The sequence below is a fragment of the Lutra lutra genome, chromosome 12 (genome assembly GCF_902655055.1).
Source record: "Lutra lutra chromosome 12, mLutLut1.2, whole genome shotgun sequence".
Taxonomy (NCBI): Eukaryota; Metazoa; Chordata; class Mammalia; order Carnivora; family Mustelidae; genus Lutra; species Lutra lutra.
The window spans coordinates 28286355-28574712 of NC_062289.1; the positions used below are offsets into that span (position 1 = coordinate 28286355).

The 288358-nt window shown below is 45.4% G+C and overlaps 1 protein-coding gene across 2 annotated transcripts; it reads right to left on the minus strand.

Moving 5' to 3' along the window:
• Positions 1–5557: 5557 nt before the first annotated feature.
• On the minus strand, positions 5558–182804 carry SLC14A2 (solute carrier family 14 member 2). 2 transcript variants are annotated; one of them, XM_047697549.1, is made up of 20 exons: positions 182766–182804; positions 58532–58716; positions 53909–54089; positions 52749–52938; positions 47730–47858; positions 43358–43550; positions 38981–39128; positions 37788–37922; positions 35989–36038; positions 35315–35489; positions 20280–20402; positions 18158–18240; positions 17291–17450; positions 16400–16589; positions 15911–16039; positions 14868–15060; positions 11980–12127; positions 11181–11315; positions 10051–10100; positions 5558–7161 (listed from the first exon to the last, which is right to left on the minus strand). In XM_047697549.1, the coding sequence occupies exons 2-20, from the start codon at positions 58679–58681 to the stop codon at positions 6961–6963; spliced, it is 2763 nt and encodes a 920-aa protein (XP_047553505.1). In that variant the 5' UTR covers positions 58682–58716; positions 182766–182804; the 3' UTR covers positions 5558–6960. The 2 variants fall into 2 exon arrangements, with proteins under 2 accessions (XP_047553505.1, XP_047553504.1); XM_047697548.1 differs by lacking the exon at positions 182766–182804 and adding an exon at positions 59319–59388.
• Between the last annotated feature and the right edge of the window lie 105554 nt (positions 182805–288358).

Here is a 288358-nt window from a genome sequence, read left to right on the forward strand (position 1 = left end):
TCAGGCCTGGCGTCAGACCTACCGAATCAGAATCTGGGGGTTGGGGCCAGCACTCTGTTTACAGAATGGTATAGGTGATTCTGATTGTGTGTGTGTGTGTGTGTGTGTGTGTGTGTCCACGTTGGAGGGCTACTGGTCTACCACCCACCTGCCTGACTTAAGACCATTATATGATCTGGGTCCAATCCACGGACGCTCTGTAAGAAAAGGATGGTGGCAAAGGACATCTGTAGAGGCTTGAAGTTGTAACCTATCAAATGATGCCATGCTTAGGGTTGGATGGTGGGTCCGTTCTGAAGAGTTCCTTCCCCAAACACAATTGAGGAAGTCTATGTTGGGAAGTTTTGGAGGCAAGATCCAGGAAGCAGGCCTGCCTGAGATTCTGTGGGCTCATTACATGTGCAGGAGGTTATATGTCAGAAACAGATCACAATATCCGGCCGGCACGAGTGAATGGGCTCGCAGAGAGACTGAGTGGGGAGAGGAGGTGTTGCCTTTCCTCAATCAATTACTTCCCTGGGGCCTCTAGGTGCCCATCAGTGGCTAGTTCTCAGAAAAGATACACACAACAACTGTGTGTCTGTGTGTAGGTGTGCTTATATGTGGATACATATGAATGTGTGATTTCTGTATGAATGCATACATGTGTGTGGATACACAGGGGGGTTCATCTCTGTGTGCGTGCATATGTGTACGTACTCGGTGAGAGCCTGTGTATAGGTATCTATGTGTGAATACGTGTGTGCATGTGCATAAGTGTGTGTGTGTGGTGTGTGATATGTGTGGGTTCGTGTATTACAACCACTATCCTCGTAGGACTTGCAATCTAACTGGAGAAAAGACCCATATAATTGAAGTGGAGGCAAACTGTGTCCTACACTCCATAGTAGTGACCTTAAGGGATTAAGGAAATGGGGCCTCTGGGCAGTTCATCTTGAGGAAGTTTTCCTAAAACACGTGAGGTAGGAGAGGAAGGAAGGAGGACAGTCCACATGGTGAAATGAGGGGATGTCTTGGTGCACCCGCATGTGGGTCACACCCGAGCTATGTCCCGTGTCCAGCCAGTCCTTTCCTTAGCATCTTAATGAGAAGAAGAGGTTCTGATCTGGCCCCTTTGGCCTGAACACGCACATTTTAAAGAAAACCTACAAGATGATGCCCAGGCTGTCCTGGGCATTTCTGGCCACTAGGACTGCCTGGAATCTGGGGGTAAGAGTGTGAGCCCCTTGCTCCCTGCCAGCGCCATGCAATGGACCAGTTACATTTCAGGGGTTCTTAGTGTATCATCAACACTGCATTTAGGCAGGCTTTGTGCTCATTTGATGGGTGATGAGCTGCAGGTGAGGGAGCGACCCCAGCCAGTAAGGAGCAGAGAAGGGCTGCGTTCAAGTGGGTCTGTCTAACTTCAGAGCTGGGACCTTTCCACACCTCTAACCTGGCGGACTCAGCAATTAGGTTTGATGACTGGGGGTGCGTGGGTTGTGTGACTTTATTATCTCTAAGCTCCCCACTCTTCGTGAATCCAGCTGATAGTCTCAACTCCGCTACTTTCATTCTCTACAACAAAATTTCCCTTTCTTTCGACATTTTATCTGAGATTCTAAAACATTCGAAAAGCAGACATACGTAACATGCTCATTACTGTGGTTACTCTCGGGATTGCAATGTTCATCTAATCTGGAGGTGAAGCACAGGATTATTTTAATACATACAAATTATATTTAATACATAAAAATACATATTTTAAATGTTATGGTGTGGCCAGAATGCTTTTAAATGTTGGCACAGGCAGAATTGAGCACTAGGGGGCTTTGCAGTCCGACCCCGCCCCAAGTCTGGGGCCACTGGGACACAGTCAGCCAGAGGCTCTGACAGGCTGAGCAGAGCAGACACTAAGCCCCACCTGCTTAAGAATTTTTTTCTGGCAGAGCTGAGTTACCAGCAGGGCTTCGTCCTTGCATGTCATCTTCATCAGCCCAGGAAAGGCATATTCATGTGAATATGAACGTGTGTGTGTCTTTTCCTTTTTATACTCCACGGTCTTTTCTCTTTTTCGTTTGTATGAGTAATTGCAAACTGCACATTGTTGTTTGATGGGTATGTATTCTTAATGAAAGTAACTGATATTGATAGTAAATGTCACATTCTGATTTTTAGCCCAGCACTAGTTGTTAAGATCCATCCACACTGCTCTGTGGTCCTGGGCACCCACTTGCTGAGGGGAGTGCTGGGCACGTCCCACCCCCCTTTGCCTCTGCCTTCTCAGGCTCTCCTGCCATGGTGAATGCTGGGACAAAGAGCCTTCCTGGCGGCCCACCATAGAAGCAAGACGTACTTTCCCTGAGCACCGGGCGCACTTGGGAGGGTCACAGAGGGTGTGTATACATAACATGACTGAATACAGAGGACCTGCTCTCCAAGTGGCTGCCCCAGCCAACTTCCAACCAGCATTCTGTGATGGTCCCAAACTTGCTTTGTAGTGTGATGATGACACACGGTCTATGTTATTGATATTCTAGGGGTGCTTGAGAAAAGTGTGTGTTCCCTGCTTGGTTTTTGAGGAGTGGGGATGTTGCGTGGGAGGGTTTAGAATCCTGTGTGTAAATAATAGCTCACACTTACTAATTCTATTGTTTGTATCTCTGATATCTCTGTTTCTTTTTTGTTCTCTTGATGTATCAGTTTCTGAGGTTTTTGGTAAAAGCTACAATTATTGATTTGTTTATTTCTCCCCAAAGTTAGCCAACTGTTGCTTGATGTATTAGAGACTGATTGTTTATGTAATGTATGTGTTTGTGATAATTATGTACTCTTGTCCCGTGTATGTACTCTTGCCCTTTTGGCAACCACCAGTTTGTTATCTGTCCCTATGAACCTGCTTTTTTTTTTTTTTTTAAACAAATTCATTTATTTATTTTTGGATTCCACATATAAATGAGAACATATGGTATTTGTCTTTCTCTGTCTGACTTATTTCACTTAGCATAATGCCCTTGAGGTCCATTCGTGTTGTTACAAATGACCCAATTGTATATCTATTCCACATTTTCTTTATTCATTCATCTATCAATAGACACTTAGGTTGTTTCTATGTCTCAGCTTTGTAAATAGTGTTGAAATGAACACGGGGGTGCAGATATCTTTTCAAGTTAGTGTTTTTGTATTCTTCGGATAAATACCCAGGAGTGGGATTGCTAGGTCATAGGGGAGTTCTACTTTTCATTTTTGGGGGATCCTCCAAACTGTTTTCCACAGTTTGCATTTCTGCCAACAGAGAACGAAGGTTCCCTTTTCTCCAGGTCCTTGCCAACACTTGGTGTTTTTTGGCTTTGATACTAGCCATTCTGACAGGAGAAATTATATCTCATTGTGGTTTTGATTTTCATTTTCCTGATTATTAATGATATAGATCATTCTTTGTTTTTAAACCTTTTTTGCCTTAAATTTTGCTTTGCTTCTTTATAAAAATTTTTTTAAAGATTTTATTTATTTTGAGAGAGAGAGTGAGAGAGAGCATGAGCAGAGGGGAGGGGCAGAGGGATAGAGAGAAGCAGACTCCCCACTGAGCAGGGAGCCCGATGCGGGGCTTGATCCCAGGACCCTGGGATCATGACCTGAGCCAAAGGCAGACGCTTAACTGACTGAGCCACCCAGGCACCCATTAAATTTCACTTTTCAAAGACTTAAACTTTCTTTTGGTCCATATTTTTTTATTTATCTTATTGGGTTTTTTTTGTGTGTGTGTGTGCTTAAACATTTATATCTTCTGTTTTAAATGCTTTTCTTATGAACAGCAAAGTGTGTAGTCTTTTTTCAAAAGCACAATCGAGGGTCTCTGTCTTGCAGTAGTTAATTTAATAGTTAACATTTTTTCACTCAATTACTATATATTATTATGAGTTTCTACCTTATAGAAATTTTTTGTACTTACTATCTTTTTTTTTGGCGGGGACATTTTCCCCGCTCCTTTGCTGCTTTCCACTGGAAAGATGGAATTTTCTTCTAGTTCAAAAATTAAAATTCTTTTTTTTTTTTTTTAAAGATTTTGTTTATTTATTTGACAGACAGAGATCACAAGCAGGCAGAGAGAGAGGAAGGGAAGCAGGCTCCCTGCTGAGCAGAGAGCCCCATGCGGGGCTCGATCCCAGGACCCTGGGATCATGACCTGAGCCAAAGGCAGAAGCTTTAACCCACTGAGCCACCCAGGTGCCCCCCAAAATTAAAATTCTAACTTTGTTCTCATGGTGGTTGCTCTTATCACCCTTCTGTTCCTCCTTGTGGATTTCTTAAACTTGTCAGTTTCTATGCAAGCCGAGGACTCTAAAGGCTCTCCTGCCTCTTTTGTCCACCCCCGTCATTTAATACTCCATTCTAGACTGTTACGGGTACTTTCTTCTATTTTGGTCCTAAGGCACAACAAACATTACCATGGTGTTCAACCTCCCTGCACTTCATGTATATCTTGCAATATTTCTTGGATTTGTTCTGTATGGATGCTTCCAAGGGGTGTGTTTTCAGGGTTGAACTCAGAGCAGGTCAATCTTCTGAGCTGTTTTTAATGCCTGAGACTCTGCTTGCTGTCCTGGCAGATGCCTCCTGTGTGTGGAATGGCATCTACCTGATGTTGCTGAGTCTAGTTTTCTGAGCCTCTGGTCTGGAGCCCTATAGTGGTTCTTCCTGCTGCACTGGCCTGGCGGTGATAAGCCGGCTGTCTGGGGGTCGGGGGATGCTCAGAGTTGTAGTTTACTGACTTCTGCAGTGGAAATGCTACTCCCACAGCTGATTTCAAGCCTTAGATGTGGCGGGAGAGACACAGTGGCTTGTACAGCCAACTCCTGGGAACTTGTGGGAACTCTGTCCTCTGTTGGTGCCTAATGGAGGTGCTGATGCAGACTTTGGAAATCCTGTGGCCTTCGTACATTTTCACAGGTTGAATTCTTTTATCCCGTCTATTCCCACCTTGCTTGCTATCCTGGGCCAACCCAAGTTGCTGTATACATGAGGATATTGAAATCCTTAGAACAGCTGAAGGGATTGATTAGTGTTCACTAAGCAGAATGGTATGTGTGTGGAGGGTTTCCTGCTCTTCATAAACCCAAATTATAACACTTGGGTGGAAAATGCACAGAAAAGTGCTATTTTAATGGTTTGATGTCATCACTTAAGGGTTCTGGGGCAGCTGAATGAGCTGCGAGCACGAACAGCCATCTGGGGAAATTCCTGGATGCCTGATCTTCAGAGAGCCACAACTCCATGGTCGTTAAAATACAGCCGGAGACCTTCTTGGCCTCAAGGTGTGATCACAAACTCAAAGGTAGCCTCCGGAGTGTGACTCATTCCCCTTTCCCATGTGGGGGATTTGCTTCCAGCAGGAAGTGTTCTGTTTTCCTGGAGAAGTCATAATGGCTATATTTGATCTGGTAGAGAAAGAGGCAGCCCAGGGCTCTTGGGCTGGCAGAAGATGGCTGGGATCTCAGGGCAGACAGAGGAAAGAAAACATAAATGTAGACACTGGCTTTTTCCAAATGATGGATTTTAATCAAATGTGATTCTTTCCTTAAAGCTGCATTTATAGAGGGTGTGTCTCCTGCCCCTTGCCTTCTTCCCGCATCTTACGTCCTCACCCCATCAAGCTAAATTGAGAGTAAGATGGGGGGAGGGTGTCCTACTGAGGAGCTGGGGGAGGATTGTTCCCGTCCTGTGGAGGAGGGGTGGGAGGGCTGAGCCATGTGGCTTCCCACAGAGGGGTCCTGTGGGTTAGGAGCTCAAAGCTGTAACCAGAGTAACTAGGTAACAGGAGTTACTGGCCATTCAAGAGGGGCTGCATCTGTAATTTGGAGATGCAAAACTAAAAGGCTATTCTCTGAAAAGTAAGGTGTGTTGTTAATAACCCGTACTTTTACTCAAACAAAAAACAATGACCGTCATTTCTGTATAATTCCCTTTGCAAGCAAATCAGACCCTCTTCTGATGATTTGTAACCTATCCTCACCTTTTGTCAGACACTTGCTTGACCATGAAAAACTCCTCAAATTGGTGATGTGTGAACACGGTAGGTGAGCCCCATTTTAAGAAAACCCGGTACTATCTTGCGAACTTAACCATTTAATACGAGAATGCTGTGAATACTACAAAAGAAGATACATTTCTTTAAAACATGATTTGAATGTTGAAAAAGATCACGTTTCCTCTTATGACATTTCCAGAAACATTTCTACTATGCAAAGGAAAAAGGCATGTTGGTATTTCCAGTGAATTTAATTTCCTAACACCAAGTCTTCTCATGACTCAGGAACAAATCTCAGAACATGAACATTTTCTTGCCCCTTCTCCAGGTAAGCCCTCCATCTATTACTTAGAGTAATAACTTGATGGTCATGCTGGTTTTGTCAGTTTATGGGAGAGAGAGAAGAGTCAACACTACTGGGGTGGGAGCTACAGTCCCTCCCTGTCCTGAAACTAGGAAGTCAAGGCTGAGAGCAGGGATGTGCTCACTCAAGATGGTGGGAGCTCACTAGAGGCAGAGCTGGGGCAGAACCATCCCATCACCTTCCAGGCTGATGCATGTTCCCTGGTACCATGCATGGCTCCATGACATGCCTGAGTTGGAGGCCCATGCTACCAATCTCTGTCTCCTTCTTGATGAGTCCTCTTTATGGATGTGACTTATTTTGCAGAAGAGGGCAAGTCCCATCAAAGGGAGCTCTTCTGCAGTGAGCTATGGGTATGAAGTCTAAACTAACTGTATCTATGATAAGTATTGTACATCTTAGAACTGAGAGGCCCCTAAATGGTGGCTATACATGTATATCTCTATGTGGGGGAACAAATAAGGTGTAGGCTTGCTTGAGGGGAAAATCACAGAACAGACAGAAGGGGAGGTTGCGTGGCCCTCAGCTTGGGGACCCGGACAACCTGCTGAAGGCTGAATGTACAGTGACACGTTTTGGAAAAGGCAGCCTAGGAGACATCATAGGCCTGGTACTTTGTTATGGTTGATGCTCTTCTGTTTTTCTCCTGGGATAGGTAGTAGATGCGGTTGGCCTCCGGGTAGGTGACTTTGTTGAGGGGAAGCTTGTAGATGGCCGGGTTGTTGGTCGTCAGCAGCAGGAAGGTGAGCGCGGAGAGGCAGAAGGGCCAGGTGCATGGCGGCAGTCCAAACTGAGCAAGGGGTGGGGGTCACACAAGAGAAGCCTGGTTATATCACATGCTTGTGTCTGTTTCATCAGCCTTTACCAACCCCCTACAGCCCTGGGTATAGGACAGGAGGATTCGTGGGCAATGATAGGAAGAATACTTAATTCTTAGCCAATGTAAACACATGTCAGTGCTCTCCACCTGACTGCAACCGGTGGATGAGCATTCTTCAGAATGCAGCCACTGGAACCCTTTTATAATATGGCTTTATGTAGAAATCCTGTTTTGTCTTAGGCTATCTGGCCAAGCTATTCCTCCAACTCTAGGACAATGAACATTGTCTGCTTTCTCTCACAGCCCCTTTGAAGGAGCGGCTTTGACAGCCATTTTGTAGTTCATGATCTTTTTCTCTTTGGTCACAGCTGATTGGACTAGAGCAAGTCACTTGACCCAAAGGCAGCTTCCACAGGCAGATGGCCTGGGCTTGGATCCTTTTTTGAGAATTTGAACTAAGACAGACTGAGCTCCTGGTCTGAAAAGACTGGAGAACCAACCAGTGCTGGGTGGTCACTGGGGACTGTGTGCACTGCAGAGAGACAGGGAGATAGAACAGACATTTGGAAAAAGGCAGAGACGTGACATCCTTGTCCCAGGGGCTGGAAGTGGAGGGCAGCCATCTCTCTTCTCAAGGGCTCTCCCATTCCCAGCTCCCCTTCTCCTGGTGTTGACCTATTTTTTATTCCTCAGATGCCCTGAGCCTTTTTGCTATGCTTCCCCAATCTTCCTTGAGATCACTTGAGTGGAGAGCTCGCTGACAAGGAGCCTGCAGACTCAACTATGAGACAGAACAAATCATGTTCCCCTGACCCCCAACCTTACTTCATTATAAGCAGTAAAGACCTCAGGTAATACCACGTGCCTACAATGTATGTGTTCAAAGATGGCGCTCCTAGATGGGACTTGGGGAAGAACAATGGCAGCCAGAACTGTGGCCTAAGAACACTCAAGCATAACGAATTACACCCCCAATGAGTGTCCCCAAAGCCCTGCTCACACCACACAGTGTGTTTTGGGAGGCACCCCCTGAAGCCCCACAGTGGGAAAGGATGAAGGTCTAGAGTCCCACAGGCCCAGATCTACGTCTCAGCTCCAACTACCTTGTTAAAGGCATTTCAATTGTCTGAGACCTATTTCCTCAAGTCAAGTAGGAATAACCATGTCTATTCAGAGAGTTGGTACCTTGTGCCTACTAAGGACCCCATAAATAACCCTCAGCACGCGGCCATGACTGTCGAGCAGAGGGTGGCACTGTGGAAGAAAGGCCGTACATGCCCGTGCCAGTGAGAAAGCAGAGGAACGGAGCTCCTAAGTGCTCCTGTCTGTGGAGGGCTTGAAGGGGCTCAGAAATGTCACTCAAGATTTTTATATCCCGTTCCTCAAGGAGATTAGAAATTCCTTCAGAGTGAGTAAATACCCTGCCCTTTTTTGTATCCCGGAGAGTGATGGGCACAGTGTCTTAAGCATTATAGGCACACAGAAAGTAACCTCGATTAAAAAAAAAAAAAAAAAAAAAAAAGCCTGAATCGAGCAGCATAACTTCTAACACCTCAGCGCCACACAGAAGAAAGGGCCAGCCATTCTGTAAGTGCCCGCGATCAGGAACAACAACCCGTGTTTGACATCCCTTTAGGACCTTGCCCAAGGAGGGCATGTGACACCAGGTCACTGGCTGGACACTCAGGTGTAAGGACGGGCACACAGAGGATGTGAGAGCTGGGGGCGCCCAGAGCTGCCGTGTTACCCGTGCGTGCACTGTTCAGCCCCAGCTCTCACGCTCCCCACGGCCGCGGCTGGCGCCCTCATTCAGCATTTCCCGAGCACTGTTCTGTGCCGGGAGTGCAGTAGGTGCTAGAGATGAAGATGAGAACACGACCAGCCTTGGCTCGGAAGGAGCACGCCGGCGGAAGGTGGAAAACGGAGAACGGGTACTGCGCTTGTCACATGGCTGTGTGCCCAGTGTGGCAGGAGAGGCGCCAACACAACTCGCTGGGCCCAGAGGAGGATTTAGTCCACCAGGGGACATAGGATGATATCAGAGAAGGCCAATTCTCTTGCTTAGAAAATTCCTTCCTAGGCTAAGTTCAACCTGCCCGGTTTCACTAAGGGTGAAGAAGGGATTCAGACAGTTGTGGCTCGAATGTCCACTGTCGTCTCCACTTTCAGGACTACTGGGACTTTTTCTGGTTGCTTTTATAAGATGTGCCCTTGAACCCTTATCCAAAAGGGGGAGGCATTGACTGCGGGCTGAGCCCTGAGCCCTCTGCCCTAGGCTGTGGGCCCTAACCTAGGGTATGTGGGGACTGGGGCTGGCCAGGCAGCTCCTCCCGAGTCCGACATCACTGCACACCAGGCCTCAGAAAAACGAGGGCTTCTTGGACGGCTGCACGTGCTCATAGCCCCCAGCTCTGGCTTCTGTCAGGTAAGGCTGGGGCTTGGTTGTCTGTCTTCCCTGAAGGCTACCCCCACGACCCCCTCAGCACTGAGTTGCGAAGGGATGAACAAAGACATACACTGGCCCATAAGCTAGTCGGGAACTTGATCTAGACACACACATAAAAATTAAATAATAAAGATTTAAAACTAGATCTATAGGATGAGGCCACAGAAAGAATTTGATTTAAGAGATAATGCTCATTGTCCTTCTGTAAGAAGCTCCCCTGGCCCAAAGCTAATCTGACTGGACCAACAGTGGACATTTAAACTTCCATGACCCAGCTCCTTCTGTCTGGCAGGTGCCGAGGCAGGCCGTGTGATCTGAGACGAGAGGGCAGAGCTGGGGAAGGGCTGCTGGAGGAGGGTCTCGCACTGGCTTCGGGGAGTGCCGTGGCACATTGTCAGGCCACATCAACTTACCACAGACAGCACGTTGGCGAGGGCAGCGCCCAGGTAGGCCGCGAACAGTGCTGCAAAGAGAACAAAGAAACAGGCCAGTGACGAGTGGTGTCTCAAGATCAGTCCACACATCCCCTGCCAAGACATGGAGGTCATAAATGCTATCTCTCCGAATAAAATTGAACTTGAGTTAGGATTCTGTAACTTGACAGCTTTGAAATGTCTTCATTCCAGGCAAATGCCAGCACAGCAAAGACAGCAGATGAACTTTGTTAGGAAGGGCCAGAATGGAGCCTTTATGGTTCTCTTGGGTCCCACCACCTTGCATTATAGCAAAGGAACATTTAGCAGCATAAACCATACATGAAAATTTTACTCTACGGCCAAAGCACGCGGATCCCAGAACTCCCTGCTGGAATATTTCATCACAAGTTATTAACAGAATATGGGTTTCCAGGGAGGAGCAGCACCCTGAAAGCATAAGGAAGACCATGGAGGCCCGCTGCCTCGTCTCCCGGGCTCTGCCTACAGAGGGCACGGCCAGGCTGGCCCGCTGGGAAGAGCCAGGTGCTGGTCAGAGATGAAAATGCGCCAGTGGAATTGGGCTTTGCTTCTAAAGCCTGTTTCTCAACTGAAAACATCCCAGTTGTCCCTAGGATATTAACAACAGCAGACTTTTATTAGAGAGTCACTGAGTACCCCTACCCTTCAGCATTCCTGAAACATAAGCATTATTGAAGATCCCATGATCAGTGTTTGGGTGCTTAAGGTTAATTACCATAACTGATGTAAATCGCCTAATTCTATACATAAAGATTAATTTGTGGAAGTGTTGCTCTGTTGGTTAGCTTCAGTCGCCAGCCAGGAGAGCAGCCATCACAGAGACAGCCCACGGACAGCAGCCCAACAACCACCATCTCAAAATTCGGTCTTCATACTGGCTGAGCACTTGTGTTCCATGAAAATAATTTTTACTGGGTGAATCATTAAGCAACCATTCAAAAACAGTTTTAGATAAAACCCTTTTACCAAGCAAACAATCTTCCCATTTATCTTTGGAGGATCCACAGAATTTTCAGGGCAGCTTTCCCTGCAGGGACAGGCATGGGTGGGGTGTGCAAGGTGCAGAGGGGGGTGGTGGCGGTCCCTACCGCAGGCGATGGCCAGGACATGCGTCTGCCAGGTCAGGACGTAGAACATGCCTCCTATGGCGATGCAGGCCAGCGTGCTGTTGAAGCCACAGAGGCCGAAGTAGATGGAGTCCAAGGGTGTTGCGATAGTGAGGGCTATGAGAGAAGACAGGCATCGGTGTTGAGTTTGGGGGTGCATCTCGTGGGGTTCACCTGCCGGCCCTGAAAACCACACAGAGCTCAAAGCCCGGACCAGCCACTCTCTTAGGCATTTATAAAAAAGATCTTATTCAGTGAAAAAATAACTAAAAGGAACAAATGGCTATAGGGCCACATGAGTACTAGTGGTGAAGCTGTTATGGGTTGAAGAGAGCTTTCAGAATAAGGACTCTGCAGTGTTTCTAAGCAATCCGGAGAAGTTCTTCCCCTGTCAAGAAAGAGGGCTTTTCCTTCTTTACTGATATCTTAATGTTCTCTACCGGAGTATCATCCGTCAAGATAAGACGTAAAACACAAACATGCCTGGAATTGATTAACTTCTCTTAGGCTTTAAATTTATACTAAGGTGTAAATGGCTAACCACCAAAGACTTTCTGTTCTCTGTTCTCTATTTGCTGGAGAATATTTTGCTCAGAGAAGTATTAAGGCACTGGCACCCAAGGTGAGGAAACAGGATATAATGAAAGGAGCAAAAGTTGGCAGGAATCAGCGCAGGACGGTGGGAGGGGATGGGTGTAGAAGATGTGTCACCGTTTCCTTGGAGCTGACTCCAGATATTAACAACCTTATGGCTTTATTAAGGGGTAGTGATAACACTAACCTGCTAACATCCCCACGGTGGAGCCGATGGCAGCATGCAAGCAAATGAGAGGGGACGAGATGAACAGTGCTATGAGGAAGATGCCTCCGGTCCAGGGGTTGTCGCAGCCGTAGACCTGGCCGATGCCTACAGGGATGGCTCTCAGAAGCTGCAGCGACAAAGATCACATGGGGTTGTAGAGTGAGACCAGAGACAGCTGGAACCTTGGCTGGAAAAGAGTTGTGTCAAAGCCTCTACACCAACACTTTGCAACAGATTTCCAAGATACTTGTATCCAGATAGATGAGCTCTAGAAGGAACACAAGCTTTTCTCTTTTAATCTTGAGTTCTTAGAACAATAGGAGTTTAGGATGTCAAGTTTCCTTTATTGAGGAAACTTAAAATATTTAGAACCTGACTGTAAGATACTGAACTTAAAATATTTAGAAACATGAGTGTAAGATACTGAAGCCCCAGTGAAGAGAAACTAGAAACTTAAAATGAGGGTCTTATCCATTACAAAATTAAGAGATGTCTGATCAAAGTTGGTGTTTAAAAACTCTCTTGTAACTTAAAAAAAAAAAACAACCTAAAATTATGACTAGAAGGCTGAATATGCTATGAAAAAATGGTTGTTCGTATTTCTGAGAATAAGGTGTCTGGGCTGTGGTCACGTGAGTCTGGCCTGGGTGAGCAGCTGGACGCACAGGAGAGTCCCCGAGGGGTTAGTATCATGGTCTCTGCTCTTCTGGTTGATAAGCCAATGCAGTGGTGGCCGACAGAGGAGCACCTGGCTGTGTGAGGCCTCCACGTAGCTCAGGGGAGTGAGTGGGGCCTGTCTGGGGAGGTGAGGGGCTGGCTGAGGCAGGGTCCACAGCCTGCGGGCGCTTGCACATGTGCTCTCGAGTTCGAGAAAAGGCTCCTGGGTATGCAGCCTTCCCCAGCAACTGGGGTTGGGGCCCATGGTTTGGAAGGTTGGCCAAAGGCCCTTGAGTTTGGAGGGTGCATAGGGGAGGGTCTCCTTGCAGGGCATACTGGGGTTTGTCTAGCCCCTTGGGCTGGGAGCTGAGAAGAAGCAGAGTCCTGGGCCAGGGAGCCCATATATTCCAAGGAGGCAGCTTTTCTCTCAGCCCATTGCCTTCTGGGGAGATGCTGCCCCTGGAGGTGTGTAGAGATAGGAAGACACTGCAGGAGCCTGTGGTCAGCCTAGGGGGCCCTCCAGATGCAATCTCCGTGACCCCAGGAACAGAGAACAAGGTGGGGGCTCCGGCATTGCCATGTGGGTGCAGACGGCAAGTGGGACAGTTCAATACAGAACCAGTGGTGCGGGGGGGTGTAGACCAGCTGGTGACACCATCCAGGGAACTCTCCGAGGGCCAGAGAGCAGAGGAACTCACGGGGCTTCGACCCTGTTGGGAGTTTTAGACCCTCCTTTCGACATTAACTTGACTTCTTAACACTCAAGGCTCTCATGAGTGATCAAAAAGATAAACCATATTAGTCATTATCATAATCCATCTAATTGGCTAGAGAGTTACTTCTTAAAAGGCAACCACCAAAGACCGAATTTTTCTTTCCTGGACCTTTGGGGTTCTAAAGTATTTGTACAAGATTCCCTAATTGTTTTTCACTTCTACAAAATTTCTGGATATGTTTTTCATTGAAAATGTGGCATGAAGAATGTATAATGTGTTCACCTTGCCTTCTCTAGCACCATGGCCCCATAGCTAGTTAAAGCGATTGTACTTTAAAACTGATCGAAAGGGTAAAAAAATACCAAGAGACAGGAGCCTAGCAAGTGAATTGCCAACCTTTTCTCACCTCTGGTTCATGAGGGTCCTCACATGCACACATACAAATCAACAAAGATGAGGCCAATGCGATTATTTCTTTTCTATATAACGTTTCTTAGTGCAAACGCAGGGCCGTTCTAGCATGCTGCCGTCTACTATGAAATGCTTTAAGAAATGACACATTGTTGGGACGTCTGGGTGGCTCAGTTGGTTAAGCAGCTGACTTCGGCTCAGGTCATGGTCCCAGCGTCCTGGGATCAAGTCCCACATCGGGCTCCCTGCTCAGCCAGGAGCCTGCTCCTCCCTCTGCCTGCTCTGCCTGCTGCTTCCCCTGCTTTTGCTCTCTATCTCTCTCTCTGACAAATAAATAAGATCTTAAAAAAAGGAAAGTTTCAGAGCAAGCCCCCAACCTGGGGGGTGGGGGTTGTCTAGTATAATGGAAAGCAAGGAGAACCTCAGCAAAAACGTGTCTTGTTAATTATTTTGGCTAACATGCAGTAGGCCAGCATTACATACAATATACTTGAAAACATGTGAAAAGCTCTGCTATCTAGACATTTCTTCGTGGAGGAACACCTGTGCTTTACAGTGTCACCACGCAATGCAAGTGCGTGCAATGCAATGCACCACTTGAATGCAAGTCACTCGGGGTGGCAACAGAGACGTCGTTCGCCCACAGGTGGTCGTGTGAGGTGTGTGTCTTTCATGATTCAGTGAGGCAGATGGAAGAAAATATACAGCGTAAGCTGGAGGAAAACCGGAGAAAAGCATCAAAAAGACTTTTTTGAGAAGGAAGAAGGAAAGGAGCCAGGTGTAATCGTCAGGGGGCCAGAGTGCTGAACTTGACTCTGCACTCAGGGGCTTGTGTGACCTCAGGCCTCAGTTTTCCCTCTGTGCTAGGACCTGTGGGACCAGAAATGGTCCTGTTAGCTCTTATAGAGAGGAAGGAAAAGGCTGGTGGCTGAAGAGAGACTGCACGTGAGCCCCTCACGCTGTGTGGTTGTTAATAGCCATTCCCTGTGGAGGACCCGTAAAGGCCACTTTAAGGCCTTTACGGGTCCTCCACAGGGAATGCCTTTGGACAGATGCTGCCCTTCTGCCTTCCCCGACACCTACCAAGGGCACTTGGACCTCTGACCAGGTGATGTTGGACGTGGAGGACGTAGGCTGCAGCAGCGTCGTGGGGAAGAAGAGGTTGTAGTGGCCGGTGGCCGCCAGGTACAGGGTCACGGCGATGTTGAAGGGCAGCGTGAAGACCGGGAGGTCCCACTTGCTGAAGATGGTGCCCAGGGCACTGGAGAGGATGGGGCTGTGGCAGAAGCACAGGAGACTGTTCAGGAAGCTCAGGCTCTGACGCTAGGCCGAGCAGGAGCACTTTCCCCAGGAAAAGCAGCCTGCCAGGTACATTCTTGGAGCCCGGCTCGCCCTGCGCACGTCTTCCCCGGCCTCCCTGGGCCTGGTGCACTGATAGGGTGGACAGGCTCAGCTTCAGAAAGAGGGCTTTCTGGGGCTTTGTGGAGGAAGACCTAAGGCAGAGAGCCACAGAAGCTCCTTGAAAAGTCCTACAGCTCCATTTTCAGGCATGAAGAGAGTGAGGGAGTGACAGGGAATGGAACCGTAATCCTCCCTTCCTTCTGTCAGCAAATGTTTGCAGAGCAGCTGAGAGCACCGAGCCTCCTGGCCAGAGCGCCCCGTGGCTGATTTCTGGAGGTGAAGGGAAGCCGAGCCCTGGCCTTCTGAGGGCTCTGCCCAGTGCTCCTTCAGTCTGCATAGGAGGCTGTCCTGGGCAGGTCAGGGGGTCCCAAGGATGGGGGAAAGCTGGGTGGGGGGCAGCAGAAGGAATGACAAGATTTCTAGAGACTGACAGGAGGCTGTGCTATGGCTCTTCACCTACATATGGGCCTTGGTTCCTTTCTCTGTGCTCTGGCTGAGTAGGACCAGAAACACTTTTACATCTTAAAAAAAAGCAGAGTGAAGGATGGTGGGTACGGAGATATTGTCCACAGATGACCTAGCACAGTGCTGTCACTGTATGACATGAATCATTATTTCCAGTGGATGTTTCTGATATGCCAGCTAAGCCAATGCCCCCTTAAATTTGAGTTTAGACAGACAGGGAGCTGGGGTGAAAAGGTTGGCAGCCCCAGGAGCAAACTTACCACGACATGGACATCACAATGACAGGGAGCAGAAGCCACCAGTAATAGTTGCCTTTGTCTGAGAACACGGCCATCAACAGCCCCACCAGCACCCCGTTGTAGCCATGGAGTCCTGCCATGATGGCAGACCTAGGGGGACAGAGGAGGGCTGGTGGAGCCGGGTCTTCCCAGGGCCTCCGGAGGGGTACTGCCTCCTTGACTTCCCTTCTGACCCAGATTGTTCTCCACTGGGGCCTGTCAGCCCACACCTTCCCACGGATGGCCCCCCTGGGAATGGGAAGGGAGGACATCAGCCCTTCGGGTTCCCCTGGGCCATGTGGAGCTGTTACCAAGTAATGAGGGAATGACTGTTGTCAGTTATGAGTGTCCGTAGTCTGAGGAGTTTCTGAGCCCGGAGGACAGGAGTGAGGGGATGGGAAGGTGGCAAGGGGTCCCCGCAGGAAGCGACCTCTGACCTCATTCCCGGACCCTGGGTGTCCCAGAACTTACCTGTCCTGGCTCAGGATGAGGGCTGTCAAAGTAGACACAACAGTGCCCAAGCAGCCCGAGATGGCCCACCAGGGGTTCTGGACGAAGAGGCCGAGCACGATGAGGACGCCGCTGAGGGGGTTGTTCACAAACATCACCTGGGACGTGCCCCGGAGGACCCAGTCGAGGAACTGGAACACTGGGGATTTGTCTGAAATGCAGCCAGGGCAGGGAGTCAAGGTTGGGGTGCCCCGGGCCTGCACAGGACCTGGGTGGATGGCTGGGGGGTGCAGGAAGTTTCGCTTCTGAGGTGGGTTCGCAGGGCACCATGCCCTCCCATCCCCTGCCACACAGGGGGGTAAACCGAGAACCCAAGAGGGCATGTGAGGCCCAGAAACTCTTCAGACCCATCGCCAGCTGGTTGTGGTCTTGACGTTGGTTTTTTCAAGGAGTGGGGGCATAAGGTACCCTGAGCTAGCTGTCCCCCAGGGAGAATTTTCAAGAAGACCATCAGAAAATGCTCTTGCTGCACAGAGGGTGTCTAACCCGTGGGCTGGGCTCTGGGAGGACTGTGAGAGAGAAGACTTAGTCCTCCTGAGAGTCATCCATAGGGCGGGCATTTTTTTTTTTTTTTTTAAGAATGCAGATTCTAGAATCCCAGGCCTAAACTCCTAGTGAGATATGTGCGAGAGCACGGCCACTTGGTTCGGAAATGAGGGCTCGCACACTGACACGTCCTCACATCCCAAGAGTCTGTGTGTCTGTCATGACAACAACACTCTCATCCCTTCTGAAAGACCCCAGACACAGTCTTTCCCTCAGTGTAATCTACCAAGGACCGAGTGCTTGGAGGGATGGTTGGAAGTGACACTCTAGGAGCAGGGTCAAGGGCTTCGCTCGCAGGACCTTTACCTTTAAGCCCCTCGCCGCATTCCTTCATCTCTCCTGTGATGTAACTGAGGGCTCTGCTGACCCTCTTCCCGCTGGCAGCCACGTGGCTCTGAATCCAGGAGGTCTTGGACGTGTTCGCTTCCACCTTTATCTCAGCGCTGTCCTCCATGGTGTCCAGATCCTGTCCGGGGGCAAGACAAGGAGCTCCCACATCCTGTGCTTCCCACGCTTAGAAACCTCATCTGCGCTTTTTCAGGGACTTAGCCAACGTTTTCATTTGGTATTTAGTGAATCATCTCTGTGTTTCCATAGACAGGAATACCTTTTGTTTTGTCTGACGTGTTACCGCATCGACTACAGGCAACAACCCTGCAGTACGTACGAGACACAGTATTTATCCTCATCCTGGGGATGAGGGCTTGGTCATGGGTGGAACTTCAAGGTCAAGGTCAAACAGTAGAACTGATATTTAACCACAGATCTTTAGGCTCTTTCTTTCAACTAGGACTATCCCTATACCACATTCTTTCCAGAAGAAATCATCCCCCCCCACCAGCATGTCTCATCTTCAAAATTTAACTGTCCATAAAATTAAACATGTAAAGATTCTGTGTTTGAAAATTGGCACCAGCTCGTTTCCTAAATTCTTGAATGCCAGATTTAGGGGAAGAAAGATAATAACTAATTCAAATCAAAGGAATATGAAATTCTATAAAGTAGACTATGAAAAACAGTCACTTTTATTCCAGGTAATAATGTTTCTGGATATACGAATTCAAAAAAAACTTTGCCTACACCAGAGGGCATCTTTTCCAGACGTCAGCTCCCTAATCTGCCGCAGGCTCCGTGGTTCAGGGCCCTGCCCGAATTGGGCCACTCGTCACTCACCAGCAGCTCAACCGTGGGCTTCCGGTACTGATAGGGACAAGGGTCTTTGGTTTGTTTCTCCTGGTGGTCGCCTTTTCCAAACACTGGAGTTGAAGGAAAGCACATCATTAATTAGGACACCTCTAACCTGGCACATTAGCAGCAAATTTCTTGCAGCTGAGTTGATATATTCAGTATTTCCTATTCCTCTTGAGGAAGCCCAGAACTACTGTGTCTTGCAGCCAGAAGGACCCCTTTGATTTTTTACTGGTCAAGAACCCATTTGGGTAAAAAATGTACATCTGCATGTAAACAGGACATTTTACAGGAATTTAGGGAATTCAGAGACTTGACTGACCTTTAGTTAGGAGCCTCTGATTTAGCGCAATCCCTCTATTTTTTAGATGAGACAATAGTGCCTTGGCCGTGGTCCCCAAATCTAGGGTTCTTTCCTGCACAAACTTGCAAGTATAGAAAGAAATACTCCTAAAGTATTAAGCTGCCTGAACCATGTAAGGTCTGGGTTTGAATCTATGACTCCAACTGGATGACCTCAGGCTGCTCTGTTCTCTTTTTTTGTATGTATATCTGGGAATTTCTGGTATTTTAGCAGCAACTGCTGGCTGGATTAAGTGATGTCCACGTCATGCCTTGAAACAGATTTTGGCATGTTCTTGTAATTCTAGAAAACTCTTGTAAAGTTGCCATGAACATATTTTTGTTATTACCAGATAATTTATTTTTAAAGATGACCAATTTTAGTAGGGTTTTAGACATCTTAAAAGACCTTTGGAAGTTTTGGTCTTGGTGCTTTGGTTCCCTCTTGTGGTCATGTGTGAGGATGGCAGGCTGGGCTCTGAACACCTGGTATTTTTAGACCGAATTGGGCCTTCCCACTACGTCCATGAGGTTTCATGGTACCCACGCACTAGAAGGACGCATCAACAGCACTGCGCTCCCATTTTTGAAGAGACAGGGGCTGCATATACCTGTGTGGTTGGGAAGCTACACTATGCAGGACAAATCAATTTTGGAAGCTTTGAAAGAAAGCGTAGAGCAAAGATTCCTCTAGGTGCTGAAGCCAGTGTGCGTGGCGTCCCAGTGGACCTGCTGCTTGTGTGTGAAGCTCCTCATGTCCCAAGGAATCGTGCTCTCACACATATCCCACTGGGAGTTTAGGCCTGGGATTCTAGAATCGGCATTCTAAAAAACTGTTAACCTTTTGAGGAAAGCCACACTTTCTTCTTGCCCTGCCGGTGACCTCTGACAAATACAAACCCCTGGGCAGAGGGTCCCTTAGATGTCTCAATGTCCTCTCCCCTTGTATGATGTTTTCCCACACCCCCAGGCCCGTTTCTCTGGGTCGGCCACTTTTGGTGAGAAATGAGGAGGTTTAGATGAGCTGGAGCAAGAATGTCAGGGACACATCTTCTGGGAAGCATGTGATGTTGTAAAAAGGACTCACTGGTCCTCCCTGACCTTGTCCCTTGCAGGCTGTGTGACTCTGGGAGAGGCGGTTCCCCTCCCTGAGACTCAAGGGGCAATATGAGATTACTCCTCTGCCCTGGCTCTTCACGTGGCTACTTTTGCCTCTGATTGGGGAGGAGGACTCCTTGTGCGTCCCTCCTCTGCCCCTGACTGCTCCCTCGCTTCCCCCCTTGCTCATTTTGGCTCCCTCATGGCCTGTGGGAGCTGCCTCCCTTCCATGGCTCTCCAGCTGTTTCCTTGGCCTTGACATCTTGACCACTGTAGGCGAGAAATTTCACCTCTAGTCTTGTAAGTGGACCAGTGGTTTGTGGCTTGGCAAAAATTAGAATCTCATGGGGAGCTTTGGAATACCCTTATGCCCACCCAGGCTGCCCCCCAGATGAATTAGATTAGTGTCGCCAAGGATGGGATGCAGGTGATTCCAATACACAGTCAAATTAGAGACCTCCTGAGTTGGCTTCTTGTCCCAGTACCAGCATCACGCCCCCACAACCGGGCCATGGCTATGGTCAGAGTTGGGTGTGATAAGAATGAGCCTGGCTCTTGTGGCTCTCCCTAACGCCCTAGGAAGTAGGTACTGTAGGTACTGCTACTTGTCCCCATTCTAGAGATGAGTAAATTGAGGACCTGGGAGTGAAGGGAAGGCAGCACCCACCTTTGCTCCTCCTCCGAATGGATGACCACTCGATGTGGAACACGCTCCTGGGCTTGGGGGGCCCGGCTTCCGAGCCCTCATGGGCCTTGGGGCTTGCTGTGGCTGCCTGCTCCCTACCGCCACCTAGCCAGGGGCAGAGCAAGACAGGTTAGTGCTGCCCAGGTTCGCACCGCTGAGAGCCAAGCAGGCAGAGTGGGGAAAAGTCACAAGCAGGAGCTGGAAAGGCAGGAGCTGTGGCTCTGAAGCAGCAGGTGGGAATCGCATTTGTGTCTGTGTCAAGCCTCCAGCTTCCCCATCCCCCACCACCTCGCCACTGGTAAAACTTGCACTTCCTTTCCCCCCCAGAAACTGTCACAGACACGTATACATGTCAAGAGAAAGATGAGCCCTATTTCTACAGCAGGGAACTACTCGAAGACCTACTCGGCTGGCCCTGGCCAGTGTGGATGGCGAACCTTCGTTGGCCGCCGCTCCTGTGCGTCAGCCTGTGCCCTGTCCTCCGTTTGGGGCAGGGAGTGTATGTGCTGGGGGTCCTCGATGCTGGCTGCATGTTAGAATCACTGGGTGTGTTAAAAGATGCCCGAACCCTATCCCAGATCAATTAAAAAAATTCAAGTTTTTAAATGCCCGTTATATTTAAAAGATGGCTCTGACATACACCTTGGGCTGAGAACCGCTGACCCAGGTTCTTCCTATTCAAGATGTGGCCCCGGGGCTGGGAGCACCAGGCTCATCTGGGAGCGTGTTACCAATGCAGAGTCTCAGGTTCCAGCCAGGCCGACCGAATCAGAGCTTGTATTTCAACCAGATTCCCCCAGGGCATGTTACAGTTTGAGCAGCCCCCATCTATGGAGCTAAGGGTCCTCCTAGGGCTGTGATCAGCTACAGTAAGCTCTCTGTTGGACTTTATTATTTCAGATTTCCACACGTGGGGAGAGCACGGCACACATCCCTCGGGACAGGGTTTCTCAAGGCAGAGCCTGAGAGTGACGGTATCCAGTCACCTTGGTGGTTCGCTGCAGCACGCGATCCCATGTCCACCCCATGTCGATCAGCTGGAGTACGTGGTGGTCCCCCGGGGTACGCAGGTTTAACACTTCCTACTCAGGGCTCTGGTGTACTCTGGAGCTTGAGGATCTAGCGGCTGCCTGGAGCCGTGGATGGGAATTACACTTGGGCATTGCTACCTGAACGAACTGGAAAACTGAGGCTCAGAATGGTTTCTGAAGCTTCCTAGATCCTGCCTGTGTGGTGGCACTGGGCCGTAACTCCCTCGGCTGGAGGCGCTCCCTGATCCCAAGCTTCAGAGACGCCTGGAACATCGGCCTGCCCGCAGACAGCCCTGCAGATGGGTTTTGTGCCAGGGACAGGGACTGAGGGGGCGGCAAGCGTCGTCCGACATGGCAGGATCTTCTGAGGGAACGCCAGTCCCAAGCGCTCTTCTGCCAGCTGGAAGGGCACCTCTGCTGGCCTGTCGCTTCTCATTTCTCACACGCCGAGTGTCAGCTGCCCCAGCCACCCCTGGCCAGAGCGATATTCTGACATTAGCTTCCTAGACTGAGAACTGCACAGAACTACAAGATCACAGTCTACCTCCTGTGTCCTGAGAAATCAACTGAGTCACACGGCTTAGGAATCATGGCACAGCTGGGACTTGCTCCCAGGTCTCCTGACACCCGATTTGAGGCTCTGGAAATGGTGGCAGGAGGACTGGCTGTCCTTTCATGCTCTGGACCATCACTGTTAGCATCCCAGATTGGGCTCCCTGCTCCGGGTCCGGGAAGGTGGGGGCAGGGCCCATATTACTGTGTGTTCCTTGGGTCGATGTCCCAGCCACAAAAAGCAAAAGCAAAAAGTATTTTTCTTTCCCTTGAACGCTTTTTTGGGTCTTTCTTTGGGGAGGTGGCATCAAAGAGGGTCTGACATGGGGTTGGTCCCAGCTCTCCCGTGGGTATGACTGAAGTGGAGGACAGCAGGCTCACCCGACATGCTAGCCAAGAGTTGAGAAGGAAAAGTGGGAACAGGTGCCACCAAGGACACGAGATAAATTCACAAATTTCCCGTTTTTGAAAATACTTAAAGCAAGGATGATAGCCGTTTACCGCTACCTTTGGGACAGATTCTCAGGACTTTGCTAATGGAGAAAGGCGATTTCAAGACTATCATGAACACATCTGTCAAATGTTCTAGAAATAAATATTCCACTGGTGTGATGGGGATAAAAGAAAGCGGCAGTAACTCTGGCCAGGAACCAGAGTCACTCATTTCCGCAGGCTGTTTTCACTGCCAGGCATGGCTCTTAGAAAGAAATACACAGACCCCCGTCGGTAACCCTTGCAAACTCAATCTACAGAATGATGGTGGATATTTTGGAGGGATATGTCTTCCTCATCCGGTTATGAAGATGAGACCATGCTTGCAAAAGGCTCTGGAAAATAATTTTGCAGGGATCACATGTCAGATCCCTTTCCAGTGAGGCCACTGCTCTCAGATGGCACATGGCCCTCCACAGCAAGCAGGGCTCGCTGTCCCAGTGCACAACTGCCTGCGCTGACTCTCAGCGTGCCAAGGGTCAATTACGTGTTCTTGTCTGTCACCTTCACAGGACGGTGAGGCCCTTGGCAGCCCGGGTTATGCCCCATTATCTTAGCTTCCCCAGCACCCAGCATAAGCCTGGTATTCTGTAGGCACTCAGAAGTATTTGCTGAATAAATTACTGAGGGATAATTATACTACACACTTTAGTTTCTGAATGGCATAAGGAACAGTCATTGGCTATTTCAGGGTCTGAGCTATTTTTAAGAATAATACATCTCATTGTCATTGTTAAATGCTTGATAAATATTGACATAAAGGTGAGAGCCTTTCATTGGTTGACAAAGGTAATGGCTGAGTCAAGTAGGGTTTTGCAGTTCATAGGATAAAAGCTGATTATTTTTCAGTGGCACTTGGATAAAAGAAAGGGAGTTTACAGATAGGGATACAATGCTGGGCCATCTGTGACCAACCAACCAGAAACCCAGGAATCCTGCAAGAGTGGCTGGGAGAACTCAGTTAATGAGACAGAAGAAAACAGACCACTGAAGACAGAGATCTTGCTCCATGGGCTATGGGAACTACATATTACAAGGTCCGTTCTGTGTGGCCACTAATCCCTAAGCACTTTGGAGGTGGGGCTGGGTGTCCTACAGTCCAAGAGTAATTTTGTTCATAATAACTTACTTCCTTGGGTTCCTTCAACTTTTCTCCCCCTAACATCATGGCACACCTGGAAAACAGTGTGTGGCTGGTGCAGTGAACAGGTAATGTTGTTTATGGCCAGAGGGCCTGCTCCCATGGACTCAGGGCCCATCAGGCCCACCTGGATCCTTAGAAGGCCAGTGAGGGCTCTGTGGGTCCAGCTTGGAGTGCGCTGTGGCCCATGGTTGGAAAGGATCTGTCCTTGGTAGCCCATGGGTAGACTTAATGGCTGAGGAACTCCTTGGCCTGACTGCGTGGTGTAGGAGTCATGGCTCTCTTTCTCTGATGAGCCTTATTAAGTAGCCCAATGCATGTGGCTTCCCACTGACATTTCAGGGGCATGGTCCTTGCTGTTGAGGACTGCCGCCACCCTGTGTTTTTAAAGGCAGGGGTCCAGCAGCCTTTCTTCCCACTGACTCACAGAAAGAAAGCCCAGTTACGAGGCACAGTATCTGCTCAGAAATGTGGCTCCTGGAGAATTGGGTCCCATTGTACTCCTGCCTCTACTGATGTCAAACATACAGAAATAGTCAACTGTTCAAATCCCAGGGGGTTAAAACAGATTTTGTAGAGGGTCCCACCTGCCAAATACAATTTTGAAATCTAGTCCATTTTCTTTGAAAGGAACTAAACAAACCAAACCATGTATGACATCATTCAGAAGAGGAAAACTGACCTAGTCCATCTTACTGAAAATCATTCTTTACTTGGACTGGCCCATGCTTAAATCCTTTCTGTAAGTTGTCTTTCTCAGATTTTGAACAGATGTTACTGTCTCTTGCAGGTGGTTCGATGCCATCCATACACTGCTTGCAAGGTCCAACATACGGAGCATCTGGAACCCACTATTAAGACTCATTTGTCATCCCTCCCCAAAAAAGAGTTGCCTCCCCCAAATCCCACTCCAAACCTACTTGTGTATCATTACATTTGTGACACCCAATAAAAGGCCAAGGAAAGTTCTGGGCCATTGTACACCAGCTCCTTCTCTGGTAGCATACTTCCATATTCCCTTTCCCTACATCCTCTTCCCTGCCCCCTTTCTCTCCATTTGATCTATGGCAAACATAGCTAATTAGTGATAGCAGTCTCTCCCAGTAAGTTCCCAAACAGCCTCAGACTCCTTCTTAACCCACTGCTCAGACAACCAATACTAATTAGTTAGAGTTAGCACTTGAAAGTACACTTGAAAGTTTCCCACCCTCTAGTCTTAAAGGAAGGTGTAGCTACTGTACACATTTGAGAGAAGGGGTGTATCAAGGCCAAGGTGTAGCTTTCCAGCAGACACCTGGCCACTGGCCCTTCAAGCCTCATAGGATAGCCTTTTCTCAGCAAGTTCACCAAAGATCCTTTGGTGCCAGTTTTAGATGAGATCACATATCACACAAGGTTATCCAAGGAGATCACATACCATAAAAGGTCGTTCTCTGATCAGATAACTTCAATATCCTGGAATGTTCCAGAAACATCTACTCTCTAGCTACACAGAATATGTCTATAGTAATCCAAGTTGGCTGTGTAAGAGAGGGGCACCAAAGAGAAAGGCTGTTAAGCTGGGAGGTTAAGATGTTTGTAGAAGCTCAGATGGTTTAGTTCTACTGGCATGTCTGAGGAAGGGGTACAGGACCTGAGGGGAAAGGTGAAGATGCCTGGACCAGGTACCTCCACCTTGAAAGCAGCAGGTAATGATCCCTAGGAAGAAAGTTTTCAAATTCACTGCATTAGCCTCCCACAGGTCAACTCCACATGGTGCTGCCTTGGGAGCCATCCTGATGTCAGAGTTGTGGGTCACAAAGTTGTGGAAAGGATGACAAATAGTGTGAAGACTTACCCAGCGAGCAGCTAGCATGGTAAGGGGACTTGAGGGCTGATGGATTAAGTTGGTTTCATCACCAGGTGAGCAAGAAGAGCTCAGAGCTATAAGTTAGGATCCCTGGACTTCTGTCCAGGCTCTTTTATCACCTGGACAGGTCCTTGGACAAACCATGGCTTCCTTATCTACACAGTAAGGGCTTTGAACTGTATCTATTTAAGGTTAGATATTATAGAGATATAGATAGATATAACGTATTAAGATACATTAAAATGTATCTATTTAAGAACTGTATATATTTAAGATGAGCTCTTCCAACTAGAAGCTTCCAGAATCTAAATTCTCTTTGGAGTTCTTAGTAATGCTCCCTGTTTTAGGATGAGCTTCCCCAGACACCACAGTGCAGCAGAAGAAACAGAAAAACATCAGCCTTTCTTTTTTTTTCTCTTCCTCTGAAAAGTCAGATGGTCCATTGGCTGCAGGGAGTGAGGGGGCTCTGTGGTTCAGGTCTCCCCTGCAAGACCTCTTACCTGGGTTCCTTCTGATTTCCTGGAGGAAATCCACAGGGCTGGCTGGAGGAATCTAGATCATCGGGATGTAGGAAGAAGCTTCTTTCCAATTAGGTGGCGTTTCTGGTCCTCAACTCCGGATGTTGGACTGATCCCTAATCCCAAAGCCCTTCACTTCCTGGAGCCGTCCTGCCCATCTTCTTGCTGTAGGTTCACTTTGCATTCCCTGACCCTATGCCTGGCACACGTCTTCCAGTTGAGAAAGGGTATCATGGAGGAAGAGGGAGAGGAAAGGCAAATGTTCTTTCTGCAGCTTGTTCTCACTCTGGCCTTCCTGACAGAAGATTCTTTTTACACTCCCTGAGGAAGACTGGCTCTGGCTACCATGGTTCCCCCACCTGGTTTGATCAGCAGGTTTCCTTTAAAGGGCCAGAGCCAGAGATCCTGTAGTAGGAGCTTCCCTGTCCTCCCTCAGTTACTCTTCTCATTAGAAATTCACTCCAGCACTTGCCTTTAAAGCATCATCTAAGTGTTGTCTCCTCAGGGGGCCAATTTGCCTTTCAACCTCAATAAACTCCCTTAATTCCCTATACACGCAGGGCACAGACTGGGGAACCCTATTGCCATCCTCCAAGGAAATTTCTGCACAGCCTGATACTAGATGTTGTCTTTCTGGTTCTGTGGAAATTTTCAGACCTTTCCTCCTTCTCACCTATGCTGACAGGGGTCCTGAGGACTCACCACTGGATCCTCTCCGAGCAAGAAGGGCATGACCTAACCACTGCCTCCAGAAAGGACTTGAGGTCTATATATTAGGAAAGGCAACCCTCCCACATCTCATCGAGCTGTGGGGTCCGGTGGGCTGGACCAGTTTGAGGAGGGGAGCCCAATCTAAACACGTTTTGTTTGGCTTTGTGGTATGAGGGGTCAAGCATCACTCCCCCGCCTCCAGTCCATCCCAGGTTTGTGTACTTTCCCCCATACACACATGCATGCACACATACACATCACACACTCATTGATGGGGTGTGAGGCAGCCTATCCAGGTTTAGAAACAAAACCTCACATTGAGGAAATTAGCTACACCTGAGTAGACAATCTCCCTACTGACGTCAAAGGCCCCCTTCCTACCATGCCAGGTGTTTCAGAACTGCCAAAGAGGGGACCTGATCACAGAGGTCCCTCTGAAGAAGGAAAGCAAACAACCAGGGGGGCCCCACATTCCAGGGACAGGTGGAGCTGAGTAGAGATCAGTCTCCTGCACAGGGTCCTTACTTTGGTATTGCTAGTTCAGGGCGCATGGGTGTCTGACAACCACACTTTCCTTGTCCCCCAGCGGCCAGCTCTTGGGTCAGTTCTGCATGCCCTGCCCCTTACCCTCTTGCTCTGGTCTTTCCCGAGGGTTCCTGAACTTCTTGCGGTGTGTTTCGTCCAGCCCCCAATCATCCATCTTCCCTGGAAGTGACAGGAAAGATGCCATCATGGAACCAGTTTGAAAAGACTGGAAATAAGTCTCCCTGAGGAGCCATTCACAAGTTCATATGCAGCCCAGGAGCCAAAGTAGACAAGTAGAGTGTCTGTGATACACACCAAGGGTGGGGCAAGCACGTGCTGTCCTGGAAGAGAGAAGATCAAGATGGAATCTTGTCCCAGGTGAGTCTCACTGAAGGCTGCAGCTCATATAACAATGGCTCCCCAAGACATCGGTCTATGCCTATAGATTATTTCCTTGAAGGCTCAGTCAGAATTCCCTTCAGAAATGAGTTTTATTCACAGCCTCCTGGCTCCCTTCAACTTCACATTACCAGTCTTATAGAAGGAAGAGGGCTGCATTGACCACTGGGGAGGTGAGATTTCTCCAGAATTGGCCAGAGTTCAGATGGAGTAAGTGCATGCTGGGCTAGATGTTCTCCAAAGAGCTATGACGTCCTTTACTTCTGTTCCAGCAGCCTGATCAGCAGTATGAGGGGTCTGAGGACCCCTATTTATCAATTTACAGGGGGCAACAAACACTTTTCCAGCAATCCCTCATCTCCCTCCTTGGGGCCTTGCAATGCTAGTTTCACTAGGGACAGAAGTGTTCCCTATGGGTTCTTCTATCTTCTCTGAATGGCAAGAGGTGTGAAAAGCCAGGCAAGTAAAAAAAAAAAATCTCACATAAAAAGTGAATGCTTTTCAAGTTGCCAAATGAGACTGTGGTTTATTGAGTAGAAATCACACCCTCACTGAAACTGCCAACTCCTAACTAGTTTAGATTATAGTTGTCCCCAGACCCTCACAACCTTTATGACCAAAGGAAACAAATCTTGGACTCATATAAGAAGCACAAACAAACTGGGGCACATGGGTTTAAGTAACTACAAATACAGGCCATGAAGGTTTGAGTTTCCAAATGGGCAGATCTTAGAAAACTGACCCAAAGAAGAACTCCCTGAGAGGGGAGAGTGATAGAGGAGAGCCGTTCAAAGACAAGGCATGGTTGAGTGATGTTGGCACCTCAGGCTGCATCTTGTGTGGACAAGTATGTTGAGAATTTTGGCAAACTGTAGGAAAAGCTGTAAAGGCAAGAGTGGTATGCTCTTACTACATTTGATCTCCATGTTATTAACTTTTTGCCACTTCTGTGATGCCTTCTTCCCATTCCTCTGTAGGGATTCAGGGCTAGAGTATCAGTGAAACTAATGTTGGAAGAGAGAGGCTTGCTGGTCAGCTGGTCTACCCCCGGCCAGAGTGAGCATTCCCAGCAGGCCTCTAGCCCTTGTCCCTGCACTGTCAGAACAGGGGACTCAGGGTCTCACAGGACTATTTCTCAGTCAACTTCCATTATAAAAATGTGCTCTTCTCCACGGATTCCAAGTCTACCTGCTTATCAGTCTCACTTAGTTACTCTTGCTCTATCCTCCGAAGTACTACTGAGTAAGCTGACTTCTTCCACATTCTTACTCCACACAGCAGACGGCCATTTACAGCTGCCTTTCTTTCTCCAAGCCAAATATAACAATGTCATCATCTTTCCTGATGAAACAAAGGGGCTTCAGACCTCATTCACCCAGCTTGGCCTCACCTAGCATGTCCTCCATTGCCAAAGACTCTTTCAAGGTATGCTACCCATTTTTTTTCTCTTTGTATTTTCCCCTCCTTTTTCATCTAACCTATTCTCAGAAATGACTCCTACAACTTAAGATGCAAATGATTGATCATGCTTACTGTGTTACCTTCCCAGCACTGTTTACAATTTAACAGGTTCAAAGCCTTGAACTGAAGGGATGGCTGGGAATGTTTGGGTATCAGGTAATGGCAAGATAGAGGATAAGAGACGAGGTACAGAAATCTTCCTGGGACCCTTACTGTCATGCTTGATACTTGTCCTGAATTGAAGACCAATCCAACCAGATAATTCACTCAAAATAATGAAACTGGTGCTGTGAACTTCCATGGTTCAGGCAATCTGTGCTGTTACCCCCATCTTCACCTCAGGTGAGACTACTCACCTGGCCAGATGAATTCCCATAAAATGAATTCCTCAAAGGCAGGAACTGAGCTGATTCTTTCCTGGCCAAGCAGTGTCCTGAGTAACATGTTAACAGTTCCTCATACATGTCTTCTAGATGAATGAGTGAATGAGGTCAGACAATAAGGCAAAGTTTCCAAGGGGCTGGCTCATGAAAATTGGCAAGTGGCCTTGGGCACAACAAAAGAATAATATAAACAGACATGGAGATTCAAAATTCAAAATCCCAAAGATTTTCTGAAATGAAACACATGATTTTTGAACTAAAAAATTCAAGTTATCTCTTGAATTGAAGAAAAGAAAGGTTACTGTTGGGATCTGAATTGGTGGCCTGGAAGATCAAATGGAGGAAGTATCTTAAAGCCAAGCAAAAATACAAATGGTAAAAGTTGTGAAGGAAGCAAGCAACTTGGAGTAGAGGTCGAGGAGACTGAGTATGTGGATAACAGGCATTCCAGAGACAGAAGAAGGACAAGATGGAAGGAGAGCAATAATCAGACAAATGTTAGAAGAAAAGCTGCTGAGCTGAAGAAAGACTTGAGTTTGCAGATTGAAAGGCAGGACTGATGAGACAAGACACACATTTAGGCTTGACTTAATAAAATTCCTGAAATCCACTGGAGAACATCTTATGATCTCTTAGAAAGAAAGAATATGCTATTTATAAAGGAAAAAGAATGAGATTGACATCAGTAATTTGTAATACCTGGAAGCCAGAAAATGGAAGGACAATGACTACAGATAGCTGAGGGAAATTCTGTGGCCCAGGGATACTCCCCGGGCCCAAATGTCACTAACTTGCAAGGGAAAAACTTTGTGGATGTTCAGAGTCAGAGAACATGTCCCCCATATTCTGTCATATAGTATTTGAACAAAATACTCAATACTCAAACAAGATTCTAAACAAGTAATAAATGAATCAGAACAAAGACCATGAAATAAGGGAAGGTGAAGAATAAAGGAAATGGTGATAAAAGGTAACACGTCCACTCTACATAGTAAACTCCAAATGAACAATGATAGAATTACCGGGAATCTGGGGCACAGGGGCCCCGTAAGGATTTTGGCAAAAAATAAGAGGCAAGGGGAAAAAATTAAAAAATGATAAATAATCTCAGCAAGATCCAGGGGTGGGTGAAACTGGAGAAGTGAGTTGTGATAAAAGTAAAAGTGGGGGTTCTGGGGAGGAGAAGAGTGAATGTGGTATATAAGGCCTTTAGTTTCTCAGGGTGGGGAAGGAGCATCAGAGAAATGGGAACTCTTGTCACAGTAAACTATTGACATCTTGTTTTTATATGATAGAGAAACATACTTTTGATCATGAGTGTTGGGAGAGAAGCAGGAACAACTAATGAAAGGGAAAAGAATGGTAGACTTCCAAAATAAACAAGGGAAGAAGGAAAGAGGTAGTAGCATGATCATACTTGCAAAATGAAGAAAGTAAAAAGCCAAAGTAGTAATAGTAATATATTAGTAAAAAATAGTAAAAAAAAAAAAGTAAAAAATAAAGCAAGGCAGAAGAAGTAAAACTAGCATATTGAAGGTTACACTAAATAGGAATTGGCTCAATTACCTATTCAATTACAGAAACACTAAGATTAGTTTAAATATAAAACATTGCTAAATGCTATTCTTAAGAAACATAGTTAAAAGAAAATGATAAAGGTTGAAACAAAGGGTTAAGAAAACATTAGGAAGAAAGTAGGTATGGCAACATTAAGACCAGATAAGTTGGAATGAGGTTAAAAGCATGAACAAGGATAAAATAGGTAGTGTGTAATAGTAAAAGATAACATTAATGAAAAATCAATGATAGTCATTGCATAGGCACTAAACAATATAACTGATACATATATGAGACAAATGTTACAGAAATGCAAGAGAGTTTCATGAAACTCTACATTTATAGTTGTTGTTTTTTTGTTTTTGTTTTTGGTAGGCTCCATGCTGGGCCCAGTGTGGCACTTGAACTCATGACCCTGAGATCAAGACCTGGGCTGAGATCGACAGACATTTAACCAAACTGAGTCACCCAGATGCCCCATAATTGAATTTTAATAAACTCTTTTCAAAATTAAGATCCCACAGACAAAAAAATAAATAAGCACATAGGAGAATTGAATAATGCAATTAACAAATCAATTTAATATGTATTTCCTTCAAATCAAAAGTTTGCATTTTGCATTTCCAAAATCGACCAAGTACTTGTCTACAAAGAAGAATTCATATAATTCTAAAATAAAGGTTTTACAGGCCATCCTCTCTGCTCATAATGAAACTAGGTATAGAGAGTTAAAAATATAAAAGATCCCAAGTGCTAGAAACTAAGAAATCAATCTTAAATAATTTTGGGGTCAAAGAGGAATCAAGACTAAAATTATAAACTATTCAAAACTAATCAAAGCAGAATACTTTATTCCCAAACCTATAGCACACAGCTATAGCTATACTCAGAGGAAAATTAGTGGCGTTAAAACGCCTTTGTTTTTAAAGGAGAAAAATCTAAAATGAAGAAACTTTACATCAATTTTAAAACATGAGGAAAGAGGAACATTTAAATTTGAGAAAACATGAAAAAACCCAGAAAAATAAATCAATGAAATAGAAAACAAACCAGAACTGTAGATAGCCAATAAAATGGATGAGCCCATCACAAACTTGATTAAGGAAAAGAGAGAGCCAAATTCCATGAATAACAGTAGAGTAACAATGTTTTAAATCTAAAGAAAATGGATTATTCCCTAGAAAACAAACTGAAGTTTGACCAAGAAGTAGAAAACTTGACTATGTCAGTTAATATAGTAGAAATTGAAATATGAGTCCCGATTGATGATTTGAAAGTACAGCAGGACAACATCACTTCACGGCTGACAGCAGAACTCATCCATGGAGGAGAGCAGATGGAAATGGGTGGGGGGAGATGATGAGGTCAGAGGGAAGAAATGAGAAGATCTGGGGAGGGGACAGTGGAGAGAGGGAGAGGATAGTGTGATAGGGACAATTTCAGACAGTATCTCCTCTACTGCCCCCTGCTGCCCAACATATTCCTACTCTCTTTAATGACTATGTTCGGCCATATTTATGTTCAGCTACCATTTGTACAACCAGGAGCTGCTATCCAGAGTCTGGGGGTGATCACAGCAAAACAGCTGGGATGTGTACCCTAAAGCTCTTCTCCCTTCTCTCCTGGTGGCTCACTCCTGTGCAACCTCATGTTGGTGGTGTCTCTCTGGTTAAGATTCCTGCCCCTACATATCTATCCTACTCATCAGTGGGATGGGAAGGCTCTGGTAAAGGCAGGACAGGGTCACTCCAGGGAGCTCTCCAAACTGCCTACCACTATTTGGGCTACTTCAGAAGACATATGGGCATCTGTCCATGGCCCATGGGCAGGGTGAGCTGCACTGGGCTGACTTTTCTTAGAGGGGTGGGGAATTTTCATTTCCGCCCCACCCTTGTCCATGCCCACAAGAGAGATGCGGCATCTGCTTGGCAGACCGGCTTAATAAGATTTGTTCTGCTCCAGAAGGAGCTTGTTTGACCACATTTGGGAAATACCATCGATTTTCTGCTTCTTAGCCCCAAAAGATGTTTTTTAAAAACACTTCCTTACTCCTGGACAACATCTCTTGGAAGCGAATTCAGTGATTGACAATACTTCACCCAGGTAGTTCTTTCTTACTTCGAATTAGTAGATGTTTTCCTATTTTCACATAAATATCCGGCCATCTTGATCATAATGCGGTATAGAATTTCGAAGGCCCTGTGGTTTTTCCAGACTTGCTGGACATGCTTTTTCCTTTTTCTGAATCACTTAGCTTTTATCCCATTTCTTCCCATGAATTTGACAGCTGGCAATGCAGTTAGCATTTAATTTCTACAGGGATAGAAGTGGGAACTTGGGAGAAAAAAAGCAACCCAGACACCTGTGACCAAAGTGGGACCTTGTTAATGACAGAGACGTGGGGTGGGAAAGAAAGGGAGAAGAGAGAATCTTGTCTAAGTGAACGAAAAGGACTTTTTATATCCAAACAGTTTTCCCTGTCCTGGAAATCCAATATAAAGCATGGTTAAAACCCAGCTTCTGGGTGCCTGAGTGGCTCAGTCAGTTAAATGTCTCTGCCTTTAGCTCAGGTCATGATCCCAGGGTCCTGGGGAGCCTGCTTTCTCCCCACTCCACCCTGCTCATGCTCTCTCTCTTTTTCTCTCTCTCAAATAAATAAAAATCTTTAAAAAAACCCATGTTTTTTTAAAACCCCAGTTCCTATCAGATCTACTTCTTGGGGTGGAGAGTCTCATGGGCTTAAAGGAAAGGAAAGTAGATTTCTGGTCACAGTTTGTCCATAATGAATGAATGGGGCATCTAGTTCTGTTAACTCTTATTAGAATATCTGGGGGGGCGTCCCCTCCCTTTTGGGTAATTGAGCCCGGTCTGGAAGGGCTGACATCCCTGTTCTCCGTAGACCACTTGCCCTTCACACTCCCCTCTAAGCCTGGGGTCTAGGAGCCTCCCTGCACACTGAGTCTGCACACTGAGCTCAGTTTTTCCTTCCTCTCGTGGTGGTGCAGCTGCCCGCAGAGGTGGAAGCAGAGTGAGGGGACTGGGGAGGGGTGGTTCCCAGACACTGCTGGGGAAGGAGGACCTGGTTGGAAACGGCGGCACCAGGTCAAGGAGCCTTGGAGCAGATCTTCCTGATTCTAGTCATACTAATCTCACCTTCCTAAAAATCTTCCACTGTTGTAAAGAACATGGCAGTGTCCTTTGGACCTGCCCTCTGCCCACCAGCTCCAAACCGTTATTGTGGCGGGCATCTGTGTCTGGCACTGGCACACCTGGGCTTGTGGGCCGAATCTAGTTTCCTTGTTTCATCAAGTCTTAGAACACAGCCAAGTTCATTCACGTATATGTCATCTAAGGCTGTTTTATGCTACAATGACGCAGGGGAGTCTTTGCTAAAGACACTGTAAGTCCTCCAGAACCCCAAATATTTACTTTTTGACCCTTTCCAAAAAAAGCTTGCTGAACCCTCATATACATATAAATGGAGACTGAATGTAAGTTAATGACTGTAATTGGGAAGTCAAGTTATGAACTTCATGGATAATTGTCCTTCTACTCAGGTTAACCATTTGTTTCAAGTATCACAGAACCTCATAAAGCTTCCAACACCCACAGGCAAATAGGACAATGAGATACACTTCTCCAGCTTTTCACACACTGAGCTCAGATACTTTTCTCAACTGGGATCTCTGCACAAAGATGCTGGTTTGACTTATACTGAGACATGCTTGTCCTTCATATTTTTATCCTTTATAATAAAAGTCATATATGGGATTCTCATTTTTATGAATTGTTTCCTGCTATGAGATATCATCTTGCCCGTACTCTGAACACTGAATATTCGAGACTGCCTATTTAGGCGGTCCAATGCTCTAACTGTCCCTGTTCTGACTTTAAAACTCTTATTAGTGTAAAATTCCTCTCTCTTATGTGACGCTGCGTGTCCTCATCAGCCACTAAGTACCTTCAATTCTTGGCTTGTATCCCCTGAATTCCCACCCACTCTGGGTCCGCTTGGGAACCCCTCAGCAAGTTCAGTGTTAGAGCATCTATTATTCAGCTAAACACGCCACGAAGAACATCTTGTGATTATCTTCCCAAAAGACTAAGGAGAAATGTTTTTGTTTGAAGACAAGGACATTGAAAGCACACGCCTCGCTTCTAACTCTGCAAGCTCATGCCAACTTCCTCTAATGTCGTACGTGGATAGTTACGGCCACTTAGGCAGAGAGAGAAAAATCAGAACGAGGGAAAGGGAGGCACAGGTGTGTTTGGTTCTAACAGGTGCCAGGAGAGGCACGGAAGGGGAGTGCTGCAGCGGGCTGACCCAGAGCTGAGACCACAGGGAGCAGAGACCAGGTGCAGGCAAAGAGCGTTTCTGCCTAGAAGTGGGCTAGTCACCGCTGGGGGACTTCTCTTCTTCACTGCTCTTCACTTTTAGGTAGTAGATGCGGTTGGCCTCCGGGTAGGTGACTTTGCTGAGTGGGAGCTTATAGATGGCCGGGTTGTTGGTCGTCAGGAGCAGGAAGGTGAGGGTGGACAGGCAGAAGGCCCAGGTGCCGGGTGGCACACCAATCTAGAAGAAGAAATGCTGGGGTCTGAAAATGGTCCTAGGCTCCAGGGGCCCTGGGGGAGAAGGGTGTGTAGGATGTGAGGATGGGGATCCTTCTTCCCTAGTGATGACATTGGATTTTGGGTTCATAACATCCGAGGAGTTGGTCTAGGAGTTTGAGATGTTGGTACCTTAGGACACAGTCAGAATCTTTCAATGATGGAGCTGAAAATCAGCCTGGGGATCATTTCCCACATCCGGCCACACACAAACACCTCCATCCGTCCATCTAGGTTCTCCACTGCTGGCTGTATCACTCTCTGGCACACACACAGCCAACCCCAACATAACTCAGAGGCACAGGCGTGCAGTTGCCAGTCCTTCTCTGGACAAACCTGGATAAACCTTGGCAGAGGCATTGTGTGGGTACTAGCCACCATAACGACTCAGGGTTCTTCCAGAAACTGCAAATGTCCTAAAAGCCCTGCTGGGGAGGGACATGTTTGGGAGAATCCAAACTTACCACCGACATGATGTTGGAGAGGGCTGCTCCCATGTATGCACAGAACAGGGCTGTGGAAAAACAAGGACCACAGAGTCAGCTTCCCAGGGTCTGCCCTCACGCCTCCCCAAAGGCAGGAGTCCCGTCCTGTCTTCGGCAACCTGAGTGTCGGCAGCACACCCTGACATCTGGCATAGCTGCGCAACATGGTTATGGTAGTTCTCTTTGTGGGTAGGTGTGGCCAATCTCCCGCCACACCGTGTGTTCCCAGGGCAGCGATGAAAGCCTTCCAGCTCTTCCCCACTTCCACGGGGAGTCCTCACTTCCATGCATAGAGTCAGGGGTCAGTAAGCATCTTTTGCTTGTCCAAACTGACATTGGGGATGGTCTGGCCCAGCTGGGCGGCTGGATTATTATCTGTCTCGGGGTTGAGGGATCAGATTATGTGAGCCCCCAACAAGTCCCCTCCCATCCAAGATTCTGAGCAGCTATGATAGACCTTGTTGGACCTGCACCAAGTCTCACCAAGGCTGGACCTTACTGGTCCGTGATCTTGTCTTAAGGAGCCAGGCATCTGAGTTCACCCCAGGATGTGGCCCCTAAGACAGTTAGGGGAGCTCTTCCACACCCCCATGCCTTTGGACAACCTCCTTCTGCCCCTTCACCTTTGTTCTTTCTGTTCCTCTGTCCAGAACACCTTCTCCGCACCCCCTCTCCCCTGTACCTCCCCAATTCCCACCCTGGAAGTGTTGAGATAAACCCCATCCTCCCCCCGAAGCCTTCCCAGATGGTTCTAGCCACAAGAATCTGCCACTTCTCTGAAGGCCAAAGGCACTTACGGTCTGGGCCTCAAAATATCTGGCACTTTTGACTTGACAAATATTTACCAAGCCTACTGTCTCCCTGCTGGCTGCTGAGGGGAATACAAGGGACATGGAAGTCATTTACAGTCTCCACACATGAGTGGGGAGAAAAACAAAACAAAACAAAACAAAAATGTTCTTCTGCTCTTTACTTGTCTCTAGTTTTGCTTGTTAAAGTCCTGCTGTTTCCAGAGAATATAAGCAACTTCAGGGTGGGAAGACTGGTGGGAAGATGGGGGCTGGGGTTTGAATCTTGCTTCTGCCTTTAATAGATGTGTTCCATGCCAAGTTCACGAACCCTTCTGGGCTTCATTCCCTCTGCCATAAAATGGGCCAACAATCTATGCCTGGTGGTGACCTTGGGAGGACTGAGCTCACATGTGGTGCTGGGGTGCAGCTATAATAAGGCCTCTAGCCCATTTCCCTTGGGACAGCATGTTGTTTACTCCATGGGAATCAAGCTCCCACAGTCCGATTTTCTGCAACCTCAGTGCTCCCAAGCATGTCACCTCACTGGGTCTTTCCAATAATCCTTTCAGACACCACCGCCTTAACAGTTGTGTGATTACTTCTCTTCTGCTGGATGTAGCTTCATGAGGATGTGGTCACCATTGCATCTTCCGTGCCTAGCTAAGGGCCTGGCACTTAGTGGTGCTCTGTAATGGGTTGTGTGATGGAAATATATTACACCAGGACACTGACACTAGCACATGAGGAAATGCGCATGTGATCTCCTTGTAAACTTCCAACACTGTTGTAATAGCAGTAAGCGTGGTTGTGGCTCTATTTGACAGAAGAGGAACCTCAAGGACCCTGGTATCGGGACCCAAGCCACAGGTCCTTGTATCCCTGCTGTTGAGTTCTAATTTGTGGCTCCATGGGTTTCACATAACCAAGTAGGGAGGGAAGGAAGGAACAGCAGAGTGACATGGCTGCCATCTTTCCCCAGATACCCACCACAGACGAGGGCCAGCAGGTGGGTCTGCCAGGTGAGTGCGTAGAACATGCCCCCGATGGCGATGCAGGACAGGACACAGTTGTAGCTCCAGAGTCCCATGTAGATCGTCTTGAAGGGCGTGGCCACCGTCAGGGCTGTGGGACAAGGTGTGTTGTTTCTGGTCAGTTCCTGGTCCCAGCACAAAGGCCACCTCATGGGTAGTGTCACGTCTCAGGGTGGCCTCATCTTGCCATTATCCCCATCCTCCTCCCTCCTCCCATCAAAGAAGCCTCTACAAATGGCATCTGGTTTTCAGGAACCAGCAACCCGAAGACAGCAGTGGTTTCCAAACTGTGTTTTGGAGATTTCACACAGAGGTATGACTACTTCCAAGGTGAGGGGAAGTCAAGGTATTGGGATTCTAGGCCTTCCCCACTCCTTTGGCCATAGCAACTGCATTTTTAGCAAGAAAGCTTTCAGTTGAGAAAGGTCTGCTTCAAACAACTAGGGGAAAGTATGTATGTACACATATAGGCACAAGGAGATAGAGAAATATTACAGTGAGAGGGTAGGAGGCAAACAACAGGTGAATCGGGTAAAGAATGTACGGGGTGCTTTGTGTACCATTCTTCTTTTTGTAATTTTTTGATAAGTTTGAAGTTTTCAAAGAATTTTTTTAAGTTCTTCTTCCAAGATATTTTTGACAAATATTGGAATGAGTCAACAGGACCCTAGTCCCATATGCCTAATGCCAATTTCTGGCTCTGCTGTCCATCTAGCCATATATAGGTGCGTGTACATACATATACATACATGTAGAAAGAGTAAATCACATTTGTCAGATAGCAACACAAATTTTGAGAAATTATTTTCCTTTAGTTTCCTTGACATTCCGAAGAGTTTGTCATTTATACTCCTTGGTCTGCTACTGCTCTCCTCCTCTCTGAGTTCCCCTCCTCCCAGCCACCAGCTCCCGGGGGCTCAGTGAGCAGCCAATCAGGTCTTCGGCCCCTTGTGTCTCTCTGCATATCCCGCTGTGGCAGTCTGCTCCCTTTGGAGACTCAAGAAAGGGAAGAATACATCCCTACCCTTGACAGTGTTCACAAACGTCGGTGAAGATCATAGATCTAGAACATCTGCCACGTGCAGGGATGGAATGACCTCAGGAAGATTACCCCAAAGCCCTCCCTGCAGAAAGGGGACCGTGTCCTACCTGCCAGCATCCCCACGATGGAGCCAATGGCGGCATGCAGGCAGATGAGTGGCGAGGAGATGAACAGAGCCACCAGGAACACACCGCCCGTCCAGGGATTGTCGCAGCCGTACACCTGGCCGACCCCGACGGGGATGGCTTGTAGCAGCTGCAAAATCAACAGAATCGGGTCACTGGAGCGTGGGCACAAGCTGCAAAGACCAGGCTTTAGGGTCAGGATGGAGCCGTTCCTGGTGGGGCTAATGGGATGCAACGGGCCTGGGGCAGCGCCGGTACGCCCGTGTGTAAGAGAACTTGGGAGGAAGGACGCCAGCTGGAACAAATCGCTCTTCACTTCACCACCTAGCAGGCATCTGGCATCCCCCATGTGAAGCCAGGCAGGGCCCCCCAACATAGGTGCTTCTGAGGGACATATGGCTTCTGCCCTGAGGGGAGAAGCTTTGAGGGGACCAGAGGGCACCTCCTCTCTAGACTGCCATTGGGGGTTATGGGGCACTAAGATATTTCCACTAGACTTTCTGAAATCCTACAAGTATTCCAGGAATATTGGAAATATTTTAGGTCATTTTGATGATTGCCTTAATCTAAGGTCTCCCAGCTCACTGACAGCCAAGGCCAGGCTAAAGCCTCTGAATTTGACCCCTAGTCTACAGGTGGTTGCTGTAGGCTCAGTGCTATCTCGGGTATTGTGGGGTTCTGGGAAGGAGGAGGGACTTCCCCTGCTCCAGGAGCCTCTAGCACTGCAGAAAGGTAACATGTGCAACCTTGGAAAACAGAACAAAGCCAACATCCCTGAGCCTGAGAGTCCTCTACTGGAGGGGGTTCAATGGAGATGGTTAGCTTGACAGCCTGGTGGCCCTTTTCTGCGCATGCTGAACCATCTCATTCCGACAGAGGAGGGGAAGAAGGAAAGGAGGGAGACTGGCAGACCAGGCAGGGCGCTGGCCTGGGAGCTACGGGCTCCTGCCTTCAGGGGCCTCTGCAGGAGCTCATGGCTTGATGGTGAATGTGTTACTTCTTCCTGCTGGGCTCTGGTGTCTGCCTCTCTAACGGGAGGAGGCTGCCTTAGCAGATGATCTTCCAGCTTTAAAATTCTGCCGTCTCCGCTCCATTACTAGGTGATGTGACCTCTTTGAGGGCGGGGCTTCTTTATGGCTGGGTGCATACTAGCCTCATAGATGTATACTGAGTGGCGCAGGGGTTTCCAAACCTGGTTGTGTGGTGGAATCATCTGGAGATGTTTTTTTTTTAAGCATATAATATATTATTTGCGCCAGGGGTACAGGTCTGTGAATCATCAGGCTTACACATTTCACACTCACCATTGCACATAGCCTCCCCAGTGTCCCTCACCCAGCCACCCTAACCCTCCCTCCCCCCAACAACCCTCCGTTTGTTTTCTGAGATTAAGAGCCTCTTATTAAAAAAAAATAAAAAAGAGTCTCTTATCACCTAGAGATGTTTAAAAAAAAAAATGATGCCTGGCTCCTCCCTAACATTGTGACTTAACCGGTATGGGCCTGACCAGGGCCTCAGGAGATTATCATGGGCAGTGAGTTTGGGGACCCCCAGGTTAGTTCCACATGACCTACTGTAGGTGCTGGGAGTTCACTGGACCTCTCCCTTAGGGTGAAATTTTGGACTTTGTCACAATCTGATTTAATTCTGGAGTCAGTCTGATTTCTTTAGAGGATAGTGTTTTGAGCTTTTAAGCTTTACCCATCCTTGTCTCCAGATGGGTGGCCTTTCAGTCACGGAGACCCATCTGGGCCAGAGCCTAGAGCCCTGGGCTGGCATGACAGCATGGGGGTGTGGCTTATTTAAGGGAGCCCCGAGAAAGCTTTGTGCAAGTTCAGGGAACAGCTTCCGGCAGGGAAGGGGTTAGAAGTCTACTCAGTAACTGCTCTATGACTTCCCCACGTCTGAGGAATGCAGGCTGCTGAGGGGGTTCCAACTCCCCCCTTCCCCCTGGGAACACAGGTTTGAAATGCAAGCAATCAAGAATGAGAGGAATGAGGGACAAGTAGCCTCTGAATGGAGCCTGGGTTCAGAAAGCTGCTTCCTCTGCCGGGATCCATATTTTAGCTTGGTGAACTGTGGCCCCGGGGCTGCCTCCCTCCCCTCCACCTGCTTTCCAACACTCTGGGGTGAAGGTGTGAAGGGCAGTCGGGTGTGCATGGAAATGTACTGAGCACCGGTCTCCTTCCTACTCCCTATCCCAGACGATTCTCCAGTAAAGACAACAGTCTAGATGAACAAAAAGGAAGTCATTCTCATCATTATTTTAAAGAGAAGGAGGGAAGGGGTGTTGGGCTGTGGATGGTTTGGAGGAAAAGGAGCTGGGGGTCAGAGCAGTGGTGTGGTGGGGAGCTTGGATGGTGAGCTTGGATGGATTTGTGGATTTGTGGATGACGTGGATTTGTGTGGCCTGCCACTTTCTAGTTATGGTGAAGATGAACAAGAGGCCCCTCTTGTCTGTGGCTCTCCCCCATCAGCAGTCCCCTTGCTGCCGGACTGCAGAGCCTCACAGTGTGGGGGGGGGGGCGGACACCGGGGCCCTTCCCTTTGGCAGCGCCACTTGGAGCCTTGCCTCGCGGGTAGGGCTTAGGGACAGCAGGTCTGTGTCGCTAAGGCAGTGTGCCTGTCGGACGAGGACCACCGACGATCCTATCAGAGTCAGGGTTTTGCCCCTGCTCCCATCCCTGCTGTTTTCCACTGGAGAGGCTGGGCTTTCCCTTCAAGGCCATTCTCTCAGATTTTGACCCTGACCCTGACTCTGATCATACCCGAGCCCCAGCCCCAGACAAAACTTTACGATGACAACATCTTTAAAAAAGGTTTTGTGCAGCTGGCAGCTGCATCTGCACGAGGGGCCCGGGAGCCTTTCCTGTTCCGAGAGGCTTCACGTCAGAATGCAGCCCAGAGCCGCGCTGCCCGCCCTGCCCTGGAAGCCGTGGTCCTGGAGCTGAGCCCCCCAGGGGCTTCAGTACATTTAGACAACAGGCTCGGCCGGGGGGGTGAGGGTTCAGAAATCAGGTTGTCCCGACAGTACTGAGGACATGGGTTATGTCTACAAGCATTCAAAAGGCAATCATGGAAACGATATTCTGAATGACTCTAGAAAGTCAAGCCAGAACCAATGGGGGAAAGATGGAGGGGGTTGGATTTGGGGTGAAGGTAGAGAACACTCTAGCACTTAGTAAAGACACCCAATGAGGGCTGGACTGCACGGGGAAGCAGAGCGTTCCCCTCACTGTGGGGGCTCTGGCCGAGGTGCCTGTGCTGCCTGGGATGAGGCAGGCGGCGGCTCGCAGCCTGGGCTCTACAGCAGGCTGCCTGGGTTTTACGCTTGGGCACAAGCTGCACTTTGACCCTGGGCAACGAACTGGCTCTGTGCCTCTGTTTTCTCATCTGGGAATGGGGATAATGACAGTCCTTACAGTGCTGGGCTATCATGAGGGCTGGTTAGACGAGTTCAGAAGCCGAGGGCTTGGAACAGTGTCCGGTAAGTAATAAGCCTGCCCTCGTGTGAGCGCTTCGCTTTCTCTATTGTGCGTCAACAAGGCCAAAGGTTACAATTCTATATATTTAATCTTATGTTAGATTTTTGTTACATCTCTTCATCCCCAGTGTCTAGACATCAGTAGGATAAATAAATATGTACATTTATGATAGGTGGATGTAAAGCAGAGTTTCTCAACTTCAGTATTATGGCATTTGGGGCTGCAGAGTTCTTCGTCGTGGGGAGGGCTGTTCTGTATGTAGCAGGACGTTTGACTGCATCCCTGGCTTCTACCTGCTCGATACCGGGAGCACCCCTCCCCCCAGTTTAGACAATTTAAAAAGTATCTGCAGACATTTGCCCTGCTCAAGAGGAAAAACCAGCCTTGCTTGAGAGCCACTGAGATGGAAAGTACATGAAAATTCATCCCCATCTTCTACTGATAATATCTTTAAAATCTTAATTTTAAGCTTTCATTTTGGTGTCTTTTCCCTTCTCCCAGCCATCCATCTCATTAAGTATTTCTCCCTGAACCCCACTGCTGCGTAGCGTCAACTTGGCACTTGTCTGTGCACTTATTTACTGTCTGTGTCCCCATGGGGAGTGTGCACTGCAAAAGGGCAGAGAGGCTGTTGTCCTTTTACTCCCTGTGTACTCCTCGTGTCCGATAATGTGCCGGCATCGGGTCTTCAGTGAGGGTTTGGTGAAAGAGTATAGGGAGCTGGCATGGCCCTTCCCTGTCCTGCCCTCGCCCATGGCCGTCATCTGCAGCTGCATCTGGAGAAGCGGAGAGCCTGGGTAATTCACAGGCTGGTTACGGAGAAGCTGTGTGACGGAAGCAGGGGTCCCAACTCATCTGCTGCTGGGGAACTTACCAAGGGCATCTCCATCTCTGTCCAGGTGATGTTGGGCACTGAAGACATGGGCTCCACCAGCGTCGTGGGGAAGAAGAGGTTATAGTGGCCAGTGGCTGCCAGGTACAGGGTCACCGCCATGTTGAAGGGCAGCGTGAAGACCGGGAGGTCCCACCTGCTGAAGATGGAATTCAAGGCACTGGAAAGAAGTGGGCTGAAGATGAGAGGGACAAAGGTTAATCTGTGCTCATCCTATCCTTAGGTTTATACCGTCTTGTCGGGTCTAGCCACAGTGCCACCCACTGTCCCCTCTCCTTGGCATGGCCATTCCTGACTCCTTTGAGACTCTACTGGTCCAACTTATCTGGAACTGGGAATAAAGTGTTTGATTTAAGTTGACTCTTTGAGAAGCAAAATTTTAAAGTGTTATAATTTGTTTTGAATAGAAACATTTATAAATTAAATATCTCCTTGTTTCTTAAACCAAGAAAACCAAACAAAATGTCATCCTTAGAAATACCATGGATTGCCTTTGGATCATCAAGATGGACAACAGCTACTCTCCTGGGCTGTGATAACATTGTAGAAGTCTGTCCTCGTGGGAGGCAGCTGCTATGGCATGCACAGGTCATGTGCGGGCTTGGATTCAGTGCAGATGTTCTGAGCTACTCTGGAAACTACCCCGTGAAGACAGAACCTTCGGTCATTTGTGTCCTCTCTCTTCTTGGCCTCTTCCTTGGGAAGAGCATGTATTTTGGAGGCAGACAGAGCTGGGTCCAAATCCTAACTATTACACTTACTGAGTGAGCAGCACCAGGCACTGAAGCTCCCTGAGCTGTACTTTCCTTGAAGGGACCAGCCACGGGAGACCCCAATCCCCCACATCTTCCACACTCAGCGAGCTGCTGGACGAAACATGGAGGAGTCACGTGATCTGGCTGACTGGTCTCCCTTCACGACCATGAGTCTCCAATGGGCATTTAAGACTGCTTGAAAACCCCACCACACAGCTCTAGCAAATGAACTCTCCAGCTTGCTGAGACAAATATTTCACATTTTCTCCTTTTTTCTCAAAATTTCACTGCTTCCCTTTAGTTTCAGCTGAGCACCTTGCTTTACTTCTTTGAAGGAACAGAAATGACGAGATGGGAAATGCTTTATTTTCCCAACCATGGGCTCCACACACTCCAATGGCCCGGCTCCCACACCTTCTTCCTCTCTGCCTTTGGCACATCATGAGAGTGTCCCTCCTTTATTTTGCCAATATATTTCAGGATCCACTCCGTCTTCAAGACTTCAGTACTGCAGCTTCAGTCTCTCCTTTTTCTCTAGATCATTCTCGTAAGTCTAGAGCAGGCTTTAGTATCTTCTACCTGTAAACATTCTCCTCCTCTAACCCGATGTCCCCTCCAGAGAGTTTGCCCCATTTCTCCACCGCCCTTCACAGCAGTTACTGCTCAAAAGATTGCCGTGCCCCATCTTTCTACCCCCTTTCTTTTCTGAACCCACTCCAATCCCATGTGTGTTCTCCCCACGCCACAGAAGTGGCTCTGGTCCAGTTCACCAATGACAGCTATCCTGCCAAATCCATGGCCATTCCCTGCTCCCATCATTTGACAGCTGGACACTCCCGACGGGATTGAAACACCTTCTGTTTGTGCTACCACGACTCTGCCCTTTCTTAGCTTGCTTCGTGCTTCTCCGGCCACTCCTCATGACCTCTTCTTTGTGATTATTCCCCTCCTCTGCCAAAGGGCATCCAAATATTAGAAGATCCATCCTATGGCTCTGCCTTGGGTCTTCTCTTTCTTAATTTTTACTGGGGGATATCCTTGACTCCCATGGACAAAATATCTTCTGTATGCTTCTGCCCTCCAAATCTTGACCGTATCACAAAGTTCTGGATTTGTACAATCACTTCGTAGAGGTTACGTAGAACATCTACGTAGATGTTCGTAGATGTTACTTCGTCAACATCTCTCCTTGGAAGTCTACAGCCTAATATATCCGAAAGGACTCTTGATCTGTGCCGTTTCCCACCACCAACCTGTTTCTCTCTGTGTCTTGCCCATCAAGCCAGGTGCTTAGGCAGACTGAAGGAGTACAGTGAATCTTCTTTGCTTTCTTACCCCCAGTATTCTGTAGCCTCCCAGTCTGTCCTATTGCCCACACCTTCCTTAAAATACACTCTAAGCCCAACCATTTCTCCCCACATTCCTGTGTATCACCCTTGTCCAGACCATTCTCAGTTCTCTGTGGGTTCCTGACGACGCTGCCAGCATCCACTCTTGTTCCAGTTAAAATCCTTTCTCCACATGGCATGAGTGATTTATTTAGATTTAAGTCATATCCTATCACATCTCTATTTAAAACCCCTTTAACTGCTTCCCATCACAGTTGTAATAAAAATCAAAAAGTTTGCTGGATCTTCAAAGCAAATGGGGTCTAGCTCTCGCTTCCTTCTGCCCTCACCTCCTGCCACTCCTTCGTTCACTGGGCATAACCCCCCACCCCATGGTCTTGTTTCCTGAACACGGGCACTCCTCTAGTTGGGGTCTGCATCAGATCTTCAGAGGGTAGCTGCCTTTTATCATTTAGGTGAAATCACCCCCGTGCCCTCTACATAGTGGCCTTCCCTGACCGCTCACGTCTGGAATCACTGGACTCACTCTCTGTCCCGCTCACCCTGTTTTGCTTTCCTCACAGCACTAATCAAATCTTGACAAGATCTTTTTAATTAATTACTTGGGGACATTATTTCTATCTTTGTCAAGAAGAACACAGGCTCCCAGAGGATGGAGACCATCTCTTGTTCACAAGTATCCCAGCATCTAGAATAGTCCCTGCACATAGCAACACTCAGCAAATATTTGTTGGCTAAATCTGGAAAATGGCACTACTGATACCTACCTAATGGGCTGGATTTTGGCTTCTATGTGACTAGATTAGCGAACACACTGGAATCACCGCACAGAGTTGGGTCCTGGATGCTTTTTTGTCTGTTAAGTTGGGGCATGGGGGTAGGGGTGGGGCACTGTAGACAGACGGCCACCAGGGACAGAGTGTCTGTGGAACTTGCTCAGAAATCTCATCTGTGTTGTTCTAGCCCAAATGTGTGCGAATGAAGACAAGGTCTGCTACCCGGGACATAGGGGCAGGCGGGGGCATGGAAACCCCCACAGAGATGACTACTGTAGCTTTTTGTTCCAGTGGGCTTCAGAAAGACAGAAACCCTAAGAAGAAACATAAATTGCCCAGAATGTTTAACGTAATTCATTTACAAGCACTACTAAAAAGTAATAACTCAGTACTTAAGCTAAATTAAACTAACTGGTTTTAGTAACTCCAGGAACCAAGGAAAGCCATGGACGTCTTAGAGATGTTAAAAATTAGTCAGCCTGTCTCGGAGCCGCAGGGTACAAACTGGAAGACGCGGGTCCCTTCAGGCTCCTGCCCTCTGGGGCTGGCAGGCCTGCGAGTCAACCTAGCCTCAGGCACCACAGACCAGTGGAGAAGGGATGCCCAGGCTCCCCACGAATACTGGCTCCCAAGACCCTTCCTCCTGACTTTTTTATTCCTTTGCAAAATGACGTGATTGTACAGCAGGATCTTTTTTTTTTTTTTTAAAGATTTTTATTTATTTATTTGACAGAGAGATCATAAGCAGGCAGAGAGGCAGGCAGAGAGAGAGGAGGAAGCAGGCTCCCTGCTGAGCAAAGAGCCTGATGCGGGGCTCGATCCCAGGACCCTGAGATCATGACCTGAGCCGAAGGCAGCGGCTTAACCCACTGAGCCACCCAGGCGCCCCTGTACAGCAGGATCTTAACTAATGCTTCTCGTTCAAAGATTCTGTGCTTTCATTATAGACATTCTGCTCCAAGAGTGATTCTGTCCCAGGTGAGTTTTTAGCTTTTCTGTCTTGGTCAGGCCACGGTTTAGATGATTCCTGTGTAGCCTGGAGGCTCTGGGTTCATCATCAAAAACTTTGTAAAAGTATGACCCGGGGCCAGTTACTTAACCTCTTCATGTCTTGGTCTTCCCTCCTGTAAACTGGGGACAATAGTAATCTCACCTGGCTTAGCTCTGTGCCTGACTTGTAGGAAATCTGTAATAAATGTTAGCCTTTATTATTAAAACTATCATTCAAGGAAGATTATTAGCACCCTAAAAAACCTTTGCTTATTGCTGCTCTAAAGGGTTCCTGTTATTCCAGAATAAAAAAAATGATCTGCTGTATCACAGTCACACTCGTTGATCTTCACTGTGTCCTGTGGGACAAACCAGTCTGACGATGAAGCCCTGGGCTCCAGGGGGTCCAGGCCCCCATCCAGGGGAAGACGTAAGCACCTCAGGGCCCTGTGGGTCTGTGAGCAGAAGGAATGAGGGGTCTCACCAGGTCATGGCCGTGAAGGTCACAGGAAACAGAAGCCACCAGTAATAGTCCCACTTCTCGGAGAACACGGCCAGGAGCAGTCCCACCAGCATCCCATTGTACCCGTGGAGGCCGGAGGCGATGGCAGACCTGGGGGGGAGGGGGAAGAGACAGTTTGCATTTTAATTTGGTGGTGCTTGTAGGGCACCCTTGGGACGCCCAGAAAAAAGTCAGCTTACTCCTGATTCTGGGCAGTCTCGTGGCTGCCAGCACCTTCCTACACTTGGTCTTAACCAAAAGGCCGAGAAGTGATTGCCAGCACCTTCCTAGATACGCCCCTCCCCAAAGCCCCGATTACCCTTGCTGTTCTAGAATTAAGTCTTCTCACTGTGTCTGAGTTCACCTCTTAGCTTCTCAGGGGGGGTCTCGGACTGCTAAGTACAGTGGGGGATCGAACAGAAACCAGAGGTGTGACACTGGGGATGGTGTGTGCGTGTACAGGAGACAGTGAGAGGGGAGGAAGAGAAAGAGGAGGACAGAGTGCATTCTGACTGCAGACTGCATTGTGTGAGCTGTACTTGTGACCTGTCCTCCCTCCAAGGAAGACAGTGTGTCCCAGAGTGGAGGAGCTGAGCCCGCTGGGGATGTGTCCGTGCCTCTCCCCTCTGCAGGGCAGGGAGAGGCCCAGAAGTGGGCAAGAAGCCAAGCCTGAGTCTATTCTCCCTTCATTTCATCAGGGAAGTCTATGTGCACCTAAGCCTCTCTCCCGGATGCTAATCAACACTGTCCTTGATCCTCGCTATAACTCTGCTGGCTGGGAGAGGGGAGTGGGGTGACCGAGGGACCAGGCAAATCACTGCAAGACACCTGTCGGAGCTTGAGCCTTGTCCCCGCCCTGGACTGGAAGTTGCCCAGGCTGGAGCTCGTCTGTCTGACAGCACTGTGATAACAGACACCAGCGTCTGTCTGGTGCACAGAGGGCTCTAGGCCCTGCCTAGTTGTGAAAATGCACGTGTGTGAATGCTAGAGTTCTTCACCGAGTGACCATGTGTGCCCAGCAGAGGCGTCTGGAAGCAGGAGCTCCCTGAGAGGGAGGGAGGGAGCTCTGGCGAGGGGATGGCTCCTGCTGGGCAGAGGCCATGGCTTAGGTCTGGAAGGAAGGGGGCTTTCAGCTTTGCAGGGGCCAGGAGATCAGCTCAGCCGGATGGGGGAGAGTGGGAGCAGCTGGAGGGCGGGAGGGGGCGTCATTACGGAGTTGCCAACAAGAAAAGCCGAACACATGGCACTTGTGGGGGGACACTTGCATGGGACATGGGACAGTAGGTGGGCTGCTCCTGAGGCCATGAACATATGGAGCAGCTGGAGACGGGCAGGGGTTGGGAGGGAAGACCACTGGCGCTCAGAATGTCCTCGGGACTAGAAAATCTATCTGAAAAGCAGAAACTCATGTTTGGGAAAAATACTTATTTTTAGATGTGTTTGCATTTATCTACATTTTCCCATTTCTGTTTAGTGTTAGAATTTAGTACTTTTTTGGTTTTAATACCAGTTGCTTCAGGCAAACTGAGCAAAGATGCCTGGCCCCTCCTGGGAGCTGGCCTGTAGCCCTAGGGACAGAGTGTAGGGGGAATAGTAAAAACAAGGGAGTCCAGGGGAGACAAAATCAGGGCCACATCCAAGGGCTCCCTCCACGGCTGCCCCTCCCTGGAGATGTCCCCTCTCAGAACACTCCTCTACCAAACCTTTGGTGGCTTCTGGGTTTGGTTGTCAAAACGAAACCATTACCTCATGTCCCACTCTGACCATCAAAAGTATTAAGGTAGGTTTAACCCCAATACCAAAAAGGTCTTCATTAGGACCACGTTCCATCAGGACAGTGAGGCATTAGTGTTGCTGACCTTGATGAGTTCCTCTCTCTGAAGCACAGTGTCTGGGCTAGTGGGGATAATGTAGCAGGGATAAGGGGAGACACGGGGCTAATGCAGGAGGTGGGGAGTAGGACCGGTGGACAGGAAGTAGGGGAGGTCATGGGAATGGGGGTAGGGGAGTAGGGCTGGTGGTGAGGGTCCGTGGTGGTCATGATTAGAACACGTAGCTGTGTCAGTGCTTTCTTGGTGAAGGCAGGGTTCCTTGGAAGGATGTGCATGTGAATACAGAGTAGGGCACCTGGACCTTTGACCCGATGTTGTAGAACACGGTGCTGACCTATCAGCAACTAAGCTGGGGTCTTTTCTAGGCACTGTAGTAGAATACGGAGCAGTCAAAAGGGACTTCCTGTCCTGAACGTGCTTAGAACATTGCCAGCAATAGAAGCCTCAGAAAGCAATTAGAGAACCATCCCATATAGTTATTGAGGTATGTTCTAGGCTTATCCAGTGAGAAAGGAGGGTTCAGAGAGCACTGAGGTAATCAGGGGTGGCTCCCTATAGGAGGGGGATTTGAAGGGATGGCAGGATTAGATAGGCAGAAGCGAAAGTGCTCGACTGGGAAGAGTGGGATGCTGAGTGGGAGATGTGGGGGGACCCAGCAGAGAAAGCTTTGGAAACCAAACTGGCACACAGTTGCCTTAGGGAAGATATCTGGGCGGATTAGGCAGGTGTGGTGGGTGTCTCCGCTGGAATCCTGAGGTCCATGAAGCAGCTCTTTGAATGGCCTGGCAATTTTACCAGTAGATTATGGTTGGGAAGAAGGTCAGAGAATCAGACTGTCAGTGCAGGAAGGGACTCTGGCTCCTTAAAGGTGAGATAGTAAGTCGCAGCTCTCACCGATGAGGACGATGGGGTCAGGAGGGGAAGCCCTAGCCCAAGGTCACATAGCTAGAGAGGCAGTGGGCTGGACAGAGTTCAGGTGAGTTTTACCAAAGGGTGATAAAGCAGTGAGACAAGAGTTAATTCTTCCAGCTGCCCATGAGATGATGAGGAGGAATAGGGAAACTACTGGTTGAAAAAGAAACACAAAACCCTGGCTGGAAACCCCCCCCCCCTTTTTTTTAAAATTTCTTTTCAGCGTAACAGTATTCATTGTTTTTGCACCACACCCAGTGCTCCATGCAATCCGTGCCCTCTCCAATACCCACCATGGAGCCCATTTTTTATGTCACACACCAGATCTGCACCCCAAAGAATTCAGCCTCTCAGCATCCAATTTGGAACGGCCTCCTAGCTTGCTGGAATCAGCGCGGTCCCCCCAAGGCCACCCGAGAGGTGCATGAATGGCTTCTCAGGGGAGACAAGTTGACTCACAGATTTGCCTTGGTGGCATCTAGATGTCAGGTGGGCCTGGAGGAGGTGTGATGATGGTCACACCACAGTCACCTCTGATTACGTCCCACTCTCTGGGTTTACCAGGGAGCCTGTGGCCTTGCTGTCCCTGCTGTCTATGTGACAGGGAGAGCACTCACCTCAGCCTGGAAGATGCAGACCATGGGTCCCAGCTCGAGCCCTGCCACCCACTGACTGGCACCCTGGGTAAGCGCCTGGCCTCTCCCAGTTGTTGTTCTCTTACTCGTGAAGTGTGGACCCTCTTACCTTCACTTTCTGCCTTGGGCAGTGGCGGTGAGAATCACATGAAACAAGGCATGACAGTGCTTCTCAATCTTTTTGACAGAAACCCATGGTAAGGAGGGAATATATTTGGTAGCATGACCTAGTTCTCTCTCTTTGTCCCCCTCCACACTTCTCCCACAAACACAACATGTCCCAACATGAATGAAACAAAAATTTTGCAAAATATCTACTACATATGAAAGACTCTATTTTAATTTATTCTATTTTTTTAATTTTTAAATTTTTTAAAATTTCTTTTCAGTGTACCAGATTTCATTGTTTATGCACCACACCCAGTGCTCCATGCAATACGTGCCCTCCATAATACCCACCACCAGGCTCACCCAACTTCCCACCCCTGCCCCCTCAGAAACCTCAGATTGTTTTTCAGAGTCCATAGTCTCTCATGGTTCATCTCCCCCTCCAATTTCAATTATTTTAATTTTTAAAAATGCTGTTGAGAATTAATTCATGATCCACAAATGAATGCATGACCCCCAGATTGAAAAACACTAAGAATTTGGGCAATCCCAAATGTCTGTGATCATCAGAAGTACCCAGAAGGATATATTTTTTTTTTTAAGATTTTATTTATTTGTCAGAGAGAGAGGAGAGCGAGCGAGCACAGGCAGACAGAATGGCAGGCAGAGGCAGAGGGAGAAGCAGGCTCCCCACCAAGCAAGGAGCCCGATGTGGGACTCGATCCCAGGACGCTGGGATCATGACCTGAGCCGAAGGCAGCTGCTTAACCAACTGAGCCACCCAGGCGTCCCCCAGAAGGATATTGTTAAAAACACTCCTTCCCAGACCCAGTGAGTGGGACTATCTGAGGGAACAGAAGTGGTTGGCTGAAGAAGACACATTTCTTAACAGTCAGCCCAGGTGATTCCAGGCATCAGGAATGTTTAGGAATGTTGGAACAGCATGGGGCACAGTCTGAGGAAATGCTCCCTTAAATAAAATGCTACTTGTTCTTGTTCCTGAATTTTGTGGCCACCAGTATGGGGGTGGGGGGCGGTGCTGCCTCCTGCCTCCACTCTGTGCTCTCTCTTCTCCCTCCCTCCTCTCTCCCAGATCCCATGTTTGCAGCTCAAAGGTTGCCCTCTCTCATCCCCTACCAACACTCAGAGAGAGACGTCTGTCTTTTCTGAGCTCTCCAGTATATACTGTCTCTTATTATTCTGAGACATTTCTTGCCTCAACTAGACTGTAGGCTCCATGAGGGAAGAGCCTCTTAAGTGTTGCTCTGCATCTGCCTCCCAGGGAATGTTTCCAGAAGGATCTACAGTCAAAAGAATTCTAGTGCTGTCACTTGCTGTAAGCACAGGAGTAGTTTAATTCTGTTTAATTCTACAGAGAACTCCAGTGACTGGTTCAAAGTTGATCTTCAGGAGATTTTGGGCTGGCTGGTAGGATAAGGTTGGCTAATCACTCACGTAAACACTTCTCTATCTGTCCACCTCAAGACCCTGCGACCACCGGGTCAGGGACCTACCTGTCCTGGTTCAAGGAGAGGGCAGTTAAGGTTGAGACCACTGCCCCTAGGCCCCCGGTAATCGTCCACCAGGGATTCTGGATCAGGAGTCCTATGAAGATGATGAGTCCGCTGAGAGGGTTGTTGACAAACATCACCTGGGCAGCCCCCCTCAGGACCCAGTCCGTGAACTGGAGGGTCAGAGGCTTATCTGAAAGACAGCGGCAGAGCCATGAGCAGGGGCCAGCCTGTGTTTCCCGGCTGGACCACTGGCTGGCGTGGCAACCAAGGCAAACAGGGATGCACGGGGCCAGGACGCTTCCTCTCCTTCGGCCTGGCACCCAGCCCCAGTCTCTGAGTGGTGAGGCAATCAGTCCACAGTGGGTGTTAGTTTTTGCCATACAGACTGAGGCACCGTGCTGAGACCAATTTAACGCCGTTCCAGCCATCAGCTTGGTTGGCAAGGAAGCCTCGGGAGCATTCCAAGGGAAATTTATTGGTCCAAAGGAAGGGGTGAGGTGGGAAGGAAACTCTCTTTTTGTGTTGTGCCGTATGGCTCAGTTGAGAGCTGTATCTGAGCAGCAAAGAAAGGAGTCTGGAGGAAAGGAGCTGGGAAGGAAATGCTTTTAGCCCAGCGCTGCAACTGCATTGAGCTAGGACTGGGCCGGGGGCAGGGGAGAAGCCAGGCCTGGAAGAGGGGACATATATTCTGCCTCACTCTCTGGTTCGGTTTCCAGGACAGCCTCTACAGGTGTGGGTGAGGAGGATAGGAGTGTTTATTGCAGTATTTAGTTGAGGGGCACTAGGACAAGAAAGACACTGAAAGGAAAGAACGAACCTTGGAACATGGGGGAAGGCCACGTCCATATCTTCTCGGCACAGGATAAACAGGTGTGGAACGAGGGAAGGAACGACTGGGGAGTGGCTTATATGTTGCTAAGGTGGTTGTCTTGAACCTATTCCGTGTAGGGGTGAAGAATTTGCAAAGAACTAAAATCAGTGAAATACATTTAATTCTGAAACCACGGGAATTCCAAGTTATTGGGGGTACCTTAGACCTACACACAGACAACTGGGCGGGAGCACGCCAACTGTGAGAGTTCTCGCACTGGGTGGGCGAGGCAGCAGCTTCGTCCAGTCAGGTCTCAGGGAGGCTCTTTCTTCCCTGAGTGTTTGCTTACCTTTCAGCCAGCTCCTGTACTCCTTCATCTCCCCCGTGAGATAGCCCACTGCTTGGAAGAGGCTGATGCCCCCCACGCCGGCAGAGCCTTGATGGGCTGCCCCGCTTTCTCTCCTTTTACTCCTTTCACTGGGTTTTTCCATTTTCACAATATGGCTGTCTTCATTGGATGACCGGAGATCCTTTTAAGAGAAACCGTGACAAACGATCATATAATACAGCTTTCTGAGAGCAGGAGCACTTGGGGATAGAGAAGCTTGTCAGCTGTTCTGATAAAGATAAATGATCATAAGACCCTTGTCCACTCTCTACTGCTGCCCAGGGTGTGCCGCACGCAGGCCAGTCTTCCAGGACGACTATACATTCTTCACTGCAGGGTTTCATAAACGTTTGCACTGTGGATCCCTTCTGTCAGCTTGGCAAGACCATGGACTTGTTTTCAGAATCGTGTTTGGAAATGAATAAAATAAATAGGATTGCAAAGAAAACCAGTTATATTTAAAAATAAAAAAGTCTGTGATAGACATGCAGGTGCAGCCAATCCAAAACCTGTTATAATTTTAAAGTAGCAATGAGTGAGGACATGGGGCCAGTACAGACCACATGTCAGGCCATAAGATAAATAAAACATTTTTACAATAAAAAAAGTATAAATAAATTTAAAGGCATTGAAATCATACAAAGGATGTTCTCTCTCTCTCTTTTTAAAGATTTTATTTATTTGAGAGTGAGAGAGAGAGAGAGAGTACAAGCAGGGGGAGCAGCAGAGGGAGAGGGAGAAGCAGGTTGTCTGCTAAGCAGGGAGCCTGACTCAGGTATCCATCCCACAACCCTGGGTTCATGCAGGCAGACAGTTAACCAACTGAGCCACTCAGGCATCCCTGTTCTCTCTCTTCTTTAAAGATTTTAATTAATCTCTACACAAAAGGGGCTTGAACCCACATCCCCAAGTTCAAGAGTTGCACACTCTACCAACTAAGCTAGCCAGGTGCCCCCAAAGTATGTTCTTTGATCATGATGGTGTGAATTTAGAAATCAAAAGCAAAAGGAAATTTGGGAAATAATGTGGCAATTAATCCACGTGCTCCTAAATAATCAATGGATCAAAGAGGACATCAGAAGAGAAATTAGAAAAATACTTTGAGATGAATGAAAACAAAAACACAATCAAAACTTAGGAGATGCAGTTAAATCAGTGTTTGAGGGATATTGTAGGTGTAAAGATCTATATGAAGAAAAGAAATATCCTGCAATGACAACCTAACCTTTTCCTTTAAGAAACTAGAAAAATAACAGTGAACTAAACCCAAAGCAAGTAGAAGGAAGGAAAAATAAACACTATCATGAAAATAGATGAAATAGAAAATAAAAACTATAGAAAATCCATGAAACTAAAAGACCGTTCTTTGCAAGGGTCAGAATTGACCAAGCTTTACTATATTGACCAAGGGAAAAAGAGAAGATTGAAACTATCAGAATCAGAAATGAGAGAGGAGGCATTACTACCAATCCTCAAGAAATAAAAAGGGTTTTCAGAAAAAGGACTCTAAAGAAATGAATAATTGTATGCTAACAAATCAGATAACCTAGATGAACTGGATACACTCCTAGGTAGATAGGCACAAGCTATCAAACTGACTCAAGAAGAAACAGAAAATCTGAACTTAATTACAACAAAGTAAATGAGTAAATTAGTAGAACAAAAACAAGAACAACAAGCAAAACACTTCCCACAAAGAAAAACCCAAGTTCAGATGGCTTCACTTGTACATTCTTCCAAATCCTTAAAGAATTAATAAATCTCAAAAACTAGAAGAGAGGGCAATACTTTCTAGCACATTCTATGAGGCTAGTATTACCTTAACACCAAAGCCAGACAAAGACATCACAAGAAAGAAAATTACAGATCAATCTGCTTTGTAAATACAGATGCAAAAATCCTTGACAAAATACTACCAAAACAGATTGAGTAGTATACAAAAATAATTATGGCCAAGCGGGACTTATTCTCAGAATTCAAGACTGTTTCAACATATAAAAATCAATAATTATTAATATTAATGAAGTGAAAGAAAAAACCCACATGATTATCTCAAGAGACAGAGAAAAACCATTTGAAAAATTCAACAACCTTTCCGGATAAAGACATTTAGCAAATAGGAATAGAAAGGAAATTCCTCAACTTAATTAAGGCTATTTACTAAAAACCCATAGCTTATATGTAATGGTGAAAGATGGAATGCTTTCTCTTTAAGATCAGGAATGAGAGAAAGATGCTGGTTCTCAGTCACTTCTGTTCAACATTGTACTGCAAGTTCTAGCCAGAGCAATCAGGTAAGAAAAAAACAAACAAAAGGGACCCAGATTAGAGAGAAAGAATTTAAACCATCTCCATTTGTAGATGGCACATTCTGTTTTATGGAATCTTCTTAAAAAATCTATTTAAAAAATTCCAAAAGACTATTAAAGTTGACGGACAAGTTCAGCAAATTTGCTAGATAGAAGATCAACATATAAAAATCAATTTTATTTTTATACATAGGCAATGAACAATCCAAAAATATAATGAAGAAAATGATTCTATGATTGCATGAAAAAGAATAAAATACTTTGGAATAAATTTAACAAAAAAGGCCTTGTATACTAAACTAAAGATTTTGTATAAGTTTTTTAATACTAAAAACTACAAAACATCAAAAGAAATTAAGGACTTAAATAAATGGAAATACATCCTATGTCCATGGATTGGAAGACTTGTTAAAAATGTCAGTACTCCTTAAGTTGATCTACAGATTTAATACAATCCCTATCAAAATCCCAGTTGTCTTTCTTTTTCCTACAGAATTGGAAAGTTGGATCCTAAAATTAATATAGAAATATAAGGGTCTCAGAATAGATAAAGCAGTCTTGAAAAGGAAAATAAAATTTGGAAGACTCACAGTCTTGATTTCAAAACTTACTACAAAGCTATAATAATCAAGATAGTGTGGTGCTGGCATAAGGACAGACACATAAATCAGTTAAATAAAGTTGAGAGATCAGAAATAAATTCATGCACTACGGTCATGGGAATGCCAAAACAGTTCAATGGAGAATGGATAGCCTTTTCAATAAACGGTACTGGGGCAGCTGGATATCTACTTGCAGAAGATTGAAGTCAGACCCTCACTTGACACCATATTCAAAAACTAACTCAAAATGGTTGAAAGACTTACATGTGAGTATTAAAATATAAAAATGTTAGAAGAACATAGGATGAAATCTTTGTGACCTTGCGTAAGAAAACGGTTTCTTAGATATGACACTAAATGCATAAGCAATCGAAGTCAATATAGATAAATCAGACTTAGAATCACAAACTTTGTGCTTCTAAGGACACGACCAAGACTGTGAAAAGACAGAGTGGGAGAAATTATTTGTGAATCATATAATGGGCAAGGGCCTAATATCCAGAATATATAAAGAACTGTTACAACTCCACAATAAAAAGACGAAGGACCCAACTGAAAAAATGGGCAAAGGACTTCAAAAGACATTTTTTCCCTAATAAGATATACAACTGGCCAGTAAGCGCATGAAAAGATGCTCAACATCTTTTGACATTAGGGAAATATAAATCAAAATCACAGTGAGATGTCAGTTCACATCCACCCAGGCCATTAATAAAAGGACAGTAACAAGTTTTGACAAGGAGGCGGAGGGACACGACGTGTACACTGCTGGTGAGAACCCAGAGTGATGCAGCGACTCTGGAAAACAGTCTGGCAGCGCCTGAAAATGTTAAACGTAGAGTTACCATATGACCCAGGAATTCCACTTCTGGATATATACCCAAGGGAAAGAAAAATATGTATTTGCACAACACCCTTTACACAAATGCTCATGGTAGCGTTTTTTTGTAACAGGCAAGAAGTGGAAACACCCAAATGTCCATCAACCGATGAATGGGTAAATAAACTACGGTATACTCACACCATGAGATATGGTTTGGCCATAAAAAGTAATGATGTACCGATTCATGCTACGACAAGAATGCACCTGAAAATATTACACTAAATGACAGAAGCATTTCACAAAAGCCCGTATATTATATGATCCCACTTACGTGAAATGTACCGAAGAGGCAACTCCACAGGGACAGAAAGCAGATGGGAGGGTGACAGGTGTGGGGGAGGGGAATGCAGAGTGATTGCTAATGAGTGTTTTAAAGGGCTGAATTTTACGGTATATCGATTGTATCTCATTAAAAACAAAACTTTAGTGGTCCTGGGTCCCTCTCCACTGTATCGGTTCAGGCAGCGTTAAAACTTGCCTTTGGACACAGGCCTTCCTTTGGGAGTCAATGATAAGGTGAGTCAAGGGAGCAGGTCTAAGGGAAAGGATCTGGGGGACTGGCTGGAAGACTGGTGTGTGAGTATGTGCATTCCCTACTTGTCTTTAAAATCGTGTTGCACACAGAACCCCATTTTCCATCATAGGCCAAATAGGACCAAGCAGGGGTGTGACCCTGTGCTGACTGGGGACAGAACATCGCCGGGCAGTGGCCCTTCTGTGCCATTATGCAACGTGTGCCCTCCTCCTCCTCCCTCTACCTGGGAAGCGTGCTGGGAGGGACACTCCTCACCTTCTCTTCGGGCATCTCCAGGAGGGGCAGTGCCGGGTGTGTATCCTGGGGGCTTGAGGGGCAGCTCGGGTTGGTAAACTCTGACTCATAGAGTTTGCATCTGCTGGAAAGAGGCTCGGCCAGGAGAGGTCTGCTGTGAGTATCAGACATTTCCCTCAGGGGGTGGTTGTTCAGAGGTCCTGCGACTGAAGAGGAAAGGGGGACAATGGTGAGTCAGGATGGGGCCCAGAGGAACTTGGCTGAGGCTGGATGTAGTCCTCGGGAGGCATGGGACCAAGTGCTGTTGCCAGGGGGGGTCTAGGGCCATTCCTCCACCAGGGCGGTCCTACCTTTCAAAATGCCCCCATTCTCCCACCTGCAGAGGACAGTCCTTTTCTGCTATGAAGTGTTCCCTGACCACGCAGTGGAAACAGATGCCTCTCTTTTTCTTCTGGTCATGGAGACATTTTTTCTCTACCTTTTATATTATCCATTGTGCTGTTTTACTGTAGCCATTGTAAGCACACTTTCTGTTTGATAGCCACACATGGACCTGAGTCTTCCAGTAGAGTGGGGCTCTAAGAGAAACCCATTTTCTTACTTGCTGTGGAGCTTAAATTGATTATGGATTATGGGCTACCTCCAGTCCCCTCCCCTCTTCCCTCTGCCCTCAGTGCCCTTTCCAGCACCTTCCCCCTCGTCCTTCCCCAGGAACAGTACTAAGGCAGCAGCCCTGGTAAGATCTACTAGAAGCTGTGGGTGCCAGCCTGGAGGTCTCTCTGTGTGGGGCTCCCCCTCCCTTCACTACCCGGACCAGAGCTCAGGCCATGACCAGCTTGTGGAGCAACCTTTGCCCGCGGTTCTGTTTCCTGGTTCACTATGGCTGCCGCCTAGTAGAGCTTACTTCTTCCTACTCGGCCACCGTAGCTGTTCTCTTCTTCAGCCTCCTCTGGCTCAGGGATGTCCTCATTTACTTTACTGTTTCCTTGACAGGTGGATTTGGATCTGCACGATCCCCTTTCAGTATGACCTAGAGTTTTCCCTAGTGTTCCCTGAGGGCTCCCCCGAGTTGCAAGACAGCATATCTTCGGACAGTGTTTGCAGATCCCTAACAGGGGTGCCAGCCTTCCTCATGCTTACCTCTGCAGACACTGCTAAGGGACTGCAGGTTTCTCTTCCAAAGAGGAGGAAGTCCCCTTCCTGGGCTTGCATGAGTACCCTTTCTTGGGGCTATTTCCTACTCCTGATGACAGGAATTCTTGTTCTTCTGTTTCTTCCAGACCCCTCCCACCTTGCTGGTGCAGAAAGCCCTCTTCTTTGAGGCTTATACTATTCCCTCACTGCCCACTGCTGTGTTCCTGACTTCCTGGTCATTTACTCATTCAGTGAAGAATTTAGGGGCTCCTACGAGTCATCTTCATCTCCACTCCAATAATTTTCAGCAACATCAATGTCTGGACATTGACACTGACCTCACTGACATCAACTCATCACTTCCTTCTCTGACTTTGCAGACCCTTGTCTTCCTTATCTCCAGGGACCTTCTCCACCTCTTCTTTTCAGTCACTGGTTCCCATGGTCACCACATGGACTTGACATCACACAAACCATGAAGTCTCAAAGGTATGCTTCTCTCTCTAGACTTCCAGCTCACCAGGTCAAGTGTGCCGGCCCAGAGCTTTCACTTGCCAGAGACCTCCAGTCCCTCAGCTCCACCCACCCCATATCCTCCCTTGCCTCCTCAACCAACTTAGACTTTACAGCCCATCATTTTTCTTCTCTCAACACCCTTGCTCTGCCTTCCCCACTCCCTCTCTCACGCTTCTCTCATGGTAAAATCCCGGCTGGGCTAAACCCTGCCCTCCAACAGGTCCAGGCTTTCATCAAGCCACTAAACAGTGGCCCAGAAGAACTGTGTCCCTGGGTAGGCTGCCATCACGTTAACTTTATGCTAACGTGGGTGGACTCTTGGCTCTTCCCTTCCTGTCTCTGGCCAGCCCAGACCGGTTTCTGCTGCTGCTGCCCTTGTAGTAAGACCTCCATGTTGGCAAATCCAAGGCAGGTTTTGGTTCTCATCTCATGAGACTGCTCAGGGCGTCCACACAGCTGACCGTCCCTCCTTGACACACTCTCCTCTTTTCGGCATTCATATCGATCCCCTCTCTAGCTGCTCCTTCACACTATCCCTGGCTGACTCCTCATGTAAAGATGAGTGTTCTCCTGAGCTCTGTTCTGGACCATTTTCTCTTCACTGATACTCCTCCCCAGCTGACGTCAGCCCTCACCATGGCTTTATCTTCCATCTGTATACCTATGACTCCCAAATCGAATATTTCCAGCCCAGTTTTGAGCACTGGATTCACAGATTTAAGTGTCTACTTTACACTTGCGTGTGGATGTTCCAGAAATAGCATAAAGTTAATGCAAGGAAACAGCTCCTAATATTTCCTTCTCAGATCCTGTCCTCCCGGAAAGGTGCCCATCCCAGGACAAGTCCTCTCTCCATTCCAAGATACTCCTTATAATACCCCTTCCTTCCTTCCTTCCCCCAGTAATTCTACCTCTAAAATACACCTGGGTGCCCACTGTCACCATTTGCCGGCCATTACCTCCTCCCGATGCTCCAATAACTCCCAATTAGATACCCTACTTCTCAGATTTCTTCTCCACGCCCCAGGACATTCAGTGCTGTCCTATCATTACTCCATGCCACTCATGTCTGTTCCTCCTTCAGTCCCTTTGATGGCTGCCAGTGGAAAAATAGGTCTTAAGCATGCACACAAGGCTCTGCACCACCGTGTTCCTGTTACGCTTTAGCCCATCCTGGGTCTCTCCTAACCCTTGTCTCTGAGCTCCACACTTGCCTCCTTTCAGTCCCTAGGTGTTGAGCACTTTCTACTTCGGGGCCTCTGCAAATGTTGGTCCGCCTGCCCAGAAGGACTCTCCCTTGCTCTTTGGCTGGGACCGCCTCCCTTCAGGCATAGTCTCCATTACCACTCATCAGAGAGGCCTTCCTGGATTGGTCCCCTACCATATTCTCCTGTTGCACACTCTCAATTCAAAGTACCCATTGTGGTTCCTGATAGCATTTCTTTCTTTCTTTGCACTATGCCATGATTGATTTATTTCTATACTGTCTATCTCCCCACCAGACCTTAAGATGCATGAGAACAGTTCTTGGTTCAGTTTACTACTGTATCTCTAGCTCCTAATACAGGGTCTGGCACATAGCAGATGTTCAATGAATAAGTAGTTAAGTGAGGGAAGGAAATGAGGAAGGAAGAAGAGAAGGTTACAGGTAACTGCTAGAGTGGGAAAACTTCCTTGCAGAACTTTATGAATCACTGTGGGTCTCAAGAGTCTTGAATGGTTTAAGAAGGGCAAGGGGCCACCCACCAGTCCTGCATGTTTGAGGCAGAACTCTGCCATGTCCAGCACCCGTCCTCATCCCCACGAGTTGCTCATTTAAACCATAGCTGATTTTAAGTGTGAGTTTGCAAACATCATTCAGATCCAACTCCTCTTTCTCACTGCCATTGCTCTGGAAGAGGGACCCCTCCTGTCTTTTGACCTCACAGGTGGAGTTTCAGTGAGTTTCAGACTGTCCTGGAGGGGGCATGCTAGGAAGGTTTAGAAGAGGGAAGACCAGCAAGCCTGAGGACCAATGGGCTATCTCCCTCTGGTGGCCAAGAGGTGACACAGCATCCTGCTCTCTTGTTTTGCTCATTGTTTCCAAGCCATCCCCATGAAAAGTGAGGGGCAATCAGGTATCTGGACACATGATCTGCGTGACGCCATTCATCTGGATGAACGGAATGTTCTGGAAAGACCTTGTGTTAAATTCAGGGGCTGTGAATTACCTTTAAAAGTCCAGTGGAAAAGTCACTCCCACCCCCAAATGCATTTCATTCAATCTAAGAGGTTATCATGTGTAAGATGATCACCGGTGTAGCATGAAGAAGAATGTGCTGCCAGTCAAAATGGTCAGATGCAGACTGATTTGAGAAATGTTAAAATATGAGAACGATGTATATCTTATAGTCAAGGAAATATTTTTTAGTGATGGGACTCAAGTATACAGGAGCTGGAAATGGATATATTTTCTAGACATGAGACTTCACACACACACACACACACACACACACACACACACACACACTTTTGATGCAGAATTTATACATGATGAGTCCTTTAAGAACAGGGGCTATATCTTGTTGATTTCTGTATTTGCATTGCCCAGCAGAGAACCTGACACATAATAAGCCCTCAATATGTGTTTAATGATTATGGAAAGAATGAATGATTGTACAAGGGACACACTCTCCAGATATATCACCAAAAAGGTACTTTCTTCTCTATCTCTGAGTCTCTCCTGTATGCAGACAACATTTACATTTCCAGATGGAGAAATTAACACCCAGGAAAGCAAAACGAGGATTATTTCTCACATGGATTTACCTCTCTGCACTTTCTAAAGGAAGCTTATCACCTTGCGATGGCAACAGCGAGCAGAGACCCAGGGAAACCAGCAACTTGCTGCAAAGTCAAGGTTAGACCCGGCTCCTCAGTCTGGGCTCCCCACCCTTCTGTTCCTCCAACTGCCTTGTAGGGCACGGCTGGGGGATGCAGCTGGGAGGGGTGGCTGCCCTGGAGCCTGGGTCCCGGCCTTCAGCCCAGTTCTATTTCATAAGCACACATAGCCGCAGCAGGAACAACGTGATTGCATCTCCTCTGGGGAACACAGCGTTCCTCTGCCATGGGAATGTTTATCCTGTTCAACTGGGGGAATTTTGGCTTTGGGGTAGGACCGCGACGTGCAGCAAGAACGGCCTTGTAAAGAGAAGGTTGCCGTGTCTGGAAGGAGCACAGGGTGCAGAAGCTGAGATGCCCAGCCTTGCTCTTTCTCTGCTGCCAGGGGCTCCGTGGGCCTCTGTTTCTCCCTCTTCAAAGGGCAACGTGGGACTTTTAAGGCAGAGGAATTGCTGACTTGGTTTTTGGCACGTAGTGGGTGCTCCGTGATTTCCAGTTTCCTTTCTTCTTGTGCTCCCATGTTGAAGGAAGGATGGCTCGAGCAGCCAGATGAAGTACAAGCTGGCTGTCCTGAAACAGAACGCCTTTCAAAAGTTTCCATAAGGCGTTGGCCACTTGTTAAAACTGGACGGTGGAATCCTTGCCTGAGCCACGTCCCGTCTGCAGGCGGCAGGCCTCAGAGCCCATTCCCAGCTCAGCGCTGAGCCAGTGCGTTAAACCAGCTTCCAAGAACACATAATTCTCTGCCTGGCGAGCGGACGCTCTCCTTGGCGGCCCGCACCTCCTCTTCTCCCTCAGAAACAGGGACCGAAAGGGCTGTTGGATCAGCATCATCTCTCTCCAAAAAGCCAGGTCTTGCGTGTTCCCACCAGGGGGCGCCCCAGACACGAACGCCTCCGTCTCTTTGTTGAGTACCTACTGTGCGCCCTTGGACTCCCGAGAAGCGTCGGAACCGCCATACAGCACGCTTGCATTTGGGCCTGGGCGTTGGAGGGCAGGAGAGGGGAGCGAACGGACTTTCAGCGCAGAGGGAAGGCCACGGCAGACTGGACGCGGGGCTCGCTGTGGGAGTACAGCGCCGCTCTCAGGTGCAAATGGACTGGGGCCCAGGCATTCATGTCGGGACTTGGCTAAGCAAGCCAGAGCGAGGAGAACACTCTAGACTGAGAAGATGCCTAAGAAATCACACACATGGTTTGTGCCGGGAAACCCCAGTTCTAGAGCCTACTGGAACACAGGGGAGGGTGTCAGCAGGATGAGGATAGGAGGTCCGAAGCCAAACGGGGAAGGGTTCTCAGTCCCTATATTTGGACCCCAATTCTTCTTCCAACATCTATCTATCTATCTATCTATCTATCTATCTATTTATTTATTTATTTTTTCCTAACATTTAGAAACCATGGCTCTGATTCTATTGTACTAACTTTGAAATGCTCGCCCTGGCTCTTTTCTCTAAAAGACTATCTTATCTGTCCGTGGTAGCAATGCCAGAGCATGCCCATGCTCAATGAGGAGGGGCTGTGTCCCCTCTAGCACATTCCTGGTGTCAAGGGAGAGCAGGGACTTGTGACTGGAGGGGTTTCTTGAGTTGCTGGTGTGAATTAGTGCAGAGTCAAGGTTCCTCCCCTACCCCCACCCCCGGTGGCCTACTGGGTATAAGTATGCCAGTGAACGTGTCATCAAGGGCTGAATCTAGAATGGGCTCATTTATGTCATCATCTATCCAGCTGAGTTTATGGAGGTCACAGCAGCTCTACAGAAGAAAATGTGATTAGCAGCTTTCCCAAAACATTTGCTGACTTCATTGTGCTCGAGATTTTGCAATTGATACAATTATGGAAAACTGTTTCCACATATTTCTACAACTTCAGGACCAAAAAAGATATTCTCTGCCTCTCTCCAACAATGAAGGAATCCACTTTTTAGTGCTTCTGACAGTTGGCTGGTGTCCCACAACCCCACGAGGTAGGCTGCTCTCATTGTGAATGTCTCTGTTCTACAAACCCTTCAATCTATGGAGCTGACATCAGTGCCTGGGAGTTTTACCCAGTGCTGGTTCTAATTTTGTCCCTCTTATCTGCAGAGATAGATCTGTACTCCCTGTCCTACACAGGAACGCTTCAGAGTTTGACCTAATCTTCCTTCCTCTGGAGCAGAACTCTTGGTTTTCCCTGTTTGGTTCAGCCAACAAGGCCCCCAGACTCTCTGCCATCTTGCTAGTGGATCTCAGTGGGTCCACTTGCTAGTGGATTCCAGCAGGATCAGAGGCAGAGTCATGACTCCACGAGGACCTTGCTGAGTCAGGCTGGGTCCCCAGGCCAGGGGTCTGCTGATCCCTGAGCCAAGTGGACAGCTGCTGAAAGGGGAAAATCAGCTGTTCAGGGTCAAGTAGATGCTGGAATGGGGGCAGAATGGATCCAAGGATCGTAGCTTGGGGAGGCCCAAGAGGGGATGAGGCCAGGAGAGGCCTGGTCCCTCGACAGATAGGGCAGGGAAAAGGGGAAGGGACCGGCCACCAGCTGGGCTAAGGTGAGAGGCGCCTTTCTCAGAGCTGGCTTGTGTAAGAGGTTGGCTGAGAGCTGCTTCTTCTTAGGGGGCTCAGAGTTTTTCTTGGCAGCTCAGCCATGTGGGCTGAGAGGAGCCTGACTTACAGGGCCAGAGGTCAGGATGGCGGGAGGGGAGTCGGGAGGCAGCATAGTGTCCGCCGGGCCATCTGCAGTCTGTCAGGGAGACAGGCTGGTGGTCAGCGCCATGGGGGCTCTATCTCTCTGGGTTCTTCTGAAAGGCCAGGGCTGGTGCCTGTAGCCAGGGACCTGACCAGCCCCTGGGGTGGGGTTGGGGGAGGAGGCCGGACCTGCTTGGATCTCCTCCTTAGATCTTGGGTATCCTTGTGTTTGGAAGGGCATTCGGAGGGGGTCACCACGCTCTTCTCAGCGGACATTCTTTCAGTGGGATGACCCTTTGACATGGTATAGACTGAGCTCCTGCTTCACCACATCCCCAAACCAGCAATCACTGAGCCGTCAAATTTCATGTCAAGGGCCTCATCTGCGTGAGTCTATTTTGTCCCTCTGGGCCAGGCCCTTTCCTGCCCAGGTCAGCTTCTAGCTGGCCTCCCTGACTTCAGCTCCGCAGTTCCCCTCCACCTTGCCACGGGTGATGGATGAATTACCTTAAAACATGACTCGGTCATGCCAGTGCTCAGAAAGCTTCCAAGATACTTTGTCTCCTGTCTGCGTAGCTTGCTACTGGAACTGGGTGCTTACTGCTTTTATGTTTTTGTGTTTGTTTATTTTTTAAAATTTTATTTATTTTTAAGAATTAATTAATTAACTAATTAATTAGTTTGAGAGAGAGAGAGAGCACGCATGCGCATGTGAGGGTGGAAGGAGGAGCAGAGGGGGAGAGGCAGAGGGAGTGGGAGAAAGAATCTCAAGCAGATTCCCAGCTGAGCGGAGCAGGATGTGGGACTCGAGCTCATGACCCTGAGATCATGACTCGAGCCAAAACCGAGTCAGATGCTTAACCAACTGAGCTACCCAGCCAGGTACCCCTACATTTTTGTTTTTAAAACAAAAATTTCAGGGGTGCCTGGGTGGCTCAGTTGCTTAAGCCTCTGCCTTTGGCTCAAATCATGATCCCAGGGTCCTGGGATTGAGTCCCACATTGGGCTCCCTGCTCAGCGGGGAGCCTGCTTCTCCCCCTCCTTTTACCTCTCTACCTGCTTGTGCTCTCTCTCTCTCTCTAATACATGAATAAAATCTTAAAAAAATAAAATAGAATAAAGCAAAAATTTCTAGGAAGACATTTTGACTCTGTAGGTGACTGCTTTGGGGGTGTCCCCAGAGTATCTGAGGGTACCTCAGCACTGGTTGGGGCTGCCTGGGGGAAAAGAGAAGGCAGCCGTGTTCTTGCTCTCCCACAGCTCTGCCTAGGGGTGACAGGGCCCCACCTGTGCGGGAACCACTCCCCCGCTTCTCTGTCACAGGTGCCCCTGCTCTGGGCAGGAGCCCCCCTCTGGGCCCAGGGCTGTCTCAGGCTCCGTCTGTTTCCATGTGTGTCATTCTCCATTAGGGCCTGACCCTGCCCATGCGCCCCAGCCCTGTCACTGGCGGAACGCATTCCTGACCCTTGGGCACCCTGACCTCCCTGTGGCCCAGGCAGTCCTTGGGTCTACTTCCCACTGCAGTCGTCAGACACTATGCAAACTCATACACACTTGCACTCCCACACAAGTACACACACTCAGATATGTGCATGCACATATACACTTATACACATGCACATACACACTATACACACTCATGCTCGTACTCACACACACACACGTGTATGTGCACACACACATACACAGGCACACATACTAACACACGCTCATACACACATACACACGTGTTTGTGCACACACATGCTCATACACACTACACACACTAATGCTCGTACTCACACACACGTGTATGTGTACACACACACTCATACACATGCACACACAATGAATTCTGCGGATTTGGCACTGCTCTAACCCTTCGTGCATATGGTGTTCCTTACTCTACAGAGTACTCCCCAGTCAAGAGCTGCATTTGTTTCCCAGAGTGATCCATGATGGGGAGAGAGGCAGGGGGTGCATTTCTCATTTCACAGGCCCAGGGAAGGGAGGGCAATCCCCTGAGTGACATGGGGAGTGGACACAGTGGCTGGAACTGACCCGGCCTCCTAATGCTCAGGCCTGGGCTCTGTCCACAACAGCATCACTGACTCCCTTGCTGCAGGCCATGGGCTCTGCCCTGAGGACGGCTCTCTCTGCCCATGCGGAACCCTGGGGGCCAGCGGGTTCTCCATTCTCCCTGGGGTTTGGCTTTAATGTGGACAGACACATGCCTCCTTTCAGGACCTGAACGGTGGCCTAAAGCTGGGGCTTCGTGCTGTAACCGGGAGCCACATGCAGCCCGGGTCTTCCGCTTGACAAGGACACAGTTCATCTGCACTTGACCTCTCTAAGGACTTAGTCTGTTACATCCTTTAGGCCCTAGAGCTACTCCTTTCTTTTCAACGAAACCCTGATCATGGTTTCCCGGCACAGATGTTTATTTTCTAGAACTGACACCGATTAGAGCGGGGAGGCTGGGCTGTCCCTGGGAGGGTGTGGAAACTGGGATAGATCCCATCAGGCGCTGTCCCCGGAGCCTCTACTTTGGGTACAACTCAGAGTTAGGTGACATCCTTCTGGGAGACGGAGTGGAGGCGTTCTGAAGGGGCTGCGGGGGGGTGTTGGGTGCCGTTCACGGGATGGTGCTAAATCTCAGGTCGGAAGCACGAGCCCGGGGGGCCCCAGGGCTGGGTTCTCCCGGCGCAGCCTCTGGGGGCCCCATCCTCCATCCTTTGGACGGGGCGTCTCAGTGTTCTGTAACGGGCTTGGGAGCCATTAGAGGCAGGGCTTCCCCCAGTCACCTCCAGTCTTCAAAACTGACCTCGTTTTCTGCAGGTGCTGACCTGCGCCGCTGTTGTGATCTGGTTTGGTGGAAAAACAGTTGGACCAGTAGGGGGCGCTGCTGTTCGCAGAGCATCTCCCCTTTCCCTCCAGGTGAGCCCTCCTCCCTTTAAACCCTGAGGGCAGAGATTCTCATCAGGGGCAGCAGGGCTGTCCTTCACTAGGGCTCCTCCTCCGGGGAGAGTGACTTCCGTGGTCTGGGATCCTGCCTGGGCACTGGAACCCTGAGGAGCTCTCTAGGTGATGCTAAGGGGCAGCCCGCACTGAAAGGCAGTGCCCCGGACCTCTGGGGATCTGTCTATGCAGCACACTTCTCACTGCCTTGCTACTCAAGGTACCTGTGGGCTGAGGACCAGCTGCATTTCCAAATGCAGGCTCTGGGCCCCTTTCTCAGAAGAGGAATCTGCATTTGAACAAGACCCTCTGGCATGGGGGTCTAGGGGTCTAGTGCTCTTGCTGGGGGTCGGTGGTGGGGGGCTCTGGGTATGGAGAGCTACTTTGGAGAAGGGAGCTGGAGTGTGCGGGGAGAGGGCCTGGGAACCATCTCCATTCATTTTAGAACTTGGTTGAATGGTCAAAGCATTCAGTAAACAAGTGAAACCCGATTAAATTTAGCAACAGCAAAACCAAAATGAAACCAAAGCTAGATTTACAACTTAAATATCGTTCGCATTCTCTATCTCCAGAGGAAAGGAGGTGGTGAGCGCCCCAGTCCTTTCCAGCACGTGCCTTGGCCTGTCAAAGCTATATCCCTGCTTCTCACGCACCCCGCGCTGGGTCCTAGCCACCGCGTGCTCCAGGGGAAGCTGGCTTGGACCCGCTGCTCAATTTGTGAAATAAAAACGGAGCACTTGTGGAAATGGAGGCTCATCCCATTGTTGAAAATACTTAAATTAAAAGCTCATGTTTGCCTTATAAATTCCTACAAGACCATAAAGAGGAGACACAGACGGGTCATGGCTGTGAATGGCCCCAAAGAGGACGGAAACATGGACCTATGTTGGGGCGACTCAAGGTTAGGAGGCTTTAGCTATGACATGTCATGCAGCCCTGCTGTGAACTCCAGTGGGAACGCTCGGGTGGGGGCCTGGGGGCTGCAGGAAGTAAGGGCACTAGTAAAAACATCCATAATCAAACAGTGAGTTTGTGCCATATCAAAGAAGACAGAATAGAGAGCCCCCCGCCTGGCCTGGAAGGGGACATCCCGTGGAGGTAGTGAGAAGAGGAACAAGTTGGGACTGGGAGAAAGGAACAAGTGGAGGACAGGGAACCACAGGTAGACATAAGGCAAGTGGCGGAGAAGAGGGGAGAATAAGGAGGAAAGAGGAGAGGAAAGGGGAGAAAACGCAGAGTCACAGCACAGTAGGAGGGCTGAAATGCTGGTTGGAAAGGATGTGCCAAGAAGGGATGGATCTGGAGAGGGGGGGGGCTGGGGAGACAGATGGGAGCTCCTGAGCCTTTTGTCCATGCTCTGAAGGGGCCACAGCCTTCTAGCTGCTAGACTCTCTGACGAGGCCTCTCCTTCCTCCTCCCTCCTTCCATGAATCCTGTGAAGGATGGAGCAACAGCCTTCCCGGAGAAGAGGAAGCGAGGCGATCCATCACACAGCCCTGTGCGTGGCTCCTGGCGCATCATCTGGGCTCAGAGATAGCCAGCCCCTGGAACAGCTCCTTAAGAAGGAGAACCAGAGGGAGGCTGGCGTGGAAATGGGGACTTAATTCCAGCTTCATCTCACCCTTTCTTCTCCTTCATGCCTAACCAGATTTACCAAATGAGCTTTCCTCAGAACCCTGAAGAAGCCACTTGGGGTTGTAGCCGTTGACTGTTAAAGAATGTAGTAGGCATTTTGCAAGTGGTCGAAGACATTTGCCAAGAAGCTTGTCCTCTGAACCCCTGCCGCTTGGCTGAGGTAATGGGAGAGATAAGTTGGCTATATTTAAGCAGCCAAGACTCTGCAGAGATGGAATCTGTCTGGACATCACTGGAAAAGAAATGGGAGTTTGTTGTGAAATCTCTGAAGAGGTGTTTTCTCGAGAGCATCTGAAAGGAAGGTGAGTGTAGATGAGCAAACCCCACTGGGATGGTCACAATGAGTGCAACCGAAAGAGCACGGCCTGGGGAGTCCACCCAAATTCTAGCCCCACCACCTACCATGGCACCACGTGGGGCATGGAGTCCTTCTCGTCTGGGAGGCAGGATGGTGGTTACTACCTCATAAGGCAACACGCAGAGGGCTGAGCAGCCCACCACCCCATGTGTTGTAGGTGTCAACAAATGTCACTTTCTGCCTACGCTCTCCCGGTTTTTCTAGGGCTATTCATAAGCTTGAAAGTCTCCAACTACCAGGAATTTAATGAGAGTGGATTTGCTGATGTAAATACTTAGAAATGTTGACCTTCCTAAAAGAAGAATAATGCGAATATTGCGCAGTCAAATGTGTTTGTTGAGTACCTACTATGTGCCAGTCACTAGACATTCAACAGTGAGCAAGCAAAAGCTCTTCTTGTCCTCATGGAAACAAAAAGGCACACTGTGAGTGTTCAGGGATGGGATCGCCCTGGTTCCCACTGCAGGGGCTGGTAGGGAATAAAGGTGGAAATGAGGGGAGCATCTTTTGGTTGTCTCAGTGGCTGAGGGGTACAACTATTATTTACTGAGCCAAGGCCGGGGAGACTGAACATGCTGCAATACACAGGACAAGCCTATATGACAAGGGACAGTCCCCCACAAAATGCTCAGTGAGGAAACCTGGTAGGCCAAGGATGAAAGAAGTCATGAAAACCAAAAACTTGCCTGTTGGTAGAAAGATTTTCAATATCATTTTCCTAAGGTAAATTTTTAAGAGATCTTTGAATTGAATGTGAAGGAGTCGCGTGTCCTGTTTCTTTCTGTTTTTCAGCATTTATAGGCACATCCCTCTTCTTCTAGGCCTGTCCTTCCACGTAATGATTTCTTTGTGGCGATGCTCCTTAGTCCCTCATACCCAGAGCTGATACGACTGTGAAATAAGAAGTAGGATTCGACCAGGACTCCCAGACTTGCAGTGTTTTGCCTCTAGATGGGGTCCAGTCCTGGTTAGGGGTGAGGATGGGGATCAGAGATCAGGGAGAAGACAAATGGCTCATCTGGGGATCCAACCCCATTGTCTTGGCTGCATTAATTCTACACCCTAACCCACCAGGACAAGAGGCAGGTAGAGTATGACTCTCAAAACTGATGACCCATTTCTAGCATCTTCAGGGGCTTCTGAGGTGCTAAGACATAAACATTTTTGGAGAAATGCCTTAAGATGAGATGACAATATCACCGCCCAATAATCATATTCTTTTTATTTTAAGCCCTTCATTGTCATGTTTATAAAGTCATATATAATTGCCGTGAAAATTTCAACTACTGAAGAGCACAGGAAGAATACAGAGGCTTCCTGGCCTGTCCCAAATGCAGAAATGGCCATTACAGATATCAGAAAGCTGTCCTTCCAGATACCTCTCTGCTTGTATTCCCAAGCAGCAAAGAGAAAACAGACAAAATTATTTTCTGGTAATAGGATCATGCCTTACGAGCTATTTCTTTTTGTGTGTGTGTGGTTTTTTTTGTTTTTGTTTTTTTGTTTTTTGTTTTTTTTTGCTTTTGAGCTATTGTTTTTTAAGGGAAAGTATCATATTTAATTTGGTGTGACTTAAACAAAAGAAAAATGAATTAAAGTGAAGCCAGAGAAAGTGCCAAACTTCAGATAAATGTTAGTCATCACAGGAAATATTTTTAGTTTTAAGGCTAAGAAAACAGAAAAACCATTAAAAAAATTAAGAACTTAGTATCTTTCAAAACCCCCCCAGGTTTCATATTTAGGTAGTACTCCCTGCCACCTTACTAGAAAAATAAGAAAATTGGTTTTATTATGTTTTTATCAATTTTTACTAATTTTTTAAAAAGATTATTTACTTATTTGACAGAGAGAGAGTGAGAGATCACAAGTAGGCAGAGAGGCAGGCAGAGAGAGGGGGGGAAGCAGGCTCCCTGCCCAGCAGAGAGCCCGATGTAGGGCTCGATCCCAGGACCCTGGGATCATGACCTGAACCGTAGGCAGAGGCTCAACCCACTGAGCCACCCAGGTGCCCCAATTTCTACTAATTTTATTACTATTATTATTTTTGCTTTGTCGAGGTTTATGCCATTTCATTCTATTCTTTAGTTGTAATTCATAGTTGTTAGACATTTCTATTCCTATCTACTGAAAAAAGAATATATATATATTCATTCTTAAGTAGAGTATATATATTTATACATATTTTATGTAGGGTACACATATATGTATATATATTTGTATATATTTTATGTATATATATATTTATATATATTTTTATTCATCTTCATAAAAAGGAATTCATTGATTATCACTAATTCTTTTATTATGGTTTATATGTTCCCAAGTTCTTATTGTGGGTGACATTTTATGAGCCACACATATAATACATAATTCATATACATGTATATTCACAGGGAAGCCTCCTAGACGCTTTCCCTCTTGAGCTGCTCCATTTTGGGGAATGCCTGTATGTTGCTTAAAGGACAAAGGTATTCATTCATCACGTATTTCCTGAGTGTCTAATGAGTGCACTCTAGAACCTAAAATCTTGACAATGATTAAAATATCTCCAAGGATATCTCACAAAATTGCATTGAGACATTCCAAGTCTTTTCCAAGTCAGAATGACGTTACACAAAAGAGCTCATGTATGGGATTAGGCCATTATGAAGACGTGTGGCGGCCAGCTGCCACAGTGGCCCTTGGTGGCCCTTGTCTCCCCCTGATCACAGAGCTGACCTGTGTAACTGGCCACATTTCACAGCAATGAGGCTCTGTGGCTTCTGAGACTGGGTTGTGAAAGCCATGGCCACTTGAGCCTGGCGCTCCTGGGTCACTGGAGCTGGGGGAGGTGCTGCCATGTCATGATGACACTCCAGCAGCCTTAGAAGCTCCTTGTGGAGAGTAACTGAGACCTCCTGGCAATAAGCACCATAGCAAGCTAGCTGCATGACAGAGTCATCTTGAGAGCAGATCTTCCAGCTCTGCTGAAGCCTTCAGACTACAGCAGCCCCTTGACTGAGCCCCGTCTCATTAGAGACCCTCAGACAGAACCACCCAGCTGTGCTGCTTCCCAGATTCCTGGCCAAAGACATTTCTGCTGCTGTTTTAAGTTGCTAAGTTTTGGGCAATTTGTTACACATCAGTAGATAACTAATAGATTAGCCATTAATACCTCTTGAAGGATCTAATTAGCCAGTCTCTTAGCTTGGGCCCCCAAAACACCAAAAAGCATTATTTTTTATGGAGGGAAAAGCTCTTGGGGAGAAGGAAGGAATGGACACTTACTGATCACCTACTATGTGGTAGGTACTGTTACCTGTGTTATCTTACCTAATCCCCATAGCAACCATGTAGAATAGAGTAGGGGGGCATCTTACCCGTTTGGAGGTATGCTGCTGCCAAAATGAGGTGACAGTTCATATAAGAAAGTTCTGCTGGCCTTACACTTTTGCAGGAAATCGGGTTCCTATTGATTGAGCGTCATGGGGCAGAAATGTCTCTTGGGTAGAAATACTGGCTTGGCGTCAGCTGTGAAACAATCACCCACTAATTGAGGAATGTATATACCTCGCCCTGTGGTTCACTGTGTGAGGATACACCTGAGAAGTACCAATCAGCATCACCTTCAAGGAGTTTAATGCAGAGACAACATTTAAAGGCGAGAACAGAATCAGAAAGCAAAGTAAGAAAGTACTGAAACAGTGAGTGTGTTTCATCATTAGATTACTTGGCTGTCCTTAGCAAGGACCTCTCATCTGCAAGTCTTGTGGCCTTAAAGGATGTGAAAGACACGACCTCTAGGGCTGAGGGCTGGTTAGACACGTAAAAACACCATAGGATGTATTATTTGGGAGGTTCCATGCTGGAACCCAGAGCATGGCTTGCTCAATCCTTCTAGGGTACCATACTATGCTCAAGAGGCTAGAAAGTTAAAAATCAAATTTTTCAGCTTCCCTTGCAGCTAAGGTTTTAGAATAAAATCAGGCGTTGTCAATTAGAGGCATGGAGGCAAAATCTAGAAGGTACAAGTGAAACAGAAGTCTTGATCTTTCAGCTGTTCTTTTGTGGAAGCAAGGTCACGGACAGATGATGTTTTCTGCCCCTAGATGCTTAGCCACCAGCATTGTGGGATTTGAGGGGGCGGGAGCTATAGTGACCTCATGATTCTGGCTTCCTGATTCCTGGAATATCGTGGTGGATTCTTGAACTCCGTAGTTTCAGTTGTGGCCTTGGAAGTAGTAGTTCCTATGGTAGATGAGTTTCACAGTGTTTCAGGAGTCATTTCTGTCCCAACCTAGAAAGCTCACTCCTCTAACTCTGCCTCAAATTTTGTGAACCCCTAAATTCCTGTATTAAATCCCTTTCTCCTTAAAATACCTGAAGTGGCTTCTGCTTCCTGTACTAAACCCTGAGCAAGAAACGCCATAAGAAAGGAGATTACGGAGGGCATGAATCGCATGTAGCACGGGGCGTGGTGCATAAACAACGAATCTTGGGACACTGAAAAAGAAATAAAATTAAATTAAAAAAAAAAAGAAGGGAGATTATGGCAAGGGATAGGAGGGCAGGGGTAATTTGGAAGGAATTTTTGGAGGAGCTAATGTTTTAGCTTAAAGGAAGAAGGATTTGAAATGGTCCAGAAGAAGAGATGAGGGCTTCCAAGCAGGAATGATTACAAGAGTCTGTTTCTCTTTCCCCCAAGTTGGTACCTCCCTATTGCCTTCTAGGCTTCAGCAGGATGGGCTATGGGTTTAGTTAAGGCCAGGCCTTGAATGAATAGTCACTTGGAGTTTCTCTTTGCTGTCATGGAACGTGTGGGATTTCAGCATGGGATTCAATACCCAGAACACAGAGTCTCATGGAGCCCCCTCATGGGTCCGGCAAAGACAAGTACATTTGGAGAAGGCAGTGCTTTTCCTCTCTAGTTGCCTTCCTTCATCGCCCTGCTGGAAACTGTGTGTTGCTGTCTGGGCTCAGCTCCTGATCACCTATCTCCCTGGGGGAGGATAAAACGGAGGGACCAGGTGTTCCCTGACATGGCAAATCAGAAGAAAAATCACTGTATTGGGAGTGAGGAGACCTGGGGTCTAAATTTAGCTCTGCTGCCTACCAGCTGTTTAACCTTGGGCAAGTTTAATGAATAATTCTTACTATTTTGTGAATCTGCCCACCTTTCTCCATTTTAGAGGCTGCAGCCTTAATTCAGGCCATTATCCTTTCTCCTGCTGTACCTCCTGTGTACCCCTCCTGTATACACCCCACAACCCATTCTCCTTAGCGCGTTCAGAATAATCTTGCAAGAATGCAAATCAGGTCATATTGTTCCTTCTTCAAAAGACTCTTTAATGCTTCCCAGTGTTCCCATGATGCCCAAACTGCTAGGCAGGACATCAAATCCGACTTGGTCTCAGTGGACCTCTCCACCCTCCTCTCTAGAAGATGCTGTTTTTAAAAAAAAAAAAATTAATTTAATTTAATTTTTTCCAGTGTCCCAAAATTCACTGTTTATGCACCACACCCAGTGCTCCATGCAATTCGTGCACCTCCATAATACCCACCACCAGGCTCACCCAACCCCCACCGCCCTCCCCTCCAAAACCTTCCATTTGTTTCTCAGAGTCCACACTCTCTCATGGTTCATCTCCCCCTCCGATTTCCCCCAACTCACTTCTCTCCATCTCCCAATGTCCTCTGTGTTATTTCTTATGCTCCACAAGTAAGTGAAACCATATGATAACTGACTCTCTCTGCTTGACTTGTTTCACTCAGCATAATCTCCTCCAATCCTGTCCATGTTGATACAAAAGTTGGGTATTCATCCTTTCTGATGGAGGCATAATACTCCATTGAATATATGGACCATATCTTTATCCATTTGTCCGTTGAAGGGCATCTTGGTTCTTTCCACAGTTTGGTGACTGTGGTCATTGCTGCTATGAACATTGGGGTACAGATAGGCCTTCTTTTCACTACGTCTGTATCTTTGGGGTAAATACCCAGTAGTGCAATTGCAGGGTCATAGGGAACTCTATTTTTAATTTCTTAAGGAATCTCCACACTGTTCTCCAAAGTGGCTGCGCCAACTTGCATTCCCACCAACAGTGTAAGAGGCTTCTCCTTCTCCACATCCTCTCCAACACATGTTGTTCACTGTCTTGTTGATTTTGGCCATTCTCACTGGTGTAAGGTGGTATCTCAATGTGGTTTTGATTTGAATCTCCCTGATGGCTAGTGATGATGAACATCTTTTCATGTGTCTGTTAGCCATTTGTACGAAAGATGCTGTATTTTAAGGTGAACGAGAACCAGTGTTTCCCAAAGTGAGACATTCATCTTGAGGAATATGTCAGACACTCAGTCCACCAGGGTGTAGATAGAAAATACTAGACTTCTATGTATATTTTTATTTAAAAATTGAGATAAACTTAAGGCATCCTGGTTCAGCTCCTTTTGCAAGTTGTCATGTATCATGTATGGATCTTATGTCCTTTGGGTGAAGGTCAGTGTGGCAAAGGTCAGGAGGTTAGTGGCCGCCTGTGCAGCCTCTGGAGTTAAACTTTCTGGATATGTGCTTTTTATTGGTTACTAGTATTATTATCACTTTGGAATAGAGCAGATTCCCATGGTACAAAAGGATATACACAAAACAGACACCTGGATTAATAAGATCCTTACAAAGAAACCTTGGAATATAAAGAAAGATTGACTAAAAAGCCCAAATAAGTCACAGGAGGGTGCTGGGGTGATGCTTCCTCGGTTGTGCTTATGTTCTAATTCTTGCGGCCACATTAGAAAGTAAAGGCCGGGGCACCTGGGTGGCTCAGTGGGTTAAAGCCTCTGCCTTCGGCTCAGATGATCCCAGGGTCCTGGGATCGAGCCCCGCATCGGGCTCTCTGCTGGGCAGGGAGCCTGCTTTCTCCTCTCTCTCTGCCTGCCTCTCTGCCTACGTGTGATCTCTGTTAGATAAATAAATAACATCTTAAAAAAAAAAAAAGTAAAGGCAATGACAATCGAATTAGCCATGACAAGAACCAGGCCCCCCAAATGTCAAAATTATGAAGTCTACTTTAAAAAGGATTTACATTTACTGTCATTAAAAATGACCCTCTCTGTATTGTGCCTTGACATACTGGCTGATGTAAGTACATAAATATAATTTGTAATTAAATGCACTGGGGGTACCTACTTAAAAGTATTCTTTCTGGTAGAACTGCACAATAAAGAAATTTGAAGACCCCTGAGCTAAGCACGGATTTGAGTCTAGATGATGCAAGAACTTGCCCTAGATCTTACAAATGTCCTCTGGCCTAATGCAAGAATGTGAACTTCCTGGTTATTGATGCTTTTAATGCATTTATAAAGCAGAGTTGTTACTGTGCTGTATATTTTCAGCCGGTTTTAAAGGAGGAGACTTTGAAATTTGGGAGCATTTTATCTGCAAAATCATTTGATCTAATATTATCTGATGTTTACTGAGAATAAAAAAAGGTCACTATTAGATACATACACAATTTTGTCACCGATAGGATGTGTTATGGCAAACTCCACCGTCATGATGGTGAATTGTCTCCTGACATTAGGACCAATTGGATTCCACACCAGTTCCATCATTAGAAGCCAGGAGCGATGCCCTTTTTGCTCCAGTCATTCTTGAAGTAATTTGTTTACCCCAGCCATCAGAACACAGTCAATAAACGGCAGGGATTGACAAAGTGGCACGGTGCAGGCAACACGGAAAATTGGAAAAGTGAATTGTAGGTGGTGAGTGACTAGCAATAAATAATCAGCTTATTCCTGTTGCAGAAATGTCTATGACCAGGAGAAAATCTGACCAGTGAAAAATCTGAATTGGGCAAAAGTGGGCCACTTAATTCTGCATGAATACACTTGAGAGTGAATGTGTTCTGATTCTCCAAGCAAGACGGCTCTTCACAATACTTGGCTTTGTTAAAACCATGTCTGCTGACACTTGGACTCTCTCCAGTTACCTGGCATCTGAAATTATACCATTAGTGATTCACTCCTTTGAACTAAACACAGACCTCTTCAGGTATCCTCTTTTGAAGAACAAGCACCCTTGGAAAGATTTAGCACAGTGAGTCCAAGATCCCTTCGTGTGACTTGATCTATGGAGTGACTGCCCCTGCAGGGAGAGCTCTGGAACAGTATCAAGGCTCCAGGCATCCTGGGGGAGGGGGTGTAAGGTGGTGGTGAGGAGCTGGGAAAGGGTGAGGCTTGAGAGAGGGGTAAAGGTAGAGAAGGATGGTGCCAAAGGCCAGGTTGAATGGTTTCAGTTTAAACAAAGAAATGGATTTTAACTCTTTAGTTCAGGTCTAATACAGACCGTGTCAAACACTGAATTTATCATAACCCTCTAGACTTGGGAAGGCATCATATCTTTTAGAATTAATTCAGTATAATATAACACGCAAGGGAACCTCAAATAAATACAATTAACTTTTGTTTTTCGGTGAATGGGCCATCAGCTTGTTGGTGCCTGACAGGCAACTGGGGACGCAAATCAGCACTCCCTGGACAGTCACACCCATTTTCTTATCAATTACGGACAAACGAGATGGGAAGGTGAATTTTTAGAAAGAATAGAAAAAATGCTCGTCAGTGCACCAAATTGTTGTGATTAGGGACTACCTGTCATCCATCTTGCAGGATCCCATTTCTCATTGTTATTGTGGATGACTGAGTAGTGGCCAATTTGAGGGAATCTTTTTGATGGTTTCATTTCTGATGTTCACCTCCCTGCTTGTTCAGCAAGCGGCACATCTGATCAATATCTTCCCACCCCACGCACGACTGATTGATTTAGGAGATACAGTGGGAAAAAAAAAATCAAAGTAGTTCAACAAAAATGTATTTTTTTGATGGAAGTTATTAGTCTGTCGCTAACTAAATTGATAGGTTACTTTTATCTTGATTTTTTTATTTTTGTTTTCAGAAATAACAAGTTTAGCTGACTAAAAAGACCAGGTGTCTAATCGACTTGGCTGGTTGTGCTGACAGATATGTGATGTGACATCAATTGACTAAACTGACGGGAATTTGAATGAGTTCAGTCAAAATGTTTGAATCCATCAACGGGGAGTGTCAACCGATTTTTGCTCTGGAGAAAGCACTCGAGCGTCTGCATTTTACAACGAGGAAGTGCAAGACGTTTGGCCTCAAGAAATAAAAAGTGATCCAAGAGAAGACTTCTTTGAAAGAACCTGAGTGATGGTTTATGTCTTCTGATCTCTTGCAAGAACCCGCGTTTGTTCAGGAAAGACCTATTTATGTGCCCATGACAGCTTCATGGTCTCCGGGGAAGGTGTAGGCAGCAGGGGTGATTCTGGGTAGATATGTTTTTCCTATTACACCAGAGACCTTATGCTAACTCTGTTCCTGGTGTTTCCAGAGCCAGACCATGGAGAAGCAGAGCAGTAGGTAAAAAGGGTTTTCAGTTTTCCACAATCCGTGCTCCTGCCGCCCTCCCCTGCTTCAGACTCCTTCTTCCACTGTCACTCTCCCTGCATCAGAGGGTTCAACTCTCCTACTGTCCCTCTCTGGGGCCAAGAGTCTCCAGTGCCCGCAAGGAATAAGTGACAAATCCCACCACTCATGAAGCCTCCCCAAGACAGATGACATTCGTCAGGGACCAACATTTAGTCAGACTCTTGCTATGTACCAGGCACTGTGCTGAGCACTTTACACATGTTCCTAACAACCACGGACCATCCTATCATCTATGGCCTTTTGACAGTTTTTGAAATAACTGTCTTGGCTGAGGTTGAGAGCTGACATTCTGGCAAATTCCTGGATGTGTCTGGATTGCTGTGGGCAATGATCCAGGTTCCTGGTGGTGTGGGCCTTGGGTCCCCGAGAGATAGGGGCCGTTGGGCATCACCCACAGCGAATCAGCCACGCACAGCCCCAGTCGGCCGAAGTTATCGCCGCAGCCAACGCAAAGTCTCTAACTGTTCGATCTTCCAACCAGTCTTGCCCAAACAGAAACTTCTCTAAGACAGAAGGAAAGCTCCTGAGCTTGTCACGTGTCATTCTAGTTCAGCAGAAGAGACCTAAAAATTGAGGGTCAGCAAGGCTTTTTCTCACCTTACTACAGATTTGGGTCCCTTAAGTCAATGCTTATCTGATGAGCTCAGTTAAGGAAAGACATGCAGGCTCTTTTTTTTTTTTTTTTTTTTTTTTTTTAAAGATTTATGTATTTATTTGAGAGAGAGAGAGAGAGCATGAGTAGGAATGGAGGGATAGGGGAAGCAGGCTCCCTACCGACCGCCCCAGGCAGGGCTCGATCTCCTGACTCTGAGATCATGACCTAGAAACCAAGGGTCAGAAGCTAAACTGACTGAGCCACCCAGGCGCCCTGTCATGAAGACTCTTGATGACTTCATTCAGCAAACATTTGCTCAGCAGTGCAGATGTCAGACTGGGCAGGGGGAGTCCTGGATCACTAATGGACACAGCTAGCCCCGTGGACTCTACACATCAGAAAAAAACTCCATTGTAATTAAGATGATGAAAATAGGACATCTTCTAGAAACCTGAATGGTGAACTGATTCAGCCTTGTCCCTTTCTTACTATGTAGCCACAGAGCAGTTTCATTATAAAACACATACACGGTCCTCCCTGGACGTTCAGGGTCAGGGTCAGTTGCCTACAGAGGGGTGGGGAGAAGCCTGGGAAAGAAGGAGATGGTTGAGAGCTCTAGTTCTGGTCAGGCTCTCCCACTTGTCTTTTATTTTATTTATTTATTTTAAATATTTTTATTTATTTATTTGTCAGAGAGAGAGAGCGAGAGAAAGCGAGCACAAGCAGGAGCAGTGGCAGGCAGAGGGAGAAGCAGGCTCCCCATGGAGCAAGGAGACCAACATGGGGCTTGATCCCCGGACCCTGGGACCATGACCTGAGCTGAAGGCAGACACTCAACTGGCTGAGCCACCCAAGCATCCCTCCCACCTGTCTGTTATATATTAGGTGACACTGGTGCTTCTCTATAAATGTACCTGTATCGCTCCGAATTGTTTCTTCATAGTACCTCCATGTGGCAGGTTGGACTAAAGCTCAGAGAGGCTGAGTGACTTGCCCAAAGCCACAACAGCCAGTTAGCATGAGTCAACATGATGGTGCAGGTTGGGGCACGCATTCTCTTTTGCCTTTTATACCAGGCCACGTGGTCCTGTGCTGATCACCCTGAGGGGTGGCTGCTGGCTTTGGTGGAATGAAGGACAGCATAGGGAAAAGGTAAAGAATGAGGCTCTGGAGCCAGATGAGGGAGTGTGAGGCTTAGTTTTCCTCTACACCCTGGCACCATGACTTTAGGCTAATTATAGGGCCTAAGTTCTCCTGCCTGTAGATTAGGACGGTGCTACCATCTACCCAGAGTTGGCTTTATGGGCACGTGACCTGTGCAACTGTATATAGTCTTGTGCTTAAAAGGGCCCCAGGCTTGGGGTTTGATGCTATAGAATCACCATCTTGAAATTCTTAATAATTCAAATATGTTCAGCTGTTCAAAAATCTTATATTTGTGTTTTGTAAGTGAAGTTTGATAGGATGGTGGACCATGAACAGGGGAGGCTTGGATCCTTGACTTACAGTCAGTCCTGCCTCCTGCTGCCTCTCCTGTTCTCAACTGCTTTTCGGTGCCCAGGGCCTCTCCCTCCTGGCCCCTCACGTGGGGACTGCTTTACCCTCTGTGCTCAGGTGTGCACAGGTGTGGGGAGGGGCGGGGTTACGTGACACACGCCACAGCATCCTAGCCCCTTCCTGGTACTGAGTGAAATCTGGCCCAGAGGTTGCAGTCCCTTGGGGGGGAGGGTCATCCATTCACAGTAAGCTGGGGTGGAGGGCTTGTGGGAAGAGGGGACACCCAGCTCAACTTCCCCATGCTGGCTGGGGCATGGTGAGGCAGTCTGATCGCTAATGGGAGGAAACCTTGTGCATACACTGAGTCTCTGGAGGGAGAGGGCCACAGTCATGCTTCAAGGGGGTGGGTGGAGGGGCTCCCTACTCCATCAAGCCCATTAAGAATGATCTGCCCTCTTCCTAACTCCTGACAAGGGTCTTTAAATCGGGCCAGGTGTTGAGAGGTAACTACTTTTGCAATCGTCAGAGCAGGCTGGGGCCAGGGCTGTGGCAGGCATCTCGATGAACCCAACTGGAAGGAAGCAGGGGGATCGTCATGTGGTCACATCCGCTGTGATTCAGCTCATTTCCAGCATGATAATGAATTCAAGAACGAGCTTCTGAAATGAACTCTCCATTAGGAAGGAGGCAGTAATTGTGCGGGTTATTAGCGATTACTCCTGGATGGGGGTTAGGGAGTGTGAGCAATAGAATTAAATGAATTTCCTTTGAAAGTTCTGCTGCGCAAAGTAAGAGATATAAATGCTACATTATATGTTTAAAATACCTCCTGGGTTTGGTTTATAGACTTGTTTATATTTATATATTTATTTGAATGTTTATGGCTTTCTCCCTGTCATTTCACGTTGGTATCTCCATACTCATTATGGTTTTATGGCCGCTTTTTGGAAATCAGTGGCTGCACACACCAGCACATGATTTGATGAGAGAAGGAGATCCAGAAAGGAAAACAAGTTTAATATTGTAGTTGGGGTGGGGGAAGAGCCTCCCCTAGGGTCAGAAAGTTGAAAATGAAGCTTGAGGTCTGCACACTTTAGTTAGACTCTTGGGGAGTCTTTGCTTAAGAAGGCAGTGGAGAGATGGTCAAGTTCTGCACTCCCCTTGGAAAGATGAGAAGTCAGAGGCCTTGAGAAGCAGGGACACTGATTGCAGGTCTCACAGCTTCTTGTTCAGGGGTGAGGACGGGGGCCCAGGTATCCTGATGTCCCCTGCTGCTCCAGACCCACCCTCTTCCCCTCTTATACACAGGAACACTTCTCTACTGGGCATAGCACATGCTGGGCCTTGAGCCCATGATACTTTTAAGGGCCCACAATATTGCTTTAATTCCTTTTAAAATCAGAAGGAAAAAAACCACATATAATCCAGGCTGCATTATATTCATCTCAATACCAATGCAGTCATAAAATATGATTTTTAATATTTTTTTATGGAGAAAGGGACCTATGAAAGCCAAGTGCCTAGGGTCCCCACAAGTCATAACATGCCCCTGCCAATACCAACCACCCAAGAGAGCTGTGGGAGAAATATGGGGGGGGGCGTCCATCGACTCCCCCCACCCCACCTGAAGTAAAGAGGTTCTGCTCCCTTCCCATCCCCACTCCTCTTAAGCCCCCACATCTCAGATGTCTTTTTGTCTATCTCTCCACAGGGAGACCATTTCAAACAGGAAAGAGGAAGCTCTGAGTGACACCTTCTGACGGGTGGAGAGTGACAGAGATGACTGACAACAGGGAAGTACACACTGAACAGTGAGTCCCCGCTGACTCCAATTTTGATCAGAAGGTGCGTGAGGATGTTCTGAGTCTCTGGGTCTCCACGCAACGGCGACCCACTTAGTAAAACAGGTTCCATCGGGTAAAAGGTCAGATGTGCTGGGTGTCTCCTCAGGGGCTGCACCTCCTCAGACACGACCAGCCTGGGAGGCTCCCCGGTCTTAGTAAAAGAGATTGTCACTCACTGCTATGGACTGAACGCTTGCATCCCCCGAACCTGCATGTCGAAACCTACCCCCCAGTGTGACGGTATTAGGAGTGGAGTCTTTGTGGGGTGGTTAGGTCATGAGAGAGCAGCCCTCCCAAAGGGGATGAGTGCCCTTGTAAGAGAACCCAGAGAGAGTTCCACTGCCCATCCCACCATGTGATGACACAGCCAAAAACAGCGGTCTAGGAACCAGGAAGTGGGTCCTCCCCAGACACCGAATCTGGGGCACCTTGATCTTGGACTTCCCAGGCTCCAGAACTGTGAGAAATAAATGCCTACAGTTTATGAGCCACCCAGTCAACAAAAATGGTTTTTGTTACAGCGGCCGGAATGGACCAAGACACCCACCCAGATGCTCAGGGTGGTCTTTCTCTCATATCCCACACCCAAATGCACCACCTCTACATTACATCTGGAATTGGCTCCACCTCTACATTACATCTGGAATTGGCCTTTCTCCTCGCCTTCACCCATCATGGCAGAGGCCAAGGGAGCAGCAAATGTCTCCTTGTATATGTGTCCCTGCTTCCTCCTGTGCCTGTGTCAGTACAGCCTAAGGAGTCCTTTGTGTAGCATGAGTCCCTTCCCTGCTGAAGACCTCTCCAGAGACTGCCCAGCTCATGTAGACACAAGCCAAAGTCCTTCTGCCTCGACTTAGCCTCCACAACCTGACTTCTGGCTCCATCCCTGACACCATCTCTTCCCCTACCTAGAGCATGTTAAACCCACTCCTGCTCCAGGACCTTTGCACATGACACTCACACTATGTAGACACCCTCTCCTGCTTAGTCACAGCTCCTCAGGCATTCTCCAGACACCTCTCAATTGTAGCACACATACCACTCTCTACCCCACTGACTTTCCACCTCTTTTACCTGTGACTTTCCTTGGCATGTTATCACCACCTGACAGTCTAAAAAAAAAACCCATTTGGGCGCCTGGGTGGCTCAGTCAGTTAAGTGTCTCCTTGGCTTAGATCATGATCTCAGGGTCCTAGGTTGAGTCCTGCAATGGGCTCCCTGCTCAGCGGGGAGTCTGCTTCTTCCTCTTCCTCTGCCCCTCCCTCCTGCTCATGCGTGCTCTCTCTCTCTCTCGTGCACTGCTCTCTCTCTCTCAAATAAATAAAAACTTAAAAAAAAAAACAACAAAAACCCACCCCCATTAATTTCCTATCCTTCCCTCCCACTTGGATGTGAAGCCCCTTGAGGGTAGGAACCCTATTTTACTGTCAAGTCTCTAGGCTTATAACCGATCTCATGTTCAAACAGTATTTGCTGAATGAATGAAAGTCTGGGGCTGTAAAGTAGTTTGTTCTTTAAAACTGTCTGAACATCTGTCTGTACGGGCAGGTTTCCTATTTTTATCCCAGATTTGGATCCTCAGATCTTGGTGATTTCTCTTTCGGCCCCTGCCGAGGTCCAACCCTCATTGCCTCCGACATGCATTCCAGAAATAGCCAGGTGGCTGCTCTCCTGGCTCTTCCTCCTGTTGCCCACAGAGGGTCCTCCTGAGATGTGCTTGGGACTGTCCCTGCTGAGGGTCCTTGGGAGGCTCCCTGCAGCCTCAGATCAGCATCCAGCCCCGCTTCTCACCCTGCCTGCCTTACCCTCTTGGCCGCACTGTCTTGTGCTTTTTTTCAGTTCCTGAAATGGGCCCCAATTCCTCAGGCTGTAACTTTTGTATACCATAATTTATCATGACAGTGGGATGGCTCAAAACAGTTCTCAAACTGGAAGACAGGGAAGGGAGAGGGAGAAGAAGAAACCACTCCCTACCCCAGTAAGTTTCGGACGGAACTATAGGCAGAGGAAGAACGTAGGAGCCAAGCGAATGGAGGGGTGCTGGGAAAACCCTACTGGTGCCTTCCATCCACGAACCCAGCCAGCAATTGCAGGACACACATCGTGAGCCCTACGGATGTCAGGATGGGTGCTTCAGGAGAGAGGTGCGATGCTCAGTTCGAGGTGGGGACCGACGATAGGCGGGTAGTTCTGTCCCAGAGTGGAGTATCCCCATGAAGCGGGAGAGGGAGCCCAGAGCGGAAGCTTCCCTCACCGGGGGAGCCAGTCTTCAGTGAGAAGGCAGAGACACATGTGAACGTCAGAGGAGAACGTGGGCCTTGGTGTGGAGGTGGGCAGTGTGGTCAGTTCCAGGAACCATGGAAGCACAGAGGGGAAGAGAGGCAGACAAGGCTGGATGCCACTTGGGAGGAGCCTGTGATTCAACAGGATCCCTGTGGGCAGCTGCTGAAGGAGTCTCAGTCCCCAAAGAGTGAGATCAGGTATGGAGCTTAGAGATACCTCTCCTGGCAATGAGGGTTTGGACGCAGGGAGAGCAGGTGGGAGGCCATTGCAGGCACCTGCTGGAGAAGTGGTGAACAGGGAGAAGCCATGCAGGCAGCCTGTCTTGGAGACCCATTTGAGGTTTTGATGGGGTTGGCTGTCAGCTCACGGGCCATTCCTGGGAGACTAGGACACTGGAGAACTGCATGAGAGCAGGAGGCTTCTGGAGGTGGTGGGGGGCTGATGGTAGAGGAGGTGGGAGCTGAGTGGTGGGAGGACAGAGCAGTTGAGATGGGCAGTTTTGTGCACCAGTGTGACTGAGCTATGGTTCCCAGCTACTCGAGCCCCACGCAGGTGCTGGTATACAGGTCCTTGGTGGAGGTGATCACAGTCCATCATCGATTGGCTGACCTATAATCCTAGATGATCCTAGATGATCTAGGTGGACCCGATTCAATCACTTGAAAGGCCTACCCACAAGCAGACCTGAAGCTTTCCTAAGAAAAGAAGTCATTCTACCTGCAGACAGCAGCTTTACCCTGTGCCTGAGAGTTCCAGCTCGCTACAGAGTTGGACCTGCCAAGCCAATCCCCATAATCACATAAGCCAGTTTCCTGCAATAAATCTCTTTATATATTATATATTATCTCCTACTGGTTCCACTTTTCTGGTTGACCCCCGACGATACAACAGCTGTGATGGAACCAAGCCTAGCCCCTTGTCTGTCCCACTTTGGATGAGGGTGCTTCTCCCCCTGCCTCCTTTTTCAGGAGCCTTGTGGAGTTGCAAGAGCAAAGCAGAATCTGTCAAGGAAAGGGCATTACGTGCCCACCCATTCCCTGTGTGTGCACAGATACAAGCACCCATAATCATAGGACTGGATTCTTGCTTCCCAGGGACACCCACACACCCCCAGCCCCATGTGCCTCATTTTACAAGACACCCCCTCTCTCTTGCCCAACCCCTGGGCAACTCCCTTTGGGTTCAGCACATCACAGGAGAATCCTCACGGCCATGTCTCTCTTTCCCTTTTTGTTCTGTCTCCCTGTTCCCCAGTAAGGGTCTGAGATATACGCACAGTGTTTTTAATGAAGACCCTGCTCTATCTGCACATGCCTCCATTAACCAAAGTCAACCTCAGGAGTCCTGTGGGTGAGATCAATTCTGCTCCAGATAGCCGTGCCAACTTCCACAGCTTCCGATAGTATTTCAAACCTATCAAGAGCACTTGGCAAGCCAAACATTTCCACATGGTTGACACACATTAATTAATTTAGCCTCATGCCACCATAGCGAGACAGGCGGGGGCGACTGGAGAGCACAGGTAGAGTTTACGGGAGGGGGACAGGTTCCCCGTGAACAGGGGAGGGAGGACCTTCCAGAGCAGATGCTTTCCTCCCATCCGCAATGGGTGGTTGTCTTTTTCTTGGATGGAAACTGCACCACTCAGCGGGAGAGCCTCCATGAAGCACGAGCCGCACAGGCTCTGAGATCCCGTTTCTGCAGTGTCTTCATGATCATCGTGGGGCAAAACCTCCTTAATGAGTATGCTCGGGGCAGCCCACTTGGTCTGGTATTGGCTCCCAAGGACAAAGTCAGGCAAACTGAACAAGATGCTGCCTGCGAGGCTGCGGAGTGTGTAGCATTGGGTCGGGGGAGGAGGGGAAGGCCAGAGGGAGAGAGGAGCCCAGAACTGGCACTAATTGCACGTTGGCTCTGTGCCAGGACACCCGTGCGAGTCCTCCTTGCGCCTCACCCTCATGGCAACCCGGCTAGGTAACCAGCGCTACTTTCTTACAAAAGGTGAAACTGAGGCTCTGCCTGGCTGTAAAGTCTTTGCTGTTTCCTGTATATAGGACCTCTCTCACGTGGAAGAGAGAATTCAGCCACCAAGCTTGAAGGAGGCAATGACACTCAGTGGGGACAGTACCTGCTTCTGGCCCCCACCCCGTGACATCAGGTAATTCGTTCAATGTCTGTGTGTCTCAGCGTAGTTAATGGGTAAATGGACAGACAGTAGTTTTGTGCAGGGGCAAAAGTGTGGCATTTGAGATCAGACTGCCTTGTATTCTAGAATCTACTATCTCCCAGCTTTTTTTTTTAATAAAAAAATCTGTAATACCTATCTTAGAGGGTTATTGATGAAATGAGGTATTGTCTCCAAAGTGATTAGCGTAGGACTAGGCACATTGTTAAATGCAAAATAAATGTTAACTCTTATTAATTCTACACGGTGACTCTTTGGAGATCATTTTTTTTTCCAGCTCATTTTTAATGAGCTCTGCTTTTTGTATAACATCATGCTTGGTACTGTCATAGGTATGCAAACACACTGAAAGGTTGTAAAACATACTATTATTTTCATATGCAAGGAAATATATTATTTTTAAATTATTTTTTAAAAAAGATTTTATTTATTTATTTGACAGAAAGAGAGCGAGTGTACAAGCAGGGGGAGCAGCAGAGGGCGAGGTGGAAGCGGACTCCCTGCTGAGCAAGAAGCCCAATGTGGGGCTCGATGCCAGGACCCTGGGATCCTGACCTGAGCTGAAGGCAGATGTTTTTAACCCACTGAGCCACCCAGGTGCCACATGCAAGGAAATAGTTTAGAAAAGCTGGTTGCACAAGGAGATAACACTGTTGAGGAGATAGGTGAGTCAACGAGGTGGTCAGATTTTAAGGATAAATACAGAAAGGTTTCGCAGAAGATTAGAAGTCTAGGCAGGGTTTGGAAAGAGGAAAGGGCTATGCTTTGGAGAAAGACGTGTTCATTTCTGGAGAGTAGATAAAGTCACACAGAAGAGGGAGGAAGCTGTGGGTTTGTGTGCATGCGCGTGTATGTGTGTGTGTGTGTGTGTGTCTGCACCTGGTATGTGTTTGTGTGCGTGTATACTTATGTGCACATCTAAGTATATGTGTCTCTGTGTGTGCATATGTGTGTCTATGTGTGCATCTGGAGATGTGTGTCTATTTGTTGTGTGTATGTGTATGTGTGTATGTGTGTGCCTGTGTCTCTATACCTGTGTGTGTGTGTGTGTGTGTGTGTGTGTGTGTGTGACACGCGAAGGGGATGTTGGGTGGTTGGCCGGATGGAGTCTGTTCTGGGGGGACATGACCATTAGCCCAGGATGGAATCAGGGTAACAGTGTGCCATAAGGTCCGTGTGTGGGAGCCTCATTTTTGTAGCAAGACTTAGGCTGTCGGGTTCTTGGCTTGTTGTCTAGAGTTCCAGAATTGAGCACTAGATGACATCTGGTTCAGCCTCCAGTCTATCAGGCTAGTTTTTATAAGGAAGGGACTAGTAAGGTGCCAAGGGTTTTATGGGCCTGTGTCACTGAGCCCACCATTTTGGGGGGCTCCCCTCTGTCCCGCCACCTTCTGTCAGCAGAGGTAACAATTGGTCCAGGAGAGAAAGGAAGGGAGGGTGTCAGGGAACAAGAAAAGGACATGCAGAACCTTGCAAATCCTTACAACAAAATAAGGACCAAAGAAAGCTTGTTGAGCAAGCCGTGAGGTTAGTAGAGAAAACCGCGGCGCCATTTTCTGAACGGATAAGGACTGTGCACTCTGCTTTCCCCCCATCCTGTGCCACAGTCACCTTGAACCTTGTATCTGATGTCCAGTATTCTCTGACATGTCTTATACTTAAAACTTCCATTGCTATAGTTAGTACCATTCCTAGTACTTGGCACCCTTGCGTCGCCCAGCCTGGTACCCTGTACTTGAGTCATCTATACTGTGGGGCTTCTCAAACGTTCCCTCTACTAGCAAATAACCCATCTGCATGCAATAGCCCTTCCCGCTACCCCTTCAGGCCCTGAATCTGTTCCAACCCTGTACCCATGTGGTTTATTCTGGTATTCAAGGTCCTCATTTAAATCACATTTTAAGAAAGAAACATCACTAAGTACTTCATTTGTTGAGAAACTACCCCCCCCCTCCCGCTGCCCCTGACCAATGCCTCTCCACTGGTCATAGTCCCAAAACATTTACTGAAGGAGCGTAGGAGTAAGATGTCCTGAAGGCTGTGGTGTTAACGCTGTGTGTGCATAGCTAGCCTCTCGTTTTCACTCAAGTCCACTGCTGAAAATCAATAAAAATAGCAAAGTTTTCCAAAAATCCTTTTGTTTGTCCTTTGCATAAGATTGAGGAAATGCCTAGTCACCACATCTAAGAAGAGCATTTTTAGCATTTCAGTGTTATTAACGTGATCATTCCTGGGGACGGCTGGGGGGTGATGCTGGAGATGATAGGAACGTTAAACCCGACTCACCCCCAGCCAACTTCTGTTGCCACCACTGGCTTGGTACCCACTGGTGTCTTCTGTTCTATATTTGCACAATTTGGTACAGGCATCACTAGCCACATGTGGACCTGGGCACTTGAGGTATGGCTAGTTCAAATGGGGACATGCCATGAATGTAAAATACACACCGAATTTCAAAGACTTTGTACAAGAAAAAGGATGTAAAATATATCATTAATTATTTTTAATGTTGATTACATGTCAAAATGACACTAGTTTGAATATTAGGCTAAATTAAAGAAATTATTAAAATTAATTAAACTTGTTATTTTTTATTTTTAAAATGTAATATAAGATAGTTGATTTTTTAAAACTTTTTTTTTTTACTAAAAATTTAAAATTATATATGTGATACAAATTGGTGGCTCATTTTACATTTCTTCAGGAAAGCCCTGGTCTAGAACCCTGAATCTTCAGTTGTTCGATAATACAGGTTCCACGTGTCCCTTGCAGGGATTGGAGAACAGAGCTGGGGAGTGTCTGATTCATTAACAACAGTCACTCAAAGGAATGGCTTCACTTTACTGTCCACCTCCTCTGTGCCCAGCCCTTATAAGGAATGATGTTTTAGTAACATTAAAGGCCACAGAACTTGATAGTCTGAAACCCAGATCCGGGGAGCTAGGGATGTGAGCCCAGCTCTGTGGGGCTCAGTGTCTATGGGGCTTCCCTGACTCTCTCCAGGCCCTTTGCCTCACCCTGTCAGAGGGAGCCAGACCAAAGAGGTCAGGGGTCAAATGCTGCCCCCTTCTGCTCTTAAATGCCTGTTTCTCTTGGCTGCGCCAGGTCTTCAGAGCCGGCAGGAACACGATACGGTGTGTTTTGGCTGTGAAGCAGAGCCCTGGGGACTAGGCTCCCGCCTTCCAGTCTCGGGGCTCAGGCAGCCTGCTTGGCGACTTGGGGAAATCAGCCTTCTCCATCTGCTTCCCAAGATGTAGATGGGGACCAGGAACAGGGCAGCTGGGTTCGTGTGAGACCTATGTTTATGGTGCTCAGCCTCCAACTGGAAAGGAAATGGGTTCTGTCTGATATCCTGATGTGCAGTACTGGCCAAAGGACAACAGAGCATTTAGATGTGCAGACAGCTGGCTGAATTTTTATTTACCATACAGGCTTTTGTAGACTCATAGATTGGGATGGGAAGGAAGGATTGAAAGGTCTCATTTTCCATGTCAGACACATGGAACCAGGAAGGTTAAATGTCTGTCCAAAGTCCCCAGCAAGAAGGTGGGAACTGCCACACTGGGCCAGTTCCTTCTGGTCAGCAGCCTTCTCGCCGGGATGTAAGAAGGGCGTTGGTGTCGACTGTTCCTGGCCCCAGTGATCAGCATATACTCGTGACAGCACTTGCTAGGGATGTAGACAGACTGGGACTCTCTGGTCCTGTGGCAGCTGGCTGGTGTCAGCTGCTGCAAAGATTTCAATCCCAGGGCTTCTTGTGGCCCCAAAGACTGTGTACCTTCCAGGACTCCCAGTGGAATCTAGTGTCTCTACTGGTGGCAGGAGGGCTAGCCTGGGCCATCGCCGAGAAATTGAGGAAATGTCTTTGACCCTTCCAGCTGCCTTCTTACGGGGGCCCGTTTTGGTGGAGGCAAGCAATCAGGTAAATATCCTTCAGCCTCGCCACTCAGAGTGTGCTCCGTGGACTGCTGCAGTGTCCGCAGGCTTGTTAGACATGTGGAGCCTCAGGCTCCTTCACAGACCGACTAAGAATCTGCATTTCAACAAGACTGCTAGGGAACGTGTACGTGCCGTACAGTTTGAGAAGCCCTGGTTTAGAGTATCAGTGACTTTCTGCCATGGCTATTTAGGTCTTTGTGCTTGGGTGCGTTGGGCAGGGGGGCGGTTGGGGAAGGTGGTGGGTAGTGAGAGAGCTCAGGCTCTAGAGCCTGACTGTTGAGATCCAAATACTGGCTCAGTCACTTAGGTCAGTTATGCAGTCTTAGTTGGCTGTGAGACTTTGGGCAGTTTACCTTAGTTTTCTCATCTGTAAAATGGGGATAATGGTGTCACTACACCATAGGGTTGTTGTTAGAGTGGAATCACTGAACTCATGCTAAGTTCTTGGAACAGTGTCTTGGCATACTCTAAGCACTCAATCACAGTCAGTTTTTATTCTGATCCTCTTCCATGTATGACACTGTCCCTGGCAGCTAGGTAAGAGATGCCGGGACTGGGTGACATTCCTATTTCAGGGACCACTGCATGGATGACAGGTGGGCCAAGACATTCTGTGTGCCCTTACACTCCAGGGGTCCAGACTAGGGTGCCAAGACATGTGGGAAAGGAGGGCCCCACTTGGCTTCCTGCAAGGCGGACTCAGCACATACATGTGAGCTCCTGCAATTGCCATGTCCTATGGAGGTTTCCAGAAAACAAAACCAATGAACCTCCAGGGAGCCCTCACCCTGCTCTGTTTGAAAATAAACATGCAATAGTTTTATGATGTGAGTTACAGTCCAATAGGAAATGAACTTAGAGTGTCCAACTTCTTTAGGATAGACTGTTTCATAGCTGGGGGGAGCCTAGGCCTATGAGTTCATGCAAAAAGCTACGTTGTCAGCAGCTCTGATTTGGGGCAGAAGGACTGAAGGTCTCTGCCTTGTTTATCCACAGAAGTGGCATGCTTTGGCGGAAAGAACTAAACTGGGATTCAGGCGCTCTGAGTTAACTTTCAGTGTGCTGGGCCTTGGGTGAGTGAGTCAGTCTCTCTCCTACCGCCCTCGGGCTCCCAGCTTTGAAACAAGGGCTGGAGAGTAATTACCCTCTGCTGTGCTCTGGAACAATGATCCCAGCAGGGGAAGGGGCCACAGTCAGAAGCCCGGCACCTTGATGGGGAGAGGAGTCACGGAATCACGGTGGCCACCTCCCTTTCTGGGGACTGTCAAACCCAGAGAAAGCCTGGTGCTGCCCGGGGTCTGAAGGAGGCTCATGCCCACACCCAGGAATCTGCCAGCTCTTCCAAATTCCCAGGGCTTCTCTGCGCTTTCCTCAATAGGGCCTCCTGCCTCCCAGCCCTGCCCCAGCCTTGCCGCTTCCCCCTTCTTCGGCAAGTTAACCGAATTCTCTCTTCGTGGACAGTTCAATGGAAAGTTCGTCTGAAACGACAGTATATCATATTTCACGAATTTAATAGGGTTTTCATGATTTTACAAAGTGCCTCCACCAGACACTCGCAGCTGGAGGCGGCTCAGCAGGAGGCTGAAGTCCTGCATCTGGGTTTTTCAACTCTTGCCAAAATCCATTGAATTTGATCCGGAATGACTATGAATCTTTGGAATGTACAGTCCCTTTTCTCTTGCCTTATCCAAATAAAAAAAGGGGAGGGGGGAGAGGAGGGTGGTGCGGGGAAATGTCCTATGAGAATTCCATATGGAAACACTAAACGTGCATTATAAAGGATTTCCTATAAACAAAATGGCAGTCAGAGATGTTGGACCCTCACCATGTTGAAAACAAAGGGCCCTTGTGTGTGTGTGTGCACGCACTTTAAAACATGTACATGTATTCATTCGGGGTACCTGGCAGCCCCCTTCTTCTCTCTAGCTAACTTTCCCTTTCCATCTTCCCCGCCCCCAAAACTAGCCCCAAACTCCTAACAAGAACAAACTTTAATCGTTCTGCGCAGTAAATCCCCTACAAATAAATATCCAGGGCAACTTCAAACGCGCTAAATTGGAAGCACATGGGAAGAACGGCATGGTCCTGGCCGAGGCCGCAGAGTTGTAATTTACTGTTATGATCTGCCATAAATGTGGGCCATAATGAGCAGAGTTTGGGTTTCCCTTCTGTGTATCAGAAAACTGCAGGCTTAAGTTTTTTCACATTCCTTTTTCTCTTTCGCTTTGCTTTTTTCGGTCATCAAACTTCACGTTTAACACCCTCCAACCCTCGCCTGAATGGAAAAGGGCAACCACAATCTGAATAGACTTTCTTCTTCCTTTAACCTCTCCCTGCCGCTCCCCTGCTGCAAACCGTGCATGACTGTCCTGTCTTTCCCTCTGCTGTAAAAGAATTATGGTTTAGGGTTGATAGGGTTTAAAAAAAATGTGTTCTGTCACCAGAATGGGAGAAATGAGGCTAAACCACCTCTGGGTCCTCTAATGGTTTTATCACAGAATTATAGCTAGAATGGGCTGGCAGGAACCTGGAGAGGTCATGAATTCCATCCCCCTGCCTCCACACTGCTTTATCTACAGCATCAAGGTCCATAGGTATCCACCTTCTCCCCAGAGGTCACCCAGAGAGGAGTTCTGGCAACATCCTCTAGTGAGCAAACCTCACGTCCAATCTCACGACACAGGAAGTCTCTCACAAGTCCTATGGAAGTCACATGACTTAAGGCCATTTCTCCTTATTCCATCCTGGGGGATGGCAGGCTTGTTGATGTCATCCTTTAGGATGACTTTATTGGGGAGAATGCCTCCAGCCAAGTGGGTGGGAGAAACTCTGGTTTCAAAGGGAAGGAACCCAAAACCAAGTTCCCTGTGCTCAGAATTACCGAATGCTGGACTCAAAGGCCATCCAGTCCAACTGCCTCTGTGAGTCGGGGATCTGTGAACAGTACTCCTGCCTGGCTGACTTCCAGTCTGGACCCAGATCCTTCCGGGAATCGAGAGTCCACCATCTCCCCAGTCCGTTCCCTCTACTTTCAGAAAGCCCTCAGGATCAGAAAGTTGCTTCTCCTACTGAGCCCAGATCCACACTCCATTCCTCCCTTTTGCTGGTCCTCATTCTGTTCTCAGACCCTACATGGAAGACTGTGAATCCCTCTGAATGACAGTCATGTTCATTATCCTTCCAGATCATGATCGTATTTACGTGCTATCATTATTATGTTCATATCATATCATTATAACCACATACCATTATCCTATTCATTCCTACTTTTCCCTTTACACGGATTAAAAAACAACAACCCAGCTTTTTAACTCCCTGCCCACTTCAGTACATGGTCAGGACCACTCAGCGTTCTTGGCCTTGCTCATTCTACCTACAAAATGGGGATAATATTGCCATTCACTCCTACTGTCTAGAATGGCTGCAAAGATTGCAAAGCAGTGCGGTTCGATCCCCTCTGCATTTTGTCCTCAGAACCAGCACAGTCCTAGCATCCGCTGGTGATGGTGGGGAGCAGCCCTGGGGGCTGAGCTTCACTATCTGCCCCTGCCTTTCCTGGCGCTGTGGGCCCTGGGTCAGCTCCTTCATCTCTCTGGGGATGCTTTCTTCCTTGGGAAAATCACAGAGCTGGAATAAATGACTTCCAAGACCCCTTTTAGTTCAATAGGCTCATGAAAGCAACTGTTCATGCCAACTGGTGCCAAAGCCCTGGAAGCTTTTTTTGGAAGATCCTACTGCCCTCTGCTCATCTATCAGCTGGTGCCAACAGCGCACTAGACTGGGGCAAAGGAGGCGTTGCTCTTGCCTGCTGGGAGCCTACCTTCTGGTTCAGGAGCCAAGAAATACACAGAGAACAGAATCTGAGGATGGAGAACCATGTACTCCGAAGGGTATACTGGAAGGAAGTTCTTTCTCATCCCCAGGGTTGACACACTGGGTATGGGGCAGTATGTGGCAAGCATTACCAGTAACAGTAATGAGTTTGTGAGTGCATAATTAAAAAGATAAAACAGAATACAGATTTTTTCCTATAATGTCATTCCCACCATGCGCATTCTACTATAGGTCCTTAAAGTGGTCAATACAGGAGCAACATTATAGCTGGCATTTTAGGTCCCTCCTAATCCCTGCCTGCCCCCGACTCCTACCTTTGGGAGTCCCATTCAGCTTGCAGGTGGCAGTTGCCAAAGGCTGCAAACCACTGACTCACATGACTAGACTGAAGGATGGAGGATGGAACCTGTGAGCTCTAATGGAAGACCAGGGCCTCAAATGGTGCAGTCCCCCGGGGAATGGGGGAGGGCCTGGTTGGAGCCCCCATTGTGCGTCACCTGGGCTATTGCCACGGCCTGCCATTCTGCCTCCACTCTTGTTCCCCTACAGAATATTCTCCACCCAGCAGCCAGAACGAGTGTTTGAAAACACAAATTAGATCACGTTGCTTCTCGGCTCTGGATCTTTCAATCCTTTTCCATCACACTGGGAATACAATCTGATCTACCAAGGCCTCCATGGTCTATTAGAATTAGCTTCTAGCTGTTTCTATCACCTAACTTCCCACCTCCTCTCCTTTCATGTTCTACTCTTACTTGCACTAACATTCTCGTGTTCCTTGGACAAGTCAGGCACACTCCTGCCTCAGGGTCTTTCACACTGGTTGGTCCCAGATGCGTGACTCATTCCCTTACACTGAGGTCATTCTCAACGCCTAGAGCAGTACTCCCTGCCCTTCTCTCCCCCAGCCTACTTCACTTTTTCATAGTACTTATTACCATTTGACAGTGTATTATATACTTATTAGCGTATTTGTTTACTGCTTGCCTGTGTCATAGGAGAACAGAGAACTATGCCTTGTCTGCCTCCTTATTTCCAACATACTACATAAGTACGTGTTGAATGAATAAGTGAGCAAATGAATGAAGTCTTACTTCTCCCAGTGAGAGATGTCATAGGGAAAGCCTTGAACCGGCGTGAAGTGTGAGATAGGATATAACCAATTGCTGTTCAAGAGGAGGCAGTCCAGGGACTCACATTCAAACCAGGGACTGTGCTGATGGGCTATCAGAGCATCTCCTGAAAATGGCTCATGGGGAGGGAGAAGGGACAGGTGAGGCCAGGGGCATCTCAGTGCAGTGGGAGTGGTGTCAGGATTGGAGCAGACACCAGGAATGGGAGGCTGGGGCTCACCAGATGGAGAGCACCCTGACTGTTTCACTTCTGTTCCCTGGGTTCGGAGCTCCAGGAGGACCAAGCTGGGTGTACTCAAAAGGGGAAAAGGTAATTTGGGTATGCCTGTGAATAAGAAGTTTTCTAGAATCCTGGCTATCAATCTCTTTGTTTCAAGTGTTAATTTTTATTGATAGGAAGTTATAATCTTTGAATGTTGGAGCTGGAATGGTGTTCATTCATACATGCATTCATTCATTCATTCATTCATTCTTTCAACTAGTATTTGTTGAATACGTGCTACGTGCTGTTTTAGGCATGGGAAACATATCCAGTTAAGAAAACAGACACGAATTCCTTCTTTTTATGGAACTTATATTGTAGAGAACGGAGATAAACATCAAAATACATAAATGAAAGTATGCTAGGAGGGTGAAATTACTATGAGGGAAACAAAATAGGGAAGGGGGTTTCAACTTAAATACAGGTCTCATGGAAAGGTGTTAGGTGAAGGTCATGGGGGACCACAAGAAGGTGGCTGAAGCCTTGAAAAAGGGGGAGAGAGGGAGGAGAAGGTGCTAGAGAGCTGGGGTGGGGGCAGTTTGACTCTGGGGGAGGGAGGAGGCCATGGAGTTTGCTCATAGAGGATGACATGATTTAGCTTATGTTGGTCACTTAAATGGGCCCTTTCATTCTAGTGATAAGGAAAAGGCCCAGAGAGGTAACGTGACTTGCACACAGCCTATTTCAAGAACCCTTGTTTTCTGGTTTCCAGTCTGCATGTCTTGCTAAGGTCTGCAGTTTTGAATTCAATATCCTGGCATTTAGCATTTCTCCAGAGCCTTTTCATCAGCATCGTTTTGTTGTATCAGAAGCCTACCGCCGAATTCTCAATGTTGGATTACAGAAGGATAAAACAAGCTGTAGTGATTGTGGGATTTTCTGAAAGTCAAGAAGAGCTGAGCTGGAACCCATGACTTCTGATGCCCAGGTCACTGCCTGGAGAGTTGCAGACTCTCCTTTTAAAAATGAAGGCCTTACATTCTCTTCCCTGAGGCTTCTGGGCAGCAGCCTACCTCCCCCATTAATCAACAGGTGAATTTCTGACCACTTCCTATCCACATTTAGCTTCTGAGAAGTCCAGCTTCATTATCTGCGCATCCACACTCCTAGCAGTCATGTGATGGGAGGAGCAGTCGGTGGGGGGTGGTGGATGCAATTTCTGATCCTAAATTGGCATGTGGAGCAGAGGGAAAATTCCACCTGGGTGTTCGCTGGCTGCCTTCAATCTTGAACTTTGAAAGCTGGAAAGAAGGTGTAGTAATGAATAAGTGCTCAGGGTCCTGACGGAGCAGCCATATGGGCCGGAGCGGCAACAGACTTTCTCTGAAATTAACCTAGCCCATGGGAGAAGCACTGTTTCTGCCTAAAGTTGTAAAAAGGCAACAGCATTCAAAAAATCATGGACAACGTCTTAAAATGACAGATGTTCATGTCACAATGTCTCTGTGTGGCTCTTACTCTGATTCTAGGCTTGTGCTGTCCCATACTGGGAGCCACTAACCACATGAAGTCAGTCCCAGGGGAGATGTCTTGCAGTGTAAAGTACACACTGGCATTTCAAAGATTAAATATGAAACCAGCAATGTAAAATAGCTCATTAATAATCTTTTGTAACTGAGTGGCCCATTCGGTTGGCGTCTGACTCTCGATTTCAGCTCAGGTCAAGATCTTAGGGTCGTGAGATGGAGCCTGGAGTCAGGCTCCTGAACAGAGTCTGCTTGAGATTCTCTCTCTCCCTCTCCTTCTGCTCCTCCCCACTCCTGCTCTCTCTCAAATAAATCTTTTGTAGGGATTAGATGTTAAAGTAATATTCTGGATATACTGAGCTAAAACATTAAGATTAATTTTGGCTGTTTCTTTTTACAGTTTTGGTGGGACTAGAAAATTTAAAATTACATATATGGCTTGCATTCAGTGGTGGGCTGGAACCATATGGCTCATGAGAACCAACTGTGTACCCTTCTCCCCAACTCTGTGTGTAGTGAGCTCACATTGGTAGCTTGTAATCAGTCGTGGTACGGATTTTTGTATCATGGAGATTGGCAAGTATTGCATATTAAGGCCCCCCCCCTTTTTTGGAGAGCTGGTTTATCAACATGCCACTCTTCATATTGTATTTCTCAGTTCCATTCTGGATGTTTTGTTTCCTAAAGTTTATCTTTTGGGTGTGCTGGTTGAGTATGGAAACTTGTGTGCTTTCTCCTATCTCTTTCCCCTAGTGCCTATATTATTTCATTCATTCACAATCATTGAATAAGTACTATGTATAAGGTACTGGTTTAGACTACAGAGACTTATGATGAATAAGTCACATTCAGGCTCTTGGGGTGCTTAGGATCTAGTGGGAGTGACAGCGGTGATAGAAGTTGGAGCAAGCCATCATGGCAGTGGTGAAGGTGGGACCTAGTGTGTAGGACAGTCTGTAGCGCCTGGATGGGGGTGAGAAGCATGAAAGGCTTCAGAGAGGAAGGGCTATTTGCACTGGGTTTCTAAGGATGAATAGGAGTTTGTCAGGAGAGATTCTGGGAAAGATCATTCCAGGTGGGATGGGGTAAGCACAGCATGGGAGACAGGAAAGGAGAGTAATGTTAAATGGGGTGGGAAGATGATTTTGCAACACAAAGGAGGCTTTGTATAGCATGCTAAAAAGCCTCACACATATTTTCTCTTCTCCTATTCCCCAATATCTTTTTCCAGCAATGGAGAATTGGAATGGAAAGCACTTAACTTTTCTAGCCTCATCTCTCAGGGGCCAGAGATTCCATGCAGGAGACAAGGCCCTGGTGGGTGGTGAGGAGATCCGACTGGAAACCCCACCCTCAAGGGCCAGGAGTGAGGTAGACTCAGACACGTCATGTGTGGAGATTGAGGGGTTCTGTTTAGTCATTTGAAATTTTCCTAAGGGGGTGGGTAGCTTCAGAATTTCCAGAGATTTGTGTATTGGAGATGCAGAGTGAAGATGAAGTAAAATCTCTGCTCCTTGGTGCCAGTGGCAGGGTGGGAATGGCATGGGGAACAGAAAAGGGTGGTAGAAAGAGCACATTGCTAGCAGCTTGCTATGTGACCTGGGAAAATCACCCCCTCTCTGGACCTCAGTTTCCTCATCTGTAAAATGAGCAAGTTGGACTCAATTCTCTGTGTTTTAATATTTATTATATTTATTGGTTACCTTACATTTTCTTTTAATTTTTAAACATGTGAGTGGAATATTTTCTATTTCTCTCATAAAATAAAGGCTAAATGAATTTATTTTGTACTGATGTGGCTTTGATCAGTATGATGAGTGGTTAGTAGCACATAATGAAATATAAAAACCTTTCTCATCTTTGTACTTTATACCCCTGTTCTGGTATGTTCTGATATGACTGGCAATACTAAGACTGAAAGTGTGGAGTTTCTAATCCTGGAACAAAGGGATGTGCACATTTTCCTGGCATCTCTGGCCCGTATCATTTCCTTTCTAATTAGTTGAGGGCTGTCTTAGTCTGTTCTGTGATCAGGGATTATACTATTTGGTGCCAGAGGTAGAGACTGGGTTACCCGGACCAGATGTCAATGGTGAACCCTTTCTTTCATCATCTCTATGGCCAGGGGATTCTTGTTGCTTCTCGAATCAGTGGGACAAGAACAAAAGTCTTCTGAACGGGATGCTATCTTGCTATAGTATTGGATCATCTCCCTTTTTATCTATAGCTCCCTCTTTGAGTCAGTCATTCTGCCCACATCTATCAGAAGGTGCTTCTAAATGACATCTTTCGTCCTGCTTTTTCTCTTCTGTGCCCTAGAGCCAGCTGTGGCCTTTGGGGCGGAGTGAACACACAATTCCACTGGGTCAGTGGGGTCTCAGCTATGTTTCTGCAGCTTCACTACTCCCCGTCATCCTCCAGGCTGTCCCCCAAGACTCTTTTCCTCACCTTGATGAATCAGCACAGCTCCAGAGACACCTATGGTTTCCTTTCTGCCATCTCAGTTTTTCAAGACTGGAAGTTCTTTCTTCGTTTCCCTTAGTCTCTAGCCTGTACACCTGTGAAGCATGTGCACACACTGGCGGTGGGTCCTCCCTCAGTCCCTCCTGTATGTTGTCTTCCAGAACAGGCAGGAAGTCTGGGAGTGCAGGGATCTCCTAGGTGGGGGAGCGAGGTGAGACCGCTGCCTGCCCACAAATGGACTGAGCGACACTGGATATGGTATTTCACCTCTCAGGCAGCCTCAACTGCTTTGTCTATAAGGTGGAATAACACTGCCTGTCCTCCTTCATTCCTGGAGTTGGACCTCTCCTGGGAGAGCCTGACACGTGTACGGTGACTAAAGAATGAACCGCACGGTGGCTGGCAGGGTCCTACAGCTCACAGCACTGAGATCACACTTCCTCTCCTCAACCCCTGCCATTTAAGGGGGTCCTGAAGGTTATTCTGACTCCAACACCATGTCTGGAATTTTGGCTGGGAAATGTGGTGCTAACAGAGGGGCAACTGGATTTATTAACTTTCAAATCTAAGGCTTCTGAGTTGTAAGGAATGGGGGAGGGTGCCCATTGGTCCTTAAGGATAGGTTGCAGAGACTCTATTATGGGAGGCGTGCTGGTTTTAAAACGTGCACACAAATTCTTTGCCACCCTTCCGTCGAAAGCTGGAATCTAATTCTCCTCCTCTTGATTATGGGCTGGCCTTAATGACCTGCTTCTTACAAATAGAAAGCGACAAATGATACTGCATGACTTTGGAAGCTAGCTCATAAAAGGCAATGTTAATGTCTACCTGGCTCTGTATGGCTTTTGACACAGGCTTTTGGGGCCCTGAGCTACCTACCATGTGTATTAACCATGTTTTTTAATTTTCTGTATTTTGATGCTTGACATCTGGAAGCTTGCTGACCCCGGAGGGATTGCCCTCCTCAGGATTAGCGAATTCCTAGAGATGGCAAACACCTCACCTGGGAGTGCAAACTAACCAATACTGGGCCCATACCCCAAGTGCTTCTTTTAATGGGCTCTCACGTTCTGGGCCACTATCCACCTGCTCTCATCATCCTAGGGCCAGGTACCAGAAAACTAAGAGGCAGCTTCTATGCCCCAGAGCCTACTGAAATTATTCAAACTAGCCAATCCAAAGGCTGCATACTCTGCCTCACCTGTCCCTTCCCACAGAAATACAATACAGGCTCTCCTCTCCTACTCCCTGACCAACCCTGGTGCTTCCCCATGTGGCTCTCCGTGGCATGCTGTGACCCCCCCCCTTTTTTTTTTTTTAAGATTTGTCAGTATAACAAACTATCTTTTCAATGGTAATTTCTCTTGATCCACTGGTCTCACCATACTACATAATAATACAACCTGTATTTTGAAACACTATGTGAGAAGTCTGGTTACCCTGAGGCCGCCATGCTGGAGAGACTGTAGGGAGAAATGGCAGAGAGAGGAAGGGATGTCTGAGGAACCCCAGCTGTTAAAGTGTTGGATATGTGAGGGAGCCTTTGAGAAGACTCCTGCTCCAGCCACCTTCTGACTGCAACCTCACGGACGATCCCAAGCCAGAACCCCAGCCAGCCCTATAACTATGAGAGAGAATCCGATTAAATTACTCTTGTTTTGTAACACAGCTCAGATGTTAGAAAAACAGGTATCTGAAATAGAAAGGTGATCAAAGTGAATGGTTCTGATGATTATATTTCTATTCCCTTTGACAGCCAAGTTCCTGCTCATGCCTTTTTAGCATCATTCAATTCCTGAAATTTGAAATTCCTCCAGTTCTAGCAAGATGCCATCAACTGCCCTCACCCACCCCCTCAGCTCCAGTAATATCCCTCTTACATTGCTTAGTGCAGTGCCTTCAAGAAAACATCTCAAACTATTTAGAAATATTTCTAGGGGCACCAGGATGAAATTTGGAGCTCAGCATGGTCAATCAGGAAAAAAAAAAAAAAAAGAGGGAGATGGAGAGAAGTGGGGGGTAAAGAAAGAAAACAAGACAAACTAGGCTTTCAAAGAAAATTGAGGATCTGGAGAGCCTTCAACTATTTTGATTTATAGTTAAACATTTCTTGAGATTGAAGTCTTGATTAGCCCAGTCCTCTCAAGTTCTGCCTTAGCCCTGATTTATGGGAAAGCCAGGCCCGAGCAAAATGAAAGCAAAATGAGGTATTCTTTAAAATTACCTTGGAGCACTTGAAGGAGGGCACAAGTGCTAACGTGGAGATTAAAAGGGAAGTGATGAGATGAGTTTCTGAAGCCCTAGATCTGTGGATGCCTGGCGGTGTGGGGAAGGGGCGGGTGAAGGATGGGCTGCAGTCTTGGCCGGTGAGACCCCTGGGGGACACTTTGTTTGGTTTGGCTTGCCAGAGACGAGGCTCTCCAGCAAAGGGTGGATCTGTGAGCCCAGGCTGGCATTTTGATTCAGTGACTTTTCCATCACCAGCTGCAAGGGAGAAACTTCTAACATGGAGAGAACGATAGGGATGCGGAGGGAGGGGGCTGGCTGGCAGTGGGTTGGGATAGTAAAATCCACACTTGTGGTGGTTCAGGGGCTGAATCACTGTTAGATAAGGCAAGAGGAGTGCCTGACCCAGCTCCCTACTCTGATTGTCTTCTAGCCATGTTTCCAGGGACAGAAGAGTCATGGGACAAAGAAGATGTGCTCACCTCGAGCCCATTGCCCTCTTCTAGATTTCACTGTTCCTGGGATCCATAATTCCCTGACATAATGACTCCAAGCTCACTTCCAGGGGCTGCGTGGACCTCCTCCTTGGTCCATCCTTCTGAGGACAGAATGCCTCCTAAGATCTGAAGGGTGGCCAAGTGCTGGCTATTTACAGGGGCCTGTGGAGGCGCTTGGACACATTGTCTGGGATGTTCACACGCATGAGCATAAGGCCTTTAATATGTGGGTGGAGCCAAGGGTGGAAAGAGAAGAGGTATATGGCAGAGGCTGGAGCCTACACATCCCTAGGCCTCCAGGTTTGGTACAGAAAACTGAGAATACTGAGAATTTTAAATTGAAACTTGGCTTTCTAGGTTGATATAAAAGTATATCTATCAATGGAGGAGGAGGGAACATATTGTATCTGACAGTTGTTATCTTTATTTATAACTCTTACATATGTAGCCATATGGCACATGTGGGCCTCCATATGTACTCCTGCCATGATCCTCCAAATATTAGGAGAGGTCTGTGCAAAGGGCAGGGGCAGAGTGTGCTGTTGGTCTGCTGTGTTAGCTGCAGGGAACTTGGGCTTTCTGCAGCCTTATCCCTGAGGGTGGGATGGTACTGTTTTCAACTTTAACTTCTCTTATACCCCCCCTCCCCATATCCCACCCCAGCTTGAAAGTCAACAAGGGCTGTTCTCACCTACAGGAAGAGTCCTCATGACTTATGGAACATTCTGGGCCCAATCTACTGCCTTAACCCTACCTCCCATTTCTCTTCTTCCTCTCCATGAACCGTCTGTGTGGTAGCATAAACCTCTTCACTGCTCCTACCTACTCTCCTCTGCCCGGCTCCTCCCTCTCTCTCTCTCTCTCTCTCACAAGTAAGCAGTTTCCTTCCTCTCAGTTTACTCATGATGATTATACTTTCTCAAGTACTTTTCCTCCTCGTCTACACCCATCCAAACTCAACCCATTTTTAAAGATTTAGTTCACATTGAATTTCTTAAACGGTGTTAATTAATTAATTAATTCAATGACTAATCAGTGAAACTCTGGCATATACCAATTCCTGGATTATAGCCATCTGGACACTTTTTTCCTTCTCTAACTCAGCCTGATCTTGATCTTTCCAATTTTTACTTCATATAACATCTTTGCTTCCAAATTTTAACAAAATTTCAACATTGTTTTCTTAAATTTTCTTATAAATTATATATGTAAACTGGATGACATATTCTTGTGAGCACAAGCTCTTCGTTGGGCCATTTTCATATCCTGTTAATTGGCCAGCAGTGTTTAACAGTGTTGACCCACTGATGGAGTGATAGGCAGATTGATGGAGGAACCAAATGATTTGCCGCCAAACCCCCTTCCTTCTTAAGGAATTGCAAAGAGCTTGGGTGGTCTGAGTTCAATTCTCTCCTTGCCATTTTTTTCTTTTTATCATTCCACTGGATTATTTCTAATCCATTTTGCATCTATCATGCCTGAATTTATTTCAACCCCTTTGAACATATTGATATTTTGGCTTGAAGTATTAATAACAGTGATTTATTTACTACAAATTTGAGTTTTTATTTGTAATTTATACCAAATTACCCTTATAGACAAGCATGTGTTGAAATAAATAGGTTAAGTCATTTATTATTTCTTATTATTTCCATATGACTTCGGTTTGCTTTTCTAACATCTGTTAGGCCTGAAGTCTGTTTCTATCTTAGGAAATAGCTTTTATTAGAATGGAGGTCCTCAAAAATGTGTTGCCTGGGCCAGTACCATCAGCATCACCTGGAAACTTGCTAGAAATGCGATTATCAGGACCTGGCCCAGATCTACTATTTGAACAAGACTTCTAAGTGATTCTGATGCATTAGCCAATATTTGAGAACCACTCTATTAGTTGAAAGAACACTGAGTGGGCAGGGTAGACCTTGAATTTTCACTCTAGCTCTATTGTTAAAAGGCTGTATGACTCACCCTGTGTCTTAGGTTCCTCGTGCCAGTTCTGTCTGTCTTGGTGTCTTTGGGGATAAGATGAACTATTCTCCTTTTAGGGTTTTTTTTTGTTTGTTTCTTTTTTCGTATTTTACTGGTGACATGGTGAAAATAACACTATTTACTTCACAAGGTTGTTCTAAAGACAAAATAATTTAAGTTTTTATTTTAGTAAAAATAATAAAGATCAAATAATTCATTGCATGCACATACTTACAGGATTCTCTTTCCAATCTCAAAATTCTCAAGGGAGCCCAAGTTCTCATTATTTTACTTTGGATCACACAGCAAGGAGTTTTGGTTTCCACCACATGTAAGTGTTACGGCTCGCTGGGAAATGCACACACACATGCTCATGCATGTATTTGAAGGGTCCTAAACAATGACACTTGCAACAGATGATAAATTCAGGAGAGGAAGTGGCTTTTGAGAGCTGTGGTGGTCACACAGACATGTGTGCATATCAAAGGTGCTTTCTGAGTGGAGACATAAAGATTGGCTATGGAGAGACAGATGGGGGTAAGGGCACTTCTGATCGGCCCCAGTACGTGCCAGAATTCAATATGCACTCTAAGATAAGCGTGCAGAGAGGGACAGTGAGTACACCAACTACCAGCAGTTGGGTGTGTGTAGAAGGATACAGTGGAAGAACATCTGAATGGGAATTTGAGGCCAATTGTTGAGGATCTTGATGGTAGGCAAAGGAATCTGGAAACTCTGAGTGAGAAAACTAGCATAGCAGGTGAGTGCTGGGGCATCTGATCACATTCTTTCAGGAAAGAGCACAGAAGCCTGAGGCCTGAACCCTTGAAACCTATCTTGGGAACTGCCTTGGCTGGCTCAATGGAGCCAGTCTGAATGCATATGTATTAATTAACTCCTAATAGCTTTAAAGACTAGGTCAGCCACAAAGTTTCAGATACCCTAGAGCAAAGGAATCAAGTTCATCATAGTAGTAGTTCACAATCCTCACTACATAGCATCACTGGAGAGCTTTAAAAAATCCCTATCTGGACCCTACCTCATGGATCTTGATTTAATTGGTCTAGGGTGGGGTCTGTGCACTGTTATGTTTAAAAGCTCTCCAGGTGATTCTGATGTGCAGCTGGTGCTCTGAACCATGGCCCCTGGGTTTAGCATATATAACTGTAGGTCTCAGACAATGTCTGATCAACCCCAACAACTTGTAACATATCACGCTCAGGGAGGACATGTTTCTGTTGTCTCAGACATCAGTTGTCTCTGATTTTTGGTGGCTCTTCAAATAATGCAGCAGATTGCCATGGTCTTGGCAGGCTGGGGAGTCTGGCAGACATGAGTGGTCTTGGCTGGTGGATCAAAAAATATGGACCCAGAAAAGAAAACACAGGGTGAGGTGGAGCAGTGGGAAGGACTCTGGGTAGGACATTTGAAGACTTCTACACAACACCAGTAAGGAGTCAGGAACTACAGATCAAGACTGCAATTGTAAAAACATTGTCCAACTTCCTAGACTTTATAACCATCACGTGTTAATTTTTTATACTTCCTTCTGTAGCTCCACAGAAACTGAACCAGTAAATCTTTGGAAATGAAAAACGATGGCAGACTTGTTGTCAGGGCCTGAAAGGAAAACTGGAGGGCTTTGTGGCACAGTTTCTTGGAGGGAAGGAACTCTCAGGCCAGGCATGGGTAGGAACAGTTTTTGAGAGAAAAGAAAACATGGTTGCCCGGAAGAGAGCCAGGAATCTCTTGTGGCTCTATTGTGCTTCGAAGTACAACTAACCCATCACCCGGCACACAATAAACTTATTAAATTTATAATTAAGCCATCACAGGCAAACATGTCGAAATGACATGTGTTCTAGTCCTGGCCTCCATTCCTTTGGGGTTGTGTGTCCTTGAACATCTTCTTTATTCATCTAGTGTTCCTTCTCCAAGTAGGATAAATTGTAACCTAATTTTCAGTCTTTAGGAAGTGCCCCAGAGGCATGGGCAAATGAACTGATAAACTTAAAAGAGTCTAGGATTAGAGGTTAAAGTGACATGCCTTTGATGACATCATTTTCCCAAATCTCAAATTTTTAGCTTAAAAATTCGTAAGTGATGTGCATTCATTCACTCATCAAAATTTTACTGAGTGTCAATGACATGCATTGCACTACCCTAGAACCTTGGGATTCAACAAGGAACAAGCAAAATAAGGAAGACCCTTGTCTTGTGTTTTTTCTTTTCTAGTGGAGGGAGACACAATAAACTCTGTAATTTATCTGTGTTTGTTTAACATAAAAATGAGGAAACATTATTTACAAGTTCAAATTCCTTAACACCCCATCGGCCCTTGCTTCATAATCCTGGTGTCATGTGAGGCTCCAGGAGGAGGTGCACAGTCCAGGGCCCTGACTGCCGTGGTATACTGCCAAAGGCATGTGGTCGCACATGGCAGAACTAAGAAAAAGAACAGCATGAGGATCAAGGAAAGAGATGGAAGTTACTTGGTTGGGAGACTTCAATATACTGTGTAAACAGAAAGGATGAATATGAGTTTGAAGAATTATATTCCAAGTTACGAGAGGATATGATGGACTTGTGCCTGTGAGCTGTGGATTCTCTAAACTTCTGTCTTACTCTCATGTGACCTTCTGACCCCAATATGTGGGTACATGGGGGCATGAGATGGTTTTTAAGTCAGATGCTGCCCAGTCTGCTTTGGGAGATGAGAGGAAGGACCTGGGCCATGCTGCTTTAACATCCACCGTAATCCAGGAAGCGCTTCCTTTCAGGGTGAGGGTGGGTGAGTGGGGAGACTACAGACTAGGTCTTCAAGAACATGTAAAATGTCACAGACCCCTAGAGCCAAAGGGTAGCCCAGAGTGGTTGAGTGGCAGGTTCAAGGTCACATAGCTCATCAGGGGTGTGGCTGGAATGGGAAAAGAGAGCCGTTCTCCTAATTTCCTCTCTGTTAAGATAACTGCTCACCAGTCCATATCAACCCTTTGCCAGCTGGTACCCCTCAGAGCACACACTTGCTATTGGTTGACAGATAAGTTTTTCCTGCTTATCTGGAACAAATCAATACGGTCCCAGTTCTTCATTCTTGACACCACTATGTTTTAGCACAGAAAAGAATGATGAGAAAGAATCAGTAATGTTGTGGTCTGAAAGGCCACTGCAGGGCTTTTAGTCAAACTCTTGATTAGGGGTGGTGGTGGGTGGGCTACAGACTGCAGCCTGAAGAAGGGATGGAACTGGTTTAGGTCACAGGGCTAGCTGATGGCTGGGATGGGAACTCGGGACTCCTGACTTCCATGCCAGGGCTCCGTCTCTCACTGTCATTGAAAGCAGATATTGGTGTGGACCAGCAGTCCACAGATTATTTAATGAGCCAAATTATTTTACCATAGTGGCATGAACATTTCATAGTAAATCAGGTCCATTGTCACTACAGAACACCTAATTACCCACATGTAGTCCAGCTAGGGTGAACTTTCCTCTTGAAATTGCTGTTTCATAGAATATTGATTTCCTAGATACATTGTGAGATGGCTAACATTGGCCAGGGATGACATATAAAGTCTGGACTGAATATACCTTGATGTGCTTTTTATAGCATCTGATCCCTAAATCCTGCCTTTTATTTTGCAAGGAGGAAGCGCACAGGAGACTCCAAAGGAATAAAGAAGTACAGAGTTGGTATATTAATGAATCATTTAGAATAAGGGGTTGGCTCAAGGTTAAGAGATGATTTTTATTTCGAGTGCGGAGGTATTTGAGAGCATTCGTAGGCTGTTGATAAGGAACAAGTGGAGAGGGAGGTACAAACACGAGAGGGGAGGTGGACCACTCAGGGGTGAAGTGTCTGAGTTGGTAGGGTGATTGGATTCAGACTCTCAGACTGGAGATAAGGATGAGTGAGGAGGGAAATAAATGGAAGATTGAAGATGTGTGATGAGAGGTAGCTGCGATGAAGGGAAGGGGTCATGAGGGGTGCAGAAGAAGCCCAATGCCCTCCTAATTAAAGAAATGTGGGAAGAGCAATTGAGGCTGGAATGGGTCATCACCCAATGTTCAAGGAGAAATGGAGAAGTGGGGAATTCCTCCTATCCCCCTCAACCTAACTTCAGTCCTACTCAGTCTCCTGCACGTGTTCTCAGACCATGCCACTTTACAGTAAATTCCTCTTCTTCTTTTTTTTTTTTTTTAAAGATTTTATTTATTTATTTGACACAGAGAGAGATCAGAAGCAGGCAGAGAGGCAGGCAGAGAGAGAGGAGGAAGCAGGCTCCCTGCTGAGCAAAGAGCCCGATGCGGGGCTCGATCCCAGGACCCTGAGATCATGACCCGAGCCGAAGGCAGCGGCTTAACCCACTGAGCCACCCAGGCGCCCCTAAATTCCTCTTCTTTTAGTGCATCCGGGTTTACCACCAAATCCATAACATTCAGAATACGGCTACCCATGGCCTTGTATGACAATCATTTTGTCCGAGACCAACATATCTTGTGTCTCTGTATCAGTCAGTGCAGGTTAGGTTGTGCTGCAGTAACCATCACCCCAACATCCCCCCCCCCGCCTGAATGTCTGAGGATTAAGATAATCTAGGTTTATTTCTTGCACATACTAAATGTCTCACTCCGTGTATGAGGCTGAGGGGTGGGCTCTGCTCAGCCCCGTCCCACAGGGACTCAGGCTGACAATGGAGCTGCTTTCTGAAGTAGCCGGTCCTCATGGCAAATATGAAAGAGTGCTTTGTGAGGTCTTGCCGTAGCAACTAGATGTTCTGGTTTAGAAGTAACATGACAGTTTTGCTCACAGCTCATTGGCCAGAACCATTCTTGCGACACTACCCAGGCCCAATGAGTAGGAAATGTAATCCTACCATGTGTCTTGAATGGGGAGGGGTGGTAAATATTTAGCCAACAGTGCCCATGACTACCATCCTCCTCCAGTCGGACAGCATGCTCTCCAAAGGCAAGACCAGATGGGGCCTCCTGCTTCTCTAGCAGAGATGTCATACTCGGCCGCCACAGCGCTGGTCACAAGACAGCAATGTGCTGGCTGCACCCACAGAGTTCACCAATTAGCCCAGTCCTGCAGCCACAGGCCACAAACCTCATGAGGCAGACAAGGCAGGGAGTGGGGGAGGCAAGGTCCTGCTGGGGGTAGCCGTGGAAGTGAAGATCACAAGGGAGTAAGAAGCAAGCAGTAGGAAACAGAAAGGAGGCTGCTCACGGTGAGGGGCACTGATGCTGCTGTCCGGAGGGGTTCAGTCCTTGCCGTGCTGGGCATGTCCATGAGCAGCTGGAAGAGGGGATTAGGATAGACCCACAGCCTTGCTGGTTTGAGTGCCATGAACTGGGTGTAAGAACACTAGGAAGAACAGCCTGGGTCAACTAGGAGACTGAGGGCCAGGCTGGGAGACACCACAGCCATCCTTCTCCACAGCTTCACAGCCTTCTGAAAATCCTGGGGGTGGATCTGTTATTTATGAAATGATCTGCACTTGATTGCTTTCTTTTTTTAAAAAAATCCTTTTTTATAGGCTTCTTCTTGAGGTAACTGACCATTTTGCCTTTGAACCCAACGACCCCCCGTGAAGTGATCCACCAAGGTGGAGGCCCAGAGTGGCAGGCTGCTTGCTCCAGGAAGGGCAGCTGACGACACGAAGTCCTGCCTCCTTCACATTCCCCCATGGGCCTCGTGGTCACCTGGCTAACTCCAGACTAAGACTAAGGTTAGCTTTTTCAGAAATAGAGTGAAAACAACCTCAGGCTTCTGAATTAATGAACACTCTGACTCCTTCCCAAGTTTGAAGGTGTCCTAGACATAGAATAAGATAGAGAAGCTTCCTTCGGCTCAAAGACAACAGCCCCAAAGGGCTGTCCAGCCAGCTTGATCTGTCTCAGCCAGGGTCCCTTTAAGATGCGAGAACTCGGAGGTAGGGAGGTCATATGCAGGCCAGTGGAAGTTTCCACACTCTGTGTGTCTGGGCCAGCGTCTCTATCTCTGCTGGGGAAGGGTGGGCCCTGTTCCCACAGGCCTGAGATTTATGACTTCAGTCTGGGAGGCAGGCGTTGGCCTTTACTTCTCGGCACAAACAATGGTAAACAGTGATGAAGAACATTTGGAACTGGTAGCCTTCAGCCTGTGTCAGGCTAACTCTCTAGTCCTCTCTCTCCTTGTGCACACTCGTGTGCATGCAGGCGTGCACACATGCGTGTGCGCATGCGTGTGCGCGCGCGCACACACACACACACACACACACACACACACACACACACACACGTTTTTTAAACCTTGCATCTTACCCCCAGCCCTTACTGGCTCCTCTCATAAACCTGACTTCTGAGCAGAGCCGAAGTCCCTCAGCAGGCACTGCCTAGCAGTCATCTGTTGGTGGAGACAGGATCTCCTGCCACCAGCAGTCTTCCTCTAACACACGGAAACGCTAAGGGGCAAAGCTATACTCATAGCAGGTCTACGTGGAGCTTCGATGGGAATGAAAGATCAGTAGCTGATGGGCTGAAGCCATAACTGTCAGTTGTGGGACAGCGACAGGGAAGGAAGTCTGGCAAGATCAGGGAGGCGGTAATGTGTGCGTGTGTGTGTGTGTGTCTGTGTGCGTGTGTGTGCGTGTGCATGTCGGGGGTGACAGCAGGGAGAGGGCTGCCATCAGCTTCTGTTTAGAGGATTTTTCAGTGGTTGCATGTTGAGGTGCTCTGGTGAGGGTTCTGTGCTTACGGGAAAACGATCCCACTTTCCTCCACGGAAGGCAGTAGAGCATGGTGGTTAAGACACAGTCTCCGAAATCAGACTCTGAGTCTAAATCCTGGCCCTGCTGCTTCTCCCTGTGTGACCTGGGCAAACTCCTGCACTACTTCTGAGCCTCAGTTTCCTTGTGTATAAAATGGGCAAGACTAGGGGCGCCTGGGTGGCTCAGTTGGTTGTGTCTGCCTTTGGCTCCGGTCAGGACCTCAGGGTCCTGGGATGGAGTCCCGCGTTGGGCTTCCTGATCAGTGGGGAGTCTGCTTCTCCCTCTCCCTCTGCTCTCTTAAATAAATAAACAAAATCTTAAAACAACAACAACAACAAAACCAAAATGGGCATGACTGGAGCACTGGCATGGTAGAACTGAGCTTGCTGTGTACCTCCCACACGGCTGGAAATCTGAAGTCCCTCTTCTTCCTCTCTGATGTTCTACCTGAACTGAGGTTTGGGTTATTCCATATTCTTGTTTCCTTACCTGCAGCAATGCAGAAGCCATCTAGAACTCCTCCTTCCGGGACAGAAATGACCTGTACCTGCTTTTTTCCTCAAAGAAGCCGTGCAGAAACCCACCTCGGCTCTGCTACTGAGGCAAGAGACACATGTCCCCTGAACTCTTCTCCCCGCCTGGCACCCAGGGCCTGTGGCTTTACATGGGGACAGAGCTGGGGAGGAGGAGTCAGGGTAAAAGGACAAGGTGACTTTCTTCTCTTCTGAGTCAGGGCTGGCTAGGTGATGGATAGTAATGGAGTGACCCGAGGAGGAGGCAGGTCCTTCTGCCCGGAAGGGCACGCTGTCCAGGGAGAGCCAGGTCAGGCCGCACTGATATGGTGCAGCAGAGGGTGCTGCGTGTGATGTGGGGGAGAACCTCTTGCACGTCGTGTTGAGAGGCCCGGGCGTGGGTGACTCATTGCAGAACTGGGCAAGCCACCCTCCCTATCTGCGTCTCGGTGTCCTCCTCACTTGTCAGACTGATGCCTGCCATGATGCCAGGCTCCTTCTCCCACACCCTTCCTGCTGACCCCTTCGTTTCCTCCCCGTACACACTCAGGCACATGTGTGTGCTCACAGAGAGGCACACTTGTGTACACACAGTGTGCCACAAGGGCAGGTGCACACGTGTGTTCCTTCTCAGCCATCTGAATCACACTCAGTTCAAGTTCTACCTCCTGCTTCCCTGGCCTTCCTGTTCTATCCTGGCCCCCGCTCTCCCGAGCTTCCATGGTGGCCCCGTACAAGCTCTCCCTTGAACTTCCTTGTTGGCTTTGGGTGGTGTGGAGCTCTGCCCAATTTTGCTCTCCAGGTGCACAGCGTGTCCCTGGCAGCCCCAGGTTCTAGGTCCTGTCCCTCATGGCTGCTGTGGTGCGCAGACGTGAATTTTCTGTGCCATTGATGCCATGTCAGCTTCAAGGCCTTCCTTGGCACGGTGCCACATGGTCACATGTTTGCACATAAGGTGGTGAATGCTATTTTAGCTATGATCTGTTAATACCACCGTTACTCTCACCTCTGGTGTGCTGCCTGTCACACTTTGCTGTTTGGTGGCATCGGAGTGGCAATTTGGAAGCAAGCTATGGAGCAGCTGAGTTGGGGCTGTTTGATTTGGGTTGAGTGGGATGTACTTAACGTGACATCAAGTCCCTTCTCTGTGTATTTCACTACTGCATGCTATCCCCAAGGAGCAGAGGCTCCCAGGGGGCGCAGAGGCATTCTGGGTCGTGCCACAAAGAGCCACCAGAAGTGTACGGAGAGCCAAATGCATGTGTCCTATGGTGCCCGGCGCCAGAAGTACATGGACAGTGGAAGACAAGCAAGGTCTGAAACGTACAGGGCCAGAAGCGAGATGGTGGGGAATTCCTCCAACCATCAGGCAGGTGAAACTGTAAGCAGAGACTGTGTTCTCATCACTGCCTAGTCAAAATGGAAGTTCTCTCTTGTCAGGAATACACTCCATCATGCAAAGTAATACAATTACGAACGCACTATTCATTTTGTTTCTTTTTTGATGAGCATTACCGACATGGAATTTATCAGAACTCCCATGTTTCAATGTCTTGCTGATTTGACAGGAAATACTGACACTGACAGAGATAACAGAAAACTCATTATACACCATTGCAATGAGGACATCGATGACAATCTGGTTATAAGTTTCACAAATTCAAAGAGTATTTTAGATTTGTCACTGTAAATGAGAAGTTGAAATGCCTTGAAATCTTATAGCTCGTCTATGAAAGATACTTGACAGAGGTTTTCCCAAAGTTGATAACAATCCTGAAAATTCACATGGCATTACCAGTGACAAATTGTGAGACTCAGAGAAACCTTTCCTAACCGTGAATAATAAAATACAAAATTGGATCAACTTGTTAGAGGAGAGACTGAATTATCTTTGTATTCTCTCTATAAAAATGATATTGAAACATGATAGTCATTTAAAGAGATGATCAAAGAGTTTGTAGCAAAAAAAAAAAAGAAGTAGGAAGAAGAGTATTATGGATGTGTGTCAGAAAATCATTCTTGATTTTGTGGTGTTTGGAATTTGCCAGTGTTTCACAAGTTGTAATTTGTTGTGATTTCTTTTGTATTTGTAAACGGAATTTCACTTTCAAACATAGTTTTGTACTTGGAATTTTGAATTCTTTTTCTTTGCCAGGGTCCTCTAAATTGCAAAAGCTGGGTCTGCCCTGTGGACTCCTCAGCCCCTACAGGGAGCTCCTTTGGCTTGTGGCTGTCGGTGGAGGTTCCAGATGTGGAAACAGGGTGTGGGGGGGCACTGACAAGAGCACCCACCTGGGGCCAGTGGGTGATGTGGGTCTGGCTGACATCACACATCCTTGGAGACCACCTGACTCTTATTCTAAAAGGGGCAAAACTTCTGTCACTATGACTATGAGGGGCACAAGCCTTTCCACCAACAGTCTCGTCAGGGTCTGGCTGGGCCCTGCCAGCCCCCCTGCATTTCCTTTTAATAAAATTTAATGTTTTCATTTTCAAAGACCTAGAAAATCCAAACACTTTTTAAAAGCCCCAAGGAACTATAAAAATTAATAGCACAGGGATAATTTCTTTTTCAGTGGCGACTCAATTAAACCTGCCAAAGTCAGACAGTGTGATTTAAACGCACCGCTTGCCGAGAGACCGGAGCAAAGCAGGCAAACATGGAATGAACAATAATATTTACCGATTACCCTCTTGGATGTTCCCACCCGGCCCCTTCCCCCCCGGGAGAATTTTTTCCTTCCCTCCCTCCTCTCTAGGGGCCAGAGGTCAGCATCCCTAATTGTTTTCTCCTTGAATGGTCACATTGCTATCAACAAGTGACTAAACTTCTTCTCTGCTCAGGGTAATGGAAAAATACCACCCGGGCTGGCTGCCCAGGGCAACAGGCCACGTGGACATCATCCCGACTATGGGGCTGAACTCAGCTTTGAAAATGGAAGAATGGCTCCCGGCTCATCTCAGCCAGGCGCTCCAGCCAGACTAGACATCTCACATTCCACACTTAGTCCTGCCCCAGGGCACTTGCTCCTGCCATTGCCCCTGCCAGGAATGCCCTCTCTCCTGTTCACTGAACGATTACCATGGAACACTTAAATCTTATGTTTTGTTTGAGGCCCCTATCAAGATCAATTCTCTTAAGAAACCTTCCCTGATAAAATGCCTCTCCATGTAGATTTCCCTTGGCAATCTCCTGATTGCCAAGGGAATCTCCTTGCCTTCAACTTCTCTTTCCTGAGTCAACCGCACAGGATTTTTGAACTCGTCTGGGCTGTCTGGGCACTCATTGTCCTGGCCTAGAGCTTTCAACAGGCTTATCCCTCCTTCGACTGGAAGCTCCTCCAAGGCAGGAACTCCCCTGGATGTATCCTTTACTCGTTGCATTTAGCTGGGTGTGTTGCAGGTAGTGGAGGCTTAAAACTTGTACTTGGACTAGAGTGGAGAGCCTGCGCAGTGTCTTTACGACAAGGGAGTGAAATATGTACCTCAGGAAATGGTACAAGGGTTTCAACACCCCATTGTTTGCATAGAGAAAAAACAAAACAAAACAAAACAACAGTTAAGTTACAAAAGCTAAAAAAGACCTGAGCTAAATGTCCATCGGCAGGGAATGGATAAAGAGAATATGGAATAGAGTGGCACGCTCTGGAGCAGTTAAAATAAAGGAAATGGAGTGGGCTTCTCAGTATGTATAGATTCCCCAAACAGGAGGGTTGACTGAGGAGGGCGAACTCCTGAACAATGTTTGTTGAGATATAACTTAGGAAGATTCAGTGCCACATAAACCGATGCTACATAGCATTTTATGGGTCCATGTGAACATATCCATGTGTGGACACATGGGGGAGAAAGAAATACATGCTACTCTTGCCAGGGGTTGCCTCTGGAGAGGGAGCAGAGGGGATGGGGAAGATACGTCATCATGGATTTTTTAATTTTTTTCTCATAAAAATCTGAAGCAAATAAGAAGATGTTAACATTTGCTAATTCTGCTTGAGGAGTTCACAGGTGTCTGTGGGGTAGGGGCTGGCAGAATGCCCACCTCCTGGGCTCCCCCTCCTCTGGCCCACCCTGTACCCCATTTCCTAGCCTCCTCTGTGGCTGCTCTGTGACCTCCGTCTGGCGGGGGAAGTGGGCAGGTAGGTGGCAGTGATGAGAGAGTGCCTCTAGGCCTGGCTGCTGAGCACCCGGCCTCGGTCAGTAGCCCTGGAAGTAGCCAAGGCAGCCATTAATTTTGCTGTCACCCTCCCCCTGGAGCTTCCCAGGATTAAGCTAGACTGTAGGGAACAGGAAGAGCCAAGTCCAGGAGACTTACGCTGCGTGCAGGATGACAGCTGGTGGCCTGCACGGGCACTTTGCCCTTGACTCCCTTTAGCCAGACTCCTCACGGTCCCCAGGCCACACGTGCTGATGTCTGATCGGCTCCCCAGTAGGGATGTCCCCGTACGGCGCTCGTGTCTGATCAGCTTCCCACTAGGGATGTCCCCGTATGGTGGTCTGCTTTTATAGCACGTACTCAACCATCAGACCCTCTTGCCTGGCTCAGGCTGCCATCCCGGTGATGCCGTAGCCCCTCATGCCAGCCTGTTCCCAGAACTCTGTCTGTACTGCTTGTTTTGGCTGTAGCCACACAATGCCCTGCGCTGTTGCTTGTATCTCTGTGACAGAGACAACGCCTTACCATTGTGTCACTCTGTCAGGGAAGGACCTAAATTGACTTGTTCTGGGCTAAGCAGCGTGTGTGGGGGGAATACCAAAGTCTAACCTGGTGCCCTCTGTGAGTCTGATGGGTTATTCCAGAGTTGGGGTAGAAGAGACCCTCACTGGAGAGGGGTGAGGGCAAGCAGGCCTGCGCCCCCATGCCGCAGAAAGCATGGCATGGAAGCTCCCTACAAGAGGCTGTTGGGGGGAGGGCTCTGAACCCAGGGCTCAGCCTCATTCTCATGGCAGATGAAAATGAGCTCCAGCCGGGATGTCTTAACATCGCTCGTTTCCCTTCTGGTTCCTCTGTAGGGACTCCAGATAAGATCCCACAGAATGCAGTGGTGTTTATTTCAGAGGCAGCGGGGAAGGTGGGGAAGACATCAGGCAGCAGCATCCTTTCCCTGAGGTTTATGGGTAGAAGGGAGGTGGTGGCACAGGAGCCTAGGATGGAGAGATCCTAGAGGCAGAGATGGGGTCCTCGTCTGTGGTGTGCAGACCTTCTGGCCTTAGACAAAGCCATTTCACCTCCCTGAGACTCGGTTTTCTTATTTTTAGAAAAGGGATGCTACAACTTTGCTGCGCTGCTGAGGTCCCAATGAATAAAACATGTGAAAGGGTTTCTCAACCTTTGAGTGCTATACAAAGACACAGATCACTGTGGCTGACATATCAGACGCCAGGCAGAGGCAGGCCCATGAGCAAGAAGAGGCTAATGAACTAGTGAGCTAATGAGCTAGGGAGGGGGCAAATGCTCTCAGGGGGTCTGCCATGGACTTGTGGGCAGAGGCGCTCCTAACCATCCCCGTCTGCTCCCGAGAAACAAACTCACAGCCCAGGGCGATCTCTCAGAGGACGGGCCATCCTCCTCAGGGTCATAGCTTTCCATGCCCACCTCCTCTGAAGCTGCACTTAGTACTCCCGCTTCCGCCGTCCCGCAGATGGGCAGCTTCCTGCTATCTGAGCAGGGTCAGATGAGTGACATGAGGCAAGGCTGCTCAGAGCGGGGTGAGCTCCCTTGCAGGCCAGGAGGGTCCTCAGGGATTCAGGGGACGGCACTGAACTGGCCTTGAGGATGGGCAGGATGCGGTGAAAGTCAGCCTCGGGAGCAACAGGGCAAAGAGTGCTGGGGAAAAGCGAACTCACGCGGTGGCTGGGAACATAGAAAACGGGGCAGAAAGGTAGACGATGGCCCCCGGGGGAATTATCTATAACAACGCAGTCTTTATACCTGAAGTCCTTCTGAGCATCTACGGGTGCCCACCTTGTGCTGGGCCAGGGACAACCCAACTGGCGTTGCCCATGTCACTCTCAGAAGTACCCAAATCCCAGGCATGGGGTGAAGTCTGTCTTCGAGCCAACTGGGAGTTGCGGGGAGGGCATCCTCATGGGGCTACACTCATGTGGGTCTAAGGATGGTCTCTCCTAAGTGCCTTATCTGCTTCAGGAGGGTGAGAGTCCCTAGGCAGGATTAATCAAGTGGGCCAGGCCCCGTGTGCCGCAGAGAGAGCGAGAACTCCTAGGCAAGAGTAGGAGAGGAAGCCCCAGAGGGGGACGCTTGCTCACAGACCCCAGGCCTAATAGGTGAGGGCTCTGACATGTCTTAGGAAGGCAGGGACTTCTCCTGGCCACCATCCATGCACTGAAAACCTGGGAACTGAGACCCTGAGAGAGAGAGTGTTGAGGACACGTCAGGATGCAAGAGGAGAGTGTGTCAAACCCAGCTATTCTGGGCTCTTTCCGAATGCCTTTTCCTTGGGAAGTTCAGGAGTGCAGAGCCCCCGGGACCCAAGCCGCAGGTGTGCCGAGGCAGAAAGGAAATGCAAACGTAGACACTGGGGCGCAGCAGCCTGGCTGCAGCATGCGCCCCCTTTAAGAAAGACAGTGCCCAGAGGACATCCACAGCAGGGCGGCAGGGGCTGGAGGGAACCTACTCCGGGAACTCTGAGGGCAGGGGGAACGAGGGGAACGAGGGGAACGAGGGGAACGGGGAAGGTGTCGGGGGACAGTGAGAAAGGGCACAAGACAGCAGGCTTCCTGGGCGGGAGGGGTTCAGTTCTTTGGGCAGTGCTCCCATGGGGGCAGAGGTGAGAATTACAGGACACCGGTGTCTTAACACCGAGGGCTGTTCTGTGATCGAGGGAACTGTCTGCACTGGGCTTGGCTGCTCTTTCTGGAGCGCGTCTCGAGCTGACGCCGTATGCCAACACAGCCAAAAGCTGGCCACACTCGGGCTCACAGAAACCCCATTTTAGGCTTACTGGAGCACGTGGGGAATGCTTTCTTTGGTAAGAGTACTCAGAAGAATTCTCATACGCATACACTTTTCATACTCAATATTGGCCAATGGAGTAGGGCAGTTTGCTCTCAGGAGCGGGAGAGTAACACACACGTCCCCCTCCCTGGGCGCTCCAGGCGATGGAACGACTCTTAGCAGAAGCGATGGCCTACGTCATTCTTGGCATGCACACTCAACTCCTCCTGATTCGGGCTACACACAGATTGCATATAAGGTCGTATGTAAATACATAAAATTGTATTGCATAAATAGAAATGCAGAATTCCAAGCAGCATCCGAGAAGGCACGGCATGGATTCTCTCCTCTTCTGTGGTCGGGGCTATTGTCTTCATTTTAACAAAGAGAAAACCAAGACATAGAAAGATTAAGTAAATTGGCCAAGGTCACTTAGCTGAGAGGTGGCTGAGGCGGGCCCTGAACCCAGGGCTGCTCGAAGGTCTTAGCTTCTATGTTCTATGGGAGGGAGGGAAACACAGGCAGAAGGGGTTTCTGTCAGGGACACCATGGGGAATGTCTACCTTAGGGCTGGGGTGGGTGAGGTTCCTTCCACCTTTGCAGGCCTCGAGGGTTTCAGGCAAACACTGTAACATACGCTGAGTTGGGCCGCAGCCACCACATCCCTCAGCAATGCCAAGAATGGGATACTGCGGAGGCAGAGAAACAAGCATGAAGGCGAGGCTGGCTGAAGTTTGTTTATACCCTCCTGACTCCCTATTCTCTTTGCCAATTGTTCCTGCTGTCCCTCGAAGGGTACCTAGGTCCTGGGGACCCAGCAGCTGATCTGTCTTAACGACGGAATGCTAAACAGCCCAATGGAGAAGACAGGAGTGGGAGGCCTCACATCCACCTACTCATTTCCACTGACCCATGACAAAATAAATCCCCCTCATCCTGGAGAGATCGAGAGATGCTCTCATTTTTGGTGGTACAGAAAATGCCTATTTTGAGTTCGAAGTTCAGTTTATGAATCCTCACCAGCTGGAAAGATTCTGTTGAGCACTTCTTCCTGTAGATCGTATTAGGAAGTCCTCTTGTCTTAGAAGCAGACTCTTTGGTTTTCCAAATCTAACTCTGTTCCACTACTGAATATTCTTCTTCGAACCATGAAATGCTGCCTTTTCCTTCTCCATGGAGTGTGATATACCCCCTCAGAAAGACATGCCACCCTCTTCTGCTGCCCTCACAGTTGAGAATCACTGGTCCTGTGTAATGGCTACAGCTGAGAAACCAGAGATATGAATTAATTTGGCCCCAGTCACAACCTGGCTTATTTTGTTCCTTCGATTCAGTGCCATTCAACAAGTATTTACTGAGCAACTACTATGTGCCTTGGATCTCAAAGGTAGCAGGTGCACCTGCATTTTCAAATCCATCTTAGGAGAAGGGACCCCCCCCCCCCCCCTTGACCAAAGGACTGAATGTTTTTACTGGGAGAATTTAGGTACTAGTAGGGTACATTCTTTTAGTTGGGAATCTTCCAGATACCACTAAAATCTCACACTGTGGACAAAATCTGCTCATTCAGTGCAAAAGGGGGCAGTCCTGCATGGGTGCCCAGCTTTGAAGATGGCAAAGATAAGGAGGATTAGACCTCTCCCTAATGTAACACCGTTTCCCTGCTGCCCCTCTCTTGTCAACACCCTCTTCTCCCTGGATTTGGCCTTATACCCTGCCTGCTGTGTTCTTTGTTGTCCCACAAAATTGGGCAGAAGGGCGCCTCCCCCTTTATTTCCTCCCACTCCTGCCCCCCCAACCCGTTTCTTCCCAGCACAAAGTTCCATTCTTCATTAATGCTGTTTTAAAGCCAGCATGGAGCTGTTTTCCAGATGTGGCCATGCGCAGACAGTAATTGTGCTCTGTGATCCCTTCCAGCTGCTTCCATAGCTTGCCAACAACCCCCTCTCACCCCCACCTTGCAGCCCCAGGAGTCCATGTTTGGGGGCTGCAAATTAGGACAAGCATTGTAAAATGATCGTGTGCTACACACGGCCTTCCCCGCAAGAATTATGGACTTTATAACTGAGCTAATTGGCATTAGGTCTTGCCTGAAAGGTCAACAACAGAGTGGCAGAGAAACAGGATCTTTGTAAATTGATCGGCTGGTTCCCCTGTGTCCCCCCAACTCTCTCTCTCTCCTTTTGAAATATGGTTTACCTGCCTTGAAGAATTGCTGACTCTTGTAAATTACTGCTTTGACTGTGTGGGGCTGTGACACATTGTTTCATATCACGTGGAAGGTGGTGGGGATGTTGAAGGGGTGCATAATTATACCCTGGAAATTCTTCTGGCATGCCACAAGCTTCAGCCTTTACGCACCTCGGTGGAGCAAGCAGGGCATTGTAATGCTCCTGACCTTCAACTCAAGCACCAAGCACGATTTATCCAAAGGTAGCATACAGACTCTCAGGATTATTTATTTATTTATTCAATTTCTCCAAATACATGAGTTCCTTACAGATAATCCTGCCTTTCTTAAATGGGAACACTTGTATGGTGCTTTTTTTTTTTTTTTCTCATTCCACACATTCTTATTGAGCTTAGTAGTGGCAGGGTTCAAGACTGACTTTAGTAGGAGGGACAAGAAGTTGTCTTTCTGGAGTCTGAGATGTTACGTTTTTATCTATACTTTGTGCCGGTCTTTCTGCTCAGGGTGAATTGAAGCCTTATGGTCTCAAAATGTCTGTCCTCTCCATCTGGTGCTCACTGTTTGGAGTTCAGCACTGGAAGTCCTTGTTAAAACACATATGGTATCTGGGAGAAATAATGCATCAAATTTGTGGTTCCTACCCCCTTCCCTCTTCTTCTTCTTCGTCAGGCACCCTTGAGAATCTAATGAAAGTTGACCTTGTACCGTACACACTCACACATATTTTGCCTACAATTTAGGGCTCTTCTTGGATCTTCCAAATCCCAGCTATGGATCAACTCCAAGCTATGAACCCCCGCTCAGTTATCATTGCCCACTGACACTCTTGCTCACGTGGGCTTATTTGACCCCTTCTAGCAGAGAGACCTATGGGAACAAGTCCTGTGCTGGCCAATGTAATGGGAAAAGTGAGAGAAGCAACATTTCAGCCGCCTGGTTTTGGGCCACAATGCAAGGAAGGGCCTGAAAATCATCTCCTTACTAAGCAGTCTGCAGACAGAATAAACAATGCAATTCGCGCACATCCCTGTGCAACTTTTTTTTTTTTTTAAATGTATGTAAATCCCATGGAGATGTGAACACGGTGGATTCACTTAGAATCATTTAGAAACGTGGACATGGAGTGTTTGCCTAATCAAGAGATACAAAAATGGTAACTATTATCATGCTGGGAGGTTAGTTAGTGCAAAAAGGAGATCTGATTGTAAGTTCTGACATTAAAAAAAAAAAAAAAGGAGATCTGAGCTTGGAAGTTTGGGAGCCCTTGGTCTACTCTGTTGGTGGTGTAGGCCACCATCCCCTCTCACCGTGATTGCTACCACGGTCTGAGCAAGTTTCTCCCTTACGTCCTGCCCCTAACACTGTGGCCAGGGGTGCTCCCTCCCAAATGTCAGGTCTCCGAGGTTTAACCCCTCCAGTGGCTGCCATCTGCTCCCAGTACAGCCAAACCCTTGCCGTGGCCTCCTGCCCTGGCCTCCTCTATGATTACTCTCCCCTTAGCTCACATCATTCCAGCCTTTGATGTTCCTCAAACATGCTGGTCAAGCTACCCCCTCACACCTTTGGTGTTGCTGTTCCTCTCCGCCCACAGTGCACCTGTCCCAAGTGTTCTGGTGGCTGGACTCCTTCCCCTTCCAGGTCACCGCTCATGCTGTACCCTTGCTCCTGACCCTATCTAGCACAGCCACCACCTGCCCCAGCACTCCTGATCCTTCTTCCCTGCTGGATTTCCCCCCACAGGCTCCAGCAACACCTGACTTCATATTTACTTTTGTCTGCGGCTCCCCACCAGAATATCAGCTACTGGAGAACAGAACCTTTGTCTGGGGCGTCCAATGCCGCATCTAACAGCAATAGATACTTTCCTGTCGATGAGCTCCAGGCCCTCAGACCCCATCTGCTATGGCTCTGTGCTTTGAGCATTGCACTGCAGCTCTGCCTTAAGAGGTTTTCACAAGTTCAGAGCAGTCCTGGGTATTGGGGAGTTGAAATTATTTTTACCCATGTACAGCTGAAATAGCCATCTGCTGTCACACCGCCCAATTCCCCACTGTGTTTAAAATCCATCTGGAGTTCTTTCTTTATTTTTTTTTAATTATCCATATTAAAAAAAAATCAGTGTCTTGGTACAAAAGAAGGTGCCGTGTTTTCATGTCTTTTCTGCCCGTGGCAGAACCTGTCCTAGGATACAGGGATAGATTTAGGGCGACTCATTGATTATTTCAAGCTGTATAGGTTAATTATTGCTTCTAGGCTCATGGTTGTTTCTTGTTCTAGGGATGTTTTTCTTCCTGGACCTAAGTGTAATTCAAAGCCCAGCTCATGTCCCCTCTTCCATGAAGCCTTCCTGATGACTCTAGCCCTCTCTTCTCTGACATCATCATGGTGGTAATAGGCAGCTCCTTAGAACTGAGTCCTTACTTTTCTTCTGTTCTCCTCAGCTGTGCTGGCCTTGTACTTCTCAGCTCTGTGACAACCGAGAGTGTATTTTATGTTGATCTCGCAACTGCCATAGAACCCAGTCTGGGAGGGACTTTAATAAATTCTTGGAATGCCTTCGGACTGCTTCTTTTCCTTCAAGGCTCCTCAGATCCTTTTTGGAACAGCTCAGATTTTCGCCACACTTGGACTCATATAGTGTCAATTAAATCATCCGAATTCAATATAGTGCACAGGCTTCTCCAGCTTTGCCACAGCTCTCCGTGCGCTCTGGATTGTGGGGCTAGTATCTCACATCCCATTGCCTACATAACTGCCAGCCCAAGGAGATGCTCAGTGAGTAATTCTGGTTTAAATTAAGATGGCAGTGATGATGGAAACATTCAATTAATACACATCTGTTAGGATGCTAGTAAGTGCAGGTCCCTTGGCAGGTGCTGGGGATTGAGTAATGAATAAATAATCATTCCTACCTTCAAAGAGCTCACAGTCTAGTGAAGGAGATAGATGGTGGGGGGGGTGGTATACGAGTCTTTTCATTTCAAGAGGAGAAAGCAATGAACTTTTTATGGAATTTAAAAAACTTTGACACTTGAACTTGAAGTTTCAGGAAGAGGACGCACAAAGGCATGGAAATGGTGGATTCAGGAAGCAGCTGTCGTTCTGAGCCGCTGGGGTACAGGAGGTGTGGGTGGTGCTGAGAGGTCAGCCTGGGAAGGTCAGAGGATCAGGGCAGGGAGCCCTGTGTCTGCTAGACACGCCCTTCCCCGGTCTCCAGGGTCACTTATTCCAACTGCAACGTGTGCATTTACCTAAACTCTCTGGTAATGGGGTCTGTGGGTTTGTCCTCCTCAATGTGAAGCTGGACTTCCTTTGATTCACCTTAAATTGTGGGTTGGAGTTCTGTGGGCTTGATGTCCTTCAAGCTCCCCCGACTGCCCTCAGTCCAGTAACGTGTCCTTTATTAAAAACAAGACACATACAGACAAGCATTTGGAAGATGGGCATCTGGGGATCCATTTATTACTTTCCTGACTTTGGACAATTTCTTTAACTACCCTGAGCCTTAGTCTTTTCACTTGAAAAACAGAAAGTAACACCAGGCCCACCTACTTCATTGGGTGGTTATGAAGCTCAACTCTAATATAACAATCGATGTAAAAGTGTCTCGGAACACGTAAAACTCTGCACAATGCAAGGGCTTATTACCCTGACGGAAGGAGACAGCCGCTCCTTCCTCCTGAGAAGACTCCCTTGCCAGGCGGCACAGACATCAGTGGGGTCCCTTGGTCTCCCATGGCAACTCGCCTCATCCTCCCACTGGCGTTCCTGCCTCCGTAGAAGGTGGCACTTGCTCATTAGGTGTAACAAATTACCCACGCTCCACTGGGATAGGGATGGAAAGCTGTGAGGTGGAATGGATTTCTTCCCTCTGCTTCCTGCTCTCTCCCTCTTCATGTTCACAAGGGTCTCCTGTCTGGGGAAGGCAGGGCCCAGGCTGCACAGAGGTGCTGTGCGAGGTTTGAGATGGCAGCTGCTCCAGGCTTCCTCTCAGGGCTTCCCACGGCGTGGCTGGCTCTGGCCTTGGCATGCTAGCAACATATCTGAAGGTCTGAGGCACCCAAGGTTCTCAGCCCCACGTGCCCACTGGGGGCAGAGCAGGACGAACTGGAAGCCACGTTCCTATTTCTTTAGTGGCCCATCTAGAGAATGGTGAAGGAGCCTTTTATGGTCATGTTTCCATCCCTGGTCCATTATATATTTCCATGCAGACAGCAACACATATCCCAAATCCTAGAAGGGGAGCAGGGGGCACAGGCCGTGCAAAGGCAGATGGCAGAGAGGCAGTCATGTGGGACACGACTCTCTACACTCTGGCGCCCCTTCTCACCTTCACTAGGGCCCTCAGGGCCTTTGCAACACCCATTGCTGAAGCCCTAGCACCCTATGCCTGGGCTTCAACTGGGTCACCAGCAAGTTGCCCCAGATTGTCACGTGATGAGGCTGAAGCTCTGTTTCCACGTTAGGCGGTACCGCCCACCTAAGCCTCTGCTTGTGTGACTTGGGCGCGAGGAACTGGGGGTGAACTCTGATCCCAGCACGCTCCAAAGCAGTGATTCTTCTACCTGCTTCTTCTACTGCTTGTCTTGCCCCATCAAAAATCATTTTTCCTGTGGCCCATTCCCTCAGGGTCTTATTCCTCATAGAAGGAAATGTTGTTCACATGCTACTGGGAGAAGCTCATGGGCTTTTGACAACCTGGGGCCCCATCGTCAGCCTGGAGGCTGGGGTGCTTTTCTCCTTTTGGAGAACTCTCAGTGGCCACCTAGCCCTGCACTCACGACTCTTGGATCCCTGTCTGGTTGTTCTGACTTTGACAATCTTACCTCCTACAGATTACAGAATGTCTGGACACCTGAAATTAACTGAGCACCAGGCTGACCCCTTGGAAGATTCATAACAACAATAATTTTGAATAACTGATTAGTTGGAAAAGACCCCAGTTACTGGGTTACCAAGTCTTACTGGAGGCTGTTATACGATTCCCTGTGTGCCTCTCAGTTCCATTCTTCTCAATCTACCCCAGGCCTACCCTTTTCCTCCAACTCTTTCTCATTATCCACCTGGTATGGTGCCCTCTGTTCTCCAAAGTTCCTCTTCTATAAGAAGTCTTCCTGGGCCAGATCAATACACAGTGGGTTGCTATTTCCTTCCTTAATTTAAATTCCTCACAGTTACATATGTATTTTACCATGCACGTTCATGGAGGTCTTCTTATTTTATTATCTCATAGATGATAGACATTGTCATCCCCATTTTAAATGGAGGGTCGAGGAGACTAAATGAGCCCAATGTCACTGGGCTGTCAGCAGCTTAAGGCCCAGGAGGGGCAGGGCAGGGACTCCAACAGCAGTCCCTGCGCGCCAAGCTAAGGGCTGTACCAGTTACAGCACAGGCTGTGGGACTGCAGCATCTGTGAGGGCTTGTGGCCATTCCCACTGTCTGGCTTAGTTTATGCCAGAGCAGCCTGCTTCCCATTCCGCAGCTCTGTCTTGGCTGAAAATAACCAAGGAATCAGGAGAGGAATTACTGCAGGATGAGGTAGACTAGGAGAGGAGTGGAGGCGAGGGGCATTTTGGGGACAGAGTCAGGCTTTAAATTTCCCCAAAATGATTCTCCATGAATGGGATCTGGCCCTCCAACGTTCAAAGCAATGGGTTTCTAAACATGATGAAGATGAGAAACAAGCCCTTCATGCTTCTTAAGCCAAAATCAATACTATTTTTTTTCTTTTGCTTCCCTCAGATGGCAATCTTCTTGGCTTGATGCAGTAGCCAGGTAGATGAACTAAGTATCAGACCAGGGTGCTCTGGTAGCTGCTCCTACCTGGGACAAGAAGAAGCCCTGGGCCTCCTGGCCTGAACCCTAGTTAGAAAGGAGTTAGAAAGCACCTCTTGCTCAGGTAGGTTCAAAGGGATCCAGGGACTACGATGGGAAATGGATTAGTTTCTGGGGTAAGAAGGCTGGGCATGGATGGGTGTCTTCCTTATGCCTCTAGCCAGCAGCCACAGCAAGCAGCCTGCAGAAAGGAAGGAAGATCCAGGTGGATCTTCCTATGAGGACATCTAGAAGCTTCCAGGAGAGCAAATAAAACGAATAGCTATCATGGAGAGCTTACTATGTGTCAGGCACTGTGCAAAGTGTTTATGTAGATGATCTCAGTTTTATCTTTATCACAACCCCCTGAGGCATATTCTATTATGATTCCCATTGTAGAGATGAGGGAACAGAGGTACAGTGGTTAGGTGACGTGCTTAAAGAAATCAGCTAGTCAAGGGCGGATCTGAAATCAGTCTGGATTCAGTCCGGCTTAACTATTAAGCTCTTTGGCTTTTAGGGCTCAGAAAAGATTCTTTCGTAAAAGAACCCATGCACAGGCTCCCTTCCCATAGCAAGAGCTCTTCTGTTCCTGGGACGTGGACTGCTGCTTCAGAGGTAGAAGCAACATCAGGCAAAGAAAAGTAAAGGCATGTGTACTTTTAGAGATTCAGTTCGATTTGGTTCGCTTCGATGTGATTCGACTCCATTCAATTCAGTTCCCACATATTCAGCATAATTTGTGTGTCAGACAGTTTTCTTTGTCTTGGGGATTCTCAAATGAAGCTGAGTCAACCCAGAAATAATTTCAAAAGCCTTAAATGTCTGGCTAATCTAACTCAGCAATTCTTTTTCTAGGAGATTATTCTAAGAAGACAATCTTGACTTTATGGGAATATTAGCTATGAAGATGCTCCTTTTTGTTTGTTAAACAGTAAAAAGCAACATAAATGTCTCAGGGATAGGGGACAGGCATTAGATGTATCTTAACACAGCCCCGACAAGCTCTGGCGACACAGTCCTGTGGGCTGGAGGGAAACCAGTTAGTGCTGTGTCTTTAGATGCACAAGGAATGTGCCAAAGGTCCCCAAACTTTGTCTCAGTAATATTTTTACAGCACTCTAAGCCAAAATAGATGATACGTAGTTAGGTTTATTAAGTATGTAGGTCCAAATAAACTGGTAAGTCTTTATTTCCTAACAACTTAGTAGCTGTTTGAAAAAAATTTTACAGATAAGTTGAAAGAAAAAAAACATATAATTCATTCTTAAATAATCATAATTATTTATTAATAGAATATGTGCACCTGTTGGCCATTGTACAATTAGTCAAACCTTGGAATCAGGATATATCCTTGGATATATCCTTGGATATATCCCCCTCATTTCCTGTTCCACACTGATTTTTGTATGGTACTTTCTTTTTGCTTGAAGATTTTATTTATTTGAGAGAGAGAGCAAGCATGAGCATGGGGAAGGACAGATGGAAAAGCAGATTCCCTGCTGAGCAGGAAGCCCGATGTGGGACTTGATCTCAGGAACCTGAGATCATGACCTGAGTTGACGGAAGATGCTTAACTGACTGAGCCACCAGGAGCCCCTGCTACTTCCTTTTTAATACATCAGCCAATGAAAACCCAGTTTTGCAAAGATATGATATACACCATATATATGTAGCATGATATAATACTGAATCTCTGAATTCCCTCAAGTTGGTAGTTTGTGTAGTATCTGACAGTTCTGAGGATAATGGTGTGTTCTTTGATAATTAAAAATACCTTGTACTACCCTTGTGGGTTCACTGTGGCACCCTGGAGTTCCTTGGCACACAGTTTGGAAATTGTGAAAATCTGTTCACTCAACTGCCTTTTTAATTTTCCCTTTTGGCTTAGCTTTTGATAGACATATGAGTACAAGAAAAATTTCACTCTTCTCTTGACTGTAGAAAAGAAAATCAGCCTATGAGTCTGATAAATAGCAACTGACCCTTAACATTAGTTTCAGGGATGCCAAAGAGCATGGTGGGGACTGAGGCAAAGAGAAAACACAAGCTCCATCTAAAGAAATCAGCTTCCATACAGTTCCCCCCTATGCAGCCTGATGGGAATGTGATATTACCATTTTTTAAAGAAAAGCAGAAATTATGGACTTTTATGTGAAGCCTCCTAATATTCAGATACTGGCAACTAATTCTAACATGTTATTTTTTAAGATTTTATTTATTTTTTTGAAAGACAGCACGAGAGAGAGAGAGAGAGAGAGAGAGAGAGAGAGAGAGGATGAGCAGGCAGAGGGAGAGGGAGTAGCACACTCCCCACTGAGCACAGAGGGAGACGCAGGGGTGGATCGCAGGACCCTGAGATCATGACCTGAGCCAAAGGGAGACACTTAATTGACTGAGCCCTCCAGGAGCCTTTAATATATTCTTTATAAACGTTGGGTAGGTCAACACTATGCTATGCATGAAAGGCATGTCTTTGGGTGGTGGTGTTCCACTTGGGAGTCACTGAGTTTGTGGCCCATAGTAAGTTATTATGTCACCGCTAGAAATGACATTTCTGATAAACATCACATGTTTATCATGTTCATGATAATTAGAAAAAGGTAAAAAAAATTATCATTTTTATACAGATAGTTAGAAGACTAAAAGGATATTTAACCAAATGGATAAACTGGTTTTGCTGGGAAGGGAATCATGGAAGGTTAAAGCTTTTTTTTTTTTCTTTTTGCTCTTCTGTCTTTTCTAAGTTATTTTTACCGTAGCCATATATTGTATCCAAAATTTTGTTTTGTTTGTGTTCATTTTAAAAAAGAAGCTTAGAGCAATTGTAATGAGTAAGCCACTATTAGGCACAAATACAAATATAGGTCAAAGTCGTAGGAGTCATACAGAAGCTTATTAATGAATGGGAGAGAGACATCACATTTACTAGTCATACAGTAATTGATGAAACAAGAAGGTGAGTTCCATGATTATATCTCAGTGGCAATATCTCAGGAAGAGAATTGGAGGGTAGCATGGCCTGCTCAGAAGCCTTCACAGAGGAGATGAGATCTGAGCAGGGTTATGATTTAGGGAGGTGGACAAGAAAAGAGAAGATGTTCCAGATGTGGCCAATACTCACAGAACTAAACCTGTTTTCTGAAATCAGAGAATCTTAAAATAGAAGGGGTCCTCAAAATCACCTAGTCCTTGTACTTTTACCAAAGGGCACGTCTATACCACCAGTAGATGCAAGATGACAGCAGGCCATCCATGGATGAATGCTGAATTGTTTTGATGTATATGTTTTGGTGTTTATATATTTATTTTGATGTGCAGTTATAGGGGAACCTCATTGTATTGTGCTTTGCTTTATTGTACTCCTCAGATATAGCATTTTTTTTTTACAAATTGGAGCTATGTGGCAGCCCTGCGTTAAGCAAGTCTATACGCGCCAGTTTTCCAACTGTATTCGCTCACTTTGTGTCTCTGTTGCATTTTGGTAATTCTCGCAATACATCAAATTATTATCATATTATTATCATACTTGTTATAGTGTAGTCACATGGACATATGCTCATGACCTATTAAGTAAAAACAGAAATCATGGTACCATTTTAATAAAAGCTTCTTATGGAGCGTAAGAAGACTAAAAGGATAGGTTATTATTGTATTTGTCATGGTGATCTGTGATCGGTGATTGCACCTCTCTGAAAACTCAGATGATTGTTAGCATTTTGTAGCCAAAGTATTTTTAAATTAAAGCATGTACATTTTTTATACATAATGCCATTGCACACTTAATAGACCACAGTATATTGTAAACATAGCTTTTATGTCCACTGGGAAACCAAAACATTTATTTGACTTATTGTATTGTGATATTTGCTTTATTGCAATGGTCAGGAATGAAACCCACAAAAGTATGTCTGGATGTATATAATGTAAAATTAATAATAGTATTTTAAAATATATTACAGACATTATATATGATGTGTATTTCTATGTATCTATCTTTCAACTTTATAAAAACCTGCTACTGTAGGTATTATCTAGGAGAAGGCTAATTTTTAAAAAATTGTCAATTTAAAAACAAATATTAAACAATGTTAAATAATAGAGAACAATTACATATTAAGTAAGTCTTAGCTAATATTAAATAAACAACACCCCGTGGGTCTAGGGCCACATCCTACCTCCGAGGGCAACACAGTGAGCAAATAGCTGATACTGATCAGCCCAGCCTCCCTGTCACTGCAGAAACCCCACTTTCACGTTTTTACATTTGTTACGAAACCCTGCAGTGTCATATGCTACCTCTGTATAAAGTAGGAGTTTTGAGTTAAACCTCTAGGGTACCTTCCAGATCTACTAGACAATACTTCCCTGATTCTATGAGATCTAGTAATGTAAGTCAGTGGGAAAATGGAATTCAATTTTACTTATTATTTCAAGAATTCTCTTTTTTCTTGTATAACATAAGATACATCTTTATGGATACTATTACTGTTTATCTGCTGCAGGAAGTTCATGGGAAAAAAAGAAAATACACAAATCACCCAGAAGCTTCCCATTGCACATTATTTTCTGCATCTTAAATTCAACTTCCTCATTTCTCCGTACTTTCACCAAATTCCACTCTAATATCCTTTGCGCTTGAGACACTGGCATTGCTGGGTTAGCTCGATTCTGCTTCCCTTGCCCATCCTTCAGAAGAAGCAGTCCTTGGTGACAATATTTTGGCCTGGACCATCGACTCTGGGTTCCCATGGGACTTCGAAAGCCACTCATGGCAGTTCTCAGCCATGCCCTCTGAGATTTCTGAGCCCACAGAGACTAGAAAGTTATTATTAAGCAGAGAAATACACGTTTGCTATAGTCCTGGAAGCTATTTCAGGCAACTGAGCTGAAAACCTAAGTGAGGCTTTCTGACTATTGATGACTGGGGGACCCAAAACAAAAGCCCCTTTTCTCTTTTATCTAACAAGCCTCTAGGATAAATGCACCTTATAATGTTTGTTAAAGGAGTTAGTCTGCTCTCAGGAAGAGGTCTCTGCTTTTCAACATTATTAATTCACTTAACAGAAAAAAGTACCTATTTTGTGTAAGACCCTGTTCTGCGTGCTGGGGACACAGCAATGTGGTGCCCTTGCTTCCTGTCCATATGGAGATTACACTTCAGGAAGCCTTAGCCATAGGCAAAGCAGACAGCCTGATGACCTCACGCTGATGACCTCCCACAGTCCCACCCGACTCTGTGCCCACTGCCAATTCTCTCCCCTTCTTTCAGATTTGAAAACCTCGATCTTATTTTATCCATAAGGCATGGACATCTGAAGGCTACTCGACAGCGTTAGATCAAGCTCTTAAGTCAGTCACTGTCTCAGGTTTGGAGTGACCTCTATCTATTTACATACGAACCAACATTTAAGGCCCAAGTAAACCTCTTCTGTATTAGAAGCTCTGAGAAAACCTGTCCTTCCTTAGCTTCCCCACAGCCACAGATCTGCTCCATTCTTTATCTGAGCAGCTAAGCTGGTACCTGGAAGCCTGTCCCTCAGAGCTGGGTGACTTGACTACGGTGGGCACCTGATCCCGGCAGCCTATCTCCAGGCTGGCCAGGTGCTTCCGAGCGGGTCTTGGTTTGAGAGATTTGCTTAAGGGACAGTGTGACTTCAGTGGGCCAAACTGATCTCTGAATTGGGCTTATAGGGCTGTTGATAATGGAAGCAGATGAGAGCTAGGGACACACAGACACACACACACAGCTGCATTGTGGGAGAGGCAGAACTCTGGCAAGACGACCATAGACTCCTGCTGTCAAGGGGCACAAAACACCCTCACTCCCAGAATGGCCTTGGATCTCAGTGGTCTTTGATCCCCATTGCTATTGTTGTCCCACGAGGAGGCCCCACCGTGCTTGAGGGATTCTGAGCTCCAGTTCCTTCTAAACCAAAGGGCTGTCATGAGATGTTTCTCCTTCTCCTCTGGCCCCATCCCTCCCCTCTTGTCATCTTCCCCACATGCTCTCTTGCCTCTCTGGACTACAACCCAACAGAATTCCTGATTCTCAGCTTCTTAATCCCACTAACTTGTAAAGCGTGGGCCAAGTGCTCAGCCCTGTGCCAGGTGCCGAAGGGGAAAAGAAAGGAAGTCAGACGTCCGGCCCCCCCCTGCGCAGGGAGCCCCGTGACTGGCAGGACAGCGAATGCCTGTGAGCACCGCCAGGCCTAGCAACTCGCTGAGCCAGCCTCTGACTACCGCTGAATGCGCTGTGTTTGGGGTGGATGTCCATGAAGCCAGGGGAGGCCTTTGGGCACTGGGGGAGGTCAGAAAATGTGGCTGGCTGGAAAAGATTGGGGAGATCATCCCAGCTCCAGAGCCCGGCATGAGCAGATGTCTGAGGAAGGGAAGGAAGCTGGTCAAGGGGGCCAGAAGGGGAGTCCAGATGCGGAGCAGGGGGTTGGAGACTGCTTCACCCTACAGGCCTTACCTTGCCATTAAATCTGGGGACACAAAAATGGGTGTTCCAGCCAACCTGACCTCTCCATCACCTCATCAGGCATGAATTACCCAGGATTTAAGAAAAAAAAGAAAAAGAAAAAGAAAAAGAAAAAAAAAAGAAGGAAAGGCCTCATTACGTGGTTGGAAATCCTCGTACCAGAGATAAAATTTTATGAGTTGCCTATTGCTCAGCACCCCATATTTTTGACATTCCCTGTTTCACATACAGTATTTTAAATACATGAGACACAGACATTACTGTGTTTTTATTTTTTTACCCTTTCATTTTTTTTTCTTTCTGTCATGGCTTAGTGGGTAGCTCTGAAGTTTTTAATACTGAAGGGCCCATTTCATGTTATTTATTACCCTGCTTGCGTGAAAGCTGAGGCCTATAAATCGTCAACACAGGCCATCTAATTCCAGCAACGGCAGGGCTTCGTCACATGTAATTAAAAGATCCCAAAGCCATTGGAATGTAATGGATTTGGAAATGACACCACAGGGGCATGGGGAGCAGACCCAGGAAGAGGCAGCCATATTTCAAAGGCTCTCCTGCATGGTCTGGGATCGATGGGGCTGCCTGGCTGGCCTCCAGCAGGGCTGGCTGCCGCGGTGATAGAGGCAGGGTCTCGATTTGATCTTACCCTCAGCTCGGAGACCATTCCAGTTCCCACCTGTGCAGAGATGCACCCGGCTCTTGGCCTAGCAGACTCCCTCTGCCTGGCCTGCTGAGGTGCCCCCTCTGTTGGCAGAGAGCATCCATGTCCTGACAGGAGGGTTTCTAGAAGCAAGGGAGGAACTGTAATTCACAGACAGTGTGCCAGCCCAGGACAGGTGGGATGGTCTTGGTTCCACCTTCCCCACAAGTCCAACTGTCTTCTCATTCTTGCTCTCCAACAGTCTCCCTGAAACTGTTTCCAGCTGTTCTAGACAGGGTCGCCCGTCAATGGCTCCAAGTTCCGTAGTGAAGTTTTCCTCGGATGCCCACATCTACCTAGAGTCCCCTGTCTCTTCTTGTGAGCTCCCGGGGTACCTTGTCTGCCCAGCTGTGGGAGAAGATGGCACATGGAGGGGGTTCCTTTGCCTGGCTGCCTCATCACCCATGACAACTCCTCAGGGACCAAGGCTGCATTTAGGCTGTCTCTGACCCCGGTGGCTTTACACAGGCCTGATGCATGGGAGGTGGTCACCAGGATGGGGCAGGAAGGAAGACAGAGAGGGGAAGAAAGGACAAAAGAAGGAAAAAAGGAAGCAGAGAGGGGTCTTCGGTGATCTCTCTGTCTCATGGCTTTAAATAATAAGGTAACTAGAATCTAAGATGACCCCAATGATCTCCCCCTCCTGCTAGCCACATCGCTGTACCACCCCCCGCCCCTAATGCACTGGGGTTAGTGTTTGTGACTCATGGCATGCATCTGGAGTGTGGTATGTCTCTTTGGAGATTAGGTTATAAAAAAGACTGCAGCTTCTTCTTTTTCCCTCACCTTCCCTCTCGAACTTCTTGCTCTGGGGCAGTAAGCCACCATGTTGTGTGAGCCCCTCCTATAGGCAGGCCCAAGTGTCAGGGAACTGAAGCTTCTGGCTAGCAGCCTGACTGCAGTCCCACTAAGCTGCTCCTAGATTCTTGGCCTTGAAAGTCATGGGACTAAACGAAGGTGCTTTTCGGTTGCTAAGTTATTTGGAGAGAAAATTGTGGCAGATGTAATTAACTAAGTTAAGATGCAGTCATACTGGAAAAGTATGACCTTAATCCAATATGACTAACTATCCTGTTAAGAAGAAGGGACACACATGGAAACCACATGTGAGGACAGAGGTAGAGACTGAAGTGATGCATCTATAAGTCCAAGAGTGCCAAGAATTGTTGGCCGTCACTAGAAGCTAGGAGATGGGCATGGAACGGATTCTCTCTCAGAGCCCCAGAAGGAACTCCCTGTGCCAACGCCTGGATTTCAAGGCTTAGCTTCCAAAACTGAGAGAACAACTTTCTGCTGTTTTAAGCTACCTACTTTGTATTTCTTTGTTATGACAGTTCTAGGACACCAACACACACTCCATGCCCTCATCAAGACCATCCCAGTCCTGCCTTCTCTCAGCGCTAACAGACACTAGAACACACTGTCTTTGATTTGCCACAGTCTTTCTCTCTCACACACAATATAATGAATCTCATGTACTCCAAGAAGCCCTCTTGGACGGCCTACAAAGAAGGAGGTCAACATTCCAGTATTTAACAGCATTCCAGTATTTAAAGATTAAACTCTAGAATGTATGGTTTCTTTATTCATATTTAATATGTATTCTATTTGCTTGGGAAAACATAGACTGTCCATCTTATCCATTTTTCTGAATTGCTCATTCATTGCCATGTTGTCACTCTGATTAAACATCATCAAATGATAAGAAATGGATAGGTTTCCTTCATTGCCCATAGTTATAAGTCCAGCTGTGATAAAGAAGAAAAGGCATTCATGCTGGTTGATATAAACTGTTCAATAAGTGGGTTCTGGTTTTTCAATTCTTTTCTATTTTACAAATGAAGAAACTGAGGCCCAGGCAGGAAAAGTGACCCTTAAAAGATGAAAAGCCACCAAATGTTTCCATTTTGCCTCCAGATAGGACTGGCTAACACTAGGGCTTTTGCTTAAAGTCAAGTGGTTAGAGATATATGCCCTTGCAGAGTCATTGCTAACCACAGATCAAGATCTCGGTTCAAATCCTAGACCCATCATTATTTGTACAATTGTGGGCAAGTTATTGAACCTCCCCAAGGTTCAGACTCCTCATCTGAGAAACGAAGGTGGAAATACCAACCTTCACAGTGTGGTAAGGGGGATTCAATGAGAACATCACAAAGGAACTGAGCCTATGTACTTGGGAATCCAACAAATCTTCATTTTTAAACTTTTATTCCCATCACATAAACTGCAGACTAGAAAAAGGTAGAAACAAATTACATTTTCAACAAAATCTTGGTCTATTTGTCACATCCAGCTTAAGTTGGAAAAGTTGTCAGAAATAATGGAAGTGTGTAAAATAATCTATCCCAGCCTTGTCACTAATAGCAAGTGTTATATAGTGCTAGCAAGATCCTTCATCAGCAAACAAAGGCCCAGTGATGTTCACTAAACTTGACTCAGTATAAAAAGAAAATGGAAACCTGACATTTTGGAAAGATTTCCAAAAGACAGAGCAGAAACAGGAAGAGCTTTCTGGTTGCCTCTTGGTGAAGGATCAGATATCATAGCAGATGGGAAAGTAGGCAAGGATTACAGACATGGAACAGACCTTGGGTCTCATTAACTAGCTAGTTCACTTAACCAGAATGCCTCATTTCCTGAGAATTCCAGAGAGCTGAGATTTTACAATATAGTAATGTTTGGAGAATATATATATTTTTTCTTCCTGTCAATGGCTGCAAAGATGTCCTGCGATGCCAGACACATAGGGCTAAGAATAAGGGTGCCAGGATTTAGGAACCAGCTCTGCCATTAACTGACCATGGACTAGCCAGTTTGCCTGTCTAATCTCAGGTCACCCTTCAGCTAATGCAAGGTAGGACTAATGATCTCTGAGTCTCCTAAATCTGTAATTTTACATGCTTCTGCTCCATTTTCAACCCTTAGTCCAGATCACACATCCCCCATGTAGGCCCTATTTATCCCTTGCTTGACTTTGAACAGATATTTGTAAAATGGAAAAGTTGGACCAGATGAACTCCAAAGTTCTTCTGACACTTGAAATGCTATCGTTTGTGGCAGCATATCTTAAGGAACATTAGAGTTCGTCTAGTCCAACTCTCCCATTTTACAGATACTTAAAAGTATGTGTAAAGAACATGAACGTCTTTACTATTATTAATTAATTAATCAACTAAAGGGTTAAATTTACAAGGTCTTCATCACAAGTGTTTGCAGGTGAAATAAAATACAGAAGCTCAACATGCTGTATTACAAGGTGTTATAGATCGAATGTTTGTGTCTTTCCCAAAACTTCTATGTTGGAATCCTAACCCCCAATGTGATGGTATTAGAAGGTGTGGCCTTTGGGAGGTAATTGGGTCCTGAGGGTGAAGCCCTCATGAAGGGAACGAGTGCTTTTATAAGAGGAGACACAAGAGAGATGATCCTTCTGCCCCAATAAGAAGATGCCGATCTGTAAACCAGGAAGAAGGCTTTCATCAAGAATCCAAACGTGCTGGCCTTCTGATGTTGGACTTTGGCCTCCAGAACTGTGAGAAATAAATGTTTGTTGGTTGAGCACCTCAGTCTACAGTATTCTATTACAGTAGCTTGAACTGACTAAGACACATGTATGATGAAAAAAACCACTGGGCTTGAGTTTGAATTCTGACTCACCCTGCATTGCTATCCTGGGTAAGTCAACACACCTCTCTGGACTTCTCTCTCTCTCTCTTTTTCCTATCTAGTTACTAGAAAAAGTGGGGCTCCAATGCAAACCCCTGGGTGAGATTAGCTCACGACTCCACCTTGCCACTTGGCATCATTTGCCCTCTCTTGAAACCAGTCTTTGCCCTTGGCCTCTGGACTTTAAACAAAAGGAATGTGATTTCTAAAGAGCCTTCCCCCACCAGAAACAATGCTGCCATTAAACACATTAACTCACATAGACTTTGAAATTGATCACATAAAAATGAATGGAGCCACCACTTTTCAAAGGGCATATATGAGCCTGAAATGATTCCAGGTTTGTAGAAGCTTCCATGTAGCAGAATACTTGAAGTTCCTCTGGTTGCAGTTACCCTAAATGCTTTATCTCACCACGGATAATGCCCTAATGCTAGTCCAACACCACAGTTATTCAGAGGCCAGACCAGGAGCAGCTTGGACTCTGGACCCTGTGTGCAAGGACAAAACCCTTCGAGGCTACTGACCTAGCTTCTCACAGAATTTTTGAGGTGAGTAAAGTCCAAGTACCTTTCTCCTCAGACTGTCATGCAGCCCTTTGTTGACTCCTTTCAACACAGGATTTCAACACACTTAGTCACAGATGTTGCCAAGGCTTACAGAAGACTAGATATGGAGAATCACAGCTGCAAATGGGTTATGAGAGGCACTGGCATGAGGAAGAAGTAAGACTGACAGTGTAGGATGAAAAAGAAAAACATTTTAGACCCAACATGAAAACACAGCAATAGACGGACAGTTTTATATCAGGGCAAGTAGCCTCACATAACTCAGAAACTCATGAGAATTTTCACTGTTTAATCATGGAGAAGAAGCTACATTCAATTTCAGCATCTCCTTTCCATAAGAGTAGAGAGGAAATAATCTTTGTTAGGAAAATTGCCAACAAAAATTGTCCTCCCTGCCAAATGGTTATTATTGATGAGATTCATCTGAGCTCAGGAACTCTGATTTGTACCTTTGTATCCCCAGTATCTGGCACACTCCCTAGTACACAGCAGGTGCTCAATAAACACTTGATGAATGAAAAGAAGGCATGTTTTGAAGCGTTGTGTTTTTTAATTTCTGAAAAATTCACTTATGTACAATATCATGCCTTCCAATGATTCACTCAACAAAAATCTTTGTGGAAAACCTACCAACCAGGGAGGCAGGGTCTTCCTTCTCAGAGAAGAGTGCTGGATCAATGACAGCCCCTTCCAGCAGTGAGTGTGTCAACCATCCTGATGCTTGGCTCTAAAGGTTGGGCAAAGTTTGGGACCCTGGCAGACCCTATTTGGAGAAATTAAAGGCTATAGAGAAGTCCATTCTGAACACTCTTTTATTTGAAACCCTCAGACACAAGACAGGTCCCCACCAAAGAGCTTTGGAGAGGTAATCCCACATAGGATTGGTATACTGAAGAGTACACAAGAGATGGTCTTTCGTTCCACCCCCCTACACCTTGGGCTCTTTTGTTAAGTCAAAGCTACTTTTCTCTTGGCTGATTAGCTCTAATTCAATCTTAAGTCTTGGACCTCAATACAACAAGGCTAAAGATTTCAGAGAGAGAGGGGGTCATAAGCTAGGGACTGACATCTGGGTTAAACTTCAGGAAATCAATCCATTCATATTAACTGGTGACTCATGTGCCCAGCACACTAAGTCTAAGTCTTAACTAGAAAGGGGCCAAAGAAAAAGAAGACTTACACCTTTCCTTATAGAAAACCATCTAAGGGCTAAGATAGTACCAGCTTGGGTTGGAGGAGGTACAACCTGTGCCTCCTGGATTGGCCCCAAACCCCATAGTTCCTCACATAGGGTTATATACTTAATAGCTGTGTAGATATATGGCCCAATAACCAGGGATAAGTGGGTTGTGGTGCGATATTTGTTTTTTTTTTTCCAGAAATCTTTCACTGCACAAGGTTAAATATGTGTTTTGACCATGTTCATCCTCCCACTGCTGATTTTCAGTTATATATTGCTGCCTAACAACAATAAAACAATAATTTGTTTTCATGATTATGTGAGTCAAAAATTTAAGCAGGGATTGCTTGCCTGGGCAACTCTTTTGCACCCGGATATCAGCTGGAGTCACTCAGCTGTTTGCTAGATAGGAAGGTGCAAGAAAGCTTCACTCTCACATCTGGTGCCTTGGTTTTCCTTCATGTGGTCTCTTTCTCTCCATGGAGGAAAGAGTAACAGGTGATTATTGGCATCTAATCATTCAGAAGTCTAGCTTAAGGTTCTTTACGGCATGGTTTCCCCAGAAAAGGGTTTCATAGCTTCCCCAGAAAGCAGAAAAGTGGAAGTTTCTAGTCTGGGCCTGGCATTGACACAGGGTCATGTTCACCTCAGTTTATTGTTCAAAGAAAGTTGCTAGGCCAGCCTGAGAGGAGGTAGAATAGCCTCCCTTTCTTGGTGGAAGAAGCACATGGGGAGAGGCAGAATAGATGGTAGCCATCCTTGGATGCTATCTAGTGAAGACTGGAGTCTTTGTTTTCCAATGAGTTGAATAGATTTCAGGCTGTTGTAACTTGGGTGGCAGGACCAGGGCTTGCCCTTTTTTGTATCCCCAGTGTTTTCCATGGTTCTGGTTTAGAATGAATCAATCAGGTTTGATGGAACCAAATGTGGGGTGTGAGTATGTTTTAACTGGGAGCAGAGGAATGGAGTTCCTATTGGTTGGGTGATTAATTCATTATTGATACAGCTGTATGTGATTTATGACCTGTGTGGTAAATGCTCCTGGTCAGCGTGGATGCTACAGGTTCTTAGCCCAGGTAAGGAAGCTGGTATGATCCCAAGATGTCAGGCTGTCAGTGGGCCTTTTATAGCAATGTGGATTTTGAAGTCCAATTGGAAATTATAGGGATGATAATGAAAGGTTAATAGCAGCTTCTAATGGCTACACATGTGCTTAAATTTAGAACAATCCTGTTCCTTTCAGATACTTTTGGGGAGGAATTCCGCAATGGTTTTGAAATGAGAATCCCTTTGCATATAGATAGAGACACTGAGGAAATTTATCTGCAAACACACACACACACACACACACACACACACACACACACACACACACACACAGTTTCCTGCCTTAATTATAGGACAGTGTTCGCTGGAGGTAGTGTCAAGACTCCACCTAAGTAGACTTCTTTTCTTGGAGAGAGCTGTTAATTTGATCACAAGAGTAGCTTTCTAGGAGAGAAGTTGGTTACCAACTGTAATCACTCATATTTGTGCATCAATTGGCACATGTTCAAAGCACTTTCAAATATATTATTGCATTTAATCCTCACAATCCTATGATATAGATATGCTACCTCCATTTTATAGTTGAAAAAAACAGAGAGAGCAAGTGATTTGCTCATGAGGACACAGCTGTTAGGTGGGTCCCGGCTAGAGCTGAACCTGGAGCTCTGCCATGTCCTTTCTATATCACAGATCCATAATGACTTAGGTTTATATTTTTTCTCTAAATGTTGCTTTTCTTCTTGTGTAAAATTTGAATAGGTTATAGTATGAATTGGGTAATCTATGTTATTCCATACTGCTAATTTTAGGGGCAACCTTGTCTTGCTTTTCTCTCAAGTTATTTCCTACCACATCACCAAACATCTATATCGAATGCATCAAATCTGCATTTGATTTCATCTACTTCATCTACAACAAATAAAACATCTGTAGGGGTGTGCTGTTAAGATTTTCAAGATGTAAAATGGGATCATGAAGGTGACTTCACTCTTAATCATCTCACGTCTCGGATCTGCCGGCATTGTCTCATAAGCCGAGAAGTGCCATCTAAGGACTCAGACCTACTGCTCAACAGAATCTCAAGAAATCTGCCACCCCAGGACAGAAAGCCAAGCTTTCTTTTCTTGGAGGATTCTTAGAAAAAGATACTGGGAGATCTCAGCTCTGTCATCACCAGCTGTGTGACCTTGGGCCAGACAGGCTCCTTTGGGGCCTTAGTTTCCTGACCTATAAAATGAACGCTTTGGTAGATTATCTCTGAGATCCTTACAATACTTATATTTTATGATTATAACTTTCCACTCTTATCTACCCAGCAGCCATTATTCTGATTTTGAAGAATCTTCCTGTTCAATTCCTTCTTCTTTAATTACATTTCCTCTACTGGTGCTCTGTGTGAGGTCATGGTAAATTTCATAGCAGCTCCCTTCTGGCCTATAAAGTCCCTGTTCCAGATTATCATAAAAGATTGAGAAGATTAAAATCCACCTTCCCTTACCCTGGCCAATAAGGCCTTTGTAATCTTGTTCCACTCTGCCTGTCCACAATGTATTTCTTTTTCCTCTTCTGCAGGAACTTCCTGTTGTAGCTAAGACACATATTCTATCTACCTCCCCTTCTTAATAGCTCAGTGGTCTAATATTATACACCCTGGGACTCTTCGCTACCTATCACATTCACTCCAATATTGCTGCATTTGGATCTATTGCCTTCCCTTTACTGGATTTTCTGATGATGTATTTATTTATTTTATCTTTCCAAGTAAATTACAAGCTCCTTGGCGCAAATACTGTGTGATGCCTCCTTCTGCATCCCCACAGCACCCAGCATAGTGCATCTGGGTCTGTTGATAGCTGGAGTTGTCTATGGGCTGGGAGAGCTTGTTCCCCAGTTAGGCACTAGAATTAGGAATGAAAGTCTCATTGCAGTATCAAAGCAACCTGACAAAGACTGTTGGTCACATTACACAAGGTTCTCTCCGATTGCACTAGCAAAGAGGATTTTTTTTTTATTCTCTTCGGCTGGACAGGGAATCCCAGTGACTACAGACCATGAGGGGTCACTGTTGGGAAGAGAATGGTTGTGCAGGCTCAGCTAAGCTACAGCGAAGACCCTCCCTTCACAACCCCAATATTTATAGGTGCAACATTAGTTCATTCTCTTGAAGCTGTCTTTCACATGAAAAAGAATGTCTCTATGCCTTCTGCCTTTTCCTTCATTTAACCAAGTGAACTGATGCTTTTATTGACCATTTAGCATTTTTAATTCCTTTTGCTTACAAATATCCTTTGAGCCAGTGAATTGATTTTGATGGGACTTGTTGTGATATTCAAAGGGCCCAAGGTGCACCCTGAATTCCATGGTGGCTCTGAGGACAGTGAGAAACAAAGTGGTCACCATCAGCTGCATTAAGAATGGCACACCTGCCATGAATGGAAATTTGCACAATTGGAAATATGGAGTAGCTGTTGCATTGGGTGTGTTCGTGGGCCAGAGTACATCTAGAACAGTATTAGAAAATACATTCCTGGTCTTAGGAGTCTCATCTAAAACATGAAAATAATTCTTGAGCAGATTTACAAAATGCTAATTGGAATGCACAGCAAATAGGTCAGTTAAGTTTGTGAACATTTTGAAATTATCATGGGTGATATAAGCATATTTTTTTTGATATAAGCATATTTTTATTCCTAGTGTTTAATAAAAACCATTTCTGTGTTCGGGCCAAGGGCTTTGGCACATGCTCAGTGCAAGTCAAAGGATTAATAACCAGTAATAAAGGGAAATTGAGCCAAGGAATATCTAAGCTGCATATCTCTAGGGAGCTTGGAAGTGGTAGAAGGGACATTCCTCAAGACACACAGGGTGGACTGCACTAGTGTCACTATAATCAATCATTCACTGCAAGCCCAATCTACCAGACCTTTCCCAGGAGAAAGGGCCAGGGCTGATCCCATGAAATCCTTGCTTCATTTGCTTATTTCTACGATTAACTGCAAGTAATTCTGTTTGCTTCATTACCAATAGAAACCACTTAAAGAATTCCCAGGAAGGTGGGAGGGAGAATTTTAAAGGATGGGCAGAGACAGAAGGCAGGCTACTTTATAGCGTTTCACCTGATAACAGAGGAGCTCCTCTATTTCTGTTTCCGTCTCTGTCTCTATCTCTGTCTCTCTCTCTCTCACACACACACACACACACATACACACACAGAGTCATCTCCTTTGGGATGTCTAAATTATTTCATCTTTGGTGACCATGTGTGGCCAGAAGATGGGTGGGAGGTCTCCTGAATTTATTCTACCAGAAATCTCACTGAATTTTGAAGAAAGTTTTCCTTTAACTTTATGTGCCAGGGTCAAGAAAGAGGAAAGAGGCCTCTAATCTCAAGGTTGGACTGGGTGGGGAGAGGGAAAGCAAAATGTGGGGAAAAGCCTTTCAGTTTCAGAATGAGGAGAAAGGACATTAGTCATACTATCCAGATCCCTATTATTTTTTATGATTTTGAGCATTTTATAGGGGGAAATGGGCAAAACGGGGGAAGGAGATTAAAAGGTACAAACTTCCAGTTGGGGATGCGATGTACAACAAAGGGAAAATGATTAATAATATGCTACAACTTTGTATGGTGACAGATGGTGGCTAGATTTACGGTGGTGATCACTTTGCAATGTATATCAATGTATATAAATGTTGAATCACTATGTTGTACACCTGAAACTAATATACTATTGTATGTCAGCTACACTTCAATTTAATTTTTTTACACGTATCTTCTAATTGGATCATTGAAATATTCTGTATGGTAAGACCGGGTTCATTGCTCTTAGCTTAAAATAGAAAATTCTGAAATTCAGATGAATAAATCAAGTTGATTGCCCAAATACACCTCATGGGCGCCAGGCAGCCTTGTACCAGAAACTTGCTTCTTTGATGCCATGCATTGCTCTAAGTCAGACAGCATGACCCTGTGACAGGTGCTGCAGCTCTGGGAGTTTCTGGGAAACCAGATGGGGTAAACAGACAGAATCTGAGACCAGGTTCTTTTCCTGGTTCTGTCACATACTTAGACAAGGCGCTCACTGGCTTTCTCAGCTCAGGATTCACCATCTGTTCATTGGTGATGGTGATGGGGTGGGAACAATCATGTCTACTCTGTGACTCTCAGGGAAGGTGTAGGGATCCGTGGGCACCTATTTCTGGGATAGGCACTTCTCCCATTTGTTTTCCCATTTGATCCTGAAAATAGCACTTTGAAGTAAATATTATTTCTATTTTATACAGGAAAGCCTAAAACTCAGAGAGGTTAAGTAATTTGCTCAAGGTATGTGGTTTTGTAAGTGACAGAAGTTAGGATTCCAACCCAAGTCTCATGATATCTTTACTGTGCAGAGCACCCTCAAATGGGATCATGGATGTGGTAGTTATTTAGATGTATAAAAAGTTATCCTAACATGAGAGGAACTGCTTGGTGTTTTGACAAGTATCTAAAGTCTGGAGCAAGCTGGGAGAGGACCAGGCTGAGGCAGTGGGGACACAGAGCTCTCTAATAATTACGGCAAAGCTGGACATAGCCTCCGACCTCCTCAGTCATTTGTTCCATCTATTTTGAATGTTCTAGATTTATTCACCATTTTTTATTAAACAAGTATCTACTGAGCCCCACCAATGGTCAGGCACTATGCCTAAAACCGGGGTGGCAGTGGGGACACAGGGGCATAGGAGGCCATCCCAGTAGATGTGACAGGGGCACTCAGAGAAGAAAAACAGAAGAACTGGAGGAACTTGGTATCTAGAAGAACAGAGAGGGCAAGGTGATGGAGGAGTGGAGAGCTGCAGGGCTAGAGAGGCAGGAAGTGACTGAACCGATGTCCAAGTGCAGGCAAAATGGCCGAAGCAAGGCATTTCCCACCGAATCTCAGCAACTAGCCTTGACATTGCCAGTAATGTTCCAATAGGTGAGATTGAAGACAGACAGAATTCATGGATGTGGAAGCCAAGGCTCACCCAGCCTGTCCCTGATGGGGTCATCCAAGAAAATGAGCCTTCTTGATGACTCTGAGAAGGGAATGCTTTTGCATCCTGAAGAACCAGCTAGAAAGGCAGTTATATGCTCTCCTTCCACTTTAGAAATGACAAGCAACAAGGCGAGTGCCTTCAGAGAGACCATGTGGAGTTGGTTGCCTCCTCTGGCCTATGAGCCGCCATGCTGCCCTCGGCTGCCATAAGGTGGGTCAAGCTCTGGCAGCCGCTCTGGGAGACCCTGACTGGGGCACCCTCCTGCATGCCTCTGTCTGGTCTCACGCACTGCACAGTGCTCAGGGGGAGGTCCTGCTGCAGAGTCTGGCTGCAATCAGGGTATGTGAAACCTGGAGCCAGCAAATAGAGTACTTCGGGCCCTCACTGCCTTGCTCTTGCCCCACTGGTTTCAGGAGTGTTCTTCCACTTTCCACACTCAAATCAGACTCTCTCAGGATAGAGTCTTCCTGTTTTTCATGGCAACTGACACTGATCTAGGCATGGAGTAGGTGTTATTTGTTAGTTGAAGGAGGGCCAACTGTTGCTGTTGGAGAACAATGGCGGTGGGGATTTGCGGGGAGAGCCGCTCTGAGTTTTAAGCTTCATGTAGAGTCACAGAGTCATGGAATGCAGGAGCTGGCCAGGCCATGGTGCCTCCAATCCCATTTCACAGACAGAGAGATGGGGGGCCAGAGAAGGTAGGTGATTCATAAAGGGCTTAGAAGAGTTAGGTCCGCACCTGCGTGTTTCTTTCCTGGGCCACTGTTCTTGCCACTAAGACATCGCTCACCTCCTCTCTAAATGAGCCCCGAGCTAAGAAGAAGAAAAGTGAAATGCCAAAGTTTCACAAATGTTTGCAACCTGCTCACTGTCCCATGTGCCGGCTGAAGAACTGAGGCCGGGGGCCTTGCCGGCTGTGGGTGATCAGGCTGCTCTGAGCTTCTTCAGAGTCTTGTCCAACCTCCCATCTCTCTTCAGGTCCAGCTGGGTTGGTCCCACAGTTGGTCAAGGGCAGACCCCTCTTAATGCGTTTGTCTTCTCTTCTTCCTACCTGATTCAAGCCCCGCCAGGTCTTCAAGGCCCAGTTGTGTTCAATGCAATGCAATTCAATCCAACAGACATTTATTGAGGGCCTCATGTATACAAGGCATTGTGTAGCCAGACATTTACTGGGGGTGTCAAGGACACTAAGTGAATAAAACACATTTTCTGTTCGAGACTCAAGGGGAAGATAGATCTGTAAACAATCAAGACCCACAGCCCAAGGCTGAGAGTACTAGTAATAAAGATCATTTATTGAGCACTCACAAACTCCCGGACTCCGTCCCAGGCACTTTATATTTGTTACTGCCAATCCTTTCAAGGCCAAGAAAGATAGGTGTTAGATGCAGTCCAGTACCTTCAAAAGAGCTCCAGTTTTGTAACCAGTCCCAAGGCTAAATTCCTACTCCATTCTACCAGTTACGTGTCTTTGGGCAAGTTATTTAACTTCTCCGCATCTTTCATCTGCAAAATGAAGAAAACAAAACCTCCATAGGGTGTGAGGATTAAAGGATCAAATGCACACAAAAGACCTAGTGTTTGTTGGGAAAGTACTTGGCAAATGCGACCGGAGGCCCAGATGTTCCAGGACAAGTGGGACACCTGGGAAGGAAGAACTGGATGGAGCCAGATGTGGACTGTGGCAAGTCATGGGCAGGCGGCATCATTTGAGCTGGGTCTCTAAAGACAGGGAGGAATTGTTGGATTCAAGAATGGTGGCCACCGAAGGGCTCTGGTTGCTGCTGCCCTGAGTGATGTATCTTCATGATGCTTCCCTACCCTGCAGGGTGTCTGCCCTGGATTATCCAGACCCAGTGTCATATTGGGAGGCTAGAGGGAATTTCTGGGCATTTCTACCCCACTTATTTATTTTATCCCATCTTCAACTGATTATCAGCTACAATCCTCACCAGCTTAGAAGTGGAGAGCCCTGAGTTCCTATTATCTTAGTGATCTGTGTACACCCCAGCCTGCTGCAGATTAAGTACGGGGCTCTGCTTAGACCCTTGGATGACTCCTGACTTGAACCCTAAATGGACCAGATTTTTGGGCTGCATGTGTGCAAAGCCAGTGTGCTGTGCGTTGGCATTGAGCGGCACTGGGAATCTTAAGCAATCCAGATTGTCTAAACGAGGTGTCCTTTAAAATGTCTTCTGACTTCCACTGCCCAAGGCAACGGGGTATAGTTGTTGGGTAATATGATTTTCCAATGACATGGGGATGTCAGTGAGAATCAGAGGAGAGCAGGCCAGCAGGCAAACAAAAAATCTCATGCAGTGAACAACGACAACAACAACTGTAGCGACAAGAAACACACTAGGGAAAAAAAAAAAAATCAATAAATAGTTGTGGTCCAGAATGAATGAATGAATACATGAATGGAATTTCCTGAAAAAAGTTCTTTTACCAAAACCATCAGCTTCTTTTAGAGCACGAGGGAGAACTAGGCCTGTTTCCCGGGAACTGTCAGTGCAGAATTAAGTGTGCTTGGTGGCATTTCCATTCCGGGTAGTGAGTTATGTAGGACTGTCCCCTCCCCAAGCAGAATGAAAGACCCGTGCCGACAGATGCTGCCCGGAAGCCGCTGCACCTAGGATGGCAGGGTTCAAACTTGTCTGAAATGGCAAGGACAAACCTGCCAGGGCTCCCTTCCCAAGTTTATCCCTGCAAACTAGACATTTTCTCATGGGCTCACAGTGTTTATGCTTCTAGGGCTTAGCTGCTTGGATCACAAGGCCAATGAAAGAAATGCTTCCTTTTCATAGAGCATCATACCCATAACATGACGCCCGCATGCCCGCGGCACTTTCTTTCTGAAGATGCTTTGTATTCACACTCCCTTTTGAAGGCCACAGTAACCCGGTGAGGGAGACTGTTATCTCCATTCGTGAGACATGCGGGCTGAGGGTCAGGAGAGGAAGCTGACTGCTTTAACATGACTCAGGAGGCAGTCAAGGCAAGACTAGAACCCATGTCTCCTGATTCCCAGCCACAGCTCTTTCCTCCTCGACAAGCTGCCTCCATTGAGGCAACTTCTCAATGAGAGTGCCTGACACTTGGGAGCTGGGCCCCCCCTGTAGCTCAGAGTAAATGCCCCCTGCCTTCTGGTGGAGCTCCCTCCCACTCATTATAGGCACCTGCGCTCCTGCTTGAGTCCCCACAATCACCTGGCAGTTCAGTACAGATACAGGTTTGGGGCCCAACCCCCGAAATTCTGATTCTGTAACAAGATGCATTTTTGACACTCTCACTCAGGGATTCTGCGTGTTAAACTTCGTGACTTGCTGGTTTAGAGAATACGGTACATTCTGAAGATGACTTGAGCCAGACATAATCTCAGATGTAAATCTGTTCCTTTGAAAGGTAAGTAAAAAAGAAGAGAAAGAAAAGACAGAAAAGCGACAGGCTTCCTTTTTGGTGGCCTTTTCCAAGGTCACTGTTTCTGCCTGGAATGCCCCCCTTTCCTGCTTCTCCCAACTTGCCATGCTTTTCTGACCCTCTCTCTGTGCTGGTGTCTGGTCCCTGAACCGTATCATACTCACCCTAATATAGTGTCACTGTGGGTCTGCCTCTGGTTTTGGGTCCCTACCCTGGGCACTCTTTGAGGGCGGGTCTCCTGTAAGAGTCCCTGGCACAACACTGGAGACCGAAAAGATGGTTTCGGTACACTCTTGGAACAAGCCACTTCACTCAGTTGGACTCTATCTAGCACTGTCCCCTGCATCTGTGTGAACCATCAGGTGCGTTTGCTGCAGACAGATGCTAAGCCCCTTATCTAATAGGCATCGAGTCCCTACCAGATGAAAAACTAAAATCTCAAAAACCCCCTTCAAAAATATGGGGGCTCACAAATATAGGTGTATGAAACATGACTGCAGACGGTTAGCTGGTACAGAACAGAAGTGTTGGGTGCAGGGGATGGTCCAGCCCACAGGTGGGACTGTGGTTGGTCATGGACATCACTCTTGCCTGGGCCAGCTGTTCAGATCCCAGAGGATCTCCCAGGAGGGAGGGAGGGGAGGTGTGTGTGCCATGCCACTCTGGTGCTGAGGTCCTACTCCAGCAGTGCACAGAAAATCATCTCTGCCATTCAAAGGAACAGAATGCAGGCCTCCTGCAATTGTAACAGCCATGATGGTAACAGTTTCTATTTGCTCTGGGCTTTGGCACTTACTAAGCCTTTTTCCTGGTCTTTCCACAAGCACCTACAAATTAGGTAAATTGTTACCTCCAGGTTTTGGGAGGAGGAAGTGGATGTTCCCAGAGGTGAAGTGAACTGCTTCGGGTCACACAGCTGGATGTATTAGTATGCAAGTTTCCGGGTGCTGACATGTTGTGCTCGCCCCAGGAGACCGTGTAGCTGCTCACCTGTAGGCTGCACCTCTGTAGGAGGTAAACCCCCAGAGGAACACTCTTCCATAAAGATCTAAGTCACTTTACATGCAGAGTTTATTCCATAAAGTGTAATAAAAAAGAACAGAAAGAAGTACAATTTTAAATACATTTAGGCAATCATTCAGAAAGTATCAATATAGTCAGTCCTTAGTCTTACGACAAAGCATGATGCCGCTGGCACCATGGGGGATACAAGTGGTACGCACAAGGCATGCCCGTTGGCCCAGGAGCTCTGAGCATGGCCCAGGAGCTCAGAGCATGGCGCAGGTGTGGTTTCCCGTGAGTGAAGTGGCAGCTCCATGCCTGTATGCAAAGGTTTGCTAAAGATCAGAGATGCTGGGTGAGTAGCCTGATGTTTCTGCCAGGTGCCTGGTGCCATCAGCCTTTTAGTTCCTAATTCAGGACCCCACCTGACTCTATATGGTAGAACCCCAAGTGTTCTCACAGCCACAGGAATTCCAGACCATACGTCCCTGGGGGCAGCAGGTCCTGGAGCAACAGCGTGGAGGGCTTTCTCCAAACTTTTGTATTAATTTCTTGGGAGTCATTAGCCAGAAGATATTTGGTTTGACACCTTTTTGATTGCCAAGAGCTCAGGTTGTGGTTTATAAGCTCTCTTCTCCTTCTTTGTCCTCACCTCTGTCCTTTTGCCCTTGGTTAATTCTCAGTCATGGACTTTTCCCCAGTGTAGGGGAGGAAAACAATTTTCCCTCTATCTTCCTAAGGTTTTTGGCTGAGATACCTCTGTAATGAAAGACAGAGTAAAAACAAAATAAAACAAACAAACAAACAAAAGCCAGAGTAATAGGAAAAAAACAAACAAAAGTTTAATAACATGTATACCTCCTGGATATATGGGAGAGACCCAGGACAACTAAGTAACTCTCTGAAATGGTTCAAGCCATCACCCTAAATACCATCTTCAGCTGAAGACAAGATGGTGTGCTGAAGACAAGACAAGTGGGGAGGTCAAGGTGCATTCTGGGAGGTGACCAGGAAAGGCAGAGTAAACAAGGGTTATGGCTGCTAGCAGATTTACACACCATCTCCGCTGATAAAGAGTTTTAGAGAATGAGAATCATCTCTCTATTCCTCATACAGAGAGGGAGGCACCCATACAAATAGAGATTCCCCTTACAAATGTAAATGACTCTTACAAAAGGTAACTTTTACTGGATTTCCAGAGCTTTCCCTCTGCCTACATCTTAAAAATAATCAGCTAAAGATAATCCTTATACCAAAAAGGCATAATTCAGGGCGTCCTATTCTGTTCCCCTTCACCAGCTAGCAACTAACAGTAAATTACGAGTCTGGGATTCCCTGTGGGGGATGAGCGAGTGAAGCGTGTGTGTTTTTGCACGTGAGCTCACGTGTGGGCAGGGGGCTGTGGAAGTGGGAGAGGGTGATCTGAGCTTAGAACCAACACCGGGGACTCTGTGACGGGGCAGATGATGTCCCCGGAGGGTTGGCATTCCATCTCCTACAAGAAGCGATCAAATGGAACGAGGTCTGGTTCAGGGGTAGCTAATCTGCAAGGGAGATTTTGTTCAGTCTGAGCCCCACCTCGCCTTGCCCTGCCTTTGTGGATCTCTGTTCATTTATACACGGATTCGGTTGCTTGTTAGTATGCTCTGCGGTGCCTCCCTAAGGATATAACTCTGCAGATGGACGACATTTTTTATTTTCTTAATATTATTCTTGGCTTTTTGGAGAAGAGTTTTTAATGATTATTCCTCCTGGTATTATTTTAGTTTCCAATTACAATGTGGGTATACTCCAGCACACTGCTATTTTGTAAATGGATGTATATGCTTATTGTTAATTGATTCCCCAAACAGCCTCCAAACGTTTGCATTTAGATTGTGTATTAGATTACTCACATGCCACCGGGCTGGCCTCCCGCCAGCTGGGGCTCTCGGTTTGCCAAAATTACGGTGGCCGCATCTTGTTTTCCCTGACACCTGTGCAAACTAGCTTGCCTGCCCTTGGCTCTGCTCTCCAGGGAAAAGGAGCTAAGGTGGCACTCTATTGAAGAGGTGCCCAAAAAACCTGAGATCCATCTGTCCTTTTGTCATAAGGAAAGGACTAGAAAGAAATTTCAGCTCTAGTCTCCAGACTACCCATCTTTTTGTGTAAACACAAAGGAAGGTGAGCTCTGGTCACAATGTCTTAATCTCTGACCATTGGTGGCTGAGTTCTGACAGCATCAACTTGAACCATTCCTCTGTGAAGCTCTTCTTGGGGACCCAGCAGGTTAGAATTCCTTGCCCTGGTTTCTCTGTCACTACTCAATCCCAGTGGTGATAGGGCTATTTTACTTACTAATATGTCTGTCTCACTTCCAGACTGCAAGTGTGCGCTGAGATCTCCTCTTTCCACCAGTAATCCTCATGTCTTGAACTGTATTTAATAATTACTAAACAGACTGAATGAAAGACAAGTGACTGAATACAAAGGCTGTCACAAAAGAGTGACACTGAAGTTTAACACTGGGAACATGCAAATCATGGATATGTAATCTTTAAAAAAGGTTATTACCCATTTTTAAAAATTATGGTATTTAATAAAGTATGAAAGCTAACGTGCATAGCACATGGTGAAGAGGGATCTGATTTGTATCAGCACTGAAAGGAAATGGACCATCTCAAAGATGTGTTGGAGATGCTGCAGTGACCCCGAGCTAGGATCTATGCTTTGGCCAGTAACAGCTCTTCCAAAGCACAGAATTGCAATTGGGCAAATATCTTACACATCTCATTCCTTTTTCTGTATGATGGAGCAGAGAGCAGACTGAATGCAGATGCTGTGTTCCTCATTATTATTTTTTTACATTTAAGATAACTAATTAAAGATGTCAGTTAAGATACAGTATCAGTTTGGACATTCCAGGTCAGCCATCTCCTACAACAGATGCAATAAAATGCGTTATTCCCTAGCAGCCGCCCCGTTGAGCAAGCTTGTTTTCTAACTCTTCTCTGGTACCAGTGAATTTCTATTTTTTTTTTGCGTCCCTAGGAACCTAATATTCCCTACTAGAAAATAGAGGGATTAAAGTCTTCAGTAGACTGCCCCAAATCCCAAAGGTAGAATTTCAGGCATTAGTCAAAAGGCGAGAAAGCTCTGGGAGGGAAGGTCAGGGTACCACAGAGTTCCTCAACTCCCGGCCAAGTACTGGCAGCTGCCTTCACCTCTGGGTGAGGCCGGCCCCGGCCATGATAAAGCCTGTCAGAAGAAGCTAATTCGGCAGTTGGATAGCAGCAGGGATGTTTATGTAATGCTAGCCTGAGGTTTAATGCCACAATTAAAAGAATAACACGCCCTCCTGCTGAGGAGCCTTTTGGCTACTCCAGCCCCTTTAATTCCCTTCAGAAATCAGCATGTCACTTCCAAGGGTTACCCACAACAGGGCTCGCTTTGGAGACCTAAAGGCGTAATTATCTATTGGGAGAGGCAAAGCTGAGGTCAGTCTGGCTGGGGCGAGGGCCTGCCCTTTGTGCAGATATTGGAATGTCTCGGAATCCCAGCCAAACCGAATCAGTCAGGGCTGTGTCTCATGAGAAGTTACTTCGGGAGGTCATTTTGTCTGCCCTGCTGCTGACTCAGGCGGCCTTCTCCAAGCTAGCTAGAGTCAGATCAATTCGTGGGAAAAGCTCTGTCGTCACCATCAAGGCCCCCAAAGGAGCCCACTGTGTCCTTTGGTGGGCTGTCTGCGTCTCACCAAACAATGATGTTCGGTTCGCTCTGGGTGCTCGTGTCCATGCTGGACTGTGGAGGGAAGGGGCGGACCTCCCTGTCCCCATGTGCTCTCAGAGGCGCCTATACTTGAAGGCTTAACTCAAGCTCCACTCCTCTGTGAAGCTTCCTTTGCCGCCCAGTGCTCCCTGGCCTCTCAGCACCCCTGTCCTCATGTCCCCCCAAGGCAAGTCCCAGAGCTGTGGCAGCGCCTCGAGCCGCAGGCTCTGCCTCATACCTCTCCTGGTTTCATTTGGCATCACCAACACCATGTCTGCTCCATGACAGAAACCCAAAAAACACTGCAAACCCAAGCGCGAAAGGACCTTCGAGATCAAGTGGCCCAGTGGGTTCCTAGCATTTTGTTTTTAAAAAGCCAAGAGGACACTTTGTTCTTTTCAAATGAACTATAATGAAGTCTCCTCCCTTTGGAGAGCAGATAAGAAACGAGCTTCCTGATTGAGGAAAGGGCAGAGGGCTTGGAAGCCCCATGTCTGATCTTTCTCTCCCCGACTCAGCTCCTGGAGGCAGCATTTGAAAAACCACTCAGCTGTTGAGCCCCTCCACTTCATACATGAAGACGCTGAGGGCCAGAGAAATACAGTGACCCCACTAGGTTCACGCTTATTTCAGTGGCAAATTTGGAAGGTGAACCAGGGTCTCCAAAGTATTGCCTGAGTGATGTTTCCAATGTATGATGATGCTTTACCCTCAGCTGAAAGAAAGAGGAACGAAGGAAGGAAGGGAGGGAGGAAAGGAGGAAGGAAAGACAGGAAGAAAGGAAGGAAAATAGTAGGGAGAGAGAAAGGAAATAAAGAAAAACATGGAACTTCAATATGTTCTGGATGAGTTTAATTTAATATTCTCTTTGACCCCAGCATCAACACAGCCTTACACTTGGTGTAGCAGAACCCCTACACTCCCCCAAATCCAAATGTTAGGTTTTTTAAAAGAGGAGCTTCAGAAAGGGAGTTTAGGAAACCATATCAGTGATTAACGCAGTCACTTATTAATAGTAAGATTCCATACTCCCTATCGACTTTGAATTTCTCCAGCGAGGAATTTTCGGTTACGGGGCAGTTTGGGTGAACAAGGTGGCCTACCCTTAGGGAACTTAAAGGAGAGCAATGCAGAGCAGACCCTGCTTCATTCCCAGAAATGAACAGTCTATGTTAAATCCTTCTGCTCTGGGCCCTGTTTCCTGTGATGGACAGTTTCTCTGCCCCAGGATATCACTCCTTTGTGGTTTTGCCCAGCCCTACCTTCACGGGCTTCAAGTGTCTACCGTCCATGGGGGGTGAGCTGAGAAGGGCTCCCTGAGTTTGTTGGGTCATTCCTTTGTTTCCTCTGTGACTCCTCTTCACTCTGCTCATACTCCCTTTCCCAGACGACTTCATAAAGAAACAGAGGCTCAGAAAGACAAAAGAATCCTCCCAAGGCCAACGTGGTGAACCAGTATTCTTCAAGCTTAGTACCCAGGTGTGTGAATATCAACTTTACACTCTGTCCACACTCCCCATAATCACTCCCTAAAATATATTTTAACTCAGGGGTGCTGCAGTTAGTATGACAAGGCAGTTACTTTAAGATCATAATGCCCAGAATTTATAATTGTAATTAAGAGCACTTGAAAACTCTTCCATTTTCAACCAATCATTCATTCATTGAACAAATATTTGTTGACAAATCGCCTAGTGCCAGGCACTGTTGTGGTGCTAGGTACGCACCACTGGTTACTTTAACACTTCTGTGAATGAAGTACTAATCCTGTTCGGCTAACATGTCCCCCTCAACCTATCCCGGGAGCATCCTGTCATGATTAATGGGGTTCTCATTGTTTTCTTATTAGGTTTCAAGAGAATCACTGAGTCTGGTGCTTGCATTTCAATTTTTGATAAATTGGGGAACAGAGGAAAGAAGGTAGCCTTAATGGGTAGGAATAAAAGCCTTTATTAATATATCAATTAACATGTTAATGGATATTAATGGCTATACTAGTAGCTATCTCATTGCCACGTTAGCAACAGGAAGTTTGCCGCAGTTGCTTTCTGGGTGGGTTTCCACCAAAATCTTGAGAGTATGGGTTGAAGTTTATTCATCTTTGTATCCCCCGTAGAATCTAGCCTTGCACATCACAGATATACAATAAAAATTGCAAACTAACTGATATGCTTCCCAATATCACCACTCGTTCAACAAGTAATATCGGCCAGGTCCCATAGAGCTTTCACCTAAAGCATCGATAGCAAATTTTAACAAGGCAAGTCATCTGCAAGGCCAGATTTGCATTTTTTTTTTTTTTTTTTTAAATCATGGCATTGTCCTTGGGGTAAGTCTTTTTTTTCCATCTGTGCCTGATGTTATTAGTCTGATTAGGTAGGAATGACTTTTAGTTCTAGAGATGAAAGCACGAGCTGGAGCCAAAGAAAGGGTAGGAAGCCTGCCCAAGGAGGGACCTGAAGGGTGATGGGTTTTCAGCACTCCAGGGCAGACCACCGTGTGGAGGTGGAGATGTTCGTTTAAGTCTGCGGCACCCCCATGGAGACTAGGTCCATCCTCCGCTGGCCAAAAGAGAACCTTCTTCTATCATGGGTCTGAGTTGGTACAGTGAGAATGGCACAGACCAGATGAGCATCTCATTCTGCCATCAGACACCCGGGGCTGGACAATGTAGGCCCAAGCCAGCCATCAGTTCTTTGCATATATGGAGGTAAATCTAGACTCTCACCCTTCCACCTTCGCGTCTGGGGCTAAACTCAAACTGTTATTATTATAATTAAATTTATCACAGCGAACTCTGCATTTGAGTCCTATAGGCCCTGACTACTTTGGAGATGGGGTTGTAACTCAAAGGAAGATAGTATCATTACATGGTGGTATCACAAAGTGTGTTTTGTTTACTGTGTGTGTCCCCTCTATGTATTCCAACCCGCCACCCATCTTATCAATGCTGGAAACTTCTTGGCCAGAGAGTTGGCGAAAAGGCTTAAAGTGGAAGTTACTATGGGAAAGAGAACATAATGATTTATGTTTGCGCCAGGGAAGAAATGACAGGTTTGGGAGTTTTTCTTAAAGCAGGCTTTGACCCAGAGACATATAGAGAGTGAGGTGAGGGCTGGGTGCTATAGAAGGTGAGGCTGTGCCTCAGACGGTGTTTGTGGTGGAGACCTGTGTTTGCTACCAGCTGGCTCTACTGCCCTCTACAGTGGCTCCATGATACGAACTCGCCAGGTATCATGTGACCGAGGCTGAGGCGCAGCCATGGAATGGTGCACGCATCGCTGGGCGCCTCTCTGGCTGGGCACCACACAGGCGCATGCTAAGTTTCTGGGGCCCGCCTTCGCTGAACCTTGGTCAACAGGGGTCCCTCAGAGATGCACCTTCTCTGAACACAGCCCAGAGTAGACGGAGCCTTGGTAATGGATTTACCTAAAAGTTATTGACAGAAAAGTACTTGAAAGTATTCTGAACTAGACACGGCCCTCACTGTTGAGAAATGATGTCTGGGAATTCCCCTCTGCTTCCCCCATGCCTCCAGCCCACCGCCCCCTCCAGTAATGGCCTTGTGATCTCATCCTCTGAGACAAACTCTGAAGGCATAGTGAACCTGATGTATGTAAATCTTGTGCCCGAGCCAGACTCTCCCAGAGAGGCTGCCCTGAAGAAAATCTATTGCCCTAATCAATTACCAAACTTCCAAATTAAATAGATTGTTCTCTCTTGCTGGAAGACTATCAAGCCGTCATTTTTCTTGGTAATGAGCAATAGTGTAGAGGGGGAACTGCACTTTCTCTGTGGCACTGGACGAAGGGTTCCAGTAAGCAGGGCCTGACCAGGAAAGCTGGGAGTTACCTGCCAGAATGATGGAAAGGTATCTGGAAACTTCTCTCACTCCTAAATGCACTCCAACAAATTTCCTTGGACTGTTTGATACGGATCAGGCAGTTTGCTGGGTGTGGGAGGTGTGCAATTGAGAAAGAACTCTTCCTCCTGGCCTGGGAATCTCCTCATCTGGGTTGCTTCCCTGTTCCCCAGCACTTCCCTGACGGCCCAGTTCACCCCAATTCCTGATCTATACCTGGTGAGGACAAGACCTCATTTGGGAGCCTCACCTCCACCATCTGATGGACACTGGAATTAGTCTGTTGCCCAGGGATGCTTCATGGGCGCTGGTATATAGTCTTTACGCATTTATCCCTACCCTCCCGGAAATGTGCTCTAGTACATGGATCTGGGCTCCTGCCTCACTTTACCTTCCCAGCCTCCTAAATCCCCTATGGGCTTAAAACAGCATCTCAAACTTTAGTCTGCTAGGCTGGGCTTTTGCTAGGCTCATTCTCTGAGAACGGAGAGCCCATTTTTCTACCTCCCTTTTCCTAGGAGGGCTCTGCCATGAGTAGACTGATTGCAGAGCCTACCTGTCTTCAAATACTCTGTGTCCCCTGGGCATTTCCCGCAGTGATGCTCTGCCCACCACACTGAACCCTCAGATATACAGATGAAGGCCTGACCCAGATACACTGGCCAGATATTCTGATGGAGACCTGTGTGGTATCATACTGCCCCTTGAATTCTGTACTCTTCTTCCAAGGCAGTGCTTTTTATGAGATCCATTTGGGGGGTGGAGCTTAAGAGAAATGAGAGAAGTTTTACTGGGAGAGAATTTGTGACACTTGGATTAGGTCCCTCTTCTTTCCTACCTAGTTCCAACTGCCTTCTCTCTCTCAAGCTCATATCCCTGAGATCTCAGCTTGTCCTGCTAGCTGTTCCTGGGCATGGCACTTACCCACTTGGTGTTCACCTTCTGGATAGAAAGACATCTAGACATTTAACAGATAAAAAATGAACCATTGTGATCAGGCAATAATAAAGGTATGTATAAAGGGCCACGGAGTGAGTACAGGGAAGGGAGTTACTCATTTCACTGCAGTATGGGATGAGGCCAAGAGTGTCACAACGAAAATAGTGGAAGTGGATCTTAAAAGAAGGGTAAGGTTCGATTTGGAGGACAAGGGTCTTCCAGGGAAGAGTTACCCTGAGAGGGTCCACTGTTATGTGTGATAGATGTTAATCTGAAAAAGAAGTTTTAAATGACTATATACACCCTAGAATTTTAGAGTCCACTGCCCTCAATCTAGCTCCGGCCCCACGGGAGCTATATCTTGGTTGAGAAAAATCCCTCATGTGGTCAACAGCTGAGAAAGGCCAAAAGGCCCTCCATAATAAAGTGCTGCTTTGGATACACACAAGCACCGTGGAGGTGTTCAATGCCAGGAGGTTGTCTGGTTCAGGGAAAGCCCCCTGCAAAGGCTGGAATGGAGCGAGGCTGCTGGCTTGGGGTGACCCAGTAAACCACGAAAGGGGAATTCCTACATGAGCTAGGAACAGGGGCGTTTTTGCTGTCTATGAAGTCATGTGGTTGGGTGGCTGGCTTCTTCAGCTTCTGCCCTACAGAGGACCCTATTGGATTTTTAGGAAAGAAGGAGAAAAAAAGAAAATAAAAACAATAAGACTTGGTGTGCATGTGCGTGAATGAGTATGGGTCCAAGGAAATGCCTAACAGTGCAGCTAGCTCTGAGCATGGCATCCCAAATCCAAGGTGGGGGGAATGGCCTTTGCAAATTCCAGCTGGAAATGCTGCTGTGCTGCACAAGCAGGATGAGGACAAGCTGGAGAGCTGTCACCTTTCCCAAGTTTCTTCTCTGACTTTGGGGGATCATCTAGCTGTTTGGAGAGGGGCTCTTGATGCCTCTCTCTGTGAGGCACCTGGGTGTGGGGAGCTGGGCTCAGTGCCTCTTTTTCCACAGCTTTATTTGGAACACTGGCCTGGGTCACTTTCTGGAGGCCAGTCCTTGACTGGCAGGCCAAGGGGAAGGTGATGTGATCGTTCATGAAAGAGTGAGCCAGGCTGCTCTCCAGTGAGCATGGCGACCTGCTTCTTCACTCCACTGGCGGCGGGGTCTGCGAGAAAGGGGCAGCTCCCTGCCTCCACTGGCAGGAGCAGTGTGGAGAGGCCTGGGAGTGTGGGAGTGCATGGTCACGGGTCCATACTCATCTCATTTCCTCTAAGCCTGTGCTAAGTACAGCTGGGGATGGGGAACGGGGTGGGCACTGGATAAACCACTGGGATTGGGATTTGGATTCTGACTCTACAAGCCCCACGACCTTAAGGAGATTGCTTAATCTCTCAGAGACTAATTTTTTCCCCCAAAGATGGGAATTTTGAGGACTGCTGTAAAATGCAGAAATGTCAGGTTTACACATGAGAATAGTTGCAAACACTTGCTACTCCATAAGAAGCCCTCAGAAATTCTCTCTTCCCATGCTCCCTCTTCTGCAGTAAGACCTCTGAGGCTCAGGGAGGTTAAGCATCTCACCCAGCATCACCCATCAGAGATGGTGGTGAGGCAGGAGCCCAGGAAGCACAGAGAGGAGGTGGGAGAGGAATGCTCTGGTTTGGCTCTGCCCCAAACTAGCTGTGGGATTTTGGACAACCTTATCTCTCCAGCTTTAGGCTCCCTCTCTGTCAAGTCGAGGACAGATCAGATACTTTCCAAAGCCTCCTCCAGTCCTGAAATTGAAGGAGCATTGTTCACGCCTCTATGCAGCAGAGGCCTGGCCCATGACCCATAATGCTTTGTATTCCAGAAGAAGCAACTATGTGGGCTCCAAGTCAGACAGTTCTACAAAGAGAATTTATCTTAGTGGAACTTCTCAAAGGCTTTGGACCCAACAGCTCCTGTGAGAACAGTCCACAGGAGGGTGGGGGTAGGGCCCATAGACTGTAGTCACAGCCACTAGAGTAGCTGATTGCTGACATAATGTGACCAGGCCTTTCTGGTCTTCACTTTCCAATTCCAACTTATTTTTCCTTCCCTGTCCCCTTAGTGACCTGAAATGCAGTCACAACCTTATCTAGGCTTTTTGGTAAATGTCTTTTCTTCTTCTTTTAAACTTTGATCTCCTCCATGCTAATAAATTACAACTGAGCATCACTGTGACAAGGGCAGGGGTTTCTCCCCAAAATATAATTGTGTGTGTATAACAAAAAGAGAGAGACAGCGAGGCAGAAAGAGATAACGAGAGAGAGAGAGAGAGAGACAGAGACAGAGACAGAGACAGACAGTTTTTTTTTTTTCCCCAAAAGATTTTATTTATTTGACAGAAAGAGAGATCACAAGTAGGCAGAGAGGCAGGCACAGAGAGAGAGGGGGAAGCAGGCTCCCTGCTGAGCAAAGAACCTGATGCGGGGCTTGATCCCAGGACCCTGAGATCATGACCTGAGCTGAAGGCAGCGGCTTTAACCCACTGAGCTACCCAGGTGCCCCAGACAGACAGTTCTTGACAGAAGGACAGAGAGGGAGTGAACTAGGGAGGAGAGGATGGAGATGGACTGGCAGAGACAGAGACGCTGGTCTGTCTCCTCTTTGTTTCATTATCTACAAAGAGAGAAGGGATGGAAACTGCCAAGTCCACAGATGAGATGGGTGAGATGGGGAAAGTATTCCACGAAGGGGTATATGGAGTCTTCATTTTCAGAGAGATTCTTTTCAAAGAGATTTCAAGGCCACTGGCTATACTGGAGGCTCCAGGATAGACCAGCACCATCTGCAGTCCCCAGGCGAGGGCCAATGATCCTTCACCCCTACATTTTGCCTTGGATGGACCTGAAAGCAATGGGATGCTGGCATTGCTACTGATGAAATCAACTCAGAGGTCATCTCTGATTCCCAGATATCTCTACATTTTGTGATTCCATTTACATGTTTACATGTTTATATCTGGTTTCTACAACCAGATTCCAAACTCCTTGAGGACAGTGTTTTTGTGTGAGCATGATCCCTTGAAACTAAGAGCCCTTAATATAGTTGAATTACTGGGCCAGTGTCTTTAGACAGCTTTCAATGATCCATATGAATGGATGCTGGAAGGTTTGAGGGGACTCACTAAATCAACACTGGTTGTTTGTAGAGGAAAAGCTGGTAGATGGTTAGGCACCCATGAGTGGGTTGGCAAGCAAAGAAACAATAAAGGTCCTGCCTTTGAGGAACTTAGGACTCTCTTTCAAAGGCTGAGAAAGAGAGAGGAGAGTCACACTGAGAATAGAGATGAAGACTAGTCTGTCATAATAGTCAACATAGAAGACTCAACAGGTCAGCCCCTGCTGCAAACAGATCTACCCAAATCAGTCTTCCAGAGAGCTGCGAGGCTTCTGATGATAATGTTGGATAATGGCGTTTCTGAAAAATGTTCCGGTCTTTCCTACCTTTCAGAAAAGCAAAGGACACTGAGTCTATTTTCAGCTTGTATTTTAGGTTCAGGGTTGTAGTTGGAAGGCCCTAGTTTGTGCAGGAATGTTTGTCCCTGTGCCAAATGGCCCCAGATGGCCATGTTTTTGTAACTGATTCTTCTTCTTCCTTTTCTTACTGTTCCTATTTATTCCTGTTGTATGTACGTTTCTGCTTCTTTATTTTACACATACTCAAGTCAGGGAGAGCTAAAGGAAGCTCTCGCCATTCCTGTCAACTAGCCAACTTTTATTCATTTTTCAGGTAGCTTAAAAGTCACTTCTTCTGGGAAGATTTCCAAGCCCCCCAAACTGAGGTAGGACTCAGCTTGAGGTACCCCTCTGTGTATGTTCTTGACTAAAATACCCACCACCAGGAACACGGTTACATGCCTGATGATCTGCTTCCTCCATCTGATTGCAAGCTGAGGGCAGAGACTACACTCACCACTGACTCTTCAATGCTCGGACCCCTGCTGGGTGTACAGCGAGTGTTCAGTAATTACTTGTTTAACGCATGGATGTGTGCAAGCTGAGAGGCAGTCCGATTTTTCTAATGGAGCAAAGCAGTTTCCTTGGTGCGGGGAGGCCAGCAGTGGAGTAGACATTACCAAAGGTTGACTTCTGGCTGGGTGGGGATGTGCTGCTCCCATGGTCTTCCTTGTTCTACCCTGGCCCAATTTCCTCTTGGGCACCAACTCATCCAACCTCTGCTTGTTCCCTCCTCCTGGCCCTTGTCTCTAATGCCTCCCCTGCTCCTCTCTTTCATCAATCTGTGCTTGAGCTCAGAGACTGCCTCCTCTGTAGGGCCTTCACGGACTCTGCTGCATTTGAACTCCTCTGATCCGTGATGGCTCTTTTAGTCTGCTTTTCATAGTGGGGCACTCGGCTTGTGATGTCATCATCCTATGTAGCTATAACCTCTCTTTTGCACAGAACATACAACAGAGCTGCAGAGGGTCATGGACATATTGTTCTGTCCACCTCCTTCAATGTACAGACCAGGATATTGAGGCCCACGGGGCTTACAGGACCTCTCTGAGGGGACAGAGCAGAACAGGATCCCTAGTTTCAAGTCTAGGGTTGATTCCAACTTCCATTTTTAGAATTTTGTCTACCATGTCACCTTAGTCTCAGGCTACTTTACCATATTATGACCAATTTGGTGCCTTAAAACAACAGAAATTTATTCTTTCACAGTTCTGGAAGCTAAAAGTCCATAATAAAGGTGTTGGCAGGGTCACTCTTGCTCTGAAGGCTCCTGGAAAGGATCCTTTCTTGCCTCCTCCAGCATCCGGTGGCCCCTCGCATTCCCTGGCTTGTGGCTGCATCACTCCCATCTCGGTCTCTGTCCTCCTCTCTGTCATTTCCTTTTCTGTCTCCTCTGTCATTTAATTTACAACCTGCCCTCATCCAGATGATTTCATCTCAGGATCCTCACTATAATGGTACCTATAAGACCTTCATCCCCCAAAGTTCACATTCTGAGATTCTGGGGAAACAACATTGGAGGAGGCACTAGTAACCCACTCTGGCTCTAAATACAGCAAGAACGCAGTACATGCTGCTTGCTGACTGGTAGGAGCACTGCCCAGCATGGGACCAGGCCAGTGAGCCAGCTGGAGCAAGGCTCTGTGGAGGTGACTGGGGCTTTGACAAACAGAAGGGAGGATTTTCTGAGTGAAGGGCAGGATCTCAGAGACTGGTGGGAACAGGGCTTGAAGTTGACTTGAGGACGGTGGACCTGGCCAGTGTGTGAATCAGAGCAGGGGAGTGACATTTGCTGGGCAGGGAGGTGGGAGAGGCCCCAGCACAGGCCAGGGCTTGCGCTGTGCGGCCAGGGGCGGGAAGAGGGAGGCAGGTGTCTCTCCCCCAAATCTCTCCTTTCCTGGGAAGGTTATTTTCTGCTCTCAGCCTGGCTCTCCCTACTCCCAGTTCATCTGAGAGAAGCCCAGCAGAGAGCAGACCAGGGTGAACGCAGGTGGCCCTGTCACATGTCCCAGTTGGCTACTTGAGAAGAAAATGAGAGAGGCAGCAATGCTAGGCTTTGTGTCCCGCCTCCTGTGAAACACGTAGGCAGGTCTGTACACAAACATCGGCTCATACAAATAAACCAAACCTGGCCAAAAATAACAGAAAAGGCAACAGATGCTTCTAATTAAAATGTCAGCATCTCCCGAGAAGCCGCGTTCTCACGTGGTGTGGGTGCTCCGGGGCCGAGGACTATGGGGAGGGACCGCATATGGAAATCTGTGTGCATTATACCACGTCCCAGATGCCACGGAAGACACTGGCCTGACCTTGCAATTAACATGGTGGCTGTTTCTGGGATGTGGACGCGGACGCAGGGAAAAATCAGGAAGTTGTGAAACAGAGAGACTGTTCCCACCGCGTCCTGTAGACAGTGAGGAGCCCAGAGCATTCTCAGAGAATACTCCCCTGTGGGCATCCTCAAACCTTCATCTCCTTTCCTCTTTGCCTTCATTTCCTTGTATTCTTCAACACCATCATAAAAGGAAAATCAGTGCACAGGAGTAATAGGCAGTCAGTGGGGAAAGGCTGTCAGAAAGGAGGATAAAGGGTCAATACCCCTTGTTCCTTAGTGGTGAGGGTTGGGGGACAATGGACCCACACTGGTTTGTGAAGCAGCACACCAAATCAGAGCCTCCCCAACCATACTGGACTCCTAAATCCTTCATAAACTGGTTCCCTTCCAATTGGCTTTGCTGTTTACTGGTAGTGGGTCTTCATTCCCCTTTCCTCTCAGGGTAGCTTTGTTCTTTTTTCTTTCAGTTTTCCCCAAACTCTCTTTCTAGCCCTAGTTGGCTGATGACTAAGGAAAGCAATGAAAGAGGCAAGAAAACGAAACAGCAGAGGAGCCGAAAGGAAACCAACATTGTTCTTTCCAAAATGTCACCGTCTCCTCAGACCAACAGGGAACGTGAATTTGAAATGGGGCCTTATTCTAATAAATGAATCTCCTTCTTCTCCTGATTATTTTTATTATCATCACTGTTATCATAAAATCCACATTTTATAGCTGAAGATCCAACTAGAGTAATGTCCACAGACAGGAAGAACAATGGGGGAAATTAATGAACTGAATCCTCATTTGTGTTTCTACTGGGAAAGATGATAATTTGTTGGTTTTAATAAGCTCCTGGATTGAGTTGCTACCATAGGCCCAGTGCTGCTAGGCTTGGGTACCCACTAAGTAATACAAGATAGGAAATTTAAATAATTTTATGTGAACTCAAACACATTTTCATTTCTTAATGGTCACTATTACTAGCCAGATAAGAGAAAGACCTGTCTGCATAAAACAAACAAATAATTAGTTTTGACAACAGAAGCTTAAACAGGACGTTAATTAGCAGCCATAGAGATGGGGAGGTCCTGGTTGGGAACAATTACACAGACAAATCCACAGTATGGCTACAATGTGCCAGGGTCCCATCCCTCACCATATGGCTGCAGTCTGGCGAATGGCTCGTTGGCAATTCATTACCATATCGCTTGGAACTCAGGAGTGAATGGTTTATGATTAGCCAATTCATTATGCTATCCTTGGTACCTCAAGGGGGCCCTGAGGGCTTGCCTCCCCCATTGTGTTATTTTAAGGACATATGACAGGGAAGGAACAGCCCTCCCTTCCCCAGCAGCCTCAAAGTACTGTTTGCTGGAAAGTTTTCTGGAATCGAGATAGAATCTTTCAAAAGAAAATAAACAAGCAAAAAATCCCCACAGTCATGAACTGTAGCCACAGCTGGAACCATTGGAACATTCCAGGAGATGAAAACAAAGATTTCCTCCTCCTTTCCTTCCATCCTATTGAGGAACACATCAGCCAACCTTGTGAGTACACTTTAGCTATGCAAAAGCGTGATCAGAGGGAAATAAAGACTAAAGACCATTAGACCAGGATACGGGAAGACATGACTCTTGAAGGGGCTCTATTACCAACTCTGGGTAAGTCAGCTTGACCCTTGATCCTTAGCTTCAAAACTCTCAAAATGGACACAAATCCGCAAAATGGACACACCACTTCTCAGTGGTGTGGGAAGCCTTGTGAGAGAAGCCTCTCTGACGGTGAAAATTCCTCTGAATCCACGCGGCTGATTACAATGCAGCAGATAGCACGCAAGCCATCAGAGAGATTTATTTTCTAATCATTAGCACAGGTGGGCAAGGAAGAAGGGGCACAGCTTCGCTCATTGGATCTACTAAAAATGGGGTCTGCCCACTTTTGTAATTGAGCATTTTAACTAGAGTTGCCAGGAAAGAGTACAACAAGACTTTGCATAAGGGAAAAAAGTGGAGATGAGGCTAGAGGACTGAATAAAAGGAATGCATGGCACAGGGAGCCAGAAAAAGTAGCAGGAATATCTGAAAAGTCAGAAAGACAGTAAGATAGGAGGGTTCCAGTGACTAACAACCCAAACCAGAAGGAACAGAGAATGAAAAGAGGACACATACAAACCAGACATTGAGTTAGTTATATTAATGTGATTTGCTAAGCGCTTGGCTGGGCAGAGAAGTGGCAGGGCAGAAGGGAAGCCCCTTCGTGAGTGCAGAGCATGGGATGGTCCCATTTGGGTTCAAGTGCATAACATGGAGATGCCCTTTGTAGCATTTGTTTTGTGCAATCCGCTGCAGCCCATCCCGCAATCCTTTAAAACCAGCCTCTAAGTCACACTCCCAAGGCCAAGACAAGGGTCCCAATTTCTTGAAAACACGCTCAATGCTACCCTGTGTCGAAAACACTATCAGGCCCCTGCATCATAAATCTGACCTAAAAGAAGCATGCTTGCTACAATCAACAGTAATTACACATTTAATTAGCTCTAATTTTGTTTCCTTCTTAGAATTCCAAGGGACTCTGGGGAAGACTTTCCATGGCCCAGGTCCCTGGTTAGAGCTGTCCAGGGAACTTTAAAATGATGCCGTCTTCTTGTGACAAATGTCCTTGTAGCAAGCAGTAGAGGCATTAAAAAAAGATTTTATTGACCATTCTTTAAAAAAGAAAAAAACAAAAGATAATGCAAGTCCTTCTGAGAATCTTAGGGTTATAAGGAAGCTTTGCTCAGAAAATCCAGAGACCCAGGTCTGAGTTCTAGGGGTGACACTGATTCAGGGTATAATCTTGAACATGTCAGCCTCTTTAGGCCTCTGTCCTCTCGTTTATAAGGTGACTGTAAGGTACAGGGTATTACACTGAGTAGATGATCTCTCAGAAAATGTTTCTAGAGCATGGTCCTGTAGCCCAAAGGACTGCAGAGATCAGAGTGGTGCCTTTGCTTTAGCGATGCCAAGGAATGGATCTAGGCACTTTCTAGCTCTATCACTCTGGCGTCCCACTGTGCAATATTGTCACCATGTTTATGATATATGGGGATTCCCAGTGATGCTTGTCAACTACACAAACCCTAGACATGAAACTGTTCCTATGGGAACAGGATGTATTTGGAAGTGAGTACAGGTGTTCTGCTAGGCTCTGGGGTACGAGGATGAGAAGGCACAGGTCCTGTGTTAGAGGAGCTAACCGTTGGGCCGGGGCATCAGACCCACAAACAGATCTTTTCAGTACAAGATAGTATGCGAAGCAATTGACTATCAGAGAATTTCTCAAAGCTTTTTTTTTTTTTTCCTCCCAGGGATTACTTGCACTAGAAACAACTGGGGAGTTTGTTAAAGGCACATTACTGTCCCATCCCTGACTCATGAATCGAAATCCCTAGGAGTGGAACTTGGGAATCTGTCTGTTTAATAAGCCCTCTAGGACCGTCTGCCTAACAAAAAGTTCATTATGGGAAAAGTTAGCTGTGGGAACTCACAGGAGGATGGCACAGCATCCTGCCTTTATGGAACACTTATTTGAGCTCTGAACTCCTCTAGGTTCTATGGGAAGTCCAATAACACATAAGATAAAAAGTCCATTCCCTCTGGGATCTTACAATCTATACTTTTCTCTAAAGCCATATAACCAGGACACCATATCCAGGGATAACGGGGGAAAAGCGGAGTTAGACCTCATCCCTCATGATGTTTTTGCTCTAGCCAGCTCTAATGACCTGCCAGCTGCCTCCCTCATGACTCTCTTTTTCCCAGGACAGAAGATACTAGGACTTACCACAGGAAGACTTAGCTCTGCCCAAGGCTCTGGGCTCCCTTCAAGCCTAGGAAGGTTTTAAGCAGCTTGTAGGAGATCCCTTGTCATTGCTAGTGCTCCTCTGACCGAGTAACTCATTATCAGACCTCAGCTGCATTCTGGGCTCCTGCTTTCTTCTTAGGCAGTGTCCCCAGACCTCTACAGCCTTGGCTCTTTTGTGTGTATGTCAGGGATGTGGCCTTCAGCTGTAGCCCCGTGATTGGAGGCAATGCCACCTTCTCTCTAGCTGAAGACAGAGCATTTCCACAAATATCACTGCATTTGACCAACACAACTCACACATTTCCAAGAGACATCATGTTCAGTTTACTTTATAGATAAGTTTAAGGGACTTAGTGAAGTTTACAAGCCAGTAGATGGAAGAGCCGAGTCTCAGATTGGAGCCTTCTTCAGCTGTAGTCCGTGACTCTCACATAATAATCAAAGGTCCTTTACCAAGGGGAGTGTCTTGGACAGGCCATGACCGGAGAGGCACTCTTTTTCCAGGTATGTCCAAGTACTTGGAAAGACCTCTGAAGGCACTAGTGAGCCAGTTTGCTGGAGTGCAAACAGCCTGGCACTCGGAATCCCTCTGTTTCTTATTCTCTGTGTGATCTTGGGCACGTTTTAGCTTTTTTGACCCTCAGGTTCTCTGCTGGAAAAATAGGACAATAAACCCATACCAGAGAGTACTGCTGACTGGGCTGAATGAAAATAATGCAGGTGATATGATACCCTTGGCTCAATAAACGCTGGCTATCCTTCCCCGGCACATGCAGCCCAAGACACTCTGTTGCTCCCCACTTCTTCAAGGAAGGGCCAGTTTTGTACCTCCCAGTTCCTAGAGATGGTTGAGAAATACTTCTTGCTGTGTTGTCCGACTCTGATAGCAACCTGGCTTGTCCTCACCAGCTAATAGCTAGTCCTCCCTTCCCGCAGCACCGTGGGAATCCCGCCTCTTTCTGAAACCAGAGAGAAGCTGGTGAGAAGGAGGAGATGGATCCTCCTTAAGCTTGATGGTTTGTCCGCACCTGTGCCTGGGCCCCTCAGCTGGGCACAGAAGTGGAACTGAGCACGGGAGAAGGGACTGAGAACAAGGAAGGCACATAGTTCCGTTACCGTGCTCTTTCGTGGAGAGCTGGAAACCTGTGCAAGTCTACCAGAGGTATGAACACTCAAGGGTCAAGGCAGAGTCAGGATTTCAGGTCAGGAAGTATTTTATTTATTAAAAAATTCTTTTTGGGAAGTATTTTATAGCAACTCAGTGTACCAAAGAGACATGTGTACGTGCTCCTGGCGGTGGGTTTAAATACAGGCCAAGTGGGTAGGAGGAGTGATTATTTCTACAATGGGATAATCTTTCTCACACACTATATTCTTTCTCTCCATGCCCCCTTTATAAAAATAATAAGTAGCCAATTATTATCATTTATTTGCTGCTTCTTATAATTACATTATCCATGATTAACTCACTGGAGTCTAATTTGACTCCAGACTTCTTTCGGAGGAATGCTCCATCATTGGGCACGGTGGGACTCTTGTGAGCACAGCCTCACTCTGCTGGGCTCATGGAGCTCAATTAATGCACGTGGAGAGGGACAAAGAAAAGGATGAGAAATGGCAGACGCCTCCATCTTGCTGAATTGCAAAGTCCCTCCACAATCATTATTTCATTTGAGACACATACTGGCTGTCGGAGGCAGCTGGAATAGCTGTTATCTCCAGTTTACAAACTGGGAAGCGGACCCAGGTCAGATCATAAATGGTGCCCGATGTAGGATTCCAGCGCTTGCTAACAGCCTGCTAGCGCGGCCCTAAGGGTATTGATCGGTGATTTTAATTGTAATCATTTCCGTAGTGCTTTGAAGTCTGCAAGATGTTTTCAAATTCCCCATCTTGTTTGACCTTTACAACAATCCTGGGCAGCAGAGAAGAAATTATAATACCCATTTTTACAGACGAGGTAAATTTGGTGTAGAGAGGTGACTCATTTAAGCCTTTAAGGTGTGAAAACTGCGATGAGAACTGTGGGCTTGAGCCTTCTGATAAAGCATGTGACTCCATTACAGCCCTGCTAGAAGCCAAGAACTTTCTAGAATATGTGATTTAAACATGGATGGGTGCCTGGGTGGCATAGTCGGTTAAGCATCTGACTCCTGGTTTCGGTTCAGGGCGTGACCTCAGGACCCTGACCTCAGGGTCGTGAGATGAAGCCCTGCCTCAAGCACCACGTGGGGCTTTGGACGCTGGACCACGTGGAGTCTGCTTGCCCCTCTCCCATCCCCTCTGCCCCTCCTCCAGCTCATGCTTGCTCTCTCTCTAAAATAAATAAATAAAATATTTTTAAAAATAAACAAACAAAAAAAGCAACATGGAACAGCCACATGAGACTATCATTACATTTTGTACAAAAGGTTATTCTCTGGGGACAGGTCCTTAATTTAGGGAGTCCATGAACTTCTCCTGCAATACTTGTATATGTGTGTGTGTGTGTGTGTGTGTGTGTGTCTATATGCATGTATATGTACACACAAGCCATATTTTAAGGAATTTTTTAAAAATTTCCATCAGATTTTTGAACACCCAGTGAGTTGGATTGTTCTGGTCTCTTTTCCACCAATGGATTAGAGGTGGTGGCTTGGAGGGGCGTCTTGGGACCAGGAGGGAGGTGAGAAGGTTTTGGAGGAGAGCACAGGAACAGGGTCATGCAGGCCAAAAGAGGTGATTATTTTAAGACGTTGGGTCCAGGCAATGCTTACACAGTCATAAATGCTGTTGAGACCAGAGGGTTGGACAAATTGGCATATCTGGCAGTTAGAGAAGTTTCTGTGGAATCATGGGACCAGAAAGCAGACAGAGGGATGTTAAAGAAGGTGGAGATAAGGCAGGCATGACTGTGAACACAGAAGTGCGTCTCTAAAATCTGGCAATTAAAGAAACTGGAGACTGGGTGTCAGCTTGGGGGGAAAGCAGGACTAAGGAAAGTTCTCTACCTCTCTTTTTGTACTCCCCTTAAAAATGGGAGATGATGTGTTTGTGGAGGAAGAATCTAATTGAAAGGGAAAGACCAGGGGAGAATGCAGGAGCCTAATTAGGAGATGGGGGGCGGGGGGATGAATCCTGAGCTGAGATGGGGGGTTAACTTTAGAATAGGTTTGAGACTCCTGTGCAGCAGGCGTGGTGGTGGAAGGGAGAGGTGAAGATGCAGAGAAAGTGTGAGCTTCACGCACATTTCCTGCCAATTTCTTCTACAGCTCTACTTAACCGCAGTTACAGCGAGTGGCGCGCGACGCCGCCCAGCCGGGCTGTGCCTGTCACCTCCAGGCACAAGGCCCACTGGCGCTCCAGAGGGCTGGCAGCTTCCCACTGCCCTTCCTGCTTGGAGTCTCTATTTCCCAGCATCTGACACTGACCCTGTCCAGGGGCTTCTCCAGCTGCTCCCAGTGGCCTCTCCTTAAGCCCCCAGCAAACAGAATTCTCCTGGAGTGATTTTCAGTAGTAAAATACCGAAATGTATTTGGGCAACAGCTTTCTTTGTTGTTGATTTATTTGATTGCTAAACCTTTTAGAAAATTTGTGCTACACAGTGTACAGATCCATCATTCATAGCTATAAAATAGATTATATACTTGGCAATTTCTGTATAAAGCTTTTTCGCTGGACCTTGGACAGAAATGGAATCTCATATTGTTTCTAAGGTACAATCAAAGTCTTATTTATTTATTTATTTTTTACTTTTAGTGCCTTTAATTAATCTATGAAAAGCACTTAGACTGGTGCTTGACACAGAGGGTGAGTGTTAGCTAATGCTGTCATTATCTTTGTTGTTGTCATGAGCTGTATGACCAGGGACAATTCATTTCTGACTTGGGGCAGCAATGTCTTCACTCATAAAATAAGGTCAAGATATTCTCTTTTCAGAGTGTGTTCTGAAGACTTTGGGCCCTACCCCATTGTGTACCACCATTTTACTCATTTTATCCATTTCCTTGTGGTTTCACAGAGTTTTCACTAGATGAAAGAGTTCTGAAAAGAAAAGAAAAAATGCGAATCACTGGGCCAGGCAGTCGAAGGTCCACCCTCAATAAAAGTACTTGATTGCCTAAGTGAAAGGTGCTGTTGACAATGGACAGAGAGATGAAGTGGTCTCAGTGGGGGCTGCCACAAACCAGGGAAGGCTCCCTGGAAGAGGTGAACTGAAAAGTTAGAATCTGTCTGTTTCTAGTAAATTGATGAGCCTGGAAGAGAAACTGCAGTTCCTAAAGTGTGGGGAGTCTGAAGCATTAAGTGCAGAACCACAGCTACATGGGGAGAAAAAGGTTAGCAGCCCAACTCAGGCCTAGCCCTGGGTGGAAGAAGGCAAATGGGCAGACAAGGTCTTCAGGTATAATTGTTCCAAGGAGAAGTTTGACCAAAGCGTGAAGGGATGAACAGCAAAGTTGATTGTCTCCACTGAGAAAGCCACTTAGTCAACACGCTTCCTTGCATGGATAGGGAAGCACTGTCCAGAGGAGGCAAGCTCTTGCCTAGGGGTGCAAAATGAATTACTGCTGACTGGCAGCCACCACTTGCTGTTAATCAACTAGCCTCTCCCCTTCTTCCTTAGCATAAGAGCTCCCAACTTTTTAGCTGGGGTTAGGGATAAAATTTTCATTTTATTTTATTTTATTCATTTCATTTTAGCCAATAAAATTTTCATGTAAGTTAAAGGACTTCCAGGAAAGAACAGATGGAGGGGTACAGGACAGCCCATAGGAGCCATTTTGTCCTCCCCTGCTGCTTCTTGCTTCCGACCTGGCTGGCTTTTAGCAACGGGGCCATCTCAGATCATGAGGTGACCTTGGAGATGGAACTCATGTAACCAGGGATGGCAGAGCAGAAAGATGGAAAGACCCTGAGTCCTGGGGACATCATGCAGACACCATATTAGCCACAGACTGCCAACCTCTGAATTCTTTTATGTTGAGAGAGGGAGACTCTCCTATTGTGTTTAATCCATTGTCATTCCTGGGCCCTATTCCTAGACACAGAATGTTCTTGATGCCCTGGCAGAGCTGGGGCTGGCAGGGCCCCCTGTGTGCCTTGACTATTTTGCTTGGCAGTGCTTCCTGCATGACCCTGCTGCTCCCGTGTGTGGAACTGTCTCGGAGTGTGTGCATGAGCAGAAATCCAAAGCCAAAGTAATCTTCAAAGCTGTCAGCTCTGTTTCCTGCAGACTCATGCTCCCCACTGCCTTCTCATTTCCACCGGAGGAAAGAGAGGCTGCTGGTGAATAACTTCTTCTTTCCTGAATTGTTTACTATGTCACGCACTCAGTAGCCACAGCACAGTGTTATAATGTTCACATCTTGCTGGATTTGTTTTAGTTTTTTTTTTTTTAAATTAATGAAATAAAACATAGGCTCAGTTGAACTGTCTTTGTATTGTCCTTGAGTCTATCATCCTCCTCCTTCTTCTGAGAAACCATTTTTCTGAACTGCATGGAGCTTTCTCGTGTTTTTATGCATTTACCACACCTCTGCTTGAATCCATAAGTAATAGGCAATATTGTTTTTTATGCTTTAAACATGTGTATGTAAATGGAACATTGATATGATTGGATTCTTTCTGTTCAACATGGAGTTTCCCAAATCATCCTCCTTGATACAGGAGTCAGGGAGGCTCACTGCAATGAAATGTACACTGTTTTTCCATGGACCTGAGCATACAGATTGTTTCCAAATTTTCAAAATAGCAAGGCATGCGATAATAAACATCCTTTTACAAGTCATATTACACACAGGAGTGAGTTTTGCTAGGGTACATATCTAGATGTAAAACTAGTTGTCATAGAGATACTTATCTTCACTTTTATAAGTTATTCCCAAATTGCTCTCTAAAGGGATTAAAACAATGCACTCCCTCCAGAACCAAAGTACCTATTTCCTACAGAAACTCAGCACTGTTGAACTATTTAATTTTTGACAAATCGATAGGTGTGAAACGGTATCTGTTTGCTGGACTTCGCATTTCCTTGACTATTAATGAGGCAAGGCATCTTTTCATGTGCTTATAGGCCATTTTGATTTCTATTTTTATTTTTATACTTTGCCTGTTTTTCTGTTGGGTTGCTTGTCTTCTACCTATTACATATTTTAGATATTAATCCTTTTTTGGTCAAATGCATTGCAACTGCCTCCTTCAAATTGCTCACTCGCCTTTTGGCTTTGTTCATGGTGTCTTTGGTCTTATAGAAATCTTAAATTTTAATGTGATCCAATTTATCTTTTTCTTTTGTGCTTTTTTTTGAATATTAAGAAATCTTTTCCTGGTTTGATATAAAAATATCTTTCTGAATTTTGTTCTCATAGTTTAAAAGTTGTTATTGTTTGAACTTTTAGCTTCAAATCCAAGTGGAGTTTATCTGCAGTATTTTGCTATTTTGTATATGAGATAGAGCTATAATGTTGATTTTTCAGTATGGGGAACCAAATGTGACACTATCAAAAGTCTATACTTTGCCTATTTATTTGTAGTCAACTGCTCCCCCATATGTTTGGGTCTCTTTCTGAACTTTCTAGTTTATTCCCTTAATCTCTGTATCCCTTACACCTCTATCACACTGTTTTATCATGTGTTTTGATGCTGTGATGTAAGCCCTTCTTTTTTACATTCTTTTTAAAACTCTTTGGCTGTTGTTGGCTCTTTTTACTTTCATATAATTTTTAAGTTTATTTTTTCTAGTTTTATTGCGATATCCTTGACCTATATCAGTGTGTATGTTTAAAGCATATGGCATAATGGTTTGACTTCCATTTTGTATATTGAGAAATGTGTATGAATACTGATGAATCTTTTAATGGAATGCCTCCTTCCTACCTCTCCCAGCAGGTGCTTCCCCCATCCCATCCCCATAGCAAAGATCTGGGTTCCAGCTCCAACGCTGCCACCAACTGTTCTTGGGCCAGTGGTCTAACCTCTCTGGGCTTTGGCTTCCTCATCTGTCAGATGTGCTCTGCCTACCTCACAGTACTGCTGAACGGAACAAATGAGGTAAGGGTGTAAGAATATGTGGAGAGTTAAAAAGACTGAGGTAAGGTCAAAAAGAGTCAAAAACAGGGACGCCTGAGTGGCTCAGTTGCTTGAGCCTCTGACTCTTGATTTCAGCTCCAGTCATGATCTCAAGGTCCTGGGATCGAGCCCTGAGTCAGGCTCCATGCTCCATGGGGAGTCTGTTTTTCTCCCTCTCCCTCGGCCCAATCCCCCCACTCTTCTCTCCCTCTCCAAAATAAGCAAATAAATCTTTAAAAAAAGGAAAAAGAATCAAAAACAATAATCTCAGGACTGGCCTGAGACAAAAGGTGAGAGTCAGACAATTTCTTCCTCAGTTCTCTACCTTCTCTAACCTTCCTGACTCCTTTCTCCCAAATTTCCAAGGCTCTGAGACACAGAGCTCTGTCACTGAGGTAGACTTAGCACGATAATGTGGTAGAGGCAACTTGGATTTAGAGGGCCCGGGTCCAATTTCAGACTCTAACCTGTGACATCAGGTGAGTCACTCCAACTTTCTGAATCCCAGTTTATTCATCTTTACAAGGGGCAAGATCATTCCCTCCCCAAGGAGTACTGTCAAATTGAAAGGAAGCAATGGATGTGGAAATGGAAGTCCATTGTCTGGTAAAATAGGAGGCCTGTTTTTGTTAGTGCTCTTGCTGATAGTTACGTGTGACAAAGTACTTAGGAAGGTCATGGCACGCGCTAGGTCAAAGTGCTTTGCTCTCAACACTTGCATCAAGGCACGTAGGGGAAACAAACCCACTTTGTAAGTATGGTTAGCCATAGTACATATCTACACAGTCTTCTAAAGATGCAGGCAGTCCCCTTCTGAAATACCATTTCCTTTAGATTTTGCAGTCTAGATGTGCACAGAAGTAGAGGTGGCTGAGATCCCATGAGGTTTTTCTGGACAAACAAACAGAGCTCACTCTGGTGCACGTATTGGGCTCAGCACTGGTGGGAGACATCTTTCTAATCCTTGCTGCTCAGACGGCCAGAGTGTCCTGTGCTCCTGTGTCAAGATCAGACTTGATCTTGCTCCAAGTGACATCCATGGGCCAGATGACATGAGGCTGTAGTCCACCTGCTCAATCTCATACAGAACACCCTTTTCCCCGAGCTACTGAGAGTTGTCCTCTCAGAAGAGAGCAGACTTGCCCACGGTCACAACCCCCCGTGGGGCAACACCCTGTGACTGCTTGATGTGGTCACAGCAATCAGAGGGAAAAGAGATTAAAGGTCCAGACCCACATGACAACTATGAAGGGCCATTTCATTCTCGGGATCCCCATGGGGTGAGCTGAGGCTTTAGGACAGCTATAACCCAGCTCCTCCCTCTGCCCATTCCTCTCTCCTTCCCTTCCCCTGCAGGGCTTGATCCTGGGCACACTCTTACTTCCAAGAAGTCTCTATGTTGAGTCAGATTCTTGGAGTCCCTGGCCAACAACGGGTGTCCACAGTTTGTTGTTGTTGTTGTTGTTGTTTTTCCTCAACCAACTGACTAACTCACCATCTTCTTTCTCCATAAATTCATTCTCCTGGTGGTGGGCAGAATAATGCCCAATCCCACCCAAAGATGTCCACACCCTAATTCCCCAGAACCTGTGAATGTGTTATCTTCTATGCTAAAAGAGGCTCTGAAGATGTGAATAAGGTTACTGACTTCAAGATAGGGAGATTACTCTGGATTATTCAAGTGGACTCAATCTAATCACATGAGTCCTTAAAAGCAGAGAATCCTTCCTGGCTATGATCAGAGATGTGATTACAGAAAAAAAAAAAAAGGATCAGAGACATGCAACGTTTCTGGCTTTGAAGATGAAAGAAGGGAACACAAGCCAAGGATGCAGGCGGCTGGAACACAAGCCAAGGATGCAGGCGGCTTCTGGAAGATGGACAGGGCAAAGAAGTGGATTCTCCCCAGAGTCTCCAGAAAAGAATGTAGCACTGCTAACACCTTGATTTTAGCCCAGTGAGACCATGTAAGGTCTCTGACCTATGGAACTGTGAGATAATAAATCTGTGTTGCTTTAAGCCACTGAATATGTGGTAATTTGTTGCAACAATGATAGGAAAGTAATATACTCCCCTTAGGGGTTAACGTAATACTTGCACACTTATATGACCTTGGATGTGCCCTTCACCTATGTAAGTCTTATTTCTCTCATCTATAAAATGGTTATTTTGGGACCATGCTTGCATAACAGCTTCTAACTTGACATTTTATGACCCTCACTGGCCAGATTCCCTAATTTGCAACATTTAGTTTTTTTCCTTCTAATGAGGCAGTTGTTTGCTTGTCTTTTTGATGATAACACTAAGGCAAGCCTACCTGAGATGCTGCAGGAACCACAGGATGACCATGCACAGGGGTGAAGAGGGAGATATTCTTTTCCTTTGTCTGGCTCTACCAGTCTGTCCTCATGTTGATTACTAAATTTGCTAGTCCTATAACTCCTCATGACCACAGGAAAAATGCATCTCAGCTGTGAACAAGTTATAAACCAAAGCCTTGTCATTTTTCTCTCTACTAGTAAACCTTCAAGTACAACTAAAAAAAATTTTCAGTTATGCTGAAAATAATTCATTAAAGTTGTAGGTATCAGGCTTAGAGGTGGGATCGAAGATAGCAGTGTTCTGGTTGCTGGTGAAAGCTAGGATTTCTTTAGGGAAATCCACCATTTTTAGGATTAAAAAAATGCCCTTAGCCTGGTTTTTGTTAGGAATAAGCATAATGAAGTGGCACTGTAATTAAAATACTGGTAAACCCACTAGACATAGCTGTTGTGGAAAAAAAAAAAAAAACCTGGATACTAAAATGGGATAAAAATAGAGCCTCATTTGGCCCCTTCACCCTCCTAGTGGGAAACCAATACAGTTGCCACTTCATTAACTGCTCTGCGTTAAGAAAAGCTGAGCGGACCACAAAATAGTAATGGCAATAGCGCAGTGATAATGATGACTCTTGCTACATTTATTTAGCACATTATGCTTTTCAAAGCACTTTCTGTCTATTTACTTGTTTGAGCCCCCAGGTCTCAGTATTTCCATAAGAAAGTGGGGGAGGTGTGTGTTGGGGGACATCATCCACCTGATTTAACAGATGCGGCAATCCTGACCTACAGCGTCTAACTGACCCGCAAGTCGTCACAGCTGTGAGCAGCAGGTCTGGGTCTGGGGGTTGTACTCTACATGGAGATCCATGTCTGCTATAGCTCACCGCCCCTGGCAGTTGGAGTCCCCCAACTCAGGGTCAAACACTGTCTCAGGAGAGCTTAGACTGCAAACCTAAGGCTACCGGTAATCATTTTTTTTTTTCCTTCTCTCCCAATAGAAAGAATGAAGTCATTTAAGAATGAATCATTAACATTGGCTGGGAAAAGTCCTAAAGAACTGAATGAAAGAGAAAGAAAACTCTAAGAAACTAGAAGTGGATTCTAGTCTGTCACCCACCTCACTGGGGTTGGTGGTACTGACCAGATGTCCACATACGAACCAGAGCAGAGGCAAAGTGCCCCCTTTCCCACCTTCCTGGGATCCTGCTCATGTTCCTTGGAACAGTTTCCCAGAGCGCCGTGTGTTATGGCCTCTGTAAAATGACATCACCAACACCATCACTACTTGCCTCTCCCCCCACTCCATGACCCAGGTCCAATTAGCCTGACTAACCTAGAAGGAGAGAGGACAACCTGAGGCCAGTAGCAGAAAAAGGATCAGTCCTCAAAGGCATCCACAAGTCATCTGGACAATAAGGGGGTGAGATGAGATCTCTGCAATGATGCCGTTTTTCCCAGCAAGTTCCCATTTTACACCTGGTACATTAGTATCGGGTTGACTTGGGTTTGAGAGCCAAGTGGTGACTCCAACTGGGCTACAATGTGACCTTTGTCATTATCACCGAGGCTCCATGAGGCTCAGTTCTCTCAGCTATGACATAGGTGTGACAAGAGTGAGTGTCCTTCCCACTTTATAAGGGTGTCATGAGAGTTAAATACCCAAATGTAAAGAATTGTTGAGAAGAGATGTTACGGTTTTATTATTGGCGGTAGCACTAATCATTATAATTGGAGCTTAACAGTAACAAGGATATTATTAGAATCAGCAATTGTGGTAGTGCTGGTAACGCACTTTGGAGATTATTCATCACATGTGGATACTTGCTGGAAAGTCCCTAGGGTTGGGACAGTGTGTACCATGCCCCTTCTCAAATTAGTTCCTTGGGGCTTTACAACAACCCTAAGAGGTAGAACTTGTTACTATCATTCAACACAACAAGAGGCTAAGACTGAGAGAGAGAGAGAGAGAGAGAGAGAGAGAGAGAGAGAGACAGGTAGAAGAAAGAAGTGTTTTTATTTATTTATTTTTTAAAGATTTATTTATTCATGAAAGACAGAGAGAGAGAGAGAGAAGCAGGCTCCCTTCAGAGCAGGGAGTCCAATGCAGAACTGGATCCCAGGACACTGGAATCACAAAACCTAAGCCGAAGGCAGACACTTAACTGACTGAGCCACCCAGATGCCCCAGAAGTAGTTTTAAAGCTGATATCATGAGAACGCAGCATTTTCTGCAGAGTTCCAGTAGTGACAGGCATACTTAGCACTTGTGTAGAACAACCTTGAACCTTTAAAACCTTGTTTGTTACCAGGGACTTGTTGCCCTAATCCTGAGAAGGAGTTATGGTCAGTTTTAGAAGTTCCTTCACATGTAGCAGAATGGTTCACTATTCAAAGTCATTGATGAGTCAGCTGATCCCTGCTCTATGATTGATGTAGAAATGTCCACTAAGAATTTTCTCAGCAGGAACTTTCTAACACTATGATTTTTCCTGACAGAGCCCATGATGTGTGTTTCCCTACCACAGAGTGGATTTGTTGGGAAGTGACTGCCAATCAAGGACTAACTCAAGGTTTGTTTTTTTTTTAATCAAGGTAAGGCCATGTGACTAGCGCTCATCCATGGGATGTAATGTGTGTCAATTGAAGGCCAAAGAGGGTAGGAAGGGGGTGTGCCATATTTACTGTCTTCTTCCCTGTCCACCAGGTAGATGTAGAAGATCTAGCATACAACTCAAAAGCCCTAGAAGACGGTGATGCCACAAGACAGGAGGCACCTAGGTTTCTGAATCACCACTCTGACAAACACCCATTTGGGCCTTTACATAAGGGAAAGTGATCTCTCGTGTTAAACCACTGAGACTTGAGGTTATATGTTACACCAGCTATTATACGATAGATCCAATGAGAAGAGATCCACCAGTATTTCAGACCTGGTCCTAATTCCCTGCCATTTAAAAAACCACTGCCTTCCTTCTCCATGGATACCAGCTCACCCATCCTAAGCAGCTTTCTTTGTGCTCTGTGTAGGTATAGAGAAACTGTTGGCTTATCAAAAAACTAATAAACCCATATTTGGCAAAATAATAGTTTTCATCAGCAAGTGACCTTAAAATAACATTTACATTGCTGGAGAAGTCCTTCCAACCCAGAACCAGTGGCATCCCAACTCAGGCCCCCTGGTGGCATGAGACAGGGAAACTAATGAAGTGTGGGGGATTATTAATGATTTTATCTTCTCATTCATCCATCCCCTTTCCTTTTACAAACTTGCAAATATGTTCAGCAGTGTCAGATCTGGTTCATCTATTTTTGACACATAAATAGAACCTATCCTGTCGGAATTTTTCAGAAAAGACAGACACCATGTGATTATCATAGCTTCTAAAAGCAGCCATGAGCTGGGAAGACACTGGCTCCAGGGGAAGAAAATCTTCATAGGACCCAGCTCTCCCAGGTAGTTCCCATGTGGTCCTAGTGACCTCAGAGGGGAAAAAATAATTTTAGTTTTTTCCATGGTAGCATTATTGGTGATAACATTTGTTTCAGAAGACATAAATATAGAAAGTTCTAGAACATACTCACGATTTCTTTGACAGTGGGATCAATGGAGTCTTGCGAACTTCTATTTCAGTGTCTTCAAGTAGTAAGCAAGAAACAGTCCTGTAAAGATGGACAGTGGAGGTCAGAAACAAGAAGTTTAGAGGATTTAAATTGCTTTGCTTTTTAAATAATAACACGTGCTCTTTTCAAACTTACAAGCAGTATATGTTCATTTAGGGAAAACAGAAAATACATATTGGGAAATAAGACATAAAACTCATCTGCCATCCAGATATAATCACTAGTTAACCCATGGAACATTTATAGACTGTTTCATGAGTACTTATGTATATATGGATATATATTTTTTCTGTACTTTTTCATTTAGAGAACTGAGATCATACTGCATATGCTGTTTGGTGACCTGCTCTACTTTCATTGAATAAGTCATTATGAATTTTCTTTTGCCACTAGATACATGTCAGCAGTGTGATACATAGCTTCAAAGAAGGTTCCCAGTGACCTCTGTTCTCTTGCATCCTCACCATCATGGAATGCACCCCCTGGAGCACGAGTGGGACGAATTTACTTCCAACCCACCGAAAGTGGCAAGAATGATAGGATGTCAGTCAGAGATTAGGTCACAAAATCACTCTGGCTGCTGTCTTGCTCACCTGCTCCTGTTCTCTAGCTTGTTTATGGTGATGAAACCAACTGCTATGTTGTGAACTATTCTACAGAAAGGAGGGCAGTGGAACAGAGGGAGATCTCCAACCAGCAGGCTTAGGGGACCTGAATCCTGCCAACACCCACTTGAGTGAACCTGGAAGTGGATCTTCGCCAAGTTAAGCCATGAGATTGTTCAAACACTTCACTGCAGCCTTATGAGACGTTCTGAGTCAGAGGACCCAGTTCGGCCATTGCCCACGGACACTGGGAGATAATATGTTTGTTGTTTTAAGCAGCTAAGTTTTGGGGTAATGCAGCCATGGATAACTAATACAAACCACATAGTTCTTAAGAGTTGTTTAGTATTCCAATGTAAGGTTTACTCAATCTTTTACTGCAGTACATTGGTTATTTTATTTATTTTGCTATTATAAACAGGGCAGTAACGCATGTCATTATAGCTACATCTTGGTACACACCCTTCAGTCTTTCCTAAGGATAATTTCCTTGAAGTGGAATAGCTGGATTTCTAAGGGATTTCCTCTTTTAAAGCTTTTGAGATGCTATTTCCCAGTTGCTTTCTGGTAGGATTGTACCCGTCTGCATTCCTACTGGTTGTAGTCTGGAGCGGCTACTGGCTTATGTTTCTGAGGCCTATTTTTGGTTGATTTCAACCACTCTCTCTTGACTGTGTCTCTATGCAAACCGGTCAGAAACAAAACTAAAACCAAATCCCAAAAACCCAAGAATGATGACTAAGCTTGACTCTTCAAAATTACCAGATAATATGATGCTGAACAGTTTATTGAGAGTACTATTGTTTTGAAGTCAGTCAGATGAATTCAACCACCCTCAAATTGTTTTTCCTATCTTTCAGCGAGCCCTGAACTTCTGAAAATACGATGATGCTCAAATCCCTAAGAACTTTGAAAGAAAACAACAGCACTGGTTGAAGCTAAAATAATAATGAGCTCTTCTGAAAATCTTTGTTTATTTCAGTCAGAGAAAGGATCGTCAGTAAATTCAACTTTCTAAATTAGCTGGATGAATTATATACATATACATATATATGTGTATATATATGTATTTATATAGATAGAGATGGATATAATTTATTTTGGGGGGGGGGAGAATTTTGCATACACAGCTAGGCCACCATTTCCAAATTGCAACTTCACTGTTGGGGAAGAATAAATATTTTAATGAATGCTATATATTTTAACAGGCTCTGAACCCTGTGGTTGGTTTAAGCTAAGGGTGCAATTTCAGGCATCTAAATAAGTAAATAAATGAGAAAGAAAATCCATGTTAATTGCAGTAATTTGCGGTACTTTCAAATTCTTAATTAAGAAATAAAATAGGATTCATTATCCATGCCCACTGTAGATGGCATACATAGATCACCATTATGACCAGACACAGGACCTGAAGTTATTGCCATAAATGAAATAACAGAGAGAAATCACTGGTGCATTATTGGTCAAACTCTGCAGGCACAAAGAGGGAGGAAAGAGGACACAGAAAATGCCTATTGTCCATAAATGCCCTTTTTTCTGACCTGGGGACTGTATTATCCCAAAATATCTCCCCTGAGCTTGGAGTCCTGCCCCTCCCTCCTAATCTCTGGGCTAGGTTTCTTCCCTCAAGCCTCACATATAATATTTCTCTGAGCCTCTCTGGACACCCTGCAGTTGACACCCTGCAGTGTCAACTTTTCCCCAATCACCAACCCCAGTTCGTTCTTCTGGTGAGTCCTAATGTTCTTCTACAAAGGCGGGAAAAAGAGAAAGACTTTTCTTATAACCAGAGGCACTCTGACTCATGCTGCCTTTTGAAAATTAGGTATTAAATTAATCTAGGGAGGGCATATAATTTGTCATACAAAAGTCACTTTTGATCGGGACAAATGCTTAATTTGCCAGGACACCAGATATAAAAGCTGTACTGTTCCTGACAAAGCAGGATGCTTGAGGCCTCTACTGGAAACCCATCAAGGCCCCCAGGGCAGGGGTAAGGTTGGGGTGGACATAGCTGTACAGGCAGGTAAGTGGGAGTTCTGCCTTGGTTATGTGAGCTATAGGGGTAATAGCACTGGACATCTGGAAGGAAGAGCATTGATACACCTGGTTGTGGGATTATATGGCTGGTCATTGTGCTTTTGTTTGGAATACTTATAATAAGGACTATGGGTGTATATCTCCCATGCTCTCCTTTTTCTGTTGTCCTACCAATCTTAATCTTGCAGGCTGGCTTGGATAGTCCATGGGCAGTCAACATAATTCTGGATTCCATGCCTTTCGACAGGGGCAGTTACAGGCAACCAACTGCAGTCAGCTCAGCAATGAGAAGGGTGCAGAGCACGAGCAATTTGGAGGAATTTAGGTGACTCAAGACAAAGGAAGATAAGAAGGGAAAACATCCATTGAATATCTCTTAAAGGAATGAGGAATTTTGTCAGATTAGGCACTGGACATTTTTGAGCAAGGAGGACATCTTTTGGTTTTACCTATAATCCCAAGGACAATCAGAAATTAACATATATATTTCCCAAATGCCTATTATATCCTATATGGAAGGCATAAGAATACTCTGAGACATACATCTTGTTCTCAGGGGACTTAAGAAGTAGATTCCTTGAGTTAAAGCCTCTTCGCTTTTGAAAGGGAAACCAGAGAGAAAGCTGGACTCGGTATCTTTTCTGACAGCCAGCCTGATCTTTTCTTGGATCACATGTATGCTAAAGACCCCCATGGAATTCATAAGGGCCGAAAAGAGTGTCTGCATCTTGCACTGTTCCATTTCTCTAAGGATCCTTCCTCTCTGGCTGTATCTGGATGGAGTCCAGACCACTATGGGACCCTGGGGGGCCCGGGGAAATGTGAACAAATATCTCCATTCCTTATTAAAACAGGGTGCAGAATGACATCATTCTGCCTTTATTTTCTGATGATTTATGGTAAAGAAGATATAGAGCTTTTTCAATTTCAGAAGTAAGCCAAGGAGAAACACTTGCAAAATGCATCCATAAAAACAGGCTAGATACAAAACTGAAAGAAAACCCCCACTATACAAAGTGTTCCTACAGAATTCATGTGTACCAGGTACTCTTTGTTCCAATAGTGAGCGACAGCAGGATGCTCAGACAAGACAGTGAAAGATGGGAGAAATATGGCAGATCTTTAAACCATAAGAAATGCCCTGGGAAACATGCCTTGTGATGCTGTGGCAAGAAGGAACCAGTAGACTCTTTCTGGAAGTCCTTTGGAAGAGAGGTGTTAAAGGCAGATACGTCTCAACTATTACATTTGAGAACTGTTCATTCTTTCATTTATTCATGTCACCTAAGAAGTATTTATTGAGCCTCTTCTCTATTCCAGATATAGTATTAGGTGCTGGAGATTCAGAAGGAGCAAGATAGGGGTTTACAGTCTTTTAGATGGGACTTCTACTTTTAAGATAGCAGTGTTAAGAAAGCCTTGCCCAATTCTCTCTATATCTATCCCAAAACAATAAGGAAAAAGCAGAAATGCACATTTCACCTTTGTTGAGGAAAAAGCTGTCATATGCAATAAAATTCCGACCAGGAGTGGGTAGATGCTGAAGGATGTCTGCTGCCAAAGACCGCTAGCAAGGTTGGCAGAGCACGGAGCTTATCAAAGAGGACAGAACCGACACCATCTTTTGGCAAACAACTGGTCTATGGTGAATCAGCTGTCTGTGAGAGCATCCCCGGACCCTGTTTGGTTCCATCAAGAAGCAGGGAATATGGTATAAACAAGAAAACACTTAGGGGTGCTATCTCTGCAGGAAACAGTCTGTTGGGGAGGCAGACTGGAGAGGACAGTTTCAGTACTCATCAGTTTTGCAACTGCCAATCTCTTCTTTCTTCTGGATTGAAGTGAAGGTTAAATCAACATGTACATATATGTATACACACAACCCTGTGTGTCATAAAGTGCAGTCCTATAAATGAAAGAGACACTCTGCTGGATGCTCTCATGGCCTGGATCCTGCCCCATAAACTTTCTGCAAAATAGTTGGTTAAGAAAGAGCATCTCTCCATCAAGTGTAAGTCAGAACAGAAAAGAAACTATCAGGAGGCACCTGAGGGGCTAGGTCAGTTAAGCGTCTGACTCTTAACCTCTCAGCTCAGGTTTCAATCTCCAGGTTGTGAGTTCAAGCCTTACGTTACTTATGAAAAAAGGAAAGAAACCACCTGAAGAGCTCTACAAAGATACTGCAAGAAAAGAAGGTAATGATTAGAGAAAACAAAGAAATTGTGTTGTCTCGAGCTAAAGGAACTGGCCAAGCAAATAAGCACAGACAAGACAACGAGCCTTAATGAAGAAAGATCAATTATATAAAATAAGAACTCAAGGAAGAAATGTCAAGACAACTGCAAGAGACAAAAAAATGAGCTAGCAAAGTTTGGGAAGGAAGTGGAGGAGATTACGATGCCATCAGAGGCAACCAAAAGGTAAACAGACAATGCTCAAAAAGTGGGGTTAAGAACAGGAATGCTGAAGTGAGCAAAATGGAAATGAATAGTTGAAAAGGATTAGAAAAAGAACATGGTAGCTGTGGAAGATGAAACAGATCAAATAGACCTATATATATGCATAATTAGACCAAGCAGTATTTGATAAAGAGTACTGAAAAAAATAGAATAGAAATTGTATTTGGAGAAATGTAATCACAACCTATTTTCCAGAAATAAGATACTTAAGTCTACGTATAAAGGAAAGCCAAACCAAACCAAAACTAAACATAAACTGTCTGAGAAAATACAGATACAGAGCCAACAGCCCAAAACGTAAAGAAAGACTCTTTACCATCAAAACAAACAAACCAAAAAACCCCAAAACAAACAATATAAACCCAAACCAGAACCAGAAGGTCTTTTCTAAGGGGAAAAGAATTAGGTTGGTTTCAGAGTTTTCCACAGCAATATCTCATTCTAGGAGACAGTGGAACCATGCATATAAAAACCTCATTAAGAATTAAATTTAAGGGCGCCTGGGTGGCTCAGTGGGTTAAGCCGCTGCCTTCGGCTCAGGTCATGATCTCAGGGTCCTGGGATCGAGGCCCGCATCGGGCTCTCTGCTCAGCGGGGAGCCTGCTTCCCTCTCTCTCTCTCTGCCTGCCTCTCCGTCTACTTGTGATCTCTCTCTGTCAAATAAATAAATAAAATCTTTAAAAAAAAAAGAATTAAATTTAAAATATTAAAAAAATGTTATATTCGAGCTTTTGTTGAAGTACAAATGCTGCTATAACCCAGAAAACGTGGTCACCAGGACTCTGTCTGGAATAAACTGTGATGTCAACCAACCAGTAGGGAATACAGAAACTGTGGGAGAAAGTCTGGTGCTGGATTTTTAACCATTTAGCTTAGCATTAAGATAAAAAAGAATGTGGCAACTGTGGTTCTAGAAAATGATGAATTCTAATAAACTATAACAACATGAAAAACAGTAAAACTAACACAATTCAGGAGGGGAGGAAAGAGAGAAGGTGGGAGATAGCCAGGGGTTAAAATGACCAGGTAGGGCCAATGAAAAAAGCAGTAGAAAGAAATATATATTAAAAATTATAAAATTAAGATGAACAGAGATACCACCATCGTCAGCCGCAGCAGTATCAACTAAAATTGGGTAGGATAGGAAAATGAGAGGCAGGAAAAGGGTAAGTATGAAGATGTCATCATCTCGCGGAGCTACATCTAAGGATATGGAGGATCAGTATAATATATTTATATTATAAATTAAAAAGATAATCACTTAAGAATAAAAAAATAAAACTTTCTAAAGTATCGTTAAAAACCCACACATATTAAATTAAAAGACAAAACAAAACAAAGACCATAAAGTGAAATAAAAGCAGAAAGCACATGATATTAAGACTAATTCCAAGCGTACTTATCATAATAAAATTTGTAAAACTAAAATGTATCAATTAAAGGAAATAGATTCTCAGTTTAAATTACAAATAAAAAAAAAAACCCCAATCACATGCTGTGGAATAAGGAAACAATTAAAACAAAGTGACCGTAAAGTTGAAAATAAAAGGTGGGCAAAGGCAAACCAGCAAACCAAAGCAAAACAAAGACAGCAAGCAGAGACCCCAATTTTAAGACCTAGACATGTACCAGAAGAGGCTGAGTTTGCGGCACAAAACAGTAAGTGATGTAAAGATGGGAACTTTATTGCAAACTCGATGCTCTAAATATCTGGAGGATTTATGCACCCTCATTTTTTTTTATAAGAGTAACATATTATTATGCTGAAAGGTGGGACATATAAAAATAAAGGCAGAGACATGTGAGTAGTAAGGGACTAATACAATTTCCTCTGTTCAATGTAATCAGAGAATGCTTTCAGAGTCACATAAGAATTCATTTTGTGGTTATCTATACTTTTCAACTCCCTATATTTGTACAAACAAACATAAGAGATCCTGATAATGTGTCTCCCTTGCTATAAAACCTTCCAAGCTCCTCAGTGCTGGCGCCTAAAGTCCTGAAGTTCCTCTGTGATCTGGCTCCTGCCTCCTTCTCCTCTAGCCTTCTTCCACTTTTCATGTGTTCAGGGACGTCCCACGATAGGGGGCTTCTCCTTCCCACCCTTCCTTGCCTTTGCCTTGGCCCATGCTGTTTCCTCTCCTTGGGCGCTCTCCGACAGCAGGTGCACATAACCTTTAAGACTTCACGAAAATGTCACTTTTCTGGGAAGCCTTCTTTGCCCCCAATCCTGCCAGGCACAGGACACAGGACATGCTTACACCTCGTGGTAACAAGCCCAGTTCTTTAGGATCAAGACGATCATGACATCTTTACAACAACCTCGTGCTCTGCGAGCAGATAAGTACTAAGCCCTGCCTTCTCTTCCCGTGTCATTCTTCATTCCCTCTGCACGCTTCGGGCCGTTGCCCCCACCTTCCTGATCAACTCTTCTTTGAGTATTTTGCCACCAGTCTCACCCTCTCCTGTTGATTCAACAACTGCCCCTGCACCTGTCTTCCTAAAGCACCACATGGTTAAGCCAGTTCCTTCGATCCAGTGTCTTTGATGGGTTCCCTTTCCTTTACGATCAGTTCCTTCATCTGTTGCCAAGGCTTTGTGCAACTGGGCATGATGCCCTTTCCAGAATGACTGTCCAGCATTCCCATCTTCTACACCATTCCCCTCACACCGACATGCCCTCCAACCATGCTACACACACATGCCATCACCAGGGGCTTCCTGACCTGCATGTTATGTTCCTCACGTTCCCTCCCCTTCTCTCTGCCTACCTATCCCAATTCTGCCTCAAGATCAACCGTAGGGGTACCCCTTCCCGGCCCACCAGCCCACAGATATCTACTCTGAGCTTCCTGAACCTTTATTATCAACACCCTAGCTTGGCTTTTATCAACTCATGCTAGGAGTTGGTGTCCATCTTATTTGACAGTAAGCCTCAGGAGAGGCATCTCGTGCTTCTTCTACATTATTCTTGACATCTTACAAGGGATCGAGAATATAGTAGGTGCTCAGCAATCACATGTGCTTTTTTAAAAACAGAGAATCTATTGCTTCCATCTGTGTCCTTTAGCTGGACGGCAGCTCACCTGAGTCCTGAGTCTTAAAAGGCCTCCTTCCCTGCCTCCTCCCTCCCAGGGTTATGGTGACCCAGTTTCTGACTGTCATTTTCTAATTGTTCACCTAGGCTAATTAATTATAATAGAGTTGCTTAATATTTTGAAAACCGCTTCCCCGTCCATCATCTCCGTGGACCCACGTGGGCCAGTGTGTCGTAGGCAAGGCAGAGACTGTAAGCTCAGTTCACAAACGGGGACATAAAGTCAGTGCCTCACTGGTGCCAGCGAGACCAGACCCTTGGCTTCTGCTACTAGTCTAGTAGCCTTTACGTCAGGGCAAGCTGTGACTCTAGCCTAAGTTTCTAGAACTTCTCTCTGGAAGTGTGAATGTGTGTTTTTAAAACATTGATTTTTGCTAAAATGGCTCTTTATTTTGCTTTTGATTTCTCCTTCCTAGTGAAGATCCCGCCCACCCCACCGATGGCAAGCATTCTTTTTCTTTCTTGAACGATGGCCCCACTTGGTCCCCCTTTGGTTTTCTTTGCCTGAGTTTCCACTTAGCCCTGCCACCCCCCAGAGAACCATTCTGGCTTAATGCCTCCTGCATCCTTTCAAATTGTTCTTGTTCCTCAGCTCAGGATTTCCTGCAGGGCTAGCCTTCTCGGCTAATGAGGAGCCTCTAGCTGAAGGCACTGTTTCTGACCAAGTTTCCCAATCCTGCTGGGAGGTGGGGGTGGCGGCTGGCGGGAGAGGCATGGCAGGCCCGCACTGATCCTCCGCCATCACAGGGAGGAGTCTGCTAAGGCAGCTCTGGCGAGCCCTGGAACTTGCTGGTACCTGGTTTTATTTTGAATGACCCACTCTCCCCACACTCCTCAAACTGCATCTTTAAAATGGTTCACTTTACTTTCCTCCAGGAAAGCTCGTTCATATTGTGTTTTCTCTTTCCCTAAATGGTTCAGTGCTATCACCGTAATTTGCGGAGGTGGAGTGCGGAGAGTACTATTTAAGTCCCAGACTAATTGAGTAGGAGTGACCTTGTATTATGCATTTTGGAGAGATGCTGGGGGCACCCCTCAGCATAATTGTCCATTAAGTAAAGTGGGTTTTAAGTTGTCACAATACTAGTAGCGAATATCTATGATTTTTGTTCCCTCTTCTGTCTCTAACAGCTGTGAAGGGGGACAGGTCACCCAGCCTGGGTACCTCATGGAACCTCACCTCTTTGGCTATCAGACTGGCCCAAGAGGCGGGTGTGTGACCCAGGCCAGGCCAGCTAGAGTTCTTCCCTAGGAGTTGCAAAGTGGAGCTGCGCAGAGGAAGCCAACCTTCCCGTCTGGCTATTGAACTGTCAGGATATGAAGCTGTAAGGGCTGATGCCAAATTCTCAACAACAGCCAATTTGAGGAAATGACATAACACCCACAGAGAAACGTAAATGGAGATTGAGGGATGGGTGGCATTAACATCCCCAATTCTCGTTATTCATGAGGCCGGCTCCCAACCCTGGCTTTTCAGAGTCTGGCCACATGAGCCTGTAAATCACTTTTTACTGCCGAAGCCAGTTTAATTGGTTAATTGCAACCGAGAAAGTCCTGGCTGTATATGACCCCTCCCGTCTGTGACTTTTCTCATCACGGGTTCCAGATGCCCTTGTATTGCCTTCGGCTGCCCAAGATCAGGTGCCTGTACATGGCAGCCTTGGGGCCTCCTAGCGGGTTGATTCCGCCTGTGTCTGAATCCCAAGAGTCCTGCCCACATGGACCGAGGCCCATCACTAAGGCATAAAATGCATGTGTCCCTGCAAGAACGAGAGCTCCATGAGGCCGGGAACAAAGGCCTACTTTGTCCTCCGGTATGCCCATCTGTCTAGACAGGGCCAGGCACACAGTGGGTACATGATGAGTATTTGTTAAGTCAAAGAAGCATTGAACGTGGCCATTCGTGCATTCACAGGGCGGTGCAGGGGGCCGAGCTGCCTCTCGTTTTCTGTTCAGACGTCTTCAGTCACTGCCCACTGCACTCTGCACTTAACCCTCCCTCAGCCCACCGTCAACCCACCTGTCTAGCCTCATCTCTGACTGCTCCCCCACATGATCAGAGGGCCTCCCAGTGTGAAGGAGGCCTGAGACTCCAGACTGGCACTTGCCTCTGAGGCCTCGTGCCTTTGCTCGGGCAACCCCATCCACCTGGAAGTCACTTCTTCTCTGCACTTAACAATCTCATATTTTGAACTCGTGCCTCAGGGCCTGGCTCAGAAGCTCATGCCGTGTGCCGGCCCGGTTCCTCCCATTCAGAAAGAATCTCGTGCTCTTCTGGATCGTCACAGCCTACTGTTGCAGGCTTCGCCCTCTGCCCTTGCAATGACAAGAGCTAGTGATGCACACGCGTTCTCTCCCCCAGCCGACTCTAGGCTCCGTGGGGGCAACACGCCTGTCCCTGTCTCCACCCGTCATCTTTTCCTTCTGCCCGCCCCCTTCACCACGTACCACCACACTTTCCTACCAACCAGGTCCTAGCACGGCCTCACATGAACAGATGCCCGATGAATATTACTGTACAGGAGTAAATCTGTGCACAACAATGTGAAACAGGAAACTCCGGCCTGACTGGCATAAGCCGCTGGGATCAGGGGGCATGGCTTATCTGCGCAGTGGGCTTAATAAAACTATAGACTTTATTAGCTGGTAAGTACGTAGCCTATGCAAAGTACTTAGTCCAACGCCTGGCACATAATGAGGGGCTCGGTAAATCTTGGTGTTTGTTACTGATGCGTCTTAGGTACCCTGAAAGCCAGGACGACACTTTCCTTTTCCATTTCCCATGTAGGCGAGGTCTCTGTAACTGACAACCCGACAGTCATCTCCATTTCACACCTAGCAGCGTGGCTTCTCACACATCTACCCCAGTCAAGGGTCTCCCTTGGGGGGCTGCCTCTGAGCCGGCCGAGAAGCCAGTTTCTCTCTAGTCTGCGCCCACCCCTCCCCACCACTGTCCCACCTCCTGGGCCAGAGAAGGAGAGGGAAGGGAATAGCCCTGCCATCATGGACTCCAAGGCCTGGGCCTGGGAGAGATGGGACAAAACTGCTGTGTGAAGGGAGACTGGCTGCTTCCATTGAACACCTGTGCCCCGGAGAGGCCCCGTGAGGGAGTGGAGCTGGTCTGGATGCTTTCCTTTCTTTGCCCCTCTGCCCCTGTATGCGGCCCTGGAGGCCCCTCTCACCAGAGGCTTTCAGTGGGTGAAGCACTATGATGGAGCTCTTGTCCCCTCTTCCCCTCCTTCTGTTTCTGCACTGCTCTCTCTGGCTCTGGCTCTCCTCCCTCTGTCTCATTCTACAGATCTGCATCTTTCTCTCTTGAGCTAACCTCGCTGTGATTCCCATCTCTTGCTTTTGTGTCATTTCTCCAGCTCTCCCCTTCCCTTCGTTGTCTCTGTCTCGCGCAGACTCTTCCTTCCTCCCTCCTGCCCTCCCCCTGCTCCCCGCCTCCCCACCTGCATTTTGGCTCCCTACTCTCCTTCTCACCATGACGATGCTGCAGTGGTGAGAAGGGGACCATCTATCTGTCAGAGACAGGCTCCGACAACCTCGACCACCTCTCTCCCGCTGCTGGCAATTATCTGGAGGTTGGCACAGGGCCCGGAAACTGCCGCTTGTACGACCCCGCGGCTCAGGGTCTGCTCCCCCACGCCAGCCCCTTTGGAGAACGGCTTGGTGCCGTGCCCAGGATGTGACAACCTGCAAAGGTCACACACACTCCAGAGAAGATGGACTGCTCTACGAGTGACATTGACGTTGGGCAGATTTGCAAATGTCCCTCAAGACTTGCTAGTGTTTCACGGAGGCGAGGAATGAGGTGCAAAAAATAGAAACTAAAAATTGCACACTGTGCCCCTACTTCCCCCGAACACACGCACTTTAACATCGCCATACATCCAGATTTTTCATTTCTTTACTTTTTTAAAGGGTGGCTTCTGAATTTACCTTGTTTGAAATATTGTAACTAATTCAGCACACAACATCGCTGGAAGAGAGTGTGCCCAGAGCCACGAGGCTGGGAGCTGACTGGATGCTGTTTATAGGATGCTGTTCAGTTGTGTAAACTGAGTCACAGCTGTGACCTGGCACTCTTCTTTTCAGAGGCCAATGGGATTTCAGAGCTCATGGGGCTTGTGCAGCTCTTTCTGCCAAGACTCTCATTTTGGAGCTGGGAAGTCTGCAGACCTGAGTGGCTGAGAAAGGTACTCGAAGTCAGACAGCTAGTAAGTATCAAAGGTCGGATAGGGACTCCAGTTCTCAGGCTCCTGGTACAGTACCCATCTTGCTCTGCACCCCACTGCCTTGAATGAGGGAGGAAACGGGTCCTCCAGGGAGACAAGTAATTCCACCCAGGCCACTCAGTTGTTAGGTGTTAGAGCCCCAAGTTATCTTCTGATACCTTATTTAGTTGTCCTTGCAACTGGCCAAGTGGTCATGATGCGCCCTGGAAATCACAGATACAGAGAAAAGGGGGATGCAGGGCTAATCACCTCAGGCTGATTTGGGCCTTTTCATCTGGTTCCAAGCATGGAGGTTCTTTTCATCAACACTGAAGCAAAGGCCTGTCAGGAAGTGCTTACTTATGTTCAACGCGTCCTTCCCCCGGGGGCCACCATGTGTCATGGGTTCATTTCATAGCAGGGTACCCTGTACCCGCTGCATGCACGTTGCCACATTCCACATGCTCCCGTGGAGACCCTCAGACCCAAGGTTAGGCCCCTGCCACCAGCCTCACGGAAGGCTGTATGTTGTGTGCTGTGCACTGGGGTGCTGCCTCACTCAACGTGGAGAGACCCCAAGTGGAAATGGGGCTTTGCAGAAAGGATGACAGAAGGGTTGGAAGACCCTAGGCACATAGCTGTGACCAGATCATGGCTCAATAGTGGGTTGAATGTCAAGATGCAGCTTGAATAGCCTTGCTGTTCCCCTGTGGCCATCAGTTAGTAACAAGACTGCCGTGTGCTGGGCATCTGCCCTGCCCCAGACACTGTCCAAGGCTCCCCGTGCACTGTCTTGCCTGATCCTCGCTGCCCCCCTGGGAGGCTGGGCCAGCCTTGTTGGCTGTTTCCCTAACTGAGGCACAGGGAGGCCAAGCCCACAGGGCTGCGGAGCGAGCTTGCAGAGTGCTGAATTCAGGCCTTCTAGCCCCAAGGGCTGTCCCTATCAGTCACCCTCTGCCTCACTGCCTCCTAGTTTGTCCATTTACAAGGAATCCAGATCCAAGGCTCCTGGAAAACAAGGGACAGCAGAGCCACCGTGTAGGTAGTACAGATGGGTCTGCTTATTTGGGAGGCTAAACCTGCCTGTCTACTTCCTGGGCTCCCAAGGGCATTCTGGATCACAGCACATTATAAAAATGACCCCAGTGTTCACAACAGCAATGTCCACAATAGACAACCCATGGAAGGAGCCGAGATGCCCTTCAACAGATGAATGGATGAAGAAGATGTGGTCCATATACACAGTGGAATATTATTCAGCCAGCAGAAATAATGACGATCCACCGCTTGCACTGACATGGATGGAACTGGAGGGGATTGTGCTAAGTGGAGTAAGTCAAGTGGAGAAAGACAATTAGCATATGGTGTCACTCATATGTAGAACACAAGCAACAGCGTGGAGGACCATAGGGGAAGGGAGGGAAATCTGAAGGGGGAGAAATCAGAAAGGGAGAAGAGCCATGAGAGACTCTGGACCCCAGGAAGCAAAATGAAGGTTTCCGAGGGGAGGTGACAGGGAGGGACTAACAGGGTGGTGGGATTAAGGAGGGCACGTGCTGTGATGAGCACCGGGTGTTATTCATTACTAACGAATCACTGAACATTAAACTGGAGGGGAAGACGAACCATGAGAGACTGTGGACTCTGAGGAACAAACCGAGGGTTTTGGAGGGGAGGGTGGTGGGGGTTGGGTGAGCCTGGTGATGGGTATTGTGGAGAGCATGTATTGCATGGAGCACTGGGTGTGGTGCATAAACAATGAATTCTAGAACACTGAAAAGAAATTAAAAAAAAAAAAACTAATGATGTACTGTAGAGTGCCTAACTGAACATAATAAAAAAAAATGGACATTTATCAAATATTATCCACCCAAAGGGAAACAAAAAAGTTAATGCATGTTCAGCATACTTTTTTTTCTTTTTTTTAAAGATTTTATCCATTTACCCGACAGACGGAGATCACAAGTAGGCAGAGAGGCAGGCAGAGAGAGAGGGGGTGGGAAGCAGGGTCCCTGCTGAGCAGAGAGTCCAATGTGGGGCTCGATCCCAGGACCCTGGGATCATGCCCCGAGCTGAAGGCAGAGGCTTTAACCCACTGAGCCACCCAGGTACCCCAGCATATTTTGTTTTAAAAGGGAGGAATAATCCCAACGATGTGACCGATAATTCAGAAACCGTCTACTGAGTAGCTAGTAGGAGACAAGCAGTTTGCTCTGAGCCTCACTTATGTTTCACTGACATCCCTGAATTATCCCGTTTTGTAGGTGAGAAAAGTCAAGTCTGAGGATGTGAAAAACAAACAAAAAAACCCACAAAACCTCTTCGGATTTATTCACATTTTAAGTGTAAAACTGGGATTCAAGCGTCAAGCTGCCTGCTTCCAAAGCTTTCCCACCATCCTGCTAGCAAGGAAGTATACGCCACCAGTTAAACAGCTTTCCTATTAGGTAATTAAAACTTCAGAATGGTCCCAGTCCTTACAGGGATCTGTTTCAATTACCTGGAACAGTCACTGAGGCAGAACAGCGTCTCCCTCTATATACTCTCCCTCGGCTCTGTTTCAAATCGTATATCTCGAAACCATCAGGCTCTAGTGGACAATATATACCTCCTGCCTGGCAGCTTCATGAGGGGCCCTAAAACCAGGGAAATTACAGGCCCTGCTAGACGGCCTACAAGGCCCTCGCCTGCTCGGCATGCAGGACGCTGGCTGGCCGAAGGCTCTGGAAACAAGGGCCTGGTTCCAGCAGTCGGCTGGCTCTGAAAGTCTATGCCTTTGGTACTGAGGTTTTATTTTCCCTTTCGAGGCTGTTATGGGGGACAGTTGAAGAGGGAATTCCCTATAGCTCAACAGACTCCAGATTTATGGAGTAGTATGAAAATATTTGCCCTGTGTTTGAAACTGCTGAAGAGGGAAAAAGAAATGTTGTTTTCTACAGATTTATGAAAACAGAAACATTGATTTGTTTTGCTTGGGGTTTGTCACTTTCTAAGTGATAGCTTGATGTTTTCGGGTGCTTTGAGAGGGCCGCGTTTCTTTCAGGCAAGTCTGGTACCTGGGGAAACTGAAGTTTCTCTTGGGTTTTCTCCTCCACCCTCTGTATCCCTCCCATCCTGTGTTCCCTTTTGATTCCCACCTGCAACGACCCCAGTGTCCAGTGTCATCCAGTCTTCCCCAGAGAGGAAAATTATCTAGCGTTAATTAATAGAAATTACAAAGGATGAATGGGTTACAGTTCCTTTTGTATTTCTGTCTTTAAAAAAATGCTGAAGGTGGGGCGCCTGGGTGGCTGAGCTGGTTAAGTGCCCAACTCTTGGTTTTGGCTCAGGCCTGAGCTCAACATTGCGAGATCGAGCCCTGTGATGGGCTCTACACCCACCTTGGAGTCTGCTTGAGTTTTTACGTCCCTCTCTCTCTTCCTCTGTCCCTCCCCCTCCAAATCCATCAATCAATTAATCAGTCAATAAACCTAAACAAAATTTTTTTAAAATGCTGAAGGTGAGTAATGCTACCTAACTTAAATATATTCTTACTCTCAAATGATGTGATTTTAAGGCACTTAGGAGAGAAGCAAGTTCATCTGAAGGTCTTTTCATGGCCCTTAACGTTGTATCACATAAGCAAAGGTGAGTTCTGCCTCCACATTTGGCTGGCTCTGATTATAAACATGGATTTTGCTTCAGAACTAGCTCTTTAGAGAGCCAAAACTATTCTAGACACTTTGATCTCAAGTATCAGTGTGAGGCTTCCTAGCAGAGTTGAGAGATAGATTCCTAGGGCCTAGACTAAATTAGAGTAGGTCCTAAAAAAAAGGAAATTAGTCTGGTTCTACTGAAGGATGGCTCAGAATGCTGCTCCTAGCTGAGGGGGAAGGAAGAGAAATGCAATTCTCATTAATAAATCACTCAATCACACCCAAACTAGGCGGCTCCTGGAGATGACCCTGTCACTCAGATTCATCCTCACATTCTCCAATGTCCCTAATGCAAAGGAGCATCTCTGAGAAGTGACCACAGTCATGCTCTCCCCCATGCAAGTTCCCCTAATGCAGTAAAAACTAGCGAACTCCGGTTTACTTCTGCATGTCTGCTCAGCAGCCAGGGCCGCTGGGACCGGCAGGTTGTCAATGTTGGGAATAATAAGAAACAGAAGGACTTGGAAAGAGTGCAGCAGGAAACAGAAAACAGAGATAAAGTTTTGGGGGGACAGTGAAGATGAACTGGGGAAAATAATGTTGACTGGCCTAGTGAGGGAGGTGAGAGGTGAAATCTGGTGGGAAGGATTGGAGCAGGTGCCCCTGGCCTACGACAGTACGCATTGAGCAAGGGTTTGAGAAATCTCCATTTGGAATCCAAATAAGTTAAATAAAGGCAAGCCAAAGCCTCTTCTCTCTCCAGCTTCCAAGTCACACAGCGAGACCCAGGAGGCAGGAGCCAATAAAATCTTAAAGACACCCAAGGACCAGGCCCACACATTCCAAATGCTTCTTAGGGTGAGTATTTTCTGCAACAAAGCAAAATGAATTTACAAGTATCTCATTAAAGCTGCAGGGAAGGAAGAATGTGAAAAGTTTCCAGGGAGGGAGGGATGGTAAATGGAATTAATAGCACAGAACTCATTAGGATCCATTATTGCTAATTTAAGATATGTGAAATGTTACTGATATTCTCTTTATTTAGTGCATAGTCTCTGTTGTTGGCTTGAGTAGATTTTGTTAGGGCTTCCTCAGTATTTTTTAAACATAGACTGTAATGCTATTTTGTCATAGGCTGCAATTTTCACAAAAGGATATTCTCCCTTCACGAAGGGCTTTGGGAACAGTGTGAACCACAAATTCTGGACTGGTCCCCCAAGGTGAGTTGGGCAGCCCCAGTGTGTACCTGTGGAAAGACTCTGGTAGGAAGGTACGGCATGGAAGCGGTGGTGGGGAAAACAGGTGAGGAGTCAGTGCGTGATTTGTGGAGGGCTGTCAGGGAGGCGTCTCAGCCTCTCCCTCCCCCTTTACCTGACGTTATGGCTGCCTGAGATGCGCCATGTTTAAGGCCTCACTGTTTCCTGTCAGATGAGAATATGCTTGAGAAGGTAACAGGTTATAGCTCAATGAAAATGGCCTCTCAATCCCTCAGAACCCAATGGCTCTGTCTCTGAGAGCAATTTTGAGTTTTAAAGGAAATCAGAAAAGCCCAGAATATAGAATGAACTAGTGATTGGAGAAGGTGGACAAGGATGGGACATATGAGGAGACTGAATGCTCAGTTTTCTCATCTTCTGGTTCGACCAGGATAGGCCTGCACCCCACATACATAGGTTTTTCCAAAGAGGGGTTCCTCCCTCAAAGCCATGATGAAAGCCACCCACGGAAGTGAAAGAGGTCATAACATGAGCACTTCTAGCTTCCAAATCTAGTCCCCGAATGTCAGGACAGGATAGGAACATATGTTCCTTAGCTGATTTCTGGGCAGTCTGTGTACCAGGCACTGGATGAGGCCCTGGGAATAGATGGTTGCAAGATGTAGGGCACCTTGGCGCAATGAATGGCAGGTTAGTGTCTCCTACCTGAGCTGGCTGGCACTCTTCATTGCTGGAGGGAGTCAGGATCTGACAATGACCTTCATGGACTCACTCACTCAGCAGAAGTGCTGCACTGAAACACTGAGGGATCTCTACACATCCATTCCAGTGCAATCAGTCGAAAACAGACAGGGAGACAAACTGTGAGAGACTCTTAATTATAGGAAACAAGCCGAGAGTTGCTGGAGGGGAGGGAAGGAGGGGGATGGGGTAACTGGGGGATGGCCATTAAGGAGGGCACTTGATGGAATGACCACTGGGTGTTATACACAACCAATGAATCACTAAATTCTACCTCTGAAACTAGTAATATACTGTATGTTAATTAAATTGAATTTAAATTAAAAAATTTAAAAAAGTCCACCCTAGCTCAGATCTGATGGCCATGCATAGTCCTCCCATATGGAATCTTCCCCTGCTATACAGAGAGCACTTTATTATAACTGTCCTATTTTTAACTGTTATTTGTACCCTGAGGTATAGCTTTCTGTACATCAGCACACTCTCTTGCATCAAACATTCCGTGAGTTTTCTAACTTGGCCACAGCTGTGAAAGGTCATGAGGCACACCATCCAGATTTCGAGTGACGTGTCTCTACCTCTACCCTGCTGTCACAGCTGCACAAACCCACAAGGACATGGGGCTCAGACACCATCATGTGGCTGGCGAATGTGCTCTTGGGCAGATTAAAAATCTCTCCGGGTCCTAGCTTCTAGAAGAGCCAGACTGGAAATATTCAAAGCTCTTGTCCAGTTCTAGCCTGATTCACCAAAGTACAGACAGCTGACAAGACAGCAGAGATGGTACCGAAATCAGCACATGGCTAGCCGATCATTTCAAGACACTGTCAGGAGGAAAAGACTCTTTAGCAGGGGGCCTGGGGTGAGTAGATCTGGGGGTGTGATTTGCCTGAAGGGAAAGGCTTCTCTTCCTGAGTGTCACCCTGAGTGGGGGTTCCCTGCCCAGAAGCCGCAGGGCCACTCTGGGTGTTGCAATGATGCCAATTCTCCTTTCCTAATGTTCCGGGAAGAACATTTTCATGGAACACAAATCACTGGTCCTTCATCCTGTGACAGCAAATGGAGACTAATGATAGGAACTGGGACTAAAGAGATGCCTTTGCATTAGTGCCCATTTCTGCAAACTTGTTCCAGAAAGCTCTTTTGTGCTGCTTGGATCCTGGCCTGAGGGCCTCCCCCAGGAGGCTGTAGGATAGCAGATGTTAGGCAGCAGTGCCTCCCCTGGGGCAGGCATCTCTTCTTCGTCTCTCTCCCTTAATGCTGTAGCCTGCAACCCCTCCGCTCCCTCACACCCAGAACAAAGCCCCAGTGTGGCATCTGCCCTTTGGCATGCCTCTCAACACCATTCTTTTCGGGAGAGCCTACATGTGCTTGTCCTCAGCTTCCTGCTTCCCCTCTTGGCCACTTTTGATCCTTGATACTCAGTTCCTTGTTGGAGGGCATCTGAATCCAGGACACTCCTTCTCCTCCAACCCTAAGAAGTAGCTAGTCCTATTATCTCCATTTTACAGATGGGAGGATGGAGGCATAGGGAGGTAAAGGGATTTGGCCAAGGTCATGAGGATAGAGGGCAAGTGTCAAAGCCAGAATTGGAAGCCAGGCTGTCCATGCTTCTGTGACGTACTCTTGACCTTGTGGTTCCTCTGTGTTTTCACCAGCATAGCCTTCTGACTTCCAGGCACGACTTCCTAGTTCCCATGAAACAAGCCACCAGCCAGTGACTCTACACTGTTGCTTTCAAGTAAGTTTTCTAAGATTCTACATGTCTCCCAACTGCCTTTGGGCCTTAGAGAGAGGGGGAAACACTGGATCTGAAGCAAACTTGGCCACTTTCATGAATCTCCCTTTGCCACCAGAGCTGCCAATGGTATGACCCCATGAGGAGGTGGAGCTGGTCGGGGTGTTCTCTTCCATTTTCCCTTCTGCACATACACACAGTTGGCTATGGAGGCCCTGCACTGGAGAGAAAGAGAGAGAGAGCGAGAGAGAGGAGACCTATGCCACTCCTCTCTAAACCTACCATCAGGGATGCTGAACATCTGGAATGGGCTAGGGGAGCCTTTGGGTACCATTGTCCAACAAATCAGTTGAAAATATGCTCTAACATTTATTCTGCCCCACTGATCCAATATTCAATAAGATCCAATGTTATCTGATAAGTGAAGCTGAGACTCAGAGATTACATAGGTTAAAAAAAAAAACTCTCTTCATATATTGCAAAATACTGTGCAAGATGTGCTTTGTTGTAACTTATTAATATTCAACTTTCACCCAAAGTGGAATTGATTTTTTAAAATTCATATTCATGCATGCTCCCTAATTGGGGGGAGTGCCTGGCAGCCCCGAGGTCTCCAGGTCCCCGCATCTCGTGAGTCCTGTAGACTCTATCCCTCCAGGCACATCTCGGCTGGAATAATAAGGCATTTCTTCACATTCCCCCAACCCCACTGCCCATCTTGCATTTATTCCAAAGGCTGTCTTTACCTCAGCTTTGAGAATCTACAACAGCCCTGCAGCTGGGAAGAAAGTGTATCATTTGGCTTTTTGCCCAGAAAATAAGATGCTTCAAAAAGGTCATCAAAAAAAAAAAAAAAGTCTCTTGGGGGGAGGAAAGAAAAAAAAAACCCTTCTCTCTCAAGGTTAATTGAGTGGAAGGTGAACTTGCATCACATGTTGTCCCTTTGTGAGAGCTGCACAGCCTTAAGTACACGGAGAGGGCAATTCACAGGAGGGCGTGGGCTGGGCTGCGGTACTGGGATGCCGTGTTCTCCTGAGCTCTCTCCCCCTCTTCCCAGTGTCTCCATCATGCAGGCGCAGAAGGGAGTGTGCCCGAATGCAGCCAGCCCACATGGAGCCCAGTCCTCCATAGAATACAAAGAAATGAAGGCTGGACAGCTGCCCTCCGGGAGCTTTTGCTCTTGAGGATGAAAGGAAGCCAACAGCCAGGCTGGGAGAAATGAATCAGAGGCAAGGGTGTGTCGGGGGTGGAGCTGGCTCTGCAGGTGGTGGGTGCTCAGGGCTGGTGGGGTTGACAGGTGACAGAGAGCACTGCTCTGAGCTGCAGGAGGAGCCTGACCTATTCTGGGCCTTTGCACTTGCCTCTTATTATGTACATAAACTCTGGTTCTAGCTGGGGACAGTTTTACTCCCAGAGGACACTTGGCAATGTCTAAGGACATTTTTGGGTATCAAAAATGAGAGGGATGTGCTACTGGTATGAAGTAGGTAGAGGCCAGGGGTGCTCCTAAACACCCTACAATGTATAGGTCATCTCCTCCAGCCCCCCAATACAGTATTATCCCACCCCAAATGTCCGTGTGTTAAAGTGGAGGCACCTTGTCCTAGAACCAGCTCCCATCACCTCCACTCTGTCCACATAGCTTCCTCTTCCCTTCTCTTCATTTAGGCGTTTGCTCAAACCACCCACCAAAAATCCCTTCATGACCATCTTATGCAAAATGAAACCCCAATCTCACGCCATCATTCTTCCCCCCCCCCACCCTGATTCAATTTTTCGTGGCTCCTATCCTTGTCTGATATGTGTATATGTGTGTCTTGTGTGTGTTTACTAACTGCCTTCCCACACTACAGCATATGCTCCGTGACAGCAGGGACACCATCCCTTTCGTTCCTTACTCCATTCCCAGTGTCTACATCAGAGGATGTAGCAGATGCTCGATCAACATTTGTTGAGTTAATGAATAAATGCACACTAGTCCCAAGCAGCTGTGTGACCCTGGGCCAGTCACATACCTCCACTAGTAAGAATGAAATTTTCATGCAAAAAAAGAAAGCAACGAGTTAGGGTGTTTCAGTGGGTCTTTCCAGCTTTAAGCTTTTTTTACTTTCTCAGAAAGAGTAACTCGACTTGGGGAGTTTCTGGTGATCAAGAGGACAGGTTTCAGCAGGGAGCACCGTGAAGGCAGAGCGTGTGGCGGAGTCCTACCTGGAGGGATGATTAAACAAGCAGAGTACTTAGCCCAAGGCCAGCTTCCCACCAAATGCTCTATGAGTGGCAGCTGGTGTTATTTACACGTAATTCAGGGCCAGAAGAAGAGTGAGGCAAGAGAGGCACAAAATTGGAGGTGCCTCCATTGAATCCCACCACCAAGACAAATAATATTTTAATTTAGTATTTTTTAGAAAATAAAAATTAATGCAAAAATCCATAATGTAGGAAACATCAAGACTTCAGCTAAAGACAAGATCAGTATGACTGTTTCCTTTTGCTTCAGGCTCCCATATGCCTTGGCACAGTACTGCTACTGACCTGTCTTTATTTGAAATTTTGATCTCTTTCTCCTCAAGGATTTTTTTGGCATGGATTTTGATTTTTAAAAAACTTTGCACTGAAATATGATTCGTCTTGATTACTGAGTTTTTTTGGTCACTTCCTCCCTCACCCTCTTCACCTGGAGGGCTCAGCCTGCAGATGGGGATGCTGGAGAGCAATGGACTGTCTAGAGGCAGATAGGAGCCTCTCATCCATCCCTAAGGAAGAGGATCAAGGTAGGGGATGGGTTACCTAGGTGATGGGGATTAAGGAGAGGGAGCATTTTGACAGCTGTTGGGATCTTAGAATTTGAGGGTTGGGCTTCCCGGCCAGGGTGGGGCTAAGTAAATGGTTTGATTCCAAGTGAAAAGGAAAAAGACCCCAGACCTGGGAGACTGCAGGTCCTGGTTTGCCTGGGACAGTCTTGGTTGCATCAGTTGTCTCGGCCGTGATTAATAATTCCTCCTCTTGCTCTCTAAAGTGTCCAGGGTTGGGCCATCAGTATGTGGTCACCCTGGGTCAGGCTGCTGTCCATGCCAGGGCTGCAGTGTCCTCTCTGGACCACTACAAAGGAGAAAGACACTGCCCTCCATTTGAGACCTGCTCTCTGACGCTGCTGGAAGAATTCCTCAGACCCATCTCAGACCCTAGCTATGCTTCATAGCTTACCCCTTGCCCTGTGGCAATTTTTCACATGTCTGACCTTGCCCTTATCTTGCCGGACTCTTGGCCCCTCACGGCCTTGCCTTGCGACCTGCTGCCAACACCACAGAGTAGTTGTCCTGGGAGCAACATTCACAAAGAAGCACCGTGTTTTTCTAGTCCATAGTGTTGGAGAGAAAAAAATGAAACCGACAAGAAAAATAATCAATACATAAAATTAATGCCAATTTTTTAAAAAGCTCTTATTTCTATGATATTAACCTACATAGTCGATTCCTTCTCTATTTGTCCTGAGCCTAAAGTGCATGTATGGACTAATGTGCAAGGTACGCAGCCAGAAATAGCACATTCCCATCTCACTCCTACATGGTATGAACTAATATTAGGGACTTAGTATGTGGTATGTAAAATTAAGCAGTAAGAAGCCCTGAAACCAGAAGGGCATGTACAATTGATGGCTACAAATAATGCACCTTGGTTTTCTTTCTTTCTTTTTTTTAAAATGCACTTGTTTTCATTATCATTGAACATTGGATTTTTCAGACACTGGGCTACATACTTTCCAGGCACTGTCCATTTTCACTTTAATCCCTATAGCAATTCTGACAGTGAAAGCTATTACCTCCAATTTAGAGATGAGAGAACTAATGTCTACAGGAGTCAAGTTGCCAAAGTCATGAAGTTGGCAAATGGCAGACCTGGGATTCAAACCCAGTCTTTTCTGAGTCCAAGCTCTCAGCTAAACCCAAACACTGTTTTGCCTCCCATGGAGGGTCAAACCAGCAGCCAAGGACATCTCTTATACATGTAACCATTCCTCTGTCAAAGGAGCATGTGACAGTCCTGTCCCCACCCTTTATATGAGCACCCCCTAAATCCTAAAATGTTTTGTTTAACTGAGATTTGACTTGCTGAATGGGCAAACAGATAAGGCAGGCGGTAGTTATTCACGTAACCAGCAAGATGATCTTTCAAAATAGAATATCATTGGTCCTTTGAATGGTTTATTGATGACTCATGATTCTTAAAATCTCTGATAGGAAAGTAATTGAGAAGTTATCTGATCCAAATTTCTTTGGCCACTGAATTGAGATTGCAAGAAACTGAAACTAAAATGGTCTTTTGGAGTGAAATCATGGATGTAGGTAAACTATCTCTAAGATGATCATGTAAATGTGCATAGGAGGGAAAAGTTCACTGAACTCAATTTGATTATTTATTTTTCAAGTTGCTTTTTGTATTCAATTTTGGGAATAAATAATATTAATCCATCTTTCCTTTCCCTCCTTTCCATAATCCAAATTCTATCCATTCTTCAAGTCCTAATTTAATTGTAAGGTTTTTAAAAAGATTTATTTATTTTAGAGAGACAGAATGAGAGAGTGCATGAGTGGGAGGGGCAGAGGGAGAGCGAGAGAGACTCTAAACCAGGTCTGTACTGAGCATGAAGCCTGAAGTAGGGCTCGATCTCACAACCCTGATATCATGACCTGAGATGAAATGAAGAGCTGGATGCCTAACTGGCTGTACCACCCAGGCACCCCTAATTTTAAGTTTTTTTTTTTTTTCATGAGATTTCTCAATGGTTGGACAGTTACTTTTCCTTCCCCTGAATTTCCATTTTTTCTCAGTCTTCATTATGTCACTTAGTGCTTGATTTTTGGATTGCTTTCTAATAGTTTTATCCTTCCAAATTGATTGCATGAAGTCAAAGAATGTGTATGTTCAGTTTCTTGCTCCCTCACTTAGGGATCAGCTTTGTAACAGGTGCTTTTGGGGCCCTGCCCTACTCCTCGGACCCTTCAGTGGGTTCCAGCTAACTTACAAATGCCTGTAGCTGCCTCTCTGTGTCTGAGGGCTCTCCCTCCTTCACCCTCAGTAGGGGAAACCTTGCTCTTTGTATATATGGCAGACCAGAGTTTCAAAGAGTTACCACCTTCCAGCAATAGCCCTCAAACTAATGAATCTCTGAAGCTGGTGTATAAACATCCCAACTCCATCACTCCTTAAAGTGGTTCTGAACCATGTACTTTGCACTATTTCCCAAAGTCTCCTTGAGAGTTCAGCTCCAGTGGCCCACAGCAGTAGCTGGCTAAATCAATCATGTCTACTTTATTCATTGCATTTTCTTCCCTATATTACTTTCCGTTCTTGTCTCCTAGTGCTGCCTGCAATTCCTAGGTAAACAGTGTACAGTCACACCCTTATCTGGTCTGTTACTGGGGAACTCAAACCAAGACAGGCATGGAGGATATTGTCAATATTGATTTATTGATTGGATGATTAACCAACTGTCAGTGTTACCTTGTAGGTATAGGGACTGTGTGTTTCTGTTCAGAAGCCATGGTGCTTTTCTGCCCTGTGGTACTCGTTCAACAATGTGGAGCAATGATGATGGGCAAGGATCCCACCCCAGGTTCATCTAGCTCTGTTCACTACTCTGTATTTGTGATCTATTGCTGACTTCAGAAAGTAGCAGAGAGCCAAGGGGAATGACGTCAAATCTCTATTACCTCTGTCCCATCCCTGCTGCTACCAGCTGGGTGCAATTCCCATGTTGTATTGTCTTTACATTGATTACCTCTTGACAAGGCCAAGAAGAAATGTTGACCTTCGGTTACAACTCAGCAAAGGCCCCTTCCCTTTGGCAACACAAAAAGAATGAGAAAATGAACAACAGAAAGATGTTTCCTAACAGGGCCATGTCAAATTTATAGATAAATAAAGGATCAAACACCAAACCAGTATAGATCAGCAGTCTGGACCTCTCCCCCCGCAAGCAGAATATGCGGTCGACTTCATCTTCAACTGATTTCAAACTTTGTGATTCACATCTGTAGCCAAGCAGAGCATGTCCAATAATGCTATCTGTTTTCCAGTTTAAAAAAAAAAAAAAAAGGCTGGGGAAATATATAAATAGCTCCTAGGAGAAGGGGGCATTAGCAGATAGTCAGTCTGACCAAAGTGAGACAGGCAGATGGTTTGTGGGCCTGATGCCAGCTGGGTGTTTCCATAAGTGATCGCGCATCTCCTCTCTGTGCCCCAGCACTCGGCTTGATTAAGAGGTCAGGAGCAGGCTGCCACAGCAAGAGGCCCGAGTGCACATGATATACGGCCCACCTGTCGGTCGCCTAGAAACAGCTCTGTAAAGGGGCCCAAAGACAAATCAATTTATAAGCCCACACGTTTGGGCCCAGTAGTCCTGGCTATTATTAAAACATGAAGTTTGTTTAAAAAAAAAAACAAACATGAAGTTTGATTCTTTGGGGTTGCTTTCTCAAATGCCATTCAGCCCCTTTAACTTTGACCCCACATCACTTCCTCTCCTTCTTAATAAGGAGTATCTTTTGATAAGTGACAATAGCTTTCAGGGGGGATTCTGGGAAGGGAGGGAGACTAAAGACAGGCAGGCAGGAGAAGGAAGCATTCTGGGAAAACTAGATGAGGTCTGGTTCTCCTTTCTTCACTTACTGAGCACCGTGTGCCCAGTACTGTGGGGAAATATAGGGAGGGGAGAGCGCATCACTCTTTTCTGGATGGCTGGAGGTATATGTGTATAAAGCTTAGGGCAACCCAAAGATGTAAAGGGTTTGAAATGAGAGGTATGGACAATGCAGACTTTTAAATGATTGGAGAGGTGGTCAGGAAAAGCCTTTGGAGAGGAGGTGGAACATGAGGTAGGTGGAATTCATAGAGATGAAGAGGTCAAATTTGCAGAGATGAGCCAATCGTCTAGGTTACCTTAGAAAAGCCTCTTACCCTATATACACTTTGGTAGGTTTTATCCGCCCTTTGCAGAGAGCATAGGATGGAGAACTTTCCAGAGAAAGGACTCAGAAAACAAAAGCTGACCATGATACTCTAGGGCCAGTGAGGCATTGGTCTGACCAGAGTGGACCTTGAGACTCTGTTCACTGATTTGCAAGTAATCTACTGTCAAGCAGGCAGACTTGAATGGCCCTTGGAATGGGGCCTGCCAGTCACACCTTCCTCTGCTATGTCCACCCCAGACTCATCTGCTCAGGAGTAGATTCTGGTCGGGGATTCTGGATTGAAATTTTACCTTCATTGCTGATTAGAAAGACAAGGGATTGTGCTTCCCAACTATAAAATCTATTTAGTAAATATTTACCATATACCTGCTTTTAGGAAGGCACCAACGTAAGGATGTTGGAAGCGCTAAAAATCTGCAAGTATAATTCGTCTCCTTCTGTAAAGAGTTTGCAATCTCTTCATGGAGTTGTTAAAAATAAATACATAAATAAAGATGCTGTGAGCTGTTGAGATAGGCACCAACAGCGGGGTAAGCAATGTGATGGGTATTAGAAGGAGTGGTCATTTCTGGTTGGAGGGACTGGGAAAGGTTTCCCGGGGGAGACTATGGGCAGCCCAAAGTTGCCTGAAAATGAGAAAAGGCAGAGGTCCATTTTTCTATCTAAAACCTTATGTGGTGAGTGGCAGTCAGGGGTAAAAGGTGATTTTTATATTCACAGCCTGGTAAAAACCACCCAGCTAGTTGGATAAAGGCCATGCTAATTTTTAGAGGTTCAGTTTTGGTTTGCCTAAAACCCTCTCAATTTACATATTATTAATAACATCCTCTTTCAGTTCCCAATTTGTCCCGGTTTGGACAAGAACTAAATAATCATCTTAATTATGGGTAATGTTTTCAGTAGCCCCTCAGGAGCAGCCATTCTGAGCTGCACCAACATGGTGGATGGGGGATGCTCGCTTAAACCAAGAAATCCCCTTTATTTTCCCTCCAAATCGACACACACAAATCAACAAGGAGAAAAAGCCAAGACACTCATTTTCTGTAGAATGAGCCAAGTGATGGAAGCAGGTGGGCACTCCAGACACACAGCCATTGTTGAGAGACACAGCCAGTACGTGGAATGATCGCGAATAATCTATTAACACACTTGAGCCATACTCAGTCTTGTTTTGCAGATAAACATGGTCTGTGATTATTTTACAACACTGTGAAGGTGCTGGGGATTGTCCCTCATTTATTACTTGACTAATAAATACTTTAATTACACTTAATAAATAATGTAAGCAGGGCTCACTGAAGTGGTAATTCTTTAAATTAATTATTAACTGCATGCAAAAGGCTGCACTGCCAGTACCACTAAGAGAAAATTCAGCCTTTAATCTAAAGTGATTATTCATTATCTGGTATAAAGACTCCATTTGCATATTATTAGGGAAATAAACTTTGGCCTCCTTGGCAATACAGATAGATCTCAAAGTCCGTGTATTATGAATCTCCAAATACTAAAGTAATGATAAACAATATGTAATAAAGTCTCTAGTTTATGGCTTTCTAACAGCTGGTTTTTGATTTTTCCAAATATATTACAATGATAAAGTGACCAGTTAATGTATAAGCTCTTTGTGAAAGGTGGTGCCTACAGATGGTCGACTGATAGGAAACGGTAAATGTGCAAACTGCTCATTTCCCTTGAGATCGGAGCCATAAAATGATCTCAATAAGATCTGAGAAGAAAATCTCTCTTTAACCCTTTTCTCAGCAGCAACCGAAATATGGTGCTGTGTTTTGCTGTAGGGTGTGTCTCTTTCTCTGCCCCTCTTGGACTCCCACCTTTCCCCTGATAGAGCAAAGAGGGAATATCTGGGTCTCCAGACCTTGTGGTATCTCTGACTCCATCCTGGGGCCAAGTGGCAAGGCAAGATTCCAGTCGAAAGAGAAAGACAACCTCTAAAACCAGCAAAAGAGTCGAATTCACGCACCCCTGCCTGCTCTTGCTTGGTACAACTCTCTTCTTGAGCCTGGGAATCTTCCAGAGGAAGTGCCTGACCCCAGATGCAGTGGCCAGGGAACAAGGTGCACCGAGGAGCCTCCTAGCCTTGGAACCATAAAATGCTGGGAACAAATGACTGAAACAGAGGTTTCTGAAGGAGAAGGAGAGATCTCTCTCCTTGGCTCCCTTTGGCACAAATGGGGGTGGGGGATGGAGAGCAGGGTGGGAAGTGAGAGGAGGGGGACACAGGATACCAGGAACTCATGAAAGTGGCCATAGTCACAAGGAAACAGGAATGACTTTTCTCCCCCGCTTCACACCCCATCCTATTCATATCTCTGAACCCCATTCAGAGACTATATCTTTCAAGAGACCTTCCGTAACCCTCTGTGTATTCCAGAACCATTTGCCAGTGTGGGCCAGTCAACGGTCACTGATCTGTGGCAGGTGGGAAAGGTGTGATTCAAAGTGGTAATTTTGGGAGCTGAAACTTGTTTCAATAATGTTGCTATGCTCCAAATATGATTGAAAACCTTTGAGAATTGCCTTTCCTGTTTGTTTTAGTCAGCTTGCACTGTTGTAACAAAATACCATATACCTTGGTGGCCTGAACTACAGACATTTATTTCCCATAGTTCTGGAACATCAAAGTCTGAGCAGCGTGCTAGCATGGCTGGGTTCCTGGTAAGGATTCTCTTACTGGGTTGCAGACAGTCACTTTCTCGCTATGTCGTTGCAGGGCAGAGAGAGCATTGAATCTTTTCCTTTTCTTATAATGACACTAATCCCATTTTGGGGGCTCTACCATCATGACCCGATCTATACTTAATTACCTCCCAATGGCTCCTCCTCCTAATATCATCATATTGGGGATTAGGGCTTCAGCATATAAGTATGGGAGTGTGCGAAACAAACATTTCATCCATAATAATGTTTTTATGAACAAGTTTTCAATGGGAGAAAAATCATGGTAATAATAATCACATCCTTTAACTGAATATGAGTGATATATGCAAATAGTTTCATGTACATTATCACGTATTATCCCCATAGTAACATTAAGAAGTAAGTGTCATTAGCTGGTTATAGTTGAGTACCCAGAGATTCAGAGACGTTTAGTAACTGCCTAAGGTCACACAGCCAGATGTGCTCCCAGATTTGAACTGAGCGACTCCAAAGCCAAGGCATTAATATGTATGCATACAACCCTGTCTTTTTTTTTTTTTAAAGATTTTATTTATTTACTTGACAGAGAGAGATCACAAGTAGACAGAGAGGCAGGCAGAGAGAAAGAGAGAGAGAGGGAAGCAGGCTTCCTGCCGAGCAGAGAGCCTGATGCGGGACTTGATCCCAGGACCCTGAGATCATGACCTGAGCTGAAGGCAGCGGCTTAACCCACTGAGCCACCCAGGCGCCCCACAACCCTGTCTTTTGAAGGTAGACTGAAGTCTGGGAAATAACTAGTGGTTAATTACTGAATGTGTTTACCTTCTCATGTCATTCATATCAACAATGGGACTTCTTTAATTTAAAGGGAATTCTTTTTTTTTTTCCTTTCTTCTTTTTCCCAAAGGGAATTCCAAGAGTAGGAATTTTAGGTACACTACTGGCTCAGTGGCATGGTATCTGGGAGAGAAGGGACTCATTGCCCTTTCTGCATCACACTGTAGAGGCAGCTCTCTAATGCATTCTCATCTAGACTAATCTGTAGCTCCGTGGGCCACAGAGTGTAATTACTGTTCACACTTACTATCTCCCATCCTACTACCATCCCCAGGAGCTAGGCTGGTACTGCTATTATTTTCATTTTAGAGATGAGAAAACTAAAGCACAGACAAGCTGAGCAACTTCCCCAAGTTTACACAGCAACTGAGGGAAAGACCCAAGGCTCAAAAGTAGGAATTTCTGTTTTAATCCATAAGAAACCAATAAACAGATGGGGTCTACATCACAAATACCTATCACGTCCTATCAAACACGATGTCAATTTGACAGAAAGAGTGAAAATTCATCCGTACGTTTTCTCCCCCCTACCTACAAGGCTCCCATCCATTATTCATGCATTCCCTCATTGTTCCTGTCACTCACTGATTAATTAATTTAATAAATACTTTTGAAGCACATTACTTGGTGCCAGGGACTGTCCTAGGTACTGGCTATCTAATCTAAATTTACAAAAGGAAATTGAACCAATGGGCTGTTAACTGAATTGACAAAGTGATCCAATTACTTTGGTGTTGGTGGAGACTTCATTAGAGACCCCTCCACAGACTCAATCTCACAGAGGCTCCAAGAGAGATGTGGGGTCTTCAAAAGAACCACAGACACACAACTACCTGGGAGCCTCACCACTGGCTTCCACTTTTGAAAAGATGACGGCGTGATTTCTGATTACAGCCATTAGGCAAACTAAAACACAGAGAACGCTGGCTTGCCAGTTTCATCCTGCTTAATCAAATAGCCTCATTCATCACACTCGCTCACACTATTCAGGGGAAGTGCCTATCTGTGCTTCAAAGATGGGCGGGAGGAAGACTGATCTGGGCTTCCCATTTTGCTCTCTTTCCTTTTTAGATACAAGCAGATGATCTTTCCTTCTTTTTTCTCCCTTCCAATTCCTGATCCAGCGGCACAACCTCAGCACAGCAGCAGTTCAGCCAGGAAGAAATCTAAGCTGTGGACAGCATTATCCCTCGTGACACCTATAATTCAGCAGAATTTCTTTCCAACTGACTTTGGGGCTGGACCTGAGTGGGGATCAGAATATCAAAGAATGTCGGGCTAGCAGGGTCCACAGAGAAGAGGCATTCCAGCCACTCATTTTACAGATGAGGCCATCGAAGCACAGAGAGGGGAAGAAGCTTATCCAAGGTCACACAGCAAGGCTGTGGCAGAGCAAGGGGCTGCACCAGTTCCCAAACCAGCAGTTCCCCACCCAGTGCTCTCAAGAGTCTTATCACCATGATATTGCTAACACCACAGAAAACCCCAGACCAGGGGCTTGGGTTCTTTAGCACCTTCCCTAATCCTACATGCAGGTAAATCATTGATGGTTTCACAGAGATTTGGGTGATGTCTCTACATGCAAAAGATCTATTGCCACAGATTGCAGCACGCCATCGGAAGCAAGGAGAAAGGTATGGAACAGAGTTCTTCATAGCCTCAGAAGGAAGCTGTGCTGCTGACCCTAGATCTCAGACTTCTAGCCTCTTGAACTGCTAGATAATCAGCATCTCCTGAAGACACCCTAACTTTGCAGTACTTTGCAATGGCAGCCATAACAAATGAATAATAAAAAAAAAAAACCTTTGTGCACTCTTTTCTTTATTTTGCAGACAAGGAGTCTGAGGCCCAGAGAGGCTAAATAACTTGCCTTAGATCACACAGCTGGTAAGGGGCAGAGCCAGGATTTAAACTTAGTTCTCTGTATGCTTTGTTGCTTTTATTCGGGAGTCTGTGCTGGCAAGAAATAGAAAAGGTGAATTTTTCTCTCCATTTCAGCCTGATGTGATAGATCTTCTTTCTCAGCCAGGGCCAAGGTCTCCCAGCCCACACCCCATCACTAACTCAGAACCCTGAGATGCATTCTCTGCCCCCTCCCCCATTTCTCCTATTTCAGCAATTAGCAGAACCCCAAATCGAATGCCCTGGGCTAGCATTAGAATAATCAATTTTCTTACTTCAATCTTCTCATTTTATTTTACCTTATTTTAATTTTTGTTTAGCCCTGGGAATACATTCGAGGCCCCCAAATACAGTGTATGCTTTCATGCTGTTTCTGAGAGGGTGAATTCCAAAATTCACCAGGAGTGGACAGGAGAGTCAAGTTTAAAACTAAAACGCTCCCTCATTCCTGATTTCTGTGGTCAAAGAACCCTCTTGCTGCCTGGTATCCATCCATTCAACCTTCAAACACACACGTCTAAAAGTTGAACTTGGCTCTTTCGCCAAAACCAAACAGACCAACTTCCTCCAGAGCCTCCTCATCTTACCATCCATCCAGCACTAAGCTCCGGTGGTCCCACCCTCAGAAACCTTCTTCCACCATCTGTCCTGAAGCCAAGATCCCTGGTGGTCCTGCCTCAGCAGCTATGGCATTCCTATTTCAGGGTTTTGACTGGGTAGAGAAAAGGGGAGCCCCAGGACAGCAAAACGGTTGCCAGCTTGGATCTGATTCCTTTTCCGAAATCATTTGAATCTAGTGCCCCTCAGCAAGAGGGTACTTGAAGACTCATCCTTGGAATCTCTGCAAGGAAGGACTTCTCAGCATTTCTCAAGCTGAGAAATTATGTAAAACTGTATTTTAAAAAAGGGAATGCTGCAATTTTTCCAACCCATCAGGTTAGAACGTTGGTGTGCCTAGGATGCAGACAAAGAGAGCCAAAGTGGAGCAGGAGAGGGCACCAGGTCCATCAGAAGGGACAGTCCAGGAGGAGGCAGAAGCAGGACAGCCAGTTACAAACCAAGGGACCAACCTTAAGGCCAGGTAAGGCAGAACACCAGAAACAAGAAAGTGGGTCAATAGTAGATCAAAACAGTACAGCGCCAATAAGGTGGCCTGGTTATTCCACAGACAGGAAGTTATTTTCCCATATAGAGCAGGAACCAACACCTAAGTCCCAGGGCAATGCCAGCTTGAGACCTAAGAACTCAAAGTGTTTGTCGTTCTGACTTCATGGAAGATTCTCATCTAGGACTCAAAGCAATGGTAGCAATGGTTTTCCTTTGCTGCACAACGTTTCTGTATCCTGGGTCAATCTGCAGGTTTTATCTTTGAGGTAGCTTCTATTACTCTCCTCACTTACAGATGACCAAGTGGAGACTTACAGAAGCTAATTTGCCAAATGTCACACAACTAACACTAAGAGAATTTACTCTTAGAATTCTGCCTGCCAGGGGCGCCTGGGTGGCTCAGTCGTTAAGTGCCTGCCTTCGGCTTAGGTCATCATTTCAGGGTTCAAGCTCCACAGGAAACCTGTTGTCCCTCTCCCACTCCCCCTGCTTGTGTTCCCTCAATATTTCTGGACTTAGTACAGGCAGTCATGAATTAATGGCTGACAGAAGGAAAAGAAAGACTTTGAAAAAAATTCTTTAAAGCTGTGTTTGCATGGAGAGGAGCTGGGGCTGAGCTTCCTGGAGGAGGCCTATATGCATGCCCCTTTGGAAGCCCCAGCCATCCATTTTCATTAGTTTTATGATTTGATCAACTTACAAAGGTCACTCGTTAGCTTCCTGTGAACCACAATATTATGACTGGGCTTAAATAATGCCAAAGCAATTCATTGAGAAGGGAAACATTCAGTTATACCAGTTGCTGGGCGCTGAAACCATTTTTCCGAAGCTGAATTGCTCCCTTGTAAGGCGAGGGTCTTGCTAATGAACACAAAGCACAGAGTCTCCAAGGACTGCTCTGTGCAGGGTAGAGTCTGGGGGAGACTGTCTGGGTAGAAAGTGTAAGCTGGTACCACTTCTCTCCCTGGAGGGGTCTCTTCTCTTTGAGCCCCCCCACCCAGTGACTCCTGTGCCTCCCCCACCCCCAGCACTTGCCAGGGTTGGCATGGTGCTGTGTCCTTGAAAACTCCGCACCAAGCATAGACTCAACTCTTTTCTGTGTTTTTCCCTAGCGCTGCAGAGAGGAGACCAGTCTATAATGATGTGGCTAATTACATGTAATGATTTTGTTGGCATCTCTTCTTTACTAGACTTCAAGAACTAGGTTGACTGTGTTCATCTCCACAACCCAGCACCTACCATGGTGCCAAGCACATCGTAGATCCTCCAGGCATAGCTGTTCATTCACATTTTTCAAAGGTAAATCCAAAAAAACATATCCCAGGAAGTACAGACAGCATGAGAATCAGTAGTTTCTTCACTGAATACTGCAAAGCACCAAATCCCTTATTCTAACCCAAGTTAATCATGTATTGAAATCTGACAAGCAAACCGTGTACCTTTGCCATTTCAATGTCATCTCTGCAATGTTTTCCCCTAATCCTGAGATGCCAGAGGTCCCAGATAACATTGGGGTCACATAGGATCACTGGGAAAATTAAAGGAGATATTGGACAGAAAGTGCCCATGGCCCAGTATAGCCAATAATGTACTTCATGTGTGTCCCTCATAGCTCCATGCTGGACTCTTAGCCAGGTAACTTTTTTGGCACTGGATTACCCTCTAGGCACCAGGAGCTGGTCTTCCTGTCCATTTCCTATCACAGGACAGATATGAACATTTAATTTAACTTTTTAACTAGATCATTACTGAATTTTTATTCTTGGTTTCCAATCTGAGGGATGTGATTCATAGCTTGTTTGAGAGGAACTGGTATTGTTTAGCCCCCAGCAGAATGGGTTTCCTTTAAATCCTTGCTTTGGGTATTATACAGCACCTTGGACAATCAGAGTCTTACACAAAATCTTTCTTTCGTACACACACATGCATGAACATACATGTGTGTATTCACATGGATGGAGCCTTTCTTTAACGTTGTACCTGAACTCTGTCAAACTAGTTTGCATGTATAGATACAGATAACAGGAGGTGAATTCTCTCAGCTGTAGGGTTAAAAATATCTCTTTGTGTTTTTCAGGCAGGCTTGTGATTTCAATAGTAATAGAAGGGACCCTTGCCCCCCATTACCATATATTCTCCTTGACCTGCCTGAGTCAGTCATGCAGAGAAATGCTGATTTGCTGCCTATTTTCATAGGAATGATTTTGAAGGTTTAATTCAAGTGATTTTATTTAACCACATATGCACTGAGCACCTACCATAAGCAAAGAACTTACCACATTTTATACTTACTAGTAGTCTTTATTTTTGCTTCTCTATATGCTTGAGGGCACCGTGCTGCTGTTCATTTCTACAGTTATAGTGCTTAATACAGTCCCTCGTATATAAAAAGTGCCTAATAAATGTTTTGTTGGATGTATAACTGAAGTCAGAAGGGAATCATATACAATAAGAGTATGGGTTTGGTTCTCAATATGAGTGTGGATTTTCCTTCTGGAAATCACTATCTGCTTAGAAGTTAATTATCCTTTTCAGGTCTCAATCTCCTTATCAATAAAATGGAAAGCAAAAGGTGATGCTGAGGGTTAAGGCATTGCTGATATTGAGGGTTACGTGCCAGAGTGAGTGCTCAACACCCAAGTGCAACTCCCTCATTGTTGCTGGTGAGATTGGGAGGGTGGCGGTAAACACTTAATCTCCAGGGCAAGTTGCTGTGTGTAGGGAAGAGAGAGACAGGGGCCATGGGAGATGGGGGTGGCTGGAAGGCTGGAGCAGATGGAGTGAGGGGGAGAGGCTGGAGCAGACCAGTCCGCTCCCTGATGAGGGGGTTGAATGAGGTGGGGACCCTTGCAGTATTCAGTGATGGTGGGCATAGCTGGAGCATTGGGAGGAGTACATCTTGCTATCAGCGGAAGAAGACAACTTTGTCTGGCAGTGGGGTTCTGGATGAACGACTCTATCTCCTTGAGGTGGGTTTCCACCATTTAGAAACATGGAGGTGTCCCCTCCTTTTATGCCCCCTTAGGGTCTGGTGGTATCAGCTGTGTCTCAGTGGGTACCCTCTTTGGTGGCTTTTTACAGATTTTGGAGTTTAACCACAGCTCTCAAGGATCACACTTAGAGGGCAATAAGAATGGGAGGGAAATGGAAAGAAGATAAAAAGACAGAGCAAAGCAGAGTGTGGGGGGCAGGGAGGGGGAATGTGGAGAGGGGAGGGTCTGGAAGTGAGAAGCACTTATTCAGCTGAGCACTCCACCCTCTGTTGACTCCTCCCTGGTCTAACCCTCACTGGAATCTTGAGCTGAGGATCAGCATGCTTTAAGAGAAACGATGCTAAGAAGTTCAAGTGTGCCTTTCCTTTCTATTTGCATCTCAGTTCATTTAAATCAAGCCCCCTCTTCCCTTTCATTTTGGTGTTTTTTATTTATTTATTTATTTATTTATTTATTTATTTATTTATTTATTTCTTGTGAATATGTATGTACCTTTGGGTTTTACCTGCTCTACTGTGATGGTTTCCAGTTTTGATTTTTTTCAAAATGAAATCTCCAGCCATTCTGATTTTCTCAGCTTCTGACCCCAATGGCATCTCCATTTTGCTTTAATTATCCAATTACTGAAGCTATCCAACCTATTTATTCAGGCAATCAAGGCTTTAAATGCATGGATTTATCATCACCTCAAATCACCTGTCACTGTGGTTGGGCAAAAACAGAAAGGCAAGCAGGATGCTGCAGGAGGTTTGAATCAATGTGCTTTTCCTGGTCATGTCTTTACTTTCAAGGCTCCCATATGCAAAGATAAAAATTGTAGGGCTAAGGTCTGGTGGGAGGGGAGAGGTGAAAAGAGTGTGGAGGGAAAGGGAACGAAGACTGGAAGGGTTTTATCTGTTGCTCTAAGGACATGCCAGTACTGCTCCCCTGATTTTCCCTACTTTCCCCTCCTTCCCAGCTCTCCCCTCTGAAGAAGGGGTAAGGATTGAAGCTTCTCACGATTTCCTCTATTAGCGATGTTGTGAGGACCCATGTGAAGAGATACAGAAGGCTTAGGGGTCAATGTTTTTCTGTCAATTGTACCCCAGTAAAGCTGAAGAATGAAAACAAAAACAGAGAGCTTGGGGTCATCAGAGGAAAAAGAAGGTGGTCTATAGATCCGGGCTATTATAGGCGCTGCATCTGCTTTCTGGAGTTACCCAGAATAAGTCCATTTTCTCATTTCTCTGACTGCTCCAAATGTACTTGAAAACAGATTGCTTTTTTTTTTTTTCCTTCTTCTTTAAAGATTTTATTTATTTATTTGACAGAGATCACAAGTAGGCAGAGAGGCAGAGAGAGAGAGAGAAAGAGGAGGAAGTAAGCTCCCTGCCTAGCAGGAAGCCCGATGCAGGGCTCGATCACAGCACCCTGGGATCATGACCTGAGCTGAAGGCAGAGGCTTTAACCCACTGAGCCACCCAGGTGGCCCAACAGATTGCTTTTTTAAACATAAACAGCCTTATTTCTTTCAATCATTCCTCACTCACCATTCTGGGCATTTTCTTCCAACTTATTAACTTCTTTACTAAAAGGTGGTACCCTTAAATTTAACATAAAATTCTAAGGGTGTTACATGCAGAGAAGGGCAATCACCTCCCATCTTCTGGGCATGGTATTACTATTACTAGAGCCCCAATACTTTTTAAGCTTCTTTGGCATGTCGTATGCTGCTGTTTGGCCACATTCTCCAAGATGTGCTTCCTTGATTGTGAGCTTTTGAGAAACCTACATGTAGAAATCTATACTTAGCCTTCTACATTTTTATAGGTTGAGTCTGGTCTGCTGTACGAGCCACGAAGACCAGTTTGGATTGCAACACACTTCCCAACATATATACCACTTGTACTAAAACTGGAGTTTTCTGTACCCTCATCCTAAGTATTAAAGCTGTCAACCATTAGGAGCAGGAAGGTAAAAATGAAAGGGGGGAAATCAGAGCGGGAGATGAACCATGAAAGACTATGGACTCAGGGAAACAAACTGAGGGTTTCAGAGGGGAGGAGGAGGGGGATGGGTGAGCCCAGTGATGGGTATTAGGGAGGGCACTTATTACATGGAGCACTGGGCGTCATACACAAACAATGAATCATGGAACACTAGATCAAAAACTAACAATGTGGGACGCCTGGGTGGCTCAGTTGGTTAAGCAGCTGCCTTCGGCTCAGGTCATGATCCCAGCGTCCTGGGATCGAGTCCCACATCGGGCTCCTTGCTCAGCAGGGAGCCTGCTTCTCCCTCTGCCTGCCTTGTGCTCACTTTCTTGCTCTCCCTCTCTCTGACAAATAAATAAGTAAAATCTTTAAAAAAAAAAACTAACAATGTACCGTATGCTGACTAACATTACATTAAAAAAAAATAATAAAAAGCTGTCAACCTGAACAGGGTGATACAGAACCCTGGGACAAGCCACCAGACACCATCCAATGGGTTGCTATCACTCCATTAATCAGTATTCTCAGGGTTAGCCTTTCCAATCAAAGGCAAACTCTTACACTGGAAGGTCCCTGGGGCTCCACCATCGCTGATATTTTGAGTACAAAAGTAAGAATAACGGACCAGCCTTGTCAAAATTGTCTTAGTACAACACCAGCTTAAAAGAGGACTCCACCGAGTGCAGACCCATCCACAACTTTACAATTTGTGCTTTCTTGTGTGGGTGGTTTCATAATACTAGATGACGCTATCCTCACTTTTTATATATACATTTCTCAATAACGTACTGTGTAATAACAAGGGTAACTGACCTATTCTATTTGTTTCCTTCAAATTAATTTAAAACACACTCTCACTTCCTTTGCCTTTGAGTTTGGCTAATATCCTCACACTAGCAGGTTTCCATCTGTGAGTTTGATCGAAGCAAGCTTATCTGCAAAATTTCGAAGAATCAGCTTCATCTTCACTTGGCAGCCTGTGGCAAATGAAGGTTTTTCTCGTGAGATTCATTGTATCACCTTCGAGGAAATGCTAACTCCAGAGAGGAGCAGATTGCGGGGAACTATATATTAAAGTTCCTCTTCCTATCTCTGGGCCCAGGTGGAGGGGACAAATGGATTCTTACCCGACTGCAAAATATGATATATTATTATAAACAGAGTCTTGAATTATAGAAAATACTAGTTAGCATAATTACATTACCATATTTTTATATGGAGATTATTATTCAAATACCAAACAGGCAATCTTCCATTGGAAAAAACCAATAAACACTCTCAATCCAGACTTCCACTGTTATGTATGTCACAGTACAAAACAATTTTAAAGTTTAAAACCCATTACATTACAAGAGCTATTCACTTCAAGTAGGTGGCAATTTGCTTCTTTTTTTTTTCACCCCACGTTTTGATAGCTATTCACCTCTATCAATTCTTATCTGGCCCATTCTTTAGAAACCAATTGCAGTTTAAAAAGTGCCCATCTATTTCTGATTGAAATCTTCACATGCTGGTTTTTTAAACTATTTTTCAATCTCTTAATAAAATAGATTGCCTCCAGGCTGTCAGTTAGTAAACCCACTAACAATGCTTACAGTGATTCCAAGGACCGCCCCGGCTTGTGCGGGTTTTCCTTGCTCTTGGTTCTGTCCAAGAAACCTCGGATTTCCATCGCTGCTGCTACATGTACAAAACAGTTTAATGCATTAAGCTTATTTAAAATTGTACAAGCAACAAAAAGAAAGTCCTGACTAAATTGCCTTAAACTCTCAGACTTTTAGTCCATGAAATAGAAAATAGGTCTTATGCCTTTTTCTTTTATTTGTTAACAGCTGACATCTCAGAGTCTCATTAGACAGAAAAAAGTCTCTCCCTATCATTGAGGACAATCTCCATTTGCAAGAGGGGCTTTCAGTTCATCAGTCTCAGAACACACACTTCTTAAGGACCCACCCTTGGCAGGCAAGTATGGGGATGATGAAGAAGTATTATGAGCAGTGAGAAGTTGGCCACAGCGACCCTCTTTCCTCCATCCACCCCGTCTCGGGGAGGAAAAGCCACACTTTCTTTTCTTTTTCGCCACGGTCACCCTCAGTGCCCATTCAGGACTTCCATACCCATTCCACAGCTGGGGTTTCACCATTGCCCAGGGCTTGAACATCCTGTGACTTGAGATAACTCACACATCCTCATGGTTTGAATCACATCCAGGTACACTTCTTCCCATCCCCAAATGCAGGTATCACCAGCTTTCCAGATCCTTTAACCCCAGTAGCAGGTACAAGGTAGAGAAGCATGACAGTTAAGGTAGGGGCCAGGAGATCAGCCTGGAGTGCTCTAAGACAGCATGTTCTGTTTGGAGAATCAGAGCAAGTTATATGCATTTGAGATGACTTTTACAAATGACTGAGGCTTTTATCTTCATCATAAGAAGAAGGCCTAGGAGGATAAGGGCATAGTGGAGGTAGAGAAGGGACATAGGCAAGCTGAGATTATATTCAGGAAAAAGCAAAGAGTTCTGTTTGGCTAAAAGCACTGATGATACAATTTTATTAATTATAAAATAATATCTAGTGCATGCTCTCTGTTATAGGTTCCACATTCTGCTCTTTACAAGCTTCATTTTAATTAACCCTCACATATTAGCATGTGAGGGGGATACTGAACACACGGGCAAACTGAGGCTTGAGTGGGTTAAGGATAACAGCTTCAGTCCCTTAGCTAATAAATGTTGAGGTCAGGACCCAAGTCTCATCCATATTGAGAAGGATATAGTTTGGGGAAGGTAAAGATTTATTTTGAGGAGGTAACAGAGAAGAGGTGATGGACCACATCTCTAGAGAAGAGGAAGAGAGATTGGTTAGAAGATTTGCTGACAAATAAGAGCCTTTGGAAAATAGACAAAAGGGACTTATTTGCTAATATAAAGGAATCAAAATCGGAGACAACTCTTGCCCCTAATGTTATATTTGCTCACTCAAGGTCAACCCACAGACACTTAGTAACTGAGGCTGTGTCTGTGTGCCATCAAGTCGCATCTTGGGATCAGATGTCTTCCACAGGCTGTCCTGAGCATCCACACTAGGGAGACTAAAATGTTTGTCTAAATGTTTGTACTGGGGAGACAAAAACGTTAGGCAGATGGAGCACAGGCCTTTGTAGAGAACTGTGCAAGAACCATGAACACACTACAGCTGTCTTACATGGCCAAATCAAGATTGAAGATCAGGGGTTGGGCGTCAGGGAACAGAAGAGAAACTGGAGTTGGTGACTTCTCTTGGGCTCTGCCTCCCCTTGATCAGGGTGGCTATTTTCTAGCACAGAAGTTAGTTAGGAGGCATGTGCCCAGCTAACTCCCTGGGGTATGTCAAATGAAGGTCTGATCTGGGACTGAGTATTCGGGGCCACTTGTTCATCAAACACCCCTTTATTGTTTTAGCTACTTTCTTCAGAAGAGAGTTCCATAATGGTGATTTCCCCAAAGCTATACCAGAAACTTCTTTCGAACAGTCACCTGGATCTGGCCTGTCTCTGTGACATGGGAGCGTCTGTCATTTTCTTTCCTTCCTTGCTATGGAGAACACTGCAGCTGCACGAGTGGGGTGCCGTGGTGCTGGGGAATGCTATTATCCTTGTGAGTAGTGCTATTCTTATTATAAAAGACGGAGACTTAGTAGGAGGTTAATGGCTGCTGTGAATAGAAACAAATAGTGACTAAGAACAAATATGCAAATGAGGCATCGTCTTGCTGGGGGGAATGAATGATATTCAAGAGTGAAGCTCTGTGCTCCAAACCTGTCGGACTACACAAACCAGGGGCTGTGTGGACTCCTTTACTAGCGCTGTATTGCTCTCCCTTGTCAAGTAACCTAATAAAACAGACTCAGTTGGAAAAATAAGAACCCTCCAAGGGCCAAGGGCTCTGCCAAGGCCAGTTTGTTTCTTCCCCTCTCCAGTATCACACTTCCCATTTCCTTAATCTTACTGAATGAATCATCACCTCACAATGACTTCCCTGCGCACCTTGCAAAACCCAGGCCAGGGCACGTAGGTGCTGGTGATTCTAGTGGGCCACCAGCCCTAGGCTAGAGTCGCTGAGCTTGGGTAGTGCCTGTTTCTTCTGCCTAAAGCACATGGTACACACACTGCCTGACCATGACTTCCAGTTTCTAATGATTTCTAACTGTGCTGAAACAGCATCTTAACCTCCAGCCTTCTGTTGCCCGCCCCTGCCCAATTCCCTATTAGTCCTCCAGTTGTATAGATATAAAAGAGGAAAGAGAATCAACATGATTTGGCTGCATACTATGTGCTAGGTACTTCCTAAGGTGTTTTTGTCTTATTTACTTCTTTGGATAATCCTGCAAGGTAAGTGTTATTATCTTTATTTCACTGTAAAGAAATTAAGGCATAGGAGAGGTTTCGAAAATTACCCAAGATCACTGAACTAGTTAGTGATAGGCCAAGATTCTTCATTAGCCAGACGTTGGATGCACAAACATACAGCACACACTGATTTACTTGCTAGGTATAAGATAATCAATCCATCTATCCATCTATCTATCTATCTATCTATCTATCTATCTATCTATCTATCTTTCTATGCATCCATCTATCCATCCATCTATGGGGGGGGAGATCTCTCTATATATCTTCTTGAAAATAGGCATGCCATATACAACTTCTTAATTCTTAAAAAAATACTGTCTCCAGAAATCCCTTGAGAAGAGAGTGTAATGGTCACTGTCAGACTTTAACACAAATAATGCCAGAAAGGAGCTATTCCCTCTGCCTATTCAGCATTAAGCTTTATCTAATTACCAACACAAATGAAATGTTATATGATTGTTTCCAAATACAGGGTAAGAGATCTAAAGTGGATTATGTAAGATCTTCTACCTCCTTCTTCACCCTTCTCCAGATCATTTGTATCCCATGCCTGGGTCCTAAACTCCCTCCATGTTTCCTCCCCCTTCTAGAATTGAGTCATCCACACCTGGCCAGAGAAGTCTACTAAGCACGGGGCTCACTCTGGCCAGAGGCTAATGGGGTTCTCTAGGGGCCCACCCCACCTGTCAGCTCCACTAACCTATAAATCTCTGTTTTGGTGGACAGTGATAATAGACTTCCATGTTACCACCATGTGGAGCCTATTCACCTCTGTAGGCCCTCTGTATCTGGGTTACATTTGTTTTCCAACGTGCCTCTCAAGCTTCTCCCTTTGGTGTCTTCCTGATGTCACAGTTCCCATCCACAGGTGGAACCAGTCCAGAGACCAAGCCACACAGCTCTCTCCCTTTTTCCTGAAATCCTTCAGTCAGTGTTAAATAGGTTACCACGATAGCCTTCTCATTTTCTTGTGTATGTTTTGTCTACTCAATTCGATTTATAGCTTTAAGGTTAGGGGGAAGGCCGACGCTTTTCTTTAACCCCTTGTAGCAAATGTTCAGTAACTCTAACTGCTAAAATGAAGCCATAGAAAGAACATTGAGTTCATGACTTGGAAACTTCTCTTTCATTCCAGCTCTGCTACAAACCAGCTATTGTGATTTTGGGCAAATTTCTTAACTCTCAAAGACTGTTTCCTCCAATGGCAAAAATGGTAATGTTTGAGCAAATGGCTTCTAAGTCTCTTTTCAAAGTTTACTGAACTGGTTAGACATTTGAAGAAAAAGGAAATTACAAAGAAAGGCCTGAGCCAAAACCCAATTATTTAACACACAAGTGTTCTGAGAATGGAGGCTGAGTGTGAACTATATGAATGAAGGAGCGAAAGATAGCACTGTCATTAAACAGACTATTGAGTTTCCTTAAAAAAAAAAAACAAAAAAAAATCACTAAGTCCAGGCAACCTGGTCCTCCTTAAGTGAGCACCTTTGAGTCTTCAGGGAGTGATGAAAAGAACTTCTGGAGAGACGAGGATCATGTTCCTCCATCACAGACCTTTGCTGGACCTGGCTGCAATGGCAGGTCCTCTCAGTGTGGAGATCAGAACTCAGACCCCCTGGGGAGCCGCAGGAGGAGACTTCCAGGTGCCCCACAGGTAGCTTGACTTGGAGGATCATACTCAAGCACTCTGTCTTCCTTTACCTCTAGACTCCTGTCCAACACTAGACTCTCTTTGTGAGACTGAAATTTATGCAAAAATATGAATTAATTCTATTCCAAGACTGGCTAGGCTGGAGAGGCCTGTTTGACTATGGGTACAGGGTCCTAGGAGCTAATAGCTGACCATATCACAGAGCTTCGACAAGAGGGGATAGAGTGATGGGCTATTTTCCTCCCTCAAGGCTTTCCCAGGGCTATTATGGAACATCCTGAGAGTGCACAGGTAAGATAGTCCTCCCTGAGCACCACCAGCATGCTTCTGCTCAGATAGGTCCTAGCCTCTCAAATCATAACACACAAAGAACAACTTCTTATGCTTAGCCACAGCCAGTCTACTGTCACAGGCAGGTTCTTTCTAGAAATGTGGGCTCTTCACAGACTCCTGGCTTGATGGACTTAGCTTTTAAAAATGTAACTGTGTTAATCTAATAAGTATTTTTCTTTTAAAAAAATGGAAACAGAGTATATATTATTTCATAAGGAAATTTTTTTAAAAGATTTTATTTATTTATTTGACAGAGAGAGATCACAAGTAGATGGAGAGGCAAGCAGAGAGAGAGAGAGAGGGAAGCAGGCTCCCTGCTCAGCAGAGAGCCCAATGTGGGACTCGATCCCAGGACCCTGAGATCATGACCTGAGCCGAAGGCAGCGGCTTAACCCACTGAGCCACCCAGGCGCCCCTCATAAGGAAATTTTTAATTTAATGATACACTGTGAACATCTCTTCACACCAATAAATTCAGAACTCTAACATCTTTATTCTTGTCTCCCTTGTCCTCCATTACATAACTTCAACTGTGGTCCTGTTCAGTGTTCCTCCAAATGTATAAGAGAGTAATTTTGTCTTTGGTCCCTAGACTCTCTCTCATCCCTGTTCATTAATGCACCTGCTACTTAGTCGTCTTATCCTTCAGGCCCTTGTGAGGGGATGGTGTTAGTGCTTATAGGATTTCTTTCATGAGAGAAACAGATTCCCATCTCTTCCCAGATATCTAGAATCAATGGTAGGTGACAAATTGGGCTTATCATCAACAATGATGCACCACTATTCATCAAGAACCATCAGTCATCATCCTGAATGACTTCAGAGAAGCTGAATTTCTATATGTCTTATATTTATTAAATAGAACCCAAATGGAAGTTTTAGTTAGTTTTTCTTCTTTTGACTTAGGGTAAGTGGCACAGGTCTTTTGTGAGTGCAGTCCCATTCTATCATTAAATCTGCTATTCCCTCTGCTCACTTCCCTACCCAGATCTATGTCTGCCTCCTTGATTTTCCAATCATAACCCATGATTTAGGACAAACTTATATGGTATGTGGCCTGGGGTTTATGTGTCCATAACCTCCAGCTCATACAGGGAGGTCTCTCTCCAGCCCTCAGGGATTTCCCTCCCCACCATTTTGCGGTGCCATTGTTGGTGCCTTTCTCTGCCTCTATTCACATTAGCACCATTTCTCCTCTGCACTTCCAATATTGTGTACAATTTCTTCAGTTACAATTCTGCAAAGCAGGTTTTTTATTTTAAAGTTATGGTCTATGGTAGCCATTTTATAGCTTCTTAAACATGGATCATTTCTATCCAACAATCCGAAGAAGTGACACTGCGCCCTTGAAAGGTGTTGTTTTATTTGAGTTGGATATAATACTGCTAAGATATATGCTCTCCCCAGGGACTTGCTGTGTTGTGAGTTTTCCTTATAAATGTCTACCTTCCATCTTTAATTCCCAGGCTGGTGCTCTTTGTGTTGAATGACACATCTTTCAGAAGTAATGCAGGTGCAGTAGTTGGGTAATTTGCATATAAGCTTTCCCTCTGGGACTCTTTCTTAGGAGGGTAAGTTTCTTATAAGGAATGAATGGACTTCAATCCAGATAGACTTTCTAAAAACAGTGAACTCTTTCTTACTTGAAAATAGTGTTGTATACTTATCAATGCTCTTTCATACATAGTCTTTCAGATCTTCACTGAACCCTTGTGTGAAAGGTAGGGCAGTTATTTTAATCCCTATTTGACAGATAGGGAAAGTAAGGCCTAGGGAGATCTTATGACTTATCTAAGATCACATAGCAGCCAAGCTAGAATCACATGCCAGGTCCCCTGACTGGGCTATCCTCTTGCCTACACAAACAATGATGTTCTGACAACCATCTGTTTCTCCACATCATTTTGCCTCTAAAATATGATCATATTTCTAATCCCATTTAATTCTCAAGAACCCTGGAAGAAACTCTTGGCGGGGGGCTGGTTATCAATGTTTCCAACTTACAGGCAGAGAAGCGAACAGAGAAACTAAATGGGCTTTGCTGATCACATGTGGATCAGTGGATGACATAAGAGAGAACTTGGTTCCTAGACCCTCCAGACGGAATTGTGACACCTTTCTGCACACATACTGTGCACCTCAGAGGTTGGTCTCCCTGCTGCCAATAATTTTAAGTAGAAAGCATGAGTGTCAACAGGAACTTCTGGGTGGTCTTCAAAGGAAGCATGCCACCCAAATGAACCCATCACTTGGTACTAAGTGACAGGCAGGTGTGCAAGTGGTGTGGTCCCAGGGAAAGAACTAAGGGGAGGAGGTCTTGGGCACCAAGCCAGGGTGAGAAGCCAGCCCTCTTGATTTCCAGGCCAGTGCTATTTTTTTTCTAATCCCACTAATAGGAGAGAAGTCAACAGCTTTTACCATGAAGAAAAATTAAGTGAATGTCAGATCAGGGGTTTGGTTTCACCCATGACAAATATAAAGAATCACTCCCACAATTTTCCAGTGAAAACGGGTTGGGTGTCCATTTCCACGCTACTTATGTCCCTCAGTAGGTATTTTGGAAGGACTCAGTCACTATTAACTAAGTAAAATGACCCACAGTCTCAACTCAGCCAATACTAATATTTCCCCTACTCTGTGTTGAAGAAGGAATGAATACATTTGGCATCTTAAGAGGTGAAAGGAGATGGTTACAATGTAGTCATTCCCTGAGGGAGGATAGCAGATGGATAGATTTCCTGCTGTTGTGATGGGTGGTCCAGAATCAGCAAAGAAGGGACTTCCTCACACAGGCATGCGTGACCAATGCAACTTCTCTGGGGGCAGAGCCAGAACTCTGGGACAGCATCGTGCTCTCCTTAGAAAATGTTCAGTCTTATTCAAGCTATTATTCCACTCAGTATACATATGATTCACTCAGCTCTGCTTTGTGTTGTCAGAGCTTGCTCTGCTTGGAAGTCATTTTTAAAACAAGCTAACATATTCCAAGTGACCAGCTAACATACACCATAGCACGGAACAGAGATGAAGAAAGTATGTCTTCTGCCTTCAGGGAGCTTACACTCCAATTGGAAAGCTGTAACGATACATTTGACAAGTCAGTGAGCAACTGAAGAATAATAATGATGAATGGCACTCATGAAGAAGAGAAAGATTTGTTGTGGCAGCCCAGGAAAGGGAGAGGTTCAAAGTGGATAGGATGGTCAGCACAGAATCAGAAGAGCAGGGCTAGAGTTGGGTCTTGACTACTGGATTGCTGCTGGATGGGTGGTATCATCAGGAAGGTGATGCCAAAGACAAGGAGAGAAGCGTAGATAGGAGAAAGCAGGAACATGGCTTGGTCATTTTCCTGGACACAGACTTCCCTTTTGTGTCCAGGGACTTGCTCTCTCATAGTCACAAAGGACTATACAAGGTGATGTGGATGGTGTGGACAAACCTGCCGGCACTTCCATCCTGGCTGAGAAAAACCATTTCTGAAGTGGAGGGATAACACACAGTTTTTCAGACAAATAAAATCTCTCTTCCATGTCCTTTGCCCAAACTTGGGAAACAACAACAACAACAATAACAAAACCCCCCTGGGCTGTGTTACCTGCCTATAGAGAAGACTTGAAGGGAAATGTGGAAACCGGGATTGTTTTGAGGATCTGTAGAGGGTTAATGTCATGTTTGTCAACTAGAGTACTGGACAACTTACTAATATATATGAGGGCTTGCTGAAGGACCAAATTCCAGGACACGTCCAGTAATGGGTAGTTGTAGTACTGTAGTTGTAGTATATTTTTTAAAGGTGGCAAGAGTCTCAGAGCCCTCTCCCGGGGCAGAGATCTCTTTCCGCCTCATCTCTAAGGGATGGCCATCCAGCCTCTGTTCTTGAAACTGCTGATTCCACTGAGGTACTGGCACATCAGTGGGGACTAGTAGGGACTAGACCAAGTACCCATTTCTAGGGTGGAGGAAGCTGTAGAATCATGGTGTTGAGAAGGGAGAGATGACATAGCACTGGGAGGGTGGAAAGCATTGGTACATGCTTTTGCTTATTTTAAATTAAAGTTGAAGCCTGGGCCTTGGTGCCCTCATCAATGGTTGGCTAATGCCCTGCCATATCTCTAAGGATTATTATATATCTCCTAAGTCATTAACTGGGGCTAGAAGGCCATCCTAAAATAAGAGTGGTGATAGAGGATTGCTATTTGGATATTTGGATGGGATATTACAATTGTAGGGCCATTCTATCCTTGCCGTATTTGGAAGCTGCTTCTGAGAGTTTTTGTTTTCAGGTTAAAAAACACAGCTCTTAGGGGTGCCTGGCTGGTTCAGTCAGTAAAGCATGTGACTCCTGATCTCAGGGTCATGAGTACAAGCCCCACTTTGGGTGTGGAGTCAACTAAAAAAAAAAAAATCATAGCTCTCAAAGGGCACTAGATATGTAGTTGAGACACTGTGAGGTCAAAACTGGCCTTGACATTAGGCAGCCATGTCTGGGTTGTACTTGGAGAATAATAAATGCTCTATGAGGCTTTGTTGGACAAATAGATAACTCAGGAAAAATCACTCAATTTCCCAAGGACTCAGTTTCCTCATCTCTAAAATAGAAAAAATAATCCCTAGTATCTAACAGGGTGGTGCAAGAAATATGAGGTAATTTTTAAAAAGATTTTATTTATTTATTTGGGAGAGAGAGTGAAGGGAGGAGCAGAGGGAGAGGGAGAGAATCTCAAGCAGACTCCCCACTGAGCATAGAGTCCAATGTCCCAATGCGGGCCTCCATTAGCTGACCTTGAGATCATGACCTGGGCCAAAATCAAGAGCTGGTTGCTTAACCTACTCAGTCACCCAGATGCCCCAAAGTAATGGTTTTTAAACACATTTTAGAAAGTAAAAAGTTCTGTAGAGATGAAAGTATATTATCACAAACTGAAATGGAGAAGGCCTGTGAGTAGGACCTAGGAAACTTTGGAACTTGTTCAACTCAGCCCATAAATATACATCTTGGGAAGTCTTTTACCTTCTGGGAGCCTCCGTTATCTATATAAATGCAGGATTATAGAATCTGTTTACTTCATGGGGGTGTTTTGAAAGTCAACAGAGATGATTATGAATTCCTCTTCTCTGATAAGCAATAAAAAAGTTAAGTTATGGGTGTCTAACTCTTGCCTGTGCTTGGGTGTGATTTGGAAACAGTTTGCCCCTGGAGAAGTGAAGCTTTTACAGGGAGCTCCCGGGCCTCCCTTTCTTCCTGCTTCGAGTCATCCACACCATGTGTTTCCCATTAGCCTCTCCCCAGCATTCCCCTTTCAGCCCATGTTCCTTGCACTCATTGTTCACCATAGCCAGAAAACAGAGTCTCCATAGAATCCCCAAATGTTAGAGCTGGGTGGAGTCTCCGAGTAGAACAAACCTCTTATCTTATACATGAGAGTATGGAGGCCCAGAAAGGTCATGCAGCTATCTGGCTGCTGAGTCAGAACCAGAGCCTGGGTCCAAGTCCAGTGTTCTTTTTACTGTATGTCACCTCAGGCCTTCTAAACACCATACTACTTCCCAAAACCATCCTCTTATAGAAAATCCCATCTGCCCAGGGTTCCGCTGAGATTCTTAACAGACGCTGTTATGCGAAGTCTGTGAGTCTATGTTCTCCTCCCTCTGCCATCTCAGGCATCTCCCTGAAAGCCAGCCCCAAGAGCGGCATTGGTTAGCATGCTCCAAAGACGGTGGGGAGAAGCTGCTCTACTCAGCTTCAGTTTATTTCTTTCTTTTGTAGGAAAGCAAAAGAGAGGATGAGTAAGGGATGGGAAAAACTCCATCTCAATAAATCTTGGGTAGAATGATGCAGTCTGACAAGGTAAATAAACAATAAAATAAAAAATGGCACACTCGAGCGCCAACACTTGAGACAAAGGCATGTCAATTACCAGGACTTCTGTTCACTTTGTTTTCTCAACATAAAACATCAAGTTAGAATTATGGCATGCCATCATCTCCGAGTTTTTATTTCTATTTGTGTCATATTTTCTATGTATTTAGAAAAACAATTTTTTAAGAGTTTGTTTTTTGTTTTTGTTTTTGTTTTTTTGGCTGTCAGGAAGCCTAGTTCCTCATCCCAAGGTTGTCAATGTATGTGTGTTTCTGGTGGATCACATCCCATACCTGAGCTCCGGTCTCTTCATCCATAAAACGGGTGAGATAGCCTAGTTCCTCCTTAAGGGATCTTTCCATGTCAGTGTTCCCATGTAGCCCCTCAGCTTGTGCACACTGTTGTTGAATATCAGAGCTTTTTAAAAATTAGTAGTCACTTGGCCCTACCGCAGCAGCTCCTCTACACAGGAGCTCCTAAGCAAAGGGCTCTCACCAGGGCAAATCGTGAACTGTCAAGCAGTGGCCGATTACCCTATCATTCTGCTCCTGTTTCCTGACAATTCACATAACCACCCTTCAGAAGGACATGATAATGCAGTGTCTGGATTGTAAAACTGCTCATAAAACATTATGGGATTGTGGGAAGTCTGGGTCCCTGTAAGGACGGTGCTGGAATCCAGCTTGAGCCTGAGTGGAAAATAAATAATGAGCTATTTGAAACCATCATCTTTCCCCCAAACGCAACAGAGAAAGTGAAGATAAATGGAAATACCATCAATTACTGTTTTTCCCAGTGGGGAAGTGATAAAGATATTTAAACGATGTGTGACACAATGGAGTGTGAGTCCTAATGGAGGGCTTCCCATCCTTAACAAGGGAGAAATTTTAGGTAATGGAACGAGTAGAAAAGTTAGGAGGGGAGAACAAAGAAAGGGCAGAGATAAATGAGAGGCTGGGGGAGCCAGGCTGAGTCTACACATAAAAATAAAAAGCAGACTGAAATGGAGCACATGCTTACACAAAGTTTGATTGCCTCTTGTCCAAAGGGAAATCCAGAAAGGAAACACACAGAATGGGACTCCCCAAAATGGGGCAAACGGGGAAATGAAAAGCCTGGGCTGTAAGATTTTAGACAGCAGCACCTTTAGCCACTGTTTCTGGGCCCCGAAAAGCTCTGGCTCAGGGGATAGAGCAGGGTTTTGGCCAAGGCTCAGACTTAGTCTTGGCCTTCTTTCTCCCTGTAAGACCGTCCCCAGAGGTCTGACCCACCCACTTTTGGGGTCTCCCACAGACTGCTCTGCAGATGATTCCTCAATCTACCCCTTGGGTTCCATCCCCTCTCCTTGGGTCCAGTCCTCCCCATCTCTCTAACCTTCCACTCCTCCTCTTCCAACCTCCTCCCAACTCAGCCTAAATCTGAATTCACTTCCTTACCCTTCCTATATATTCATGCAATGACAATGGCACCAACTATTTCTCATATCTCCCTAGACTCAAACTTGCATTTCTCCTACCAAACTTCCCTGTTTTACAGCTCCCAAATTCAGCTATTATTTTCTCACAAAAACTCTCTACCCACAAACTATGTTTGTCTGGACCCTCTCACACATTATTTCCAAAACACTTTAATAGATCCTGTATACTGGCCCTGGCTCCAGCTTCTTCTCCCCACTTGAATCTGCCCAGTGCCCTCTTGGAAGTCTGATAGTCCTCCAATACCCTCAAAATCTCCAAGAGACTCACATTTTTCAGCTTTTCTTTTCCATGTTTTCTATATGTTCCCACTCATACTCACTTCTGTAGTATAACCTCCTGTCCCATTGGATGTCTCATAACCTATTCAAGGCCAAGCTAAGATCCTTTCCTCCAGAAAGCTGACCCTGACTATGAGACTGATGATGACACGCTTGTTGAAACATATTGCCATTCAACATTGGATTAGAAGCTGAACCACATTATCACCCTAAGGCTTGGGGCCAAATAGAGTTAACTCTTAAGCATTCATCTTCCATTCCTTAAGGCTTTCCAGGGCTCTCCTACATGCTTGGTAAGAAGAACATTGTGGGTTCACCGATAGTCAATAATTTTCTGATGAGCTGCATGGTCAGTTCAGTGATTCACAGACTTGACTTTTGAGGAAGGAGCACAAAGTCATTGAAATGAAACAGTCATTTCAATGCATATTTTTAAAGAATTGAAGCAAATAAAAATACCGACCATAAGCATTGACTTAACACACGACCACTTATCTGATCCTGTCCATCCTGTCTTCAAGACATCCTGACGAACTCTGGGGCTAGCACAACCCTCACTAGGAGGCCAGTGCATTCTACTCCTACCTGTTATTCCATATGCTTTGCAAGAATCATTTATGTTTGTTCCCAAGCCTTTTTATGCTGGTTGTAGTTGTAAGTATGTAATTTATTTAAAAATTACCAAAAAATGTGAAATACAAATGCAAAGAGAGTTGTTTCATTGATAAAAACCAAGTCCAAGTTGATTGCTTTGGAGAAAGTCAATAAGTAAGAAGTTGATTTTTTAAAAATGATGTTGAATTGAGTATGGGGGAAGTAGCTCTAAGAAATTAGCCAAAAATTATAAAGGTCTTGACAAATTCTATTTTCACATTGCTTAGAAAACACATTTTAGGTTCTTGCTTTTACTTTAAGGAAACCAAAACTAGATTATGTAAATTATGTATTCTGCGAATGGTTTGGGGGAAAAGATGATGCAGAACTTTAATTAGAAGGCCCTTACTCAAAGGAAAATTACTGTTTTCTCAAAAAAAGGAAAAATGAAAATATTGGTAAATGAATACACATTTATAACTTTAAGCTAAAATAAAAGGTTTACTGTTTTAATGTATGTTTAAAATACTTTGACCCACTATTGACCATTATTTCAGACTACATCAGATTAAAACAAATCTCCAATGAGCACAGCTCAACCTTAGCACAAGTAAAAATTTTCCCAGAGTTTTTGAACAGAAACAGGGTAGTTTCTCTTCTTAATTCCAGAAGCTCACACATCCACTTATGAGGTGCAGAGATACAGCACTTCTGAGATAGGCAGCCTCTAAGAAATCTCCCAGAATTCTATACCTCCTGGGTTTCACACCTTGTGTAATTCCCTATCTCATCCAATCAGGCTGTCCTGTTGTGTGACAACAGAATATATCACAATGGAATAAACACAATATATCATATTACCAACAGAATAAATCATAAGTGATAGTGTGTGATTTCTAAGACTGGGCCATAAGGGCTTTGAGCTTGGTATCTTATATTACTTACTCACCTTGGGGGAAGCCAACCACCATGTTGTGAGGACACTCAGGCAGCCTTGTGGAAAGATGCTTGTGGTGAAGAAGTGAGGACCCTTGACAACGGCTAATACCAACTTGCCAGCTTGTGAGTGAGCCACCTCAGAAGTATATTTTCTAGCCCTAGCCAAATCTTCAGACGACAGGAGCCCTCCCTGACATTTGACTAAAGCCTCATGAAAGGCCCCTAGCCAGCACTGCCTAGCCAAACCATTCCTGAATTTATGATCCTCAGAAAGTGAGAGATATTTTATTATTATTATTCTTGCTCTAAGCCATCATGTTTTGGAGAGATTTGTTACACAACTACAGATAACACACAATCTTCCCAACAGTGCTGCTATTTCTAACCAGGAAGAACCTGGAGTTGAGAACTAACAAAAAGAAGGCCTACTCTACTGAGAGTATGAAGGAAAAAATTGCTTTTTGTCCTCATGGGCCTTATAAAATGAAAAAAGAAAAAAGAAGAAAAACTTCATTTTCAACAGCTTCTGGGACAGAACGGCAATGCAAAACAAATTTGCTCAGTAGTTTGATGATCACCAGCAAGGCAGAGTGAATGGGCATCAGAGAGAGAATTGTTTACCCTTCTAGTCACATTTTAAAGGTCACCTACACATGTCATACCTCTCTAACATAGTCAGAGGGAGTGATAAGGAGCCCTGGGGATCATCCAGGTCAGGGTGGGCTTCATGAACCCTGGGTTCCAGACACAATTCTATGAAGATTCTCTACCACATAGTGTGAACGTATTTCTAAGTAAAGCACGCTTGGGTCTAATAACAGCAATACTCACTGGCGATTGGTCATAGCTTACTGAGTGCCAGTCAATACTGATCACTTTTTTTCTTCTTGTAAAAGTCTTGCTAAAACTTGAGAAATTAAATGATGAGTCTGGTGCTTCAGCCTGACAAACCCAACTCTGTATGATCAGTTGCATTTTCCTAACTATTCTCCTACCTAATTGCTAAGCCATGGATCTGAGGCTTGCACCAGGAGAGAACCTCTGCCCACATTAAACAAAGCACCTCAAAGCCATCATCAAAAGGGAAATGGCTCCCCCATATTCGCCGGAAACAAAATGAGAAGGAAAGCTAGTTGATCAGGGACTTGGCTTAAATCTATCTTTCCAAGTGATCAAACAACTTCTGAAATGTGTTTCTCCTTCTCACCCATTTCATTTAAATTTTCCTATAGATTTGATTAGATCGATATTCTGCTTAAGAACCTGAAATGATTCTCTGATGACACCCAAATAGATGTCCCAGCATCTTAGCAAGAAATTTACATGGACTTGATAATGACACTTCAAATATAGCCTGAAGGTACTTACCGGTCTTATGTCTACCCACAACTCATGGACATGAACTTGGAGTCCCAGCAAATGCTGACCATCCTCAGAACACACCAAACACTCTGGGTCTCTTGCTTTCACTTCTGTCATCCTTTCTTACTAAAATGTTCTCTTTCCAATCACTAGCCATCCATAGATCATTAGAATCCAGCAGTTTCAATGTCACAACTATAGGAGGCCCCATCCCCACAACAATGCCAGTAACTATTGCCATTTCTGGACTTTTATGCCATTTACTTACAAGAAATTATTTTTTCATTCAACAGTGTAGCTGCTACCTATGTTCTGTATATATTTTATTTCCCTGTGAGCTGGTAAGTGCCTAGAGGTTGGGGATCAGATCTCATTCCTTGCCATTTCCCCCAGAGCACCTAACAGTATTCTCGGCATTTACAAAGACCTTCATATATAGTTGATGAATGAGTGAAATACTGTGTCCCACTACTGCTCCGTATCTTGTTTTTCCAACTCCGCTTACTGTGTGCCCCATGTATACATTTATTTCCAAGGCAGAACCGCAAAAAGACAAGAGCAGAGATCTAACATGGGATGGGCGGTGCCATTTCCCTGAATAACTTTATTCAAAAGGTGCTCATTTAGCTATTTTTTATCTCCAAATCCAATCAGTTATTTGACTGGACTGACAGCAGGTCTTAAAAGGTGGTAAAGCACATGGCTACCCTGAAGGTAAAAATGAATGGGAATTTTAAAAATGTTCTTGGGGTGCCTCAAGTTCAGCAACAACTCTAGATTTTGGCTCAGGTCATGATCTCAGGGTCCTGGGATAAAGCCCTGCATTGGGTTCCCAGCTCAGCAGGGAGTCTGTTTCAGGATTCTCTCTTTCTCTCTGCCCCTCCCCCTGCTCTCTCTCTCTCAAATTATCTTTTTAAAAAATAAAAAATTCAAAATGTCCTTTCATCCTTCGATCTCTTCTTAAAAATAAAACCAAAACTATTCTTCACTTATTTTTTAAGTTCTTCCATTTGGGATTCAATGTTTGGTTTTTTAATGTAACTATCCTTGGGAGAAGCCACACTTAAGGTGAAGAGATTATTATCAACAATAACCATGATCGATGGCCTATAAGAAGTAAGACTCTGGCACTAGGGAAGTACAAGAAGCAGGGGGAGGAGAGAGGATCTCTGAAGAACAGTAAGTGTTAAAGTAGCCAAGAAAAGAAGTTTGGTGAATTTGCTGAAGTTTGTTCTCATCCCTAGTAGAATTTTACGTGGCAACTCTTCATGGATCAGAAAATCTCTCGGCTGATGAATAACAACAGTCCTGACACTTTTTTTAACCCACCCACTCCCCTGCTCTAACATAATTGCCTGTGACAGAGAGCCAGCTGTATGCCTGTGATGTAATTATTTTCTTTCTGGGGTCCATCCTGTGGGTTCACATACATGCACATAAGCGCCCGTGTGTGTGTGTGTGTGTGTGTGTGTATGCGCGTGCGTACACGCGCATGCTGTGTAGGCACGGAGACAGCTCGCTGATCCTTTACACCCCATTCATTTTCCCTCCTAATATGCTACATAAGGAGCACACTGAAATTTCTGGGTGTGTAGTAAAACATGAATCTATGGAAATAAATTAGCCTAGTAAAATCCATTCAAATGATCAAATGTCCTGTAAAGGTAATCTGAGAGGAAAAAAAAAAAACTACTGGTTTTGATGGCAGTTTAAAATACCTTTTACTTCTCATAAATAATAGGCCGGTTAAAATGCCCATTTTACTTAGATCATGGAAATGAGTTCTAATGTGCCATTCCCAAATCCTCATTCTTCTCTCCTGAAGCCTTCCCAGTAATAATAATGACAATAACAATAACAACAATGGTCATATACAACAAAGAGCAAAGATCATTCGAAAGTTTTCTTCCTCCAAAGAGGAATTTTTGAATGGCTGCACTCCGCGTCTTGAATGCATTATGGTTAATTTCAGATTCCGAGGATGATTAACTCTGACTGGTGGAATAAAAGGCCACGACCAATTATTATTCAGAAAAATCCTGCTGTTTAGCCAAAGAGCGTACAGTGCAATCCAGTCCTTGATGTTCCTGTGATAAATGCTCACATGACAAGGTTATTTGGTGTAGAGCAGCCAGAGTGGTTGCCATGGCAACCTGTTCACAATGCTCATAAATCTGAGGTGTAGTTATCCTTGCTGTGTATGCAAAAAAAAAAAAATAAGGAAAGAAAAAAAGAAACCTACAAAGCCAACTCAAGCGGTTTAATTTACAGTGCTGCCTCAAAAAAAGAAAAAAAATGGGCAAATGAATTCTAAGATAATAGACCTCTCCATATTATATTCTTTCACAATACGGGCACTTAGGACTCAAATGCTCTCTTCAAAGCCAAAAAGACTTTTAAGATAATCATTATGGTAGAGAATATAGGTCATCATTAGCACCAGGAGTGACAAAAATAAAAGAGATGGTTAGAAATTCGAGTTCGCCCGCATCAATTGTTTTCCCTTGGCACAGTTAGCAATGCAAACAGCTGTTGACAGTGCGTCAGGACAGGTACCTTCAACGGGGAACAAATGGCTTTTTTAGTCGAAGCTTCCCATAAATGATGGGCTGTAAGTCTAAGAGGCCAAAGGTCAAGCAGACAATGATGAAATATCCCCCACAGACCCAGTGTCAGGTGGTTCGATGTTAAGATCGCTCTGATACGGTCTCCCGGCCTCGATTTCAGCTCCACTCAAGCCCCATTAGAAATGAGGGTAGCCTATTAAACCAGCAGGTAGCAAGGGTTTCTCATCTCGGGTATAAGCTCTCCGGCCACCTGGCTCTTTGACCCCCTGTGGCTTATTTCAACCATTATCTTAATAAAAATTGAGAAAGAGTGGAACCCTTTGAAGTGGCAATTCTTTAACACTTGGGAACGGGAGAGCCATTGGCTCTGAAGTTATCTAGAATGACAGGGAATTCTAGCATGTTAATGGTCTAGTTCAAATTAAGACTAATATTTGACTTCCGCCATCCCGCAGTGGAGATGGCTCACTCCAAGAGCTCTGTTGGGCACGTTCGGTACATGATCAAGTCTCCGTGTTTACGCACATGTTGTGGCGTTCTGAGGAGTATGACAAACCACACGTTGGCTTGGGCAACACTGGAAGTGCTCCATTGTAGAAAATTAGAGAGACGACAGAAACCCACCCACTGCCCCTGGGTCTTGACACTCAGCGAAAGCTTAAGTCTTTCCGCCACTCTGTGATAAAGGATACCTACAGGATATGGGACTTGTAAACCTATTCAGTAGGTCAAGGAGGATCCTAACCGAGAAGTATTTGGTAGCTGGCTTACTCACATAGTTGGCAAGTGCATACCCAGTTTATCAAAATTTGCTCCACTTATCTTTTTAACAATGCCTAAAAATTTGTCATTTGAGATAATTGTTTTGGTTTAACATGTATCCTCTCCTTTAAAAAGCAGACACCTTTGTGATCTGAAGAGGTTAAACACTCATGCAGATTTGAACGCAATGTAGCCATGCAGACGCTGGTACAAAGACGTTGGTCAGACTGCTGAGAACACAGTGGGCACTCAGGATGGGAAGAGCTCTAGAAGGAGAAAAGATATGGCTGGGGCTCCGCAAAGATAACCCTGTCTCCAAGACCATGAGACCCTTGAGGATAGGGACTGTATATTCTAGTTATTGTATCTTTAATGCCCGGCACAGTGCCTGGCACACAGAAAGGCCCACTGCATCTCTGAGGAACTGATGTAATTCTGTAAGTCTGCAGAGGACAAACTCTCCCTGGATAAGTGAAGAAGTGTCCACATGTTTCAATGCACTTCTCATTGTATACATGGATGGACTGGAAGGAAGAGAGAAAAGATTGATGAGAGAAAGAGAGAAGGAATTTCCTTCTTAAATTGTTGGGTTCTCTCAGAAGATTATTCTGTTCACATCATTATTCCAGGATTCCAAAAATCCTGGAAAATTCTGAGGGTGCCATTGTTTATTATTTAACTAGGGCCACTTTACAACAGGTGGGAAATAGGGGTGGCCTGTATGTACTGCACCGTAACTCAGGCTTGCAATACCGCGTGCCTCATGCTGGGCCCAGAGGGGCGCATTTCTCCGTTGGCCAGGCCAGAGCTCAGCCAACATCTGTATGATACTAAGTGTGGCTTTGCCTAGGCTGACTTGCTCTATTTGCAGTAAATTAGAAATTCTGCAGATGTACCCTTATTTTCACTATACTCCACAGCAAGGAAGTATTTATGCTCCTGTTTGACAATAATGATATGGACCCTCTTTAACTGAGCATTTTTTTTTTTGTTTTTTGTTTTTTGTTTTTTTTTTTAGTGCCAGGTATAGATCTTTGTGCTTCACATATAGACCTACACATGATCTTCTCCCTTACCAAACTCTCTGGGGATACCTGTAGGGTTTTTCACTTATGTAAAATTACACGTATGATCTCATTTGAGCTTCACAAAACAACCCAGAAATAGGTACTATTATCACCTTATACAGAGATGAGAAAATGATGGCTTATAAACCAGGTTAAGCACCTCGGCCACAGTCACATTCCTAGTGTGAGAAGGAATGAGACTGGGATCGGTAACAGTTGCCCCAAAACCCTTCATATTCACTACTAAGGCTCAGCATTGGCAGAAACAGGGAAAGTCTGATCACTTTGCTGAAGATACAGTTGGGAGAAAAAGCAACCATATTTTATAAAGGCATTGGAATTCTGAATCTTAAATGTTGCCATTACCTTAAAGTTTTGATTGCTCCTTCTTCTTAAGTAAGGACAGGAAATAATGTCTTATTGGAATTTGTGGACCTGGATCTGAGTCCAGATGAGGAGAGAGAAAAAAGAAAGGCAGCTGAAGAAGGCTAGCACAGCACGGTTGTTTGAACATACTTTAACTCAGGCATGTCTTTGAGGCAACCAGCTTTGGTAGCCTCCTTACCACACTGCAACACAATTCTCTGAGCAATTCTACAACTCTACAAGCTCAGCAAAGAGACCCTACTGGTGGAGATAGCTTCCTTTTCTGGGGGCAGAAATAGTGAAATTTCTTGTTATTAAAGAGAGGACAGTCTCCTCACCAAAAATGCCTAATAAAACTTTCCAACGCTCTTTCTCTGTAGATAACATTAGCGAACACCAGCTACTGTGCATGATGATCTTTGTAAGCCTGAGCTTTAGCTCTACCCCCTGGATCTTAAGCTCCTTCAGATGGGCACACAGTTCTATTTATCTTTATCTTCTTCCTAATGATCGACAAAAAGCACTTCAGAAAAACAGTAACAGCAACAAAACTGACAAGCTAAATAGATAGAATGCCAGACTTCCGCTTTGTCTCAAAAAAAAAAAAAAAATCAAAATTTGGCAACACAACTCTGGTCCCAGATTCTTGCATGGAGCTGAGTAGCAGCTGCCCCCTCAGGATGGGGCTTGCCATGGCTCTACCTGGACACTCGACCTGTTTACATGATGGGGCCAGTCACACGAATGGTTGAGTTTAAGAACCTACAACAAAGAAGTGAGCAACAGGAGGAGGGCAAGGCCTCCTGCTTCAGATGCTTCCTAGCATTCTTCTACCATCTCAGGATTAACCATTTTGGTTATCTTGATCTTAATCAGCACATATGATGATGTATCCTATGACGTTTGTCCCACTTGGATTCACTTTATCTTACTTCGCACACCCAGAGATTTGGGGTCTCCATGGTAAGGAAATTTAAGGGGACTAAGGATAAGCAAATAATTCTCTGGGGATGGGATTCTGGGCTGATCCTTAAGCTCAAATCTGGTGATTATATTCAATCAAGTGATTATAAAAGCAGGTATGTGAATCCCCCTGCCCATGTGGATGATAGTCTCCAATCTGAGCTGAGAACACAGGCCAAGCTGCTGGGACCAAAGGTTGCATTGAAAACAAGTTAAAGGGCCTGAAACCTTTCTGTTGTCTCTCTTTTCAGTTCTAGTTACTGCTAATTTACCCATTATCAGGTCAAAGAGGCCACAAAAAGCTTAGAACATGATGATAAAAATGCCTATGGAATGCACATTCATTTCCCAGGACGAAACGTTGTTCTATATGGGAAAAAAATCCCACTCATATTTTGATTTGCCAAACTGCAAGCAAGCTATCGCCCTAGGGATAAGACCTTGGCCTTACTCTGCAATCTCCATTCAGTAGTTTGGCACTTTGTGCCAGGCAGCATGAAAGGCAATGGGAGCTGTGACGGGGAGCAACCACAATAAAAATACCAGGCCCCTGCTTTTGGGGGCACACCACCTACTGGGGAGACAGATGCTAGTCAAGTAAGTACCAGGATGAAACTCTGGGAGGATCTAGATCTAGCCATGGCTGGGAATGTATGTGCGCAGGGAGGGGAGAGTGTGTCCAGGGAAAGCTTTCTTGAGAAACTGACCTTTGAGGGTACAGCCCATGGTGTCTGTTCTGGAGCCTCACACAGAACAAGTGCTGGGGACCCTTGCAACAGGGGTCCCACCCAGATCACCATGCTCACTGCTCCTTATCTCCCAGTTCAAGTATCTAATCCTTAGGGCAGCTTTGACTGATGTTCATCCTCTGTCCTAGGATGAGTTCCCCTCTGTAGTCATCCCACATCTCCCTATCAAGCCATGACCTTGCAGAAAGTGTAAGGTGAGGACCTGTCATCTCTGCTACGCAGGACCTAGTCCACCTTGGGTGAATGCGTGCTGCGGAATGGACAGGTGATCTCTGAGAGAGAACAGAGATGACATGTTTTGCATTGTGAGTGTGGGAAATTGTGTTATGGGGAGATTCAGACTTGGCTTATACAAAGATAAACCATCTTTGGGTAGATCAGGGCTCTTAACACAGTGAAGTTTGGTTTTAAAGGCTCATGATTTTGTTTCCTAAGACTCAGCTGACTGGTTTTCATTTATCCTAATAAAGGTAGAAATATTCATTTAAATTAGCACCTTCTTATGAGATTAACAGGTTAAATAGAAAAGTACTGCATAAGTTTGCTAATTATACTCCTCTATAGTTGGTGTCTAGTACTTAACTCTATTACACATGCATGCGTTTGTGTATGTGTGTGTGTATATATATATATGGTCAATTCTCATTATTTGAGGGAGTTACGTTCTAGAAAGTTGCTTCTAACACTGAATTAGTGAATACTGAGCAGTTGTTCCTATGGGAAATATGGGATTAGGTTCCTGAGAGCCTCTGGTCACAATTTTGCCAACTGGTCAATACATAATCTTGTTTTATGTGTGTCTCTGTTTAAAGGTACCTTATATAACATATATCATTAATTCATTAATGTTGAAGTCATGGCCAGCAACAAAATATCTCTCATGATAATACATCATATTTAGGGCGCCTGGGTGGCTCAGCGGGTTAAGCCACTGCCTTCGGCTCAGGTCGTGATCTCAGGGTCCTGGGATCGAGTCCCGCATTGGGCTTTCTGCTCAGCAGGGAGCCTGCTTCCTCCTCTTTCTCTGCCTGCCTCTCTGCCTACTTATGATCTCTCTCTCTGTCAAATAAATAAATAAAATCTTAAAAAAAATACATCATATTTAATTCATGCCTGAATGAAGCTTATCTAACACAAATATTTTCTCTGCAACGTACACTGCAGCCTTCTTGAACTTTAGGAACACTAGATAGGACCTCAGCACTGGGCTGGAGTCCATTTTAAACAGGAGAATCACAAAAAGCACAAAAGTACAAAAAAATGTGGCACTATATAAACCACAAAAAGACACTTGTTTGCCATATGACAGCTGAAACAAGAAGGCAGAGTGTCTTCTTATTTGACTTAGCTGGGAATGTGTGAGTCAGGCAACTCAATTTTTTCATCATTCTCCACATGTCCTTGAATGACACTATGAGTATTGTGAGAAACACTGAGTATTGATTTTGGGATTACAAATAAATTTTAGTATGTCAGTGAATATTCAATATGAAATCTGCAAATAGGGATCAAATGTCTGTATAATGCAAACAATGAATCATGGAACACTACATCAAAAACTAATGATGTACTGTATGGTGACTAACATAACACAATTAGAAAAACACACACACACTATGACATATATATGAAGAACAACTGTCGCCTCAAAGAAGTTTCCAGCCACATGATGTCTATTACTCAAGGGAAAAAATTAAGATGTTTCAATTGTCTATATAGCTGTGTTAAAAAGTACTGAAAATTTAAAAAACAAAAAAAAAACAAAAAAACCACAAATGTCTGTATAAAAATAGAGAAAGAAATATATCTATATATATAAATATATTCTTCAGCACATTATCTGCCATACAGTAAGTGTCCAATAAACATGTTTTAAATGAATATTAAGATTTGCTATTAAACATAGTAAAAAATAAAACATTTTAGTTAAGAAAGAACTCATATATTTCATGTGAAATATGAAAGCATATTTAGTAATAAAATGCTACCCAACATAATTTAATCTTTTGATAATTCTGCCTCATAGATTCTTATAAAGACCATCCCAAATGACTTCACCATGAAAGTTTGTAAAGTTCACTTAAAGTTAAATAACTCTTTTAGAATATATTGCTCATGTGGATTTGGGGGCGGTGGTGGTAGGGAAGCACAAACAATTATTTACTCAATCCTTTTGCTTCTTCATTTTCATCTAAGAAAAGTTCTGAAAATGCTCTTTTGGAAAAGGGGTGGTTAGAAGGAAACTTTGCCTTGAAGGTCAATGGATTGGGTTTACTTTGGAAGAGGCAATGCCACCATATAGAACTCCAGAATTTTCTTTCTGGTTCACTTTTATTATTTAGCTATAAAAGGGTTTAATTATATTTTATTGAGTGAAGAATCATAGGCACCAAAAGGCTTGGTGATAAATAGTCTTTTCTATATTTACAAAAAGAAAAACTCAAGAATGAGCATTAAGGTAGGAGGAGAAGAAGGGAAGGAAAATAGAAAGATGAGGGAGTAGCCACAGGCCCTGATGTGATTTCTACAACCAGCTGTCACTGGCTGTGGCGATGATAATAAAAACAAAAACAGTAGCTCACATATATATTACACTCTTTGGTTCTCATTTAAAGTATCTCATTTAATCCTTACAATAATTTCTTGCATTTGATCATGAGAAGAATGATGAGCAGAGAACCAGATGCATTTGTTCATGTCTAGAATCTCACCTCTCCAGTAGCAGAGTGGAAGTAGGACTTTTGAATCTTAAGTCAGTGTTCTTCACCTGCCCTTGGAGAACGGTAACTGGAGGGACTGGAGCTCTGAGCCAAATGTTTGGTAAGTAGAAGTCAACAAATACTTGAATAGCTTAGCAATTGAGCCATTCCCAGAATCCATTCAGTTAAATTCATAGACTCAGAGCATCAGTTAAATAAAATAAATCTGAGGGATCTATATTTTTCAGGTTAGGAAACCAGTCCTAGAGGGGTAAAGTGAATTGCATAGTAACAGAGTTAGTTAGTAGTAAAATATGGTCTTGAACTCATGCCTCCAAATTCTGGGTCTTCTTCCTGCCAGCCTTATGCTATTTCTACTGTCACTGCACTCCTTCTTTCCCACTGCCAACAGCTTCACAATTCTGAATTTTCCTGATGGAGTTTCAAATACATGGTGTGGGGAAATCCTTTCTGTGGTTCACAGATAAGAATTGTAGACTTCCCCACTGTATTAATTAATGGCCTCATTAATCCACATTTAACTGTTCAATTAAATGTTTAATGTAACGCTTAGAGGTGCCATCAATTACCATGTGTGAAGCAACTCTTGGAGATCCTAGCCTGGAAGCTGCTATGTACATGTGCAAAATTACTGCCATTCGGACACACCATGTTATCTCATAGAGCTCTATTGAGGGAAGGTGCGTTACCGCTCTGGTTTAACTCAGGGTGGATTAAATCAGTGCGTCGGAGAAGAATGGAATTAAATGCTTTGCTGTAATGACTCACATCCTCACAAGTACCACTCATTAATTGTAGGTGCTACATGACATGAATGTGCTAGGGGGATGGCAAATATAATATTTTGAATGCTTTCCTTTCCCTGAATTACCCCAGAGAGAGAAAGAAAAATGATCTCAGTGGTGGTTACTAAAAACGTATGCCAGCTTGATTTCCCCAGCAATGATATTAACAGTGAAGAGTAAAGCATTTGTGCCTCAGTTCAAAGAAAGGCAGCTCGATTTCCACCAAACGTATTTCAGCCTGACCTAGGTAATAATTAAGCAAGTAACGTGGGGAGATTCATAATTGCAATTGCTTATTATGTGAGCGAAAATGGTAAGATTTGTTTCTGTGGCAGAGTTCCTCTACATAGCCCCACAGATTAGAGCTTGCAGTGGCCCCTCTGCAATGCCAACAGATGGATGTCACGTGCTATCTGAACGGATACTCTAGGGCCAAGTCTCTGTCTCGTACTAGCTAAAAGGACACATGATTTTAAAAGTTGAGTTCAAGCAATTAACTACTCTTGGTGCCCCAAGTGAGTGCAAACATTTTGTTGTGTGACTAGGTATGGAGGAAATTCAGCCTTTATGTGAAGAGTCTTTGGAGCGAAAGGTGAGAATATCTGGTACCTGGCTCCTTGGAGTCTGCCCCCGTGAAGTCTCATCTACTGGGCATCTTCTTCTGAGGGTCTGCTCAGTGTCAGGATAGGAGGAGATTGAGTGGGTGTGTGTGGCGGGGGTGCTGTGAGGAAGGGGCAGGTCCAAACCAGGCAGAGTGCAACAGCAAGGCTCAAGAAAAAAATGCTGTGCTAGGGAGAGCATTCAAAGCACCTCTTCTAAGTGAGCCAGTGGGTTAAAATTATGAGGTGGAATCAAGTGAAAGGAGAGACATTCAAGAATGAACTTGAGTTAGGCATGAATGTGGGGTGGACATATACATGGTAAAACCTGGTCAGAATCTTTGCCAGACAAGGGGTTTTCATCTGGGTGGTGGGTGGAGTCAGATGAGTACAGGGGAAAATGAACTTCTGGAATGAAAAAATCCTAATAGAGAGGATGGAAAAGAAATGGAGAGGCAAGAAAAGGAGTATTTAGAGAAGTATTGCTATGTGTTATGATTTGAACCTCAAAGGTACCAAAATAGATTAGATAATTTTAGTTGCCTTCGGTCACTAAATTTTATTTCTTTGAATATGACACTATCTTGAAACAGAACCATCTGGGTCCTAAGGATTTATTAAGGTTATACTGTCCTCCATGGAGAAGAATTAGATGGGACAAATCCTGATCAATCTCTGTTTCACAATAAGCACTCACTGATTTCTTATTGAGACATATGGAATTCTTCTCGGATGCCCTGGACTCATCTGAATTCTTCCACTTCAACCCTTTGCTACGTGTTATCTCTCCTGGTTTTTAGCATGCTGATGTGTTCTGCTCACTGATGTCCTTCTCCCTACACCTTTTGCATCTCAGAGCTCCAGACTTATTTCAACACCTTTTCTGCCTTTTTTTCTTGGAGCTGTTCCTGCACATTTTCAGACCACTCTCCTGCCCTGGAGGATGTTCTGCAACTTTCCAGACTGTTCTATAAAGTGACCTGAGGGTTTACCTCCAAGAAAGCACATTATTAACGTGGAGTCACAAAATACCAACTCGCAGAGACCTAGATTTTCTGGTCTAACTACGGTTTTTCAAAATTATATGCTAGAAAGCCCTGAAAGTCCCACACGGAAGTGTCTTGAGGGTTTCTCAGGACAGTGCTGGTGGAATGAGAATGAGGCTGAGTGCGAAGTCTTTTCCATCGTCAATCATTACAATCCTGTTTGGTTTTTTTCTGTTTTATGTATTGGGCTTCTGTGAAAATTTTGTTCCACTGTCATGAGAATAGGATTGACAAACACGAATCCAACTGCACCTTCTTCACATGCACAGAAACCAAAGTAAAAATCTAAAGAGGTAATGACCTTACCTCAGGGACTCAGGTCATCAGTGACCAGGGAGAAACAAGAGAGAAATTCTGGCTTTAGTCTCCTTCCTGCTATCCTAGCGGTTGCTGCCTGGTTGATCACAGAGACACCTGGGGTCTCTCCTAGGGAGATTCAGCCACTAGAAATAGGGAGTATAGTGTGGTAATACGTAATCACAAGTTTCTCAGGAGATTTGGACAGATTTGGAAATTACTGTATCGTGTCCACCATCCGCCAAGCTTCCCATTCCAGCAAGTATGAAGCACCATAAGGGAGACACCTCCCACTGATGGGAAGAAAGAAGACAGGGAGGGAATTCAGGAGTTGGCCAAATTCTCTGAGGTCCCAAGACCATAAGCTTTCCTACATAGGTGTGTACTGAACCGGCTTCTGATTTATGGATTGGAAATCTAGCCTTATTATTATACAATGCAAAAATTAATAATATCGTAATACATTTGGCTAATTAACCCTTCATGTACCAGGCCTTGTGTTAGATTGTAAGAATATAGAGACAAAAGTGTCATACCTAATGGTATGCTTTGCTGTAATGACTCACATCCTCACAAGTACCACTCAGTGTGTGTACACTAAAAGACAAGTTAGTGTACACACACAACTCTGGATTTGGATAGAAAACAACAAGAACCCCAAAATGGGAGAACCTTCCAAACTAGGAGGAAGTGAGGGAGTCTTGATGCCTGCATTCAGCCAGCCAGGTAAAGGAGGGGTCCTTCCAGGCAGCAGGAACAGTATGAGCAAAGATGCAGATGTAAGGGAGGGCGTCAAGTATTCTGAAAACTGTAAGAAGCTTAGCATGGACAGAGACAGAGGGAAAAAGGGGCCGGTGCCAAAGTGAGAAGCGCTGAGCCTAGAGGGGTGGATATGGTCGGATCATGGAAGTCCTTGTTAGCCTTCACCATCTGGATGCGGGGAAGCCGCCATGGAAGCATTTTAAGCAGAGGAATTTGGTGACTGAATTGGGCATATAGAGCATCCACTCACTCATTCATTCATCTCTGACTGTTTCTGACACTGGGGATAGAAAGGAGGACAGATAAGCATGGTCCCCACCTAGCACGTAGGGTGAATCACGCCCAGGCCATGATTGAGGCTGTGGTGTCCCCTGAGTTCCTGCCTGCACCTGTGCTGAGGCTGCTCCCCTGGCGCAGGCTCCCCAGCCAGCTCACGTGAGGATGAGTGAGCAGGAATGCAGAGAGCTCAGGAACAGCCTATCTGGAGAGTCTGAGAGACACCGCTATGTCCATGGCCCAAAGCTAGGGAGCGCTATTGTGGCTTCCAAGAAATTATCACAATTACTAGCGCCTGGGTGGCTCAGTGGGTTAAAGCCTCTGCCTTCAGCTCAGGTCATGATCCCAGGGTCCTGGGATCGAGCCCCCACATCAGGCTCTCTGCTCAGCAGGGAGCCTGCTTCCCCCTCTCTCTCTGCCTGCCTCTCTGCCTACCTGTGATCTCTGTCTGCCAAATAAATAAATAAAATCTTAAAAAAAATTAAAAAAGAAAGATGCTTCGATAAAATGACATTATTATTCTTAGAATTCTGTGATAGAATTTATTATTAGTATCCAGTCACAGACTGAATTGTGTCCCCCGCCCCGCCATTCATACATTGACGCTCTAACCTCTAATGACTATATGTGGAGATAGGGCCTTCAAGGAGGTAACTGAAGTTAAATAAGGCCCTAAGGCTGGGGACCTAATCTGATAGGAAGAAGAAGAAATACCAGAGCTCTTGCTCTCTGCATACACATAGAAGAAAGCCATGTGAGGAGGCAGCAAGAAGGTGGCTCTCTGTAAGCTGAAGAGAGAGGCCTTCCAGAAACCAAATCTGCTGGCACACTGACCTTGGACTTCCAGCTCCTAGAACTATGAGAAAATAGATGTCTGTTGTTAAAGCTATTTAGTCTATAGTATCTATAGTATTTTGTTACGGCAGCCCTAGTAGATTAATACACCGTTAGGGACCACTGAAGTGTCTATTCATGACAAGACTTTCTTAGGAGCTAGGGGCTGAAGGAAGATCTATTCTTCAAATGTTCACAGGAGAGGTAAAGCCCCAGACGCCATCCTCTGAATGGTTCACCTACAACAGGAAGCTAAATTCCACTTCAGATTAGTTAAATCCTATGATAGCTCCATGGTTCTTGATTTATGTAAGAGCTCTGGGTTCCGGTCTCAAGATTGCCACCAACAAGTCTGTAAACTCCTCTCAAGGATCAGGTTCCCTGTTTGTAAAATGAGGATGTTGAGCAGGGTGGTGGGGAGTGGCTGAATTCTTGTGATATTCTTTAGACTACCCAGACACAATGATTTTATGATTCTTTTCCTCCTAGCCTCCCAGATAGATATTTCAATATTGACAAGATCTCCCGGGATGTTCGCCAGATAAACACACCGACAGTATAGCTATCTAGAAGTGGCCCACTTGCAATAAACCTGATTGGGGAAAGAAATGGACAATTAATTTCAGGCAAACAATAAAAATGTGTGAAAATTAAAGATGTAGAGAAACTAATAATGACAGCGATGAGGGCTGGCTCTGCCTTTATTAGTGTCTTTTGTGTTCTTTTATGAAACGTCTATTATCGGCGAACTGGCTGATTACTCTCTCATAATTACTTCATACAGAATAATTAAATAAAATGCAGACAATAATCTTTTATAGACAATTACGAAGAGAAACATTTTTGCGGGAGGAAAGGAAAGGAGGGGTGTTGGGTAGGAAAGCTGGAATGTGATTCCTCGTTCTGGGGTTTCCACAGGGGTTCCTTTGCCAGCTCCTGGGTCTCTGCTAAGACCTGCAAAGGGACTCTAGGGTCCTATCACAGGTGTTGAGGGCCTAGATCATCACTTCTTTGACTAGAGAGGGATTGGGCTCCCTGGTAGGTAGGGATGTGTGGACAGATTTTATAAAGAAACCTCTTGATCCAAATATTCACCTGCAAAGCCTCATTCTCTTATAGCTGTCTGGGGATGTCAAGGCAGTTAAGATGACAGGCTTTGAAGCCAGACAGGTCCAGATTCAATTCCCTGTTCTTGAAACTATACCTTAGGGATCGTTACTGACACTTCTTACTTCCTCACCCATCACATCTAATCCATCACCAGTGGTCTTAGGGAGTCTGTCTCCAAAATATCTGCTAAGTATTCTATCATTATGCCTACTGCCACCACCATAGGTCATCATCTCTCTATGGCCACTGCAAAAACCTCCATATAAGTATCTTGGCTAAAAGTCTTGCCCCCATATAGTCATCTCTCCATTAAGTAGCCAGTATGATCTTTGAAAAATAGAAGGTAGATTAGGTCACTCCTTTACTCTAAACTCTGCAGGGGTTTCCTGTGGCACTTTCAAGGAGATGTACCAAATCCTTTTGCTGAGCTACACAGGTCAGCCTGGTGTGGGCTCACCTAGCTGCTAAGCCCTCATTTACTTCTCTTCCCCTCCTCAGCCATCAGCCTCCTGCCATTTCCTAAGTGGCTGTGGTCTTCCTAAGCTTAGGGCTATTATATATACTTTGCCTTGACTTATTTTCCTAGGTAATTCTATATATCATTCACATTCATTAATGAGAACAAGGATTTTCACTTGTTTTGGTCACCTCGCATAGCGCTTACCCTCATTAAGCCAATATTTGGGAGGGGGATAATAAAGTAATACATAAAAATACTTGTAGTATTAAATAATAATAGGTGATAGGGAAAAAGGAAGGGAGATGGGTAGACTGTGGCTAGGGATGGTGTCAGGGATTGCCATTTTAAACAGGGCAGAAGGGGAAGGCCCATGAAGATGAAATTTGAGTAAAGACCTGTAGGGGGCAGGTGTGAGCCCTGTCACTGAGAAGTAGCAGTACCCTAGCAAATTAAGCTTACCCAGCACCCAGATCTTAGCTTCCAGCTGCCATCACCCACTAAAAAGAACCAGGCAGCCTTGGAGGAATGGCTGACTCCAGGGATGGGGCAAGGAAAGTATAATTCAATGAATTGTTTGAAGAATGACACAGCTAGATGAAAAGGACACAGTGACCAGCTTGAAGGACCACCAGCTGGCCAAATCTAGGTCAAAGCTAAACATCAAAATAAATCATGATAGGAATAAATTATGACCCATTGAATAAATTAGAAATCCATGAGTCTATGTTGATATAAATAAATGAATAAAAACATGGGGAGAAAGTGTTATAGAAAGCCAACTAATAAATGTAGAAGGAAGGAAGGAATTAGGAAGTCACCATTGATCATCACACTAACAACTTGGGGAAGAAAGAAACACCAGTGGAGGCTAAAACTAGTGGATGAAACAGGATCACGAAAGAGATGTTTACCTTATCTCAGAATATCTACACACAAACTATCCATCGATAGTACAAAGGGGAAAAATAAGTCTATCATGGGGAAACCTGGAAGACACCTCTTAATTAAGTGGATCACAGTATCAACATGAATAGGACAAACTGACCCTGTGTGTCACCTGAGGGATACCAACGCACAGAAGAGCATTAATCCTGGGATTTCCTGCCCAAAATGCACAACCTGGGTCTAATCATGAGGAAGGACATGACCAACCCTAGTTAAGGAACATTCCACAAAATGACTGCCTTGTAATCTTCAAAAAGGCAAAGTGTGTGAGATATAAGAACAAATCAAAGGACTGTTCCAGATGGAGAAGAACTAGAAAGTTGTGACAACTGGGTGTAACCCAGCAACATTTTGCTACAATGGACATCATTGGAGCATTTGGCGTAGCTCCTGGGGTCTCTGGATAAACAGTCTATAAAATGTCCTTGTACTATTCTTGCAACTTTTAAAATAAATTTATTTCAAATAATAGTATATTAAGAAACGTAACCTAAACTTCCATACTTCAACTATTGCTAGTGACATGCTTCTTGCTGCACAAATTGCAATTGACTGTGATGTGGCCATGAATGGTGACAAGGTCTGTAGGACCTTTGGGGCTGCAGCCAACTCTGATGAGGACAAGGAGGAAGCGAAGAACGAAGAGGGGTTGATGGGATAGCTTTGTCACTTGCTCTTACCACCCGTTCTCATTTGCAAATTCCTCTGCAGGAGTAGTAGCATCATCAGACCCCTTTTAACTCTAAATGTAAGCTCACCAGTTGTCTTCCTGTGTGGTTGGGAGTGTGTAGGTGGCAGCAAATAGAAGAAAAATCTGAAAAAGGAGAAAAAAACTAGATGCAAATGGGAAAAAAAAAACCTTCCATCATAATATATATTCTTCCTCTCCTCCCCTACAACCCCATCAAACAGAATAATGAAAGGAAAAGAAAAAACAAGGATCAGCCACCAGCAGGAAAACTCCCAAGTTCTTCAGTGCCAAAAAACAGCAGAAGCCAAGGAAGTGGCATTTCACCCACACGGACTTCTCAATGATGGACCCCGGCTTGGCCTCCCACGTCTGGGATATTTATGAGGTTCTGGGAAGGCGTTCAGAACTGGAGATAAACTCTAAACCCTACGTCTCAGAGAAGTGTGATGGCTTCAGGGCCTGCAGCTCAGCAGCCCCTTCTCTGCTGGTTCAGGTGCCCGCCACTTGGGCACCAAATCCTGTCCGGGGCCGCAGCCCTGGCTCAGGGAGTGCCTACGCTGCCTAAAGCTGAAGGTTCTCCTTAGACTCTGGGGCGCTAGTTGGCTTTGCCAATGTTGACACAGGGGGTAAGAAGATAAACCCAGAAGCCAGACTGGGTTCAAATCCTGATGGCAGTCTTCACTGGCTGTGTGAACACGGGTAGGTTTCTTGACCTCCTTCTGCCTCAGGTCCCTCATCTCAAAATTGAAAGCAACAGTTAAGACCTACTTCTTGAAATTATTGTGAGTATTAAATGAGATGGAACTGAGCATCTAATAAGTATCAATACATTATTTCTTGGCTCTCTATTTTTTCTAGTGGTAAAATATACGTAACATGGAATTTTAACCATTTTAAAAAAATGTACAGTTCTGTGGCATTAAGTATGCACACACAGTTGTTACCATCTGTCCATCTCCAGAACTTTTCTAGGAACCCCAAATGAAACTCTGTATCCACAAACAACAATCCCTACTCTCCTGTTCCTCTCCACCCCTAGTGACCACAATTCTGCTTTCTGTTTCTCTAAGTCTGACTGCTCTCAGAAACTCACAATAAGTGGAGTTATCAGTATGTGTCCTTTTGGGTCTGGCTTAGTTCACAAAGCGTAATGTCCTCAGGTTTGTCCATGTTCCTTTTTAAGGATGAGTAACATTCCATTGTATGTATAGACCACATTTTGTTTATCCATTCGTCTGTCAACAAACGTGTAGGTCACTTCCACCTTTTGGCTATTGTAAGTAATGTTACTGTGAACACTGGTATACAAATATTTGTTTGAGTCCCTGCTTTCAAAGCTTTTGAGCACACTATTGTCTACAGTGAATGTCTGCTCACCCAACCCCTGCTACTTCATGGTAAGAATCTGGTCTGATGCCCAAGACAGTGCAGAAGTGGCACAACAATCTGATATCCCTCAAGAACCTTGGCCTTCATTATCTGATTTCACTCAGAAATTAATATCCAGCCTTAATGTCAGCCACATACTCAATTCAGAGAAAGGGGAAGGAGAAAGGTTGATGGGTAGGGCTTTGGACTCAGAAGAATTCCTTTAGGATCCTGGTCCATTATCTTGAATCTATATGGGCCTTGCCTTTTCATTTCACCTCTATGAGCCTCAATTTTCCTATATATAAAATGAATTCTATGCACAGAATATCTACTTCTTTTTATGTGTGAAAAGTAACAGATTATATATGTAAACTCCCGGCATATAGTAGGTCTTCAGTAAATCCTACTTCCTAAGTCCTTTGCTAGGATTCATGTCAAAAGTAATAGGAGCTGGCAGTTAGGTGATTTATTTGTGTCATCATAATCATCATTATTGCTAATTCTTGAGGGCCTACAATGGACCAGTCACTGAACTAAGTTGTTTTTTGTTTTTTGTTTTTTTTACATAGATGAGTTCAATTTTCTAAATATTGCTTTAAGGAGATAAGTCCTATTGTTATCTCTAATTTACAGTTGTGATGAGCTCAGAGGGATTCATTAATTTGCTCATGCCAGTAAGTGATAGAGCCAGGATTCAAATTAGGCACATCGACTCCAGAGCTGACTTTATCTTCCCACTCTACTGCCCCTACTAACTAACTAAATGGGATAATAAAGATAAAAATAAAATTAAATAAATGAAAGAAAGTAAAAGAAAATAGATGAAATTCTCACATTTTGTGGGTGTGCATAAACAAGTTGGGGAGAGGGGGACAATGTGGATGACAGTATAGTTAGATGAACATATATTTAAGTAAATAATTGACCTCAAGGGTATTAGGTTAATGGACCAATACAAAGATGGTGAAAATTTGAGGACTCTGCCTTTGACATGATCAGCAGTTTTATTTTATCAATGGTTTATCTGAAGTCATAGAAAGAACAATTATACAATCATGTGGATCTAGGAAAGCCAGCTACTGGAAGACAAGAAGTTCTCGGTATAGGAAATAAATGCCTAACAAACAATATAAATTTTAATAAAAATAAATATAAAAATCTTAAGTCAGATAAAAAACAAAACAAAATTGCATGACCATTATGTATATGAACTGACCTGTCAGAAGTTAAATGAAAAAGATTAAGAATGGCTTATTTGGCCAGAAATGCTTCATGCTCCAGTTGCGGTATACACTTGCTAGACATCTAATGTCCCCAGAGGCCCTTCAGTTAGTGGTTCAGATGAGGAAAATGGGCGAAGGACTTAAATCGCCCATTCTCCAAAAAAGATCTACAATGACCATCGGGTGCACAAGAAGATGCTCAACATTTGTGATCACTAGGGAGATGCAAATCAAACCACCACGAGACAGAACTTCACAACTGCTAGGATGGCCAGTATGAAAATAAATACTTAACATCTTAAAAGCAATTTCTATTTTGACAGTTTGTGATTCTAAACTGAAAATAACCAAAACAACTGTGACTTGCAAAGGATGCTACAAATCTCATATATATTTTATTTATGGTGAAGCCTGAGGACGTGACTGTGTCTCTTTCAATTTACACACTATTTTAAGAGCATGATTCTTTGACTTCCATTGTCTTAAAAAATTATACGGTATTAATTAAGTAAAGTAGCAACTGATGTCAGTGTAAAGTGACTCATGGCAGCGTGGTACACAACAGAACAGTGAGAAGTAGGCACAAAAATCTTCAATTCATTGTTGATTAGTCTCATGTAATATTTGGACCAATGAGAGTATCAATGCATCAGAGCACAGCAAAGCATTTAATGTGCATAATATTTCTGGTTTCATTAAGAAGACAAATGATAAAATGCTGAGTTGCCTTGAGTAGGCAAACTTGAATCAATTAAGACCATCTGAGAGATAGGGCGAGGATGGGCTAAGAGCCTGGAGCCTTTCAGACCTGAGACTGGATCCCAGCTCTGTCTGTCTCTTACAAATGCTGAGACCTTGGGTCTCCATTTCCTCTCTGTAGAACAGGGATTATGATACCGCAGAGAGTTCTGGGGAGGCTTCAGTAGGATTCTAATGCTTGTAAGGTGCATTGTCTGTGTGACAACTCAGTTGAGTGTTGGCTGCTGCTCTAGGATCGATGACTGGCAGCCTGATGGTAGTGTTGTGTGTGCAGCCTACAAAGCAAGCCAAGCTATGCCAGAAAGGGAGGGGAAGACAGTGAGCTGCATGCTCCCTCAGACAACCTGCAGAAGGCCAAGTCAGAGTGGATGAACTGAGTCTACTCATAGCGCTTGCGGCATTCTCAAGAGCTTTAAGATTTCTCCCACCCTCTTGGGCTAGCAAACCTTCAAAAGCTTCTGAGTATTGCCTTGCTTCAGACCCTGGGTTTCCATGATGCACAGGGACAATCTATCTTCGCAACATTTTCTGTAGGAGAAAAATGAACTGTTGCATGCTTTACTGTTAAAGCAGCAACTGATGAGCCACCTCTCCTAGGACTCCATATATTTTATAAATTTTTCCAGCAGAGGACAAGGTTTTAATTAAGGGAGTAAATCAAATATCAGCAAAATTTTAGGTATGGGTTGGCAGAAGGGAGCAGGACGTGTTCAGGAATTTGGGTCTTCCCAGACCCTTTTGAGTTATTTCAAGTATAGGTTGAGATCATATGCATATCAAATAACTCTAAAAATGTATCAACTTATAAAACTGATATTAACCAGTACGATCACATAGGTATAAGAGGAGGCATTGAGAGAGGAGAGGCTTTACAGTGAAGTGTTTTTGTAGAAAGAATGCTAGCAGAGCCAATGAAGAAAAATCTTTCACATTCTATCTTCATGAAGAATTTACTGCTTTCTTACAAAGAAAATAAGTCGACTCACATTCTTAGAAAGCAAATGTGCTCTTAAAAAGAAAACAAGTTTAATCCCAGCATTTTAAATAAAGATTGGACTTTCTAATTATCTTTATATTTTTATTTCTAAGTGAGATAGAAACGCTGCATACATACATATTTGCATATACATATGTTCAAAGGTTCAGAGAGAAAGTGTATTGTTACACAAAATGATACCTTATTTCAGTGTTTTAGGTAAGAATTTTTTTATGTAGGCATATTATGTGGCAGTTAAAGCAAATACTGTACACAACAGCCATTTTAGTGGAATATCTTTTAAAATATGTTATTCTACTCTGGCCCATTTTAAACAGAACTATTAAATGTAGTCTGACATTTCACGGTGAACTCCAGGTCAACACTATGCACATTGATTACCATGCTGTTCTGTGAAGCATCGGCACTTTCATTGGCCCCAGTAATACCTGGGGCCAGTCATCTGTGTTTTTTCAATTTTCCTCCTCAACATTTAGCAATGAGAATTCATACACAACAAACAAAATTAATCTCTTAGATAAAAAGTAAAAACCCAGCATCTTATAGGTGAAAACATACATATGTGTGTTAGGGGGGAGAGATTATGTTAGTGTGTGTCCTGAGGTTCCTGAGGGGGCCAGATGGGCTTGGGTGGCTGTGCTCATTGTGGTTAAGCACGGCGGGTAGGATTTGGGGATTTGGGAGTCTGCTTTCACTTTTCTCTGTGTGTCTGGGACAATGCATTTAAACTCTCCGAATGTTGCTATTCTCATCTGTAAAATGGGCAGAGCAATACTGAATGCTTCACCTGGTTATTGTGAGCAGTCCGTGAGTGGTGTGGAAGGCACACCAGCTCAGTGCCTGACCCCAGTGGCCATCTGTGACAGGTGGCGATTGTTATCACCTCCTTTGAGTCTTTCACCCCTCACCAGCCCAGCTAAATCACACCCCTATTCACACTCACCCCTACTCAACTCCCTTCACATTCTCTATAAACCTTATTTTATTTGTGCATCTTTTAAAGTTATCTCTCTCGGATAATAACATGTAGGCTCTGTTAGGGTAGGATTTTTGTGTCTTAGTTCACTAAGCGCCTGGCATTTAGCAAGTGCATAGGGAACATTTATCTAACGAGGAATGAATGAATGAGCTGATGAGGGCTTGTGCGGACACACGGTGGACAGCCATTCCTAGCGTGAAGCTCAGCCGACTGCCAGATCACTCAGGCCATCCTGACTGTCCGATTCTCTGAACCCCACAAGCTGCAGAGGCAGTGCTGAGGTACCGCCTGAATGGCTCATGGCTTGCCTCTCGAGGCCCAGTGAGAGGATGGCATGTAGAACTGGGAGCAGGACAGATGCAGGTCTCTCTTTAGCACCACCTGGATGTGCCAGGGCCTGCCCCTCAACTCTGCTTTCTCCCAGTGCACCGCGTCTGCAGCCTGGGGTGGAGGGAGGATAAATGGCCAGCTACGCAGCTCCAGAGCCTCTGCTAAGACCTTTTTCCTCCTCTCAAATTCTCTCCAAACGCCCATGGGCTTTGGCATGCTACTGTGATCTTTTGAAGTTTGTATATCTGTCAAAATGCAAAAATCTTTTAGCAGGGTCAACATTTTTACTCCTTAGAGTAAGTACAAAATCTAATTTACAGATCTTTTGCATCAGTCCAAAAGTGAGCATGGGTCACTAGGCTCAGGAAAAAGGAGAGAAAGAAGGAGAGAACCAGTAGGTGAGGTATTCTTTGTCAGTTTCCTTATTTTGCTTAAAGCCTGTCTAACTCTCTGGTGCCTATAGCAAAATGGCCTCAAAAATACGGCAACTTTGGTTTTCCAGTTGAATAACAATTTGAAAAACATTTTGAAGCAGAACTCTAGAATGTCACAATTTTGCAACGCTTACTCATTAACTTAATCCAAGGAAGACAGAATACTGGTTCAAGGTGATTTGGGACTCGAAGAGTAATTACAAGAACAGTGCTTTTTATCTGGCAAAACTGGTCAGACCTTGAATATGAGGAATGATAATATTTTGATGAAGAATTAGACAGTCTTTTGGGAAAAACTTAGTTTGGCCACTGGGTGGGCCATTACTTTTGGAGAAAGAGACCTATGGTCCACAGTTCAAAAAAAAGGATGAAGATGGCATCTGTAGCCCACATTTATGAGAAAGGAAATTTATAAAGCAGCAAACCAATATCAAAATTTAGTCAGGAAAACAAGCTGCAAGCCTGCCCCGGAGTTAGCTCACATTCTGTGCCATCGCTCAAGCTACAAGCTTCAATAGCCAGCTAATAACTGGTTAGAAAGATGATCTTTATCACCAGCAAATGGCTTCAGGATTGTCAGCTTCCTCTATATACAAGGGCTCAGGCTTGTGCCATGTATTTTACAAAGATTTCTAGCAAAGCAATTTGAAATCAAAAGTTTTTACCTCTCAAATGGTTAACTCTTATGCTTATCCGTGCCAGATTACTGTGTGTCTATTTATATGCACATATTTTTATATATAAATATTTTACTTGTCTTAATTATTTATTCAATATCTTAAAAATCTTCATTCGGTGCTTCTAGCACATCAGCATGCCTTCTTTGAAGGAGCCAACCCACATTTGGAGGTACAAGAATCCCCTGGATTTATGCTTCTATCACACACAAACACATATCTCTGTGCACACGTGTTATGGCCCCTCTATGTTCATGGACTGCAATGGACTTATTTGTGATTTGTACCTTTTCTCCCTACAAGCGCTGAGATGCTCTACCTTTCTAGCTAGCATCTGGAATCAGAAACATGGGTTCAATTCCTACTTTTTCATGATCTCTTGGGAAGGATGAGGGGGACAGTGGAGATGAAGGGCAGAGATTCTGCATCTGAATATATGCGCGATCAACCCCAGGTACTGTCAGCCTTGGGGCACTGAAGGGAAATGCCAGAGTGGCCCCAGCTGCCAGGAAGGAGCTCTCAAATAATGACAATGGCTCTCGTTATTAAGAGGTGAGGAGTGAAACTGTTCTCCATCTGTGATGAAGTAAGGCCTCATTTCAGGTTCATGATTTCTTTAAGATATGAGCAAGGTGAGCTCTGGGAGACTGAGGACTCTTCCTCCTCCAAGTCTTCCCAAACTGTACAGTGTCTTTAAGAACCAGGTTAAGAATGACCTCCTTCCCATATAACCTGACCTCTCGAGGATCCACCTACTTTTCAGTGTCTCCTATGGACACAGTATGTACCAGCTCTTATGCACTTTCTACAAGCAGCTGAACTGTTTTCTAGCTATGTCATGTGTAAATGCTATTTCATGTGTGAATCAGTTTTCTGAGGGCAAATAATCCTTCCCAGTTCCTAGCTGTCACAATAATTCATACGACTTTTTACATGTAAAATACACATGGTGTGAAAAAGAGGGGAATAAAATTACGACCTGTACTACCCGCTGTACTACCCCTTCAGACCTGCCTCAAGGATACCCGAAATTTCTTCAAGCAGTCATTAAGAGAATTTTGATCTAAGGCAATGATCTTAATTGGGAAAAATAACATAAATGTGAACAAATATGTTCATTCAGTTACTCACGCAAAGATTTCTACTGTGTACTCACTACGTATAGTAAACATGAGGGACAGTGCAAGGTAGAATATTGGCTTTGTTTTCCAGAAATGTAGTACCCACTACTCATTCTTACCAACAGCTGGTTCTCCTTTGGGGGTGAGGAGACATGTGGTAGGGTTGCATTTGCTGCCTCCTTGTCTTGAGGGCAGGGCATATGACCAGTTTGTCAATGAGCTATGGCAAGAAGTCATGTGCTCTATTTTCATGACAGAGCCTTTAATTGCTGGTGTGAGACCCTCCCCAGCTCTCTATTATTCATGCACTGACCAGCAAAGTGTGAGATGGTGGCTGCCCTGTTAGCCTGGCCCCCGAGTGACTGCTGTGAGCAGAGATCCACACCCCTCCCCGCCATGGTCAAGGAGTGTGAGCAAGACAAGACCCCTTCCTGTTTAAAACCTTTGAGATTGGGGCTCATTGGATGCTGCCCCACAGCCTAGCCTATTTTGACTGAAATAGGCAGCTTACCCTATTTTGACTGAAATAGACATGGGTATAAATGACTATTAAATAAAGAATAAAACTTTAAAGGAGATACAAAAAAATTCTTATGGAGAGAGATTCCTGAATGTGCAGAGTGTAAGGGAAAACCCAATGGAAAGAGTGGTAACTGGGCTAGGCTGTTTAGAGAAAAACATTGATTCAGACTACAGCATTCCACAAACAGTTTGAGCCCAGGTTTGCAGGGAGGGAGAATTGACATTTATAAAATAGTGACAGAGAATAATTCAGATCGAATCACAATTATACTACTACTAACAAGCGGCTTTTTATTGCATGTGTCCATCCTGTGTGTGGTTATATCCTAAGTTGTTTGCATACATTACCATCAACCTTCACAGTGTCCCTGAGAAGTAAGTGCTGTCATCATCTCATTTCTACAGTTGAGGAAACTGAGCTTCAGGAGGGTCAAGTAACACCCTCCAGGTCCCACAGCCAGTTGTTATCACTGCAAAAACTCAAATCCCAGTCTGACCCCAGAGTCCATGCTGACAACCACAGCGATGTCCTGCTTCTGAAAGCAGGCACCTTAGCAGGTGCTGATTGGAGGAGGACTCTAGGGTTCTGTGTTAACAAGACACTGTTTATCCCTCAATGTAGCTGTGCACACTGACACCAAGGAGGAAGTGAGCCTTTATGAGAGGGGACTCCATGAGGTGAGTGATGATGGAGGAAGAACAGGAGAAGCCAGGTACAGAGGCAATGCCTGGATCCATTAGGGGGCGCTGTGTGCCTTCAGACTACAAGGTTGCCGTGGGCCCTGGTTTTCTAAGACCCTCCTGGGGGTCTCTGATTTCTAGGAGACACTGCAGGAAACAGCTCCAACTCCAGGTGTCATGAAAACAGAGTTCCTCGTCACCAGTCCTCTCTCTACTCTGTCTTCTCTTCAGTTTTAGTATGCTCTCCCCTCCCATCTCTGGGTTTTGGATATGAAATTTCCATGAGACCTTTGACTCTTCGCTTTGGGGTTTCAAAGCCAGCCAGAAGTACTGTCCAGCTGCAGTTTTTGAACCCACTCCAGCTAGACAGATGTAATTTCTCATCTGGGCCTTCTGATTTACCCCAGAATAACTCACCACCATCGCTTACACCTCCACCATTTGGCGGATGTTCTTCTCTCTGCTGATTCGAATCATCTTTTCATCAATGCAGTTCTCAACTCTGAACCCCAAACACCTCTCCTTTCTGGGCCAAACAATCCCCTCTCCTTCAAACAGACCCCCAGCTCCTTGAGGGCAGGCACTGTGCCTTTCACTATACTCATGGAACATAGTGTAGTCCTGGGGGCATGGAAGGGGCTCAGTCAAGACCTCAGCTGCTTTCCGTTCACTTCTTTTCACCTCCTCTGAAGTCACTGATTGGCTTCTAGTTCCTCTTACTCTTCTGTGTAACCTCAAGAAGATCCTAACATCTGCAGTACCTCATTTGAACCCCTATTTCCACTACAGTCATTTACTTTGAAGGCTCTTAAGTCAGTCCTGGGTTCACATTATGACTCCGTAATTTCCTAGCTGAGTTATCTTGGGCGAGCTCTTAGTCCTCCTGTCTGCATAATGGGAAGACAAGGATGTAACCATGTACTATCATGTGAGGAGGTTAAATATATAAAATATTCATCACCTGGCACATAGCAAACACTATACGGGTTTTTAACCCCCCACCTCCTTCTAGTCCATTTTCATGCCTCACCGGAGACAGTTTGGTTCTTCCTCTTCTACTAAATCTACCTCCCCCTGCTATGTCCCCCCACCCCCCAACTGTTTAAACCCAGCACCTCAGTACCCCGGGAAGAGGGCTGAGCTGTGCTTCTTAGGGAAGGTTGTGACCTGAGGGAACAGCCCGCCGCCGAGCCAGTAGCAGCCCCCACCATCGGTGAGCAGCCCTGTGACTCCCACGTGCTTGGAAGCGTTATCAAGTTGCAGGGAATTTGTTGGCGCTAATCAAACATTTGCTGTGCACCACCTGGAACTGGTGTGTACTTTAAGATAATGTCTGGCTTCAGATTGGATGCTGGTGATTAGAGCAGTAAATTAGCCCCACTTCGTGGCTGCAGGTTTTCTTGGCCCACTTAGCGCATCGGAGCAGATTTCAGCGAGCAGATGTTTTTCAGCTTCTCTTCTTCATCTCCAAGGAGAACAATTACAATATCCTGATGTTCCCCTGCCATCCAATTATTCCCATTTTGCTTCTGTGCGTTAGCTCATCAATAGCAAAAGGCAGGTGAAGCTTGAAAGCCCCTTGGTCACCTTTGCTTGAAGGTGGTATCATGCGGAGAACCAGTCGGGGGAGGACTGCTGAGCGAGACCTCAGTTAAAGTCTTGCTCAAGTCATAGGGAACATTCACCTAACTGAGGACAACTGGCCATTTGGGTTCACACTTATGTGCCATCTTCCCTCAACACACACATGTACATATACCATGCTGGGTCCTTGGTTTCTCTGTGGTTTTCTGCTTGAACATGAGTTACAAGATAGGCTAATACAGGAGCCGTGGCTGGGCACCTGTGGGGTGGACAAACACCTTGTGGGGGCAGTTGGCTACATACCACCCAGCAGAGGGCAGCAGTGCCTAACAGTCTATCCTAAACCCATCCCTATCTTCAGAGACAGGGCAAGGCAGATTGGGGATGACTTTGGGACATCCTCTGTAGCCCCAAGAAAGTGGGGATGTTTCCTTTATAAAGACTGTGTGCTGATTTCCACCGAGGAACACAGAAAATCCCAGAACCCTGGAGAGAGAATCTTCAGAGAGCAAAGATCTAATCCATTAATTCACTTTACAGCAAGAAAACTTATTCATAGATTGCCAGGCAGGTCTGGGAGGGTTCCACGCTGCTCTTTAGTCTGAAGGTGAAATCAACTGCCGGAGGTGAAGCTAGATGTTGCAGTCAGCAGAGGAGAGGAACTATGTGGTCCCCTCAAGCTCTTACTCCTCCTTTCAGTGCGTGGGGGGTTAGGTCCCAGTGGTTTAAGGCAAAGTGCAAAGGTTTCTAGTCTCATCTCTCTCATTTTCAAAGAAATGTAATTTATATCTGGTCTCGGGCGCCTGGGTGGCACAGTGGGTTAAGCCACTGCCTTCAGCTCAGGTCATGATCTCAGGGTCCTGGGATCGAGTCCCGCATCGGGCTCTCTGTTCAGCAGGGAGCCTGCTTCCCTCTCTCTCTCTCTGCCTGCCTCTCTACTTGTGATCTCTCTCTGTCAAATAAACAAATAAAATCTTAAAAAAAAAAAAATTACATCTGGTCTCTATTTCCTGGTGCAGTACCTGTGCTACATGTGCTGTATATAAGAGTAATTCTCTTCCCCCTCTCACTCAACCCAGAGACTCTCCTTGGCTTTCTATACTTCTTCATGTTTCTAGGGATTTACCTTTGATACTGGTCCTTCTCCTCAAATCCATCCTGCAAAGATTCTCAGATTAGCCTCATTCATCCTTCGCACCTCATCTCGCTGTCAGAGGCCCCTTGGGGGCAGCAGGGAGGAAAGAGGAGGGAATTGATAGGTCCAGAAGTGAAGGAAGTAAAGAAGTCTGGAAAAGCAGAGCCCAGGGCAGCCACCCAAATATATTTTTCAGATTGCTTTTATATAACATTCAGCAGAGATAGTGATTCAGACATTTTGAATTATGGAACAGCATGGGGCAAGACTAAGCCTGGATTGAAGGTCTAAACTGTACTGAGAGCATCATGAAGGTATGAACACCTGGAGGCCCATGAAGGAGCCTCAGGATGCTGGCGAGAAGTAGAGAGGGCTAGGGAGGTGGGAGTGTAACAAACACAAATCTTGCCTACATCAAAATTTTGTTTAGGACCATCCGAGAAGCTGTAAAAAGATTGTTGCCTTGGCTGGATAGTTTTACTGGATGATGGCTAAGCCCATTTCAACTCTCAGCCTCTGGGATTCTAAGAGCTGGATAGGGTTTTGAAGCGCCTTTGGCTAAAGAAGCTTCCATCTGGTCACTGTGTTTTCCACTTGGAGTTGAGCTGTTTAGTATACAATGGGCTAATTTCCTCTATTTTCCACAGACAGCTTGCACAAAACCTCCCAGGTGCTTCTGGGGGGCTGCATGGGATTATGGAGCAATATATTTGGAATCAAGACACCTGGGTCTTGGTCTGACTTTCCCTACTAACTCATTGTGTGCTCTTGGGCTAGTCATTTTCCCTCTCCAGTTTTTAATTTGCTTTTTTGACACACGTAGGCATTGTAATATATCAGGGAAGGCCAATGTATGGCACAAATAAAGCAAATGCCCATAGGCATGGTCTTTCCTATTGAATGAGACTCAGATCCCTCTTAATGATGCATTTGAAAGAGCCATTATCAACCAAATAGAGGTCTCTCTCTCTCTCTTTTTTTTTTTTTAATTTAAAACTGTCTGCCATCACTGGACTAGACAATCTTAAAGGTTTTCACAGTTCAAAACTAAACTCTTCCTCTGCCATATATTACACAAGACTGCCACAGTCCCAGAACAAATGCATATCTGGCAGCTCTTTTCAAAAGAGCTACATGAAATAATAAACGAAAAAAGACATCTGAAAATATTGGTGTTATTTGATCTGTTAGAAGCATTTATGAAGTGCCTACTAAGTGACTAGAACTTTTGTAAATTCTTTATACAGAGATTAGGCCTAAAATAGAAATATTTCCAGGGCTTAATGACATCTGACTTAAACTCACTGTAACCCATAAGGGCATTAGGGTTCTTTCTAATAATGCAGTGTGGGTAATCATTCAGTCTCCAGGTAACCAAAGTGGGGTGGAGAGAGTTTATTGGGGAGAATCTCAGAGACATAATATAGTAGCTGATGTATTCCAGAGCAGGTCATATAGACATACTCTAGCATAAATGACTATTTTGTATGGTCTTCCCCTACATCTTCAGGTAGAATGAAATACCACTGTCCTCAACACCCATTATATTCCTCAATACATTCTGACATGTACTATCTTTCCTATAAAAGTATAAGCTCTTTCAAGGAAAATTTGTGTTTAATCATTTTCTATATATCTCCAGCATCTAACAAAATTATTACTCCAAAATGTTACTTGAATTGAGTTGAAGTCATAATTTTGTCTCCAACTAGTCTACCCCTTAAAGCACTCATAGTCCATATTACTGGATTCCTAAAAGGTATGCCCCAGACAGACTGAAGAGGAAAAATACTAAAATATTAATTCAAATGTTAGAGCTCTCAATTGGCTCAGGTCAGGATCTAGAAGCAAAGGGAATATATCAAACCCCATCTTGTGTCTTTGTAGCTCATGCAGTTTGGGATGACTATAGTCAAAAAGCCACAGAAAACTAAATTCAGAAGGTCTTTCCTTTTCTGATCCTTAATTTCCTCAACTATAAAATAAGGGGCTGGTCAAGAATATAGCTAGTGTCTTCCAGATCTAATACCCAATGATGTTTTGATTTGAAGAGTGCAACCATTAATTAACCAAATACATGCTGAATGTCATTATCCAACTTCCTTATATGGGAAGATGGATTCAGCCTGCTAGGGTCTGTCCTACAAGAAAGCTCAGCTTCTAGGGGTGCCTGGGTGGCTCAGTGGGTTGGGCCTCTGCCTTCAGCTCAGGTCATAGTCTCAGGGTCCTGTGATGGAGCCCCACATCAGGCTCTCTGCTCAGCAGGGAGCCTGCTTCCCCCCTCACCTCTGTCTCTCTGCCTATTTGTGATCTCTCTCTGTCAAATAAATAAATAAAATCTTAAAAATTTTTTTTTAAAAAAGAGAGCTCAGCTTCTACAAGTGGAGGAGATAATTTACTGTCTAACAAGTGCAGAAAACTTGCTGGTTTCACCTATGGACTGAGGTTTACCAGAAGAATTCAAGAGCAGCTTTCTGAGAAGACTCAAGCTATGCAGCTACAGGAAGATTTGTTTGCTTCTGAGGGTTAAGCAACATGAGGGTAATGAGATCCAGGAATACTCGAGAACTTCCACAGGTTATAGATATGGAGAAAGAACTGAAGAAGGAAGCTCCATGTCTGTCAAACAACAGTAGAGTGGACAAAGTATTTTCACAAATGTTACCACATTTGCCCCCTGACCACAATGCTTTAAATTGTTATTTCTGATTTCCAGATGAGGAGACTAAGATTCAAGAAGGTTCACAAATAGTTAAATTAATTTTGAGAAAGAAAAAAAAAGAGCAGCTCCTGATATCTGAAAGCTGGCCTGGAACTCACATCCAGATCATGTCATTTTCCTATTGAACAAAAACAATCCCAAAGAATACTAAACTCAGACAAATGTATTCTGAGACCATAATGAAATAAGGCAAAGTAAGGCCACTTCATAATTTTTGTCTAAATACAGACAAAAACCAGGCCACCATGCCACTCATAAATGCTAAACACCCTCCCTTGGGCAAAATGATGACTTTTACTTCTTTACCAGTTATAGATTTATCCTCATTCTTGCTGTATATGAGACTAAGACTTTCCCCCACTTTTTTGATAGCAACCAATCTGGAGAAAATCTTATATCCTTAGACCCTGTCTCAGATCACCCAATCAAAGCCCCAAATCTAAATAGGTTCTTTCTAACACCCTATTACTGAATGACCTGTGATTCCTCATTGTGAGCATTCTCCCTTGCTGCAAAGAATAATAAGCCCAAAATGTTTAACTATAGGTATGCTCCTGGTGGTCTTTGGCTGGAAGGATATTGAGAATTTCCATAAGGCTAAATGGATTATCATCTCACACAGTTAGTAAGTACTGGTCTTGTGGTACCTAGTCCCCTGTTCTTTCCAGGACACAATACTACTGACCAAGGCTGACCTTCACCACCACCATAGGAGAGATGCCCTGAAGAGTACAGTGACAGCCTCTAGGAAATAGTTGTAAAGCACTGGAGTTTGAGAATGAATTGTGTTAATGATTTCTACTTGAGTCTCTATTTCAACTTTTCAAATCCCTTTCAAACCTAACTATTTGAGCCTTATATTACTCTGGTGAGAAAGGTAGGATGGGTATTATTGTGCTATTCCATAGGTGAGATGGGAAGTGATGATCCTTAGCTAGTTTTTGGAGAGCTCCTTTCCCTATCTGCCATATTACTCCTACAAATTCATGTATCACATGGAGTACATGCAAAACATTCTTTTTGGCCATGGTCAAGTCTAATGATAAACACAAAATTAGAGGACGAGGAGGATTTTAAATAAAATGGGCATGAAGTTTTAACATAATCATACACTTATGTAAGTAAATAATGAAGCTTTGATAAAATTTGGTGTGCTCATTTCTTTTGAGATATGTCTCCAAAGGCAAAGGAAACAAAAGCAAAAATGAACTTTTGGGACTTCATCAAGATCAAAAGCTTCTGCACAGCAAAGGAAACAGTCAACAAAACAAAGAGGCAACCCACGGAATGGGAGAAGATATTCACAAATGACAGTACAGACAAAAGGTTGATATCCAGGATCTATAAAGAACTTCTTAAACTCAACACACACAAAACAGATATTCATGTCAAAAAAATGGGCAGAAGACATGAACAGACACTTCTCCAATGAAGACATACAAATGGCTATCAGACACATGAAAGAATGTTCATCATCACTAGCCACCAGGGAGATTAAAATTAAAACCACATTGAGATACCACCTTACACCAGTTAGAGTGGCCAAAATTAGCAAGACAGGAAACAACATGTGTTGGAGGGGATGTGGAGAAAGGGGAACCCTCTTACACTGTTGGTGGGAATGCAAGTTGGTGCAGCCACTTTGGAGAACAGTGTGGAGATTCCTTAAGAAATTAAAAATAGAGCTTCCCTATGACCCTGCAATTGCACTACTGGGTATTTACCCCAAAGATACAGATGTAGTGAAAAGAAGGGCCATCTCTACCCCAATGTTTATAGCAGCAATGGCCATGGTCGCCAAACTGTGGAAAGAACCAAGATGCCCTTCAATGGACGAATGGATAAGGAAGATGTGATCCATATACACTATGGAGTATGATGCCTCCATCAGAAAGGATGAATACCCAACTTTTGTAGCAACATGGACGGGACTGGAAGAGATTATGCTGAGTGAAATAAGTCAAGCAGAGACAGTCAATTATCATATGGTTTCACTTATTTGTGGAGCATAACAAATAACATGGAGGACAAGGGGAGATGGAGAGAAGGGAATTGAGGGAAATTGGAAGGGGAGATGAACCATGAGAGACTATGGACTCTGAAAAACAATCTGAGGGTTTTGAAGGGGCGGAGGGTCGGAGGTTGGGGAAGCCAGGTGGTGGGTATTATGGAGGGCACGTATTGCATGGAGCACTGGGTGTGGTGCATAAACAATGAATTCTGTTACACTGAAAAGTAATAAATAATTTTTAAAAATTTGGTATGCTCTTAGGCCTCATTAAATGGTGGGTGGGGCTCAGTTGTGGTAGGTAGCAGTTTGGACAGAGCATAAATAAGGTATTTTGCTCATGTCTGGGAACCATACTTTAGAAGATCAGTGGGTACTTGTAGCACATTCAGAGGAGGGTATTGATTATGAAGAGTGGCTCTGAAACCGGGTCATAGGAAGAATGGTTGAGAGAATGATGACAGGAGTAGTCAGCCTGGAGAATAGTTCACATGGTGAAGACATGATAGCTGCCTTCAGATATGGTAAAGGCCATCACATGGAAGAGAAAATAGATTTACCATGTTACTTTGGAGTCAAAATTAGGACCAGTGGGTGGAATTTATAAGAAGCCAGCTTTTTGGCTCAATATAGGAATTGTCTTTTTAACACGAAGAGTTGTCTAACAATGTAGATGTCAGAAAGTTTATTATCCTTGAGAGAATTTTAGTAGAAGCTGGAGAACATTTTTTTCAAGGACATTTGAGGGCAGAACCTCTACCAGCTAGAAGTTTGTATTCCATGACACCTGTGGCTGTTCCATCTCTAACATGCCCATCTGGGTCATTCCAGGCACTGTGTTAGACTCTAGGTGAGAGTGAGGGTGAGGTAGGGAATTCACTTGCTTATCTTTTTTTTTTTTTAATCTGATCATTTACTACCTTGGATTTTAATTTAATTAGCTCATTGGTCAGGTTTCATCTCCCCAACAGATTCATTTGATAAAAACATACTGCAGACTTATGTTTTCTAGGTTCTATGTATACCTTGATAAGTAAAGGAGACATGAACCCTCTTCTTATAGATTTCCATCAATATCTTAAACTTGAGGGCAGGAACTATATCATAATCTAATTTTTTGCCTCCCAAAGAGCATCAGTAAAATGACCTTTAAATGTGGCTATATATACAAGAACAAATTAGAATTCAGGACAATTGTCCAAGCCCAGAAACCTTCTGCTGAATCACTTGCTTCTATTATGTTATCTCAAGAGTTTTAAAGGAAAAACTACTTCCGGAACCCTTTGAAGTCAGTTTCCACTAGAGATAGGAGATGGTAATCCAATTTCAATTCTAAATATTAGCTGTGCTGTAGCTCAGAGATTCTTTTCAAGAAGTAGTTCTCCAAAGATTTTACTCTGGAGATGAGGAATAAAGGGAACTGTCTTCAGACCTCTTTGCCGATAATTCAATTCAGTTCAGTTCAATTCAATTCACTTCTTAATGGGAGCCTTTAAGGCACTATGTTAAGTACTCTAGAGAATTCAGAAACACGTAAGACCTAGCCCCCAGCTTTAGGAGCTTATGGTCTAGTTTGGAGCTCACAGACAAATGTAAATTCAAAGTAAAATATCTAAGTGCCTTAGGGGAGAAATAATGATAGATTACAGTAGTTTCTGTGTTCGAGAAGGAAATAGTAATTTCACAGGAATTTTTATGTATATGTAAATTTTTATGGTAATTGTGGGGGGTAGGACCTTCCAGGAAGACAGGTGAGCTTGAGAGAGCAACAGAGATGGGAATTTGTGGGACAACTTTGGAAAACAGTCAAGATCCCTATAATTGAGGGGTTGAGTAGATACTGATAGAAGATAGAGCTTGAAGATGGGATCATAGAAGACAGAGTTTTGGATGCCGAGACCAAGGGTTTACTTTAAGTTTAGTAGGTAATGGAGAATTATGGAAGGCTTTCACCCAGAGAAGAAGAATAATCAGAGTCATACCATATAAAGAAGGTTCATTTGGAAATTTTAAATGAATTGGAAATAAGAGTGACAGAGCAGGTGTTAGAGATAACCCAAACAAAAAGATGAACACATGAAATAAAAAGAAGAGCATGCATCTGAGATGCTAGGGTGGGAGAATCTACAAGGCTTTAGCTCTGGAATGAATGTTCCTGGGAAGGGGAAGGGAAAGGGGGAGTGCGGAGGAATGGTTGGGGACAAAAAAGGCTAGGTTAAGAAAAAAGGAAGTGCTCAGTTTTAGACACTGGTTTTGAATTCAGGCTGAGAGTTTGGATAGCAGGTGGAAACCAGTGTCCAAAGTTTGGGCAAAGAGTTTCAGTTTGCAATAGGAGCTTATAAGACTTCTGGGCAGAAGCCAACATTATATGAAAAGATGTAACCATCAAAGGACTGAGGATCCTCAGCTGTGTTTAGGGAAGAAGAAAAAGCAGTAAACACACACACACACACACACAATGAGGTTTGTGATGAAGAAGCCACCACTGAGCAGACACAGAAACCAGAGGAGACACTTCAAGAAAGGTAGGTTGGTGGTCAATAGATCAAACAGTGTCGGAGGTCAAGGAGGATCAGTAATAAGAAACACCTTTGAGGTTTGGCAATTATTGATGTTTTTGGAAGCCTTCAGAAAGTAGCATCAGCACATGGCGGAAGAAGCAGCCAGATTTCGGGGGGTTTTGAACAGTGGAAGCAGTGATGGAAGCCATATTTTAAAAGGGCTAAGGAAGTAAGGGAACATTTTGAGAGGATAGCATGGGCGACAACATGCTTTGTTGAGACAGAGATAGAAGAACCTATCTTTAGGAGGAAGTAGGTAGAAAGTGAGAGGCTAAAGGCAGGAAGAGAAAAGAACCAAAATCTAGTTGTAAATGTCTCTTATTGAATCGACAATGAGAAATCATGGTCTGTGGCTCCTGAGATTGCCATTCCCCTCCTGCAGATAACTGGCTTAGACACCCAGCCCCAAATTCATGCTGAGGCTCCCATAGTCACCTCCTCTGGGGATGCTCCCACCCTGTGCCCACCCACCCACCACCATCAAGAACCTTCTTTAAATGCACCAGTTGGCAGAGATCTCTCTTTTCTCTGAATTTCTGTTGTATCAACTAAAACCAAGCAGTTTAGCCTGAAATGATTTTTTATTGAATATGTTTGTCTTTCTAACTAGACTCATGAGGGGCAGGACCAATTTACTATTTCCTTTGATTCTAAGTAACTCCTAGTTCTAAGTAAATCCTAGTAGAATTTGAGTACACAGTGGGTACAATAATCTCTTAGAGTCATAGAATTAAGTTGAGAACGTTCAGCTACATCATTTTCCTGATGTGGAAATTGAAGTCTGGAGAGGCTTTTATGACTTAGTTTACTCATTCCATCATTTGTCAAACACTTGCTAAGCATATGTTTGTGGCAGACACTGTGCAAGATGTTCAGGAAGGACTTCAGAAGACAAAGAGATTAATAATCTAACCTGGAAGAGAGACATGTAAACAGCTCAGAAAAGTTTAAATTATACAAAATAAAATAGTGGTTTGCACAAGCTGGAGCAGGAGGAGGGGCTGTTAATTAAATCTGGAAAATGAGGTCAAGTCCAGAAAAAAAAAAAAAAAAAAAAACGTTGGAGAAGAAGAACTATTTGCTCTGTGCCTTAAAGAAATATCATGCACTTACAGCTTGTTAGTGTCCAGGCCAGCATGTAACCCCAACCTCCCCTAATCACACTGTTCCTCTTCCAACTCAAGCAGTGGTTAATGGCCTGAACGAGTAAATGATTGCTTGGTCTCCTGCCACAGCTTCCTACCCTACCCTGGCCAACAGGTATGTGGACATGCACTGGTGCTTGTTGGATATTAAGGTGACAGGAGCCACTGTTGCCTCTAGGGAAGGGAAGGAGCATGGTGGAAGTGGTGAGGCTGTCTAAGATCAGCTGGAGGGCCTAGGGTAAAAGGGAAGAGGTTAAGAACATGTGGTTATGGATGGCTCATGGAGCTTGCACTGCATCCCCCAGTGCTTGTGGTTCAGTAATATTACCTTTGTAAATCTGAGGCTTTATGTGTGTGTGTGTGTGTGTGTGTGTGTGTGTGTGTGTGTGTGTGTCTGTTCAAGAGTCTCTCTACTTTAAGGGAAAAGGGGTTCAGCCCAGACAGGAAGTTGTACCTTTTAGTTAACTTACAAATGGCTATCTTTTGGGGGATCAGATGCTTGGACCGAGTCCCCAGATCCTCTGTCCTGCAGCCCTAGAAGTTGGTTCTTTAGGTTGGAAGTCCAGATCAGCAAGGAGAGTTCAACCGAGAGAGAAAAGGCAGGGGAGGGAAAGCTAAAGACAATTCCATGTAGAAGGCTGTATTTGATAGCAGCAAAAGCCAAATCAGCAGGAGAGACATGTGTTAACATCTCATGAAGGGCTGAGACTGGGAGTCTGTCACTAGCTTGTGACCTTGGTTCTGCTACTAACAGCTCAGGAAACCTGGGAGCCTCCATGCATTTTTGAACTTCTGACTCCTCATCCTCAATGTGAGAGGTGGGTAGGGATAGCGATTGAACAGCTCCTGAGATCCCTTCCAACCCTAGTTGTCTCTAGATTTCTAATTGGAACCCCAAGAAGACAGCAGCTTGTCAATTTCTCTTCTCACCTCAAGAGGAGTCAGAAAATATTTGGCTCTGGCTCTTTAGCATGGGAAGTGGTGGCCCACAGACATCACAGTTGAGATATTAATAGATTATTCCAAATGTTATATTTGCATAGATGCACCACTCATTATGCAGATTGCCAATTATGAACTATTTGTTCTTTCTTCCAGGGGAGAAGCTGTTTATTTGTGAAGTGCATGAGGGTGACTTTGGGAAGCATGGTGACAGGGCCTCAGCCAGGAGATCTGTTTGTGGGGCTCTCTGAGAGGATCTGCACTTTAACACCAGGTGAAGGTCACCAGTGAATGCAGGGCACTGAGGTGATGAAAAAGAAACCAATGATAAGATTTTAAGAGAAGTGATGCAGTTAGAATGTCTTGATATAAGAATGATCAGATGCCGAATGAGAAAGAGAAACTGTTTTGCTCTAAGTTAGGCACAACCTAAAATGTGCTCAGTCCTTTAGAGCCAAAGCATTTCTTTTGGCTGAACCATGCAGTGATCAGGTCCCTTCCTTGTAACGCAAGAAACACCAACTTCAATAGACACCTGCCACTTACTGCCCACTGATATGTAGGGGCACTGTCTTAAGTCCTTCACTTGGGTTATCTCATTTAACCTCATAGCTATTAGGAGACACTGAAGTATAGAGAATTTATATATGCCTCCTGCTGAACTGGTATTTGATCCTAGGCTGTCTGATCCATTGGCCTGTGCACTTAACCAGTACACGCTACTCCTCCTCAGACACTTTCTACTTTGACCACAGGCCATTTTTCTTGGGGCTGTATATAAACACAAGACTGAATTGAGGGCATGTAGAAACAGGAGCATCTGATAAAATGCCCCTGACTGTCCTCTATTAGACTCCATTTCCACATTGCTTTTAAATCTGAGAGTTGCCTGAAGTTGGCTCCAGAGGGAATGTGAGGGTGATTAGTTGAGTTTTTAAAAGGGGAAGTGAGGGAGGAAGGTAGGAACAGTTTGTGATGAAGAATGAGAGGAGGCTGAGAGGGTATCCGACATAATGACTGTCCCTGATGTTGGAAAGGACACAATTAGAGACTCCTGCAAAAAGGAAAAGCTTGGAAGTCACTTTGTCTAATGTCATATGACAATGTAGGAATCACGGAGCCCTGAGCTGAACAATATAAATGTGTGAAGATGCTGGGAAAGGCTGTTGTCTCTTCCTAAGAGGTCAGGGTGGGCAGAAATCAGTAAGTTTCCATGGATGGCATGTGTATGTGAAGATGTTATAGGACATATATAGAAATGAGCCCTGTTCTCAGGGGTGAGCTAGTCTAGTTGGGTTTCAACGCTACAAAATGAAACAGACTCCATAAGATAGTCTATGAGTGACACTCGTGTGGTCTGGAGCTGTGCTGCCTAATTTGATAGCCACTGTCCACATGTGTCTATTGAGCATTTGAAATGTGACTAGACCAAATTGTGCTGTAAACTTAAACTACATGCTGGATTTTGAAGTCTTAGTATGAAAAAAAGAATGTAATACATATAATTATATTTTCTGTTTTTCAAATAACAATATTGTGTATATATTAGATTCAATGAATATTATTAAAATTAATTTTACTTTTTTTTTCTTTTTAAAGTGTGGCTGCTAGAAAATTTTGAATGACACAGGTGGTGCCATTATATTTTTTTCTTCCAAATTTTCATTTAAATTCTAGCTAGTTAACATATAGTGTAATGTTGGTTTCAGGAGTAGAAATCAGTGATTCGTCACTTACATATAACACCCAGTGCTCATCATAACAAGTGCTCTCCTTAATGCCCATCACTCATTTAGCCCATCTCCCCACCCACCCCCCCCTCCATCAGCCTCCAGTTTGTTCTTTATCATTAATAGTCTCTTATTATTTGTTTCCCTCTCTCTTCCTTTTCTTCCTTCCCATATGTTCATCTGTTTTGTTTCCTAAGTTCTACATATGAGTGAAATCATATGGTTTGTCTTTCTCTGACTTATTTCGCTTAGCATAATATTCTCTAGCTCCATCCACAGTGCTGCAAATGGCAAGATTTCATTCTTTTGAGGGCTGAGTAATACTCCATTGTATGTTTGTATGTATACATATATATATATATATACCACATCTTCTTTACCCATTCATCAGTTGATGGACATTTGGGCTCTCTCCATAGTTTGGCTATTGTTGATAATGCTGTTATAAATATCAGGGTATATGTACTCCTTCAAATCTTTTGTATCCTTTGGATGAATATCTAGTAATGCAGTTGATTGATCATAGGTTAGTTCTATTTTTAACTTTTTGAGGAACCCCCATAATATTTCTATTAGATAGTGCTGATCTGGATAAGTTCCAGGCTACCCAAGGTATAGTCAGCCCTTGAACCATTTACAAGGGCATGACCTGTAAGCTTGTTAGAAATGCAGGTCCCATTGATTTGTATGTACTCTGAAGTTTGAGAAGTACTAGATAACACCAATGTTCAGTGTCTCCTTTGTGGGCTGTTCTTCTAGTCTTCACACTTAAACAATGCCAGTACTGACACTAACTACCTAAAGGATCAAGAACAAGGTGTGTCCTTAGTCTACACCTTAGATTTTCTTATCTAAGACAAAAAGGAGCTTCCCTTAGAGTCATTTTCAGTCCTATCTAGCATGCTATGACCCTATAATTATATATTTTTTTAAAGATTTTATTTATTTATTTTACAGATAGAGATCACAAGTAGGCAGAGAGGCAGGCAGAGAGAGAGAGGAGGAAGCAGGCTCCCTGCTGAGCAGAGAGCCAGATGTGGGGCTCGATCCCAGGACCCTGGGACCATGACCTGAGCCGAAGGCAGAGGCTTTAACCCACTGAGCCACCCAGGCGCCCCAGACCCTATAATTATATTGCAGAAATTCTGTTATCTGGTAGAAGAACTTAACTGTTCACCATAACAGTTTATCTTAGAATCTTTAGCTCCCAATTTAGGTCTTATCTAAGAAAGTAATACCTTTCCATTTCTTTTCAAGTATATTTAATTCTGTACCAGATAACCTAGTCCTATGTTCTCTTGAAAACTGTATTCCAGTATTTATACTTATGAATAAATTTACTTATAAGCAAGTGGTGGAGGGTTTAGTATTTGGACTATACACATTGAGTAATGAAAATGGTCCGACATAAAGGCATTATTTACAACTGGCTTTTTGAATGTCTTCACCGGGCTAGATCTGCAAAATGGGCATTCATCATTGGTATATAGGACATTAAGCAAGCATTGAATAGGAAAGCACAGGGGTGAGAAGCAGAGCATTTCAAGTCGGAAGGACTGAAATTTGCATCCGGGCCCTGGCTATATTTGTAATTAAAGATAAGTAATTTTACCCACCTAAGCCTGTTTATTTCTTTGTAAATAGGGAAAATAATGTCACCGTTTATTCACTGAATAGACTGTATAAAGATTAAACTAGTGGGGCACCTGGGTGGCTCAGTGGGTTAAGCCTCTGCCTTCAGCTCAGGTCATGACCTCAGGATCCTGGGATTGAGCCCCACATTGGGCTCTCTGCTCAGCAGGGAGCCTGCTTCCTCCTGACTCTCTGCCTGCCTCTCTGCCTACTTGTGATCTCTCTATCTGTCCAATAAATAAATAAAATCTTTAAAAAAAAGATTAAACTAGTTTAGCTTGGTGTTGGGCTCAATAAATATTAGTTTTACTATTAATTATTAGTTGAGACTAATATAATGTGGAGTTAGGTATCATGTGGGTGAAAAAGTCTTAATTATAGTTGAACACCACACTGGGGAGGTGGAATTTGAAATGGTCTTTGAAGTGTAATAGAGTTTGGAGACGCAAGAGAGGAGGATGGGATCCTTGGTAGAAGAAACACGCAGCCTATGGAGCATGAAAGACCTAGACATGTTTGCAAAATAGTAGATCATCTAGTTTGGTGAACATAAGGGTATAATGGGAATGACGGTTGAAAACGCAGGTTGGGTCCTTGGTTGTGGAAACTGAGGTGGAAGAGACTTCAGAGCTCCAGGATTACACATTATTGATTAATACTGAGAAAATGGGTGTCTACACTACCAAACCAGGATGCAGAACCTCTTTACCTTTGGGGTGGCGTGTGCTTTTGGTACCACAGATTACTCCATCATCCTCATCTATCTGGCCTGTCTTCCCCCAACCAAGCCATTGGCAATCAGATCTCACTCCCATGCTGACATTTCCCTGAGACTCATTTCATGCTATTTCTTCACGGGGGCATCTGGGCTGACAATGCAGAGAGACTTTTCCCACATAATTGAAAGGAATTTCTGATTATGCGTGGGGATGTCAGCCATGATGAGGTCTTGGACTCTTTCCAATTCCAGCTGCTTCTGATGACAGTGTTCCAGTCCCCCTCTCTCCACCCCCTCCCTGGCATTCTCACTGTGAACTTTTTGCTCCCTTCTGGGAGTGATTTCTCAAGATAATATGCTATTTCCAAGCTTCCCTTTCTCCAGCCAGATTGATGGGTCCTGCGTGAAGTGCACTCTTTTGGGGGGCCCAGCTCAGAAGGGCTGCTATGCACAGACCTGCACAAATTTCATCAGTAGTTACCCTGTCATTTCCATATCTGGAACCCTGTGCCTGACAGGAAAAGGTTGAGTGAACACACATATATTTTGGGTCTTTCTTTAGAGAAGTTCTTTTGAATATGCAGAACAAAGTGAGGGCTGCATTTATCTCTGACCTTTTCCGGCTCTTTTCTTGCATCTGCTAAGGGAAAAGCAGGCCTCCGAGCTCACCAGCCTCCTCTCCCACGGAGCAGATGATAGAGTTGCCTGGATTCACTTCCTCACCAGCCTTCATTGCTCAGTACTGCTTAAATCTTTCCCCCTGTGGGTGATTCTCCTTGCGGTTTCTAGGGGGATCTTAGAGAAAAATGAAACATGGTCCACAGGGAGTGGTTGAGGTAGGGGCTATACATTCAGGACCCTGGCTTCTCCCTGTGTGTTCAGCCTTTAAAATTTCTTTCCACTGAGTGATTAACCCCACTGTTACCCTCTATGTGCTTCCTGGTAGAAGATGTGAGGAAAGAACGTGTTATCAGGAACAGGGAAGGGAAAGATGGAAAAAGCAACAGATTACTCTCAGTGTCAGTCAGAGACAATGGCTTGGCTTAGAACAAACAGTTTTCAGTCCACGGTTTCATCGCAGATCTGGCACAATCCAGAGGTGACTCTGGGAGCAGAAATCTACCAATACAAGCTTTTGCCATTTTTTATAACTTCACTGGGAAACAGCTATGACATAGTAGAAAGATTTAGTATCAGGAGTCTTAATTTGGTTCTGGTTAGGCCTTTTAGAAGGTGTATGGCTCTGCGCCTGGTGCATAGCGAGTGTTTAACAATGAAAATATGATCTGGAGCAAGATCACATATTAAATATATTATGTGTATATGCATATGTATATATATGCATATGTGAGTATATATACACACACATACATATACACACACACACAGTGTCATGGTGTGCTTTCATAGATTAAATGAAAGCACTACAAACAATGCCCTAAGAACAATGCTCCAAGCATAATACATACATATATATGTATGTGTGTGTGCATTTAAGTGTGTGTGTATACATACACAAAAGTTAATCTTAGTTTACCCTCCACTGGAACACTTTTTACATCCAACCCACCCATATATAAAATATCCACCTTGGATCCTTGAGATTTCATTATTAAATGTATGATATTTCTTTTGATTTAAATCTTACATTTTCCTAATGACCACATTTAAAATGCAAATGCCCTGGTTCAGGCATCATGGTAAATTGTTGTATGTGAACTAGTTTGAAAAATTACTTCCTAAGATAGGCACAAAAGACCAAGTACCGTTTTTTTAAGCCCCAAAGAGGAGTGGGTAGGTAGAAGGATACTAGAAGAGAAAGCTAGAAACTGAGTCTTCATCAGAGATTGACCCCACCTTTCCGGTCTAGGTGATCAGACCCAATTTCTTCTTATATGGTAGGGAAGAAAAAAAATAGGATGGGAGAGGGGTTACTCTCTGAAAAGATGAGCAGTGACAGTATTTATTTGTTTTTTTGATGTTGACTAAGACTCATAGAGAATAATTACTTTTGCCTAACAGAGAATATTAGCCTCTCCCAGGTGAACTGTTTGTATTCATTCAGGAACACTCATTACAACATCCCAAGGTGTTGCTTAAATTTTTCTTGGTTGGAGATGGCTCCTGCTTCTTAAGGCCTGTCTTCCACTGTTGAATGACCAAAACTTTTAGGAAAGATTTAATTTAGTTGGGTGGTTAAGATCTTTGGTATTTATTGGCTATTAACATCATTTGAAACTCTTCAATGTCCAATAGGACCATTTTCTCTTTGGTGTGAGAGGAGCAAGGGGTTAAGCCAAATTAAAGCAAAATTATGAGGAACCTTAGATTTGCCTTAAACCCCTTACATTTGCTCTTTGTATCTCTCCTTTGTCCACATAGCCTTTCTGAGGCTCTCAACACTGGAGGCCCAAAACCTTACTGGGTTTGACATTTGCACAGTTTCACTAATTGTTAAATAGAAAGAAACCTCACTTTACAAATGCTAACAAGAGAAACAACATTATGGAAAGTCATATAATTAATGTGACAGAAAATATTCTGTGGGTCCTTCCTTAAATCTTGCCATGGAAGCAGTCATCAAATCTACCCACATCTCAGTCTTTGACTCCCAGAAACTTATACTGAGGGAAAAGCTAACAATGAATCCCAGGGACCAAGAAGATCTTAGCTCGTGGTAAGCAAAGATATGGCTGTTATTTTAAGTCTTCTTTTCTCTCCCACGCCACCACCCTCAACTCATGCCTCTTCTATATATTCTAATGTCATGAAACTCAACCACAACAAGCCAAAGTATACATTCAAAGGAAATGAATAACCGTATGCACAACAATGTCACACTTTTGGGAGGCCTTGCTCTTTAGCACTGATCATAAGACATTCATTCAGCTAAGGGGATAGCATCAGAGTGTCTCTCTCCCATCTCTCACTAGTTAAATGTTCTCAGAGGATGTACCTGCTATTTCTGATCTCGTGTGTCCCACAGTAGGGTGGGGAATGAGTATGCACAGAACACCAAGGGGACAGGAAGGGCCACGCCACCCAGATGTTTCTGATCTAAAATGTTAACCAGTGAGCCTAACATTTGCCTTTCATTAATCAAAAAAAGGATTAAACTTCCAGTGTCTTTTTCTCTAATAAAGAGCTGCCGCTTTGCTCTGATTACAATTCCTCAGCTCAGGAACCAGAAGAAGTAGGCTGAGCCAAAATAGCCTATGAGAGCAGGGTAAATAGGGGCCCTGGGAAGGAAGAGAGCTGATGAACCAGCTCAACATCAACAAAAAGCTCTGATTTCCATAGTGTAAATACTTCCATCATGACCAATTTCAAGCTACCAACATGCAGTTACTGAAACTGGAATTGGGGAAAGATGAGCACAGTTGGCTTGGCATGAGTCAGCTTCAGCATACCAATGGGGAAGTGACTTTTGGGAGGTCACAAGGTCACTAAAATGTCAAGCCACAGGCTGACATGATGTTCCAGTATGCTTGCTCATTGTTTCATCAATTTGCTATTTAAAATGGGACGCTATTCATCCTCTATTTATTTATTTATTGTTAAGAAAGGCAGACCAATACATGTAGCACCTCATGGATGTATCTGGAGTCTTGGAAGCTTGTCTACCCTATGTTCTCCTACAAATGGACCCTGAGAGCTTGTATGGAGATTCTATCAGGAGAGCAGATACACACATGTATTCTTGACCAAAGACTGAACCTCCTCTATTGGGGAAGATTATCCTTCTCCACTAAGCACACAGTTCTGAGAGGGATGTACTTGGAGTGGAGAGAGAAGAAGGGGACACCTGCCCAGCCAGCCAGATTAGCCAAATCAATGCTGGCAATCATTGGGGTGACAGATACCATAGTCAGATACTCTCTCATATCCAAAGATGGTAATTCTTCACATGTGGTTATTTTTGTTGTTGTTTTTCTTGGGCGTGCCAGTTTCAGCTAGTTTCTGAGAACCTAAAAACTAAGGAGAAGGATATATTGAGGCAAGAGGCCTTATTCTCTCTCTAATGTAGAAGAAACCTTATTCCGTTTTCCATTTGTAAAATTTTGTTAATTTTCCCCAAACGCATAGGCCACCATCTCAGTGTGGGACCCTGGTCAAGTCATTTCCCTTTTCTGGACTATTGTTTTTGCCTCTGCAAAATGAGGAGGGTAGATTACAAAATCTCCCAGGTTCCTTGTAGCTTTAACATTCCTCTTATCCAAAACTGAAAATCCCAAAGCTACAAATCCAAAATATAAAATCAAGTGAAAATTTCCAGTCAAAGAAACACCCTTTTCTGTTTACATGCTGTTGGATAACCAGTTTCCTGCCCCTCAGTCAAATGGAGTCGTGATTCTGACAGATTTTCCTCCTTGCTCCTCATGCAGGGCCTCAGCATGCCATATGATTTGAAAGGACACCAGCAAGTCCCAGCCTTTGTCCTTAAACTGCTCTCCCACTGGCCCAGTACTTGGCCTGACATTCTACCTTTATATATAAACTCTATTCCATTCTGAGATGCACAGACCACTCTGATGAAGCAGATGGAATCTATCGGGCACCATGAATGCTTTTGTATCCATAAGTACTCTACCAGATACCAGCCGAGCCAACTTCCCAATAATGAGAGACACACACCAGGTACATGTGGAGGGGGAGAAGTAGGAGACAGAGTCAGTCTAAGGTCCTGGGGAGGTGGAGGTATAGCCCAGGCAGAAGGCTGTGGCCAGTTCCCCTGCACAGCCAGAGGACAGCCCATGGGTGGCTGCTGGGTGGTGGGAAAGGGGAAGGCACTAAAGGAATAAGAAGGACCCATAAGAGGAAGGTAGAAAGTGAGAGAGAATTCTCTAGCTCACTCTTTGCTGAAATCAACCTTGCACATTTCTGTCTTTAATATATATGGGGAAGATGACAGAGGAGTCCTTAGCATGAGCTACACTAGTGCCTTTGTCTCTATGATCATCGAGAGGGGTTTCCATAACTGGTAGCATCTGGCTGGCCAGGTCTCAGAGTCTGTGCTCACCAAAACCTTTCCTGTAGCTGATCCAGCTAGAATGCACTGGGAAGGAGACTGAAGAGGAGGAGAACAAATGTGGAGGGAGGCCAAGAAGGAGGCCTTTGGGTGAAGTAGGGAGATAAGCCCAAAAAGGCCAATGCAATTTTGGTGACTACTGTGGCTAGTGAGTTCAGGAGCCAGAGGAGCTTGGCTGAGGGGCTGGCTTCAGACTCCTGACTGGGGAGGCAGCTGTGCTCTGCTCTCTCCTCCAGGGCACTCTGCTTCACAGTAAGTCCTTTGGAAAGGAAACACTAAAACATACAGTTATACTCACTCTATCCCTGCCGGTGGCATTTTCTAGTTACAAAACTAAGCTTACTGAAGTTATTTGTTGTTTTTTTCATTCCCTTGCTTGGGTGTACATGCTTAGGCTGTTCACGGGATAATCTAGCCCCAGTTGCAGCCCTAAACTGGCTAAGTGGACAACTTCTGTGTGCTGAGTGCACAAGAGCAAGCCCATTCACAATCCTGGAAAAACAATTAAGAGTAACGATAGTAATAGTAATAATAGTAATAGTAATAATAATAATAGTTAACAGATATAGTGGTTACTGTAAGCCAGGGGAGAGAGCTGTGACTTGAACCCAGTCCTTCTGGCTCTAGGGTCTGTGATCACCCCCCTTCCAAAGACAGATGTCTTCCTCTCACCAAGAATGTAACCCAAGTCAGATGGGGGAAGAGCCCCAAGGTAGGGAGTTGTAAGTGACCTGGGATCTGTGACACTGGGCACAATACTGTCTCTTATCCTCTATTTCTTCCCTAAATAATTAGAGTAGCAAAGAAGACTATCAAGATCAAAAGGTCTCACTGCTATATGTCCCGCTTTGCGTCTGGTGATCCAATGCTCCACAAGACGATGCACATTGTTTTATACATAAAGCCAGAAGTACCTGTGATGACTGTTTTCCAGGCAAGATTACGAAGATTACTCTAGGGGAATGATCTCACAAGGCCATAAAGCTAGAAAAAGGCAGAACTGGGACCTGCCCCATCGTTTCTTTTTCTTTCTTTCTTTTTTTTTTTTTTTAAGATTTTACTTATGTATTTGATAGATAGAGAGAGAGAAAGAGAGAGAGAGACACACACAGCAAGAGAGGGAATACAAACGGGGGAATGGGAGAGGTTGAAGCAGACTCCCCACCAAGCAGGGAGCCCGATGCAGGGCTCGATCCCAGGACCATGGAATCATGACCTGAGCCGAAGGCAGACTCTTAATGACTGAGACACCAAGGCATCCCTGTCCTACCGTTTCTAACTGTAAAGCTGGGACATGAGAAGAAAGCAGAGGTTTTGCACAGTGCTCCTCTGAGTGGGGGGCTTAGGAAGTCTATGCATCCTGCTGGGGCTACTGGGGTTTGAGTGGAAGGGGAACAGGGCAAAGGGAAGAGAGGGTCCTCTTTACTTGTTTACCTGTGATTTCATTTGAAGATTTTATGGCTTGAAAAAGCTTGTGATTCACTCTGTTCTGGGTCTGTCACCCTTCACATCAGGGGCTACAGTGGGGCTTCTGACCACTGTCACCAAGAGCAAAAAGGTATGAGGAGAGAATGGTGCTTTAGTTCTTCTCAGTAAAAACTAGTGAGGCTCTGTGAGTGAATTCCTATTCATGAGACAACCCATTCCCGCTCCTGGAAAAATGACTTGAGACAACATTGATAATAAAAATGAACAAAACGTGTCATGCTTGCTAGGTGCCAAGCACTATTCTAAAATTGCCTGTTGCCTAATCTATGCGGCTTGTAAAAACCTACAGTGGTTCTTCTTTACAACGAGAGACCATTGACTCCTTTCCAGAAGAAAATGGTTTTCTTACTTGTAATTTCTCTGTTATAGATACAATCACTCCTGCTCCTTATACATAGCTATCTATACCTTTGTATACATACCGACACCTATATATATAACATAGGTACACATACTCGTGTATATATGTTCATGTACAGACGAATTCATCTTTTACTTCGTCCATCTTCAGCACACCACTGTTACAGAAATGCTGCCGCCCTCTCACTCTTACCTGATTTTCACCCTTGCAATGATGGAAATAAGTAAATCGACCAACCACGTGGAAGGCCTTGAAGGATAGTGCAGGGAAATTTTGATTTTAAGAGTTGGGAGAGCTGAATTCCAGACTCGGTTTTCATTAGTTATGTAACTGGTTCAAGCAATGTTTATTAATTATCTCCTAAGCATAAAGGATCATGGGAACACATGATACATGATAGCATCATGTACATGATATAGTACATGTATACAGTCATGCGGGTACAGGGAAGATACAGGGACATCTGGGAGCACAGGGAAGATAAAGGGACATGGGGGAGGGGTATGGGGAAGGTAAAGGGGCCATGGAATGGGTGCAAGGTGAGGACTGGGGAAGGTGCTGGCATTTGAAACAAGTCTGGTAGGATGGGTACAGATATTTATTTGTACTTGGCCTCTTTTGGCAAGGGAGGGGACTGAATTTTAACGGTGAGGAAGGCGGTCTGGCAAGGCAACAAAAGAGAGGCAGGGAGCCCGGGGTGAGGGCAGCATGCTGAAGCCCCGTCCCCACTCCGACACTTTCTTCTCATCTGTTAAAGGAACAGTGAGGACTGAGTAGGTGACTTCCCAAGGCCTCAGCCCAGGCATGACACCCCAGGAGGTAGGTCATGTGCAGGCAGCTTCCATCCCTGGCTCCCCACGTAGCACAGTCCCTCCCATTAATAGCCACCTGGCAAAGACCCAAATGCTGCTTTTGTCTTAATCCATGGTGTTCCAGAATCAACCTCTGCGTTTCTCCATCTTCCACTTCTAAGCACAGCCTCATTGATATTCTGCAAACTTTCCCGGCCCCCTTCTTGTCTAATTCTGTGAGAAGACATTTCAATGAGTCTGAGCCGGGACAATTTAGAGCTGAGACTCGGATCTCTATTCACAGCCAGGGTACGTTCTCACCAGATTTGAGTCAGGAGGCTAAGCTTTTTAGATCCCCCAATGGCATTGTCTCCAAGTTTTCTCGGGGCTAGGCTGCCAAGTTCACGCGAGGTGCTGATCTCCCTGCTTTCACAGACCTACTTATTAGCAGCTTGCTTTCTTTCTTTTTCTTTTCTCTCTTTTTTTTTCCTTTCCAAGCCCGTAGATACAATTATTAGAAATTCCTGGTTTTGTGCCCATG

What these genes read in the sequence shown, in the direction of transcription:
- SLC14A2 (XM_047697549.1), bottom strand. Translation starts at nt 58,681, where the DNA reads ATGTCTGATACTCACAGCAGACCTCTCCTGGCCGAGCCTCTTTCCAGC. An exon ending in CACCGTGGGGATGTTAGCAG is followed by an intron (nt 11,316 to 11,979) that starts GTTAGTGTTATC and finishes CTTCTCTCATAG; the next exon opens with CCCTCACTATCGCAACACCC. An exon ending in TGTCCTGGCCATCGCCTGCG is followed by an intron (nt 10,101 to 11,180) that starts GTAGGGACCGCC and finishes TTCTCTTTGCAG; the next exon opens with CACTGTTCGCGGCCTACCTG.